Raw genomic sequence first — 279237 nt, forward strand, 5'->3', positions numbered from 1 at the left:
CCAGCAGGGCTGGGGCACTGCCTGCAGCCAGCCCGGGCACAGCACACAGGCACAGAGAGCTTCAATCACTCAGGGCTGGGAAGGGGCTGAGAAGTGACTGCGGGAGAATCACTCCCAGCCCTTGGCACAGGAACCTCTGGCTGCAGGACAATGCAGCTGCAGCTCCTGCAGTGATCTCCTACAGCTGGAACATGCCAATGCCTACAGACTCTGTGAGTACATTCTCTGATTGTGTCTTGTGTGGAGCAGCCAGGGGTGCCCAGGGCTGTCCTGCAGAGCAGGGTCCTGCAGCCCAGGGCGCTGTGCTGGGGCAGGGACTCTGCTGCCTGCCAGGGACAGCTCTCAGCCAGCCCTGGGGGCTGCTCCCAGCACTGGGGGACAAGATCTGGGTGGAAGGAGACAGCTGGTAAGGCTTGGAAGTGTTCTCCTTGTGTGGTGAGGATGCTGCATTGTTCAGGACTGCTCCCAGCATGACATTTAACTGCAGAACATTTCCAAGTAGATTATACAGGGAGCACAGCAAGGCAGGGGTTGTATAAAAGGGATAATCCTGCTTCTTTTATCTACTCCTCTGTGTTGTCTTGATGGGAATTTGCGCATAGATATTCATCTTTGAGTTCAGGTTAAAAAAATAAAACAATTTGCTCTCTGATTACTAAACCAGGCAGTGAGAGAAATCAGCAGAGGTCCCTTGCAAGCAGCACCAGTGTTGGTTTTCCAGCCTCCTCAGGGTTTCTGTGATTTTGCCATCAGAGCCTGCAGAGCCAGAGCTGCCCCTGGGCAGTGCCTGAGCTGGGAGGGGTCTGCAGGGCAGAGCTGAGCCCCCAGGGCTGGGCTGGGCTCTGGCAGCACTGGCAGGGCCCAGCCCTGGGCACAGGGAAGCAGCTGCAGGCAGGGACAGCTCCAGGCAGCAGAGCCCTGGGCAGGCAGTGGGGGGAAAGTGCCACCAAGCTGTGCTGGGATATTGAAAGTCCTCTCCAAATCAAATTATTTTTTTTACAGATCGCCATGTCAGTACACCACAAGTGGGGTGTCACAGCTCCCTCTTCCCTGGTGAGCTCTAGGCAGGGCAGGCTGGAGGCTGGGAATGAGCCAACTCCCCTTCAGCAGTGCCATGGACAGGACCTGTGGTGTGTCCTTGGCATGCCATCCAAGCTGTGAGCTGCCTCCAGGTGACACTGAGGGACAGGAGTGTCCTTGGCCTGGAGTGGGGCTGATACTGAGAAAGGCTGGGACACTTTGCTCTGCTGTCTGTCTTTCTGCTCTCAGCTGTGTCAGGCTGATTTTCAGGGGTACACAGTTACTGTCCTTGATCTCAGAAATGGAAGCTGGGTACAAATGGAGTGACAGAGCAGCTCCCCTCACCCTTCACTGAGTTACAGATAAAGCTCTTGCACTGCACGATTCTCTCTAATCTCCCTGGGCACAGCAGGAAACTCTCTCAAAGTGCCTTTGGCCATCACCGTTCCTTAGCCCTGGGACAGGAGATGCTGCCAAGCTCCTCTGCCTCAGCAGCAGTTTGGGCTGATAAAGTCCAACCCCAGGACTGGCCCCTGTCCCCATTCCCACGACCCCACTGCTGCAGAGCAGAGCTGACCCCGCGATGTCCATGGGCAGAGCCCCTGCTCATCACAACCACGGGGCCAGATCCCAGCAGAGATCCAGGCACACAGCTTAAGGAAGGGCTCTGAGTAAAGTAAAATTGGGTGGCACAGGGCAGGAGGGACAAGGGCTGGGAGAAGGGGCTTGGGCATTTTTCAGCCAAGTCTCTCCTGACTTGTCCCTGTCCTCTCGTTCAACAGGACTCCATGGCCGGAGTGAGGAAATGTCCAACAGCAGCTCCATCAGCCACTTCCTCCTGCTGGCACTGGCAGACAGGCGGCAGCTGCAGCTCCTGCACTTCTGCCTCTTCCTGGGCATCTCCCTGGCTGCCCTCCTGGGCAACGGCCTCGTCATCGCTGCCGTCGCCTGCGGCCACCACCTGCACAGCCCCATGTTCTTCTTCCTGCTCAACCTGGCCCTCAGCGACCTGGGCTCCATCCTCACCACTGTCCCCAAAGCCATGCACAATTCCCTCTGGGACACCAGGGACATCTCCTATGCAGGATGTGCTGCACAGGTATTTTTCTTCATGTTCTTCCTGTCAGCTGAGTTTTATCTCCTGACCATCATGTGCTACGACCGCTACGTGTCCATCTGCAAACCCCTGCACTACGGGACCCTCCTGGGCAGCAGAGCTTGTGCCCACATGGCAGCAGCTGCCTGGGCCAGTGCCTTTCTCAATGCTCTCATGAACACAGCCAATACATTTTCCCTGCCCCTGTGCCATGGCAATGCCCTGGGCCAGTTCTTCTGTGAAATCCCACACATCCTCAAAGCTCTCCTGCTCACAATCCTACCTCAGGGAACTTGGGCTCATTGCTGTTAGTGCCTCTTTAGCACTTGGTTGTTTTGTGTTCATTGTTTTCTCCTATGTGCAGATCTTCAGGGCCGTGCTGAGGATCCCCTCTGAGCAGGGACGGCACAAAGCCTTTTCCACCTGCCTCCCTCACCTGGCTGTGGTCTCCCTGTTCCTCTGCACTGCCATGTTTGCCTACCTGAAGCCCCCGTCCATCTCCTCCCCATCCCTGGATCTGGCCCTGTCAGTTCTAGTACTCAGTGGTGCCTCCAGCTCTGAACCCCTCATCTACAGCCTGAGGAACCAGGAGCTCAAGGCTGCAGTGTGGACACTGATCACTGGATGGTTTCAGGAACAATAAACTGCTGGCAAGTTTCTGCAAATCGTTTGTAGTAAAAGTCACCTTTGATAGCATTCGTTGATTTGGTTTATAGATTTTTAATCTTTGTTTTGGTTTTTAATGATGTTCATAAAGCAAGGCCAGTGTTTGGGCCCCTCCTTGTTTTGTTTTTATCCACCTTTACTCTGGCCACAGAATGTCAGTGAGGGCTTTGATCTCAGTGGCCTTAAATGAACTAACGGATCTCCCACCACAATTTTCTGCAGAGATGCCCCTTTTGTTCCCTTCTCTGCAGCTGCAGCAGCAATGTCTGTGTGCAGAGCTGGGGGCAGATCAGGGCTGGCACAGCAGCTGTGGCCAGGAGCAGCAGCCCTTGGTGTTGGCAGTGCTGCTCCCGTGGCCCTGCCCCGCTGCCCTCCTGGCCCTGGTGTTGCTGTAGGGCCTGAGTGCTCTCGGGGCCGGGCACAGGGCTGGGGGTGGCAGTGCCGGGGCTGCAGCAGGGACAGGCCATGGGCACTGCTGGGGCAGCGCTGACGCCTCAGGGCAGGGCCTGGGGGCTCCAGCCTCCTTGCCCAGGCTCTCTCCAGAACACGCCCAGGCCAATGCTCAGCACAGAAAAGCCCCGTGAGCAGCCCCAGGCTGGCCGTGGGCAGGCTGGGGGAAAACAGCATGGCTGGGGCTCTGCAATGTCCCTGGGGGAGACGGGAAGGAGCAGCAGAGCAGGGCCTGATCCATCCCCACTGCTCTGGACACCCCAGGGCAGCGTCCCTAAGCGTCCTCATGCACCTGCCAACAACATCCCCCCTCTGCAGCCCTGGCCTCTCCCCCAGCTCACACAGGGGCCCCATCCTTGCAGGCACAGACACGGCAGCACTGGCTCAGGAGCCCCTGTTTGCACTGCCCAGAGCAGGCCTGAGCACCCCCATGGTGTTGGTGTGGGGAGATGAACCTGAGGGAGCACAAATGCCATCAGCCCCTGGGGCCAGGAAGGGCTGGGGGACAGGAGGGAAACCACGCAGCTTTGTCGGGGCCTCTGAAGTCAGCCAGAGAGTTTGTTCCCATCAGCTGTGAGTTTCCTGTGCCACTGCAGACGTTGTTGCTCAGAGCCAGGGCTGCCTGGCAGACTCCCAAACTGCCCTTAGCATTTCCGTAGCTTCACCTTGGCTTTCTTTGCGCTTCCTGGTAAAATTTCTTCCTATTGCCAACCCCTGTTCCATCCCCTGCAAACAGCCCATCCCTGCTTACGTTTTCGTCTCTGGCTCAACTCCCCATTTCAGTTCCTGAGTTGGCACCATAGGAATGTCCCTTGGGGAGCAGGATCATCCTCCAAGTGCTTCAGGAATTGTCTGCAGGCTCCTGCAGTGCCTGGTGCTGCTCCTTGCCAGAGGCACCACAGCCCAGGGGGGCACATCTGGGCTGCTGTGTCTGGCTGTGGGGCTCCCTGCTCTGGGCCATGAGGAGGAGCTGCAGAGGCTCTGCAGGACTGACAGGATGGGCTTTGGGGCTGTGAGGAGAAGCTGAGGGACCTGGGCTGCTGCACCTTCTGAAGAGGAGGCCCAGGCCTCATCCTGCAGCTGCTGCAAGGGTGGTTTCAGAGAATCACAGAATCAGCAAGGTTGGAAAAGACCTTGGACATCATCAAGTCCAACCTGTGCCCTGACACCTCCTTGTCTCCCCTGAGCCTCCTCTTCTCCAGGATAAACAACCCAGCCTCCCTCAGCAACACCTCACAGGACTTGTGTTCCAGACCCCTCACCAGCCCTGTTGGCCCTTCTCTGGACACACTCCACCCTTTCCATGTCCTTCTTAAATTGGGAGGCCCAGAACTGGACGCAGCACTCGAGGTGGTGCCCAACCAGTGCTGAGCACTGGGGAAGAATCACTGCCCTGGTCCTGCTGGTCAACCTGTTCCTGATCCCTAGGAGTGCCAGGGGTTGGATGAGCAACATGGTCAGGAAGGAGTGGGAGAAAGTCTGATTGATTGTCAGCTATGAAGGGTCTTGATTTTCATATCTGTTCAGACTGCATTAGCAAGTGCTGGGGGTCAATATCAATTGGACATTGCTGATATCAGTCTAGAAACAGGAAAAAAAAAAAAAAACTTCACAGGGCAAAACAGTTCTCTCTGAATTGTTTTCAATGTACTATATCCACAATGAATAAACTTCTGAAATCTATCTAATTAATCATAGAAAAATAGACAAAATATTCTGAGGGGTTATCTTTTTCAGGTGTCTGGAAAAAATATGTATGAGCTTTTCTCAATGAATTCCTGAACTGAAGAGCTCAAGAAATAGAAGCCTCTGGAGTTGAAGAGTTCATCAGCAACCTCCAAAAGGTGGTGGAACCATCCTCATTAGATCAGCAATGAACAGAAATGGGCACAGCTTTGTGGCTGCCCCAGCTCTGGGATGGGCCCTGGGCCTGGAGCAGGAGCAGCTCTGGAGGGCCCCAAGGCCGGGGCTGTTGTGCTGGCCTGGGCAGGTGGGATGGCAGCAGGGGCTGCAGAGCTCTCAGGATCTCCTGGAGAGGAGAGCAGGGCACACAGGGAGCCTCCTTTTCCCTTCTTTTGCCAGCCCCTTCCCCATGGCTGGGGCTGAGCCCTCTCTGAGCTGCAGCTGCTGCTGTGCCCTTGCCAGGGGCTGAGGCCGTGGGGCCCCTGCCCAGAGCAGCCTGCCCTGAGCAGAGCTGTGGGGCCAGAGCCGGCTGGGCTGGGCTGGGGAGAGGCCCTTGGTGCTGCACAGAGCTCAGGGCAGCTGGCAGAGCTGGCAGGGAGCTGGGCTGGGCTCAGAGAGCCTGGCACAGAAACCATCAGTGTCCATCTCGGCCTGTGGCAGCGTGCAGGGGCAGGACTCAGCCCCGGCCGTGTGGGGCAGGGCCAGCGCCTGTGGAAGGCATTGAAAACAGGCAAGTGGCCCAGAGAGGAGGCTGCTCTGTGCCCTTGGTGGCATGGGCACAGCAGGGAGGGGGCCCAGGACATTTGTCCCCAATGGCAGCCTCTGTCCCCAGGCGTTGGCAGCCCCGGCTGCCCAGCCCAGCTCTGCGGGGCCCTTTGGCTGTGGCCCAGCTCCATCCTCCTGCGGGGCTCAGGGCCTGTTCCCGGCCATGGCCAGCCCTGCCCGGCCTCTCTGCTGGCCCAGAGCCCGGCAGAGCCCGGGGCAGGGCTGTCTGTGCAGGCCCACAGGGCCCACGGGCTGTGCAGGAGCTGGCAGAGGCTGCCCAGCAGGGAGGCCATGGGGCACAGAGCCCCAAGGCTGCTGTGGCCCCACGGCACAGGGGCCGTTCCCACCCGCAATGCTCCTGTCCTGCCCTGGGCCGGCACAGGGGCTGTGGCACCATGGCTGGGCCAGCGCAGCACAAAGGGGCCACGCAGCCGCTGCTGGGGCTGACAGCAAGGCCAGGCACACACCAGCAATTGCTGCCCATTCCCTGTGCTGGCCAGGGCTGACTGTGCCAAAGGCACAGCTCAGCTGCCCTTGGAGGCTGCAGGAAACATGCAGAGCCCAAAGAGCTTCCATGGCTGTGCTGGAGACCAAGGCTGGAGCACGGAAAGGCAGGGCTGCTGTGGGATGGGGGAGGGCTGGGGATGGAGCTGGGCTGGGGGCTGCAGAGGTGGCTGTGGAGCATTGCCTTTGGTGTGCCAGGCATTGGCAGACACTGCTGGGCTGGGATAGAGCCTCTGGGGGAATTGGGGTTCTAGGGTAAGGCAGTGCTGGACTTGCCCCTTCCTCCCTCACACAGAAAATGTTTCCAGCCAAGAATCTCCACCAGTCTCTCACAAGAGGCAGTTTTGGAGGTGGAATCCTAATTCTGGCCATGGGCACCTGGACAGGAAGGACAGTTCTTTTCCATAGGAAGGAAAGCACAGGGTCTAACCAGGGTTTGGAAGGCAGGTGAGAGCCTCACTAGGCCAAGGCCAGCCAGACTTGTCAGGAATGACTGATTTTGTCTGGGAGCAGTGTTTGGATAGAAGGAATTTTGGAGGTTGGATCCCAATCTTGGCCCTGGGCAGCTGGAGGAGGAGGACAGTTCTTTCCAATTGGAAGGAAAGCAGGGAGCCCCAGGGTTTCAGTAGCAGATGAGAAGAGACCCTCAGCATGCCAAAGTCAACTGGACCAATCAGGTGGCCCTGGGAGCCTAAACCAGCCAGAACTGTTCTGTGTTCCATTTGATTTATGGGGTCCTGGAGTGTCACAATGGCACCTTGGTTCCTGGGGCCCTGCAGTGTCATAATGGTGCCTTGATTCCATGGGCTCCAGCAGTTCCACAATGGCCCCTTGATTACAAGAAGACCTGCAGTGTCTCAATAAACCCTTGGTTTGATGGCCTCCCACAATGTCACAATGGCCCTTGGCTTCCATAAGGACCTTCAGTGTCACAAGGGTCCCAACAATTCCATGAGGCTTTGCAGTGTCACAATGGTCCCTTGGTTCCATGGGGCCCTGTGCTGGTGCATTCCCCCCTCCCCTTCTCAGGCCACCCTGTGAGCTGAGAAATGCTCATTTGGCCTTGGCCAACAGCCCCTGGGCTCAGCTTCTCTGGAGCTCAGCAGAAATCCTGTCTGCTCCCAGGCACTGCTGCTGCCCAACGAGCTCCTGGATTCTTTAGGAGCGGCCCTGGGAACTGTTTTTGTTCCCTCAGTGGCACAACATCCCTGTTCTCACACTTCCAAGGAAAGCTGCTGATCCCAGGTGCGGCCAGGATGAAACATTGCTGAGACTAAAGCCCCTCTCTTGGGGCCCTACAACCAGAGCTCCAAAAGGAGCCCCTGGAGCTCTCCCCTAACACTAAGGCTAACCCTAACTCTAAACGTAACCGTACACTTAACCCTACACATAACCCTACTCCAAAACCTACAGCTAACTGTAACCATAATCCTAGCCCATCATCCTTCTGCCTCCCTGTCAGCTCAGCCCCTTGTGCCATTCTCACCTCTGCCTCTGCCTGTGTGTCCACTCCAGGGGCTAGCAGAGCTCTGCTGGCTGGGGCAGCAGCAGGGCAGCCCCAACCTTCCCCTCTCTGTGACACCACAGGTGCTGGAAGCCCCCACATGCCCTGCCTGGAGACGCTGCAAGGGAAGCAAGTGTCGGCACTGCCTCTGTTCAGCACTAGTGACCGGCCATTGAGCAGCCCTGGCCGGGCCTGCTGGGCCTTCCTCTGTACAGAGCTCCAGGAAGATCCTCTTTGGCAACCCCCACCAGGCCACAGGCAAGTGTCACATACACTTACACAGCTCCAGCCAGAGCTGACAGTGGGTGGGAATTAAATTCAAAACCAGAAACAAAACCCCCTAAAAACAGAAACACTTCACCCCCAGCACAGCTACTCCCTCCCTCCCTCCCTCCTTCCCTCACTACTTCTACCTGCACACACAGCACTCGATCCTGCAAGCAATCAGCAGGCCTCAGGCACATCTGCTGCAGAAGCGGCTTGAGGACAGCCTTGCAGCAGCACTTTTCTCATCCCAGTGAAACAGGCCCTTTGGCAGGCAGCTCCAGGGCCCTTGCAAAGGACAAGGGCCAGGGCGTCAGGCCCTAGGGGAGAAAAGGCCTCTCCACTGGCCCACCCCGGGAGGTCAAGCCTGTTCCTAGGCTGCTTCACACACAGCATTCTTCCAGCGGACTGCACAAAGCTGACAGTCAGCTTGGCCTTCTCGATAATCCGTGTTTGAAAGCTGCCTGGAAGAATGATTTTGGGCCTTTGTTCCCTCCTTCCTTTCTTTCCTCCTTCATTTCTTTTTCTCTCTTTCTTCCTTTCTTAGAAGCACATCAGGCAATGGCTGAGGCTTAGCCAGGCTGCCTCCAGGCAGCAGAACAGCAAAAGTTGCTTCCCATACACGAGGGGCTGGGCCACTGACCAAACTCCCCAGGGAATACTCACGGCCCTGAGGCTGCTGCAGTTGCGGGAGCCTTTGGACACCCTGCGAAAAGATGCCCAGGACTCCATTGACCTAAGCTTAACCCTGACCCTAAACCTCAGCCTACCCCTAACCCTAAACCTAACCATTAGATTAAGATTAAACCTAACCCTAAACCTATCCCTATAACCTAACCCTAAACCTACACTTAACCCTAACACTACACCTGCCTCCACACCAAAACCTACACCTAACACTAACTCTAACCCTAAACCTAAACCTAACCCTAACGCTCACTCTAACCCTTACCCTAATACTAACACTAACCCTATAACATAACCCTAAACCTACACTTAACCCTAACCGTACACCTGTCAGGGGGGTTTCCTCACCCGAGCTTTAGGTGGTTTAAAGTCCTTGGCCCTCTAAAAAGCCCCAAGTCGCATCTGTGTAAAAAAGCAGAGTTGTCAAGGTCTGTTTTCCGATTTCTCATGTTGTTTATTATTCGATATCTCAGAATTTTCTCGGCTCCCAGCTGAGATCTGGACAGCAGCTGGGACACGAGGCGACTGCCCACAGGTGGGATGTCCCCTAACATTTATACAGATAACTACGTACTGGTTATTTACTATTTTGTGCCAACGCCCAGTGCCCACACCATAAAGTGACATTCCACTTCGATCCAGTCCACTCTGACTATTTTGTGCCATCACCGCCCCAAAAAATGGAGGACAAGGAAGAAGGAGAAGTACACGAGGTACCACCCAAATTCCACCACCTTGTCCCCATTTACTTCTATTCTAAAAATTCTAAAACTACTGAATTCTGTATCGTCTACTGTACTAAACTACAACTTTCACATCCTGGAGGTTTGTAATTCCTTTTGCAATGTTGGAAGCTTTTCCCATGGATTAAAATCAAACCCGGTGTTTTCCTGGGCTCTGTGCCAAGGTCTCCGAGCCCCCTGGACTGGCTCCACAACCCCCTGTCCAGGGCTCAAATTCCTTTCCTCAGGTCTCAGGCCATCCAAGGGGTTGTTCTGGACTCCAACATACACCTAATTCTACACCAAAACCTACACCTAACCCTAAATCTAACCCTTAACAGAACCCTAACCTCTAAATCTCACTTTAACCCTAATCCTAACCTTAAACCTAACCATTAGATTTAGATTAAACCTAACCGTAAACCATTCCCTATAACCTAACCCTAAACCTACACTTAACCCTAATCCTACACCCAACCCTACTCCAAAACCTACACCTAACCTTAACCCTAACCCTTAACCTAAACCTACCCTAACTCTTAGACTAAAAATAACCTGAACCCTAACCCTAACCCGAATCCTTACTCTAACCCTAACCTTAAAACAAACCCTACAGCAAAACCTACATCTAAGCCTAAGCCTAACCCTAACACTGACCCAAGCCTAATCCTAACCCTTACCCTAACCCTAACGCAAACCTAACAATTAACCCTACACCAAACCCTCACCCTAACCCTAACCATAACCCGAACTCTAACCCGATCCCTTAACCCTAGATTTAACCCTAACCTGTGGAGAGTTTCTCAGAGGAATGGCTGCGTAGCAAAGGCCACGATAAAGTGCAGCTAGCAGCTACGTGACTGGTGGCAAGTATACATTACTGGTGAGAACGGATGCAACAAAGATGTTGAAAATACATAGTATGCAGAAAGATACATAAAGTGAAGAAATTTGCAACAGCAAGGCCAAACACAAAAGCTATATGCATCATAGAAAGCAACCAATGATGAGCTGTAGTTTTGCAATATGCATGAGCTAATTACTGTCTGTATAAAAATGATAACTTTGGAAGCAATAAACTGAGACTTGTTGATCATGATAGCATGAGACTCGTCTCCCGCGGCCTCATTTCCAACATATGGTGACCCCGACGTGATACAAAGGACGCGCTACCACGGTTGGAGGCTGTGTTGGGTTCGGGTTCTTCTCAGCAGCCAGAAGGACGACGAAAGAGCATTAAAAAAGGGAGCTCCGCGTCCCGAGTGACCACAGCGGTGGGCTCGGCCGATACGTGCCGCCGAAGCTTGGAGAGGCTGCAACAGCGCTGACGTAAGTATGGACAGGCAAGCGGCATATGATTTATTCACAGCCTTTTTGAGAAAAAGGCAGATTAAGGGAATAGATTTAGACAAAGAACTCCCCTCCCTCCTGCAGTATGCCACTTCTTATGGGTTTTTTACTAATCCTCACACTGTTCATGATCCGGGGGAGTGGAGACGCTTTGGAGATAAACTCTGGGAATTAGTATTAGATGATGATAAACCTGCTAAAAAGATGAGTAAATTGTGGAAAGTGGTGCAAAATGAGTTGTTGATGAGTCAGGCAGAAAAGAGGGCGGCTAAGGAGGTGCAGGCTGCACAGGAACGGAATCAGGATTGCGGTTTGCCTTGGAATGCTAGTGCTCCTAACCCCCCTGTTTTTACGACTGTTAATTTGCCGGCTTCAGTCCCATCTGCACCCCCTGTGAGGAGTCGAATGACACGGCTAATAAACCTGAAGGGTCTGTTTCTTGTCAGCCCCCCCACAAACGGCTGTCCGCCTTGAGAGCCCTGAGTCTGTCTCGGGGGCTGGGTCTGACTTTGCGGAGGCTATGGCTAGGCAGAGGCGTGAGCTGTGGGCTATGCTGGCTAAACAGGGAATAGAGGACGGAGATAGTGATCTGGTGAAGGTAGCAAACGAGAACCTAGCATTTCCAGTTGTTTATACTCCCAATGCACTGGGAGGGTTACAAGCGGCTATTACCTCGCTGGATTGGAAGATTTTAGCTCAGTTGCGTGCTACGGTCGGGAGTTATGGAGTTACTAGTGAACCGGTTAAGCAAATGATTGATTATCTGTTTAATGCGCATGTGATGCTCCCTTCTGACATTAGGGGCATAGCCAGATTGATTTATACCCCCCATCAGTTGTTGCTGTTTAATGCTCATTGGCAGCAGGAGGCTATGATGTCTGTTGCGGTTCCGCGAGGTCCGGGAGATCCGTTGCAAGGGATAACTATTGACGAGCTAATGGGTCTAGGGGCGTTCACACGAACAGAGGCACAGGCGCTGTTAGGGCCGGACAAATGCCGAGAAGTAATGGCTGTGGCACTAAGGGCTATGGATAAGGTTAAGACTCCAGGAGGTATGCCTATTTATATGGGGATAAAACAAGGAAGGGAGGAAGCATTAGGAACTTTTGTGGATAAGGTAATGGAAGCTGTATCGAAGGCTAGTGTACCCGAATACATGCAAGGGGCCCTATTAAAACAGTGTGTGTTACAGAATGGTAATTCGTCAACTCGAAACCTTATTAATACCATGCCTGGGGATTGGACGGTACCAGATTTGTTAGAAAAGGCTGCTTCCCTCCCATCAGGGTCTCAGGTCTTTTTAGTGAGTGCCTTGCAAAAGATAGGGGAAGGGCTACAAGAACAGGCAAAAGCATTACAGGAGCAGTCAAAAGCCGCACAGACGCAGGTCCTAGCAGCTCTTGCACCCCTCCAAGCGGCAGCTGTGGTCAGCCCCCGCCCTCGCACTACCCACGATGGCCGTGTGAAATGCTTTCGCTGCGGAACCTTTGGACATATTCGCCGCGAGTGTATGGCAACAGAAGTTTGGTGTGGAAAATGCCAATCTAACACACACAACACCAATGTTTGTCGCCGGAGGTCAGGAAACTCAAAGAGCAGCGCGAGCAGCGGCCGCGCGGGGACACAAGTTGCAGCTGCAGTGACGACAGGACCCACCAGCAACAACTACAACCAGCCACCAGGGGAGCCTCGGCCTGGACGTGGCAGCCTCAGTAGACGTCACCATCATGACTAATCAACCACAGAAAATTCCCACGGACTGTTTGGACCTATTTTAATAAATGGACAATCAATTGAGGGATTACTTTTGGGCCGATCATCTGCAAGCATATCTGGATTATTTGTAATACCAGGTGTAATTGATTTGGACTATACAGGGGAAATTATGATCATGGTTTATACCCCCTATCCGCCCGTAAAGATATCCAAAGGGCAACGGTTAGCTCAATTAATACCACTCCCACAGATGACAAGGGGAGTGCCTCCCTTAAAGCAGGAACCCAGAGAACAGGGAGGCTTTGGCTCGACTGGAGGATTAACCCTGCTCACCATTGATTTGTCAAATCGCCCAAAGAAACCATGTCGGCTGTATTTTCAGGATCAGAGTATTACTCTGACAGGACTGTTGGATACAGGTGCGGATACCTCCATTATTACACCTGGGGAGTGGCCTCCACACTGGCCAGTGCAGCCCTCTACTACCACAGTGACGGGGTTGGTGGAATGACACTGGCGAGCCGTACACCTGTGCTTAGGGTGGAAATAGACGGTAAACAGGCTACAACATCATTTTCTATTGCTCTGCTTCCTCCCACGGTATCATGTTTGATTGGCCGGGACGTTTTGTCTCAATTGGGTCTTGTTCTTACCAATGAACACCCTTTAGGATAGCTGCCATTGCTTGGACTTTCCCACTACCACTTACTTGGACCACTGAGGATCCTGTAATGGTTAAGCAATGGCCGTTAAAACGGGAAAGTCTCCAACAAGCTCATCAATTAGTTCAAGAACAATATGAACAAGGACATTTAAAGCTGTCTGTTAGCTCCTGGAACACTCCAATTTTCGTGGTGAAAAAGAAAATCTGGGAAATATAGGTTGATACATGATCTAAGAGCTGTCAATAATCAAATGGAGCCCATGGGAAGCACTTCAACCAGGGCTCCCTAACCCCTCTATGCTTCCAGAAAATTGGCCCATTCTTGTCATTGATTTAAAGGATTGCTTTTTTACAATTGCTTTGCACCCAAAGGACACTAAAAGGTTTGCCTTTACCTTGCCAGCAATTAACCGAGGGGAACCAGATAAGAGATTTGAATGGACTGTATTGCCGCAAGGCATGCGTAATTCGCCCACTATATGTCAACTTTATGTGGACACTGCACTACAACCGCTGAGGCGAAAGATGCCCGGAACCATCATCTACCACTATATGGATGATATTCTATTTGCTCAGGAGACAGCCGTTTGCAGATGCACAAGTGGAGGATATTAGAAAGACATTAGCAGAATTTTCCCTTATTATCGCCCCTGAAAAAATACAAAAAACTGCACCTTGGAAGTATCTGGGATGGACAATTACCGAGCAGAGGATTACACCGCAGAAATTGACAGTTGCTACTAAAATTACCACCTTACATGAGGCTCAAAAGCTCTTGGGTGACCTCCAGTGGTTGAAACCTGTTACAGGCATTCCTAACAACTTATTGGAGGACTTGCTTCCTTTGTTGAAGGGTACTGACCCCTGCACCCTCGTGACAATTACTGAGAGCCAGCAGGGCACTTTGCAACATATTATGGACTGTATTTTGAAAGGTTTTGTATCACGCATGGACCCTGAGCTGCCCTTGAATTTTACTATCTGGACTGCTGGCAGACATCTGTTAGGCGCAATTACTCAGCATCAAAAGAAAACGGGGGAGAGAGTACTGGAATGGATTTCGCCGCCTCTTCAGAAACGAAAAACAATAACCACAAAAATTGAAAATTTGGCAGCACTAATCAAGAAGGGGCGTATGCGCATACTGGAGATTAATGGACTTGAACCAGCAATGATTTGTTTGCCCATGGAAAAGGCTACACTGGACTGGTACCTCTTAAATTCAAATGATCTGGCAGAAGCCTTGCTGGCCTCGGGAGCTCAAATAGAGACAGGACCACTTGCTCCCAAGGTGTTGCAGTGGATTGGAGAATGGAGTTGGATCAGCAGACCCTTGAGGGAAGAAAAGCCGATTCCCAATGCCATAACGGCCTTCACTGATGCAGGAAAAAAGAGTCGCAAAGTGGCCGTAGTTTGGAAGAAAGAAGAAGAGTGGCATCAACAGATATTGGAAGCAGTGCCCGAGGACAGTTTACAAACCTTGGAACTTTTAGCTGTTGTGTGGGCAGTGGCTCACATAGATGAGCCTCTAAATGTGGTATCTGATTCGCTTTATGTGGTAGGAGTTGTGTCAAGAATTGAGGATGCTACCATTAAGGAGGTTCAGAACAGGCGGTTGTATGAACTGTTTCTTCAATTGAGGCAGGCCCTGAGAAACAGAACTAAGCCCTATTCTGTTATTCATATCAGAAGCCACAGATGGGATGTTGGCCTGGGAGAGGGAAACCAAAGGGTGGATAGGCTAGTGTCTACTGCGCTTACAGTACCTTTATCGCAGTTTGCCCTAGCCAGAGAGGCTCACTCCATGTTTCATCAAAATGCCAAGGGTTTACAAAAACAATTCCACATTTCACAGGCGGATGCAATATCTATTGTTAGGAGTTGCCCTGTTTGTGCTAATCATAACAATGGTTTGGGTTTAGGTATAGGGGTCAACCCTAGGGGAACAGTGGTTAATGACCTCTGGCAAATGGATGTTACTCATGTGGCTAGTTTTGGTCGTTTGAAATATGTGCATGTCACTATCGACACATACAGTAACTTTATTTGGGCGACTGCCCAACCAGGGGAAAAGGGACTTCATGTGGTCAGACACTTAACTAGCTGCTTTGCTGTAATGGGAGTGTGTAAGCAGATAAAAACAGATAATGGGCCCTCCTATATTGGTCAGAGAGTTCAGAGATTTTTAGGTCAATGGGGAATTAAACATTTGACGGGAATACCTCACAATCCACGAGGGCAAGCGATAGTGGAACGGGCTAATGGCACTATCAAGAGATATTTGGAAAAATTTAAGGATATCTCAGATGTGCAGGAAAGATTGTCTAAAACATTGTTCGTATTGAACTACCTTTGCATTTTTGGGGCATCGGAAGTTCCAGCTGCTGTGGCTCATCGAGCGGATAATTCTATCAGTAGTAAAGACAATCAGGCAGAAATGTGGGTCAATTACAAGTGTCCTAAGACAGAAATATAGAAAGGCCCAGCCAAAGTACTCTATTTGGGTAGGGGTTATTTTTGTGTTTCCACCCCTACAGGTACTGAGTGGATCCCTGCACGCTGGGTCAAGCCAGCAAAGCCGTTGCAAAGTAGAGACCGTCAGGAACATACTACTGCATCTGAAGCTGTTGATCCAGCCACATCGACCCTATTTGCTGACCATCTTTAGACCAGACTTAGTGAACGTGCAGACACTGTATCAACTAGATTACTTGCTTGATTGCTTAGCTAACTATCATATTCCAGAGCTAAAATGTCATGCGTGCTTGAACTAGTTTGCAACAAGGTCATTGTGCTTGGTTGCTAATATATTGCAGGGAGTGTAATCAGAAGCACTGGATTCACCAAAGAACGACTGTTGGACAGAAATGGTGTGCTGTGTGTAGAGAGCAATGGAGACATAACACTGCTCGACGAGCACTTGAATTGAGTACTAGGTTACCGTTTGCTGAAGCAATTCAGTTATTTGAGAGCCGAGAGCAACAAGCCTTGGCATATGCTCGTTGAGAACTTAGTCATTTGATAGAGAGAACTAAGGCCCTTAGTAAGTCCCAAGTGTTGCAAAAGCAGTGTGGTGAAACCTGTAAAATCCCTCGACAGTGGATGGTGGAACCTGAAGGATTAGGAGCGCCTTTGCCATAGATTTAGTCAATTGGCAGCCAGGAGGAATAAGCAAAGGCATAAAAGAAGAAGCAACAATAAAATCACACTAGTAACCTGATACTGCTTGTTATGATATTACAATATTGTAGTATCGCTAGTGCCTTTTGGATACCCCCACAGCCAAAAAAAAGTTTGAGTGACCTTGGCAAACAAAACAAGACAAGAGGCCATATGTTTGGCACTGTCCTCACCAGGTAACCCATTTTCTACTTGTTTGGTAGGAGTGCCCTTGGATGAACTGCCCTGTCCATCAGTGCCAATTTGTCAGCCGAATAACACAAAATCTTACGCTGATCAATGGGACAAAGTGATACCCAACTTCCCTGCAGCCCCTTTAGAGCCTCAGGAAATTGAGATATTGGGATCCTTGAAGGCAGATTGGTGTATATATTTCAATTGGACAAGTGTATACCGTGCTGGACCACGGAGATCAGGTGCCAATCTATTACACCCGATAAATGTCAACTCTACATTGTTAATATACAGGAATGACACTCAATGGTGTAACTATACAAGTACCAAAATATCGAGGTCATCTAATAGTCCCATAGCATTACCTTACGGGGTATTCCTCATCTGTGGTGATCGAGCTTGGGCCGGAATTCCCTCTAAATTGTTGGGAGGACCATGTACTTTGGGCCGCTTAACACTGCTTACACCAAACACTTCCATGATTCTTCAAATACACAAATGGCATCACAGAGTGAGGAGAATGGTACATGCTTTTGCATCAAACTGTAATGATAAGGTAAACTTTTGGTCGACAGGAGAAAGGATAATGAGATCCCTTCTCTCATCAATTGGTACGGCGCATGCACTGTCTACACTAAATAGATTAGGCTGTTGGCTAGCAAAACAGACAAATGCTACCTCAACAGCATTATCTCAATTATTGACAGATATAGACTCTGTAAAACATGCCACACTCCAAAACAGGGCTGCAATCGATTTTTTATTGTTGACACAAGTCCATAGCTGTGAAGAATTTGAAAGGATGTGTTGTATGAACCTGTCAAATCACTCTAGCTCCATACATGCACAAATACAGACCCTACGCACGTTAACCACACATTTACAACAGGACAATGGCTTTAGACTTGATAATTGGCTGAAAGGGTTAAAACTAGGACCTTGACTAACTTTTTTGCTACAACATTTGATTACAGTGGGTATTGTAATTTTTGTAGTATTGCTATTGTTACCTTGCCTTTTTAAGTGCCTGCAAAATGCGTTGATGAAGATGGTCACTGACAAATGGAACACCTCTCTACTAGTGCAAAAAGAAAACGGGGGAAGTGTGGAGAGTTTCTCAGAGGAATGGCTGCGTAGCAAAGGCCACGATAAAGTGCAGCTAGCAGCTACGTGACTGGTGGCAAGTATACATTACCCATGAGAATGGATGCAATAGGGATGTTGAAAATACATAGTATGCAGAAAGATACATAAAGCAAAGAAATTTGCAACAGCAAGGCCAAACACAAAAGCAACCAATGATGAGCTGTAGTTTTGCAATATGCATGAGCTAATTACTGTCAGTATAAAAATGATAACTTTGGAAGCAATAAACTGAGACTTGTTGATCATGATAGCATGAGACTTGTCTCCCGCGGCCTCATTTCCAACGGTAACCCTAAAGCTAAGGCTAACCCTAACTCCAAACCCTAACCCTAAGTCAAACCTTAATCCAAACCATAACACTAACCTTTATCCTCACCTTAACCCTGACACCTAACCATAACCCAAAAGCTAACACTAACCCTAATTCTAACCCTAGCCGTAAGATTAAGACTAATGCTAAATCTAACCCTAAACCTAACCCTAAACCTATCCCCTAACCCCTAACTCCTAACCCTAACAGTAAGCCTAACCCTAACCCTAACTCTAAACCTAACTGTACACTTAACCCTACACATAACCCTACTCCAAAACCTACAGCTAACTGTAACCATAATCCTAGCCCATCATCCTTCTGCCTCCCTGTCAGCTCAGCCCCTTGTGCCATTCTCACCTCTGCCTCTGCCTGTGTGTCCACTCCAGGGGCTAGCAGAGCTCTGCTGGCTGGGGCAGCAGCAGGGCAGCCCCAACCTTCCCCTCTCTGTGACACCACAGGTGCTGGAAGCCCCCACATGCCCTGCCTGGAGACGCTGCAAGGGAAGCAAGTGTCGGCACTGCCTCTGTTCAGCACTAGTGACCGGCCATTGAGCAGCCCTGGCCGGGCCTGCTGGGCCTTCCTCTGTACAGAGCTCCAGGAAGATCCTCTTTGGCAACCCCCACCAGGCCACAGGCAAGTGTCACATACACTTACACAGCTCCAGCCAGAGCTGACAGTGGGTGGGAATTAAATTCAAAACCAGAAACAAAACCCCCCAAAAACAGAAACACTTCACCCCCAGCACAGCTACTCCCTCCCTCCCTCCCTCCTTCCCTCACTACTTCTACCTGCACACACAGCACTCGATCCTGCAAGAAATCAGCAGGCCTCAGGCACATCTGCTGCAGAAGCGGCCTGAGAACAGCCTTGCAGCAGCACTTTTCTCATCCCAGTGAAACAGGCCCTTTGGCAGGCAGCTCCAGGGCCCTTGCAAAAGACAAGGGCCAGGGCCTCAGGCCGTAGGGGAGAAAAGGCCTCTCCATTGGCCCACCCCAGGCAGGTCTAGCCTGCTCACAGGCTGCTTCACACACAGCTTTCTTCCAGCGGACTGCACAAAGCTGACAGTCAGCCTGGCCTTGTCCATAGTCCGTGTTTTAAGGCCACCTTGGAGAAGAAATTTGTGTCCTCCTTCCTTCCTTCCTTCCTTCCTTTCTTCCTTTCTTTCTTTCTTCCTTTTTTTCTTTCTTTCTTTCTTTCTTTCTTTCTTTCTTTCTTTCTTTCTTTCTTTCTTTCTTTCTTCTTCTTTCTTTCTTTCTTTCTCTTCTTTCTTTCTTTCTTTCTTTCTTTCTTTCTTTCTTTCTTTATTTCTTTCTCTCTCTATATCTATCTTTCTTTCTTTCTATCTCTCTATATCTCTCTCTTTCTTTCTTTCTTTCTTTATTTCTTTATTTCTTTCTTTCTTTCTTTCTTTCTTTCTTTCTCTCTTTCTCTCTTTCTATCATTTATTCTTTCTCTCTTTCTCATTCAGGGTCATTCATTTTTACTATCCAAGGATTTAATGAAATAATCTTTTCTACAATTCAACGAAACAGCTTTGTTGTTTATCCTGGATTTATCCACTCAATTTTCTCAAATGTTCCTTTCACCAAAAGGCAGCCAGATTTCCCATAAATCCATAGCACACACTCCTTCCTCATTTACCTTCTGGCTACCTGACGGATCCACCTTTTCCTTTAGTAGTTCATTCCAGGGATCATGCGTGGCACTGAAATCTCAAATTCACACTCCTCATCCAGGAGAGAGAGAAATGCCAAGATGAAAGATGACCCTTGGAGACGAAGGGATCGCATCTTTGCAAGATGCGGATGACCCACAAATACAAAAACTTGAAATGGAAGAAAAAGCATCTGCTCTGCAAACACAGCAATTGACTCCAATGTTTGAAGAGTTGCAGGCATCTGGTTCACAGATATCTAAAGAAACAGACTGGACTGAAATAAAGAAAAAGGCATTGAAAGAAAGATATTTCAATATATCAGCTGCAAGAACCTTAGCAATGCCGGTGACTTATGTTGCACAAGGCCAAAACGCAAGATGGGAGCAGTTGGATCATGGTGTGATCAAAGATTGTTAAAAGCCATCTGTGATAAGGAATTGGGATCTCCATACTTCAAACAGCTTTTTAAGGCAACATTTAATATATATGATCTAACACTGTATGATCTCAGATCGATCACTTCAATGATTCTTACAGATTCGCAGATCCTTATATGGAAGGCGAAATGGAGAAGAGCTCCTGAGGAGCTCAGGACTAGATATCAAGGACGACCAAATGCAGGCCTCACCATAGCACAAATGGCGGGTGATCCACCACATACTAATCCAGCTAATCAAGTAAGAGACCTGCCTCAAGAAATGTTGACAGACATCAAAGAAGCAGCATGAAGAGCAATCGTGCAGATCCCACCAGAAGGAATTCCAGAGAGCATTTATACAGAGATAAAGCAAGGTCCTTCAGAAACCTTTTCCTTATTCATTGATTGTCTCACACAGGCAGTTGACAGACAAGTCAATGGTGAGGGGGCCAAGCCACATTTAGTTCTAAGTCTTGCCTTTGCAAATGCCAACACAGAATGCAAGCGCATCATCAGCGCCTGATCAGCCATCTCTGGCACAAATGGTGGAAGCATGCAGCAGAGTTGGAACACCACAGCATGTTGCATCCATTTGAAGAGAGTAAATGGAAAGAGTAATCAGAGCTCAAAATGAGAACATTAAAGAGGTTCTCATGACTCTTCAGCAGAGTGACTCCACAACTGCAGTGGCGGCAAAACTTGAATGAAGACAATGTTACAAGTGCAGCAAATAGGGGCACTTCAAGAAAAACTGTCCAGAGCTTGCAAAGACTGCAAGTTCATCAAATGTTTTTCCAGGATGCAGAAGAGGAAAGCATCAAGCAAGCCATTGCCATGCCAAAACAGATGTGGATGGAAGACTTTTGCCTCTTTCGGGAAACTCCAAAAAGAGCGCGAATCATCAACGCGCGATGACACAAGTGATAGCAATGACTTAGAGCCAGACTCCACAGGTGACAGAGTTATTAGGGAATGTCAAGGCAATGCCCCCAGCAGAACAATCTGCAGTATCCCCAGTGATCCAGACTTGCTGCCACTGGGGGCATAATGGGACTTGGCAGCTTCCAAAATGACATGTTTCTTGGACGAAAATCATGCTGTGATATCCGCAGGGGTCACTGGAACTTCATGGAAGAAACAAGAATTTTTAATCATAGGCAGGGACAGGAGCAGTATCCTTGGACTCATTGTTTATCCCTCACTTCTTTGGGTGGATTGCAATGAAGAGTTGACAGTTTTAGGTAAACCTCTTTGACCACTATTGATCATCCCAGAGAACACATCTATTGCCAAAGACATCGCATTGCCATCTCACACCATGGAACAGGTCATGCCAGTGCTCCGTCAACAAGATTTTCCTTCAAGTGAGCACATGGAAGTTCATATCATATGCGTGAAGCACCTAGGTCGAAGTCAATTGCTCATTGACCTGTGACGACAAAATGATCACAATCACGGGAATGCTTGACACTGGGGCATATGTCACTGTGATTTCGTATCTTTTTTGGCCCAAAGAATGGAACTTGTTTGCACCATTGAGTTCTCTCTCAGGCATAGGAGGAAATTCTGCATGTCCACAAAGTGAAAATGCAATCGTCATTGGATTCATGTCGGGACCAGGAGGGAAGACAGCAATCATCCATCCCTCCATTCTGCAGAGACCAATCACAGCAAGGTGGGGAGACATCTTTGTGCAATGGGGTGTGAGGTTAGAAGTGGATTTTTAGTTGGGGTCACTGCAGCACTCACCACTTTGAAATTGACTTGGAAGACAGACAATCCTGTCTGGGTGGATCAGTGGCCCCTTGAGCGTAAGAAATTGAGTTGCACTTAAAAATCTGGTCAAAGAACAGTTGGAAAAGGGACACATCAAACCAACAAACAGTCCCTGGAATTCTCGAGTGTTTGTAATCCGCGAGAAGGTCTCTGGTTCATGGAGATTGCTTCATGATCTCAGAAAGATCAATGAGGTCATTGAAGAAATGGGACCACTTCAGTTGGGACTTCCATCTCTCTCGATGATTCCAAAAGATTGGCCACTTGTGATCATTGATCTCAAGGACTGTTTTTTTTAACATTCTACTTCATCCAGATGATGCTCCTCCATTTGCTTTCTCCATCCAAGCATCAACAGGAGCCTTTACAAAGATACCATTGGGTGATTTTGTCCCAAGGGCTCAAGAATTCTTCAACAACCTGCCAATGGTTTGTGGCACGAGCTTTGTCTCCAGTGGGGAAAAAATATCCGGAAGCAAGGATCGTTCACTACATGGATAATCTGCGTCAACACAAGAGCTGCAGGAAGGTCATGACTGCGTGATTGCAGAGATGCAAGGTGTAGGATTGGAAATTTCTACTTCAAAAATTCAAGAGGTGGCACCATGGAAATACTTGGGGTGGAAGATCACAGAGCAAACAGTAAGACCACAGAAAATGCAAATCAGAGCAGAGATCAACAATATGCAAGATTTTCAACAGCTTTTGGTAGAAATCAACTGGATGAGACCAATCTTGGGAATCACAAACTATGAACTTGCATCATTGTTCAACCTTTTGAGAGGGAACTGCAACATCAAATCTCCCAGAACTCTCACACCAGAAGCTCAGGAAGCCCTTGGGAGAATTGCTGAAGCCCTCCAACAAAGACAGGCAGATCGCTTTGTAGAATTTCTACCATTCTTTCTTGGGGTGTTGAGAGAAAAAGTAGAGTTATATGGTTTGGTTATTCAGTGGGACACATCACAAGCAGACCCATTGTTGATTTTTGAATGGATATTTTTATCTTACAGGTCTCCAAGGACAATTCTTACAAGTTTGGAAACCATAGCCCAAATCATCATCAAAGCTAGGGCCAGGCTGCTGACAATGGCAGGCAAAGATTTTACAGCAATTTACCTGCCTTTGAAAAAAGAATATTTTAAGTGGGGGTTGCAAAAATCAGAGGATTTACAAATTGGATTTTTAGATTATCCTCGCACTTGTACAATCCATTTTCCAAGCCACAGATTGTTGAAATCAAAAATTAGTTTTTAGGAAAAGCCAAAAATAAGTGAAGTGCCATTGGATGCAATAACTGTATTTACTGACAGCTCATAAAAAAATCACAAATCAGTAATCACATGGCAAAATGTAACAACAGGAGAATGGGAATCAAACATAAAGATAGTGCAAGGATCACCACAAATAGTGGAGTTGGCAGCAGTGGTTCGAGCTTTTGAGCTGTTTCCACAGCCTTTCAATCTGATCACAGATTCAGCTTATGTAGCAAATGTGGTCAGAAGACTTGAAGGCTCACTTTTGAGAGAAACAGACAATAAGGATTTATATTCATACTTACTTTGCATGAAAACCTTGTTACAGAACAGGAAGCATGAATATTTTGTTTCCTACATCAGGGCACATTCTTCTCTTGCAGGATTTTTAGCAGAAGGCAATGCACATGCAGACAAATTGGCCATGCCAATTTCAAACACTGCCAAACATTTTCGAACAGGTGAAGTTGAGTCATGCATTCTTCCATCAGAATGCTCAGGTGCTGATGGAAACTTTTTGCATTTCCAAAAGCGAGGCAAAGGAAATCATCAGCACTTGCCCAGATTGTCAGCGTGTTCAACCTCCTGCATCCACAGGAGCAGTCAACCCGAGAGGATTGCACAGTCTGCAATTATGGCAGACAGATGTCACCAAGTACCCATCTTTTGGGAAACTCAAAAATACTCATGTTTCAGTTGACACATTTTCAGGTACAATTTTTGCATCACTGCACACAGGCAAGACGGCACAACACGCTTGTTGGCATTTTTTTCAAGTGTTTGCATCACTGGGTGTGCCAGAAGAAATCAAGACAGATAACGGTCCAACATATACAGGAAAAATGCTTGACAAATTTCTAAAGAGATGGGGCTTCCATCACACTTTTGATGTCCCACATTCTCCAACAGGACACGCAATCATTGAAAGGACACATCATACTCTGAAATCCCTTCTGGACAAACAGAAAAGGGGGGAGGCAGATTCAACAGAACACATGCCCTTGAACAAAGCCTTGTACGTGTTGAGTTTTCTGAATGGCTCTTTTACACAGCTCACTCCACCAATCATCAGATGTTTTTCAGATAGCACGAAAGCTATACTAAAGGAGAATCCTTTCGTTTTGGACCATTCAAACTAATAACTTGGGGCAAGGGTTATGCTTGTGTCTCCACAGGAGTTGGACTGAGATGGGTGACAGCAAAGAACATGAAACCCTACCAAGTTCAAACACAAGCAGACACGGACCCCAAGACTAAAAACAAAGATGTGGGCATGCAGACGTGAGCAGGTGTCAAGACAGCAGACATCCTTTCCTTCTACATGCAAAAGAGACTTTGGAATTTGGGTTTTCTCTGGGACTTGGGTAGAATTGCATTTCGGGGATTCCCATGGGAAGGAGGCTTTTGATGATGCATATGTGCCTCATCTTTTTGTTGACTGCCTTGAGCAATGCGGCAGTTTTGCCCATGGTTCAGCCAAAAGAAAATGTTTGGGAAACTCTAGGCAATGCATCAGGGTTGGATGCCATCTGCTTGACACACTCAAGACCAAGGAAGCCCTTTTCAAGATGTTTAGTGGAGTTGCCAGTGAGTGAATGGCCAATTCCAGAAAACATCCCTCCAACAATTTCAAAGTTCATTTTAAATCCAGTTGATCAGTGGGGTGCTGGGATGAACTTCCTTCCTGTGGCTCCTTTTGAACCTCAGGAACTGGAAATTCTTGGATCGGTCAGAGTGAATTTTTGTATAAAATTCAATCACTCTGGAGTGGCAGAAAACAAGACAATAGATGTCACTCCAAATCACATTTTTTTATAGAAATGCATCATATTGGTGTAATTACACTAAGATGTTGAACAAATTATCCAACCACGTTCCAGCGCAATTGCCAAGAGGAATCTTTTTAATTTGTGGGGACAGAATTTGGCCCGCAATCCCTGCAAATGTCGAAGGTGGTCCATGCAGCATTGGAAGGCTTTCATTGTTAACACCAAACATGACATTGCTGAAAGAACAAAAACATAGAGGGAAAAGATCTATCAAACAGTATGATCCAGGATGTGATGACAATGATCACACATGGACCAAGGCACAGAGAATTGTGATTGTGCTTTTCTCACCACAAACAGCATCTGGAGTGGCCTTGTGTCAGGGTCTGCAAACATATGCGGAGAACCTGATGGTTCGTTTTAGGATCTCAGAGTGCAAAAGACACAGGAGGGGACAACTCAGTTTATAATGCACCTTTATTTAGTTCAGTCATTTTGGTGAAGGGACAATAACCACTCTCAGGGAGGTATCCTTAAAGTTACACACTGGCACAGCTAAAACTGTGTTTCACTTCCCTGGAATGGGTGAGGAGACTAATCTGCTTGGGAGGCACTCCTTAGTTACTTACAACTGGGTTGTCTCCTCAACTACACCAAGCAGTCCACACTACTTCCACACAAACAATACAGTCCCATCTTTTGCACAATGAGATCTTTTAGGAAATCCTGATGACAGGGAGTGCTATTCACCTGGGCGTATACAGTTTGTGGGAATTTTCCCTCACCCCCCCTTGCTTTCAAATGGCACTCACCGAAGTGGCGTGCTAGGTGCGGCTGAGACGAGGGTCCTTCCCCTGTTACAAACTATATAAAATCCACAACTCCTCTGTCTATCAAGATCCTGTCCATGACGCCCATTTATGTCAGGGTCCGCAAACATATGCAAGGAACCTGATGGTTCATTTTAGGATCTCAGAGCGCAAAAGACACAGCGGGGGACAACTCAGTTTATGCAACAAAAAATGCACCTTTATTTAGTGCCACGAAAATGCAATAGTGGGGAGAGAAAATAGAGAATAGTAAGAAAGATAGAAAAGAGGGGAAGGGGATTATAGCTACCAACATGGAGGGACGAGTCCTCGAGGCTGAGATGCCTATAGACGCAATCTTCTTCAGTGGGGTGTACACGAAAGTGAGCAGGGGTCTCCAGGGTTTTATGGGTTGGTCAAGGCGGGGACCAAAGCGAGTGGCACAAAGGCAAAGCAGGAGCCACCTGCGTCAAGGTTGGGACAAAAGAGAGTCACAGAGCCAAAGCCAGAGCCGCCTGGGCCGAGGTTGGGTGCTCAGGGACAAGCTGCAAGTGCTGTACTCTGGTACGAGCAGACCAGTTTGGGCAAGTAGCCTTGGCTCAGTCCACTGTGACAAGTTCCATTGTTCTTGCACTCCGTTCTCATGGAGACACATATCAGTCCTCTGAGACTTGGCAAACGTTCTGCCTCAGTCAGGCCAGGGGCTCTTTTCAGAGTCTGGAGTCTCAGTCCTCAATCATTGGAGACAGTTGTGAGGCATATCACATCCTTGGACAGACTCTGACACCTTGACACAATTGGATCAAATGGGTTGTTGGTTGAGCAAACATGCCTGAGTCACATCTCTTGTACTGAGTGCCACAATGTTAGATATTGACAGTGCAAGATGAGCAACTCTCCAAAACAGAGCAGCAATTGATTATCTCTTGCTGTCACATGGGCAAGGATGTGAGGAATTTGAAGGAATGTGCTGCATGAACTTGTCAGATCATTCCAAGTCTATTCATGAGAACATCAAGAAGTTGCGAGAAAGTGTGAACAAATCAGAAGAGATGACTGGATCATGAATGGATGGCATGTTCAATTTTTTTGACCTTTCGCCATTGTGGAAGGAACTTTTAAAAACAAGTGTACATGTATCTTACTGGGGATTGTAATTCTTCTCATGGTCACGCTGTGTTTGTTTCAATGCATGTGGCGAGCCACGGACAAAGCAGCCAAAGAGGTGTTTTTGGTGCAAACAGAATGGGGAGATGTTGGAGTCCAGGGCATTCCTCTGGGCACCTTGGAAGGCCACAGACTTCAGCAGAGAGATTTGGGATCTGTAAAGGGGGGTCTTGGAGCTGTACAGGGGGGTCTTGCACCTGTAGAGGGGGATAATAGACCCTGGCACAGAGCTCAGGAGGACACCGCCTTTGACTTCAGTCCATGGGAACGGCTTCCAACATTGAGAGAAGAATTACAAACCACAAAGATGTGAAAACAGTAGTTTAGTTTAGTGTAGGATGAAAAATTATGTAGTTTTGAGTTTTTAGGATGTATGTACATGGGGGACAAGATGGAGGATTTGGGGTGGTGGCCTTGCTTCTTCCTTCTTCTCGCCTGGCCTCCATCTTCTGGTGACAGTGGAACAAAGTAGTTTAAGGAGATTGGGTCAGAGTAAAGTTGACCATTTTAGTATAGGTGATAGGTATTGGAACATAACTGTAAACTGTTGCCTCAAGTTTGCCTGTTTTTCATTGTTTGCATTTGTTCTCATTCAGCTTCAAGTAAACTATGTATATTTTTAGATTTGTTTACATACTTCTCCTCTGGGAGGAGAAAGATGATTGATGATGTTCACCAACGAGGTCAAAGAGGTTACCTGTGTAGCCAATCTTGGCCTGCTTGTAAAACTGTATATATATGGAGTCAGAAAAATAAAGTAGAGAGCTTTCCTGCTTGACCTCCTGCTGCCTGCCTCATTCTTTCATGTCCCTAACAGTGACAATTGGTGACCCTCCATGGAAAAAGAATTCAGCCTTCTGTGTGTCTGAGGTAACAAGTGGTAAGAGATGATGAACTCTACCTCTTCTTCAGATGATGCCCTCATGATAGACCTTTGGTTTGAGGTCCTAGAGAGGGAGGGAGCCTGTTTCTAGAGAGGACTTCCAAGAATTGTTCTGCTATGCTAGAAGCCATGGTTTTCTCTGCAGGGTTCAGGCTGCTTTCTCCACATTGGATTGGAGACTGTTAGGAGAACATTTGCTGGACGTTTTCTCTACCGACTGGACTATAGAGATTTTGAGGTTGTTAACAACCTTGAAAAGGCTGGAAAGGGTGCTGTCTGGTACGCAGCTTCCCAGTTCTGGGGTTTCAGAGGATGGCTCCAGCCTGATGCTCTCTCCCAGGCAAGGTGCCAGGGGGGGATGGTGGAGCCTTTTCTTCTGTCCCCGAACCGCAGATGCGCTGCTGTAGGGGAGGGGATTTAGCACCCTCCTGGGTGCACACGCTGCTGGCAGGAACACCAATTCCTGCCCCATCCAAGTGCAGGAGTGAGGAAAGCCTGCCCTCCCTCAGCACAGCAGCTGAGGTGAGCGCAGGGTCCGTGGAGCAGACCTTGCCCGTACCCGCACCCTGCAGGCATTGGAGTGTGGGGGATCTTAGGGCTTGCAGAAGCCCTGTGGGACTGGTGTCACCAGCACTGCCGACCTCTGTGCCACGGCGGCGGCAGCAGAAGGTCCTTTCCTCCCCCCGTGCATTCCTGACGTGGGAAGTGCCAAAAGCGTGCTTGGACTGGGAAGGGGGTGATGGCAGACTGTCCACATTGTGGAATTTCCATGAGATATTCCGTGGAGGAGGATTGCATGGGCTCGCGCTGTCCCCGGGGATCGAGCAAAGCGGCCCCAGACCCGCACAGCAGGGGCCCACAGTCCCCCCGTGGCCCCAGGTGGAGCTCCAAGCGGGGCTCCAGGCAGCAAGCCAAGTCTGCCCAGGGGCACACAGCCCTGGAGAGTGAGGCCCACCCCGCAGCAGGCGGGAGGACCACCTGCCATTGGGGTCCGGGCGGCCAGAGGGACTATGCTGAGAGCGGTACCCGCAGCCCCTCCCACATCTCCTGTAGCTCTGTTGAGAGATGCGGGGGGGGGATGGGGCTTGGGGGGCCTCTAGGCTGTATGGCCTGGCTCTTTAGCGAGTCCTTCACCCCTTGCGAACCTCCCTCCTTCCCCCGTGGCTTCTCCCCCCGAATCGCCCGTGTCCTTGGAAGCAGTGCCACACAGCAAATCCTTCGCAGCGCTGCTTTCCCCACCCGCGTTGACCCAGAGCGGCACTGCCTGTACTGCTGCTGCAGCTGCTGGTGCAAAGGCAGCTCTTGGCTCCACAGTGTTTACTTTCATAGGGGATGGCACAGCTGGTGACAGGCCAGTGTTCACCCCTGGCAAGGGGTCCCGGGATGCCAGGCCGCCTTCAGCTGGCCGTTGGACACTGCCACCATGTCAGGTGATGGTCCAGCCACAGTTTTGGGAGGATGTCCGATCCAAGGCTGATGCAGTGGGCGGCCGTGGTTCAGCACGGTCCCCCTGAAGGGCAGGGATGAATTCCCTAGTTCTGCAGGTGCTCCTCTGTTCCCGTGGAGTCTATGGAACAGGATTCAGAGGACGATGATGCCTCGACAGGCAGTCTGTGAGCTTTCCCTGTGATTCAGGAAGCTGGTCGCAAGAAACATGCCCATTTGTGTTGGCAAGCATTGGTTGATCTCAGAGATAGGATTGGTAAATACAGTCTGGGGTCTCTGGAGATGATGCAGGTGCTCCAGTTGATAGACACAGACGTATTACCTCCTTATGACATTCAGTGCTTGGCCAAGGTTCTCTTTCTGCCGGTCAAATAAGACCTATTTGAGTCCAAGTGGTCTCAATTGGCTGAAAAGACTGCAGCTGGCTCGTCAAGATGACCCTAGGTATGGGGTGGGGCCAAAAGTGCTGCTGGATATAGGTGAGTTTGCTGATAATAGGCAAATCACCTATGAGCCCTTGGTACTAGAGCAGTGCCAGAAAGTTGGCATGGCAGCATTGGTACAGACAATGGAGATGTCTGCACCAAAACAGTCATTTGCCACAATTCTTCAGAGGACTGACAAACCCTTCCTGCAGTTCGCAGAGAGGCTGACAGCTTCGGTTGAGTGACAGGTGGATGATTTTAATACAGAATGATGTTGCTCAACCATCTGGCAAGGAGCAATTGTAATACAGAGTGCAGGAGGATCATTAAGGTTCTTCCAGGTGATCTCTCACTCTCGCAAATGGCCGAGGCTTGTGCCAAACTGAGCACCACAGGTCACCCTGTGGCTAACCTGGAAGGGGAAGCAGGGTGGGAAGCCGAAACAGGTGACTGCTCCAGCCAGCAAGAAGAAAGGGAAGAAAGGGGAAAAGGGGACTATTTCTTCGGTTTTTTGTGCACAGTGTGGAAGCTCAAATCACATGGCCAATGCTTGTAAGGCCACGGTTCATGTGAATGGTCAGCTTCTATCGGGCTCGAGAAATGGGCAGAGGAGCACGAAGGGGAAGCACGCTTGGACACAAGTGTTTTCCCAGTCCCCAGAGCCGAGGGAGATCTGCTGGGCAAGCTCACAGCCAGCACCTGTGGTTCAGCAGTCTTAGGTATCTGCACCGCTGAAACTTGTTCTTACAGACAGCGCAGTGCATAAAATCCCCCTGGATGCCTTCAGTCCTTTGGGTAATGGTTTGAGTGCTTTTCTTATGGGCAGGCCTAGTATCACCACTCAAGGTATCATTGTGCATCTGGGTCTTGTGGATGCAGATTACATGGAAAGGATTTATGCCATGGTTTCCACACCCACTCTCCCCTTCACTATCCCTGAAAAAACACTACTTGCTCAACTTGTGCCTTTTAAGTCCTCTGTCTGCAGGGCAGAAAATCGGGTGAGAGCAGATGGCGGCTTTGGATCCAATGGGCCGCCTCAGGTCTTCTGGACTGCTGCCCTGACCAAGAGACATCCCAAGAAGGTGTGCACCCTGTCCGTTTCTGTCTGTATTTGGGACTAACCACAGCACACTTGTCTCCTCTGTTTGATTTGTTAAAGGGAGACACTGATTTGAAATCACCCTGGACACTGACCCCAGAGGCATGTCAGGTGCTGGAGAAGGTTCAGTGAGCTGTTTCAGTTCATCACATTGGTCCCTCCATTGATGTCACTGTGTTCATCACCACTCTAGATTTACATCCCACAGCCATAATTGGCCAGTGGAGTGACACGTGGTCTGACCCCTTGTACATCCTGGAATGGGTTTTCTTGCCCCATCAGCCGCAGAAGATGGCAACAGCATTGTTTGAGCTCATTGGTCATTTGATAGTCAAATGCCGGCAACAGTGTTTGCAATTGATGGGCATGGATCCTGCACAGATTGTACTCCCAGTACCACAGGAAGATTTTGACTGGAGCCTTGCAAACAGTGTGTTGCTGCAAGGTGCTCTGGAAAATTTTACAGGGCAGATCACTTATCATCTGCCCAGCCACAAGCTACTGTAAGTGGCAAGATCCACGCAAATTTCTTTGCAGCCAAAAACAGCCAGGAACCAGTGCAAGGACCCACTGTCTTCACTGACGGGTCGGGAAAAACAGGGAAGGCCACTGTCACTTGGAAGGATGGATCTGAGTGGAAGGTCCTGGAAGGCCATGAGGATGGGTCAGCCCAACTGGTTGAGCTGTGGGCTGCTCTCATGGCTTTTCAGACGTTTTCCCAGTAACCCTTCAACTTGATAATGGATTCCACTTATGTGGTCGACATTGTTCAGCAGTGGGGTCATTCGGTGCTGAAGGAAGTCAGCAATGCTGCCTTGTTTCATTTACTGAAGACTCTGTGGTGTGCTATTCAGGACAGGGTTCATCCCTATTATGTTCTGCATGTTCGAAGCCACACTAACCTGCCTGAATTTGTAGCAGAAGGTAACGCGAGGGCTGACAAGCAGGCTAACCCAGTGTGGGTGGCCCCTCAGCCTAATACACTCACACAGGCCAAGGCATCACATGGGTCTTTCCACCAGAACGCACATACACTGCAGAAGCAGTTTCAGTTGACGTCGACTGAGGCCCGTGACATTGTCAAGTCCTGTGATGACTGTCATGCGGTCACTGCACCTTTTCTGGCAGGGGTAAACCCCAGAGGCCTAAAGGCCTTGGAACTTTGGCAGACGGACGTTACTTACGTTGCCAAGTTCGGCCAGCTCAAATATGTGCTTGTTAGGGTGTACATGTTCTCCTCTGCTATGTAGGCTTTGGCTCACGTGGGAGATAAGACCCGACATGTCATTGATCACAGGAGGCAGGCCTTTGCCATCCCAGGCATACCCTCTGCTATCAAGACCGACAGTGATCCTGCTTTATGCCTTGTAGAAGATGAGGCAGTTCCTGCAGTTGTGAAGTGTTTCTCCTAAATTTGGTATCCCTCATTCTCCCATGGGCCAGGCAATTGTAGAACAAGTTCATGGTACACTCAAGCGTGTTCTCCAAAAACAAAAATGGGGAATGCAGGGTGAAACCCCACACAGTCAGTTGCAGAAGGCTTTGTGTACAATTAATCACCTTATGGTGCTGCAGAACTCAAATTATCTTGAACCACCTCCTTTCATTACAGGCTTTGGATGACACGCATCAGCCTTGAGCAAAGATCCGGGTGTGAAACTAGTCACCAAGCAATGAGAAGGTTCCTATGACCTTATCGCTTCGGGGCACGGGCATGCATGTGTCTTCACAGATACTGGCGTATGCTGCGTACCTGCAAAGTGTGTCCATCCTGGCCTGAGACCGCAAAGACAGAATTCGGCAGGAGACCATGACCAAGACGAAGGTCAACAAGTAGAGGAACCACTGAGTGATGACTCAGATGTCGATGATCACTCTGATGGTCCTTCCACATGAAGAAATTGAAAACTGTTCATTTTCTTTTTTCTTTTTTCTTCTTTGTAATGGTAAAAGGGTGAGATGTTGCCTCAAGTTTGCTTGCTTTTCACTGTTTGCATTTGTTTGCATGCAGCTTCAAGTAAACTATGTATATTTTTAGATTTGTTTACATACTTCTCCTCTGGGAGAAGATGATTGATTGTAATGTTCACCAATGAGGTCAAAGAGGTGGCTACCTGTGTAGCCAATCTTGGCCTGCTTGTAAAACTGTATACATATGGAGTCAGAAAAAATAGAGAGCTTTCCTGCTTGACCTCCTGCTGCCTGCCTCATTCTTTTGTGTCCCTAACAGTGACAGTAAACAAGTGATATGTGGTTTTCTGTATAAAGAAGCTGCAACATCCCACTGCGGGGGGAGTCGCCTTGTGTCCTAGCTGCTGTTCAGATCTCTGCTGGGCACAGAGAACATTGTAAGATATGAAATAATAAACAACACAAGAAATCAAGAAAACAAGACCTTGAAGACTCCGCTTCTTTCTTGCAACCTGGCTCAAGGTTTTCAGAGGCAAAAACTCTTAGCCACCTTAATCTTGGGCACAGAAAGCCAAACCCTAGAGGATACCATTATGACAACCTGGAATCGCATGGATCCAAGGATGTACTTTGAAAAAGTAGGGCCCCATAGGACACAGGTGCCAGTGGGACATTGCCAGCTCTTGTAGAATACAATGTTCATTGTGACACAGCTGGGCCTAATGGAACTAAGGAGGCAATGTGACAGAATGGAATTGCATGGAAGAAGTGTTAATTGTGAACAAAGCATGGCCTCATAGAACCCAGGGACAACTGGGACCATGTCGTGGCTTGTGAAAGCATGGGGCCCTTGTGACACAACGGGGCCTCTTGGAACCTAGGAGAACATTGTGGGGCAATGCAATCCCATGGTACCAAGTGTCAATTGTCAACACAGCGGGGCCTCATGGAACCCAAGTGATCATTTTGATTCCATAGAGTCTCATGGAGCAAATTGTCACTTGTAAGACAGCAGGGTGTCATGGAACCCAGGTGACACTGGGACATTGCTACTGCTCATGGAAGCTAGTGTCCATTATGACACAGGCAGGTCTAATGGAACACATGAGACCATTTACACACAAGAGAATCTCAAGACACCAATGCTCTTTTGCGACACAGAGGGCCATCATGGAACCAAGGAGACCATTGTAATGCAATGGAATCTCATGGAACAAAGAGTAAGTTGTCAACACAGCAGGGCCTCATGGAATCCAGGTGCCAGTGGGATGTTTCCAAGGCTTATGCAAGCAAGTTGGTATTGTGACACAGCTGAACTAATGGAAGAAAGCAGAACATTGTTACACAATGGAATCACATGGAAGCAAGTGTCAAGTCTTTGACAGTGGGGACTCATGGAACCCAGGAGACCACTGATGCAATGGAATCTTGGGGGAAAAGTTTCAAATTTGAACAACACGGGCCTTCACGGAACACAGATTCCACTTGTGTACTGCCAGGATACATGGAACTCAGTGTCCACTCTGACTCTGCACAGATTAATGTAATTTAGCAGACTATTGTGATGCAATGAAATATCATGGATCCAAGGCTCTACTTTGACTATGTTGGACTTCATGGGTCACAGGTAACTCTGGGACATTGCCAGGCATAGTAATAACAAGGCTCCATTATTGCATAGCAAGGCCACATGGCACCTGGGAGGCGACTGTGTTGCAAAGCAGTGTGATGGAAGCAAGTGTCCATTGCAACACAGCAGGGCCTCATGGCACCCAGGAGACCAGTGTGATGCAATGCAATCTCTGGGAACCAAGTGCAACTGCAAACACTAACCCTAACTCTAACCCCTTACCCTAACCCTCACTCTAATCTTAACCCCTAACCCTAACCTATTATCCTAACCCTCTGCCCTCCTCCATCATCACTGCCCCACCACCCTTGTCCTCACACCAAGAAGCATTGCAAAGGAAGCAATACTGCATTGCAAGCCAGAGGTCAAGGTCTAGCTTGTGCTCAAGCATGCTGGAAAACACCTTTCTGAGGAGAGGTCTTCCCAAAATGCAATTTTGCACTTTCCCAAAGTTCATTTTTAGCCTGCCACCATTGTGGGAGGAACAGCTTGATTTGCATGCCCATGAGTGTACCTGTATCTTGAGTGTACCTTGCATCTTGAGTGTACCTGTAGTGACTTCTGTCCATTACTGCCATCTTGAGTGTAGATGATGCAGTTTCCAGTAAACCCTCACGACCTTGAGTGTAGCACTAGGAGTTTGTTCTGGATCTGCCATCTTGATTGTTATGGCACATATGACTTCCTGTCATGCTTGCCATCTTGAGAGTGGGCTGATGCCAATTCCTGACTCCTCTACCATCTAGAACACATTATCTTCACAGAATCACAGAATAACTACAATGGAAGAGACCTTTAAGATCATTGAGTCCAACCCATGCCCTAACACCACCTCAACTAAATCATGACACTGAATGCCACATCCAATCTTTTTTTAAATACATCCAGGGATGGTGACTCCACTGCCTTCCTGGGCAGACGATTCCAGTACTTTATCACTCTTTCAGTAAAAAAAAAATTTCCTAACATCCAATCTGAGTTTCCCTTGGTGCAGCATAAGAATATGTCATCTTATTCTGTCAGTTGTTGACTGGAAAAAGCGACCAACGACCACCTGACTACAACCACCTTTCAGGTAGTTGTGGAGAATGATAAGGTCACATCTGAGCCTCCTTTTCTCCAGCCTAAGCAACCCCAGCTCCCTCTGTGGTTCCTCAGAGGGCTTGTGTTCCAAGCCCTCCAAGTCATGTGACTTCCTGCAGTTCTGCTCCTCTTTTGGCTCACTACAAACCTTGTCCGCCACTACTGCTGCAGCTGGGTCCCACGCCTGGTGCTCCCCGGCACCACGTGTGTGCCAGGGCCAGCAGGAGGGAGAGGCATGGAAAGCGCCCCTCGGACAAGTCAATGTCCATGTGCACATTTCTTAGTTGCAGTACTGCTTTTTAGCTGCAGGTGGCCGCAGCGAGTAGTTTAAGTCACGGCACTTGTGCCCATTTCTTAGTTGCAGTACCGCTTTTAGTCTGCATGTGACACTACTGAGTCATTACATGGCATATATGCGCAGTATCTCCTGCTTATCACCAAGTGATAGCAGCGATTTAAGTCCCAACCGAGATCTCAGACTTTTTCTTAGAGTGAGGCACAAAGACGCTCTGAATACAGAGAGCTATTTCTATTGCCTTCATAGAGATCATATTTTCTCCCATTTTCAAGCCCTTTCCTGTTTAAATTATATATACAAAAGGTACATCTGCATTTTCAAACCCTATATATCTGTATTTAGAATTTCTTATACTCTTAAGATCCTGCATATAAAACAGTAGATAAAGGGTTGTATTTGGAATTCAATTTTTATAAAAATTATTTATATATAGATTTATAAAATATTTTAAAAAGTTATCATTTTAAACTACTGTAACTACTACCCTAACCATTACCCCTTAAAATTACACCTACGCTGGCAACTCAGTGTCTCAGGGGCAGTTCAGAGGCACCTCCTAGGAGCCCGAAGTCAGCCAGGGCCATAACTCATCTTGTAACAATCCTCCAACGTTCACAATTTTAGGAGGCAGAATCAAACTTTTAGCCCCAGGAATGTGACTGTGAATGTTAGCTCTTTTCCATAGGAAGGAAAGCCCCGCAACCCACTGTCTCAGCCCCTAGGAGCCCAAGGCTAGCCAGAGCTTGGTATCTTTCATCTGGAAGGAATCCTCCAATACTCACAAATTTTGGAGGCAGGATCCCATTTTTGGATTAGGCCACCTGACCACGAATTGATGGCCCTTTTCCATATGAAGGAAAAACTGGCAACCCAGTGTCTCGTGGGCAGTTGTGTTCCAACCCAAACCACTCCATGATTCTATGATTGGTAGTGATTTGTTAAAAAAATATGGATATTGATTTAATACCAATATCCAACTATGACGGACAAAGACTCTCTAACAGTTTGAAGTTAGAAAGTGTATGTTTATTACGACGCCGGGCAGCGTGAGGGATAGCTCCCAAATACACACGCGCAATTTACAGATGATCACAGGGTCTTTTTATGTACAAAAGTGTTGAATACCCAAAACACAAATGCATATTCATGACTTTGGTCCATCCCATTCCCCGCTTCGTATGGTAATTAGCCAAAAAGCAATTAAGCATGCGTAGTTCGCTCTTTGAAATGGGTCGGTGGTCCTTTTTAGGGGGTGGGGTCTCAAAATGATGAAGTAAGATGCATCTTCCTCGCTTTGCTTTTTTAACCTTTTAGTGTTGGTGACACCAGGATCCTGTTTTCTCAAGACTATCTGATTTATGATCACATTGTGTCTTTGGAGTCTATTGATTAAGTTGACAGGTCTCTTGATTTATCGGTTCTTACATCTGGCTTATGTTAAAAAAAGGGAGTTTTACCTCAGCAATGTCTAGTTAGTAAAAGGGGAGTCTACGTGCTAAAGTCTTTTATTCTTCAAAATGTAAAGGGAAGTCTACGTTAGCAAGTCCACGTCTACTTTAACTAAAGTCCTTAATTCTTTAAAATTAATATCTCAGTAGTGCTTCAAGAAGTCCTGCTGAATGAGTTCAGGGATAGGGGTGCCACTGCAAGCCAGTAACTGGACCATCATCCCAATGCCTGTGGCTAGGCGTGGTTCAAAGTGCCCTTTCTAGGTTTGGTGAGAAACCCCAGAGAATAAGTTGATCTTTCCTCCTAAATGTTTACAGCACAACATAGAAATTAAGTTGACACTAACATGAAGGTTTTATCTAGGTCTGCAGCTGTCATGAACTCCACCCATTCCCTGACGCTTAGTCTTGTGCCAGCCCCAGTCCCCCACACTCTCCTCCCTGCCAGTGCCCAGCACAATCCAGGATTGACGGTCACCATTGAACACAGGGCAGCAGGATGGTTCAATGCACAGGGACAGGCACAGCCTTGTGAACAGCGTACTTGGTCATAAACACCCAGGATGTGCATCTGGATCTGCACACCAGCCACAGAGCCACAGAAGTGATGGGCAGAGATTGAGTTGATGACATCAGCCACTGTTTGTTCTAAAGCTACTTTCTCCACATTACTGTGGGTTCCAGTGACTTTACTGTTGTCATCCACACCAAAAAAAATCAATATCCACCCTCAGTGTTTGCAAAGATGGGGACATATTTAGGGAGGATTTTTCTAATTCATTACAAGCTACTCTTTGTACTGCATTCCTAAAATTCAACATGTGTTGCCTCTGTGAAACACAGGACTTCCCCAACCAGCATTTCATCTCTCTTTATAAACCTGGCCACAGCATCTTGGATGTTGTGCTCTTGGAGGTTCAGAGGAATCTCTTTTACACCCCCATCAAAACTCAGCTGAGGTCTCTCAGGGATCAGTCCATTCTCATTGTGGCATTGGCACAGTTTTTCTTCCTCAGGAATTCAGGAGCTTCTCTGGAAGTCACAGGATAAACCAAAGTGCTGGACCTATAAAACAAACCAGTGGTCAAGCTGCAGAGGTGCAACTTTGCTGGCTGCACCTCGCAGCTCTGGGCCCTCCACAGCTCCATGTTTTAACAAAAAGTAGCCGGTTACTCCCCTGTTGCATCCATGCAAAGTATTCAGAGGCCTTGTTTCTGCCACTGCAATCCCTGAGGCCCGTCTCTGTGTCCTCACAAATGCCATGCTCCCAGAAGAATTTCTGTCTTCACTCTCCATTCTCACTATTCCTCATCCTGAATTCAGCAATGCACACACTGCTATGGAAAAGACCTTTTATTCTGTTCTCTGATTGCTAGACTGTTTCTTTCTGGAACTCTTTCCTAAAAGTATTTTCCCAATAACTACCACCACATCAGGATGGTTTGTGTTCAAATCAATCAGCAGTTGCCCCACCTGGCAGGCCATCCTCTTTCTGAAAGGATACATTATTAAAAACACTTCATTATTGTCACAGAATTGTTAGCATTAGGAAAGCCTTCTTAAGACCATGGAATCCAATTATTCTCATAGCACTGCCAAGGCCACTGATAACCTATGTCCCCATGTGCCACATCTGTTAAATCCTTCCACAGACGGTGATTCCACCACTGGCCTGGGCAGCCTGTGCCAGAGCTGGACAACCCTTTCACTGAAGAAACTTTTCCCCAAAGTTTAATCTAAAACACCCCTGAGACAACTTTGAGACTGTTTCCCCTCATGACACTCTTTTCTCTGTGGGAGCAGAGCCCAAAGCTCACCTTGCTACGCCCTCCTTGTCAGGGAGCTGTGCAGAGCAAGAAGGTCTTCCTTGAGCCTCCCTTTCTCCAGACTGAGTCCCACCAGGTTCCTCAGCCGCTCCTCATCAAACGTGCTCCAGACCATCCCCCAGCTCCACTACCCTTCACTGGACATGCAAAGAAGAGCACACACACGGTATCGGGACCAAGAAAACTTAGGAAAAAAGAAACATTTGAAAATGAAAATTAAAATAATTTATTGCAAGGGCAGTCAGGTCTGAGCGGGCTGGTGCGGAGGGCGCGGGTTAATGATGGGAATTACTGGGGCACTCTGGCACTACCCTGAAGTCGCGTCCAAAGCACATCCCCGTCTCCGGCAGCTGCGGCCGATTTCTCCCGGCCCCCGGGCAGAGAGCCCCCTGGGCGGGCGGGGGCGGCGGCGGCGGCGGCAGAGGAGAGGACAGAGTCCGGGGCCGGGGCCGCGGTCGCGGCTGCTGCACAGGGCGGAGGGGCCGCCCCGAGCTCCTCTTCTCTCCCTCTCGCCCCGAGCCGCCCCCGCCGGGCGCTGCTGCCGCCCTCGGCTCGGACTCAGGGCCGCCCCCCACCCGCTCCGGACAGCGTCGGCCACCGGCAGGGAGGAAACCGGGACGGGGCGCTGACCGAACTTCCTGGGGAATCGGGCTCCGGGCCCCCTCCGTGGGCGCGCCAAGCGACGAGTGCCGCCACTGGACCCCGTTTACCAGAAACTTCCCTTCCCACACCACCCCTTCCCACCCGGCCCTGCGCAGCCGACATCGTGCTCTGCATCTGTATTTCAAACAGTTTAATTTTAAAAATATTTTGTTCAGTGCTAAAATAACTTTCCACTTCCACGCGCGGCCGCACCTCCAGCTTCATCAGGCTCGATCGCGGACTCGGCGGGACATGCAGTGGCAGCGGGGGGGAGAGTGGGGCTGGATGCGGGAGGGGGGGAGAGGGTATTGGGGGACGGCAGAGATCCAGGGCAGGAGCGCTTCCCAGAGCCTCCAGCACCCTGCCGCTTCCTTCTCCATCCCGGGGACACCGGATACCTAGGCCGGTCCAAGGGCACAAGGGCAACGGCTCCCCCTGCCCTGCCGGCTCCCGGAGGACTGCAGATTCCACCAGGCTGGAGTTGCGCCCACGGCAGAGCCCAGGCCGGTCAGTACCTGCCCTCCGGTAAGGGAAAATGCTCCCCTCTCCCAGCATGAATGGCTTAAACTACCAGCGTATTGCACAGCGTCCCAGTGGGTCTCTGCCGGCCTCCCCTCACTGCCCCCCGCCCCCCTCCCCCCCCCACCAACACCACCTGCTCCCACAGCCAAGTAGACACATTACCCAGAGCAGGCAGATGACTCTCCTGTTCCCAGCACCCAGGGGAAGGGCAGGCACGGGAGCCACGAGCAGGCAAACAGCATCTGCCAGTGTCGTGGAGATCATGGAGAGCAGAACCCTCCCACACACACACATGCAGCTCGCTCAGCAGAGATCCCCAGCTCTAGGGCAGGGAGCAGGTAGAAAGGGAGCCAATAAATAGATGCAAATTTGCAGGTACTGGCAGCAGCCCCATCCGTCAGGAAAGGCAGGGCAGGGCAGGGTGCACTTGATGCGAGTGGTGGGAGCCCCAACATTGGGGAAGGGGCAGGCTGGAGGGAAGCGCTGGTCCTAGGGGGGCCAGGCGGTTCTGCAAGGGGCTGGCAAAGGTGGCAGGCCAGGCAGGTTAGCTCTCCGAGGCCGTGTGGCACACAGAGTTCTGGTCAGCACAAAATCTCTTCAGAGGTGGCGCACCAGAGTCCTCCTCCTCTTCAGTTACCTGCAAGAGCCAGAGGTTACAGGCAGTGACACCAAGCTATGCACACCTAGACAAGGCTGCATCACACCATGGGAACATCCCAGGCTGTCACCTACGCACAGACCCCAAGGGACCAGGAATGGGAACCCACTCCAGCCCTGGAGCCTGCCCAAATCATCATTTTCCCACACCCCCACATCCTTCCCTCACTTCAACACTTGATCTGAACCAGGGGATAAAGACCAAAGCTCAGGACACCAGGAGGTTCTGGGAGCTCCTAGGGGACACTTTGGGACTGCAGAGCAAGTCCATCCACCAAGACGTTTCTGCTACAAGAAGCAGCAACAAGGGTCAAAGGACCAATCTGGGTCCATGCACATTTAGAGGTTGTTTCAATCCCCCTTCCCTTACCTGAGTCTCAAGGGGGACTGGCTCTTCCTTTGTAAGAGTGGGAGGCTCATCTGCCACTTCTGAGGAAGGCAAGGAGGGCTCTGGGGAGAACAGGTGGGTCAAAAAAAAATGCAGATCCAGCATCCCGCTCAGTGCTGAGCCAAGACAGAACTGCTAGCAAAAGAAGTTCCCGATGCCCTGTCAGCTTCCAGCAGTGCCAAGGCCACCCACCAGACCATCAGCAGCCCTGGAGGGGCCTTCCCTGAGTCCACCCATCTGCCTCTTCCTTTCCCAGCCCAGCACCTACCTTCCAGGGTCTCCTGCCCAAGGGTAGGAGGCTGTGAGTCATCTGTGCGGAAGTCGGATGTGTGGGTAGGACTCATGGACTCGCTCTGCTGGGGACTGGGGCTGGAGTTGGGGCTGCTGTCCACCTTGAGCTGATACACGTCAGACAGGGAGCTTTGGTTGCTGTTCTCGTCTGCAGAAACAGCATCTGGTGAAGAAGAGCACCTTGACCCAGGGGCACAGGCAGCCCAGGGTGGCACTTGGGTCTTCCAAGAAGGTAGAACACAGTCAGAGAGTTGAACAGGGGGATTCACTCTTCCCTATCAGCCCAAGGGCTGTCAGGCACAGGACCGTCTTCCAGAACACAGTGGGAATCATTTACACAACTGGCCATGGGAGAGGGAATGCTCCTGCCCTGGGAATGAGAATAAGCACTGCCAAATCCCATATCTGCAGCTTGGGAAGGCCCTGGGCATCCGAGGGCAGGAATTGCCAGCCAGGGTTTTGTTCCTCCTCTGTGAAACAAGACCAGGATTAATGCTCAGCACCTGTCCCCAGTGAGGAGGCAGGCCTGGCAGACACATTCCCAAACTGCAGATCTGCAACAGAACCCCACCGCCTCTCCTAGAAGTGCCAGAACATTGCTGATTTTCCTTAGCCACATGCAGAGTGGAGGCTGGGCAGATGTATACACTCTACTTCAGCAGTGAGTCTGACGCTGCCAGAGCCTCTCCTGGCTGTACCACACAGTCCAGACCAAGAGCAAGGCCAGGGACATCCTTTGCCCCTTCACCCTAAGGTCCATGGAAGTAACTGTTGGAAAAGCAAGCTTGGCTGCAAGTGGCTACTGGCCTCTCCCCAGTAGAGACTGGGAAGAAGGGAGCAGGAAACCCCACTCCTCAAGCTGGCTGTGAAGCTTCCCACAGGGGATACCGGAAACAGCCCACTAAGGCCCTTTGACAACAAAAATGAACAGTATGGACAAGGACAATCCAGAAGTGGATCAGCCCAACTCCACAGCTCATTTCCATAGCTCTCCACTCTGTGCCAATGCTCAGAGGCGAGCACTGCTCTTCCCCATACAAGCAGCACACAGAACCAGCAATGTTCCAGCTGCTGTACAGCCTTGGAATCTTCTCCCACACTGAAGGCAACTTAGGCAGACCCACCTTGGAACTCCAGAAGGAGGGAGGAGTTGGCAGACGTGTCAGCTGGGAAGCCATTGGGTTCTCGGGCTGTGCTGCTACTCGATTTGGATTTCTCTTTCTTGGGGAGAGAAAGAAAAGTACAAACACAATGTCAGAGGAACACATGCTGCTCCAGAGGAGACATTCCCCCTTCTGTCTCCAGAAGCCCAGAGGGATGTGCTCATGTTGGCCTTTTCCTTTGGGGGCACATTCCTAAGTGAGAGGCAAAAATCCATCTGCAAAGGGACCGGGAATCAGGAAAGAGAGGAGGAGCTGACACTCATCTAGGAATGACACCTAGTAAAGCAAGTCCTTGGAGAAGTCAGGCAGAGTCTTAGGGGGAGTGGAAGGGGGCTCAAGGGAGCTTAGAGGGCTCGGCAGGGGCTTGATAGTTTGGGGGGGGCTCACGTCGGCTGAAAGGGCTCGTTGGGGATTGACAGGGCTCAGGGGGGAGTCAAGAGGGATTGTCAGGGGCTTATGGGACTTCAGAAGGGACTCAGTGGGGCTCGGGGATCAGCTTGGGGAGGGATCAGGGGCTTGGGGGCACAGGGGACCTCGACAGAGCAGGAGGGCTTGGTGGGGCCTCAAGGGTGCTCAGCAGGGGCTCAGGTGTCGACTGGGAGGGGACTCAGGGGGGCTTGCTGGCGTTCGGTGGGCTCCGAGCTGGGGGGCTCGGAGGACTTCGGTGGCCGGTGGGGCTGGGGGTGCTCAAAGCTCAGCCTAAGGGGGCTTGTTAAGAGGGCTAGGCTGGCTGTGGGCGGTGGCTCCCGGGTCGTCTCCACGCGCGGTACCCACCTCCTTACTGTCCGCCACTGGCACCCACTTGAATATCCGCAGGGACGTGTCGCCCACCGTCACCCACTTCTTTTCCCTGCGGGACGCAACGCTGATGGGCCGGACTGGGCCTGGGCCACCATGGCAACAAACCCCGCCACCCCACCACGCTCCGGTTGGCCCAGAGGAACGTCAGTTCAGCAATCCGCAGCAGTCCCCCGCCTCCCGCATTGTGATTGGCTGGACCAACCGCCCATCACGGGCGCTTCCGTCCACTCCTCACTCCTATTGGTCGTCGCCCCCCCCGTCCACACCCGCTGGTTGGGCGCGCACTCCCACGTCGCACCCCGCTGCGCGGTGATTGGCTACGCGCAGGCGGCGGGGCCCTCCCCCCGCGGGCCCGCCCTCACCATCTGCGGACGCGCTCGATGGCTGCCATCACCTTCTTGATGTCATCCTTGGCGCGGCTGCGGGTCTCGGCCCGCACCGAGCGCCCCGACATGGCGCGCGCACCCCCGCAGCACCGGCCCCGCCGCACTCACCGCCGCACCCAGCCCTGCGCACGCGCCCTGCGCGGCCCGCCCGCGCGCTGTGCGTCCTGCGTCACCACGCCCGACACGCCCCGGTTGCTGCGCCTGCGCAGACATACACGCCCTACAGTGGGTACGGAAACGACGCGCAGGCGAGGCGACGGTGCACCGCCATCTTCCTGTGGGGCAAGTGCGCCTCCACGCCACCATGATATCACCCTGAGACCCCCTGGGCCGGCGAAATGGTGCCATCGTAAATCCACTGCACCGTTACAGCACTACCCTGTCCCCTGCGGCAGAATCCCCACCCTTTAGCATCAAAGATTGAGCTTTGGCAGCTCCCCTAGAAAAAAAAAAACAAACCAACATCCAAAAAACCTACCCCAAATCCACACAACTCCCGTTTCTAAGCTCAGGAAAACTCATAGGCGCTGCCTTAGCAATCACTTGCACTGGATATTGATAAACAAAGCCCATGGGGGAACACAACATGAGCAATATACTGGCAGACCCCACTGTTCCCAGCCCTGTCCTGCCCATCACAGAGCACACAAGGAAGGACCCAGGCACTCTTTTATTACTCCTGTGTACAACTCTTTAAAAAAAAAAATTCCCAAAGCCAGAGCACAAATGCCTCCTGCTGTACAGGTAGCTTAGTTCTTCTTGCCGTAGATGGCAGCCAATGCTTTGCGAGCACTGAAGATCTACTGCTCCAGCCTCTCCCGTGTGGCTTTGTTTCCAGTTTTTTTCAGCATGGCCTCCATCTCCTCCACCACGGCATGGTACCTGGCAGTGTTGTGGAAGACACAGATAGAGTGGTTCCCACAGGACACAACATAGCGGCCGGTGGTGTCAAGGCAAGGTCAGTGATATGGTAGCTGTGCATGTCAAGAAAACGCTCCTCCTCCTCTCCACACCGTGTGTTGTACACCACAATGTCTGTGCTGCCCACCACAGTGACCATGTGGCCGTCAGGGGACAGGGCAATGCGGCATCGCTCCAGCATTGCACACTGCCCTGTCAGAAGCAGGTATGGGTCCTGCTGCTTCTTGTACTCTACATTTGTGTCCCAGAACTTCCATGTGCTATCCTTTGACACAGTCTATCCTGCAGCAAAGAGAGACCACAATGAGCGTCTAGAAAAGGAGCGGCACCTCTTACCCTGCCCATGAACCAGGAATCCTCTGTGGAGAGACATCTCTTGGGAAGGGTGAGTCTATACACACATACAGTCTGTGTTTTCTTTCTGAAGCAAAAAAATCCTTCCACTAGACCAGGCTGCTCCAAGTCCCTTCCAAGACAGCCTTGAACACTTCAAGGAATGGGGCAGCCACATCTTCTCTGAGTAACATGTGTCAGGGCCCCACGACCCTCACAACCAAGGCTTTCTTCCTAATATCCCATCTAACCCACTGTCTGTCAGCCTGAAACCATTCCCCCTTGTCACTCCAGGCCCTTGTAAATAGTGTCTCTCCCATCTTTCTTGTAAGCTCCCTTCAGGTCCTGGAAGGCCACAATTACATAACCTGAAGCCTTCTCTTTTCCAGGCTGAGCAACTCCAATTCTCTCAGCCTTATATCCCTCTGATCATCTTGGTGCCTCCTCTAGACTCACTCCAGTAGTCCCATGTCCTTCCTGTGCTGGGACCCCAGAGCTGGAGGCAGCTCTGCAGGTGAGGGTCTCACCTGAGAAACTCTGAGTGGGCCAGAGGGGCAGAATTCCCCTCTCCCTTGCTACCCACACTGTGGGATCAACCCAGGGGAGTTTCTAGGCTGGGTCATGACCAGCTCTCACCCACCAGCACCCCCAGGCTGCTCTCAATCTGTTCATCCCCAGCCTGGATTGATACTGAGGGTTGCCCTGATCCAGGTGTGCAGCATCGGCACTTGGTCTTGTTAAACCACATGAGATTCCTATGAGCAGGGAATACACAGAGGTGGCACGGGCCAGATTTGGCTCCCCAAGGCAGTGTTTTACCCTCCACAGCTCAGTGGTGCAGCTGGTGAACACTGGAAGAGATGAGCTTACATGTCCTGAGGGTAACTCGGAGCGGGTAACATGCATATACCTCTTTGAGTCATTGGAGAAGGAAAAGGATTGTACACCAGCAGTGCAGCCTTTCAACTGAAAAGCCCTGGTTACCTCCCTGAAGTCTCTGTTCTTGTTAAAACACACCTCCCACACCTTCACATCAGGAGTGAAGCCACAGGATGCCACAAACCTGCGTGAAGGAAAAAGCAGAGACACAGGTTGTCTCTAACAGAGGATCTGAGCAAGGCAGGGCCACAGCTCTGCAAACCTATCCTGACTCCTGCACTCAAGTCTGGTCAGCTGAATTTCCACTTTTCCTAGAAACGTGGCTGGTAAAGGGAACATAAAGGAGGGCACCAGAACAACTCAAGAATAAGAAACTCTCCGGTCAAAGTAAAAGAGCTAAATGCTTTTAATCCCCAAACTCCCCAGGCCAGGAGCAAGGCAACTCAACCTACAGCAGCAATTCTCCTGATAAACAGATCTCCTAGAAATAAAACCTTTACTTGTATAATTAACCTTTAAGAGGTCACAGACAAGTTCAAAGTGCTGTTTTCTTTGCATAGGCCATTTGCTCTGTCCTACCTCTGCTACCTGAGGTCAAAGCTGTTCTCAGGTTACCAGAACAGCAGCATTGAGGCAGGATGGCAACACAGGAGTGCCTGAGCCCACATCAGCTCCATCTCCTGGGGGGCGAAAAAACCTTTTTTGACTGTGGAACCCTCAGAAAATTGCATTACAATAACAACTAACTGCCAATGGTCTGAACTGATGCTATCCTGTGCAAAAGAGCAGCCTGGAATCCTGCTTGTCACTCACCTCCCACAGGGTGACACTGTGGCATAGCCAGTGGTCATCTGGTTGGTGTTAAAGCTGGCCAAAAAAAGCTGTTAAAGCTGTTTAACTTCTCCTTTTAGGCTCCAGATCAGGATAGTGGCATCACTGGAAGCTGTAATGATAAACTTCCCTGGGGAAAAAAAAGGGAAAGGTTCTGAGAGCCCCCAGACCTAACACTGTCAACAGATTCAACGAAACCCCAGGACAACTTCTCCCTGCAGCTGGAGAAAACCAGCAGCAGCACCAAAATCCAAGGAGTGTCTGTCTCCTGGAACAGAGTAAAGAGCAGTATCAAAAGACTCAGCTCCTCGTTATGCCTCAATACTCCCCCAGCTCCCAAGCAGGCAGCGGGCACTGTGAGCCCATGTGTGCCCTGTACTCAGGACCCTAAGCCCCATGAGCAGAGCTGGGAGCCCCATATGCTGACCTACTGGGCTGTGCCACAAACAGGAACAAAGCACAAACTCCATCTGACCTGCATGCCCAAAATCAGCTCAAGGATAAGCACCTTTCAAGCTATGGATTGCAGTCACATCACCATGATCCAGGACTGCTGGTTGTGCCCATGCTGGACTCCTGCTTATTCCCACTTCCTCTCTGCCACCTCAGCCCAGGCAGGGAATTGCCTGTTTACCTTCCAGCTACTTGTTGTAGTTTTCACTTTCACAGCTCCACTCTCAGTTAGTATTTTCCCTGCTCTCCTATTACAGAGGTGAACTCATATCCACCTGCTTCCAGCTGCCACTGACATGTACCTGAAGCATTAATCCATGAAGCCCTCACCACTAAAATATAATTTCCACCCACCTACCCCCACCTCTGTTCTAAATGATTCCAAAAGTTCAAGATACACCATTTGAACTCACTAGAGATTTCTGACTGGTTAAAGAGAGACTGGCAACCCAGAGAACAGCAATCCTCTCAATATTGACAGCAGACCTCTTTGCAACAGCATCCCTGAAAATGTAAATTATGAGACTGTGCATATTGGAAAGCTGGTTTTCACACACATAATCATGGTGAAAACAACATCTTTTGGTTCAGTTGGTAGCAAATTAAGTAAAAAAAAACGCTAAGAGACTACAGAGTTCAGTACTGGTGCTGTACATAGCCGTGAGAATGCCAAAAACTCCAACACTTTGAATCCAGTAGCTTCACAAGGAAATCAAAACTGATCTGGAGAGGTGAGCAGCTCATTTCCATACCTGTCTCTGCAATCCCTATGTTAATGACAGGAGCCTTGTGCTTCTTTGGAAAGTCCCCAGAAGTTGCAGTGAAGGTGAAGCTGCCATCATCCTTCTTGGTCATCTTGTAGACACTAATAGTCTCAGCATTAGTCTCAGCCAGCCAGACAATGAAAGCCCTGTGGAGGGACAGGCTCTGAGCCCCAGCTCAGCCCAGGTCACTCAGGGGCACTTGGGAAGAGGGATACACTAGCAGGTAAAAATATGTACAAGGGCACTAAGTTGGCTCAACCTGCAACACTGAAGGAAGAGAAAGACATTTATTATCCACACCAGGAAACAAGATCCCTTCCTCTTTTTTCTAAGAGACCACTTCAAAAAGCCAAAACACACTTTTCCACCAAATTTTCCACCCAGCAAGAGCTCCCCTGACCACCAGAGAGACTCAGCAGCACATTACAGCTTCAGAGTCAGCTGGCAGTGACCTCAACAGATACCTTCCATGGGTGCAGCAAGCTGGCGACAGGGCTATTTGCCCTGAAAACCCCATTAACCCACCAGGAGCTGGACTAAGTGATCTCCAGAGGAGCCCTCCAACTCGAACTACTGTGATTCTATGATTAACTGCCAGCTGCTCTCAGGAGAGGCCACAGATCAGTGATACTGTGATGACCTAGTGAGAGATGCTGCCTCCACCTATCCCAGAGTAACACCACTGATTCCACCACAGCCTGGCCGTGAGACTGGCAGCTCTGCAGGACATCCCAGTGCCAGCAGAAGATCTGGCCGTACCATGAATCGGGGCTGAGGCGGATGAGCTCGGCGTAGTCCAGCCCCACGTTCGCGCACAGGCAGCGGTGCTCCCGTCCCGCCAGGTCTCGGGTGCTCCACAGACGTACCGTGCGGTCTTCAGAGCATGACGCCAGGTACTTGCCGTTGCTGCTGAAGTCCAGGCAGGTGACCGGGCTGCTGTGGCCCTGTAGACAGAGAGTGGTCACGGAGGACGCAGAGGGGGCGGAGAGGGAAGGCCCAGTAGGATACTAGCACAGGCGGGACGCCAGCATCGAGGGGGACACTTCACTGACCTCGGAAGGGCAGCGGCACCAGGGGAAACACCAGTCTGAGCACCGGCGGGACACCGGCATCGAGAGGGGACACCGATACCGAGGAGCCCACTGGCATCAGCACCGGGAAGGAACTGGCCTCGGGCACAAGCGGTAGGTACCTTGAGGGCAGCGACCAGCAGCCGGTGTGTGAAGCTGTGCTGCTGCGGCTTCTCCCTGTGAGCCCTAGCAGCCGGCTTCGCCTTCCGCGGCTCCTCCGGTCTGGTGTGCCCATTCGCCCTGGGTCCTGCGGGAGCAGTAGGGTCGGTGGCTCAGGTTCAGCTACGCTCTGTGCTGCCCGGCGCCCCACCGTCCGTACGGTACTCACCTTCCTGAGGAGGGGTGTGGGTCTCCAGCAGAGCGTTGCAGCGTGACCGCCAGCAGCAGGATGAGGACGATGAGGGCGCCCGGCAGCGCCGACCCGCCCAGCGCTGCCGCTGCCTCCATATTCCCGCCGCCGCGTCACCGACCGGCACCAGGAGGGGAGGCGGAGGGGGAATTTCCGTGTGCGCATACGCGGCCCCGGTGATCCGCGCATAGCGGCCCCCTGGCGGTAGTACTGCACCCCCCACCTCGGCCGTCCCCACTTCAGCCACGGACACCTCCGACACCCTCCTAGCCCCTGTTCTCAGTCTCTGCCTTCCAGAAAGCCCCGTCAGCCCCCCAGACCCTCTTCTAACATACCCCCCAGCACCTGACCAGCCAGCCCGTGTCTTCCACACAGCCCAGGCTCCCCTCATCCCACCCCCAGCTTCTACGTCTACCCCACCCCGGTCCCTGTCGCCCTAGTCCCTGCCCTCATGCTCCTCAACCCCGGCACCCCTCCAGTCCCTGCTCCCCGGAGCCTCGGGCATCAACCCCCTCCAGCTCTTACCTTAACCCCTCCACCCCCCCCACCCCCCCTCCCCCCCACCCCCGGACCGTCTCCCCCACAGCTTCTTCCTTCACTTACCCCCAACCTCGGTTTCCCTCATCCTCCCTGGCCCCCCTCCCAGTAACGGCTTTCACCCCTTCCGGCCTCACCCCCCTCAAGTCCTGGTCCCCATCCGCTCTTCCCGGCCGTGCCCAAAGCGGCCCCGGGGCTGAAGAACTGCGCGAGATCCGTGGCAGAGAAAGTCCTTTATTGGAGGGGAAAGTGCCGGAACAGACCTCGTGCAGTCCCGGCTCCCAACGCCGGTGCCCGTGGGATACCCTGGAGCCCCCGGAGCAGTCAGGAGGAGGAGGAGGCGCCGGGGCGTCCCAGCGCCGTCACTGCCCGCGCCGCCTGCTCGGGGACCCGGGCCGGGTCGCTGAGGATGGAGGTGGAGATGCTCAGCTGCCGCAGGGAGCTCAGGACGGCTGCAGGGGACAGTGGACAGGGGGCTGGAAGGCGTGACCCAGCCTGGGGAAGACTGCAACGGTGGGACTGGTCGCTCCCGCAGCCGCAGCAGACGCGGTGAAGGGAAACCCACCCTGAGGGGCTTTGGGGTGGGCTGAGCCCGCCCTGCTAGGACACGGGTTAGGGCACTTCCGGCTCAGCTGGGGTGTGGGTGTGACAGGAGCACGGGAAAGCACTGAGCACGAGCCCCAGGACATCCCACATATCAGCCCTGCTATCCCCCAGGACACGCCTCTCCTTTTCCCCTCTGCCTTTCCCTCAGTCCATGCCAACCCAACTTGCTCAGGGTGCCACAGCCAGGCACAGGGCCACCTACTTGGCCGAAGTGCTGGGAGGGAGCAGTGCTGGTCCAGCCAGGCGAGGGATGTTTGGGTGAGGCTCTCCATGCTGGCTGTGGACACCATGCCATTGAAAGACTCGAAGAGGGGCCGGATGATGATACTGAACTGGTGGGATCAGAAGAGTTAAGGACGAGCTTTGCTATGACAATGGTCTCACTCCTCCCAGTGTGGGCATCACTCTCCTATGGCAGCAGAACAGACTTTCTTATCTGGACATGGAGCATAACTGCTGGGGCAGCAGAACAGGCCATGGAACAGTCCCAGAACTGCTAAGTGCCTTCCCAGCACAGCACCACACCTGGCACTAGTCCAAACTGCTGGGGTGGCAGCATAAGTGTCACCTGGGTAGGCAGTGGAAGAGATGCAAAACCCTTGTCATGGCTGGGGCTGCCAGAAAAGGTTGCTGAGATGCAAGACGTGTCCTCCAAAACAGGTCAGGGAACCAGCTAGCAAAGTGCTCAGGGACAAGGCAGAACACCAGCGTGTCCCATTAAGTTCCCCTGTTGCTCCCAGCCTGCAGGGACCGGCCTTGTGATTTTGTGCAGGCAGTATCGCACAGAGATACCTCTACCACAAGCATGTCCTAGAGCACATGTTGGCTTTATGATACCCCATGTACAGAGGAAGGAGGTCCCAAGCTCTGCATCAGAAGTCACCTCTGCCTTGTCCAGATGTCCTGTGCTGGATGGGACCATGGGGAGCAATGCGTTTCATCACTCTGCCACTTGGGATTTCATGGACCTCACATGATCTGCCAATGGGTCCCAGTGTGTCTAATCCATGCTCACAGAGAAGCAGATCCAGCCCTTTGCTCACAGGTTCCTTGGCCCTCAATTGTCTCCATCTCTGTGTTTCCAGGGTATGCCATACAACCACCAAGACCCCAGCTTTGTGTCTGGACCTTTCCTAATCCATGGCTGCTGCCTCTCAGAGCCAGTTACCATGTCATCAGGAGCAATTCCCTCCATAAGCATAGCTCCACTTCCCTTCTCCCTGAGGACAATTTATCCAACTGTTTTTGGTCCTTTGGAGAAGAACATCCCTCCTAACCACAGAACATCAGCATGTTCCCACCACATGACTTTGGCTGGGAAACATCTCCCTGTGGTCCCCAAAGCCTCCCAAGCTTAAGAGACACCAAGGACCCAGTAGCAGCAGATGAATCAGAGCACCTGGTGTCTGGGGGAGGATGAGAAGGAGCAGCAGGCACTGGCCCCAAAGGATACAATCCAGAACTTCCAGTTCTGCAGTGTGGAGGAGCGAACGTAATCATCAAACATTCTGCGCATGTGGTCAAAGCGCTGGCGCGTGATGGGCACTCCTGTGGCTGGCAGCTGCTCCTGGCACAGGCTGTGGGGCACAATCACTGTTGTAGGGCCATGTTTGGGAGGCTGGGAGCCACAGAAGCTCAGTAGGAGTTGCCAGTCTCTCTCGCAGGGCATGTGTGGGACCTGGCCCTACTCCATCCTGCCTCTTGAGCATTAGCCCTCCCACAGAGAGGATTGAGGAGGGACAGTCAGCTGGGAGGTCTTCCAGGGAGACCTGCGATGTCCTGCTGCCGTCCTGGTACTGCTGCTTGCCCTGCCTGGCAACCCCAAAGCAGGCAGTGCTCCCCTATCTCCCCCAGCCATGGCCCCCTTACTTGATGGAGCCATTGAGCTCCTCAATCTGCTCCCTTAGACGCTGTGCCTCATCCTGCAGAGCTGCCCGCTCCTGCTGCAGCTTGCAGATGTACTCGGCTGTCTTTTGCAGAGTAGTGGCCTTGCTGACCTGGGGGACCGTGGGGTGAGAAGGGAAGGGGGCTCAGACCACCCTTGCACAGCCGCACTGCGTGCCTGCTGTGTGCTCCAGCCTCCTGCACCACAGGCTGGGGCACGAAAGAGGAGCTCTGTGCTGTAGGTCACAGCAGGGTTGCAGTGTCTCTGGGTGATGCCATGTGCCTGCATGCCCAGGGCTGGCCCTGGATGCTCACCTTGATGCTGGGCTGAGCACTCAGTGTGCTCACCAAGCTGTGCAGCGTGGTGAAGCCAAGCTTGATGTTGAAGCGTCTCTTCTGCTCAGCGGAGATGTGTGTGATGCGCCGGCTCTCCAGCTGCAGGTCAGTGCCGTCAGGCACCTCCCAGCAGCAGGGACAACCATGGACCACCAGCCCCACTGGGGACAGGCTGGCCCAAAGCTTGAAGTGAGGGTGGATGGTGTCTTGGGGGTAGGAGGAATGGGGGCTGCATATGAAGTTGGCAGCTCCTGCCATACCTTGCTGGACTCAGGCCTTCTCAGATGGGACACGGGCTGCTGCAGGGAGATGCTAGTGCCCTGCCTTGTAGTGGGTCTTAGGGAAGCCTGGCTGGGCTTGGGCCAGTCACTGCCTGAAAAAGGGAAGGTGCTGTTATAAAGGGAGGGATAGCAACAGCACTCATGACAAGATGATGTCTCAGCACCTGGGATGGGCAGAGAGGGGCATCCCACAGGACAAGCCACCCCACTCAGCTGATGGGGATGGTCCACTTCGACCTCCAAGTACACATTATCCCAAATCCTACTAATTTTACAGATGCTCAGAAATGGGAACATCTGGGATTTGACATTTTAAATTCCCGGCATTTCTTGGGGTGGAAATTGTGTGGAGAGAGTTGTGAGGGCAGCAGACTTGTGGTGTGCATGGTTTGGTAGCACCAAACTAAACTGGGAACAACATGAGAGCCTGGTTTCCAGCAGCCTAGCTGGTTACTACGAGTGAAAGCGGATGCTTCTTGCTCCAAAACCAAGCTCCGGGGTTTCAAAACCACAGTCTGACATTTTGCTCCATTTTTGTCTTTCCCTATTTCTGCTTTTGCTGCTGGAGAAAGAGGCAGGCAAAGAGGCACTGAAGGAACCCTCCATGCTCAGCTGGATAATTGGAAATAGCTGTGATTGAAGCCAAAATGAAAATTCCCACTGTGTTTGGTCCAAGCTCCCTGCAGGAATCTCTGTGCCCTGTGGAGCTCCTTCGGGTGCTCCAGACTCACCACAGGCCAAGGTGGGGGACAGCTGTTCTGCCTTGGGGACTTGCAGGGGGTCTGGCTGGGTGCCCACTGTGTGCAGCAACACTTGGGAAGGGCTGGAGCCAGGAGCAAGTCCTGGGCTCATCTGGGCCATTCTGGAGAGGAAGGTGGCAGGCACTTTGGGGACGGTGCTCTGCTGCTGGGAGAAGGCAAAGGGAAGGGGAACTGGAGGATCAGCACCCCACGCACACCAGGTTGTCTATTGCCCGGCACTGGCAGCTGAACCCCCATGAGGGGATGGGGAAGGGGGATGTGCAGCTCCATGCTACCATCTGCAGAAGCAGCCCCAGTACCCCAGGAAAGGGGCCCTGCAAGCCAGATGTCTCTCACCTCTGCCTTGGTTCTTTTACCAGGGAGAAGAAACTCAGACCTCCTGTCATCCCCAGTCACTCACCCACATGCCCCCTCCTCCCCTCCAGCCCACAGCAAGTGTGGCCCCCCAAAGCCCATCTCCACCCCTTCCCCAGCAGCCAGGAGAAGGCAATTCCCAATGCAGGGGGTTGTTGAGTGCTTACCGGGGAGATTGGAGCTGTGGGCATGAGTCCTGCACTCATTGGGCAAGGAGTATCCAGTGCCAGGTCTTGCTTGGCTGAGGGGGCAGGGAGCAGATGGGCACTACTGCATGGGGCTGTTGGGGCTGGGGTGACTTTCCCTGCCCCAGGAGACAGACAGCCCCTCCCTGCACCAGAACTGCTGCAGCCCCTTCCCTGCTGGATTGCCCCAGAAAACAGAGATGCACCACTGGAGGAGGAGCCTGTTCTCTTCACAACAGGGATGTTCTCAGGAGCCTCATGCAGGCAGGGAGCCCCAGCCCCTCCACAAGCAAGCAGAGGGCCATGGCAGTGCCCAAGGGACCTGTCCCATCACACCCACAGGCAGCATATCAGGCAGGACACCAGTGATCCCCCAGCCTGTTGTGCCAACGGCGCCACAGAAGTCAGACTGGGGACACAGGAACTTCCCACCAGTGTCCTTAGCCAAGTCCTGGGCTGCATCTCCCTCTAAGGCCACTGAAGCTAGAGCGATCCCTCCGGCATAGCTTCGCCCCTGGGTTTGGAACTACCCCCACTATGGGGACCACCATGTGCGCTGCCCAGCATTCCCTGTGTCCCAACCCCAGGGAGAAATGGGGTCCCTGCTCTGATCCCCACAGTAGCATGCCCGCCCACCTCACTCCCGTGTCCCCCCACACCTCCCCCTCAACCCTGTTACCTGTGGTCAGGAGCTGGCTCGAGCAGGGGTTGGGCTCAGACAGGTGGGACAGGGGGTGTCCTGGCAGCCTCCTTGCCTTGGTGCCACTGGGCTTCACCTTGGGCCGCCCACCCCCACCCTGGGGCACCCCCTTGGGGGGGGCAAACCTGGGGTTGCCCAGCAGGGTGGGAGGCAGGAGCTGGGAGACAGCAGGGCTGGGGTACCCCTGGGGCCCCATGCCTGTGGCACAGCCCAGCCCTGGGACATAGGGAGCAAAGCTAGGGCTTGAGAGAGGGGAGGTAGGGTGGATGACAAGCGAGGGGTCAGGTGAACTGCTGTAGGGGAACTTAGAGCAGGGGGCTGAGGCAGGGGAGAAGGGGGGTTCCAGGCTCAGTAGTGGTGCCCGGGGGGATGGGATGGGGGAGACATAGTGGGATGCTGGTGGCTCCAGGCTGAGGCACTTGCCAGGAAAGTCGCACTGCGGTGTGGGCTTGTGTCGGAGCTGGGGGCTGAGGCTGCTGGGTGCCACATCAGGGGGTTCGGGGGGCAGGGGGGCCAGGGGCAGCTCAGAGCCCAGGAAGGCACTGTGGAGGCTGAACTGGGAGACACCACTGGGCTGCAGAAGACATGGCAGGGTCAGGGCAGGTGACTGGTACACCAACCTTAAGCCACAGGCTGCAGGCTGGGATTCCACTCACCTGAAGGAGGGTGCCAGGCAGGAGTGGGGCCTCAGGGCTCACAGGCAGACCCCGAGAACCCATCAGGGACCCTCCACTGCTGAACAGGGGCTCAGCCATGGGTGAGAAGGAGGATGGATCCTCATAGCCTGGTGTCTGAGACGGCAGGGGCCGGTGGCTGGTGAAGATTTCTGCAGAGCCAAATGGAGACACAGTAACCGGCATAAGCGGACCTGCCCAGAGAGGAGGGTGACACCCTGGGCCATTCCATGAGGGGTGGAGCTGTGCCCTATTACTGGCAACTCTGCACTTTTTAGGGCCAGGGCAGCTCCAGCGCATTTTCACACAAGGCCAATGTTGCCATATGCATAGGGGCAGAAAAACCCACCTGGAATGCCACCCAAGTGTGGGGACCCCATCCCCAACATCCAGCTGAACTCCACGTACTCCAGCCCCAGAGCTGTTCCCAGGGGTGTATGTTGCTGTATCAGCCCCAGACTGGGGCAGGGACTGTGACACCCTGGCTGGGGGGCAAGGCATAGCAGAGGGGATGGACAATCACGTCGTGACATTCCCAAGCCATGGGGATGGTCCCCTGGCATTGGTGAAAAGTTCTGTGTTGCCTAGTCCAGTGCTGCTGTGCATGCAGCCTGCGGCTAACCACATCCCACGGCCTTCCCGAAGCCGAACCGCGTGACCCTGCCACGACTCTCGCTCCCTTCCTCTCTCCTTCCCACAACCCTGGTCCTTCCGCAGCCCCAGACACCACAGTACAAAGGGCTGGCCCCACACTTTTGGCAGCTGTCTCCCTGGGCACATCAACACCATGAATGCTTTGGCTCAGTGCCTATGTCAGTGCTGGTTCAGGCATTGTCACAGAGAGGGTTTTTCATGGAGAGGATAACTGTGGGACACAGATGGCACTGCTGGATGCTTCCCTGTAGGGTGGAGCAGGAGGATTCACTGGGTTTGCTGCCTGGCACAGCACAGTGCCTGAGCAGCCACCAGGGACAGGCACTTGCATATCCTCTGGGAAGGGCCCAGCTGTGCTCTCGAGCCCTTGGCTGGCACTGGCAGTGCCAGGTCCAGGCCCTGCTGCCAGTTCTGAATGCCTGGTGTGCACAGCCATGCCCAGGGCACCATCTGTGGTCCAGCCTCCAGCACCTGAGGTGCCCTGGCTTGAACTCACAAAGGCCTGACATCCCGCTGAATCTATACCAGAGGAGCAAGCATGCCAGCACTTTGGGATGCCATGGGATGGGCACGGTGATGATTCCAGCGTGCCATGCGCTGCCATCTGAGGGGAACACTGATGTGAGACAGGAGAGAGACACTGCTGAGATGTCCCAGTCAGCTCTCAAACTGCCCCTTACCCCTTGCACAGCCATAGTGAATCCATGACCATCTCTGCCCCTCCACAGGCCAGCACTCTGTGTGCTGCAGTGCTGCCAGGCAGGAGCTTGGTCTTCCTGGGATGCAGTCCAGCCCCATATTGCCTCAGCCATGCCCACACCTGGATGTTCCTTCCACCAGCAGTGAAACTCTGAAGGTATTTATAGGCATTTGTGGTACCCAGCCTGTCAGATCTGACTGTGCCTCTCACCATGCCTGTCAGACTCTTGTGCCTCTCACTGTGGTACAGGGATGAAAGGTGGCTGACAGTCCCTGGGAGCCTCCCTTTCTCCTGCCCCTTCCTCACCCCATAGGTCTTGACCATGCTCCTCCTCACTGTTGCATTGCCCTGTTTCACTCCAGGCAGTGCGGCATGGCCAGGGCACAGCCTGCTCAAGGGAGAAGAGCCTGTATGGTCAGCAAACCACACATTTGATATCCTGCTCAAACCTGGGAATGCTCTCCAATGTGATTGGGCCTTCCCAACCCAAAGACCCTCCAGCACAAAGTCTCAGGCTTTGGGAAGGGTCCTGCTGTGCAGCAGGGCATTGCCACCCCATGGGATGGACAGCCCAGCCCCAGTGCCCAGCAACAATCCTACCTGGAACACAGTGCCAGCAGGGTGCAGGGCTGGTCTGCTCCCTCGCCTCTGCCATCAGAATTTCTCCATCTGCCTCACATCTCACTCCAACACCCGCTGCAGACACGAAATGCTTCCTCATTTGGGGATTAGTTTGCAGGCACTGACTGACAGGCACTGAACTCTGCCACACCACCCCACACAATGACAGCCCTGTGACCCCATGGTGCCCACCCCACATGCCTGCCCTGTATAGCTTTTCATGAGGCTGCTGGGTGATCCTTGCTCCCAAGTTGCCTGCTCTGCTGAAAAAGTGACCTTTTGAGACATAATTTGGTTGGCTGGCACCCAACACCTCAATCTTTTCTCCGCACTCTCTTCACAGCCCCAGAGCTACATGGCACACACAGTGCTCAGATGTAACACCTTATCACCCAGGGAGCTGTTCCATCCAGGACAAAACTCCCACCAACAGGTCTTCAAGCACCCCATGGGATGCTGCTCTGTCCCAGGACATAGTAGCCTGGCAGACCAGGAGCCACAGCTAGACTTGGGACCCTCACCAGCCCCAGCAGTATCCCTGGGCTGAGGCGCTGGACATGGTCAGAGCAGGAAGGGATGTTTCCTTGTGATGTTGTGGTCTGCAGTAATATGCATCCCATTGCCAAGAAGCACCCTGAAGCAAAACTCAGACCTTTTCCCAGGTAAAAAGCCAACCTGACAGATGTATTGGTTCAGAAAGGAACCACTGTGCTCCTGCCATCTTCTGCTGAGCTTGAGGCCATGCTGAGTCTTCAGAGAGGTGCTGGAGCTACTGCTGTGACACCATACAGGATCTCTCAGGATAAAGGACACTTATCAAGTGTCAATTTGGCCGACTTGGAGCTGTTGCACCTTCCAGCAATGGATGCCCAGGGTGCAACAGGGGCACCGGAGGACAGAAGGTGAAGCAGCAGCCATGTCAACAGACCCTCTTCCAAGCACACCTCACTCTGATGGGTTCTCTGGTTGGAATGAGTTGAGAGGGTGCTGGCAGGAGTCTTCCCACCTCATCCATCCCAGAAACATCCATCCCAAGGGCACCCATGCCACCACCTGCCCTGGCAAATAGAGTGCCCAGCCTGCTCCCTGCCAGCATCTGGTCTTGCAACACCCCACAGCCATATGGTGCAAGTACCCTTTTTTCCTCCTCCTGGAGGAAGTGGAGATGGGTCATGGAGCTCCAGGGTGCTCACAGAGGGGTCTGGAGATGCTGGTGCTGCCCAAGGCCACTAGCTATAGCTGGGTATCCACCAACTCCCACCGGCTACCACCCTGCACAGTGTGCCAAGGCCACCAGCTCTGGCATGTTTGAGGGAAAAGCTGATTCTCAATAGTGCCTTCCCCTGGCATTTGGGGACACTGCCAGAAGCAGGACATGTCCCAGCTGACTGAATGGATGTTCACAGCTCAGAGCCTGCATGGCAGCATGAAGGAGTTTGCCACTGCCCGCTTGCTGGTGTTTCCTCAGCAGCCCCCTCCCTCAGCTGAAAACCAGCACCAGATTTGTCTTTGGGCAGCTTGGCGGGGACAGTGACTTGTCCCCAGGCAATGTAGCACAGCTCAGTGCAGGGTACGAGCTCCAGGCCAACCACCCAGGCTGGCTGGGCAGTGGGGTGAGGAGGGGACTCAGCAGAACCTACTCTCCAGAAGTTTCCTCTTCCTCTGGGGGACAATTGTCCTTCCTCTACCTGCAGCCAAAATTAGGAGCTTTGGCAGTCCTGGAAATACCCTCTTTTTATAGAAATCCCCTCCCACAGCTCCTGGCCAAGTCCTTCCTGACCTTCCATGGCTCTTTCCACAGGTAGGCAGGCACAACTAGGCTCTGCCCTCAGCCCCTGACCATCTATGCTGCTTTTCCCATGCCATTGTATGTCCAGTGTTTTCTGCCTGTCTCAGCAGCTCCCACTGCTGCCAGGCCAAATGTGTGTTCCCTCATTTTAGGCAGTCATAGGGTACAGGGCAGGGTGGGATGTGGTACTGTATCCAGGCTGCTTCTTACCTGATATGTCCATGTCATCCAGGCTGGGCTGCAGGGGTGCCAAATCCGGCTGTATCATGTCAGCATTCCCAACATACGCTGGAAGAGGGCAGAGCTGGAACATCACAGCCCAGCCACTGCATCCCCAAGACCCACCTTGAGGGCTGCTCCTACCACTGCCCTGACACCTACCTGGCTGCCACATCTCCATGTCACCCCAGAGTCACCCTGTATCACTGCAGCCTGCCCTGGGCAGGGAGATAAGTGGAGAGCCAGGGCCATCCCATCCCACCATTCTGTCCCTCAGCATCTCTAGGGCCTCATCCAGTTCCCAGGAACCCAAATGAAAGGTTGATTCTTGGCACAGGACCTGGCTGGAGCTGCAGATGCCAAGGGACATGGCCAGGTAGGGACATCAAAGAGTGGCCATGGAAGCAGGACCTGCCCTGTGGGCTGGAGCAAAGTCTTTCATGTTGCTGGTCATCCTTGGGGAGCTCAGCCCTGGGACAGTGCATGCTGGTGCATAGGCAACCACAGGAGAAGGGGATGATCCCACCCTGCCCAAAGACTCCTTAAGCATCCCCTCCCCTGGTGGCTTGTTTGGGCAGGACAGGAACATCCCTTTCCCCGGCTCCAGCACGGCAGATGCCAGGGGACCCTGCGAGACGAAGAGGACATGACTGGCAGCTCTCAGGGGCTAAGTAGCATCTGGATTCCTCCTCCACATACTGCTGAAGCATGGTCTGCAGCACCTACCATCCTCGGGGAGTGCCTCGTGGGTGCTAGGCATCTGTGTCATGGTGAAAAGGGTGTCAGATATGTCCGAGAGGAAGGTGTCCAAATCGAAATGCTGCCTGCTCCCACACTCCTCTTCCTCCTCCCCAAGCAGCATGGGCACTACGTTGCAGAAGAGCTGGTTGCACCATTTCTCTGTTGGCCTCCAGACATCCTCATCCTGCATGAGGTAGAGCAGAGGAGCCCAGTGGACACCTTTGGTGGGTAGGGTCCATGTCTGGCTCCCTGGCTGCCCCCCGCCCCTCCCCCCCCCCTCCCCCCCGGCCCCGGCAGCTCCCATTCTTCCTGCAGTGTTTGCTCCCTCCAAACCTTAATGACTGGCACATTGTTGCTTCCAGAGGGTGAATCCAGCATCGCAGATGCTTAGCATTCCATTCCAATGGGCTTATCATGCCCTGAGGCTTTTCTTTGTCTTTCTGCCCAGTGCAGGTGTCCAAATTGTGCTCCCCTTTCTCCCACTTCCCACCCTTTCTCAGCAGACTCACCCGCTTTGGACTGGAGGTTTCTCCCTCCCGTGCGGACTTTCGGAGCTGGAAGGAGAAGACAGCCTGTGTCACCCCCTAGGCAGGGAGAGGTCAGGGGGCCAGCCAGCATCCCCCTCCCAAGCTGGCAAAAGCCTGTCATGTCAGCCATGGCTGCAGGTTGGGCACACTGTTCCATCCCACTGCTGGCACTGCCAGAGGATGGGGAGCAGCATGGGCAGAGCCACTCACCCGCTTCTTATAATAGATCCTCCATTTGTGGTACTCCCTCATCACCACCTCAATGCGGCGTTTCCAGTAGTTGCCCTCCAGCACAACAGCCTGGGGGGCAGGACAGGGGGTCATGGCTTAGCTCCCCAGCCCCAGCACCCAACAGCCAAGGCTGCTTTCCTTGTACCATATCAGAACGCCTTTTCCAGCAAATCTATGAAATGCAATGCATCCCCAGATCCCCACTGTGCCACACAGACCTGCTGCTGCCCCAGAGAGCTGCAAGAGACCCTGCCCTACCTCTGGTTTTCGGTGCTCATCAGCCTCCATGCCCTCCAGAGGGGTGATGAAGCTGTACACAGGGTTTTTCCTTCGTTCCACATCTGCACAGGGGAGAACACAGCTGGCTGTATCCATGCCCTATCCCTATCTCTGGACCTGTACATGACTGTTCCAATGCCAGCCCCATACCACTGGCACAGCCTGGCATCTGACAGACAGAGTGGAGTCTGGCCCATACTCACACTGGATGTACCATGCTCTCCAGATCACATTGTTGAGTCGAATTTTATCCCAGCAGAGCAGCCGCAGCCCCTTGAAATTCTTCCACTTTGGAGATACTAGCTTCCCACTGAAACACCAAGTAAAGGGGAGGCTGAGGGGCACCACCTTGAAAGATGCCCAGGGGCCACCAGCCTAGTGGCAAATCAGGAGCAGGTACAGTCGTGGCTCCACTGCAGGTGCTTGCCAGGCACTTGTAGGAGCACCTACAGGAGCATTCCAAGCTCCTGCACATCCTGGGAACAGCACAGACTTAAATCCTGCAGAGACCCATAGGAGACTTCTCAAACCCCTAAATTAAAGCACAGCACGCTGAGGCATTGATTCCTTGACATTTGAACCCCGGCTTTGAGGCGGGATCCTGCTGCCCCTGACCAAGCCAGCTGTGTCCTAGCCTTGGGGGCCAGGAAGGCAAGTCTCCTGCCCAGGTGAGATGCGTGGTGACATGCACTGTAGTGGCTCTTGCCTCATCACAGTGTTTGGGCAGCTAATTCTGACCCTCCCTTTAACACCAGGCAAGGCTTGGAAATGCTGCCTTCAGCTGGAGCAGGCAGGGGCAGCCATTGTGGAGGGTCTGAGAAGGCAGGAGAACACTGGAAGATGTTCAGGATGTTAAGGGACACTTGCTTGTTTTCCAAGACAGACATGGAGTGACACCTGTCCTCAGCCAGAGCTGCCCCGGCCTCTTCTCCACACCAATCCCAGCAAACCTGCACCCCCAGCCTGAGCAGGGCTCCCTGCTTCTCATTTCCTGGTTCCCAGAGGCAGCAGTGTTTCATCTGCAGCTCATCATAGTGGTGGTGGTGATGTCCCTGATGGGACCTGCTGTGCAGAAAGCCTCATTTCACTCCTTGTCTTGTTTCCATCCAGCCGAGGGACACAACCCCTCATGTGCAGCCACTGAGGAGGTTCTGAGGGTCCTGCTGCCCCAGGAGCTCTGCAAGGGATGCCAGGGTCCCTCTGCCTTACTTTGGTGTCCACCTTTCCAGCTCTCCCAATGGCCTCGAGGCAATGTCAGGAGCTCCAGGTGTCCCTTTGAGAGCTGGCTGCAGCTGGAAACAGCCACCTCTGATGTAATTATTGGCTACAGTGGATCACAATTCCAGAGCAAGGAGAAATTCCAAGAAGTGAGAAGTTGCAAAATGAAGAGCAAGTGAGGGATTCTTTTTCTGGGATTTTTTTTCTTTTTTTTGAGCTCAGGAGAAAAATTCCAGGGGCCATGTCCCTCTCCAGCAGACAGTCTGTACCAGTTTGTAGCCTAAATATCTTGATGCTGCTTTGACTCCCACTTTTCCTTGGTACATGTGTGAAGCAGAAAAGGTAGACACTGAGCTGGTGTCAGGGTGCTGTATCCCCTGTTCCCAGCCCCTCCAGGTGCCACCAGGCTGTGTCCCCAGGGAGGTGCTGGGGATGAGAGTGGTATACGAAGCCTCTGATGCATTCATTCAAGCTTGTGAAACTTCTAAGTGTGCTCAGATAATGATTTTTATGGGTTGTGTTTTGACCTGCCTTGAAATCTGCTTCTGGCAGAGGGGGAAGACTGGGGCCCCTTACAATTCCAGAGTCTGATACAGGGATGTGTCTAGGAGCAGGTGCAGGAGTGGATGTGGATGGTCTCCTGAGGGAGACCCAGCCCGACACATGGCCCCAGGGCCTGGGGAAGGAAGTCACAGACCCCAGTCTGTGACTCCAGCCTGCAGAGAGTTAAGGCTGACACTGACCACTCCACTATTACTAGGATTTTGAACTTTCCCCAGGCACACAAGGCAAACAGCAAGATGGTGCCAAGTAGAGGAGCCAATGGAAGGGACAGAATTCCTGGGCACATGGCCAGATCCTGCAGGTCAAGGCCATGTTCCTCACTCACAGCCAGCTGAGAAGAGCAGCTTGAGCGTGTGGGACACACCTTGGCCTCGTGTGAGGCCAGTGGGCCATGGCTAGGAGTTGCTGTGGGGCCTGGAGGCAACAGTGAGATGCCTTTGAACTTTACCACCAAATGCCTTTTCCCCTCCTTAATGATCCTTTTAGTTTTGGGGCTCAACAGGCTGATCTTTGCTCCCTGCTTTGCCTTGAAAAGGGCCCCACCCTTCCCTGCAAATATCTCCCCTGGGGAATGCAAACTTCACATTGAACTGCGGGAAGGGTACAGGGTGCCCCAAAAAGGCTGGGAGTCCTGCTGCCCTACACAGGAGGGGGACACAGATCCTGCCACTGGCTACAGGGTGTTTGTGGTATAGGCTGAGGTGGCAACAGGGCTCAGCCTGGGTCCAACACTGGCATGGGTCCAGCAGTACCTTGTTTGTCTGTGATTCATTTACCCATCCAGCAGTTTCAGGTGTTGCAGTCCTTGATTTCACAGCAACATGGGTACTTTCCTCTTCATTAGCAGCAAGAGGAGCAGGGAAGAGAGGAGTGATCTGGAGAAATGCAGGGCTGCACCAGCACACTAGCCCAGTCCCTCTAAACTATCCTTGAACAGGATCAGCCTCAAAACCTAAAACTGGGGAATGACAGAAGAAAGGAGCTGCAACTCCTGCCACTAATGACAGCAGAGCTACAGTGCAGCATGGGTGGGTTTAGCCCAAGCATGAGCCTTTCCCACTCATCAGACCCCCTAGAACGGAGGTCTTCTTGCCAGAAAAAATGGGGTTGGATTATGAACTCCAGTGAGTTCATCCCTGGAGTCTCTGCCTGGTGTTCACTACCAATGTGTGAGCATTTAAGGCACTGTGAATTAGAGAATCAATTGCAGCAATTCCTCTTCTCCCAGGGGAGACACAGGCTGACAAGAGGATGAATTAGTAGATACCTTGTTTTAAATTACAAGAGAGGCTGACTGTATACTCCAAGTCACTTCCCGGTCTGATGTCACTGTTTGCCAATTCTCCTCTCTGGAGCACAAGACAGATGTTGCCAGGTAAGACCACGAGTGAGTGCAGTTCGCATCTCCCAATCTGCCCCAGTTTTCCTTCCTTCAGGAGGATGTTCCCAGGTCAGTGATTCCCAATAATAAGTCACAGGAGGGGGTGTGGTGGTGGAGAGGATGAGCCTTCTCGTGTTAAGGCCAGTGTGAAGGAGCTCAGCTCCACCCTCAACTTTTTTAGTAATGAGATGCAGCCAGGTGGGCTGAAGGGACAACATTCTAGGGAAGGATTCAAGGAATGCAGGATGTTGCAGGAGAAGGAATGGAAAAAATCATTAAGCAGGAAGCTGCTGTAAATGTCCTGGAATATAGGAAAAAAGAAACTGCTTCATCCTAGCCTTGGGAGGAACACCTCAGAGAGGGGAGTTGCCTTTCTTTAGGGGATCTGAGGAAACAAGTTACTGCTGGAAGCAAACCCTGATGTGGAGAGAGCATTTCTTTACCAGTAAGGAACAATGCACAGTCCTGCCAATGGAAGAAAGGTTAGTCAAGGCCCCAGAATGATTGCTCAGACTGAGAAAGGACTGCTATAATGCCTTTGAAATGCAGAAGAGGAATGCTGGAGAGGGGAGGAATTCCAGCTATAACCATTGAAAAATACTTAGGGAAAGTTGTGAGTTGCCTTTGAACTGATGTGAGCCCAGACAGCAAAGGATGGATAGCTGCAGCAGTCACAGCTCACCAGGAGACAGGATAGTTTTCCCCTCTGCTCTACACTGTTAGGGCCAAGTCTGGACACTGTGTTCAGTGGACAAAGAGGGAGGTTTACAAACTGGAGTGATCCTGGACGAGGATTACCAAGGTGGTTGGGGACTAATATACATGACAGAAGATGAGTATGAGGGATGGGTTTGTTCATCATGAAGGAGGCAAAGAGAGAATTGCCATCAGCTGCCCAAAGGAGGAGATGGAGCCAGACAGTTGTATCTGAGAAAGGCCAAAGGGAAATGGACATAAGAATTGGAACAGGTAAGGCCCAAACTAGAGCCACAGACAGCAATTCCTTGTGGCGGAGGGGCAACTCTGGGCAGGTGGTGGGCTCACATCCTAGGGCTCCATATGTCAAAGTGATGGCCCTGAGCAACCTGACCTGGTTTTGGATCTAGCCCTGTCCTGCACAAGGTTTGGATGAGGAACTCCACAAGTGCCTCCCAGGTGACAGCTTACAGTGGTTTCTCCTTGGTTAGGAAGCTAGTCTGAGTTTAACTGTGGGTGCTCTCCTGAGGGCTGGAGGATATTGGGCTGGTGACCCTGGTGACTGAGGTTGTGCTGCTTCTAGGAACCTGGCTGAGAGGGGAGGTGTGAAATGGCAGGTGATGCAGAGAAGTATCAAATCAGACAACACTATATGTAGAAATGCTCCAAGAACACTTAACTCCATTTTCCTACCCTGATACCTTTCTTCAGCTGCTGCCTACAAATGTGTCAAAATACATTAGCAAAAGAAAGGCAGAGTGAGCTGGGATTGTCCAGCCTGGAGAAGAGAAGGCTCCAGGGAGACTTTAGAGCCCCCTTCGTGCTTAAAGAAGGTCTGACAGAGCTGGAGAGGGATTTTGGACAAGGGCCTGGAGTGACAGGACAAGGGAGAATGATTTTACAGTGTCAGAGGGCAGGGCTAGATGAGATATTGGGAAGAAATTCTTCCCTGTGAGGGTGGTGAAGTCCCAGCACAGGTTGCCCAGAGAAGCTGTGGTTGCCTCATCCCTGGAAGTGTCCAAGGCCTGGCTGGACAAGACTTGGGTGAGTGTCTCACTACATAGGAGCCAGTATCTGCACTGCCATGCTCAGTGCAGGAAGGGAATGAGCCACTGAGTCCAGGGGATAGGGAGAACTGGAGCAATGGAGCCCTGACTGCAGTGGAATGGCCAACCCCCAATCACATACAGTACTCCAACTGTCAAAGCCTTTGCACCCTGTCTGTTTCCACTCTGACTGGGAGCTCTAGAGCACAGGGGCAGACTGAAGCTGCCTTGCACCTCATGAGTCTATAGTTCGAGCACCCCGGTGTGACAGGGTCTGTTTCTGCAGCCTCAAAGCTGCAGGGCTTAGGTATGGAATTAATGGAGTTGGGAGAGGAAGAGAGCGTGAGACCACCAGTGTCTCTATGTCCCCTGTTTGTGGCATTCAGGGGTGACCTGCTCAATTAGGAAGCATGATTGTCATCTGGGTCACCCCACACTGATGCTCTCTGTTCTCCCACAGACCACTGCCTTCCCCAGCTGCTTGCAGCAGACCTGTGCTGTGCTGGCTGCTGGCAAACTGGGATGATCCCATCCACCATCTGGGATATGGTGACAGGTCAGATGTGCACAGCTATGTGGGAACTGGTACCCGTGGAGTGCTGTCTCTATGCCCAGCATCCCCAAGGATGTCCTGACAGTGACCACATTTCACATTGCATTGAGCATTCAAGGACTCCAAGGCAAACCTGAGAGCTCAGCCACTGGATGAGATCCTGGATGAGGCAACAGGCACTTCTTCAAGGCTGCTTTGCTGAGGTTTTGCTTTCACATGGTAGGACTATATTTCTATCATCTAGGTTTTCATGTTTGGACATTTTGGGAAAGCTGTGCAAGCAGTTTGGCACTGACTCCAACAGAGCAAGTCATGCTGATGCCATGTGAGAGAGAACTCATAACCTTGGGGCTTGTCAAAGGAGGGGAGCTGCCTCCCAGAATGTGGATCATGGCCATAGAAGACACATTGCAGTCTGTCCTGTTGTCACCAAAAAGCTGTAACTGGGCTTTGGCAATTTGTGTGGCAGGGGAACAATGCAGCCACACATCTGATTTGGCAGGGGAGAAGGAGGAAAGCTTTCAGGAGATCTTGGACAAAACCCATGCAGCCATCCAGTCCCAAGTGCTGCTGCATGTCATGGAATAACCTCAAGACATGGGGACAGAGTCAAGGATGGAAGCCAGGACTCCTGTTCTGGGCTGGATTGCCAAAGATCTGAATGTTAGCTGTCCACAGAGTCGCTGCTGCTCTACAGAGTGAGCTAGATCTCACCATAGGGGAGATACAGCTGGGCACAGGGACACCAGATCTCATCGGAGAATGGAGGAAAGTCAAGGTACACATAAACAGAGAAGCTTCTCACCTGGCTCTGTAGCAAACAACCCAACATCAGCTCTTTCCCCCTGAAACTTTCCAGGATGGCAATTTCTGAGCATATCACATCCCGTGGAGAAGAGGAGGAGGAGGTCAGATGGAAACAAATTCCTGGCTAGGGAACAGGGCTCAGCTAGCGTTCTGCCTTCAGCTAGCTGGGGGTCCGTAAGACACATGCAAGGGCTCTGGGACTCACCTGTACTCCAGGCTCATGCACTCAAAGAGCCGGGTGAGGGTTGGGTCGATACTCCGGGGATCAGCCGGCTCAGGCTCAGCATGGTGGTGTCGTCGCCGGGGCAGTGAGTCGCTGTGTGGGCATGACACCATGAAGTGGCCGCTGTGGATGACCTGGGAGGAGTTCTGTGCTGCAGTGTTGGGTACTGTGCCGCCCACAGCTGCATCCTCTGAGTCAGAGTCAGAGTCAGAGACGGGGCAAGGCCCAACTGGAGGCTCCAGGAAAGGTCCTGGTAGTCCCACCTGAGCTCCTGCCATTTCTGCTGCCTACTGGGGAGCCCTTTTGGATCTGACCCAGCACTGTGATCCACGTCCCAGTTGAGCTGAAGCCCTATAGGCACTGCATTGGCATTGAGCACATGCTGTTGGGCCCTACACGCTTCCCTCCTAGGCACCTCCTTCACCCAGCCCACATAGTCTGTTCCTCGCTCCAGGGTTCAGCAGTTGTTCCCCAGGGTGGATTCACTGCCAGCCCTATTTATAGTGCTAGTGGCTGATCCCGCCCATGGCACACCATCAGCAGGACACATCCAATAGGCACCAGGCACCAGCCACCATGGAGCTTCAGCTCCATGCCACCGTCCTGCTCCAGCAGTGTCCTGACAACTCCAGCTTTTACATCCCCCACACACCTGGGGAGGAGCACTTTGGGTCCCCTGTCCCCCCTTGCTGTGGCCAAGGGTTGGCTGGCAGTCGGCTCTGTTTACCCAGAGTTAATCGCTGATCCCAGGTGCTGGTGGAGTGAGGAGCGGGCAGTATTTACCCAGTGCCTCTGCTTTAATGGATCTCCCTGCACTTTCAAGGGAACAAATACAGATTAAGGGACACAAACAGGTAAAATTACAGCAACGGGCACTCAGCTCAGCACAACATAGCCCAAGGCACTAAGCCAAGTGCTGAGCTGAGAAACAGCCCCAGGAAAACCTGCTCCAAGCTGTGACCCAGCAGGAGAAGGGATACAAACAACAAATGTGAGAAAGAACAGCTATGAGCTTGAGTATGGTGGGATTTACACACCTTGTGATCTGCAGTCCTTGAAATCAAAGAATCATCAACTCCTAGAATGATTTGGGTTTGATGGGACCTTAAAACTCACCTCATTCCATTCCCCTTCCACTAGACCAGGCTGGAACCTTCCACTAAACTAGGGACACCTTCCACAAGTTGCTCAAAGCCCTGTCCAGCCTGGCCCAGAATACTTCCAGGGATGAGGCAGCCACAGCTTTTCTGGGTAACTTGTTCTGGGACCTCACCACCCTCACAGGAAAGAATTTTTTCCTAATATCCAGTTAAAATCCACTCTGGATTGCTTTCACATCTGAGGTTTCCTGAGAGAGGCAGGCAGGCAGGACTTGATGCACCAACCCCCTGCTCCATGACAGTAGATCTCGGATAAATACAGGATGTGGAATGTGCCATCCCAGCCAGACCTGTGTCGCAAGCATCCACTCACTGACCTGAGCCACAGAGGGACACAGCACATATAATTTTAGACTTAAACCACTTCTTTTCTGTCTAGTTTCTGGCAACTTCTTTCCCACCCCCACATTCTGGAAGGAGCACACGTTCCTAGAAAACACCCAGGCACAGATCTTAGGTACCTCTGATGGAGATACAGTATAAATAGATGGGATAAACCGAACATAGATGCTGCAGGCATTGGAACCCTAACCCAGTTTGTAGATGGAGCTGAATATTTTCCATACCACCCAGGTGAGTCCAAGAAGGGTTAGGAGCTTCCAGGGTATTTTCTAGAGCTGGAAGAAGGATATGCACAAAAAGCTGGTTTGGACAGCTTCTACACTGGTTGGTGCAAACCCCCCTTGGAAGACCATTTCTTCACTTAAGAACCATTTCTTCATTTTCCAGCCAGATTTCTGTGGGTCTGTAGCATTTTTCCCCCTTCTGTGATTCATTACAACCACCTCAGCCTGTCCCAAACTGCCTGTCAAGATGTTGAAGAGAGAAGTAATTTCAAAAGTACTTTCTGCATACATTTTAAAGCAGTAGTGGGCATGTAAGTGTCCTGGGAAACTAAGAATTACGCAAGGCACAAAGAAATGAACATGTCACAGATACAGAGGCTTTCTGGGCACATTCCACTCATGCTGTGCAAAAGAGACTTCACAGGATTTTTACAAAAAACCTTTGCCATCTGTTCACCAGCCACAGGCAGTCCTCTGGGACAATGTCTGTTTGAGGGAAACAGAGAAGTACATTGGTGAGGCTTTTATGAACATCACAACTCCCTCGTTCCTGATCCATCAGCTCTTGTCCTGCAGAGAAGGGAAATCCCATGAGCAAAGGGCATCCAGCCCACAGAAAGGGATGACAGAGCCTTAGTAAACCAGGGAGCAGAGCAGGAGTCCTACACAGGGACAGGTAGGCTGAAGAGCTGAGGAATTTTGTAAAAGGCTGTTTGGATCTCAAAATATGTGATGCCAAGTGCAGTTGTAGGGATGCAACAGTCTTGGAGAGAGTGTGGCAAGGGAGATGTAGTCCAGAATGCAACGCAAGATGAGCTGCCCTAAAGTTGTCCCAAAAATGTCCCAAAGGTGTGCTGACACATGGGTGGTTAGACACCGCAGCCCCTAGACCAGTGCTCCAAAATTATCCTGACATCATGCTCAGAGGTGCGGTGAAGCAACCTGTGCCTGGGAGGGGAATGGTTGGCACAGAAGGGTTGGATTTACTAGTAGCTGAAGAAACTGGGATTGGATAGGACTTGCACAAACCTGGAGATCTCCATGTGATCCAGACAGCACCAGGGCACTGGTGTATGCAGTCACAGGAGTGCTGGGTGGGGATGGCTGGGCTCGGACCTGCCTGGTTCAACAGAGGCAGAGGAGCACACAGCTTCCAGTGTGTTCCCACGTGATAGGGATCCTGGGAAGTCCTAAAAATTAAAAACTCTAAATAAAAAAGCACTAGGAATGGAACTTGTGGCATTGTTGCCAGGAACAAGGTAGAGAGAAGAAATATCTCATGAAAGCTTTATTAGAAAACAAGCAGCAAAGTTGGTGGCCTAAGTACATCCCCATCAGGCAGGAGACCGTACCAGTAGAAACAAGGAGAGCTTGTTAAAAGGAGAGTAAAAGGAGCAGGAAACAGCAGGTCATCCATTTCCAATCCCCTGCTATGGAGACATCTTCCACTAGACCAGATTATTCCAAGCCCTGCCCAGCCTGATCTGGAACACTTCCAGGGATTCTCTGGGTAACATGTGCCAGGGCCTCATCACCCTAACAGAGAAGAATTTCCTTCAAATAGCCCCTCTAACCCTGCCTTTTGGCAGTGGAAAGCCATTCCCCCTTATCTTCTCACTGCAGGCCCTTGTCCCAAGTCCTTCTCCAGCTCTCCTGGAGCCCCTTTAGGCACTGGAAGAGGTTCTAAGGTCTTCCCAGAGCCTTCTCTTCTCCAGGTGAACACCCTTGGCTCTCCCAAACTATCTCCAGGGCAGAGGGGCTTCAGCACTCAGAGTACTTCCCTGGCCTCTTTTGGACTTGCTCCAACAGGTTTTGTGTGCTGAGGGCTCCAGTCCTGGATGCCATATTTGTCTAAAGATCTCCAGAAGTCTCATTTCTGTACCTACTGAAAAAAATAGTAATAAACACAGAATTTGTAGGAACTAATGAATAAAGGGAAGTGATAAGGCAAGTGGTCCTGGACTCAAGGCTGCCAGAGCTCAAGGAGCATTTGGACAGTGCTATTGGGGACAGGGTGGGATTTTGGAGATGGCCTGTGCAGGGTCATGAGCAGCACTTTGATGATCCTTGTGGGTCCCTTCCAACTCAGGATATTCCATGAATCCATGATTCTATAAATACAATGAATGAGGAAGAGCCAACATAGTTTTTAGCAGAAAGTTGTGGCTCAGAAATCTGCTCCACCTGTTGCAAGAAGAGGTGGTGTGTGTGGACAAAGTGATCTGGTCAATATAATGCCATCTAAAAACACTATTTCAGAAGGTCTGTCATAGAGTTTTCAGAGACACTGAGCTGTAACAAATAAATAGCGTGCAAAGATAAGGCAAAGGGGTAAAATGCAGACATTTCCTGTTGGATCTATGAATATCTCCATTGGGGCTGGAATTTTCAGCATATCCATGATTTGGAGAAAAGGCTGCAAATAGGATGGTGACAGTGTTTCTGCTGGAGAAAATAGTTCAGAACTGTCACAGCTAAAGGTGGCTAGAGAGTACTGCAGAAGTATTTCAGGCTACAGAGTTAGTAGGTGATAACATTGGAAATGAAAGTCGGTGTTGATAAGGGTAAAGGGAAGCATATCCCTCACTGTACACTGGGGGACCCTAGATTATTGCCAATCAAGAGCTAAAGGTAACTGTAAGCAGTTCCCTGAAAACATCAGCTGAAGCTTCATGAGTAACTAAAAAGTATAAAAGGTTCCATATATTGCTTGCCCCAGTACAAAGCAAGCTCACAAGTGTGTGTGGCTTTGGTGCCTGGTTCAGAAAAGATGGAGAAACACTGGAAAAAGTCACAGAGATTAAGAAAATGTGTGGTCAGAAGTGGGAATGCATCTTTGCAAGAAAGATGCAAAGATGCATCTTTCCATCTCTGCAAGAAAAGTGATCTGGACTGTTAGGAAAGAGGTGAATGGGGTGACAGTGTAGACATGGATGTGCTAGGAACAGGGAATGGTTAGAGGTTCAGCACTTTGCAGAGATGGAGGTTGGAGTGGATGATCTCCAGAGGTCCCTTTGAATGCTGACTGTTCTGTGATTCTGTGTTTCTGGGGCCACCAGGCAAAGGAAGGGCTGGCATGTTCATCTCAGGATGTTGTGAAACCAAAAGTCTAATTTGGCTTTAAAAGGAACTGGATAAACTTATGGACGACTGGAACTCTTAAAATTCTTTGTGTGTTCAAAGCAAAGCTGACTGATAGGAACTCAGGACAGAGATGCAAGTTCACCCTTGGCCTCCTGTTGCTTAGGCAGATGTTTTTGGGCACAGAATGAGATCTTCCAGACCCTCAGGGTGAGAGGCATGACCAGCTTGTCAGAGCCACCTGGGCCTCCGTTCCTCAGACCCATGCAAGAATGGGAAGGTCTTTCTACTTTCCATCTTTCTCTGCAGAAGAGAAAAAGATCTCAAAAAAAGAAGCAAATTATACCTTCAGCAAGCTCACCATGTTCCCTAGGAAACAATTATGAAGTCCATATTAAATCCTTTGGGAAAAGTTTAAAAATCCTAATTCAGGGAAACATGTTGTATTCTCTCTGCCTGGAAATAATTTTTCTGCTATATATTTTCTGCTTGCCCAGAGAAGATGTGGCTGCCCCATCTCTGGAAGTGTTCAAGGCCAGGTTGGACAGGGCTTGAAGCAACCTGGTCTAGTGGAAAGTTTTCATGGCAGAGGTATGGAACTAGATGAGCTTTAAGATCCCAAACCATCCTGTGAGTCCATTACTTGATGTCTATGCCATGAGGTTCTTGGTGCTTTTTCCCTTGGATGACCTCACTCACATTCCCTGTGTGAACAGCTGGTGCTGACAGGATCTCAACACTCCATGCAGCAGCAGGACAGAGTAAGGAACATGGAAAAGAAAATTGTAGCCTGAAGCTAGACTCCTTAGGGAATATTTCTGGGCTTTCCTTGTCTGCCAGGCTTCCTTCCCACAGGAAGCTGCCTGGCAAACCCTGGGCAAGAGCACCCTCTGGGGACCAGCAGAAATGTAATGGTGATATTACACTTTTCAAATCCCTTCTTTTCACACTGACGCTTCATTTTAAGTGGGTTTCATGATGGTGATGTGTACTAGGTTGTTTGCCTAGAAAGCAGAGCCTGCTGGGGAGGGCTGGCTCACTACGCCTCATCTGTTACTGTGGGACAAGTTGAGCCTCCCTGGAGAGAGCAAGAGAGGCCTGAGGACACACAGCAACCTTGAAGCCTGTAGGAAAAGTATCACTTCAAGGAGAGGTATCACTTTTAAAAATCATGGAATAGTTTGGTTTGGAAGAGACCTTAAACATATTTCATTCTAGCCCTACTGCCATGGCCAGGGACACCTTCCACTAGACCAGGTTGCTCCAAGCCCTGTCCAACCTGGTTTTGAACACTTCCAGAGACGGGGTAGCCACAGTTTCTCTGGGCACTCTGTGCCAGGGCCTCACCACATTCACAGGAAAGAATTTCTTCTCAATATCCCGTCTAACCCTGCCCTCTGGCAGTGTGAGGCCATTCTCCCTTGTCCTATTACTTCAGGGTCTGTCTGAAGTCCCTCTCCAGCTCTCCTGGAGCACCTTTAGGCACTGGAAGGGGCTCTAAGGTCTCCCCAGAACCTTCTCTTTCCCAGGCTGGACATCCCCAGCTCTCCCAATCTTTATCCAGAGCAGAGGGGCTCCAGCCTTGGAGCATCTCAATGGCCACCTTTGGACTAGCTTCAACAGCTTCACATCTTTACTGTGCTAAGGACCCCAGAGCCAGAGGCAGCTCTGCAGGTGGGATCTCACAAGGGCAGGTGAGGATAATCACTTCCACTTGACAAATGTCACACTGGTTAAAGATAACGAGAGGACATGCTGCAAAAGAGATTTTTCTGCATCTTGCTAAGGAGACTCACCATGAGCATGGAATATCCAATGGAATTGTCTTTCCTGTCATGGAAGGGAATGTGTTGCTGGGAGCCCAGAACAGGTGGATGAGCTGCCTCTCACCCTACCTGGATGCACAATGGGTGTCCAACCTGTGGGGAGGCATTAGCAGAGGGTTCCTTTAATCATACATCTCCATGTATATCTCAAGGCAAGGGAGTTAGCCAAGAAAAAAACCAAAAAGATTTCTAAATGCAACAAGCAATTCCCAAGTTTGAGACCGAAGAACATTTTATTTAGGTTATTGTCTCCTACACTGGGTTTAGTCTCCATTCTGAGCTGGCAGATGCCTACTCCCGCCTGTCACACACCTCATGACTCACTGCAGAGGAGGCAGTAGGAGGCAGTAGGAGGCAGGGAGAGAAATCTCATGTTTCAAGGCAGATATGCAATGAAATGACAGTGTAAAAAATCACACACAAGCACAAAAAAGTAATAGAAGATTTGTTATTGGTGATTTTTATTTTCTAGCTCATGTTTCTATATTGATGAGGAAACATCTCTCATCTCCCTGAGACAAAGGAACTCCAGGACTCACATGCCACTGGAGGCAATTTTAGTACATAAATACCATGGAGACTGGAAGCTGGAATAGGTGGCATCTGCTGAAGGGTTCAGCCCTCAAAGATGAGGATGTATCATATAATCATGAGGGTTGGAAAAGCCCTCTAAGATCAAGTCTGACTGTTCTACCAGCACTGACTCTGGGAAGTCATCGTGGCTCTGGCTCAGGGAAAAGCTGAGCTGCAGTGGTAGAAACCCTCTAATGTATTAACCTCTTTGAGCACTTCAAAGGTCTGAAATAGACTTTCACAATTCAGACAGTTCTTTGAATACCGATTTATTTGACTATTTAACATCTATTAAGCCTTACATGCAGGAGGTTCAGAATAGGAAGTTGCCTGTACACTTTAGTATCTTGAGCAAGATCTTCAGCAAAAATTAGCTAGTTTTCCTGAAACTAAGGATGTAAATTAACTGACAAAGCCATAGAAGTCTACTGGGTTGACCATTTCACATGTTGTATGAAGCACACTACTGACTTGGAAACTTCTGAGTTTCTAAGAGACTGTTTCTATTATTAATGTAATTTAAATGATCTGACTCCAAACTAGAGGACACAGGCACAGCTGAGAAGTAGAGAAAATCTACAGGAGGAAGAAAAAGCGGAAAATGCCTTATTTTATTCAGTAGCTACACAGGACCAACTTCTGCAAAGACCTCGTGGCACACCCAGTTTAGTTTTGCTTTGATCCAATTCTTTGGAGAGCCAGAATTAGCCCCGGGTTGGACAGAAGGGAAATGAAAATGCAACTAGCAGTAGGTGGTGGGCTTGATGAGGATGGCTGAGGCTCTGCAGTTCCCCTTGCACAGGCTGCCCCATGTCATGCCCCCTTTGAAGTTCAGAAGCACAGAGTAACATGCTGAGTACCACCACCCACCCCCGGAGCTGGCGGCACAGTTCCCACTAGAAGTGTCCTGATCCCGATCTTTAGCAGAGAACTTCATGTTGTCGTGCATGGTGGTCGTGCCCTTGGAGGCCATGGCATCCTCTGCTGTCCCGGAGTGCGCTCCCAGCCTCAGCTGGTAGCCCTGGGACTCATCATCCAGGCTGAACAGGTTGTAGTCTGCAAACTTCATGTTATTTGAAGCATCCCAGATGACAAACCTGACCTGGTAGACCTTCTGCCTGGTGATCTGGTGGATGTACTCAGTGCCCAGCCAGAATTCAGTGTGCACATTCCCAAAGCCATGCTTGTAGGTGCTCCAGGACTCGTCCCAGCTAACTGGTGTATCTCTGTGGTTCCTCTGGATGAGAGTCCAGCCTCCATCCTCCCTGTTCATCTCACAGTAGACCACAATGGTTTGCTGTCCTGTGGGCTGGATGATGTAAATGCCACTGGGGCTGCTAGCAGGAAGCTCACTGCAGTCCTTGGGCCAACCTAGGGCATGAGAGAACATTGTAGGACCAACACACAGCATCCCAGTTGGCTGTCCCTGCAACCCTGACATCCACTGGATCTGTAGGGTCGGGAAGGAGGAACTCCCATTCCCTGGATGGCTGTGAAAGCCTAGCTTTGCTCAGAAGGGACATCCTCTGTGGACTTGTGGCAGCAGAATAATGGCAGCAGAGTAATGGCAGCAAAGTAATGGCAGCAGAGTCCTCTGAGATCAGAGAATCCCAGAATGCTTGGAAGTGACCTTAAAGCCCATCTTGTTCCACCCCCCCTGCCATGGCCAGGAACACCTTCCACTAAACCAGGTTGCTCCAAGCCCCATCCAGCCTGGATTTGGACACTTCCAGGGATGGAGCAGTCACAGCTTCTTTGGGCAACCTGTGCCAGGTCCTCACCACCCTCATTGTCTGGCTTTTCTTCCCCGTGTCTAACCTGACCCCACTCTCATTCAGTGGCCTTCAAGTTTGGAGGAGCACTTGGAGTTCTGCTGAGGTGCTGAGTTGGCTGCTCCCCAGGCTGATTGCCAACCCACCACCACTGTGCTTTCATTCCCTACACCCCTCCCTGTTCCCTGGGGGATGTGGGTGCTTACTGCGGCCCTGTGCCTGCTGAGGGTCAGCTGCCCAGTTCCTCTCGATGATCCCTCCAACTTCATCTGCATCAAGAAAACAAGGGGTGAGAAGAGCATCCATGTGCCACAGCACAGAGGTTAAGTCCAGCCCCAACAGGATATTATTTCCAGCACACAGTTTTTGTAGGGAATTTAAATGATGCCACTTGGCTCATTTTTCTTCCTCTGTGGTAGTTTTTGGTTGGAAAATCTTCAAAGGGATCTGCAAAGAGACTAGGAATGGGAATGCTGTAGCCATTAAGCAGCTGCCTATTTGCTCCTCTCAGCAAGGAGCAGATGGCATATCTGAGTAGAACCACGGAATCATGAATGGTTTAGGTTGGAGGGAACCTTGAAAAGGCCACCTAGCCCAACCCCCCTGCTATAAGCAGAGACACCTTCCACTTGAACAAGTTGCTTAGGGTAGTAGTGATGAGTGGAAGGATGTACAGAGAGAGAAGGATCGAGAGGGAAATAGACCATGGGTGCTCTCAGACCAAGATTAAACAGCTGGGAGCTGTTGCTGTGAACCTGCTTCTCAGTGATGAAGGATTCATATGTTCGTTCAATCCATAAAGAGCTCCAGAAACCTTCAGAGTGTGAGGGAGCTCCCAGCTATGGGAGAACAATGCTCTGTTTAAGAGAAATACCAGCACCCATCTTAGTAAGACTCTTTCGCTGAGAGCCTCTGGAACTGTGACCTCCATTAGTCGTGTGATGAGGTTTTGGGACCGTTTAGACACATGCAAGCTTCAGAAAGCATTTTGGTTAGTCACTTACACAAAGCCCCTCTGAAGTTTCAGGGCTGTGAATAAACTATAGAAATACATACGGGAAGAGAGTACATAAAGGAAGAGAAATAGTCTGTCTAGAAAAAGTAGCTACATACAATCTTATCAATAACAAAGAAGGTTGAATTAGCAAATCTGGTGAAGTTTGGTTAAGATATTAAATTAGAGGAAGATTTGATCAGGATCCTTTTATTTCCACAAGAGTATTTTCTACACCTCCCTTTCTGTGTAGAGAAGAGGGCTCCTGATATTTGGATGAACAGAGTTCAGGGATGTAAGACAGAAAACACATACCAGGAAGAGGCCCATCGGAATGGATATTAATGATTTCATCTAAATTTATTTTCAATCTCTCCAAGTTTTCAATGTGCAGAGCAAGAAGCGGGGACAGCAGGGCCAGCAGAGAGGTGAAGAACACAGGGCTGTTGTGATGACCAGCTGGAGAAACAAGATACACAGTGAATTTAGGAATGTGAATCCTTTGGAGAACTGACATGTTGGGTTCTGGGCATTGCTGGTACCTAAAGATACTCAGGAGCTACTACAGGAGGAATAAAAAAAGCACAGGGACCTTAAGACCTTGGAAAGAAAGGCAGATTTCTGAATGCCCAGCTGCACACAGAATTCATCCCATCCCACCCCACACTCACCCATGTTGTCTCTGTTGGGAGCCTGTTGAATAAGGAGCTGAGTAGGTCTGATGGCAGCATGGTCAACCCTGATGTTATATAGGGCTCATCAATGAGGTGAAGCAGCTGATCAAATAGCAGTACTCATCCATTCCTGGAAATTTATGGTCTGTTTGTCCTCTCCAGGTACCTCTGCTCATGCACCATCTGTTATGTGTCTGTGGTAAGAGTCCCCAGCTGCTGGGGTTCACACAGGATTCCATGAAATCAAGAAAAGCTCCTGATAACACCAACCAGGACCATGGCAGGGGCTCCTGGGGTCAGCCAGCTGGTCAGGGTGGAGGACCTGATGGTGCCACCCAACCACTGGATGAAAATGGGAACTGAAAGCAGAGGGGAAGAAAGAAGAGACTCCAGCTTGGTGCTGAGGATTTACCAAAATACCCTGCACAGATGTGACCCAACAGCTGCAGCTGCTGCCTGATGCACTGGCCACGAAAGAATGGAAATGCTCTCTGAGAAAGCACTTGGGCTGGGCTGGGGTGATGCCCACCCATACACAGTGGGGGAGAGCAGGTCAGCAGAGCCCTTCTGAGCCTGTTTCTTCCCCTCAGGACATGTGGGATAAGGGTGGGGAGTCTAGGGACAGGGGCACTGTATGACCACCAGGTTTTTGGCTCAGAGCTGCCACAAAGCACCCAGGGATCAGGGATGATCCCTGGGAAAGATTGCTGACCTTGGCCCCAGCTTTTGCTGATGGAGGGCACAAGGCATCTGCCTCCAGCCCAGCTCTGTTTGTCAGTGAGGCAAAGTAGTTGATCTAAACAGCAGAACTCGATCGTTTCTGAAAATTTATGGTTTGTTTGCCTCCTTCCACAGACAATTTTTCTCACGTGCCAGCTGTTGTGCTTCAGTAATAAGAGTTCTCAGCTGCTGGTGTTCACACCAAATTCCACAAACCCAACAAAAGCTACTGATAAGGGTTTCTCTCCAGGTTTTAATACTTACAGGATTTTAAGCCAAGCCAGGTAAGGACAGTCTGTCACCTGGCCATGCCAGAAATGTCTGTTAGACACCCTCCAGGTCTGTCCACCCTCACCTGGTGCATCACTCAAAAGGATACTGTGCTCTGACATTTCACATGGGATTACACACACACTGAGCAGCAAAAGGGCCTCATCTGCAGCCCTGACGCCTGCTTCCAGTGCCATATATAACCAGGGACTATAGCATTTGTCTTAGACACATTTCTGGGAGGCCAATTTCAAAACAGACAAGAAGGGTCTCCCCAGTCCTTCTAGCAGCACTCCCTATGCCACACAGGAGCAGGGCTGGCTCTCTGCACCCACCTGGACACCAAGTGCAGCCCCAAAGCCAAGGTGCCAAGCTGTGTCTGACATCCCAACCTGTGGGCACTGGGCTGGCCCTGGATGCTGTTACCCCTCAGTGACATCCTCATCCTCCAGCTGTAAGGGAGGTCCCTGCAGCTGGGCCCCCATGGTGAGTCCCTCCAGCACTTCAGACCCTTGAAGTAGCAGTGTCAGGGCATGGATGACCTTGAAAGTGTGAGTCCAGCCAGGGTATCATGAAGTCACAAGGGAAGCTTAATTATGGAAGGAGGGAGAAGAAGGGACTGAACCTCCCTCAGATGGAGACTTGCAGCTGTCCCCTGCTTCTCCCCTGCCCTCTCTGTGGGATCTGCTGCCCGGGGAACCATCATTTCCCAGCAGAGAGTGTACTGGAGCCTGATGGACACCCAATGCTGATGGGACTCAGGGTTACAAACTGTTCCACCAGGACCACAGTGGGAGCTGGAAGTCAGACAGCAGGTCAGGGAGGAGGACCTGCTGATGCCATTCAAGCACTGGATGAAAATGGGGACTGAAAGCAGAAGGAAAGAAGGAGGAAACACTGGAGAAACTGCTGAGGGTTTACTGGAACAGCTGACACAGATGTGACCCAATAGCTGCTGCCTGATGCACTGCTCACAAGAGAATGGAGATGTTGTCTCATAGAGCACCTGGGCTGAAGTGATGCCCATCCACACACAGCAGAGGAGAGCAGGTCAGCAGAGCCCTCCCAAGACTGTTTTTTTCCCCTCAGGACATATGGGATGAGGGAGGATTGTTGTGGAGGGGCACTGTATAACACATCCTGTCAGAGAGCTCAGAGTTGCCACAAAGCATCTAGGGATCAGGGATAGCCCCTGGGAAAGATTGTTGACGTCAGCCCCAGCCTTTGCTGATGGACAGCACAAGGCATCTGTGTCTGCAGCCCAGCTCTGGGGCTGATGTCTGGGCAGCTCTGCAGGGAGGGGGCTGAGACAGATCCAGCTGTCACAGAGGTGTCGTGTCATGCTGGGAGCAGGGAACTTTTGACAAACCACTTTCCATAAGTATTATTCTCTTTGATCTCCAGATGATACTAATCTTCCTTCCAGTTCATGCTCCAGCCCTTCTGTTTGCCTTTCTCCCCTCCTTCAGCTACTTTATTGATCTGCAGCAGTTGGTAGATCTCCAGGAAGATTTTAACTCCTGGGCAGGTCCAATGAATTGCTGGTGATAAATGCCCTGCAGCTGAGAGATTTGGATTACTTTATTTTTTCCACAGGAATAAAATCTTGAGGCCTCTTCGTGGAATCTTTAGCAAAGACAGGCCACCAGGTTGTTACATGTAGTCATAGGTTGGAGACAGAAATCATGACTCAAGTCCTCTAGATCATAAGACAAACAGCCTGTTTTATTGTTTGGAGCCTTCTTATACAGGGAGTTCAAAACTCCTGAATCAAGACAACTGATTGGTCTGGGCCTTAACACTGCCCAGCTCCCTGGCCAGTGATACACCTGCATTTAGGGTTGGAAGGGATTGGTCGAGGTCTCTGAGTTTAAATCTATCCTATCATTGTTCACCCAGGGGCTTGTTTATCAAACTAGAAGAGCCAAATAATTGTGTTTCTTGCTATAGCCAGATTTATCTGTCCAGCTACAGAGTAGCCATACTGTGACACCAGATGGCCATACAATGATTAATGCTGTGAGATAATGTGCTCACACAGAGGAGGTGCATGTAGGGACAGACTTGGGAGTCTGTCTGTCTGTCTGTCCCTCTTGGGAGGGGATGGGGCCCAGCATGCACGTGGGAGCCACAGGGCTGGCCAGCAGCATGGTGGTGATGGATGAGTCCTTCTCCTCTTTATCATGGCTCCTTTCCTGCAGGACTTGCAGCTCCAGGGGATACAAGCAGAAATCCAAGCTGGGGGACACCAGTGGGGAGCAAGGGAGTGGGAATGGGAGTTTGTCCAGAATCCATCCCACTCCTTTCTACCCTGCTGTTTCTTTCTGGTTTGCTGCTGCTGCTGGGCATTTTCCTGCATCCCTGCAAGCTGCATGCTCTGCATGTGGAGCACCAGGTCCTACAGAAAAAGCTCAGGTGCAGTGCTCCGAACTATTTGCTGTGGATGGCCTTACAGAGATTTACTTCTTTACCATAAAAACATCCTTTTGCCCCTAGACCTGTAGAAAAAACCCCAAACCTCTTTCAGGAGAAATACAAGAAAATGTAAGCATGGGCTGCTGCATGGTGCAGGAAAGGGGCTGATCAGGAGGTCAGAGTCATTTTTCACCTTCCCTCAGTCCTGCAGTGGCTGTTCCAAAGCTGAAGCTCTCACTACTCTGGCAACCCCCTGCTCCTACTGTGCCCTGGCTCTGCCTTTCCTGCTCAAACATCCTGAAGGCTACTCAGGGATCCTGATGGTGATGTGCACTTTGTTCCTCAGGGCTCCAGGCTGTGGCACACCAGCTCCATCAGGACCTTGTCCTCCTGCCCACTGTGGTGGGTGCAAAGGCCCAGTTTGTACAACCAGTTCCTAAAGTGGTGAAGTGGGTACTGGGGCACAGCCAGGTTAGGGTGCAGGTACAGGGAGTGGTCGTATAACAGGTGCAAGAACATTCTGCTCAATGCTGTATGGAAAACCACAATATGAAAAGCCAGTGTCCATAAAGGAGACAGAGGAGTCTTGCAACTTTATTCAAATAAAGGGATGTTGTGGTTTGAAAACAAACCAAGTGGGAGGCTCCAGGTCAGAAATACAATCTAATGAGAAGAAAAGGGAAAAAATAAAATAAAATAAAATAAAATAAAATAAAATAAAATAAAATAAAATAAAATATCAGAATACAACCTGATGAGAGTGATGGAAGCAGTCCAGGCGAGGTGGTCTTCCTGAAGCAGTGATCTCGTAGAAAGGTCTGGTAGCTCCAATCCTCTGGGAATCCAGTGGGTGAGGGCTGCTTCTACTGTCCCAAATCCCAGCTTATATCCAGGTGAGAATGCTTGGCTCCTCCCCGTGGGCGGAGCATCTCACAATGGGATGATGAGTCATACAGGAGGTCCTTGATGGCCCATTAAAAAGAGATAACTCCCGGAGGGAGTTATCTATGAGTCATGCACAAGGCATTGATGGGCCATTAACTGAAGATGGTGATAGAATACATCCTAAACTACAACCCAGGACAAGGGAGAAAGTCCCCTGGGTCACATGCCCATGAGGTTTTTCTCTCAAGGTTTTGGAGGATGCAGCCTTCTTTGATCCTGTCAGGAAAAGTAATCCACAAACACCAGAGGTTTATGTCCAAAAAGTAGACAGAGGAGTCCCATTATTTTATTTGAATAAAGGGAAAGGCCAAGGTGATATAGGGAATGAGACATAGATTTGAAAAATCCCAGCTGATCCTTTATAGTAGATTGAAGAACATATACTGTATGTTAGAATGTATTCCTAGTAGTGTTTTAGAATATATGAGATGGTATTTAGTGAACATGGAATACTGTGTCTGTTACTCTTTTGCATATTTTTTAAGCACCACAAGGATGGGGAACCTTCGGCATAATCAGAAGAAGAACTAGCCTAAACAACAGAATAACAGGGCCAAGAATGCAGATAAAGAAAAGAACACAGACTCTAAGATGGTATGTTCACTTGAAAATGTGCAAAGAAGGCCAAAGCATACACGGGAGAGATAAAGGTGAAGAGGTGAACGCCTGAAGACTACCACCATAGCATGAAGACCACCACCACAGCCTGAAGACCACCACCACAATGGACTGAGCATGTCCAGAAGGGCATGGAGTTAATTACCATTCCAAATGAGGATGGGCAGGGTCAGGGACTGAATATATTTGAAGGGGGTCTGTGGAATGTCATGCATGTATAAGACCTCAGGGAATAATAAGGGGGGCAAGTTCCCGGGGGGCTATGCATGTCTTTGGTGAAATTATTCCCCATGCATCTTGACATCAATACATACCACTCTAACAACTATTATTAGTTGTGGAGTTCTTTCCATGGTGTTTCAGTAAATTTATTACTAAATTTAAACCGATTATAATTTGCTGTGTAATCAAGTGTGTCAAAAACAGACAGTCCTTTGTCATACAAAACCAGGACCTTGCTCATTTGTTTAAGACTAATAAGTAGAAACCAGTGTTCAAAAACTAGAAAAAACTAGATTTGTAGTTTAGACTATGCCCAGGGGCCTTAAAGGACAGGGAGAGACCAAGAAGGCCTGCACAAAACCCAGGTTTATCCAGCAGACCCTAAGGAAAACTATTTTACTTCATCCAGCAACCCCTGCCCAAGACCACCAGGAGACAATGTGAAAGCACAGACTGACAAAATACTGATTAACATATGAAGCGAGAGTAGGCAGGGATAGGTTCTGAATATCTATAAGCAATGTTGAAACTTTCATAAATATGTATAATGTAAGTGTATTTGAACATGAGTGCCTGCTCTGTTCAGCACACACATCTTTGGCAGAATTATCCCCCGTGCATCTGGGAGCCAAGTAAAGCATACCTACTTCATAACCTTTAGTTGTAAAGTCTTTGTTCCACTTCAATGGGGCATTTCCCCTGGGGTTTCTCCAATTTTTGGAGGATGCAGTCTCCTTTTTATCCTAATTTCATGGCCTCATGTCCATCTCTCTTTCTCCATTGGCTGACGTACTTGAGAGGTACAGACTCCCCAAAACACCTAATACTTAAGACCCCCTTCTAAGGTATAACCACCCCCTCCACCTTTGTCTTTTCCTTTTGTCAGTTAGTGGAATTCCTTATGGAATTTATGGTCCTTCCCATTGTTTCTTTCATCTCTCAGTATTCAATTTTATTTATCAGCAGACCTACAGTTTGTTTGTAAAGCAAATCTCTCATTCCATTTATCAACCTGTGGAATTCTTCCCACTGTTTCTTTTATCTCTCAGTATCTAGCTTTATTTACCAGCAGATCCACAGTTTGTAAAACCAAGGCCCTCATTCCTGTCAATCCTAAACTCCCATGTTTAGGCATGTTGCTGTTGCCTAATGATTTTTGCTTTCGTATATTCTCCATATTCTTTACACATATATTCTAGCTCTGTTGTTGTTAGCTAGCCCCAGTACTTCTCCCCACCCTGATTGGCAGAAAGACAAAACACATTCCAAGGCCCCTATCCTATCTTGGTTCCTCCTGGGAACCAAGACTGAGACCAGCTCTTTGAGACATATTCCCAGTTTCCATCCGAGGAAGGGAGACCAGCTCTTTGAGACATGTATTCATAAGGTTTAGTTCCCATCTGAGGAGGGGGAGGTTTAGAAAGGGGTTGAACCAGGGAGGAATTGCCTCACCACATGTGCTCCTAATTGGTGATTTTTGTCAGTTATGCTAATCTGCTAAACTTATAAAACTGCATTCACCCCATGCGGGGCGGGGCAGGGCATTTGGGCATTTAGGTATTTTCCATATCTGCCCCTTGGAGACCTCCAAGAAAGACCTTTATATTAGCCCCCTCCAATAAGGGCCTTTATATTAGCTCCTACACTAATATTATCTTGAAAGTGTCTTGTTTCATTTCGAGGGTCTTTATGGTATCATTGCCTTCTTCCTTTCCCCATTGGCTGAGGTATTAGGAAGATACAGACTTCCTGAGACGCCAAACACGTATTCCCCCCCTTGAACCTGTCATTTCCCCCCTAACTTCAGAAACTCAGATTTGTGCTGACCCATTTGTCTGTTTCAGGAGTCAAACTGTCTGGGTTCTGTAACAAGCATGTGTCTTGAAGTTGGTAGAGACATTAAAACGCATTTCAAAGATGACACCCATACCCTCACCCATGGAATTGTTTTTAAAGACATTAGCATACATCTTTCGTATCAATGCCAGAAACTACATTGTTTAGCTGGGATTCTGCGATAACAGTGGCCGCGCATCCTCCCTCATCCTGGTCAAACCCACAGACTTGCACGCAGAGCCTCCCGGAGTCGGGAAAGGGAGGTGGGGGAAAGGAGAGGGGTATGCACCACCATCCCTAGTGTTAAGGAAACTTCCCCCTCTGACCATTCACGACATTGTCAGTCACACTCCCAGGCCAGAGACTTCCATTGCTGGGACAAAAGCCGCTCCAAGGGCAGCTTCATAGAGCCAACGTGTCTGCTCTTTGACTCCACATGCACCCCACTCACATGCAGTCAGACCCGGTTTCTTTATCGGTTCAACTCCAGGTTTCCCTTACCAGAGTCTCAGCTGTCTCAGTTCGAAAAAGCCATTTATTCACGGTGCAGTAACACAGAAACATCTTGAGGCACCATTCCAAGGAGGACCCCCAACAAAGGGGGGTTTTTCTACCCTCACAGTCTTCTCATGCACAAGTTTCACGCTTTCTCCTGAGGCTTCCACTCCTGCTCTGTCTCCCAGTGTCCACAAAACTCGCTAACAACACCAGTCTTATTCCCTTTTATCCAAAAGGTTGGCAGTTCCTGGCTCCTGCAGTTTCTCTCAGTGTCCATTCACTTGGCTGTTGCCTCCTGTCTTCATGCCCCTTGTTAATTGTGAAAAATGAGATTCACTTTTTAAGTAGATTTTAAGAAATAGGTTTAATAAAAGATAAGACAATTAGGAGATAAGGAAAAAGCAAAGTATGGCTGGCCGGGTGACTTGGCATTTAGCCAAGTCCACAAACTGCTATTTCATAGACTTTCTTTAAATTCCCTTTTTGTTGTATCAGTCTGTTGAATATTCATATTTTTTCATAAACTAGTTTCCATATTCTAGGGACTGTTTTGCATGGCCCCTCTTTGGGTCCGCCTTTTTAGAGTTGCGTGTTTCTTGGCTGTGTCTTCATTGTCACCTCCAGATTGGGCCTTGGTCCGTGCTTTCTTCAGATGGTAGATGTTGATAGTTGGTGTATCAATAGCAGAGTCTTCTTTGTATGCTCACTGGATGTTATCTCGGCCAAACAGACAGTTTAAGCATACTATATCAATACTACCACTATGCCTAATTTTCTTTACTAACAGCAGAAATAAAAAGTTATATCCTTACAACAATGTTATTAATCATATAGCACACATTTTGTGAAAAGCCAACTTTATAATAGTCTTTTATAACATTAACCAAAAGGTTGGCAGTTCATGGTGTCTCATCTCTGGCTCCCACCTACAGCTCAATCTGCATCTCAATCTGCAGATTGAAAACCGACCCACCTGCACCACATCTGTTCCTCAACATCCAGCTCGGTGCCCTGTTCCCTTGCCAGTCCTGGTGCACATTCTGCTCTGCTCACATCTCCCAGTCGATCACCAGCCAAAGCACAGCAGTGCTGGGGATCAGGACTCATTATCCGAAGCACCGGGCACATGGGAAGCTTCAGTCACTGCCACAGTGCTGGTCGGCACCGGGGCACAGGTACCTGTTAGAGGTGGGTGCACTCACTCCCATCCTAGGGAGGGGGACACAGTGCCAGTTCCCTTTCCCCACAGTCAGTGGACCCTGCTTTGCTTAGGCCCTGCTCATTTCCCAGGCCCTGCACAGCCCACATCTCTGCTACGCACAGGGGGAGGAATCAGCTCAAATAAACCCTGGATCCAGACTGTACTGCCTGATGTCTACTTGTGCAGTGATGCTGGAAACACACACAGGAGCAGGCAGGGTTCTGGGGGGTAACAGTGGAAGATGCTCAGGGGTACCATGTTCAGGCAGAGTTTCATTTGCTGCAACCCTGTCAAAGTTTGTCTTTGCTCTGCTCCATGCCATGGCTGGGGAAGCTGGAATTCCAGCCCCATCCTGCTGCAATGGCTGGGGTAAGAAGGTGCCCCTGAGGGGAGTCAGGTCACCAGGAGGGGGGTCTGTGCCATGGGGATCCATCCCTATGGTGGTGCCCAGCATCTGTCAGCAGCCTAGGACTGGGTGCTGGGAGGTGATGCTCCAATGCCCCCCCAGAGGGTTGGGAAGACCCAGCATGAGTGGGGACCTTGGATTAGCCCTACAGTTCTCAACTTGGGCTTCTGGCAGGGGGGGAACAGTGCCCTCTCATCCCCAGATGCCCCATCTCTGGGGCATCTGGGGATGAGAGGGCACTGCATCATGGCCAGGGCTGTCCAGCCACGGTGTGGGTGACATTTGGTGGCCAGGATGCACCAGGACCTGGCTGGCCACACCTGGATTTTGGCCAGTGACCAGAGAGCCCAAGGGGCTTGGGTAGAGCACTTCCTCCTCAGTGAGCTGAACCCACATTTGCCCAACCTGCCTGGTGGCAATGTGACTGTGCCCTGTGCCAGGATGAACATCTGAGAGTGGGTGCAGCAGGAGCACTGGGTGACACCACTGTTGGTGCCCAACCTGCCCAGCCTGGGGCTGGGGTGTTCCCCAGCAGGGAGCAGACAGACCCTCATCCCTAGGGCTTGTAAGTGCTTGGCAAAGCCCTCAGAGCTGCTCATCTTTCCCTAAAGCATCTCCAACATCAAAAACCTGCAGTTCCTTTATTTAAACGTCACCATGTTTTATTACAATTAACCCCCTATTTGATATTTTTTCTTGGAATCCCACAAATCTTTCAAAAGAAAACTGTCCCTGCCCTACCCTGGTGCTTGCTCTGTATTGGTCTCTACAGCCTGCCAGAGATGTAGAGCTGGATTTGCTGGTGTTTGTTGTTGTTTCGACACAGAATTTTACTGCAGGGTTTAACAAGTACTGCCCTGAAAGCCCATGTGGATGGAAATACTTCTCCAGGTGTAGGTGTCAAGGCCACATCTTCAGAAGTGGGGTAATTCAGATTTTCTAGGAGATAAGGAGTCTTTATGCTTCTCTCGACCCCAGCTGATGAGGGGGTGATGGAAACCCTGAAGATCACAGCCCTGGAAGTGTTCAAAAAACAAGTAGATGTAGCACCAGGGGATGTGAGCTAATAATGGACTTGGTAGTGCTGGGGGAATGGTCGGAATCAAACATCTTAGAGGGCTTTTCCAACCATAACTATGATTGTAAGACAAAGGGATTATTTATACAGTTCAGAATAAGGACATTTTCCTGTGATGCACATCAAGGCATTGTGTTTCCAAACCATGTTTTATTCACTGGAGCAGAAGTACAGGGTTTGCAAGGTGTCAGCCTTGTTATAATGCAATTAAGCCAAGAATAGCTTAAAGGAAAGGACCCTGCAAGGGAAACAGAGGACCTCTGCAAGAGAGATGAAAGACAAACCCCTTGGCAGCCCAGGTTGTGCCCTACTGCCCCCTGCTCCTCTCTCTCAGCAAAGAGTGGCCCAGCAGGACTCTGCTCTGGCCCCATGCCCAGCACAAGCGTTTGGTGAGGTAGCCCTAGCAGTAGGTTTGATGAGGATGGCTGAGGCTCTGCAGTTCCCCTGGCACAGATTGCCTCATGCCATACCCCCTTTGAAGATCAAATGCACAGAGTAACACGCCAAGTGCCACCACCTGCCCCCAGACCTGGCGGCACAGTTTCCGCTATGAGCGTCAAGATCCCAGTCTTCAGCAGAGAACTTCATGTTGTCGTGCATGGTGGTCATACCCTTGGAGGCCATGGCATCCTCTGCTGACCAGGAGTGTGCTCCCAGCCTCCAGGCTGGTAGCCCTGGGATGTGACAAGTAAAAGAATTACAAAAGAAAGGCCCCATAAAATCAGGCCTGCTCCACTAAATTGCCAAAGTTAGCCTGTCACTTCTAAGTAATTTGCAAGTTCCCATGTGAAAACGATCTTGGTATGAAAACTCATTAGCATAACCACCTATTCCTGGGTTGAAAAACAAATGCACCTGCAATAACAAGGATTTGTCCCATGAGAATCAGTAAAGAAAATATGTAAACAATCCCAGAATAGAGAAATTTGATAGACAACTGGAATAGCTTTTACTAACCAATAGAGTATTTGGCAAGAAAGCTATTAACCACTTAATATTGCGCACAAGGTCTGTAAAAACTGTATAAAATTAGTTGTGATAATAAAAAATTGGCTTTTTTCTGCATGAAAATAATGGAGTCCCAGCTAACTTATTACAATACTGGGACCCATCATCCAGGCTGAACAGGTGGTAGTCTGCAAACTTCATGTTATTTGAAGCATCCCAGACAAACCTGACCTGGTAGACATTCTGCCCGGTGATCTGGTGGATGTACTCAGTGCCCAGCCAGAACTCAGTGTTCACATTCCCAAAGCTGTGCTTGTAGGTTCTCCAAGACTCATCCCAGAAGATCGCTGAGTTCTGCTGATTCCTCTGGATGACAGTCCAGCCCCTGTCTGCCCCACTCATCTCACAGTACACCATGATGGTTTGCTGTCCTGTAGGCTGGACTATGTAGATGCCATTGGGGCTGCCAGCAGGGACCTTGCTGCAGTCCCTGGGCCAGCCTGGGGCAGGACAGAAGAGGATTGAACAAGCCCAAGGCACAAACCTGTGGCTGGTTCTGCAAGACCAAGACATTACCAAGCCCTGCCTGCCCAAAGAGCACAGATGAGGCAAATCCCAACGCCCACCTCCCTGGTGTGGCCACAGTTGTGCTTTCCCCACGCCTGCAATGAACACTCACTGAGGAGCCTTTCCATCCTGTTGCAGTTAAAGTTGTCCAGCCAAATAGTCCATCCCAGATCCTCTCCCAAAATAAACACTGCCCAGGGCTGATACTGCGTTTCCCCAGCCACACTGCTTACACACCACAGAGGCATCTGTTGTGTCCCAGGACTTGTCACACACCATCCCCCACATGTTGCTGTACCAAATCTCTATCCATCCCAGGCACTATTTGGAACCATTTACCAGTTCTGCAAATCCTTGGAGAAAAAGGGGTCAAGGAGCTGTCAGTGTGTGAACACAGATACAAGCCTGTGAACAGGCTTGAGCAGAGGCAGGTCTGAACATGGCTTTAGAAGGGCAGAGTCAACACCACATTGAGCGTGACAAGCAGTTCAAGAAGGGATTTAACAGCAGTTAAATTAAAAATGTTAGCTGAGTTCTCTAATTCTATCCTTTTTACTCACTTATATCCGTGTGTAAGCATTGTGATGAGCTTTGTTACTTATCTTCCTGGTGTCATCAACATCTGCACATCATTGTTCTCTATCTGCACCTGGCCAGTTTTGTGATGTCACCTCTAGGCACAGAAAGCACAAGGTCACTGCAGGGACACAGGGATGAAACACAAGGACATTTGAGTTTGCCACTATTAGTGGTACAGTAAAATCAAGTTCTCCAGATGAATCCTTGTTATTCCAAACCCAAGGATGGAAAAAACAAGATGATACAGATTTCCTCCCATCATCCCAGAGACATCTTCCAAATAGGCACTTCTATCACTCTTTTACTTTCAAGCCAGTGAGTTTTTCATATGCATGCATGGTGAGTGCAACTCCATAGCAATGCAGATGCCAGGACTCATCAGCTCAGCAGAACAGCATTTGCTTTGCAGTGCTGCAAAACTTGACAACAGCATCCTCTTGCATCTGCTGATAGCCTAGAAATATTTTGAGGTCAAGGCTACTTGTGTCATGAAATACCTTCCCAGGTGTTAGGCAGCAAAGTGGCTTTTCTTCCTACCCTGTCCTAATGATTTGTCTATGGCTACAGGCTTGGCAGGTCTCAGCCAGCCACAATAGCAGCAATTACTGCCCTTTCCAGTTTCCCACACCACAGGGAAGAGCCTGCAAGTCCTCTCTTGACTTTCCTTAGGAGGAATTCAACAGTGTTGTGGTCTAGCCTCATGGTCCTGCAGTGGCAAGAAGTGATGGGTGACCTAGGAGACGCTCTGGTTTCTGGGAAACCTGACGCAATTCTTCAGCAGCAACATGGACACCACAGGTGAGGCACCAGGTCCCTCAGCTGGAGTCACCAAGCTTCCCCAAAAAGGGAAAACCGATGGAATAGCAGCTTGACATTGCCTCCCCTTGGCCAGCACTGTGTGCTGCAGGGAGAGCTGTGGGACTGGGCCTTGGATGGGTGTCTCTGTCTTCTCTCAATTCCCTGGTCATGGAAACACAGCTCATGTGAAGGAGATTCCCTGCCCATTCCCCAGCCTAAAAAAATATGCTGGTCTTAGGCTAGAGCAATTTCTTACCATGTAGAGGATAGCAAAGAGAGGGGAGAAAACCCTTTCCCAAAGGGATCCTTGGGTACCAAAGGGAAGGTATTCTGTTACGTTAGGTTGTTGGTTGGAGACAGAAACAACATGATTCATCAAGCGTCATCAACAAAACAGCAAAGATTTATTATGGCTACCCCCTTATATAGGGAATGCAAATTTCCTGGGCTTGGATAACTGATTGGCCAGGGTCAGTTGACCACCCAACTCCTTAGCCAGTGATATGTCTACATTCCAGAATGGCTGGGGTCCCTGTTTGAATTCAAATCTATCCTATCATTGCTCACCTAGACTTGTTCTAAATTGAACAAGGCCGAGTTGGATTTCCTGTTATGGCCAGATTTATTTGTCCAGCTACCTGCCAGCTGAGCTGTGACAGTCTGGACAGATGCAAAGGCCACCTCTAGGCTCAGAAGCCTACAGCACCCTACTTTTTGCCCATATAGGTACAAAGGAGCTCCCAGAAAATGCAGGATGCCCCATGGCTGTGACTGACCCAAGGCAGGATTTCCCCCTGAAGACAAACAACTGCGAGCAGGTATTTCCTACCAGGAATTTGGGAGGATTGAACTGTTGGGTAGGGTTTGACAGTTGCACACTCTTGGTGCAGCTGCCTGTGCTGCACTGTCAGTCCAGAACCCTTGACTCAGGAGCTACCAAAATGTGCTAACAGGGATGGCATCATTGGCTTGTCCTACAGAGACTTTATGATTCTTGTATTCCCAGTTGTCTCTTCTGTTTATGTTGGATATTAAGTTCTGCACCTTTAAGACTGGTTTTGAGAGTGGAGGAGAGAAGTGTGTAGGTTTTTTGCAGAAACTGCACTCGCTTCCCCGTATTCCTTCTCATGGACTGTGTTGTCTGCAGCACGAACAGTGGGAGAGAGCTCTTCTTTGCTTTAGTTAGGTTTTAGCAAGCTGAGGTAGAGAAGTTCCCCAGACTGTGGCTTCTCTTTTTCTTGGAACTGATCAGGCCTGCTCTGGACTGAAAACCCAGAAAAACAGTGGGAGCTCACACCTGTGGCCCACCAAGGCCTGGGACGTGGCATTTATCAGCACAGGGGTAACTGATACGAGACTGAGCAAGCCCAGCTACGCCCCATGAGAAGGACTTTCTGAATTTGCCATCTCTTCAGAACAGCGAGAGGTTTTATTGTTTAATATTATTCATTTTTTATGCTTGTGAATACTTTGCTTGTTAAATAAACAGGGGTTTTTTCCACTTTTCTCCAAGGAAATCTTTTCCTGAAACAGTAGGGGGAGGGGTTGCTTGAATCTGCTTTCTAGAGGGACCCCTTTGGAAGCTTCCTCCCAAATTTGCCCTAAACCAGGACAGGCTCTGAAAGTGAAACTGTGACCAAAAATATATAAGGATGTACATTTGCAGCTGGGATGGCCAGGTACTGCCTGAGCAAGACCACTAGCCCAAAAACATGCTTCACACTCACAGGTATGGAGTAAAGCCAGGGCCTTTTAGTCCAGTTCAAATGTTCACTCATGTTAGAAAGGAACAAGATTCCATCTAGCATCTGGATTAACTTCAGGCTAGAGCAGGAGAGCTGATTGAGACACACCGGGGGGTGTCATCACCAGCAGCAAAGAGAAAGAGCATCTGCAGATGTCCCATGGAATCTGCACCTGTTGTGTGTGCTATGAGCCAGGAGCTGGGTGGTGGTCACTGCTGCAGTGGGAGAAGGTCAGTGATGATGGGGATGTTTGGAGACATTCCCTGGGAGCCTGTTGTTTTCCCACCCCTGGGAGCTCCCCAGGCACTGCTCTTCCCACCCCACCAGGATCCTGCCTTCCTGGCAGGGACACAATGTCAGCTCAGCATCAGGCATGCAGCCAGTTCCACTGGAAATGACTGACTGATATCAGTCAAGGAAAATTGTGTCAGAAATTTTATCACAGTCTCCTGGCAATATATCAAAGCAGCATCAGGCTTCTGATTGAATAAGTACCATAAACTGTCCTGCACATAGAAGCAGTCATGGGGTATGGCTTTCTGCAGGAGATGGTTTGATGTATCTGAGCCATTCCTAACTAAATCCTCCCTGAAGTCCCCTCTCCACAGCTCTTCCAGCTCCTCCAGGATTAATCAGCTCTCCCATTTTTCTCTGAAAGACACAAGGCTGCTTGTAGCTCTAAATGCAAACCCCTGTGGGAGCTCCTCTCTGGGGAGCATCAGTGGGGACAGCAGGGTGGCAGCCGTGGCCACCCACCCACAGCTATGTCCTGCTCCCAAGTCCTGTGTTATTTCTGGAGGCTCTTCCTAGCACAATGTCCAGACAGCTGGCACTGAGTCTAGCATTGTGTAGTCCAGCAGGCACTGGAGTGAGGGCAATCCTGATTTTGGATCCTGAGGTGAGAGGCATGTTATGACCCACATGGCCAAAGTCACATTTAAGATCAAACTGCCCTTGGAACACTTGGGGCAGAGTTGGCTTCTGCTGGTTCACCAGCCCAGAGGAGCTATATGGGGGTCACTGGGAAGTCTGGATTGTCATGGGAAGGATAGGGAAACCGAGAAATTGTTTGAAGGTGTAGGAACACAAGAGGAAACAGTTTTCCAAGCACAGATTCCAAGAACAGCTGACATATCAGCAGGACGCAGTGCCCAGAGATTAGGCACATTGACTCCCTCCTGTGTGAGTATGGAGAAAGTCCATGACCCAGAAAAGGGCCTTGCAAACCACCAGGTGAAACGCCTCCAAGTGTGTTTAGAAGCTGCTAGGAACAGCATCAATGCAGTGCTTTCTCAGGGGCTCTCAGGCCAAATAAGCTGGGGAAAAAGCCAGACCAGCAGCATGGCCAGCCTGGACAGGCCTATGTGTCACCTCTCCCACCACTCACCAGCTCCTCCTCACTCCTCTGGGTCACCAACTCTATCTCACTCTCAGAGAGAGTCTGCATGTACCAGGCATGCAAGTCTGCTTTTGTTTCTGAAGAAGGAAAATCTGAGAACATCCCCATGGATGCAGCTTCATCTCCTACCTGTATTCAACACATTTGCTCAGATAAATCCCCTCAGTTCCACCAGCATTTAACAGGAATTGAGAGAGTGGAAGGTTATTTCAAATGAGTCCAAATGCTTCTATTTCCTTTATGTACACTGCTGGTCAAAGTAAGGGAGGATGGGTGCTGAGGGGAAAGGCAAGAGCAGTTGAGGGCTATAAGTGAGAGGGGCAGGGGGTCCAATGGCAATTTCCATCATGTACTCCCTGCTGGAATGCTAAAGGCACCAGCCATGGCTGAGAAGAGGTAGCCAGTGGTTTCATGACAGTGGGCTCCATCCTCACAAGGATGCTTTCATCTGGCTGTGATTAAAGCCTTGCCACCTGGAGGAGCTGCAGCTGCAGGTGTCGGGGGGGGGGGGGGTTTCCTCACCCGAGCTTTAGGTGGTTTAAAGTCCTTGGCCCTCTAAAAAGCCCCGAGTCGCATCGGTGTAAAAAAGCAGAGTCCTCAAGGTTTGTTTTCAGGTTTCTTGTGTTGTTTATTATTTGGTATCTCAAAATTTTCTCTGCTCCCAGCCGAGGTCTGGACAGCAGCTGGGACACGAGGCGACTGCCCCACAGATGGGATGTCCCCTAACATTTATACAGATAATTACGTACTAGTTATTTACTATTTTGTGCCAATGCCCAGTGCCCACACCAGAAATGACATTCTACTTCGGTCCAATCCACTCTAACTACTTTGTGCCATCACCGCCCCAGAAAATGGAGGATGAGGAAGAAGGAGAAGCACATAAGGTACCACCCAAATTCCACCATCTTGTCCCCATTTACTTCTATTCTAAAAATTCTAAAACTATTGAATTCTACATCATCTACTGTGCTAAACTACAATTTTCACATCCTGGAAGTTTGTAATTACTTCTGCAATGTTGAAAGCTTTTCCCATGGATCAAAATCAAACCCGGTGTCTTCCTGGGCTCTGTGCCAAGGTCTCCGAGCCCCCTCGACCGTCTCCACACCCCCCTGTCCAGGGCTCAAACTCCTTTCCTCAGGTCCCAGGCCATCCAAGGGGATGTCCTGGACTCCAACAGCAGGGACTTCACATCTCCAGGTCCTCTATGGTGATACTTGACAGTGACACCAATCCATTGCTGGAATTTGTGCCATCAGTACACACCCAGGAACGCGTACCTGCTGAGCAGAGACTGTTCTCACAGCTCAAGACCCCAGCTTTGGTATGTCCCAGAAGAGGACAGATCACCAGACCCTGCAAATGTGGTCATTTCTCTTCCCAGCAGAGCCAAACAGGCATGATGGGATTTTCCTCTTCAGGCAACCTCTGGTGCATCTGGATAACAGCTGCACATACTGTCCAAACGCAGGACTGCCACCTCCTGGGCACTAGGACAGAGTACACAACAGCCTCAGAAAACCATCCTGGAGTAACAGAGAGCTCTTGAGGTAGAGAAGCTGCTACGATAGGCAGGTATCACTCATGAAGAGAAACCCAACCTTTGGGTGGCTCAGCAAGCAGCTGCAGGGTCAATGAAAAGCTCTCTGATGAGTGTGTGTTTAACCTATGCCAGGAACTACAACACAATTTCGCAGCTTGAGAAAGGACTGGGGGCACCAGACCCTTACCAGTCCTGTATTGACATGGGAGGGTTGCCATGCCTCAGATCCAAATGGCTTTCTATGGAGGAACAGGCAAATGGCTCCACAGTGGATGTGCAGACACGGGCAGCTCACCCTCCCATCCCTCCCTGTGGTCCTGCCTTCCTCAGCTCCCCGCCCTGCCTCTGGCTCCATGCCCAAGGAGTAGCCCTGTGCCTGCTGCCCCCCCTCCTTGCATGCTACTTTTCCCCAGGATCAGACCCCTGATGTGTCCCCATAGTGTCAGAGCTACAAAGTGGCCATATTCACTCAACACTGCCTTTCAGCTAAGCATGCTCTTCCCAAATTATACTGCTCCACAGGTCTGTATCTGCTCCTCATTCTCCCTCCCCACTTTGCCCTGCAGCCCAGAGAGGCAGATATACACCACGTAGAATTTCAGCTCAGGTACTCTACTTTCAGCTTAGGTACTCTAATTTGTCAAAATAACGTGGAATGAAGCCAAGGTCAATGTGAAGTACCACAAGAACCTGTTTCACTGGCTGTGAGCTGACTGTACTTTCAAGCAACTTGTACAGCACTGTAAAGTAAGGGGTAAGGGGTAATGGGTAATGTAACCATTCTAACACTCACTGATGGATTTATGGCATTACATATCTGTTCTGGTACTAAACAGAATCATGGGATGGGATAGGTTGGAAAGGACCTCAAAGTTCATCTTGTTCCATCCAAATCATGGAGAGGGACACCTTTCACTACACCAGGTTGCTCCAAGCCCTGTCCAGTTTAACCCTAGAGACTTCCAGAGATGGGGCATAACTTCACTGGGAACCTGTTCCATTGCAGAATACTACTACTACCAACAACAATAATGTAAGACTGAACACTTGCTACAGCATTACCCTTCTTTCCTGCCTGTTTACAATGCTGTGGAAAATACAGTGGATTTCTGATACCAGAAGACACTGTGCTTTGTGCTCCATTAAGGAACTGCTGTGTTCCAGGGATACTCACAGCACAAACTTCTTCCCAGAATTACACACCTCAAATGAGTGTGAACCCAGGGAAGTTAAATGCTTTTAATACTTCACCAGCATAAAGGATGGGATCCTCATTCCCATAAAGCAATCTAGTAAACACACAATAATAATATGATTATTACATCTACAATCTGGAGAACACTGTGTGAGATCCAGTTACTTTCCTGCCTGCTACAGAGATGAATATCACCATTAATTCTGTTGCTCCAGAGCAGAACTAGTCCCAATCCATACATCTCCTTGGGCTGAATGACCCAGCATAAACATGCTCTCCACATGCAGGGGGCAATCTTAGTGTCAATCAGCCTGACACGGGGCATGGTTAGACTGGGTATTGGCAAAAAATTCTTCCCTGTGAGAATTGTGAGGCCCGGTCATAGCTTGCCCAGAGAAGCTCTGGCTGCCCCATCCCTGGAAGGATCCCAGGCAAGGTTGAACGGGACTTGGAGTAACTTGGTCTAGTGGAAGGGATCCCTGCCCAGGGCAGGGGTTGGAGCAAGACGATCTTTAAGGTCCCTTCCAACCCAAACCATTCTGGGATTCTATGATTTTAAGTAGTTTTCCAGGGCTGCTGCTTCTCATCCTGAAGCAGCCACAACAGGGCTGTATAATGCAAACCTAGTCCTCAGTCTCATCAACAGCACAAACTCAGGATCCCTAGAATATATTTGCACATTAAACACAAATCTGCTTTCCCAGTCCCTGGGGAAAGAGGTATATCACCACTTCTGCTTTAGGCAGCTGCTGCCCCTCCAATCCCCGGTAAACGTTTATGCCGCAAAAAAACTCCCCACATATTTCCTATTAGAAAAAATAAAACCGTAAACCCACAAAACCCACCCCACAACTCTCGAATTTTTGTCTTTCCTCCATTCCCAGGAGCAGCACCCACCGAGTGGCCCGGCCTCCCTCGCCACTGCCCCTACAGCCCGCAGGCCGCGGCTCCATCTCCTCTTCCCCCTCACCCGCCCCGGAGGCCAGCCCAGCGGAGCCATCGCTCCGGTTCCCCGCAGAGCAGAGGGACTCGGAGCTGATAGGACGCTGAAAGGCCACACCGGCGGGGTCGGCCCGGGGCTTCCTATGAGAGCGGCTGCGCCCGCCACACAAACCCTGACCACCCCACAATGCCCCGCGCCAGACGCGGAGGACAAAGCCCGGCGCGCGGCCTCTCCGCGGTACCCGGATAGGCGCGAGGCGGGGCGGTGGCCGGAACACGCTCTGATTGGTGGCTACGGGACTGGAGGGGGTGGAGTGCGCTGTGATTGGCCGTTGCGCGGGAGGGAGGGAGGGTAGATAACGGGGGGCCACAAAATGGAGCCCCGCACTGCGCCGCCACTTATGTAACGTGACCTCTCACCTTGACGCGCCGGCGGGGCGGGGCAAGGCGGTAACGATCGACCGGCCGCGCGGCCAATCCGCGGCTGGCCGAGCGGGCGTCCCGCCAATAGACTATCGGCGCCGTGGCGCCGGGGGTGGGCCCTATGGGGCGGGACGGCGGGGTCGGGGCGCGCGCGCGCGGCCGGTCCCGCTGCCTGCCGTGAGGGGCAGCGGAATCTCCCGCCATTTTTCAATCGTCCCGCCCGGGCTCCGCAGGGTCCACTATGGCGCCGCTACTCGGCCGCAAGCCGTTCCCGCTGGCTAAGCCATTGCCGCCTGGGGAGCCGGGCGAGCGGTTCGTCATCCCCCACACGCAGGAGGCCTTCCGCACCCGCGAGTATCCGCCGCACCGGGGGCGCGAGGGGGAGATGGGGCGGGTCCTGGAGCAGTGGAGCCTAACAAAGCAGTCGTGGGGCCGGGCGGCGAGCGGGAACCTGAGGGAAGCGCGGCGGGCGCTGTCCCGGGCTCGGCGGGGTCGTTGTTCCCTGAGGAGTTCTGGAGCCTGTTCTAGGCGGGCGGGGGAAGTGAGATAGCAGCTCCGCGGGCCTGAAGCGGGCGATGAGCGGAGCTGACGGGGACCGTCAAAGCGGACTGTTCACGCACTCCTGGAGCGGCTGCGGACGTTGGGGTGCCGCGGGCCAGCAGCACACTGGCACCGGAGGCTTCCGCAGTCCTCAATTTTTAGAGCATTAAGCAGCAGTAGGAGTTCTCCCTGTGTACATCCCAGGCTTTCGTTCTGAGCGTATCCCTTCCTGGGCTGCTTTTGCATAAAACTCACTTTATTTTAATTTTTTTTTTCCCTGCGTGTGACAGCCCTTGATCGCAGGATGTGGCCGTGGGCCAGGCAGATGACTGACAGAGCTGCGCGGCAGCAGAGCCACTGTCGGGGTCCGCAGCAGGACTGAAGGGGCAGGATCTCGGCGCTATAATGCAGACTTGCTACTTCAGGAGGCTGGCTTGGTGCTTGGTGTTTATAAACGTCAGGATCTGAGTTGAGAACTAAGGAAGGGCTGTAAGTGAGAGGGAATACATGGATATAGGAAGGAGGTGTTGGCAGTGTGGAAGACAAAGGAGTTGCAGGACTTCCACAGCCCCTGTGTTGAAGAGTTTCTTGTTTCTGCAGTGAGTAGAACAAACAGAGGAAGCCCCTAGGAAGGATTAGGTGGCTTTTGAAGAGGAAATGCATCTCTTGAGTGCAAGTAGGCATTGTTAATGCACTCAGCCCGGTACAAGATTAGGTGGAGTGTTGGAGACTTGCTTTTTCACTGTGTTTCAAATTAAAACATTCAGTCTGTGACACCAGTCTGCTTGTTTGGTGTGTGCAAACTGAAAGTAGCTCAGTCATCCACCTGATCAGGCAGTTCTTTCTCTTTCCCTGTGAGGAGTGATCAAAAAAACCAAGAGTTTAAGCCTAAATACTATTATAAAAGAAGGTGTGGCTTTAAGGGTCATCTGCATTGTCAGAATAGCACAGGGGAGTTCTGGGGCTCCTTCTGAGAGCACCGTTTTCTTGGGTGTTTCTTGTGGATCTTGTGAGTAGGTGGAGGACATGTTTCTGCAAACACTTGAGTGGTATTAAAATGAAGAGGGTGAAAAAAGATAGTTTCTCATCCTGAGAGGGGTGGGTATTAGCTATAGGATCACAACAAAAAAAGAAACCAAGGCAAGCACTGAGTTTCTGGAGAGATGGTCTTTTCTCGGAGGAAGTACTTCATGGGGTGCTGTGGGAGGCAGCCTAGCATGTTCTAGAAAGTTCATCTTGGCAGACAGACATCATGAGGCTAAAAAGAGAAACCAAGCAATGCTGGGTTTCTGCTTTACCTTGTTGACTGTGTGTAATATATGCTAGGCCAAAAGTGGAACAGAAAATTGCAAATGAGCCAGTGAGCTGGAGGGAGATGTTACCCATGGAGGACTTGGAGGTTTTTTTGGCCACTTCTATTTATCCTAGATAGTGTTGATGAGTGGCTCTGGAAGATGAGAATGGCGTACCACGAGCTGCCAACAGATGCCTGGATCTTCACCGGTGTTGCTTAGGCCAAGACCTGACAGAATTGTTTTCTATCTTGGAAAATTATTGATCATCTCTTCCCCTTAAGACTGTGTAAGTTTTTGTACTGCACAGCTACAGTGAGGCATTGGAAAGACATCAAAAGTTCTTAAAAGCTTTTTTTTGTTACGATTTGTAACTGCTGCAGATTGGGATGCACAATAAATGAAGACTGGTGTTGTGCATGAGGAGAGACATCTGCCCCTTGGGTGTGTGTTATGGAAGTGTTTGGCAGCAGTGGGAGTGGAATAAGCTGGTCAGCAGAGCTCAGGTGTTTATTTGGGCCTCTTTTTCCTTTGTAGCTTTATGTGGCTTCCTTTGACTGCCAAATCCTGCAAAAACCTTCTAAGAGAAGGCCTGCTGTGTAGAGCCCTTTGCAACTTGGCAAAGCCTTGGGCCCTGCTAATTGTGTGGTTGTGGGGATGACAGATCATGGGGCAGCCAGGGATAGACTCATCCCTGCAGGAGCTCAGTGGGGTTTGCTCTGAGGTACCTGAAGTGTCAGGAAAATGCTTTGCACATGTAGGGTCCTGTCGCCAGTGCATTGGGTGCTGATCATTTGCAGTCTCCCAAATACCCAATGTGTACCGTGGTGAACAGTCAGCTCAACTGTGGGCGTGTGGGTCTGTTGCAGCATGGTTTGAAAAACTGCTGCTGGATCAAGAAGTGTGTTTGGTTCAGATGCCAGCCTGAGCTGTTCCCGCCAAAGCTTTCCCTCAGCTTCCAGTGCATGGTTTTGGGAAGCTGTGTTGTCTCCTCTCTGGAGAAAAGCCCGCTGTCTTTCTCTAGTTAATACTTCTGTATGGTATTAGTGTAGGGAAGAGGAGGGGTTAGGCCACATTTGGCAGGTTAAAGGCAGCTGCTCACATCCTCACGTGTGATACTGGCCAGGCAAACTCTGCCTGGAAGGTGGCAGCACTAAAGCACTGTTGTGTCACGCTGTCCAATTTTTGCAGAAGAATTTTGCCACACATCCAGGGAGTAGCACCTTTTAAATGTGTCCACTTTTCTGGGAATTTTACCTTCCTGGCTAATAAAAGTGTAAACAGGTCAGATAGAGTAAAACTTTTTTGGAGCTGATATTAGTGGTCTCCCAGAAATTACTAACTGAGGAAGAAGTAAGTTTTTTATTCTCTCAGCAGTTGTTTCGTGCAGTGATTAGCTTGGTTACTTTTAAACATTTTTCTTGAAAAGGGTCCCTTTTTTCTACTGTAATTTTGTTGTGCTTTAATTTTTCTACCTTACAGCATTGAGTGATCTGCAGTGGGATGCAAACAGATGTGATGTATTAACAGCTACAAAGTGGGTAGTCAGCTGTTTCATTTAATATACATGTTATTCATAGATTTTTGGGAGGTGTTCACAAGTAGTTTGCGTCCAGGTTTTTTTATTTATTCCTGTGTTGGTAATTTCTGGCAATGGAGGCTCCAACTGTGTGGAGAGATGGGTTGGTTATGGCATATCAGGGGCATGATGGCTTGCAGTCCTGGATCAGATCTGCTGGACAATCTGAAATTTTTTTGGTTTGTTTCCAGTCCAAGAAGACAAACAGTGTCTATGTAGTGGAAAGTCTGAGCTATAGTACACTTTGCAAAAGCATATTCCTGCATTTTGGCTTTGTGCTGGCCCCAGGAATTCAAAGCAGGACCAGACCTGGAGGTCTTGGCAGAGCACAAAGGCAGGGTCAGCACTGTGGGTCAAGTCTGGAGCCTTGGGTAAGGAGTGTATCTAGGGTCAGTGTTAGATGAGCTGACCAGCTGGAGGTGGGATTAAATTGCATGGAAAAACCAGATCTGAGCTGAACAGGAAATGGCCATATCTGTCACTTCTAAATTCCAGGCTGATCGGGGAAATGTGAGTCCTGATATGGTGAGGTTAAGCCTATTCTCATAGGTGTGTACAAGGAAGGGAGCATTCATAGGGAAAAGTCTCTTGGATCTCCCTACTGATATGGGAAATGATGTTGGGAAAAAAAATGTGTCATTGAGTTTTTCTACAGATACACAGAAGGAGACCAAGGGGAGAATACAGAGGAATTGCTGGATGAAGCTGAAGATGACTGGTGCTCCTGCATTTAAGCTCCTGTCTGGTGTGAGGATTGGATTTGGTTTTAATGCTGTTCTTTGTGGGAAAGGCAAAGGAATAAATAGTATTATGGTTGCAACTTAGTCATTATTAAAGGGATTAATTGAATTATTGAATCATAGACTCTCAGAATGGTTTGGGTTGGAAGAGATCTTAAAGCTCATCTTGTTTCACTCGCTGTTGGGGTCAGCAACACCTGTCAGTAGACTAGGTTGCTCCAAGACCTGTCCAACCTGGCCCCAGGGATGAGGCAGCTTCTCTGGGCAACCTGTGCCAGTCCCAAGTTACTGTAAATGGAAAGAGGATTCCTGGTTTCTTGTTTGAATTTTTTTTTTTTTTCCTCTCCTAGCTCAGCATTACTACAACACACATCACAGTGACGTTCCTGGCCTGTTCGGTGGGGCTTTGCAGATGAGCTCCCTGTGAGCTGTGATTTTTCTTTGCTTCACACTTCATGCCCCTGAACCCTGATAGAACCTCTTGTTTCTGTGAAAAATTAAGCATTTTTTAAACCCCAAGGAGGGTAAGAATGGGCCAGAGGGCTCGAATGAGGTAGGATGATGACTTGTCAGGTCTGCTCTTCTGCTGAGGAGCAGGAGACTCCACAAGCAGGACAAGCTGGGAGACTATGGGATTTCTGCTGGATTTTGCAGTGTCCTTCAGGAAAAGGGAGTACTGTGGCAGACTCTTCTGGAGTTGACTCTGTTACTGGTTAATATCCTTGAATAGTGCTGCTTGCTGTGACTGCAAGTTACCTGTACATCAACACCCATAATGCAGCTGCTGTACTTTGTTATGCTTTACATGGGGCTGTGAGGAAACATCTAAGGAAATTTGCTTTGCTGGAGTTGTAATTCCTAATAGGAATCTTAAAAAAGGAAAAAAAATAGCTTGGTCGTGCTAAAATGTTCTTGAATGACAAAACGTATGAGAATCACTGAGCGCTTTGCCGTGGCTGGTGGCTCTGCCTGTGCAAAAGTGTAGAGCAGTCTGCTGTTCCCAGAAGACTCTGCAAATCGGTGCTGGTGCAGCATGGGCTGAGCTGCGGCTGCACCCAGTGCGCCTTATGCTTCACGCTGACTTTGCTGCTGGAAGGCATATGCAGAAGAAGCAAAAGATGCTTTTCTGGCTTCTCTTTAAAGTTTCTCCTCTTAACTTCCCATTAGAAGGCATGTGGCAACTTGATTGCAGGACAGTTGGTGGGGATTTACACCACACTGATAATTGTATCTGTGTATCTTCTGTCCATAGTGAGTGTGAAGTAGCTGCTCTCTGTTTACCCAGAAGCGGGGAGAGCAGCCAAAGATTCTCACGGTAGAGTGGCTAATGATCTCTGCATCCCCATGACTTGCCCAGGCACCCTTTAATCATGTAATTCCATCTGGAATAACATAACCTTGAGGCAGGTTGTGACACAGGAGTGTTGGCATCTGAAGGCAGCCAACAAGAAAGACAGAAAGGGACTTTTTACAAGAGCATAAAGTGACAGGACAAGTGGGAATGGTTTCAAATTAGAGTTTGGATTCGATATTGGGAAGAAGTTCTTTGCTTTGCAGACGGTGAGCCCCTGGCACAGATTGTCTAGAGAAGCTCTGGAAGTGTTCAAGGCCACGTTGGACAGGGCTTGGAGCAACCTAGTTTAGTCCCTGCCCATGACAGGGGGTGTGGAACAAGATGAACTTTTATGCCCCTTCTTACCCAAACCATTCTGGGATTCTGTGATTCCATGAAGCAGGTGATGTAGTAGATGATAGAGATCCTCATGTTGGAATGCAACAGGCTGCTCTTGTTGGAAACCAAAGGAAAAAATGACCTTTCTAGGGATTTCAGTTTCAAGTGATTTAGATTTGGTTGGAGTTTTTTTGTTTGTTTGTTTGTTTCCAAAAGATCGGAGGTGATGGGTAGCCTGGTAATTTACATCTGGATTTTATAACACCACTATAAGGCATTGGTAGTAGCAGTCCCACAACAGTTATTGTCAATCTATGCTGTACTTCCTGCATGTGTGTGTGACATTGATTGTGCTTTTTTCCAAAATGTATCAGACTGGAAAAACTGAAAAGTAAGTAAGCAGTGCTGTGAAACCTTCAGCCATCTGTGGAACCTTCTGTGCCAGGATGAGCAGGACAGGCGTTTTTGCCTCAGAAAGCACTAGCACATTGCATTTAGCACAACATCGTCATGATAGTCACAGGGTCAGACTGTACTGAGGCTCTCTTTAGCCTTTGTACACTCCAGTTATGAGAGTTCAAATAAATTTTACTGTTTTGTGGTATGGTGATTGTGCTTTCCACTGCATAAATCCTGTTTTCCTGAGCTGCCACCTGTACAGAGAGTATGAAGCACGTTTAGAGCGATACAGCGAGCGGATCTGGACATGCAAGAGCACAGGAAGCAGCCAGCTGACACACAAAGAGGCTTGGGAGGAGGAGCAGGAGGTTGCTGAGCTGTAAGTACCAGTGGAGACGTGGGTTTGTGCCTATCTTTAGCTGTTGGGGCATAAGAGTGGACTTGGTAAGGTGTGTGGCTAGTTTGTGAGGTGAGGTAAGAAGCTGTAAGGAGATCTGGGGATTCTGGTGCTGAAGGCAAATTAAGTCCAAATTTTACACCATCACTAATGCAGTTGGGTAATTTACTTAGTTAGTGCTGTATCTTGGTATCACTTGAACTAAAATAGTTCTGCATATAACATTTGGCATATTTTTAATCCCCTGGAGTATTGGGAATATTTTAGAGGGAAACATAACAAATCTTGAACAATGTAAAGTCAAAATAGAATAAAAAGAGTCTGTTGGAATGTTTGAGATCAGCCAGGTCCACGTCTGTTATTATTTTCTGCAGATCTGCATTAGAGTTGTTACACTAAAAAAAAAAAAAAGTTGTAGTGAGATTTTGGGTAATCTGCTCTACTTGAAGCAATCAGTGAGAGTCCTTGCTCTGTGCAGATTGTGTTCCTCCAGGCTTCTGTGGCCATGACCTCTTCCTCTAGCCCACAGGAATCCTTGGATGAGCTTCAGGGTGGCCCTTGTCATAGGAAGTGGATTTTCTGTAAAGATGCAAGTCCTTGTCTCAACCAACACATACAATTTACTGTGTGATTACCAAATCATAGAAATTATGCCATACAAATGACATATTTCTCCATTCTGTCATCTGATGACTTGGACTTCTGTGACTTTTTTTTTTCCCTGGGTATTAACTGTGGAGAGTGTCAGTGGTACCAGCTAAGAGGTGGAATTTTCTACTGGCTCTCTTCATGTTTCTGATCCACTGGCAAAGAGTTTACAGCCTTTTCCTAAGGAGAAATTTGCCATCATTTGTGGTTAATCACAACCTTAAAGTCAACGAATAAGAAACCCATTTGCTAATAGTCAATTTCTTTGTGTGGTGACACACTACTGCCTTCAGGCTTTGCTCCTTGATGTTCTTGTTTAAGAGGGCAGGGGCAGTGCAGAGGCAGCTCCATGAACTTAAAATCCTGAGTCAAAACCCAGTGGTCTACTGCTACTTTCTTTGACTATCCATGTTGGCTTGATTGACCATTTCTGGAAACATTAAGAAATGTCAGTGACATAAAAATGGGAGATTTCTTAAATTTCTCAATAACAAATTTAGCTATCATCTCACTAATATGGAATTGGGGGTGGGGTGCAGGAAGGGTTCTTTGAAATGAGATTTTGGTCTTGTCTCTTTGAAATGGGATGAAAAGCTTCCCAAGCAGTTTGTCTGCTTTAATACCTGACACTAAGCTGGATAAAAAAGCTCATTTAGACAGATTGCTAAAGGGATAAATTTGCTGATGACAGTTGTAACACAGCACATATAGCTGAGGTTTCTCCATGGATCCTGGAGTCTGGGAAGCTGAAAGTGCTTTGAAGAAATGGAGTGTTTTGTTTCTCCTTATGGTAACTTGAAACGGGCTTTACTTTTTAGCCAGGAGGTTTTATGCAACATATTCCTTAGTGTCCTCGTCAGCTACCTGGGGTCAGCTCTTAGAAGGGATAGAAGGGAAGTAAATTTATCACAGTCTTTTCTTTTCTTTAGAAAAGTTTGAAGATCATGATGTGGTGAAACACACAAGATATTTTTCTCTGGCAAGATAATTTCATTGTGTAGACCTGCCCTCTGTCTTTACTGCACTTGGCAGCCTGTTGGGGGAGAAGGAAGTACTAAATCTTCATCAGAATCATGGTGTTACTGGAAAAAAAACATTTCAAAGTAACAGGCCCCAGGATAATTGCATCATCTTGATCTTTATTTAATATCTAGTAGAAAAGCAGTAATAACCATCATGAAAGGGTTCACACTCAGTGCTGCTCTTCCTGAGTGTTTACAGTATTCTTTCTGGGAAGGACCGGGGCAGTTGGGATTTTCAGGCCAGCTAAGGCCTGGGAGAGTGCCGGGAGAAGGGAGGGGAGCAAAAAGCCCTTGGATGTTTGCATGCTAATGAGGCATCTGCCTCAAACATTGTCCTGGCTCTTAACAGGAATTCCTGGAACTGGAAAAGGGGAGGGTACTTTGCATTTGGACCTTTATTCTCTTTAATAATAACGAATAATGAAAACTTCTGTGCTTGCTCAGCTTAAAGGAGGAGTTCCCTATCTGGTATGAGAAATTGGTCCTGGAAATAGTCCATCACAACACCGTGTCTTTGGAAAAGTTGGTGGATGCAGCTTGGCTGGAGATCATGACCAAATTCGCAGTGGAAGAAGAATGTGACTTTGAGGTAAGGATATGTTTTCCAGTTTATCTTGTGCTTCTGCATAGGGCTAATTCCAGATAGCTGAAGGCAGGAGATGGGAAGAATATGTTAGCCACTCAAGTTATTAGAAGGATGTGAAAATTATTTGTTCTCTGCAGAATCCCAGTGACAGCATCTGCTTTTGGATGGAAAATGGTTCTCTAAGCCATACTTCTGGTGGAAGGTGTCACTGTCCATGGCAGGGATTTGGAACTGGATGATATGCGAGGGCCCTCCAACTCAGGCCATTCCAAAATCCTGGAATACTAGCAAGAGAAATATGACTAATATATGTGTGTGCATGGGAAACAGATAAAATTGTTATACTGCTTAAATATGTGAGATCTGTCATTTATATATAAATACATGGTTTAATTAGAAGAAATTAAAAATTATCATATGTGATAATCTTTTCACCTGACACATTGCTAGAAGGAGCAGTAGTCTGAAACAAATGGAGCTTTAAAGACAAAGCTTAAAAATCTATAAAAAGGCTCTAAAGATTTGAAAATTCCCTCCAGAACTGGGAATGTTGATGAAAGCTGAAACTTTTTGAAAATGTGGAGGAGTTAGTGTTGTGTATGAACAATGTTTAGGGCATAGTCTCTAAACTGGGGCTGCTGAGAACACACTTGCACCTTATGCACATACTGTGTATTTAGGCTGAGGAAACAGCATTGGAAAATACTGCGGCTTGGGAGTTTTGCTTTTAGATCATCTTAGCTGGTATTTTTCTCCTTCCTCGTAGTGTTAAACCCTGTTAGCTCACCTGTCTTGTTCAAGTTCAGTCTTCACTGATATTTCTGTGCAGGTTGGTAAGGAGAAAATGTTGCCTGTAAAAGTTGTGAAAATACATCCCCTGGAGAAAGTTGACAAAGAGGCATCGGAAAAGAAGTCTGACGGAGCCTGTGATTCTCCATCCAGTGACAAGGAGAACTCCAGTCAGGCAGTCCAGGACAACCAGAAGGAAGCTATGCTGAAGGAGGATGACAACAGGAGGGATAGTATGAGTAAGTAGAGACAGCATGGTAGTAGGTGGCACCTGGCAGTGACTGTTGGAGTTTATGTACATCTCATGGCTGGGCTGTGAATGCTTAAACAGTGTTATGGGGTGAAAATCGAGAATTTGTCCTTGCTAGTGGTGAATTTTTGAGGCATCAGCGCTGTTGGCTTTCAGCTGTTCTTGCATGATTTAAGGCAGAAAATGTGCTGTCGTTCTAAGGTGTAATACCAAAAGCAGTGCATGAAATGTATAAACTTCTAAAGTATAACAAATGTATTTTAAAAAGAATGAGGGGAACAGCAAAGGTTCATTCAGAATTATAAAGTTGTGCTGTGATGTTCATCCTCAGAGGAAACCTCCCTAATTCTAAAGTGTGTTCTTTTGGAGTCAGAGACAAGCTCTAATTCTCTTTTCCTGGTTGTTACAAGAAATAACTGTGTGTTTTGTTTTTTTTTTCATTTTTAGTTTATTCTCTTTCCAATTTTCATACGTTGAGACAAAATATTTTTTTTCCTAAGAATTCAAAATAAAGCATCTTTTAAAACCTTGTTCCTCTTTCATATGCTCTTCCTTGATGCAGAGCTAAGTAGTGATGTCCAAGGCTTTTCTTGACTCTGAGGAAGAATTGTTGGAAGAACAAAGAAAACAAACAAACAAAGCCCCCAAACACATAAAGTTTGTCTTGTGCAACTTCTTAAAATGGAATGATAAGACTCTTTAAAACAGCAACCCCAATCCCACAACATAGTTCTAACCTGGAGGGCTTTAATTTGAAGTCTCATAAATTAAAAAACTCTTGGCATTTGTAAATAGTGACTCCAGCATATGGGAAAGTGTCTGTAATCTCCTCTGATGTGGGTAGAGGAAACTGAAAATAGCCCAGCCACCAAATAGCAAAGTCAAGAGTGGAAAATAAGTTATACCAAGGTCTAGTCCTGAGCTTAAAAATGGTCATTTTTTTCTGATGGGTACTGTTTTGAGCTTTTCTGATTTCATTGCAGTGCTCTGTATAATCAGGCAGATTAAAAAAAAACAAAAAACCAAACAAAAAAAACCCAAAAGACCAAAAAAACCCAAACAAAAAAAACCCACAAAAAAACAAACCAAAAAAGTATTTCAGAAACAATCTAGCCTTACACACATCATTTAAAACAGAATTGTGCTTGGAGAGGGGCTAATGATGCTTTATTTATTTATATGTGTATTTTTTATTAAGCGGTGCTTCTCTTGAGATGCTGCACAAGAGTCATTGGAAGTACCTTTGACTTCAAAAATGCTCAGTGATCAAATTTACAGCAGCAGTTTTGGATCTAGGTGTTTAAAAAAGATTTGCCATGATCCTTTGTGCAGTGATGCGTGATATTCCAGCAGCTGTGGGCATTGCCAGTGCTGCACTTAAAGATTGGATACTGCCGGAATGAGGGTTCAGTCCCTTGTTTCAGTCTCTGATTCAATTGGTTCTGGCCTGTGTGTAGTCACCTCTATAAGCTGGGACTGTCCTCCCCTTTCTGGAAAAGACGAAGCTCAACATTTTCCAAATCAAGATGCAGACAGAGTCAACCTAAGCAGTAAACACACATTCTTTTAATTCTTCTCCTTGTACATATGCTGTTACTAAAAGGATATTTTATTGCTAATGCTTTTATATTCTGGGTTATAACAGAACAAAGGTTCATAGTAACATCATTGAAACAAATTACTCCAGAGTGTTTTAGTGTAGTTATGTAGCATTTCTTATAGTTACACAACAGACTAGGGCAGTAGGAAATGCTGAGTTGCATCCACAGAGGCTGGTGGTTCCCAGCCACTGACCTGGACTTTTTCTCTCTAATAAGTGTTCACAAGTGGCCATGTGATGTGAGTTGAAGTCACTGCAGTAGAGTGATTTACTGGAAGCAGTAACAAGCTCTGTATAACTGTGATGTAAGAGCTGTGTATGTCTGTGTGCACACAAGGGGGCAGAGCAAACCTTGGCGGTTCTATTAATACTTGTGTCAAACTTGCTGGTTTTGATGGAGGAGAAATGTGGCAGAAAAAGTCTACTCTCCTCCAGAAGCTAAAAATAAGGCTTTATACTGGCTTTGTTGCATCATTTGTGCAGTCTGAAATTACTTTATATTTTTAGTTGCCTGAGGAGTGAACTCTGGAAAATCAGCAGGGGTGAAGAAGGCTAGATTGTCTTGAAAATTGTGGGTGAACTGCTGAAGGCAGTTTCTGTAGCTTGAGCTGCACTTGGAACCTCTACTGCTCTGGAAAATCTAAAACAAAGTGAACACAGGAGACAATAAAATATAGATGCTTTAGAAACACAGAATCAGCTGTGTTGGATGGGGCCTTAAAGATCCTTTCATTCCAACCCCCCTGCTATGGACAGGGACACCTTCCAAGCAGACTGTTTTCCTAAGATCTTGCTCCATCCACTTGGCTTTGAACTCTTCCGGGGATAAATGTATATTTGATTACAAGAGAATGCAACAACAAATGAAGGTGGCTTTATAAAATTAACTTTAGAATGGATTGGATAGTAATTTTTTCTTCCTCATGCACATATCCAGCTTCTGTTTGATGGTATTCCATATAGAATTATATCTAATCCTTATTTGTGAATCTAGAAAGTAAATCACAAAAGAAGAGATCACTTGGATTTGTTTTGTGTTTTTTTTCTTTTTTGTTTTACTGTAAAAATAAGACTGTGTCTCACCTTCTTTTATCAGATGATCGAGCACGTAGATCTCCTCGAAAGCTTCCCACTTCACTGAAGAAGGAAGAAAGGAAGTGGGTTCCACCTAAATTCCTGCCACACAAATATGATGTCAAACTGAAAAATGAAGACAAGGTGAGTTGTCTGCTTGAGTCCTTTCTATTATAACATGAATATGCAAGTTTAGTTACTCACTGCTAGTGATTGTACAGCCCAGTTAAGTACTTTCTGCCAAAGTCATGGCATTGGAAGCAGGATAGTTGTCTGTGAGGCTGACCGGCCTGGCTGTTTCTATCTGTAATTAGGTTTTGCACATGGAAACACTTAATATCACACACACTGAGTTACAGAGCTTTATCGTGGTTGCTGTTAAGTGCCTCATCTCTGGTCGTGCAGTTAATGAGGCCATTGAAATCATGAGTGGCAGTTGTTGCTGTTGTCCTGACCAAGGTGCTCTGAGTGAGAGCACCTTGGGGAGGTGGCAGTGCTTTCAGAAGCTCTGGGTAGCTGCAGCACTGCTCTTTGCTTTTTGTCTGCTCTTTCCTAATTTGACAAGTGAGGCAGTGCTAACCTCAAAGAGTACTATGTGCAGAGGTGCTCCTCTGGTCTCAGGGAAAAAATCAAACATGAATATGTAAAAGCTTTCAAGTCAGTAGCAAGCACAAGCTGGAGACAAGTCCAAGATAAGCTGGAGAGAAGTCCGAGATAAAACAGTAGGCCTTGCATCGTAAACTCATGGTTTTTACTGTTTTGACTCTCTCATTCTCCTACCAATCTCTGTATGTCTCAGTTCTGCAAATTGTTTGATTTGAGTCCTTCCAAGAGAGCTTTGAATGAGTGAAGAGACTTTGGACATGAAGCACTACAATGATCCTGATTCTTTATAGCCATATGATCTGTGTCTATAATGTGATTAGAAGTTAATCATTAACAGTGTGTCTGTTTGTTATTGCCAAGATCATTAGCAATGTTCCGGCAGATAGTTTAGTCCGTACAGAACGTCCTCCAAACAAGGAGATCCTGAGGTACTTCATCCGTCACAATGCGCTACGTGCTGGCACATGTGAGAACGCCCCGTGGGTTGTGGAGGATGAGTTAGTGAAGAAATACTCTCTCCCCAGTAAATTCAGTGACTTCTTGCTTGACCCACATAAGGTAAGAATTCCTAAAAGTACCTGCTTTGTTTTCCCACGCATTCCCTGGGTCTTGGCAGAGACCTCAGTGTACTGATTGGGTTTTTTTACAATCGCAAAATTATTAGGGTTGGAAAAGCCCCCTAAGATCATCAAGTCTAACTGCTACCCAGTACCACCAAGGCCACCACTAAACAATGTCCCCAAGTGCCAGTTCCGCATATCTGTTAAATCCAGAGAGAAGCAGAGCAGGAAAACCGACTCTTTTAAAGGCTGACCTTTTGAAAGGTGACATGGCTTGAACATCTGAAACCATAGACTGCTTTGAAAATTTGAGATGCAACTCGCTTTTAGTTTTTCCAGTAGTTTGCATTACTTGTCTATAAGTAAAGACATGATTTCCTAGTGTAAAAGAAATGGGAGAGCTACAGTCTTTATGTGGTAGTGTCAGGTATTAGGCTCAAGACCTGTATCTATGTGACTTCATGAGGCTTGGTTCATGTATGGCGCTGCATTGAGTGGTGGCAGATACTACAAATTTAGTACTGAATACATACATAGCATGAATGGGCTCTTCCAGCCCTTTGTGCTAACCAGCCAAATATAATATCAACAAACTAAATGCCGTACCCTGAAATGTGCTGTTCTGAAATCCATCTTTTGATGTAGAAAGCATTATTTTGTTCATTAATAAACTCACGTTTTCATAGACTCAGTCAAGTGTTGTTCTAAAACTAGAAGATTAATATTTGTTCAGGACAAGGGGGAATGACTTCAAATTCACATGGAGTAGGTCTAAATTGAATACTGAGAAAAAAATTCTTCCCTGTGGGGGTCGTGAGGCCCTGGCACAGGTTGCTGAGAGAAGCCCTGGCTGCCTCATCCCTGGAAGTGTCCAAGTCCAGGCTAGACAGGGCTTGGAGCAGCCTGGTCTAGTGGTAGGTGTCCATGCCTATGGCAGGGGTTGAAACAAGATGATCTTTGTGGTCTCTTTCTACCAAGCCCATTCTCTGACTCTGATTATAATTGCAGAAGCCTGTTACCCTTAATGCAATGAGCAATTTCATTAGAAAAAGCATTAAAACATGGGCAAAAAGAATTGACAGAAAAATATCTAGATAACCTTTATTTACTTTTCAATATTAATATGAAATCATTCTTTTTTTTATTTTAGTATATGGCTCTCAATCCCTCAGCCAAGAGGAAGAGCTCTCGGTCGCCTGACAGAAAGCTTCCTAAGAAGTCCAAAGCAGATGGATCTTCACTGGGACAGCCACTGAGTCCAACCCTGTGGTGCCACGTGCATTTGGAAAAATCTATAATTGGCTCTCCGCTGAAGGTGAAAAACTCTAAGAACTCAAAATGCCCTAAAGAGGGGCTGGAAGAGGTGATGAAAATGGTGTCACCTGCTAAACTTAGTTCTAACTTCCACATTCCAAAGAGGAGCCGACTAGGAAAGGGCGACAACAAATCCTTGGACAAAAAGCAAAGAGGCAAAAGGGTTCTGAATGGGCAGAAGTCGTCAGGGAAGGCAAAGTCTCCCAGGAAAGGTTTGAAGACCCCCAAGATGAAAATGAAACAAATGACACTGCTGGACATGGCTAAAGGTACCACTAAGGTATCCAGGGCTCCCAGGAGTTCTGGGGGCACCCCTGGATCTTCCAGGAAACCCCAGAAACACCTGCCTCCTGCAGCTCTCCATCTCATTGCCTATTACAAAGAAAACAAAGACCGGGAAGACAAAAAAAGTGCTCTTTCCTGCATCATCTCTAAAACAGCTCGGTTGCTCTCCAATGAGGACCGTGCCCGTCTCCCTGAGGATTTGCGGGGGTTGGTGCAGAAACGCTACGAGCTCCTGGAGCACAGGAAGAGATGGGCCACCATGACTGAGGAACAGCGGAAGGAGTACATGAAGAAGAAAAGAGAAAAGCTGAAAGAGAAACTGAAGGAAAGAGCAAAGGAACGGAAAGAGAAGGAGATGAAGGAAAAAATGGAAAAACAGAGGAGATTTGAGGACCAAGATCTAAAAGGGAAGACATTGCCTACTTTTAAACTGGTTGATACTCCAGAGGGACTTCCTAACACACTTTTTGGGGATGTGGCGATGGTAGTGGAGTTCCTGAGCTGTTACTCAGGGTTATTGATGCCGGATGCTCAGTATCCCATCACAGCAGTGTCCCTGATGGAAGCCCTTTGTGCAGAAAAGGGAGGCTTCCTGTACTTGAACAGAGTACTGGTCATCCTCTTGCAGACCCTGCTGCAGGATGAAATTGCTGAGGATTATGCTGAGCTGGGAATGAAACTTTCCGAAATCCCACTTACTCTGCATTCTGCTTCTGAGTTGGTTCGCCTGTGCCTCCGCAAGTCAGATGTGCAAGAGGAAAGTGAGGTCTCAGATAATGTAGATGAGAGTAAGGATTCAGCAGCTTTTGAGGATAATGAGGTGCAGGATGAGTTTTTGGAGAAACTAGAGACATCAGAGTTCTTTGAGCTGACTCCTGAAGAGAAATTGCAGATCCTTGGAGCGCTGTGTCACCGGATCCTGATGACATACTCGGTGCAGGACCATGTGGAGGCCAAGCAGCAGGCCTCAGCTGAGCTGTGGAAAGAGCGCCTGGCTGTCCTGAAGGAGGAGAATGACAAGAAGAGGGCAGAGAAACAGAAGCGAAAAGAAATGGTGGCCAAAACCAAGGAGAACGGGAAAGAAGAGCATATGATGGGAAGAAATGAAAAGAAAAAACATGAAATTATGAAAATAGAGCACCGGGTAGAGATAGAAGCAGATGATATGATCAGTGCTGTGAAGAGCAGGCGCCTTCTTGCCATCCAAGCCAAGAAAGAGAGGGAGCAACAAGAAATACAAATGAGAGGTAAGAAAATATACCTAGCAAGTAGGGTGTTTCATATATTGTGGAATAACTTCATGGCAAAAATGACAGCCTGTTTCCAGAGAATTGTCTGCTCAGTGGAGATTTATAATTCAGTTGCTGTGGTTCCTATGGCGACTTAAACCTTGTAAATTTAAGAAAAAACAATACCCACTTCTAGTTTTTTATCTGTGATGTCTGTTGTTCAGTACCTTTCTAATTATGGCAGGCCCAGAGGTTGGACAGCGCAGTATCTTTTTTAGGAACAGAAAACAACCAAAAATTTGTCTTATGTCCAAATGTCATCTGGTTCTTGGGTACAGAGGAGATATTTTCTGCCTAAAAGCAGTCCCTGCTGCTGCTGCTGTCCCTGCTGCTGTTCCCATGGTCATGTTGTTACCAGCAGCCCTTCTCCCATATCAGGATTTGGGCAGTAAATCTCAGCTTACTGTTTCTTGCTTTAAAGAATTAGTTATGGAGCTGCAAATATAAGCTGTCCACTTAAACCTCTAAATTATGAGTTGCAACACCAGACTTTGTGTAAGTAGTACTGTTCAAGGAGTATGGATGTAAAGAGAAAACACTTCAGAAGTACTGTTTAGGGGTTTTATTGATTGTAAATGTGGATACTGGGCAGACAGAAGTGGACAATGTAGCTCACCTAGGTTGTTATTTCCCTTCTGAAACAAGTGAGGGATAAACATCCCTCCTTGAAGCCTGGCTTTTGCACCTTAGCTGGAATGTGGGAGTATCTGTTCTGAGAGACCAAGAATCACGGAATGGTTTGGGTTGGAAGGGGCCTTAAAGTTGATCATGTTCCACCCCCACTTCACCTTCCACTAGACCAGGTTGTTCCAAGTGCCGTCCAACCTGGCTTGGTACAGGTTGCCCAGAGAAGTTTGTGTCTGCCCCGTCCCTGGAATTGTCCAGGGCCAGGCTGGACAGGGCTTGGAGCAACCTGGTCTAGTGGAAGGTGTCCCTGACATGGAGAAGGATTGGAACAAGATGATCTTTAAGGTTTCTTCTGACCCAAACCATTCCATGATATTCTATGATACAATGGTTTTAATTTTTATCCAGGGTTTCTTCAGACCAGTCCATCCTTACACCTTGACTTGTTCTTGTATACATATATATGTATTTTTTGTTGGGTTTTTTGTTTTTGTGGTTGTTTTTTTTTGTTTTTGTTTTTTTTTTAGAATGACAGGCAGAAAGTAAACTAAACAGTGTGTGGTTGTAAAGGATTTTAACTAAAATCCCAAATAAAACTGTTTTTTTTACTCCCATGGTGTAGTAAAATAAAAGACAATATTGATGTCTGGATACAATGAAGGTAAGCTAATGCTGCTCTTTGCTAATTTTAACAGTGAGGATGGAAAAAGAAGCAGAGGAAGAAAGAATCCGGAGGCATAAAGCTGCGGCTGAGAAAACTTTCCAGGATGGAATTGCTAAGGCCAAACTGGTGATGCGCAGGACCCCAATTGGCACTGACAGGAATCATAACAGGTGGGAAAGGGAATGACCGTGAGCTTCCATCTCTGCCCCAAGAGAGGAGCTGTGTCAGGTACCATCCCCCAGGAAGGGATTGATAGGGAGAGTATGGAATTGTGGAGGAGAGAGAAGAGGAAAGTGTGTGTATATATGGAATGTAGTGGCTGGTTATGTGCCCAGCTTTTTGAAGCCTTCCCATGGAGGTCAGGACTAGTGGAGGTTCAAGTGCTGGCATTGGGTGCTCAGGAACCTTATTAGTATTTTTTCTGGGTTTTTTCATTTTTGTTGCATAGGTATGTGCTTAGAATGGATTCTAAGCAAAGCTTTCCCTTTCCTCTTTCTCAGCTGTGCTAACACAAAAATATGCATTGCACTCAGTTTTTAATGAGTCAAACACACAGATGCTTCTCCCCTCAATCCCAGTAAAAGAGTGTGTGTGTTTAACTAGCCAGAAAAGGAGACAGGTACCTATTAACACACATTTCTTACAGGTACTGGCTGTTTTCGGATGAGGTTCCTGGTTTGTTTATTGAGAAAGGCTGGGCACATGACAGTATAGACTACAGATTTACCCTTCCCCACCAAAAAAAGGAGGATTTGAAGGACTACAGCCCTGGAGGTATGGTCTCTTGAGGATATTTCTTCTGCTCTGACTGTTTGGATGGAGTCATGAGCGTGAAAGAACTGTCTAGGCCGAGAGTTTTCATGGGGATACTTTGATTTAAGCCTACTTTTAACTCCAGAAGCCTGCACACAAGGAGGTGCTGGTGATATTTCCTTTCTGCTGCTGCAGGTCTGGAGACTTTCCTGCAGTGTCCAACCTAAGGACCATGGGATACAGTCTCCTTTCCTACAGATAGCAAGGTTGATGTCAGTTGGTGTCACCCCTCTGACCCTGACTCTGCTGAATTGCACCATGCCAGACCCTTGCACAATTAGCCAGTTGTGCTGTAGGGCAAGGATATCCGTCTCAGTGCTGATATTCCGCTGGTGCCAAGGCTCCCAGATCAGCCTTGGAATAGTAGCAAGCAGGGCAGTCTGTTCGATATGCACGACTTTGCTGATTGAGGTTGTTTTGGCAAACGTTCCTCTTGCGTTTCCTCTCAGTCTCCCCTTCACATTTACTGAACATGAAGGTGAGGTGCAAGGGACTTGCTGAACTTCTAGTTCAGGTGCTGGAGACTTGCAAGCTTGAATAGGCACAAAAATCCGTCTGTACAGAAGTAAACTTAACAATTCTATGTGGGAGTAGTTCTTGGGACAGAAGACTCTGCAATAATCTGACTCAGCTGAGTTTCAGTTGTGATCATTTCTTGCTTTTGGAGCATCACATTCTGTCACTGAGTCCATCTACAGCAGTCCTGCATGGGAGAGCTTACAGAGTTAGATCCAAGCCCTTGCCTGGTAGGATTGTCTTAGACAAGGGACAAACTAGACACCTATAGAGGAATGGAACAGGGCAAACCTACAGTGAGATCCTTCATCCAGGTGTAACTTTACAGCCACCTGTGTCTTGGAGACTGACTGAGCTGGAGGTGCATCATTCCAAGCTCCTCTATGGGTATATTTTCTTACAAGAACTGTGTCAAATACTGACCAGCTGTCTTTCCTGATCAGCTCCTTGCTTCCAGCTGTTTTCATCTCTCAGCTGCTGCCACAGCCAATGGGCAGGATTTCAGCATGTTCATTTGGAAACTTAACCATCAAAGGTCTAAATGAGCAAAGATTTAAATTAATCTCAGAGTGTTGTGTGAGATGCTCAGAAATAAAAATTCATGCTGCTTACACCTCCTTTGGTTTTCAAAGTGTTTTGTCAGTATACAGCTAAAAAGTGAAACTAATTTTGTGTATTTGGAATAGTAGGAATGCTGCTCAGGAATCTACCTGGGCCTGTGCTTTTCTTTTGCAGAGAAGAGGAAGAGCACAGGCAGTGACGGCCGAGGGAACAAGCTGCACCGCTCCATGCCCACCACAGACCTGCCTGCTGAGACCACCACTCCCAAGCAGGGCCAGAACTTATGGTAACACACACTTTCGTGGCTGCAAAGTATTCAAAGTGTAAAGGTCAAGGAATCTAGACAGATTTCTTTGCTAAACCCTGCTACAAACCTGTTCCTCTTTCAGTGCTGAACAGTTGGGTTGGTTCAGCAGCTCCCAGGCCTCAGTTGCTACTATTACTGCCCTGCTAACAGGGCGGCTAGTACAAGAGCCAGTGGAACCATCATTCAACCTAATCAATCATACAAAGCCAGTATAAATTAAACTATTAAAATACTTCTTTGATGTATTGCTTTTTAAGTATTTTGTTCTTCCATGTTGACAGCCCATTATCCCTTTAATGCTTCCTAATGCCAAAGCAGTGTCTTCTAAGTGAATCAAATCTACCTTTGAGCATGTTTGATTGTAACCTGCTCCAGTAATTTGCCCTATGAGTGTCCTTAAAGAAATTCTCCTGTGTTGAATCTTGCTCTGTGTGGTAAGGAGTGCTCATCAGTGTCCCCATGCCAGAAAACCCTGGCTAAGCTTTACCTGTTAACTGCTGTAGAGCATTGTGTATTTTTCAGATAACCCTGATGATAACTGTCACAAAGTCTGTGTTCCTGCAGCTACTTTCTTAGCAGTGTCTGTCCCACAGAGTTCCACTGCTGATACATTGAGTGGGGTTGCTTGGTCGTTGATAAGTAGAGTTAAACTCACCTCCAAGGAATAATTGCTAGTCAGAACTACTTGACTAAACATGTACCTGCTCCCCCACCATGAGCTGTGCAAGAGCTGAATTGTGGGTGTCTTGGTTTATCTGAACCGTCAGCACTGAGTGCTGACTCTTGATATTGCTCTGCTGTCACAGCAGTAGGTCACAGAATTCCTGTGCTTTCCTTCACTGCCTCATCCTTTCATTACAAATTCCCACCGTTACCAGTGTTGGCCTTTGTGCATCTTGCCAAAATTCAGGCAGTTGGGCTTTCCTAGGGAATGAGTCCTGCACAGGGAGTGTAATCCACAGGAAAATCCTCTTATTTTCCTAACCGCCTCCTTTAACACTTGATCTTTATTGAGCAGAGATGGCAAAGTGTGTTCCAGGAGAAGGATCAATTCCATAAGGAAAACAGTAGCTTGAATTTAGAGAGCATATTGCTAACACTGAGGGCAGCATAGAGACAAATTGGATGAGTTAATTAACACAGAATTCCTAAAACTTGTGACTCCAAGCTGAACTTGAAAATGCATAGTGTTTGATGTGCTCATTCAGGTTGGCAACTCCCAGCAACATTCTGAGCGAGATCAGTGTGATGACAGAGGCAGGAGTGCTGTATGGAGTCACCAGAGTAACTGGGTGGAGCAGTTTTTGGAACCAGGTCCTGGTCACATTCAGTGCTGAGTTATATTCTGTCACTAAGAGCTGCTTTATATGGAGTGACCATAATGGATGGTGTTCTCCTTTTATAAAAGAAAGCAACAAAAACAATTAAGAAGCGTCTTTAAAAAACAAGCTTAAAGTAGCAGCCAGAAACCCAAAACATTTTCAAAGAGATTTGCCTTAGAGTTTTCATACTAAATGCTCAGAGCAAGTGCTGTCTCTTACCTTTGGGAAAAAAAAAAGGGTTGAGGAACTTGAAAACAAAATTGTAACAGCAACAACAAAACATTTTGAGTTCACGTCAGGATAAGGAAGCTGTTAAAAGTAAGAAAGCCTACTTAAAACCTATGGTGAATTTCAGTGAAAGAAATAAAAAGTATGATAAAGGAAAGTACAGACTAAGGGCAAAACAGTTTTCTTTTCTCTTTGGGAAACAATCCTGCTTCATAAAATCTATTGTTTCAGGGTCTGCCTTCAGAAAAGAGGGAAAAAGGGAAGCTCTTTGCATGAGAGAAGAATTGGCTAAAAAATGCTAAATAAATTATGGAAATAAACTAAGCTTGTATGTTCAGCAGGGAGATGCAGAGTAATGCTGGAGGAAACTGGGAAAATCTCCTAAAGAGGTTTTCTTTGATAGAGAAAAAAGGGATTAGGAAATAAAATTAGTCAATAGCTGTTTGGAAATAGAGAGCAAAGTGCTGCAGCTGAGGTACACAACTGGCTTCTACCAACTGAAATGGATCTGTGAGTTGAACCTGTTCAAAGCACCAGTGGACAAATTGCTGAGAGAGGAATTCATTGAGGAGTAGGAAGCGCAAAGGTAATTGTCCTGAGGAGACAGACAGGAGTCCTCAAACCAGCAGATGCTGCAGTCTGGAGGGGTAGGTTGAAGAACTGTGACTGCATACCTGCTCTGCCTTTTGGCCACTCAGACATCAGACACTGAGCTGCGTGGGGAGTTTTTCTGACCTGGCTGTTATGCCACAGTGTCCTTAATTTCTGTCCTTGCTTGTCGCTGCTAGGAAGGACTTTTAAGTGCTCACAGTCACACTACTTGCTGTTTTTTCACAAGGGTCTTGCACCTGTGTGCACTGTTCTACAAGGCAGGGGCAGCAGTGCAGGTGGAAGATCTGAGCCAAGCGTGGGCCTTGAGCAGGGGCATAGAGGCAGCTTCTCAAAGGAGGCATAACCCCTTCTAATTGAGTGCTGTGCTGGCTGCCTCTCCCTGACTGATAGGGCACCCAAAGCCATGCATGCAACTAAGCAATAAGGTCTCTCAGCTGAAAGGCTTTTCCTTAAATATCTGGAACTCCTTAGAATCTTGCCACCACTTACCTGTAAGCATCCACAGAAAGCCAAGTGACAGGCTGGGAGCTGTTACTTCAGGGGATAGCTGGGAGCTAGAACTTCCTTGTGAGGAAATCCATATTCCTGTTCCTGTACTTTCCTTAGGAGCCATTGCCATTGATCTCAAGGACTGCTCTGAGCATAAATGGTTATGGAAGCATCTCCTCCTTGGCTGCTTTTTGCGCATTGTCTTTGGACACCATGAGGAGCCCCAAGCCCACTCTGATGTCCTTGGATATCTCTGGGTCCAGTTGTTCGGATACAAGGAGTTGTCCAGCTATAACTCATAATTTTGGCATATGCATAGAAAATTTGATTTCTTTTGTGTTCTGCTTTAAGTCCTGCTGTTTGAGTCTTTTCGTTAGTGGTATGTGGGACGTGGGATTGAGTAGCCTCACAGTGCATATAAAGCATCTTTTGCTTTACCCTTTTATACATTAGAGTGATGAGACTTTGAAATTAAACACCATATTAACTCTGAATAGTTGCATTTCACAGTCCTGCCTCTTTTCCCCTTGAGAATGGGAGCCGGTAGGGCACTGATAAAGGGAGAAATAGATTCATATTTCTTTGAAGAGTTACACAAACAATATCTCATGGAAGTGGTTCTGCTGTCAATACTTTGTCCCCAAAAAGAAGAGGGTCTAGTGTTCTGTCCTAAAAGTGCAGCATCATAAACCCTCGTTACTTCTGTCTTTTCCAGACAGATGGACCACTCCCTCTCTTCACCTTGTGCTTCACTTGCACAGATGTTGATCCTTATTAAAAAATCTCTTTGTTCTGGGCACATAGGCACTGAAGAAGTCTCTGTCCATACCATAATGTTTGTGACCTGTATACTTCCTGGTCTTTCCTGCCAAAAACCATGGGGAATCACAGCCTTGGTGTAGGATATTAGTGTGCAGGAGACTTCTTGCTCATCCTGGTCAGAAAGGAGTTAAATTTTGGAAACAGTGGCATCTCTAGAGAGTAACTGCCGTTGTTCTTCATCTGTTAGGAATTCAGCATGGTATGGCGGGTCCCCTCAGCAGACAATTTGAGTTAACCATGAGTGGGTGCTGACAGACACCATTCTCATGCCTGTTCTCTACAGATGGAGTTGTTTCCACCAACCCTCCAGAGCAGGTACTGGTCCTGGGCTCCTCTAGATGCTGTCCCCTCGATTTCATTGTTCCTTAGTCCAGGTTTTAGAGCTTTCTGTGTCCTTTGCAGCCTGTAGCTTGAGAACAGGTAGAAATATTCAGCCTGAGTGAATACTGGGAGCTCCTTTTGACTTGATGCTTGTGCCGTTTGTCCCTTCTGTTCTGGTTGCTGACCAGTCTGTTGGCTTGTGCTGCTAGAAATGTCAGGAGAGAATCTAGGATGTTCTTTATGAATGCAGGAAGCCCTTACACCAGTCAGAATTTCCCCCTTGTAAATAAGTTTAAAGACCTCCACCTGGTCTTGACTTTCCCATCCCTCTGGAGTGTGTGATTAATCTATGCCAGGCCACCTGAAGGGCACCAACTGTGTTACCGTCCCTCTCTGCAAGACTCACTTTTGCCTTCCTCATTTAAAATGCCAGCACTGTCTTACCATGTCCATGCTCTCAGCCTGGAGGTGGTTGAGCTCCATTTGGATGTGGAGCAGTTCCTACTGGTAGGGAGTGCCTGGAGCTAGTTTGGGAAGCAGGAGCTGTGGCTGCACAGAGCAGCAAGAGGTCACTAATCAAATTACCATGATGTCTCTGATGTGTTTGTATTTTGCAGATCAGACTCAGGTTCAGGCTTGAGTTCAGGCTTAAGTGGATCAGTTCCCTGTCCCAGAAATCCGGTTCTTACTCTCAGGGTGAATTGAGAAGATTTCTCAAATTGTTCACCTGTTGCAGGTGTTCTTCTTTCCCTGTCCCATGTCCTTTTCAGCAGGAACAAAGTTGTACCAGGGCTTAACTATGTCTTTCTTAAACGGGTGGGAGCTGCTTTCTGCAGTTGCCCCCAAAATACTGGAGAATAGAAACCCTACATGGCAACTGTTTCCAGTGCCTTTTCTTTTTTACATTGTGATGAAACAGTGCAGTGAGTTCCCCCGTTTGATTTGTCTTCATGGGAGAAAGCAAGGAAAGCTCAGGCATGGTCATCTTGAATGTTTTTCTAGCTGGATTCCATGGTGTATCACCAGCAATGTCAGATGTTTTTTTATCACGACCTGGGGAACCCATCTCAAGGTGTCTGGGAAATACTCCTGTGCTGGGCATCTGTAGAGCAGATGGTTTGGAGTGTGGTTTATGCCATTCCCAGGTAGTGACAGATTCTAGTGGATGAAGGATATCTGAAGCTGCTCTGTTCTGTTTCACAGGGAAAGATGCAAAGAGTGCCCAGAGGTTTTGATCTCAAGGTGCAAGCTTCAGAGGGTCAGATGTACTGAAGCAGATGACTGGCTAAAAAACATCTTCCTTCCATTGTTCAACAATCAATCCTATGTTCTGTTAGAGTAATGAATTTCCTAGCTGACTGTAAATTGTGAGGCCATTGCCCTAGTAGGACCATACTAGAATTATGAAATATTTTCAGATATGGTATTTAATAAGTGTTTCTGCCGAAAAATAAGCATTGTGGAGACTGGTATTCCAAGAGGAGCCACAACAATGTTTTTCTGTAGTTGCTTGGCTCAACTGAGCTTGTGTCCAAGAAGAAAGATTAGATCTGGAATCTTCTGGTAAGGATGGATCACAGAGTGGTCCTTCACAGTTGTTTCCAAATAAGGTTGATTCTCCTATTTCCTGTCTTCCATCTTGTGATGAGCAAGGGAAATCTTATAGAAATCTTAGAGAACATAGTGTATTATTCTTATTTTCTGTAAACAACCTCTGAAGCTCAAGTTGAATCTGCATCCCATCAGATGAAGAGGCCCCATGGTTTCCTGGAATAGAGTTGGAAAGAAAAGAAGGAAAGCACAGAATTTCAGGAAGTCTTTAAACTCACTTAAATGTACAATCCAGCATGCAAACATGATTGTGCTCTGGAACTGCAGAAAGAATATCTGATTTAGAGAGCTCTGTAAAAGTAGTCCCTTTTTAGATTGGACTACCTGCTGATGGCCATCACTTGTCCTCAAGGATTCCTGAGCACAAAGGTTTCAAGCTGATTAGTATGATTTTCAGATACTGCACTTGAGCTTTCAAGTTTCGGCAAACTTAGAGAGGAGGACTTGTGCATTTGCAGAGACAGAGCCTGCACAGGCATACAGCTCCAGCAGCAGCAGTCATGGGATCACCCAGGACATCCCCTTTTTAATCTGGGGACTACTGGTTGATGAAAGAAAATACAATTAAATTGCCATGCTGTCAATGCGTAGTGTGTTAGTCTTTTCTGGTACATCTAACATGACATTCAGATCACTTAAACAAACTGCAGAGTAGTGAATGGAATCCCTGGGGTGGACAACTAAATTAAAATGCCAACATTTTAATAAAATTATAGGGAAAATACATCTGTAAACCAGTTTTGTGTTTATTTGGTTCTGTTTTTCTTACCCTGGAATTGGCTGCATTTGAGGACCTTGAAATGAAGCCAACCTGAGTCAGAATTCTTCTACCAGCATTCCGGGAAGTGTTTCACCTTGCACCATGGGGTCAGGATATAAGTTACCTCTTATCCCTACCTACTGATCCTTCAGAACTATTTAGAAGAAATTGTATTGTCACAGAGATACCCTAGGTGATCTAGGTGCATTTTTCTATCTTTCAGGTTTCTCTGTGACAGTCAGAAGGATTTGGATGAACTGCTGGATTGCCTGCACCCCCAAGGAGTAAGGGAGAGCCAGCTCAAGGAGCGCTTGGAGAAAAAGTGAGCCCGCTCTTTGTTTTTCTATGTGTGTCTTCTCCAAGTCAGAGCATGTCCTTGGCACAGCAAGCCTTGCCATTCCTGGGGCAGCATCCCAGGCTGGAGTTCAATTGTTCCTGTGCTGAAGAGGGGAGAACATTCAGGTTGAGCAATTGCTGGTTTTCTTGGGCAGATTCTTGTTAAGTAACACTCTGAACAGTGAGGAAGTTCTGTCAGTCCTTAAATTGCTCCTTGAAACCAGGAACAAAGGCAGTGCTGGCTGATCTGAGCCAGAACTGCCATGTGCTTTCATGTGCCTTTCAAAGAGCTTTCTGCACTGGTTGAGCTCATAGCTCTCAATGGACACCACTGTCCCAGAGCCTGGCCAGTTCCCAGGGCAATGCTCTGCCTGTATTCAAAGGTTGGGTTTGATTTTCCAGGTATCAGGACATCACACATTCCATCCATTTGGCTCGGAAACAGAATTTGGGCCTCAAATCTTGTGATGGCAACCAGGAACTGCTGAACTACCTCCGGAGTGATCTGATTGAGGTTGCAACGCGGCTGCAGAAGGGAGGCCTAGGATATGTTGAGGTGACACCAGAATATGAAGCAAAAGTGAGTGAACAGGCAAAATATGGAACAAGACAAGTGTGAGATGATATTTTCTGGTCTTCAGTCTTTTGTTCTCCTCAGACAAGAGCAGGAAGTCAGGTTTTTTATTTGTCCTTTAAGCAAATATTTCAAGATTACACAGCTGATGGCTTGAGGTGTAGGGTCATTATGTTGGAGCTGAGTGTCCTGTTCAATTGTCCTGTTTCCATATGCTCATGGCAGACTTCTTTATGGAGCAGAACCTCATAGCTGATTTTTATCTTCTATATCAAAGCCAGCATGTCTTGTTGAGACAGCAGCAATACACCATAACCAGGTGTGGTAGGTAACCACACTGCATTAGGTACCACAGGCGTCCATCTGCAGACCCACTTTCAAGCAGCAGAAAGAGTAATATCCAGCTGTTAAGGATATGCTTTTCCCAACAGGTGTACTCGCTGGAGAGCCTAAAGGATTTTGGAGATTGTGTGATTGCACTCCAGGCTGGTGTTGTTAAGAAGTTTCTGCAAGGTTTCATGGCCCCTAAGCAGAAGAGAAGGAAACACCAAGGAGAGGATTACATTGTCAAGGCTGAAGAGATAGATGAAGACAAGAAAATGGCAGAAGAAGCCAAGGTATTGTTTACCTCAGGGCTCTGTTTTGGTCTTGGAGCAGAACTCTTTGAGCTGTAGCAGTCAGTATATTTCATGGGGTACTAAATGTTGAGCAATTTCCTCCCATTTCAGATTTGTAGTTGAGTGTGTTTGGTGTTTATGGGGCCAGGTATTCCCTGTTTATTTTGAGGAGTAAATGTATGGAGAAAATAAAAATAATTGTTCCTTAAGTTTCTCTCTATGAATAGGAAATGGGTCAAGTTCCTTCCATACAGTTCTGCTTAAATAAAAGTACATTATGGTGCATTTTCACAGAACTTAATAGGAGTTGTATCTGTCAGAGAGGACTGATGGTGTTTTGGTCCACAAAGAGAAGGAGAGACATGTTGAGGTTCTGGTGACTGCAGGGAAGTGATATTTAGGTAATTACCACATTAGGCAAAGGGAGATACAAGTTGTTGGATGTGTGGAGGCACTTGGAGAGATGTCTGGGCAAACAAGCTGCATGTGCCTCCAGGAGAAAAGTGGTGTTGTGGGTCTAAATGTGTATCGCTCCTATTAAAATGGATAGAGATGAGCCGCAGAGGGTTGGGAAGGGTACTGCAGGTGTTTGTGCTGCACCAGTGTTTCAGGGGTAGTTTCTATGCACTAAGTTGAACAGGACATTAATGTCCCATGACAGGACTTGCCCCACTGCCCTCAGCTCTGCCCTTACTGATCACTGACTTCAGCAGAGGCAACAATATCAGAATTGGATCAACAGAAGTACTTGCAAGTCCCAATATAAAAAAAAGAAGTAGTATTTCTTCACCTCTATGTACCTGAAGGGAGCAGGCAAGAAAGGTGGAGAGGGACTAATTTACAAGAGCATGTAGCGACAGGACAAGGGGGAATGACTCCACACTGATGGAGAGTGGGGTTAGAGTGGATATTGGGAAGAAATTCTTCCCTGTGAGAGTGGTGAGGCCTTGGTACAGGTTTCCCAGAGAAGCTGTGGCTGCCCCATCACTGGAAGTGTTCCAGGCCAGGTTGGATGGGGCTTGGAGCAACCTAATATAGTGGTAGGTGTCCTTGCCTATGGCAGGGGGTTGGAGCAAGACGACATTTCAAGTCCCTTCCAGCACAAACCCTTCTGGGAATCTATGACTGATGCTGGGGGTAGTTTTTTTGGTGTGGATCTGTGGTGGTTTTTTAAAAGCTCCTGTCAGTATATGCTGTACCCTTGTTTGAACATCAAGTCTTTGCTAAGCTGTACCATTGCTGTGTTAGCAGGATAATTTGGATAGACAGAAGAAATTTTCACATTCCTTAGTTGTCCTGAAGTATTTAAACTTTGCTAATTTTGAATCTTCCCTCCTAAGTGCGAGGGTAGTGGGAGGATGCTGTAACCTGAAAGCTCTCAGCAGAATGGAGTGCTGTGAAAATTGGTGAGGTCTGAGGCAGAAAGGGCTTGGATCAGCACATTTCCAGTTTCTACAGCAGCACCATATTGTGCCTTACTACTGCTGTCTGCGTTAGAGCTGTAACCATGAGAGCTGTACACTCAGGGTGGCATCAGATTTACTACAACGCAGTCCCAATGTGTGATTATGCAGGTCTTCCTCCCCCAAGCACTGGCTTTAGTGTCATGCCAATCTCTCTGGAGCATTTATTTATGCAGTGTGGTGCTTACTATCTCATTCAGACTTTTCTAGACCTTTAAGGTGGTACAAGCAATGTTCAACTTTTTGGGGTTGTTCATTGGCTTGTTTGGTTTGGCAATTTTTTTTAACCTCAGTTTATTTGGAATAAGCTTTCTTTTTACTAAAGCAGAAAACCTTTACCGATGATCTTGAAAGAGCAGCCTAGTTCTTAGATACAGTTACCTGATGAAAATCCCTGACTGCCAGGCAGACTGTTCTGAAGAAAAATCTCCTGCATAGTCCAAGAATTATGAAGCCTTTTGAGCCAGAGCTGCACTGAGAGCACACAGCAGGTAAAATACAGCATAGCCACGCTGGAAAAGCACACTCAGTGTGCTTCCAGACTATAGAGGAAGAATTGCAGCCCTGTGGTATAAGTATGTCGCGTTTTCCCTGTGAAAACAAGTTATGGCTTAACAGGCATCTGTTTGCTGACTTAATTGTCTGTACTAAGGGTTTCTACTGCCCCAGCTGCATTGCTGGATCTCACACTGTTGAGTGGCAAGGGATTGCAGTGAGACCTGGCTTGTGGCTGCTCCTGAAAATCAGGCTGGTGCCTCTGTTGATGCAAACATTCCCATTTCTAGTGGCAGTAGCAAGCTGGACTGTCCCAGAACAGGACAGGGAATATGTAACCTATTTGCAACTTGACATTGTGTCACAACAGCATGAGCAGAGTGAAGAACATGGGTGGGTTACTGTTGCCTCCTGCGAGGCGTGATGACCTGGTTCAGGAACAGCACGGCGGTCAACCCCAGACCACTCGGACCATCAGCTCACAGACACCAATGTGGTGGACAGCAAATGGCGTTTATTAGTGTGTTGCATGGGTTTATATAACTTGTGTTAACTGCATCACTTCCTTCTGCTTACGTTATAAACTAGGTGTTATTGGCTAATTAGGGGTCAAGTGACCTTTGCTAAGGAGGCAAGGGGGTTCTGCCTGCCCGTACAGCGCGACATCTTCCGATCGCCTTTCCCTGACTATCTTGAACTGCTACATTTCCCCCCTCTCTCATGACTATTTTAAAAACATACAAAGTATAAAGTTATAAAAATGTAAAAGTTAGTAAGATCTACATAGTACGTTAAAAAGGCAATACAAAATATATGTAATGAAGCAATATAAAATGTACGTAATAAGTGCACTTTAAAGCAGCTGTCGACGGTTAACTAGCAAAATGTTAACTTTTTCTAAATGGCTTCTAACAAACGACATTAATTTGTTTAGTACACAAGGCCCAAAAATTAACATCAGGAGTATTATAGTAAGTGGGCCGATCAGAGAGGAAACAAGGGTGGTCAGCCATGGAGACCGGTTGAACCAAGATTCGAACCATCCTTGTTTGGGCTTCTCTCTCTCTTTTTCTCTGGGCCAACCTTTCTCTTAACTCGGCCATGGAGTCTCGTATGACTCCGGTGTGGTCTGCATAGAAACAGCATTTCTCTTTCAAGGCAGCACAGAGGCCTCCTTGTTGTAGCAGCAAGAGGTCCAGTCCTCGCCTATTTTGGAGGACGACCTCTAAGAGAGAGGAAACAGATTTTTCTGGAAAGGAAGTGGATTTTTCAATTCTTTGTAAGTCTTCGTTGATGGTCATCTGCAGCTGAGAGGCTTTGGTGTTGGTTCACGAGAGCCGAAACACCTGTTGCTGCACCAGCAGCTCCTAGGCCAAGCAGCATCGCAATGGTGATGCCTTTTATTACTTCTCTTTTGTGGAGCCGGTTGGGATCTTCTAAAAGGCGGTACACTTCTTCTTCTTGGTGGTACAGGACTCTAGGAACAATCAGAACTTGGACACAAAAGTCAGCAGAGTCATTAAATTTGTTAAGGAACACACAGGGACTTACACCGGACTGGTGACAGACCCACATTCCTGATGCAGATGGGATCACCCATTTTTTGTTGGTTGATTTATCAAGTTTGATAATTTCTGTACTGACATTACCTTTTTGCTTTGCCAAGGTTGCATTGCCAAAGCACTTACCTTGGCCTGTGATCTGATTCAGAGTGATTCCTCTTCGGGGGGTGTCCCATCTACACTGGTGTGGGTTTGGTTCTGCTGAGCAACTAAAAGGAACATTGAGGGCAACACCTTCATAGAAAGGAGGTTCTATGTCATAGCATAGCCAGCATGAACTAGTAAGGTTTGGGTTTGATTGGTTCAAGGACGCGAAGGTAGCATTAAACACGCTAAAAAACAGATCATAAGGAGTTGATTTAGAGATTTGATCCGTAGCTGCAAGCTCGGGTGTGGTGGTAAGGGTAAAGGTGGGATTAGGTGTGGACCTTTTCTTGGGTTTAGTTATTGCAGAAATCAGACTGGGTCTCACTGATTGGGGTGCTGGCAGTGGGAACTTAATGATTTGAATGTTTACCCAGAAGTCGCAAAAGGCACAAGCAAACACTGGCCATACTTTGCTTGTGTTGGGTGCCTTGACTGGGGGCAATTTATTGCAACGTGGCCTACCTGGCCACACTTAAAGCAAGCCATTACACTAGTTATTGCAGTACGAACGGCTGCCTGGATTTGGGCTAGTTGTTCTTCTTTTACTACATGCTTAATCATATCTGCAATGCTTGACCCTGCTGGTAGTGACCGCAGAATGTCTTCAGTAGTTGAATTGCGCTGTTGGCGTAAACACTCTGCTAGCATAGGGCCCTTTGCCTCTGGGGGTAAAACTGAGGAATCGACTGCTGTTTGGAGGCGATCTACAAATTGTGTAAAAGTCTCACTCTCGCCTTGCTTTATTGTGGCCCATGGTGATGGTTTAGCAATAACTCTGGAGGCAGAGCAGATTGCTTCTCTAGCAGCACAGGTAGTTACCATGACCTCGTGGGCCCGTAGGCCCTCGGCCTGTGCCTGGGGGGTGATCATGGTCGGGTCTGTGCCCATTAACCGCTGCAGGCTGGAGCCATGTAACGGATGGTCTGCCCCAGTTACTAAGGCTAGTTGCTTTGCACAATTGTCCTCCCATTCTTGTTTAAAGACAATCATTCCTGCCCCATCAAAAATTAATCTGCAGGTTTGTTTAATGTCAAATGGAATCATGTCATGCCCCCCAAAAACACTGTCAGTGAGGGTGGAAACCATAGCTGAATTGATCCCTCTGTCCGCAATTGCTTTGACAATCGCCTGCACATCTTTAGGGTTTACTGGTGAATAAGTTCTCTGATTTCCACCTTGCCCCCCTACTCGGACCGGAAAGGCCAGCTTGGCTGAAGGGGCCCAGCCGGCACACACTACTTTTATTTTCTTCCAGTCCGTAAGTGGGGTTTGCTCCTTCCCTTTGACCCAAGCAGGAGCATTAAGGTTATTGGTTTTATTTGCCTTTACTATCTCTTTGTCGGAGTCGGAGCCTGAGTGAGCTATTGAACACTCCCGAAACCACTCGTCCCAGCTGTTGTCTGACTCAGAGCCGGAAGTCGACTGACCAGAGGCTTCCGGGCTCCAGTACCTTTTTGTCAGGCTTCGACTCCGCCCCTTTCTCTTAGAGTCGGGCCACTCCCTCCTCCTTGGCTCACCCCGCCTCCTGCTAGAGGAGGCTCTTGCCTTGCAGGATGCTTTTTGATAAGAGTTTGAGCTGACCTTGTACTTCTCTGAGTTCTCCCCCGAACTTTGCTTGCAAGTATCCACATTATCTAACAGACCTTTGTTCTCTCTAGCCACGGCTGCACCTTTCTCATCTTTCTGTAGTTCAACGCCATTTTGTGGTGCATAGGGTGGGGGTCTCTCCCAGGCCCCCTCGGACCCTCACTTAACAGCGGCGCTCCTGGCCTCTTCCACTAACCCTCCCTAACATACTTGTGCCTGCTCCTTTCCCTCTGTAGGTTGATCCGAGCTCTGAGGCTGTAAAACGGGCTTTTGTCCTTGCGAGTTTTCACACTCAATAAAATCACTTTCGTCTGTGGTCTGTGTGGCTGCCCCAACCCCCAGCGGGGATGTGACCATCAGACAGTTCTGTGCAGCTTTCCAGGTCTCTTGCTCTTGCAAAGCCTTTTGCAAAGCCTGCACAACTTTTCCCCACACCTTAAGATGCTTTCCCAAGCCTGAGGACATTGTTTCCTAGGCCAGAGCATTACTACATTTACCCCATATTTCTGGGTGGAGCACCTCCACCGGACGATCAATGACCCCAATTTGCATCAACCTCGCAATAGCGAGAGTAAAATCTTTTAGTTTGCACTCAATTCCCCATTGCTTATGAATCTGAGATACGACTTTCCCGAGAGCTTCCATCCTCCCCGCGGCTCCAGGGGCGTCCCCCTCACCGAGCTAGACCAGCTGCTCGGCCGCTGTTCACCCGTCCAGGTGACTCCCGTTTTCCAGGATGATTTCCCGGGTTTCGGCACCACTTGTTGCCTCCTGCGAGGCGTGACGACCTGGTTCAGGAACAGCACGGCGGTCAACCCCAGACCGCTCGGGCCATCAGCTCACAGACACCAATGTGGTGGACGGCAAATGGCGTTTATTAGTGTGTTGCATGGGTTTATATAACTTGTGTTAACTGCATCACTTCCTTCTGCTTACGTTATAAATTAGGTGTTATTGGCTAATTAGGGGTCAAGTGACCTTTGCTAAGGAGGCAAGGGGGGTCCTGCCTGCCCATACAGCGCGACATCTTCCGATCGCCTTTCCCTGACTATCTTGAACTGCTGCAGGTTACCACCCCTGTGAACCATGTCTGTGCAAGGGGAGAGTCAGTCTGCACCTGCACACAATCCTTCAAAGAGCGGTGTCACAACCAAGCAATTCCAGTTTTAGCTGTTCCAAGGGGTTTCAGCTCAGGGTGTCAGGTGAGACTCTTTGTGTCCAGAAGCTCGTGTACCAAATAAGGTGTTTTCTGTCACTCTGGGGTTGACACGTGACTGAGGACTTCTCCTTTTATTTCGAGGGTTGCTTTTTGTTTTGTTTTCCCTACTAGGTTGTTCCTGTCCAGTCAGGAGGGGATTTATTAAACTTCTTCCAGTCTCCCATTTTGCCTTGTTGGCAGATGGAGCTCCCTTGGTACTGGTGCTGTTCAAATGCCAGTCTCCTGATGCTTGGGAAGCAAGGCTAGAAATCTGTTAAATTCCACAGACCTGGGGAGAAATATCTCAGCAAAACTTGCCAACAGCTTTTGCAGATTTATCTTGGCCTAGCAGTTACGCAGTATGCTAACAGCAAAACCCATGGAACAATTCCTTGGAAAATCAATTGCACAGCATGCGAAGCACCTCAACAATGTTCTGCAAAGAAAGAGCGCAGAGCTTGGTAATCTCCACAGTGGGCTAGGCAGCTTTCCGTTTGTCTCTGATGGTTCTCCAGGATCCACACCAGCAGCGACAGGAGGGATGCTGGCGTTTCAGAACAGTTTGTGTCTTTTCCAAGCATCTAATATATGCTGTGCTTCCTCAAATTCAGTCAGAGGTGAATGTGCAACTCTGCAAAACTCATAGGTTTTGTTTGGCTCCCAAATTGCTGTCAGCTGCAGAGTTTAGATTTTCCCATCTGACACTTCACTGTTTTTCATTCTCCTGGGGTAGAAGAAATTAACTTGAGGTATAGTATGTCCCTGTCATGTCTGGGGCGTCACCTCATTGTCGTAGAGCACAGGATTACTATTGGAGAGGGACATGGCTCTGCATAACTTCTGTCCTGCTGCATGTCTGATTTATCAAAATTATATTTTCAAACCTCCTGAGCTGGATGTATGGTTTCCCATTGCCCTTGCTCCATGCAGACCCTGGCAGCTGCCCTGGTGCAAAGTTCATCTTTGATGCTGTCATACTCATTTCCAGTTTCCAGGACTTCAGATAAACTGAGGCTATCCTATCTCAGGGAAGCAGCTGGTTTCATATTTGGGGGTCCAGATGCCTGTGCAGTGTAATTGTAGCTGGTGGCACAGGGTCCCCTCTGCCACCTGAGCAGCTCAGGGACCACAAGGGTGTTGCTGAGGTCCAGGTGAATATGTGGTACCCACTGGAGGGCAGCACAGGCCACTTCAGTCACAATTCCACTGTGGTTGCCAGCTGTTCCACAGTTTTCATCCTACATTTTACAGTACTAGATTTCTGCCATTTATTTTCTTAGCCTGATGATTATTTGGGTTAGCCCTTCAGAGCAAGAATTCAGGTTGATTCAGCCTGACCATGAAATGCAAAACGGTCAACTGTTCTGAACAAACTGTCTTATCCAGGGAGACTGGATATGGATAAACCACAACCAGGACTGCTGAGGTGACACAGAAGGAAAGAAATATCAGAATTGGGCTTTGGTTATGAAGGGTCCCAGCTAAGGGATATAAAAACATATTTAGACTGAAAGTAGCTGTGTCTGTTTTAAGCTCTTTGGTCTGTCTGCAGGTTGCTTCAGCCATGGAGAAATGGAAGACAGCAATCCGTGAGGCCCAGACCTTCTCCCGTATGCATGTACTGCTGGGGATGCTGGATGCCTGTATCAAGTGGGATATGTCAGCAGAGAATGCCAGATGCAAAGTGTGTCGCAAGAAAGGTATGCATTCCTGCCCCATGGAATTCCTGTCTGTGCAACAGTTGGATGCTGTCACCTCTCTGCTCTGCTTAGGCAATATGTCCTTGTAGTCTGTCACTCTGTCTGTGGCTGTAATTTAAGTTCTGAATGTCAGGATTTCCAGTAAGCAGCATTGATCTCTCAGAAACATTTGACCCTCACTCCAGTAAACCGCTCTTACATAACCAGTACACAGTATTGCAGAGCTGCTATCCCTTACATATTTAGGGTCCTTGGACAAAAGTCATCTACAAATCCTTCTGGGAACATTTGTTCAACTGTCCATTCCCTAGTTTCATTTTTGGGAATGGTCTTTGAGTCTTTGACCCTTTTCAGATAATTCTGTCTTTTAGAAAAGGAACAAGCAAGGAGGAGTTGGGAAGATTATTATGGGGAAAGAGAGGTGGAATGTTGCTGCTCTGAGGCCTTAGTGGGAGCAGAACTACTCAATGAGCTGGGGTGGTCACCAAACAGGTGACGAGGGCATGCTTCCTCTGTGTGCACTGTAGAATGAAGGGCTTTAGAGTCTTCCAGGTGGATGGTGAAGTAGAAGGGGTGTCAGCGGAGATGGGGTGCTGGTATTTGTTCTGCCATAACCTCTCCTGTTGGATGGGTGCCTGGAGGAAAGAGCCTGATGGTACATTCTGCTTTACCACTTTTATATTTGCTGAAACTCTAGTGGGAAATGAGGGCAGGCAGAGCTCAGGGGACTGCTGGGCATCTTTTGTTTACCACAAGGCTTTGCCATCCATCCCTTCAGAGAAAAAAGTGTCCAAAATCTGCCTTCACTACAGAACCTCAAGGGTATTCCAAACCAGTGCCAAAACTATCCTGTCTGCTGTTGAGAGGAGTTTCTAGGCAAAAGTATGAGGGGGCTCACCTGAGACTAACACAATAGTTTCACAGAAATTAAGAACTGAGATGTTCGAGAGAGACAAGCTGGCAAGCCCTCTGCACTTTCTTTTTCCACTTCAGTAAAAGAAAGCTGGCTCAAGAAAGCAAGCTTTCCCTATTTCCCTTCATCAGTGGGAAGCACAGAGAGAGTCTAGTCCTGCTGCATACTGATTTGCAATGTAGCCTTGTTATCCTGAGTAGAAAGAAGATACCACGTAGGTTTACCAGACTGAACATAGAACAAGAATAGCTCCATTTTTAGCTTACAGCTCTGGGGCCCTGTTTGCAGCAAACTTCTGTTTCCCCATGTTTGTCTGGATGGAAACTCTGTGACAGGTTTCTGTCTTTGCCTCCAGTGAAATCGTTGCAGGGTGAGGCACTTTGCATTGGGTTTGTTTGTTTTTAAATGCTGCTGTTCATAAATGTAGTAGTGGAACAGAAAGAAGGATCCCCAAGGAAGGCCATCAGAGAAAGGGTCCCTGCCCTCAGAGAAGACTGCATCTTTCTCTTGCTTAGTCCTGCCCGCCAGCAGTGCAGCAGCTTCTGCCTCTCGGGTTTGGTGAGGCTGTGGCCTTGTTATAAGTGAGCTGCACTTTCCTAGGTGAGGATGACAAGCTGATCCTGTGTGATGAGTGTAACAAGGCCTTCCATCTGTTCTGCCTGCGGCCGGCACTCTATGAAATCCCAGACGGGGAATGGCAGTGCCCAGCATGCCAGCCTTTGACAGCCCGGCGCAGCTCACGAGGCAGGTGAGTGACCTTACTGCCCATAGTCTTGTCACAGCACAGTCCCATACCTCTTTTCTAAAGACCCAAATGAGCCTGGAGCAAAGCCCCTTTAAAAGGTTTGAAATCACCCAGTTAAAGCAGCACTGGAACAGAAGAAAAGCAGTTTTTTCAGGATGTAAGTTTAGCACACATGTATTGTACTGGTACATTACAAGTTAATGAGTTTTAATAAATAATTTGGGTTTGCAAATCAAAACGTTCAAAACAGCCACCAAAATTAGCTGCACTCAGGATTGTTGTTTCCTTTTAGCAGCTGGTTGGATTGTTTCTTCATGTAGTTGGGTGCTGCAATTCTGTGGGTCCCTGGGCTGGGTTGTAAGTTAGAGCAGACATTACTCCAGGCTGCAACTCAATCCCTACTCTGCTATGACAAGTCAGGCTACACAATGCCATCTAATGGTTTTCTGTACCTGATAATCTTAGCAAGACAGGAGCACCTTACAATGTGACAAAGGGAATGTGATTGGAGGAGGTGTGACAGATATGAGTAGTTGCTTCTGGGCTGCAGGGGGTTGGATTGGTTTTTTGAGTTGCAAGCTGGAACTTAAGCATTTTACAGTGAGTGTCCTTTGCTGGTAGTGACTGTGCTGCATCTCTCCATGTGTCAGTGAGGTGAGGCTGTTGAGTGAGCACCTGATGCAGAAGCATCCAGCAGATCCTCCCTGACAGAGCAGCAGCACAATAGAGGTGTGCCAGCCAGTACCATGCAGGTGGTGTATGGCCTTAAAAGTATTACTTACTCTCTGGATACCATTTAAGAGTTCCTCAGGCTTGTACAGAAATGACAGGGCTTAAGAGCAGCTATTGTAGCCTGAATTCATAGCTACTTTGATGTGGCAGAGTCACCTGCAAGCTGCTCAGTTCCTGGCCCAGAGCCATCAGGGAACACCTGTCCTGTTATCTGCTTTCTGCTCTTGTCTTCCTGACTGAGATAGGAAAAGAATGTCAGCCTGGCAGGTCTTCTACCCTCTGTGCTTTGAAAGTTTTATTCCTTTTACTGCTCAAGATCCTCTTTCTCCAGGGGATTTAGAGTCCCACAGCTGCTTTGCCTGTGTCCCCTTTTGCCTGTGCATGCTGGTTTTTAATGGTCTGAATAAGACCCCACCTGCAGTGCTACCTGTAGCTTAGGGATCCACAGCACAGGAAGGACACTGACGTGTTGGAGCAAGTCCAGAGGAGGCCACCTAGTTGATATGAGGGATGGAGCACCTCTGCAGTTGAAGGAAGGCTGAGAGAGTTTTGATTGTTCATACTGGAAAAGAGAAGGCTTTGGAGTGTCCTAATTGCAGCCTTCTAGTACCTGAAGGGAGCCTGTAAAAAAGATGGAGAGAGACAAATCAAGGGGGAATGGCTTCCTTGACAGAAGGCAGGGTTAAATTGGATATTGATTGAGAGAATATTCTTGCCTGTGAGGGTGATGAAGCCCTGGCACAGATTGCCCAAAGAAGCTGTGACTGCCCCATCCCCGGAAGTGATGGAGCTTGGAGCAACCTGCTCTAGTGAGAGATGTCCCTGCTATGGTTCTGTGAGTGATTGAACAGACACAGGTGAGAAGCTAGAATATGCTGGGCAGGGAGTCTGCATGGCTTCTGATGTCAGCATGTGAGGAGCCTGACATTCTGTTCACCAATCTGTTTCCCACGGTATAAGGAAACCAAGTCTGTTTCCTTTAGTATAGGGAAAATATTCCAGCAGGAGAAAAAGCCCCTGTTGAAAGTCTTTGGGCTGGGCCTGCAGACCTGGGCAAATAACAAATCGTCCTCTCAGGGAGGAGTAATTACACAGCAATCACAGTCTTAAAATCCCCTGACCGGTGGTCATGGTGCCTAGAACACCAAAAAATACCCAAATTTAGCTGTTGGGAATTTTCAGCCCAGATGTTTAGCTGGGGAAGTGGCCTTTGAGCTGTAGCTATAACTTGGTACTCCAGAATACAGCAAACTGCTTTGGGCTGAGGCTGGTGTTTATTGTACAGCCCAAATAATACCAGGGCCCCCGGGGCCACTGATGCCTGGGCTCTTGTACCACAAACACTTACACCTGCCTTGTTCTAGGAACTATGCAGAGGATTCTGCAGAAGATGAAGGTGAAGAAGGTGAGGAAGCTTCTGATGAACCAGATGCTGAGGAGGAAGAGGAGGAGGAAGAAGACTATGAAGTTGCTGGACTAAAATGTAAGGCTTTGACCATGTAGGGAAATAACAGAAAATAGTAACCCTCCTGCCTTCAGTATCTGAAATACTGGTCCTCTTTGAGACTTGTGCTTTTCCTCATGCAGAGCAGCTCTAAGCTTGGGAGATGTTACAGGGGAAGGCTTTGGCTATGCTGTGGTTACTTGGGGAGCTAGAGTAAACCCTTGGCCGTTTGTGATGGGGTCAGCACTAGCAAAGATTGAAACAGCTCACTGCCCAGTCACTCCCTGGGGACACTGATGACACTGTTCTGAGGGCTGAGAGGGGTCAGTAGAGACTGCAGTGGAGTGGGGGGGACAGCAGAGCCTGCAGAACAGTGGTCGCGCCAGCAGTTCCTGGGATTGGCAGTCTCTGCACCTAAAGGATTTGTTGTACACTGGCAGGAAGCTGTTAAAATGCTTATGGGACCACTCACCACAGCATCCTCTCATTTCTTTTTCCCCACCAGTTTATAACCCCTTGAGTGCAGGACTTCTAGTGAATTGGCAAGAAGGCATTTTGAAATAGAAGGACTAGCACTTCCTCTTTTCATTCCAGTGGAAAGGCACAGTGCTCCAGGTGTAGTGTGGCCTGGATCACCACCACTCTTTGATTGCCTGCAGAGACCACTTGGGATGCATAATTGGAGCATTCCTGGGCAGCTGGGAGGAATAAAGACTGTTTTCTAGACTCCTCAATGTCTGCTTCTTCACCTTAACATATTTAGTATGTGTATCCACTTTGGTTTTAGGAGAGTTTGAGTCAGTCTCAGTTGGGCAACTTGCTGCCCTGAAAAACTCAGTCTGGGAATGGCACGCTGCTAACATTTGCTTTCTGTCAAACTGTCCTTGACTGACATAACATTAACTGCAGGTTGTCTTAAACAGAGCAGATGGAATCCAGAGACTGGGACTCAGAGGATTATCCCATGTTCTTTTGAGGGTTTCCATCCAAGGTTGGGCCTTGATTCCCTTACTTTATTCTGGTTTCAGGGAGGCTCACTGATATCATAACTGTGCACACTGCTTGTTGTCCTGCAGTGTATCCATGTCCACACTTGGAGTGTGTTCAGCCTGTGTTGCACGGCCAAGGCAGAAGATGAGCCAAGCCTTCCAAACAATAGCAAAAGAAGGTTACAGTCACTAAAAATAAAGTGCTAAATGCGGCCCCTGGCTTTAGAGAGCATTAACATGGAAAGGTCACTGTGGAAAACTTTTGTTTTAATAGAGAAGTCACATTGATCCTCATGGCGTTTATCCTGAGGGATCTAACCTAGAATGTTGGATTGCCAGACATTTAGCACGTGTTGCACGCTTAACACACAAGCAGAGTGACAGCAGGTGGACGTCCCATGGCCTTGCTGCACACCCAGCATGGGGGGCCCCAGCATGATGATTTATGGGACAGGGCTGGTTCAGAGGCTGCAGCTGAGGTATCCAGTGTGCTGGATACAGCTTGCTCAAGGACTTGGGATCAGGCGTAAGGGGCTTGACATGGGAAGGCAAACACATTCTCCTTGTACAGAGGGTCATGGGAGAAACTTAAGATGAGAATTCGTCAGCATGCTTGCATTGCCACCAGTGTGGAGCCCTGAGAGGCAGACTCACACAGGCAAGTGCCTTTCTGTAGGATATGAAGTGGCAGCCCCACATTACATCCTATGGAACGGCAGATTTTATTCTCAGGGTAAAAAAATCCCATTGTTTCCCACTTGTAGCATGTGGAGCAGCTCCCAGCTGCGGAAATTTGACACTCTCCCTGCACACATTTCCCTTCTCGGGGGGCCTACCAGCTGGCTTATCCCCCTGTGTGGGCCACTTGGAAAAGCACCCATCCCCAAAAGTGTGAGGAGCAAAGGGGCAGCAGGAAACTGAGGAAACTCCAGGTTTCTGGTCCCAGTGCTTTCAGAGGTTATGTTATAGTGCTGTTTGAGACAACTGTCTGTCCTTTCATTGCTTCCTTGTCTCTCCCTCAAGCCTTGATGTGTTGGGAACTCTTGGTGCTGCAGGCAGAGGGGTTTGCTGTCTCCTGCAGTGGATGATCCAGGAGCTCCCAGGTCTGCCTTGGAGCTTGAGGATCTGCTGTGTGTGAGTACCCTGTAGCAGCAAGTTGTTGCTAGCCATGGCCTCTTTGGGCAGGAGGTGATGACCCACAGATCCCCTCTGGAGAAGGTGTGAGAGTGCAGCTGACATGAGGGCTGGGTGGTCCCTGGGCTCACCAGCTTAAGTGGAGCTCAGCCTGGTGTGGGAGGCAAAGGACTAGTGGTGTCTGCTCCCAGATGCACTCAGGCCTGTAAGCCCATGGCTTTTCTGTTTCAGTGAGGCCCAGGAAGGCAGCCCGGGGCAAGCAGGGCTCCATGTACTCCTCGAAGCAGGGAAGGCACCAGAGGAAGAAGCAGATGCTGCACCCTGCACGGGGACCCCAGCAGCGCACAGCACCTGTCAATGGTGCAGACATTGATGAGCTGGTAAGAGCCAAATTGCTCCCTGGGGACTGCATGCATCATAAGTTACAAACCAAACAGGTGGCATGCTTCCTCCCATCCCTTTGCAGAGAAATACCCTGAATCCTAGTGGAAGCCCAGGCTGGGCTGAGTTAACAAAGGAGACATATCCTTAAGGCCCTGCTGCAGACTGAGCACAGATATGCCAGGCATCTCTCCCCAGCCGCTTTCACACATTGTCCCCCTGAGCAGCAGGCAGCCTGCAGCTTGTTAAAGAGTTTTAAATAGTATCCATATGTCTCTGCGGAGAGGTGGGGGAACTGAGGGGGTCCTGCATGGCCAGGGAATGCCAACAATGCTGGACCCTTGCTTCCCAGCCTTGGCCATTTTCAGACACTTGTCCATGTGGTCACTCCCCAACTTCCAGGACATAATTTGGCTGGTTTACGTTTCACTTGATATTTAAAGAACAAAACCATAGGCTCCTGCACAGAGCAGTCTGTGCATGCTGGGTGGGGGGAAGCTGCAGCAACTGTCTCTAAGGAGCTACACGCCATAGGGGATATGTGAGTATACTCCAGCCCCACAGCCACATCACAGTACCCTGCAGATCTGCCATCTGTCCCATGACCATCACTAGTGATGCTGGTGTGTCCTGTCACTCTCCATGGTCATGGTCTGTGGGCTCACTGCTGCTCATGCTAGGTCTGAAGGATTGGATTGTGTCCTGTGTTAAACACTGGTGGGCAAGCAAGCCCAGCATAGGCAGCCCAGCCAGCACGGAGGGATATTCTAGTGGGGAAAATCTTACTGGAACAGCACACTGGTGCAGAGAAGACGACTCTGCCAGGATTTATCATTTGTCTTGAGAAGAGACCAGAGCTGCCCTACCCTCTGGTGTAGAGCCTTCTTGTTATTCAATGTTTCCTCAGCAGTGATGTCCCACAAACTGTGCATCTGTGAGGGGATGTCCCCATGCTGGGTGTGGACCTCTTCTGCATCCCTGAGCATATGACTGACCTTGTGCTGAGCCTGTGTGGAGACTGCAGCACTCGGGGCACCAGCTGCTCCGTGGGATTTGAAATGGCACGGTCAGCTCTGCCAGGGCAGAAAATGGCAGCAAAAGTGCTTCTCCTTCTGCCTCGGGTGCTGCTCACCACAAGCTCAAGAGAAGACAGGGAGAGAGAATTCACATTCTCCATTTGCTGGCATTAATTTTTTGGCTGCTTGTTGTGGCTGTACTGTCTTTGAACTTATTTTGAAAAGCCACCTGCCACCAGAGGAGAGCTGGGCAGTTTGTGAGCTGTTCCCACCAAGCTCCTGAATGGGGATGCTGTCTGAACCCAAGTGGCTGCTGCATGGCATAATCACAGAATGGCCTGGCTTGGAAGGGCCCCTAAATGCATGTCATTCCAACCTCTCTGCAGGGACACTTTCCACTAGACCAGGGTTGCTCCAAGCCCTGTCCAGCCTGTCCTTGAACAAACAGTTCCAGGGATGGGGCAGCCACAGCTCCTTCTGGGTAGCCAGTGCCAGCCTCTCACCATGTTCAGAGGGAAGAAGTGTACTGGCTGTGCTAAGAACTAGCTCCTTTGGCTTCAGAGCTGTTTGCTGAACCCCAAAGCCTGTGGCAGTTCCCTCCTTTTATCAACACCCTTTGTGTGGGCAGGTCCTTCAGACAAAGAGGACAGCGCGTCGCCAGAACCTCGAGCTGCAGAAGTGTGAGGAAATTCTCAGCAAGCTGATCAAATACCGCTTCAGCTGGCCCTTCAGGTGTGGGCAAGTGGTGTGCTCCTCTGTGGGCAGGACTGGCTGCAGGCAGTGTGGGGGTGTGGGCTGGCTGTGGTGCAATCCTGCCAGATCCACCTGGGAGACTTAGGGCTCCAAAAGCAAGCCATGTCTGGGAAGAAGCTGCTCCAGAAGAAACCACCATGTTCTTAGTCTTCTGCTGGACTGAAGACATGGTGCCCTTCTGAGGTAGCAGGCAAGGGGCAGATGGAGGAAGCAGGTGTCCTCTGCTGCCCCCAGGATTTTTGGAGCACTGAGGGAAGGGATGGACCTTCCCTATGCCTGAACCAACTCCATGGGCTCCTGTGCTCCCATTCACTTGCCATAGGGCTGATGTATCTGTAACACTATCAAGGTATTCCTTGGGATTGTTGCACCACTGTGGGGCTGCAGGTCAGGGGTGCCACAGGGGCAGAGGGGTGGTGGGACCCCACTTCTCTGAAGCGCTACCAGGGTCAGCATTCCCTTCCTATCTCTGTGGCCCTTCCTTTTGCAGGGAGCCAGTGACCACGGAGGAAGCTGAAGACTACTTTGAGGTCATTAGCAACCCCATGGACTTCCAAACTATGCAGAGCAAGTGCTCTTGTGGCAATTACCGCTCCGTGCAGGAGTTCCTCTCCGACATGAAGCAGGTGTTCTCCAATGCCGAGCGCTACAACCAAAATGGGAGTCACGTATTGTCCTGCCTGGAGAAGACAGAGCAGTGTTTGATTGACATGGTGCACAAACACCTGCCAGGCCACACATACGCACGCAGGAAACGGAAGAAGGTTTCTGCCAGGTGCCAGGGACTGGAGGAGCAGGAAGGGGATAGTGAGTCAGAGCCCCTTGAACATTCCCGGGGGCGAAAAAGGAAGAAATGAGGGATGGGGAGACTAGGGGGAGAGCCAGAACTGGAGCAAGCCTTCTGGTGCTGCTAGGCAGTTGGATGGGTTGTCTGGAGGGAGATGAGAAGCAGCGGGCACTTCTCTATTAATCCAGCCTTCCCTTGGGCCCATCCTAGTTTTAATTTTTCTGCAGTTTCCTCAAGTATTTGGTCATCCATTGAGTGGCGATGACTTAAAGCTTCCTCCAAAATCCACAAAGCTCTTCATGAGTCTGTCCTGTCAGGAGGGGAAGGTGGGAGAGCAAGGGGAGTGCCTGACCAAGCTTGTCTGGGCTAAGAAACACCAACCAGCTTCAGCTCAGGCACTGTCAGTTTCCTGGAATGAATCGCTTCCTTGCCTCTGCAAGCAGCCGGAGCGTGGTGGGACCATCTGCTGCCAGTCATGTGAGCACACCAGCCTCAAGCCGGTGCAAGGGGGAATCGTGTTGCTCCCCAGAAGGACTGGGTGCCATTAGGCCAACAGGCGACTCGGCTTGTTTGTATATATTTTTTATGGTGTTAATTCTGAGCCCCGGTTCTGGGCTCTGTGGGGCGAGCAAGCACTTAGGTGTACCGTGATCTGGCTTTCACCAGCATCCCAACACGACTTCTCCAAGGTGCTCCTGCTTTCCCCTCTCCTTGGGGAGCAATCCCTGGAGGTCTCAGTCCAAGGAGGGCTCTGAGCTCAGCTCCCCACCTGTACATGCCAAGAGGAGGCTCCCTTCTCACTTGGACCTGCATATGGTCATGCAGCCCTTGGATGCCCCAAGTGCTGGCAGCAAACTGGAGAGTGTGGGTGTCTGCACAGCCCAATGAGAGCTCCAAGGCCAGGGGAACAGCAGAAACGTGCTGTGTAACTTTTTTAAGTAATTTTTTTAGTTGAAAGTGGCTTGTTTCTAGCTGTGATCTTGTACAAAGAACACCTGTAAGATATCCTTGTCTTGCTTTGGCACATGTACAGTTTATATAAAATCGTGTTTGCTTTATATTTTCCCCTCTTTAAAACTCATTTTCCTACCAGTAGCAGGAGTTACATCAGGGGAGTTTGAGGGGGGAGAGCGGGATCCCAGTCCCTCTCAGCCACACTCACAACATTTTGTAGTAATGCTCTTGTTCCTGTGCCATGGCCGAGCACCAGCTCCTGTTGCCCCAGATGCTGACTTTTCCCTAAGAAAAGAGTTTGTTTTCTCATTGTCTCTTCCTCTCCATCATGACAGGTTTGGATCATACAATCAGGGCTTGAACTTCTTATCCCAGAATTGTTTGATTTGGAATAATTTGCCATGGGGCTATTCAGTGCTGGTTTTGTAACAGAAAAGCTGAAGCAGCTGTTGTAGCTTCTGGGATTTGAGAAGAAAAGAATCGTCAATTACAAATTGCAGCCTAGTTTTGTGAACGTTTTCGTTTTGGGGTTTTTTTAAACAGGTGCTTGTTTTCAGTTCTGGACAGTTAGTGACTGCAGATGAGGCTGTTTTCCAGCCCCTTCCCTCTCCTCAGCCTCTCTCCCTGCCCCACCGAATAGCACTGACATTTGTATCTCGCATGTCCCTTCAGAGGCTGTTTTGTCCTGTTTCCTAGAGAACATTTCCTGCAGGTCCTACACAGTGGAGCCTTTGGAACTGCACGTTTTCTAAAAATCAGTGTCATTTGGGGGGAGGGGGTTTCTGCAAAGGGCTGTACTTGTAATAAATTGGAAACTTAAGAATAAACATTATGTACTTGTGTTTGTAGATGTGGCTTGTGTGAGTTCTTTGTAGGTCCCGATGTTGGTGTGGCATTGTCTGAGATGGTTCTCTTCTGCCTTCCCAGAGCTGCCACTGGACATTTATGGAGTACAAATGGAACTGTAGAGTAAAGGAAGGGTGAGTTATGATCAGATCAGCATCCAGGACTGTACTGGTGTGTCCCTTCTCAGGGACAAGGAACAGGGCTATGCTCTCTGCCTGCTGCTGGAGTGGACAGCAGGCCTTCTTCCTTGCAGGGTGCCAGTGTGATACTTGTCCTCCTGTTTCATTCAGGGTGGCACTGGGTACCCCTGGAGGGACTACAAAGAGAGTCCCTTTGTGCAGCTGCAGATGGTGAGCTGGGATGTCTGCTCTTTTGTCCCAGCATGGCCTGGCTGCACCCAAAGCCTCTTCCCTCTTGTTGAAGTGTGTTTTGCAACCCAAGCCATGCTTGCAGTAAGGATTATTGTTTCTGTGTCCCAAGCCCCCATCCTGATCAGCAGCCCAGCAGGGACGCTTGGAGCTCCAAGCATGGCTGGAGCAGTGATGTGCCAGCTCATGACAGTTGTGAGGGGATTTGGCTGAAGCTTTGCTTGTTTCTGCTGAGAGGATGAGGGTTCCTGGGTGTCTTCATCCTGCTCCTCCAGATCTGAGCTGGGAGGGCTCCAGCCAGGCCCCATACTGCTAGGCAGGGAAATCCTGATGGGTGTGAAGATTTGAAGCCTCTTGGCCATGGGCAGATGCTGTTTTCCCTGGAGAAGCCTTATCCCCTTTCCACAGGAGGTAGTTTGGCTTGCCGGCCGTGCAACAGAACCTGGGTGAATCTGAGTGACTCCAGCTGGGACATTTCCAGGCCTCAGTGGAGAGATCTCACAGCAGCATCTGCTCCAAGACCTTTTTGGAGACTTGCTTTTTATAGCAGCCCCTCCATGGCATCAGTGTCCTGTGCAGTGCTATAAATAGCTGTCCTCCCACCTGGCAGGGCAGTGTAGGGGCTTGGCGGGCAGCCGGGGCCCTGCTACCACCATCATCAGCCCTGCTGTACTCACTGCCTGCAACAAACCCCGAGGGCTTCTATGATTGCTGGAGTTCCAGCATGACCTTGAGAAGACCAGACCCGACTTTGGCCCCCTGGGTTTCCTCTTGGCTTAATTCTCAATCAAAAATTAATATTCTGGGTAAGAGGAATTTTAGCAAATTCCCAGAGCACATTGCCTTTTCTTCTGCTACTCAAACCTGGAAGGAGTGTCCATCCATGTGAGAGTGGATTAACTCCGTGGCACAGCAAGTGCCAGGAATGACAAGACTCCAGTTCTCCATGCTGAGCTGGACCAGGACCTCAGGGTGTCCTGGCCCTGTTCTCACCCAGCTGGCAGCCCCAGCTCACTCTCCCAAGCCAGGAGCTGCCTTGTGGGGCCTGAGCAGTGCAAAACCTCACTTGTATCTTGCTGGGGCTTTATTGGACGCAAGTATTTGGTGCCCTTAGGGCTGCTCTGAGGAGGGAGATGGGATACAGGGATGAGCTTGGGTGGGGGTGTACAGAGGGAGGCTGAACCCCACAGCACGGGGTTGAAAGAAGCTGACTAGGAGCCACCGGTGTCCCTGGGCTAGTCCTTCCATGTGACAGCTCCACTTTGCAACAGGCTCTGTGGAGCTGTGTCCTGGCCACACTCAGCTCTCAGGACTGGCAGCCTCCAGTGGGAGCCAGCTGGGCTGCCGGGGCCGATAATGGGCAGTGGTGGGCGCCAGTGGCCTCTCTCAGGCCCGATAGCCGGGGCCCGTTGGGATGGGTTATCGGGTGAGCACTCCAGAAGCAGCCGCTCCTTGGCAAGCGCTGGGTGCTCAAGGACAGCCTGTCCCCAGGGGTGCCGCCAGCAGGGCACCAGCACTAGGCCGTGTGCCTGTCACACAAGGTGAACCGAGCTCGCTCTTGGCTTAGCACCCGAGGCAGAACACGGAGAACACGCTGCGCTGTGCTCTCTTCCCAGGCAGCACCCGCCCAGAGCCATGCCCAGCTCCCCAGCTGGACTTTGGAGCCTGTCCCGCAGCCAGTATTGACTCTCCTGCCCCAGGTCACGGCTCTTTTCTCTGCTCAAAACAAACTTAACTGTGGCAGCCAAGAGAGCTCCAGAGGCTGCAGCCCACCAGTCCTGCGGCCAGGTAGGGTCCTTGCCTTAGCACCATCATCATCACCAGCCTGGGAAAGGGGCTGGATGCTCAACAGCCGTGGGTACCCAAACCTCCGTGTCACCCCAGCGACACCACATGGGTACTGGGGGGGTCCTTCACACCTCGTCCACCACACCAGATCCTGGGGGGCTCCTTCACACCTCGTCCACCACACTAGCTCCTGGGGGAGGAAAAGGCTTTTCTCAGCTCAGTGACCCGACTTCTCCTGCCTTCCCAGCATCCCGGGAGTGGCAGGGAGGACATTAAAGTGCTTCACCACATCAGTCCCGGCAGCACCAAGCCCTGTCACAGCTCGATGGTGAGTGAGGGGCCCCGACCCCAGACCCTGCCCCAACTCCAGCTGGGGGGGGGAGTCTTGCCCCTGTCCTCCAGCCATAGTTTGATAGTCTGAACCCTAAGGGCTTAATCAAATGGGGTCCGAGGGCTGTTGGGGTGAGCAGTGGGTCCCAGGTTGAGTGCTGGAGAGAGGGTCTGTTGGCTGGATTGTTGCTCCCTGGACAAGGGTCCACCCTCCCTGGGGCCCAGTGCTGCCCAGCCGGCAGGCTGGCTGATTAGATGATGGACAAGTCTAAACATCTCTAGAGCTGCGTTGCCCCTACAGGTCCTGATTGCCACAAGTGCTGTGCTGCTTATACCCCTGCCACAGCGTCCTGCCCACTTCTCTTCCCTAGCACTGGGAACCCCTGTGACATGCCTGGGGACAGCCAGCCCCACCAAACCCCTGCAGAGATGAGCTGGCCCCTGCCAGCACCTCAGGATTCTCTGGAAAGGGTGGGCAGTTTCCCCCCTCCAAGCCCCTGCAGAGCCACCCTCCTGCCTGCCCTGTGCCTGCCAGCCTTGGCTCCCCCCACCAGCCCCACCAGCACCAGCTGAGGCTTGAATTTCCCTCCGGACAATGGGGAAGGCGAGCTGGGATTGTAACCAGAGCAGGGGATAAATAAAGCTGCCCAGAAGTTTCCATTACCCGCACCTCGGGCTACTGCGGGGGACATCAAAGCTGAGCCCTGTCTGCCCCAAGGTCCTGTGCCCCCAGCCCATCTCCCTGGCCTGCCCTCTCAAAGCCCCTCAGCCTGGCACCAAGGCTCTGGCAGCCAATGGCTCTGACACAAATCACCTTCAGAGCATGGAGTGGAAAAGATGATTCATGACAGTAAAGGAAAACCCTCCTCTTCCTCTTCCTCCTTCTCCTTGCTGGGAGCCAGAACCGGCCCCAGAGAAGCTACAGAGCGGAAATGGAGGGTGGCACCCACTGGTACCACCTCCTGCCAGAGACAGAGGCACCTTGGCAAGGCCTGGCATGGCTTGGCCCGACATGAAAGCCCCCAAATTGCGGTGTGGTCCCACAGGGGAGCTCTTGACCTCCTGGAATCCCTGCAAACAGCACCAGGCTCGGATCAAATAACACATCCATTTATTGGTTTTTCCATTTCTTGCAGCTAATGATCAAAAAAAAATTAAAATAAATTACAGAATTAAATAAACACGGATGGATTTTTCCTCTCCCTGCCCCATCCCCACCATCCCCCAAAGAAAGCGTTAGAAGAGTCACTGGATTTGGCAACAGCAACAACAAAACAACCTTTAGGGAAAAGCAGCTACTTGTCAGTGAGTGGGGATGGGGGGTCCTGCAATCTCACCCCCCTAAACCTGGGAGTGTCCATCCTGCCACCACACAGCCCTTGCCCTTGTCCCTTACCCGTGAGGCCACTTTTCCCAGCATGGGAAGGGGACAGCCCCCTCTCTAGACGTGAGTCGGGTTATCCAGGTATGGGTCTGTCTTGGTCATGTGCAGCATGACTGTGGGGGCTTTGTAGTGACAGTGTCCCCCGCCACAGCTGACCCCACTGCAGGGCTTGCCCTGCGTCCTCATGCCCAGCCGCCTGTTGCACAGGCTCTGCCAGGTCTGCAGCGTTTTAGAGCTCCACACCCACACCCCACTGGTGATGCCCACCACCAGTGACATGAAAATCTTAAGCATGAAGACAGCCACAGTAGGCACTGAGGCCTCAAGGGAGCAGTTGGCAGCACGGCGGCCAGGCAGGCGCAGGCAGCCATGCTCCAGTGCCCGCAGCATCCAGTAATCCACGTTCAGCCGCTCATAGAAGTAGCAGACAATGACACAGGTGGCTGGGACGGTGTAGAGGATAGAGAAGACCCCAATCTTCACCATCAGCTTCTCCAGCTTCTCCGTGTTGGTGCCACCTGTCTTCATGATCTTCCGGATGTGGAAGAGGGCAACGAAGCCAGTGAGGATGAAGGAGGTGCCGATGACCAGGTAGCAGGAGAGGGGGATGAGGACAAAGCCAGTCAGGGCGCTGACGTCCATGCTCCCCACATAGCACAACCCTGTGAGCTCATCCCCTGCCACCTTCCGCATGGTGAGGATGACAATGGTTTTCATGGCTGGGATGCCCCAGGCGGCCATGTGGAAATAGCTGCTGTGGGCCTCAATGGCCTCGTGCCCCCATTTCTTCCCAGCAGCCAGGAACCAGGTGAGGGTGAGGACAACCCACCAGAGAGAGCTAGCCATGCCAAAATAGTAGAGGATGAGGAAAACAATGGTGCAGCCTGTGCTCTCCAGCCCCTCCTGTATGATGTAGAGCTCACCATTCTCCCGGTCACAGGCAATGTTCTCAGCCCCAGCCACAGAGCGGATGATGAAGGCCACAGAGTAGACATTGTAGCACATAGAGAGGAAAATGATAGGCCTTTCAGGATACCGGAAGCGGTGGGGGTCGAGCAGAAAAGTGAGCACTGTGAAGGCAGTGGAGACGAAGCAGAGGGTGGACCAGACAGCCATCCAGATGAAGGCAAAGTCCTTGTCTTCCTGGGACCAGTACACGTCCACTCCGGGGGAGCACCTGGGTGCGCATGACAGGCTCTTCTCCACGTACTGGAACTTCTCGGGGTTGTTGCAGGCCCCCAGCCCATTGGGTCCCCATCCCTCGGTAGCAGTGCCAGGTGGCCAGGGCCGGGGGGCCACGGGAAGCATCCCCTGTCCTTTGTGTGGCTCAGCAGCTGAAGCATTTTCAGGGGCCTCCATGCAGAGGGCATTGGGGTCGTTCTTGGTGGGCAACCTGCCACAGTCAAGTGACTCAGGCCAGCCAAAATTGAACTGTTCCATGATGGGGACGCACTTGTGGCGGGCCTGCTCACACATGGGGCGGCAGGCAGGGATGCTGGCGCTCACCTGATCGGTGCACATGGGTGCGTAGAGGGAGCAGAGGAAGAAGCGCAGGTGAACGTGGCAGCCGTACTCCACCAGCGGGGCGAACTCGTGCAGCTTCAGGGCGGCCTCACGCTGGCTCTCGTGCCCCAGCAGGTTGGGCATGCGGGTCAGGTTGTACCCGATCCCACGGCACATCGGGATGTCCACGGGCTGGCACCGCGCTGCGCGCCCCCGCGGGCCCTCCAGTCCCGCCAGCTCCAACCCGCGACCGCCCACCCCATAATGCCACAGTACCCACAGAGCCACCCGCAGCCGTGCAGCCGCCATCGCCCGCCGCCCGCACCGACCCCGCGGCTGCTACAGCTCCGCCATCGCCCGGCCACGCTGCCCCCGCCACCACGGGGCCGATCGCTGCGGTGCCGGAGGCGCCCCGCCGGGGCAGTCCCCGGCCCCGGCCCGCGCCATGCGGCGGCGGCCCCGCAGAGCGCCCCGCGCCGCCCCGCGCCCGCCGATACCGGCAGCGCCCGCCGAGCGCTCCCGCCCCGCCCCGCCCCGCCGGGCGTGTCCGGGAGGGGGCCGGACGGGACGGGACGGGGAGGGGCGGGGGGCGGGGGGCGGGACCCACACGGGGAACCGGCCCCGGGGCCCGTGCGCAGCCCTGTAGTTCCTCGGCGCTGGGACGCGCGGGCGGGAGAAACGCAGTCACACACATACACGCACACACGCACATACTCACACGTGCATAAAACAGTACATTTACGCAGGCATAGATACACACGTGCGCCCGCCCTCTCGCACACACTAATGAGCACGTGTCCATGTGCACACTGACACACGTAACACGCTGACAGACACGCACACGCTGCTACACATTAATACATACACACCTCTACATACACGCATGTGCACATCCTAACGTGCACATGGCCCACGCACACACAGTACCACACATCACACACTAAAACATACTAACACGCGTGCACACACTAACATGCACTAACACACGAAGATATATCTACACACTAATGTGCACACACACGCACACATTAACACACATGCCCGTACCGTATGCCTGTCCATGTATACACACACACTCACATGCACATGCCCACGCACGTGTAGACAAGCACAAACATACTAGTACATGCACACACACACATACAAGCACACACATACACTAACATACACGTGCGCATATACTTATAGACAGACACACGTGCACACCACCAGCCAGGTCCCGCACACTCACAGGAACGTGCACCAGCACATGTGCGCACACATACACCTGAGCACAGGATCACACCTGACCTCACGGCTGCTGGGCGCCGCCAGGCCCCCGTGTGCCCGCAGGGTGTGTGTGAGCGGCTGAGCACACCTGGGCACACCCCAGGGCTTATTGTCCCTGGGAGAGGACCCTCTCCCCGCAGGGTGACGTCCCTCAGTTTGGGAACACAAACTGCCGCTTTTGCGCCGCCGCTGAGAACTGGGGAACTCGCAGAGCATGGCACACGGTGCCTGTGCCCCTGGGGCTGGGGACGTGCTAGGACAGTGGGGACTCCGGGAAGCGGCTGAGCTGCAGTGCCCACAGCACAGGCCAGGAAAGCCGTGTCCCCGGCTGAACGACAATTAAGAGCAGGCACAGGGCAGGGGACAGCAGTGTCACTGTAAGGCCAGGGCAGGTCCTGGGAGATGACATAAGTCAAGGTGGTAAAGCTGGGCCTGCCAGACCCCAAAATCCAACGCCCCACTCACAGGGTGACAAATTACATCCAAGGCACGGGGAGTTGTTACAAACACTCTGGGCGTGACAGAACCCCTGAGGACAGGCTGTGCTGCCCAGGCCACCATCAAAAGGCGCCACCAGCAGCTGCCCACTGCTAGGAGCTGCCGATCCCAGGTCAGCCCAGGTTGCTCTGTGTCGTCTCCAGCACTCATTTTGGAGCAGCTCGTCCACCTCTGGGCGATTCCAGCAGGGTGCCGCGAGTGTACTACGGGACACTCGCCAGCCAGTGCCTAGCTGTCGCCAGGGGGTCTGGGCATTCCCTCCATTCCCAGGCATTCCCACAACTCTGTGATTTCTTTAGTAACAGCATAACAACCTGTCAGCGCGGCCCCTAATCACTGACACCCACTGTGCAGGATCCAAACATCCCGGTCTAGCGCTACAGGGAAATTCCGTCGGAGCTGCTTATCGCCCATGTAACGGAGAGATAAGGCATCGCCCTGGAATTTCCCTCTAACACGGAGTGTCTGCACAATGGGCTCTGGGGCCCTGAGAAAAGGGTTATTGGGGGATATTTGCTATTATTTTGGATGTTGGGAGCGCTTGGCCACCAGCTCTGGGGTGTTCCAGAAATCACTGTCCCATGTGCCCAGCGACACAGAGCAGCTTCAGGGGGCTTTGTGCCATGGGTTAGGACCACATGCTCTACGAAATGGCTGTTTGGAGGTAGTCTGTGCTGTGCTGCAGTCCTGTCACACATGGCTGAGCAGCAAAGAGACGGGGAGGGATGTAGCACCCGCAGTGTGCTGGGACCTTTCCCGGGGTCCCTCATCCCTCCACCCCCAGACCCAGGGCATGTGTCCTGTGTGAGATGAGGGACCCAAGGCTGTCACTGCCACAACTCCAGGGCACCCCAAACACAGCTCTGGCCACTGAGGCTTCCCTTCAGGGAATTGTTTGCTAAGGAAAGCTGGGAAGCATCACTTGGAAAACCTGAAATGTCTCTGACCCAGCCCAGGCTGCCCAGTGAGGGTCCTGCATGGGTGCTGGGCACAGGGAAGGGCTGGATGAGACCTGGAACCCTAGCCCCACCTTACTTGTTGACCCCCCCATGAGTGCCCTCCACCTGGACTATGAAAGGTTAAAGGGTGGGGCAGGGGGCACAAATAAATATATTTTAATTTAATTTTGCTTTAATATGTAAAACTGTTGCTCTTGGCTCCTGTTACTGCAGCCTGGCCAAGAACAACACAAGGATTTTTGGAGTCAAGGGGCTCCTTGTGGAGGTGCGGCTGCCCCTCACCTCTGCCCTGCACCTTGGGGTGCTCCTCCCTCACCCCACCCCCCTCAGGTACTCCACGGGCTGCCCAAGCCCTGACTGAGCCTCAGGGATGTTCCCGGAGCTTCATTCCACCCCAGAGGTGGACAGGGGGTATCAGAAGGTCCCAGCAGCACCCCAAGCCTTGCTCTTGCTTTGCCCCCACCGCCTGTGGCAGATGGAGAAGTGACCTGTCCCTGTCTGCCCGCAGGCCTGGGGACGTGGGGACGGCGGGGAGGCGGCAGTGCAGGAGTGGACACATCCCAGCCACGCACAGAAGCCGACATCTCCAGCAGGTCTGGGAGCTCCACAGTGAAAACAAGAACCCCAGGTAGAGCAACACACAGATTTACAGTCTTGGAAGTGGCCCTGCGCTGTGGATCCAAGATCAATAGCAGAAAGAAAGGGCTCTTAGAACTGCGCAGGAATCCTGCCCGGGAAGCGGCCAGGCAGGCGAGCGGGATGGATTGCCGGAGCCCGGGAGCCTGTGGTTCCTGGCAGAGCTTTGCCCCATTTCCTTTCTTCCCGTCAACAGCGCCTGAAACCTGTGCGAGAGCCTCGGCAAGGGCGGGGGATGGAGGGGAAAAATCCACTGGCTGCCCCCGCGGGTACAGGGGGGCTGCAGCAGTGCCCCTCTGGCCAGCTACGGGAGGGGGAAGGGTGTCTTTCTGAGGGGAAGGGCTTGAGAGGTCCCCTTGGCACCAGAGATGGGGACAGCCCTGGTGGGAGTCAGGGAGGGGCAGTAGAGGTGGGACGAGGTGATGGAGCCGAGGAGGGGGTGGAGGAGTCAGGGATGGGATGGTGGAGCTGGGGAAAGGGTAATGGAGCAAGAGAGGAGGCAATGGATGTGGGGAGAGGGAGGAGAAAGAGGATGAGGAAATGGAACTGGGTGAGTGATGGAGTAGGGAAGAGAGTTATGGAGGTGGGGAGGGAGCAGTAGAGTAGAGGAGGGGGTGATGAAGCTGGAGAGGGGGGCAACAGAGCCTGGGAGAAGGTGATGGAGCAGGGAAGGGAGAGATAGAGCTGGGCAAGGGAGGTGGTGATTGATCCAGGGAGACGGATCAATCGAGCTGGGCAAAGGCAATGAAGGCTGGGAGGGGTCGGTGGGGCGGGGGAGGGGGCAAGAGGGCAGGGGATTGGAAGATGGAGTTGGGGATTCGGCGATGGATTTAGAAGGGGGTGGTGGAACTGTGGCAGGACTGTGGGCACTGCTCTGCCCAGCCTTGGCCAGGGCAGCAGGACTTGTTGCAGGGAGGTGAGGAGCTCTATGCCAGCAATGCCTCTGCCCTGCCGAACCCGCTGATCCCCAGTGGTCCCAGTTCCCACCAGTGCCTGGCTCGTAGAGGGAGGCAGAGGCTGGAGCAGGGAGAGGAACTCACCTCGCAAGGACAGGGTGTGTCCAGGGTGAGCCTGCCCCAGCCACCACCACCTCCTAGGGGACACCAGGAACATCACCAGGAGTGATCCTCAAGTCCAAGCTCCTCCTACCCCAGGCACAATCCTATGTGATGCCAATGCATTTGCATGTGCAAAAGACTGTACCCACCGTAGGACAACTAATCTCTGTGCTCCTGTGCAGGTTCTGTGCCATAGGCAGGTGCAGTAGTGGGGGAAGATAGGGATTTTGGGGTCTGGTCCCCAAACAAGAAGGTGCAGCACAAACAGTGTCCCCAGGCCGTGTCTCCAGGCAGTGTCCCAGTCACCTCCTGGTCTCTACTCTCTGTAGGTATTTGTGGTTACAACCCAGCCCATGGTGCAAGGACACTGTGGCCAGGACTCAGGGACACAGGCATGTGACAATACCAGGGAGGCTCACTGCAGCTCTGTCACCCCATCACCCTGCATCTGGAGACTTGTGCATCCTGCTGCCAGCCAGCCTCCCCTCCCCAGCCCTGGCCACAGGATCTCTGGGCTGTGACATCCCCATTCACACAGCAGTGGCACAAAGCAGGGAGGAGACACACGGCTCAGGGCGTGGCCTTAACCCCAGGATCCCTGGGAGCCTGAGGGACCAGCACAGGGCCGGGGACCATATGCAGCTGTGGAACTCAGGGGATGGGTCATGAGGACAGTGGTGTGTCCCAGGGGAGCTGTGGTTGGAAGAACAAGGGATGAGAAAGGACAATGTCCCCACCTCACCCACAGTATTTCATCCGGTGAGTGTGGTGGCAGCACAAGGGGCTGCTTTCAGCTCCTGACAGCACTGAGACACTTGTCCCCAGCAGTGGAGACCTCTCCCATCAAAGGGAAACCTGGGTTGAGCCATGTCTCACCCACAACCACCTTGTTCACTCCTGCAGACCCTTTCTAGGGGGTTAGGAGCCAGGTGGGCCCTGGCAGCAGCCTTTCACTCTGAACCCTACTGATGGCAGCAGCTGCAGATTGGAGCAGCTGCCTGAGAGAGGCAAGTGAAGGATTGGAGCTCTCTCTCAGCTGCCTCAGCCCTAGGAAGAGCTGCTCATACACCCCCATGCTGGGCCATGGGACCACCACGTACTCCCCCCAGGTGATCTTTAGTGATGAGCTCTGTTTCCTGGCAGCCCAAGGATGGGCCAAGGAGGTTCTTTGTGCTGGGAGCAGGCTCTGAGGTGCTCCTGGACAATATCCTAAGCCAGCACAGGAGCCCTTTCACCTCCAGCCCTGCTTGCCCCCTGAAGTGAAGTTTCTTTCTCAGGATCCCCAATCTGGGGTCGGGTGCCAGCACCAGGTCCCTGTGCTCACATACACACTCAGCCCTTTCTTCAGCCTCAGCCACAGGCTCGGTGTTGGCAGGAGGCTCCATGCTGCACAATGCGCCTCCTTGTTTGCCTGGCCCAGGGCTGGCTTGTGGGGAATGGCAGGGAATCGCCTCTGTTTCCTGCTGGGGTTTTATTACATTCACAGTATAAATAAATAAATACGATCCAGAGGAGAAGGGGAGAAGCACAGGGCAGGTTGGAGCCAGGCAGAACGTGGGCTGGGACTCAGCCCCACACCACTAGGGCTGGGAGCACCCTGGGATGGGGCAGGAGATGCCCCATAGTGGCTGTGTCCTGGGTGGTTCATGCTTCCTGGTCCCTCATGCCTTTCCAAAGAGCAGCAAAATCCAGGAGGCAACTGCCAGGTCAGGGACTGTGGTCACCAGCCACAGTCCTCTTGACTGGAGGAGAAACCTTCTCCCAAGCAATTTAGGAAGAGTGGGAATCCCCTCAAGCCCTGCCACCTCCTGATGAATTGCTGTGTCACACTGAATGATGCCATGGGCCAAGAACCTCTGCACAGGTTCAGGCTTTTACAGAACCATAGTTGACATAGTCAAAGCATCCCCTGGGAAGGAACATCCTTACAGAGCTGAGCCTCAGCCCACTATATGCTGCAGGAGCAAGGAGGGCTCTTGGAACCTGCTAGAAAAGGTTTTATCACACCACTGACTTGGCCAAGCTGCCCACTTGGTTGCCAAGGCCAACGACGTCTCCAGTACAACCTCAAGGCTCTGTCACGTGTCTCTTCCTCTAGGTGCCCCACAGCCATAGAAGACTTTCTCCAGGTCCTCACCTGCTGGCAGTGCCATTGATGCTGTGGTTCTCCAGCTGCATGGACCAGGAGGAAGAATCCTGGCTTTTCCAGGGCTCTTGGGTTGGGTTGATGTCAGCTTCCACAGAATGGCTGGGCCCAAGTGCAGGAAGAAGGCAGGAGCAGCCCCAGCTGATGCTCTCCTGTCTGACACCACTGGGCAGGCATTTCTCCTCCCAATTACTGGACAGAGTTATAAGTGCTGGGAAGCCCCATGTTGCATTTCTCCCTTTCTTCTCAGGCCCCTAACACCTTCTAGTAGGCCCCCAGTCTATGGCAGGAGGTTGGAACAAGAAGATCTTTAAGGTCCCTTCCAATCCAAACTACACTGATTCCATTGAAGCAGCCCATGTTCAGGCATTATTCTGATGCTTCCTACCCAAGGTTGAGTTGCTCCTTGCTCTGGACAAACCATCTAGAACCAGCATCCTCCTCCCTGAGCTGGTTCCTCCTTGAGTACTACCTCTTCTCCTTGTCTCCATGTGGAGAACACTAGGAGATCCTCACCTCTTGCCTGGCCAGAGGAGAAAGGAGAAAGTTCCTCAGACATGTATAGCCCATTCACCAGAGAGCTGCTACAGTGCAACAATTCCATCCTTACCTTCCCTGTGCCCTCTCTGAAGAGGAGCTGCTGTGGATGAGCTGCAGCTCAAGGACCTGAGTTCCCCAGAGCCTTATTTCTCAAAGAGCCTGATGTTCTGGCAGGGCCAGCTCAAGAGACATGGAATTTTGACAAGTTTAGGGCAAAGAATTTTCTGCTCTGCTGGAGATTCTGCCCCTCTGCCTACCATCACCCACAGGGTTTGGGTTCATGTCCAGATGAGGTTCCTGACAGGTCACTCTGCTCTTCATTGTCACCAACTGGTCAGATGGACTCTGACACCCCTCAGGGATCAGAAAACCCCTCAACTGCCTGCCCCCTCACCCCAAACACTCAACTGGGAAGTTCAGACCTGATCCCGGTCTCCCTTGGGGAAATGGAATTTAGGCACAGGGAATCCAAACTACACCCCCAGATGATCCAAGTGTGTTCCAGGAAAGCAAGGTGGCCTCTTGCCACTCCCTGCAGCCCCCCTCAGACTAGTCAGGAGCATGTCAACCCTACCAGCTCCCTGAGACACCCATCCCTTAGGGCAGCACTGGAGCAGGCAGGGAGATGGAGAGGTGCATTACACCATGGAAGGACTTTGTACTGGAGCAGCACCAGTGTGACCTACTTCTATCTCAAAAACACACTAATATGCCAATATCTCTGAAAATATTAAAAAAATCAAAGTTTAAAAAAGAAAGCAAGCAGCACCATGGTGGGTAAGCCAGCTGCTCCTTTTCCAAAAATTACCTTCACAAGATGAGGCAGTGCCTTGTCAGGTCTATCATCATCATCATGGCACCAGGAGCTCAAAACAGCAACTTGGAGTGGAAGCCGTCAGGTATGTCAAACAAAAACATGCTTCTCTGTTTGCTGGATAATCCTGTTCTCCTTGAGGGGAAAAAAAATACAAAACTCCCAGATTTATTCAGCCAAACTCAGCACTTTAGGGTTTTGCTGATGGTGTCTAAATATAGTTTGTGAGAAAGAAATAATCTTTCAGGAATTTCTGCTACCTCCATCTCTCCAACCACCTTGTTTAAAGGTCAGCGGCTGTGGTGAGGGCTCACCGGCATCATTGGGCATGAGCCTGGAGGTGAGGAAATGAGATCTTTGGTGCATCACTAAGGCTGTGATGCACCATCCCGGGCTCCTCCAGCAGTGCTGGGGTGGGCTCTGGGGTGACTCCACTCTGTCCCCATCCCCAACTCCAGCCTATCTCTCTCCTGGCCCGACTAATAGCACAAATCTCCCTGTCATGTGCTGGTTACTGGAGGAGATGGAGAGAGCAAAAGCTGTTATTGGGGAGGCCAACAGCTAGAGGTGAGGTCCCTGGAAGTGTTCACAGTCAAGTTGGATGGGGCTTGCAGCAGCCTGGTCTAGTGAAGGGTGTCCCTGCCCATCGCAGGAAGTTGGAACTGGATCATCTTCAAAGTCCCATCCAACTCAAACCATTCTGTGATTCCATGATCTCATCCCAGGGCAGCACCAGATGACAGATCCCAGCTCTCTTTGTGCCCTGCTGAGCCTCTTCCTACGATGTTCAGCCTGCATGTTCCTGCGTTTGCCCTGGCCCAGGGTACCCTGAGTTACCTTTCCCCTTTCTCCATCCCTAATCCTGCCCTGTTCCATGCAAAAAGAGCCATGGGCAAGGGAGTTAGTGCTGGCTGGAAGAGCTGAATGTCCCACCAGCTCTACCTATGCTTCCAAAATCAAGGGCTGGAATTTGCAGCAGAGCCTAGCCTGAGGGAACACCACATCCCATGGCCCAAGAAAATGTCACATCCTATCACCTCACTGCGGCTGTCTGAGGGTTGTGTTGGCAGCACTGAGGGCAGAACCCAGCTGCCCTCTTAGGTGAACCCAAGTGTCTCTGCAGCCAGCTCATGGCTCCCAGTAATATCAGATTTGCTGCAAACACCTCAAGAGCAGCAGTGAGGTGTCTAAGTGGGATTAGAGATATTTGCATGTCGCAGGGGAATGGCCTTGGGTGGTCGGAGGGAGATGCAGCACTGCAGCAAACCTGCGTCCAGCCCTGTGCTCCATGTTCTGGTGGGTCCCCTGGCACCTCTGTAGCACTCCTATTTCATGTCAGCCCCAGGGGAGCCAGACCATCCCATGGGAGCTGAAGGCTAGGCAGCCTGTGGAGCTGCCCTGCTTCCCACCAAACTCCTGTCCCCAACCACCCTGAGTGGGGGCACTTCCCAGATCCATTGGGCTTTGGTGTGTGCCATGTCCATGTCCCTGCCATGGGCTCTGCCCTGGCAGGCAGGTCACATCCCAAAGCCCCCAGCAGCCCCACTCCTCCCATATCCCATCATGTTTTCCACCTTCACTGCAGACCTCCAGTGAAGGAAAATGTGAAGTCATGGAAAACCAAGCCCATCCATGTCAGCCAGGCCATATTCCTCCTCCTCAGCCCCTTGACCCTCAGACTACAGGTTGTCCAGCTGCAGGATCTCCAGTGTCCCACCCTAGCTGGCTGCCCACTGCCCCTTCTGCAGGACCTGGAGCACCTTGAGCTGCAGGGAGTCTGTTTTGGAGTGCATTGAGGGTTTTGTGGAGCAGCCAGAGCTTGAAGGGTGAGAGTGCTGCTGGTGAAGCTCCAGTGGTTCCCCCATTCATCTTTTCCTGTGTTGCTCCAAGCCCAGGTCCTGCATCAGCTCCAGCTGTCCTAATCCCACAGCTGGGACTGGTCCCTGCAGCATCTGACATATGAGGCCAGGGAGACACCACTGTCATTCTCCTCTGGCCTCACCAAGGGGAGCAGAGCTGGGAATCACCATGTTCCTGACCCTTCCACACGAATGACCACAACCTTTCCCCCAGCACTTCTCATTCCAAGTTAGTATTCCACCCTCAGATTTCAGACCCATGTGCAAAATCTGAAGTCCTCCTTTGACTACATAACTCCAGCACCTTCTCTACTACCTTCTCCAGAATTAGCTCCCAGAGCCTGTAATGCATAGTTCCTGTCTGGCTTTACACGAGGATGCTCTGCACTGTGAGAGAGGCATGGGAGGCACCAGGATATACTAAATACAAAATGGATATGAGAAGGGGTGGAAAAACTAGCACAACCCTAGACTCAAAACAGCTCAAAACAGCTCAAATCTGATGGTTTTTTCCCCAAAACCTGAAAAAGAAGTGCAGGATCATCAGGGAGCCCCCACTTTCCTGCCAATGTCAGGACCAGGTGAGGGCTTGAGGATGTATAAGCTGGAACCTTCCCAAGAGCATCCTTACCTGGGAGCTATGTTATCCCTAGGGAGCTCCCCTGAGCCCTGCTCAGATGGGAATGCTTCTGCCAGCTCTGGAGCCACAGCTGTATCCTGAAACAAATACTAATTGTTCCCAGTTAAGGACAGACCTTGGATACTTATCAGCACACGGTACCAGCCCTAATGTTTTTCCCAGGATGGCTGGGAATATGGGCAGTGGAGCTGGGGAAGGCTCCTGCTGCTGGTGTCTGCCCCAAGAGGGAAGATTTGTGTCTCTGCTGCTTTCAGGGAAAACGTGCTTTGGGCTCCCCTGGGCTTTCATAGTGGCTCCTTGAGGGTTACAGCAGAAGTGTGGGGGTCCCCAGGGACTCCAGTGCCCCACAGCAGTAGTGCAAGAGCCAGCCCAGGGGACCTTTTTGCCCCGCTCAGTGTCCTCCTACCTCCCCATGCTGTGATTGGCTGTCTTAGGACATGCCAAAAGTGGCTGGGGTCAGGATTGGGATGGCACAACCCCAAAGGCAGCCCCAGCCTGGGATATTCCCAGCTGGCTGGGCTGAGGACATTGAGTGAGGGCACCAGGGGCTGTGTGGCCTTCAAAAACCAGCCAAATATGGCAAACAACTGAACCCAGAGCTTGGCTGGGTTGTAGGTGCCATTCAAGGAACTCAGACAAGTGGGAAGCAGAGCTGTTTCCCCTGGATCCCAAAGGCTGAGCCAAGCTGGATGCTCTGCATGTGATACCACTCTCACTGCTTCTGCAGCTCAGATTTTCTCAAAGCTGGAGGAAAAAACCTTATGGAACCTGCAAAGTCATAAAGAGCAGCAACATAAGATGGCAATACCAGACTCCAGTCACACCCAATGCCCTCAAATCCACCCAAGAGAGAGCAAACTTCCAAAACCTGGCAGATCCTGGAAACACTTTAGCACTGAATGGGGACTCATGGGAATCCCTGTGGCTGGATCCCAACTCTGCTAGAGGGGTTTGCACCTGGAAAAACCAGCCAAGGGTGCTGGGAGCCCCTGGAAGCATCTGCTCTGCTTGGGGGTGATCCTCTTGGTGACCACGCTGTAGGGGAGGTGAGGTACCCTCAATCACCCTGTAAGACACAGATGCCTCCTCCATTACCCAGCCAGCACTGCCAGCACACTGGGGAAGAAAGGAATTCCTGTGTAAATCCCATTTACTGTCGGGTTTCTCACTTCCCACCCAGCAGACAATCCCAGCCCTCAGCGCAGTGCAGCATGAAGGGGCAGTTTAATGTATTTTTGGAAGGAGAGGAAAAAAATCCCTCTCTGAAAAGAGCCTCTTTCACCTAATAATGAAGTGAATATTATATTAAGAGTGAAAACATATTCGGGGGAACTTGCAGAGGGAGACAGAAAACCTTTTCATTACACCCTGGCCCCAAACACAACTGCCAATTAAACCGGCTTCGCTCTCCAGCTGATGCCAACACAAACGAGGGGCCAGGAGCAGAAGCAGGGAGTTGGTGTGTTCTGTGCCCAGCCGGGCTCGGCTGTGGCTGGCAGCACAGAGGGGTTTCTGCTTCCATGACTTTCAGAGCCAGCCATTGGAATAAAAAGGTCTGAGTCCCTTGTCGTGACCTGGGGAATGGAATGGATGCCCAGTGAGGTGAGGGACTCCAGTGCCATGGGGGTTCTTGGTCCTTGTCCCAGCCCAGGGGATCCAGTGCCATGGGAATTCCTGGTTCCTGTGCCAGCCCAGAACAGGGTGGCAGTGACTCAAGTGGCTCCAGAACCCCACGGAGTCAGTCCTCTGCCCCTGAATCAATCCAGGGGATCCAGTGCCATGGGGGGCCTTGGTCCCTGCCCACAGCCTCCCCTCTGCCCTGTCAGCAGCAGAGGGATGGTGGCAGGAACTTGAGCCCCCAAGTCACTGGGATCAGCAGGACTGCTCCTGGGCCAGGGGAGGGTGCTGAGCACCCACCCAGGCTGAGGTGAGAGCACCAGCATGCCCACACATGCCAGGAAGGTTTGGAGAGGTGCTGCATCTCCCACTGCAGCACCTCATGCCGTGGAGGAAACCTGTGAGCAGCCTGCATCGTAACAGGAGGTGCCACAACACGGAGCACCTTCCAGCATCCCTATTTCACATGCCCTAGATGTCTCATCACAGATTTAGCACAACCATCCCATATGTTTTGGTTGCTTTGCCAGTGGTCCCAGCTCAGCCCTGTCCCTGGCAGAGTACAGCCCACACTGTGGGGGGCACAAAGACACCCACCCATACTCTCTAGGGTTTCTGCACCAGCTGCTAGTGGAGGGAACAGGCATGGAGTGGGATCGCAAAGCTTTTATGTGTTCTTGGGGGTCAGTGGTGTGCAGGGGAGGACAACATAATGGGAGATGTTCAGGTGACACACGGGTTGTGATTCATACTTCAAAGAGGCTTTACCTTTGCAGCCGAAGGAGCTGCTGTATTGATGGGTTGAGGGTGCACGATATTTCAGTTTGGATAAACAGCCATGCCAGGAAAACTTCACTTGAGATCAGATAATCTTGGAATTGAGCAAACCCGGCACAGCTGCAGAGCTGCAGGTTCACATTTGATAAACCCAAACTGGAAATACAAGACCACTGCTGAGCTGTGACCAAGCTTTGGAACAGCTTCTCCAGGAAACACATAGAAGGTGTTTGTCAAAAACGATTTCATGCAGAGGAGAACGGGAGGCATTTTGGCCAAAACTAAAAATTCCAGTAGGAAACCTCTCTGATTTGGTGGTTTTTGACTACCACACCAAAAGCATGGTTCTCTGTAGAGATTTTTGTCTTTTTTGCTCAAGGACTAATATTTCTGCTTTAATGCCAAGTCAGGATCCAAACATACCTCTGATTTTGCCCAGAGGCTAAAAGATTGTATTACTTCCTTTAACAACAAAAAGAGGAGAGGAGAGGGAGAGGGGGGAAAAAAAGGAAAAATCAAAAAAAAAGAAAAAAAAAGAAGTAATTTTTGGCCATAATTTGGTAAAGAAAAATGCATTTCAGCAAGGTCTACCTCACCATGGGAAGTCTGTCAACCTGCCTGTCAACAGACTCTGGGTTTACAATTAACGGGTGTGGCCTGGGTGACAGGGAAGGATAGTTGCTGTTCCTGCAATGTGCACCACTGGCAGCAGGACTAGAGTGGACCTTCCCGAGGCTTGGAAAGCTCTTCAGTGTGCCACAGCAGCCACACCACTCCTACACTTCAGATTTAGCAGATGAAATGCCTTCCTCAATGGAAGTCTGGGGTCCAGAAGATCCTGCCTTTCCAAGGTCATAGGTGGACAGGGATGTGCCAACTTCCCACTCATGAATCCAGCTGCCCGTGGTTGTTTGACCCAAGGGCTGGCAGGGAAATGCCAACACGGCTGTCCTGGGGTGACTATGGTGCCTCTGTATCCTCAATCATCTGTTCAGTGAGTGCTGTATGTTGTGTTCTGTACCTTTAAGAGTGAAGCAGGGAAAGAAGAAGCACGCCATTTGTTTTGAAAACAGTGTTCATTCCTCTGCATTCTTTTTCTTTCGCTTCTTCCTCGGGACTGTGTGTTCATTGGACACACGGACAGCAGCCAGGGAGAGGGTTTTTTTTCCTTTTAGTTAGTTTAGCTAGCTGAGGCAAATAAGCTTCCTGGACTGTTTTTTTTTCCCCTTTTTCTTGGAATTGTTTAAGTCTACCCAGAGGAGGACTGGGATCTGGCACCCGTGGCCCTCTGGGGCCTGGACCTTGGCATTTTCCAGCACCAAAGGGACTGGGACTGAGGGAGCTGAGCTAACTCCGGGCAAGGACTTCCTCAGTTTTGCCATCTCTCTTTGGAGCAGCAAGAGGTTTTATTGTTTCTTTTTTTTTTTTTTTCATCGCTTATGCTTGTGGGCATTGTGTTTGTTAAATAAATAGTTTTTTCCACTTTTCTCTGAGGAAATTATTTTTCCTGGACCAGCTGGGGGGAGGGGCTGTTTGGGTTTGCTCTCCAGAGGAACCCCAGTTGGAGGTTTCCTCCTAAATTCGCCCTAAACCAGGACAATGGCCCATGTCAGGCAACTCCAGGGAAGCACAGCTAGCCCTTCTGGAAAACTTGCTTTGTTTATGTCTTCAGAACTATCTTGTCCTAGGAAGCACATTGTTCTCTGCTTCTTGTAGGGTAGAGGCATCAACTCCCAATCAGTTACCACGAAATTTATGTAGAGAAAGACAGATATCCAGATATAAAGGCCATCGGAAAGGAGGCATTGCCATCTAGCGTCAGGCTAGGAAAGGGCTCAGGAAGACAGGGGCCCTCCAGCAGGAGCTGAACTGGATAACCCGTGTGTCCCTTCAGCTCAGGCTATTCCATGCTTCTACGATTCTCCTCTTAGTGCTAGCCCAAGCACTACTGATTGGGGAGACAGTTTTAGACCCTTCTGTGAAAGAGCAAGGCCAAGAAGATGGACACACCAAGGCCACCTGTGATGCATGGATGGCTGTGAAGCCCTGGCTGCTATGGCTGTGGAAGTCAGAATCATGGAATGGTTTGGGTTGGGAGGGACCTTAAAGCTCATCTTGTTCCACATACTGTCATGGGCAGGGACACCTTCCACTAGACCAGGGTGCTCTTAGCCCCATCCAACCCAGCCCTGGACACTTCCAGGGCTGGGGCAATCACAGTTTCTCTGGGCAACCTGTGCCAGGGCCTCACCACGCTCACAGGGAAGAATTCCTTCCCACTATCCCATCTAACCTTGCCCTCTGGCAGTGGGAAGCTGTTCCCCCTTGTCTTGTTATTCCAGCCCCTTGTCCAAAGTCCAGCTCTCCTGGAGTCTCTCTATGCAGAGGCATTCCTTGGAGCCTTCTCCAGGTGAATACCTCCCATTCTCCCAGCCTGGCTCCAAAGCAGAGGAGCTCCAGCTCTTAGAGCATCTTTGACTCTGCATTTATTCAATCCCAGCCACGGCCCCATGTTCTGAGCACACAGAGTTCTGGAGTTTGCTCTAAAGCTGGTATTATTCAGCAATTTTAAATCTAGCATCAATATTCACAGGAACATTCAGCCAAAACAAAGAGTACAACAACCTGTTGCCCACAAAAGGAGCCAGCTCTTCAGATCCCAGCTCCTTTCAGGCATTAATCACTCTCGCACAATAACTGGCACAAGTCCTGCCAGCTTTAGTGCTCAAGTTGGTTTATTTCCTCAGAACAAAAATATCAAACATGATTTTATTGAGAACAACCTATATAAATAGAAAACTTCATGGCATTCTCCTCTCACTTACAAATTCCCTGAAAGCAGCCTGGAATCTATCTGCAAGAGGCAGAATGTCAGGAAAGAGTATTCTTCAAACTTTGTGCATGGGAGAAGAGAAGGAGATTTACATAGACCCCTTCCTCTCTCCAACAGCAAGACTTAATTATTCTAGAAACTGCCTCAAAACATGGCAAACAAACCAAACTTCAAGGAAAATCAGATTGTGTACAAACACAGAAACTTCACTTCAATCTCTCAAAGAAAGACAGTGCTCCTGCCCCTTTTCCCAAAACTTGTATGTGATGCTGAGATCTCCATGTGCCCAGAGCTGGATAGCTGGAACAGTCCTAGAACGACAAAAGTATCACAGTCAGTGTTTCCCCAGCATCACCTGTACAGTTTATTTAATTTCAGCTCTCAATCATCCATGGTTATCAGCACACACTCCAGCAGCCCTGTAAGAAACACCTAGAATTCTATGGATTAGCACAAGTGTAACAAACAGTGAAATCCCGTTAAAATCCATTCAACTTCCTCATGAAAGACTTGGAGAAAACAGACTATTAAGTGACAAGAGCTAAAAACGAGCCAAGCTCCCTCAGGGAAACCTCAGAGCACTCCTTGGGCCACCTCCATTCCTACATAGGGTTATCCACACTTCCCATCACTTATGCTTTTCCACTCTGGTTCTGGGAAACTGAAGCCTGGATACTTACTCTGCCTTTGGGAGAAAGGTCAATCTTGTATGAGACAGAGAAATTTCTCCTTAACCCTGATGTCTATTTTTTTCTCCCCATATTTCCCTGCTCCCAGCTCCCTCCTGTTGCAGAACAGGAGTACTAGAAGGTCTGGCCATCTGGCTGCATCCCAGCAACGGATCACAGAGCTCACCTGGCACTTTGGGCAGTTGTTACCTCACCCCATCACTCCCACCTGCAGTTGGGTATTTGACAGTCTTGGAGCCCTGGCAAGGGAATGACAAAATTCCACATCCAGCAAAATCTCCTTCTTTCATCCACCCATACCTCTCCTTCTTTAGGCTAACCAGAAGGAAATCAGTATCTTGGTGCATCATCAGCTTGGTTTGGATAACAACCAGGACTGTTTTCAAGCAGCGATTCCTCCCTCCTCTGCTCTAAATTTCAAAGGGGAACCTCACTGATCACGACTTGGCTAACCTACCTCACCCTCTAATGGCTTCACTGAACTTGTTGCCAAAAGCTCACTCACTCCTCTAGTGCCTCTCCCGGGTGGGCCTTCCCTCTGCTCCTGCAGAAGGAGCACCTTCCTCTCCCTGGTCCTCAGATAGATCCAGCACCTTCCCCTGTGTTTGGTGACACAGGTCACATTCTGCTGTTCTTCATGTAGCTGCAAGTGGCTCCTCTCAAATATCAAACCAGAAAAACTCATACTGGAAGTATTCCCCCAATTTGTGAGCACAAAAGGCACCAAAATACTGTTGGAACATAAGCCTTGTCCTTCTCTCATCGACAGGATTACCAACAGAAGGAAGAATAGAATAAATGAAAAACCAAGAAAATCTTGGAAACCTTTCCCCAAAACAACCCAGTATCTGTCTCCTACAGGAACTCTGAGGATTAAAAGATCCCATCCAAAAGGTGCATGACTTGCTCACAGCTCAGGAATACCAGGAGCCCAAATGCATTTTTATACTCTTCCAGCATCCACATGCCACTACAGCTGGCCCAGCCAGCTCAGCTGCAGTGGTCATTTCAGCACATGTAGATCAAATGACTACACATTTGCAAAATAGGGAAGCCTGTTCCTTAGAGGATATCGAGTTACAGGCTTCTAACCATGAGACAAAAAAAAAATCCCGAGGAACTGTGAGAGAAACAGACTCTTTTACAGACTAAAAGAGAAGATGAAGCATCACATGATGCTCAAAATCCACACCTCATTCATTATACATCTTTCAAAGGCACCACTGGATTACGGGATAACTAGGGCTTTGAGGAACATCGGGGCTCTCCAGCCCACCTCTAATGACTCATCTCATCCCTCTGCTGACCCTGGAGCAGTGGGATTGTCAGCCCTGGGCTCCGAGCCACACAGAACCTAGGATCAAGCACCACCCAGCCAGGAAACTGGGTATGATTCAGCACAATATGCCTCTTACAAAGGGTGTCCCCAATTTAAAGTTTGGGATAATAAAAGCACAAAATTGCTTTTATTTCTTGAGGAAATTTCAAGACTGCCAGAAACACAGGAGTGAGACTTCCAGCCTACCACAACCCAGGATCTAGTGCAGTCATTGTCCTGGTTGATCCACACTCACCAAATCCATGTTACAGCCTCATTTAATAGGCCCCCTTGTACTACCAAACCTTCCAGAACTGAGGGCACACGAGGTTCCCAACACACAAGATATCCATTGTCAGTCCCGACTGGCAGCACTTTCCAGGAGAAGGGGGAAAGGAAGTCCATAAAGCAGGAAAATGACTGAGGGACATTTCAGCTCCTCTTTGAAATGAATCAGAGACAGAAACGCTTACATCATGTCTCCAGTTCACAGCAGAAAGTTCTATCAAGCAGGAGAAGGAAAAAAAGGCTTCAAGTGGGAAAAAGAAGTCCTTATCTTTGATGTAGTACAGTGTTCTGTGCATTGTTAGACTAAAGCGTCTTTGCTCCTCCTAAAATACAACTGACTTTCACTCTGCTCCTTGACAGTCTAATCCCATCCTCACGCAGCAGTTCCTTGACATGTTCCCAACAGGAATACTTCAAAGCTGATCACTGGGTGTTCCCACCAGCTGTCAGCTATGGTTTGAGGTGTCTAATTTGGAACAAGCCTACAGCTACTGAGGCTTCTTGTGCACCAGGAAAGTAAAGGATCAGACCAAGAGGTTTCTGGTTTCGTGGCTGGTATTTGAAGTAATAAAGTCTTTATTGTGCAGCTAATTAAAAAAAATATTCAAATTGAAATCCTAAAGCCATATCAGGGAGTGTTTGATCAGTTTCTCTCTTTCATTTACACCTAATGGTTCCACAACCAGAAGAGAAGTGGAGGGGAGCTACATGGCCCTGCAGACATAGGAGCTGGATGGGGCTCAACACCAGTGCTGCTTCTGAATGGAGGAGAACGGCACGCTCCAACCAAAACCCCTCTCCAAGATTTGCATCCTTCACTACAGCAGGTTGGCAGCAACTCAGCCATGAAACCCTGCAAGGCACATTCAGATTTCAAAGGTCACACCCAAGGCTGTTAGTCTCAGCTATTTTAACTCATCCTTTGGAACTACAAAGCTGATCATCAATTCATAGGGAGTAATACACCAGGTCATTTATAATCACAGTCACCTTCACTCTGCATTAAAGCCACAATTAACAGTTAATGCTTAACTAAGGCTTTACAATTTGTTTAAGCTGCTTTTCTGCATAAAAAACTGCAGGTGCAACTTCCCCAGCTCCCCCTTTCCTGCCTCCATCTCTAGAAGGGCTATAGGGATGCACCAAACACAAAAGATAAAGTTCCTGTCAGAACACGAGGAAACTGACAAACTCAGAATTGTGCACTTAAACATTACTTCTGCTAGTTCAGCCCTCACTGCCCTCATGCCTTGATGCAGCAGCTCCCAGAGTGCTGCACTGGGATAACCCTCAGGGAGAAGAGCACTCCTCAACTCAAGTATCCAAGAAGTCAGGTTGGTGGTGGCAGTCTGGAAAGCTTTTACATCTCAGAAAAGTGACCTCAAAGGATATTCAGAGAAATGCAGCCTCCTCTCTTAGGGGAAACAGAACATTTCTGCTTCCATGCTTCTGTTCAGATCTAAATATGATTCACAACTGAGCCTGGAGAATAAAGGAAGGGAAGTTGTGAGCCAGTAGCCAGAAGGATAAAGCACATCCTACACCATGGTTCCACATGAACCTGGCTGGGAAAGCAGATGTTATGTGCACACATCAGCAAAGAGCCAAAACTGCAAACAGCAACTGCCTGAGAAGCGCTCTTCACTCAGAGCCTGACCAGTCCCACAGGCACTGCCACTCTGGAGAAAAACCACCACGACCAGGAGGAAACAATCTCGTGGACTCCACGAGAGGCCCCTGACAGGCTGCAGGGCTCTGGATTGCTGAGATTAAATTCCAACAGTGCCAGGGTGCTCTCAGCAGCTGATAACATTATATTATTATGTGCTGGGCAATCCACCCTGACACCAGGAGAGGAAAAGCTATTTACAACACCATACTGTCCTGATTTATCTGGGCATGAGGCATTGCCATCCCAGGGAGCTTTATCTGAGCATGCGATATGCCTCAGGGAAAAAATTCCCTAATTAGGGACCATTTATATGCTCTCTGTGGAAGTGGCTCTGCAGTCAGTCACGCCCTCCTCTTTTCTCTGTAAGTGCTCTTTAGGGATGTCCAGCCATGAGGGCTTCAAGTGGCCACTCCAATGGTTGAGGTGGCTGTGGATATTTCTCAGACCATGGCAGCACACAAGCACAGACACTCATCCTTCCCACATCCGAATTCAGAGCCCCATCACAGATGCCAAAATCCACAGAGGAAAGTGGAAGGAACAGATATGCTGCTCCTAGTTTCTAGAGCCAAGCTACATGAACTCCAACTGCCACCTGAAAATTTGCACTTACACACATTTTTCCCCTCAGGACTTTTTTTGTTGGTCCAAATCAATTTGCCATGATCCTCAGCTTTGCAAAAGATCCACAGTGAGTTCCAAGAGCTGCCTGTATGCCAGATGGACAACTCTGTGGCAAGAGGAATCCAGAGATCTGTAACAAAGGCCCTGAATGCTAATGACATGCACTACCCATCCCAAACCTAAAGTGATGGAAGTCAAGTCCATCAGTTATCAGTCAGCTTAGATCTGGGATAAGACAAGGATACATAAAGCGAAAAAGAAGACCATAGCAGAGCTCTTTCCCAAGCACACCTTTAAAAAAAAACCAAAACAACACAAACCCTTAAAACTGCACTCAGCCAAAGCAACAAAACTTCTTGTTCAGAGAACAAGAGGTCTCACAAGAGGAACAATTATGGGAAGGTGAAAGAAGTGATGAGCTCTTCAACACACACTTCTGACTCAGGAAGGATTTCACCCAGCAAGCTGGGGCTGAAACTGATCCTTGGAGAAGCTCTCAGTCCTTCAAGTGCTCAGATAGTCTCTATGACAATAATATTCAGCATTCTGTGGAATCAACAAACCCTGACAAAGCAGGGTGGGCTTGCTCAAGAGGCACATCAACGTCATGTCTATCCTTACTGAAAATAATTCTTGAGGTCTGCAAACCAACTCTCAACAGTGCCAAGACACTCCCTGCATCTGAAGCAAAGTCCTTCCAAAAGCTCATTCCCTAAATATGGAGCACTTGTGGGGATTTCCTGGGGCCAACAGCCAAAAACATCATCTGCCTGTAAAGTGTTGCTACCACTGTGTCAAACACAGCCACTAGCACCCAGGTGCTGTTCTGGCAGGGATGCAGCCCCCTATTCCATCACGTGCTCTGTGCTGCTGCTGATGGAAAAGACACTCCAATAATGGAGCAGCTGAGGGAGCTGGGAAAGGGGCCCAGCCTGGAGAAAAGGAGGCTCGGGGGGAACCTTCTGGCTCTGCACAACTCCCTGACAGGAGAGGACAGGTGAGGCTCTGCCCCTAGGGAACGAGGGACAGGACAAGCGGAAAGAGCCTCAAGCTATGCCCGGAAGGTTTAGTTCAGATATTCTGGAAATTCTTTTCACAGGATGGTTAGTCAGGCACTGACAGAGACTGCCAGTCTCTGGCAGTTGTAGAGTCTCCATCCCTACAGAGGTTTAAGAGATGTGTGGATGTGACACTTGGGGACATGGGTTAGTGGTGGCCTTGGCAGTGCTGGGAGAACAGGTGGACTCTGGGAATCTCTGATCTTAGAGGGATTTTCCAACCCTAATGACTCTGTGATTCACTGATTCCATGCACAAATGAACAACAGTGAACTAGGCTTAGTTCACAAGTGAACTTGTGTTTCTCAAAACTACAGTGAACACTTTTGAGAGCCCTCAGCACTTTCTTCATTAACCTCAGAGGTCCCTGTATCATCACAGCTACTGCAATGCCCAAGTAGAGCATTTAAAACTCTGCTCAAGTTTGTCAGTGCTTCACTGCTCACTAGAGCAGAGAGCTGGCAGGTCTCAGGACTCAGACTAGCACCCTCTTATAAACAGGAGAACACTTCCCCTGAAGGGTATCAGGACAGTCATAAGCATCCATGACCATTTTAAATCCCTGGAATAAAGACTAAGAAAAACGTAACAAAGATATCTCTTCTGCTAGTTCAAAGGGAAAGCCTGGAGCCTCCAAAGCAGCAGGACTGGTGCCCAGACAGGACACAACTCAGCAGGGAGAGAAAGGAGGCCTTAAAAATTATAACTCAGAGAAAAAAATTAGGATAATCATGTGCCTCCTTGGTGCTGGAAGTGAGGGATAGTGACTCTGAATGCTCTGCAAAGCTAAAACTTCATCAAGAAATTCCCATCTTACTCATAGCAAATTCTCTTTAAACTCCACCTGCATGACAGACCAGCTGTTATCGTGGGACTGAAAAGAGCCCAGCATGTTCACATTCTACTGATTTATAACACCAGAATATTTTGTATTAGAGATGCTGGCAAAGGCTCTGAGAAGTAATACCTCACACAGGTATTACAGATATCCCTTGGGACCTCAGCCTGGCCTTCCCTGCCACGTGACCTTTAGCAGGCAGGAGCTGGAGGAGAACAGAAGGTCGGAGAAACCTTATAAGATCAAGTCCAACCATCAATCCAGCACCACCACGTTCACCACTAAACCATATCCTGATGACCCATATCCACACATTTTTTGAACACTTACAGGAAGGATGACTCCATTACTGTCTGGGCAGTCTATTCCAATGCTTTACAACCCTTTCCATGAAAGCTTCCCAAATATCCAATCTAAACCTGGTATAACTTGAGGCTATTTCCCCCTGTCCTGTCACTTGTCACCTGAGAGCAGAGCCCAACCTCACGCGGCTCCAACCTCCTGTCAGCAAAGTTTCCTTTCAGCAGTGCAGTGAGGAATCTGCTCCTACCTCACCTGGGAGCTTTATGTTTGAGCACAAGAGGAAATTACAGGCTTTAGCCACTTCCTAAATCAGAGAGAACAGTCGAGGGCCCGTTCTTGGATGAGGCTGGAGGACCAATACTTCACCAAAGCCTTGAAGGACAGGCACAGTGGAACACTGGGATATTGCACAGGTCTCTGTCCTTTCCATTTCACAATAATCTTGTGGTTTCTAAGTCCTGGCCAGACCTCTCAGTCTGGGCAAAGCCTGCCCTAGTGCATCCAGACCCATGCCCAGTAGGTCCACTGGGAAAGCATATCAGGGGTTCCTAAACCATGTGCTGCAGTAATTCTTTCAGTTTCCAGAAGGGATCAGAGACCAGGATCTTTCCAGAGAGGTATTACAGGTACTACTGCAGGTAGGAATTGCAGAAATCCTCAGAAAAAAAGTGCAACATACTAGATGAAGAGAGAGCTGGAGGGAAAACAAAACCCACAACTCAACAACCTCATTAAGGTTTTTCTCCTTCTTCTGCTTAACAAGGAGAATGCTTAATTAAATCCTTCTTCAAGCCTTCCCCCTCACCCAGTAAGGCTCAGCAGAAAGCAGAGCTTGAACAATTTCCTCTGCAGCACAGGACACCTCAGTCGGACAGGAACTTGCATATTCTAAAGGAGGAGTAAATTGCTGGTTCTCTATTCTTGAGTCCCAGTGGGGAGGGACAAAATCAGCAGGAGGTACATTTCAGATCTGCTCAGGCATAAGGGAGAGCAGGAAGCGAAGGAGCAAGTTGCTGTTTATTCGAAGTCTGGAGCTTTCCCAAGGCATGATTGTGTCATGCACAGACTTCCCAGTTTATTTGCAAGTCTCTTGCAGCCTATTAGGTCAGTTCAACTGGCAACTGCTGCTGATTTTAAGCCCAATTATAGTCACTTCTACCTGATGACACAGTCTCAGTTCTGCAGCCAATTCTCACCCATTAATGCCACCAGAATTGGCAGAACTTGCTATTCATGGCAATCACGGGTGAAAAGATACTGTTTCCTGTCATAATTTCAGCCTTATTTATTTTCACTGGAACACCTCCCTGCCTGTTCCAAATTCCTGGGACCACTTCTCCTGTGTACTAAAGTGGTATCTCCTGAGGTGAGAAATGTATTAGAGACAAGCTTTCAACTCTGGCACACTTTTTATCAAAAATAAAGCGCCTACAGACTTATCCTCCTGGTACAGAACTATCACCAAGGGCCTTCTGCTAGAATCCAGACATTCCTAGGAAGTGGTCTCCACTCCTCTTGATTTAGTTCTCTTATGAAGGACCACAGCAATGGGAATTTTCTATTTTCTGATGAGTCTTTCAATCAGAACAAAAAGCTCCAAAAAGCCAGAGTCCTCAGCCCACCATTCTGCAGTTTAGGGGACACAAAGGAGGACTTCCAACTCTGCACATCCCAGGAAACTAGGCTCTACATACCTGCACCACACAAGGTAAACAGAGACAGGTAAATGAACCAAACCCTGAGAGGGGCCAGCTTGAGACCCAAGGGATTTACAAGGAATGGCAGCAGGATGGATTTAAAAAGGAGTTTATGCTTCTGTGTCTCCCTCTGAATACTTCTGAACTCCCCCCAAGAACCACCACAAGCAGCCTTGCATTTCACCAAAAGGAAAATCTATTCTGACTCGAAATTCCATTGGAAATGTGGGAAACGTGTTCTGAGCAAGACATTTGGTGGCAATTAGAAGAACTGGGCTCTACAGCTCAAAGGGGCTACAGAAATCACAGAATGGTTTGGGTTGGAAAGGATCTTAAACCCCATCAGTTTCACTCCCTGCCATGGACAGGGGCGCCTTCCACTAGACCAGGGTGCTCAGCGCCACATTTAGCCTGGCCTTGAACACTTCCAGAGAAGAAATCAACTTCAAGAAAGCCTGGAAATATTTTTGACTGACAGCTGTCCATCATCTGTGTAAGGTGGGAGAACTCCACACACAGGAGTCAGTGGATAAACTGATTGATAAGCAGTTCAGCCCAGCCTTTAAGTCTGCCTACAGAAGAGATTTCTCCCTTTCCCTTTGTACTTCTCAGTCTCCTCTAACCAGAATCAATGGTTTGCTTACACCAGATGTGTCAAAATCAACATCTTCACAAGAGACGCTTTTTGGGAAACAAGAAGGCACGCAACCTTCCCAGAGGAGGACCTGTCTGGTGTCCCAGCAGAGCACCACAATCACTGCCTCCCACCACAAACCAGGCCTAGCTGATCCCAGAGCCCCACAAGAGCTTCCCAGGCCAGACACCACCAGGGATGACACCCAATGTCCTACACGCATCCACAAAACTGCCAACTTCCTGAAACGCAGCAAATTGGAGAAACAGAACCTCTTGCCAAGTCTATAGCCACAAACTTTCTGCACAAGACCTCATCAGTCTTAGATCCCCTTTCAGTGCTCCTTTCCTGAGGGCAGGCATCTGCTAACACACCTAATAAATCCCATCCCAAACCCCGGGCAGTATGACTTGTGCTCTGAGGCCACACTGTACCAGAGCACAGGGGCAGCAGGAAGGGTAAAGGCCCACAAGGAGGCATGTCCAGCCAGGAAAAGGTTGTGTTCCTTTAGGAAGCAGGGTTCAATTCAACCTCTTCCTCAAACACTGCCTCAGCTTCCTCACAAGCACAAAGAGACAATTTTAAACACCAGAGCTGATGGAAAGGCTGCCAATATTCATTTTCTGCTAGCAAAGAGGTACTGCCTGTATTGCAGGAGAGACAACAGCAGCAAACTGATGGCCCTGAGTTGGGGATGGTTCATGACAGAAGGATGTTGTCATTTTCCAGAACTCTTTCCCTAGGGTTTCCCCCAACGCAAGACACCAGCAAAGATTTTCACTCCTGCTTGTACCCTGTGAAGACTTTGAGAAAAAAAAAGAATGAACAAAGAGCCTTTGTGCATTTATAAACCTGTCAATTTTGCTAGAAGATTTAAGGCTTTAAAGAGTTCAAAACATCTAGGTATTTTCTATCCAAACAGACTTCTTTTAATGCTTAAAAAAACCCCCAGAAATAAAATATTTAGATTTTTCTGAAGTGAGGCATTCCAGCAGCTACAAACAGAAGCACCGGAGGGGAGAAGGAAACCCAATTCTTAAGTTTGACAGGAACTTCCCCCCCCCCTCCCCCCTTTCTTTTAATTGGCAGAGAAACAAGACTACAGAGCTATTCTGGCCCCTGGTTCTGACTAGGAATAGCTAGGATGAGCAGCACAGGAAACAACAAGCTAAACTGACTCCACTGCTGGCAGTTTCAGGTCCCTGTCTCACACATGCTTTTTGCCTCACAGGAAAGATTCCCCAAGGTGATGAGGTAGCAGTATTCCACCCCATCATCCTGCCCTTCCTCTTCACACGCTCCCAACGCTTTGTATTTTGCCTCCAAAAGCCTCCCCCACAGAAGAGAAGCAGGTTCCCCATCTGAGAACACTACAAGCATGACAGGCTTTGGAAGAACTCAGCATTTTTCAAAACCTGGTTACTCTGATCTCTTCTCAGCTGTAAGAATTGACAGGGTCAAACATCTGGCAGCATATTTCTTTCTCCATTTCCATGTACTCCTTGTAGTATCTGCAAAGTAGAGCACAGGATGGCATCAGGGGCTGGAGACTGTGCCACCCTCAGTGTCACAACCTGAAAATAACGTTATTTTTTGGATATAAATAAATTAACATAATGGAAGAGTGTGCTGGAAGCAGACACAGCTCCTCCAAGCCCTTCTTTCTGCAATGTCAGAGAAAAGAGCTGGAAATGTCATGCCTCATCCCCAGACCTGGAATCTCTACTCTGCTTGGGACTAATTAGACCACTTGCCCTCTATGCGACAGGTCTTTTTTGCTTTTGGAAGCATGGGACAGCACAGAGGAACCTCACCTGTGTGCTGTGGGATACTTTAGTGCATCTTAATGCAAGTTCTTTCAGCATCCAGGAACATCGTCCAACTGCCATACAGCAGGGTATCTACCACAGATATAGCATCTGGGCAGAGGATGGGCAGGAGACAGCAGGGATTTGTGTCTGGACTAAGTGGATGACAAAGCAGATGTTTCCTCCTCTGTTCTCTCTACCTTGCTAGCATCACAGGATGGCAAAAGCTTTGCAGTCTGCTCCATCTGAACTTCTCCAATCACAGTATCCTCTGCTCCCTGTGCTCTCACCTCACTGGTAAGGAATCCCTGAGCTGCAGGGTGACTCAGTTTGGGAACACTGTCTCAGGGATCAGTGGCTGCCCATGAGTTTGGCTTTCCTGCATCTACTGCCATATAAGGCAAAAGCAAAGGGTTTTATGCAACACACTAGAACCAGCCCCAGTGAGAGGCTGGCTCAGGCTCTCTCAGCTGCAGCCGTCAGCACCCTTGTGGCCCAGAACCTCAGAGGGTGTGAAATCCCAGCACAACAAATCTCTCCCGGCAAGTCTCACACAGAAGTGGCTGATCAAGGATTCCCACCACTAGGTGGCATATTCCCACACCTATGAGAGCAAGAAATCCAAGAGCCCCGTAAACAGCCTCAGTAAACAGTGCCAGGAGGACACCACATGCTTTTGGGAAAAAGCTAATACTTTTGGCAGTTTCAAAGGAAGTGCATCATGAGGGCACAGACAAACATTAGTCATGTTTAGGTGGGGCTGGGGCATGACTAAAGCTGGCAGGATACTCCTGTACTCAGCCTGTGGGCAAAGGAAGAGTTCATCTTCAGGGCTGTTCATTTATTATCTCCAAGATGGCAAGAAATTCACTTTTAATGAACATCAGTATTGTGCATTGAAGCACTTGCAGTGCAGAAAATCTGCTAAAATTAACCAACACATGTTAAAGCACATTAAAATCATTCTTACTGAGAACATTAACATCTGGAGCATCAGCCAATTGTATTTCACTGGATTTGAGGCATTTTAGTAGCCCTACATCCCTGTCCTCACCTTGATCTGCTCACAAGTCAGGTAACATACATCCCGCCAGAGAAATATATGGAAAAGGTAGGTTTTAACAGCTCCTCACCTGCAGCTTCTGGGCCTGAAAAATGTTCCAAGCTGTTTTCTCCACATGCATTTTCCCAAATCACTTATTAGCCCAATAGTTAGGGGGTTTGGGGTTTTTTGAACATTTAAAATATTTTAGAATGGGTATTACAACCTGTCCAAACACTCTCTCTTCCCTAGGTATGGAAAGCAGGGCTCTCACCTTGCCAACTTCTTCAGCTCATTGTTGATATCACGGTTGAAGGGTTGGATGCACTGAGCTCTGGCCAGGAAATCTCGGGATTTGCTATACTCCCTCATGTAGAGGCAAGCCTGTCATGGAAAGAAGATAGATGCATTACACGACACATACAGACCCACTGCCCTTGTTTGGTCCTTGTGCAAAAACAAACATTCCTGAGACAGAGAAAAATAACTCAGTAACATCCCAGGAAAAGCTCCATGTGATAGATTTACAGAGAGCCAGACTTTCCAAAAGAGCAGATGCAGACAAACCACCTTGACTGCTACAGCAGCCCAGAATTCAGAGATTCTCCTCAGTTCATTCTGGGCTCCCTCCACAGCCAGGCTGGGATGCTCCACGGTGATTTATTTGCCCACCTGGCCACACCTGAACAGCGCTTTGGCATTTCCTTGGTCCATCTCCAAGGCTAACTCCCCATATTTCAAAGCTCGGTCAGCACATTCCAGTTTCAGGTAAGTGAGAGAGAGATTCAGGAACAGCAGCAGTTTGGAAGCATTGATCTGGCTCTGCTCTGCCTTACTGGAAGACCTGCGACCCAGGATGGAGAGTGCCTGAGCAGAGAGAGAAAATCAGCCAATGCACAACAAATCCATCATGGAAAGTGAGAAACCCATCTCACCCAACAGCTACACTCATGTTTTGTTCACCTAAGAAACTTAAAAGCAGTAAAAAATCAAAAGTCTAAATACAAGGCATGGCATTATCAGCATGACTAGTCATGCTGACGATATAACCACAGGTTTAGGAACTCAGCATGGAAAGCAGCAGAATAATAAAAAAAAAAAAAAAGGACCCAGGACTCAGATTTTATGGATAAATATAGAAATCATACAGGGAAGAAGGCAAGTCAAATTACTTTTGTTTCAAAAATACAAAGCAAAAGCAACTTTGAATCATCTCTACTTCTGAAAAAGTAGCAGATGCCTTTCAGTTTGAGAATAACTGAGCATTTACCCTGCCTGGAGAGGGAACTGAAGAGGCTCAGCCTGGGAGAAATGATCAGGGAGTACCTTCTCACTTTCTACAATTCCCAGACAGGAAGGTGCAGTCAGATAGGAGTCAGGCTCTGCTCCCAGGAAGCTGGACAAGACAAAACAGCCTCAAGTTGCAGCACAGATGGTCCAGGTTGGATACCGGGGAAAATTTCTCACTGAAAGTGTTGTCCAGCTCTGGCACAGGCTGTTCAGGCCAGTGGTGGAGTTCCCATCCTTGGAGGGATTTAACAGCTCCGTGGATGGGGCACTGACATAGGTCAGTGCTGGCCTTGGTGGCCTTAGAGGGCTTTTCCAACCAAATAATTCTGTGACTATTCCTTTATTTACCACTGCTGCTCACACAAAACCAGGTGTGCAAACTCTGTTCTGAAGTAACAAACTATGCTTGGAAAATACGGCAAAGTTATTTGATCTCTAACCTGTACCTGTTGTGGTAAGCTAAAATAATCCCTTCTTTCACAGCTTTCCAAAATCACAGCCCACATTTTCCTGGTGCCATACCCTTTTGTATCTGTCCTTGGCAATCTTGAAGCGCTGCTTATAGAAGAAGTAGTTGCCAAACTCTCTCTCTGTGGCTGCCACTTTCAACAGCTTTTCTAGAGGAATTCTATCCCGCTGTTCCTGTGTGAAGAAATACCTGAATTTCAGCTCAAACTACAGAAAACAGGCAGAGAACTCAGAACAGTCCTGCACAGCTCCCTCCTATTCACAGGCCAGAAGCTAGGTCCTTACCAAGGCCAGCCCATCACCAGGTGATATCTCCTCAGGCAGACTGAAATAAGACAGTGTTCTTGTGCTGATTACTTCCAGTCAAGTGTCACAACACAGCTGAATTAACACAAATGCAGCCACTGGCACAAAGCTGCTTCAAAGGTTATGGTGCTCTAATTGCTCTCAGGCCAGCTCTGGGACAGCCTGACACTTCTAAAGACACCAACGAGCAAAACAAAAACCCCAGCAATCATTAAAAAAATGTATAAAAATGGAGGGACAGGTTTTCTTCTGGGTCTGCAAGTTGCAACCAGCTCATAGAGAGAGGTCAGTCAGCCAAATTAGGTGGGCAAGGGGCAAGCAGGGAGCACAACAAGCATGGTTTGCTCACAGGGCTCTGGGGGAAAATTTGCCTGTGCAGAGGCTGGAGGGGACTGGAGGGCCTCCATCATTAGCTTCTGCCTCCACTCACTGATCCATAACCACAGCCCAAAGCCCTTGATGTGAAAAGGTGAATTAACAATAGCACCGTAACTCACCAGGGAAGAAAAACTGGGAAGGAACACCTGGGAGAGGAACCAAGAGGTAGAGACAAAGGGTGGGGGCTGGTGGGGCACTGGGACACTGCCGACTGAAGAGGATTGTTACAGACATCTCCTTACTGCTCCTTAAAGAAACTCCTGGAAGTTGGTGCCCTCTAGTGCAACCATGAGGTTTCTGGTAAAACTAAAAGTAAATGGGAGCCATTCCACTGACTTCATCCAGCACAGAGGAACAAACAAAGGCAGATTCCACATTCTCCCCCTGCATGGGAGGGCAAACAGCAAGACATGGAGGGACAGAAAGGGCAGGCATGTAGATCAGAGCAGAGCTGGAAGCCCAGGGACTTGATACTTGCACCAGCATTCACCTGAACACATAAGCCACGGCAGCTGTGAGACAAGACAATGATGGTTCACTCTCCAGACCTCAGTCTCAAGCCTTATTAAGGGAACTCACATGAGTCAATTCAAAGAACGCGTCGCACTCCTCTGAGTCTATGAAGTCCAGCACCTCCACCTTGAAGATGACCGTGGTGTTTGGGGGGATGGAGGGAGGACAGCCCCGCTGGCCGTAGGCGTATTCCGGAGTGAGGACGAACAGTGCAGACTCTCCTTTGGTCATAGACAGCAGCCCAATCTCCAGCCCCCACAGCGTGATGTCTGTCACGAGGGGTGGGACAGCTGAGGTTCACAAACACCAACACCCCCACATACCAAACAATGGCTCCTGACGCCTGAAGGAAAAAATCCCTGGGAACTCCTGTCTCAGTAATTACAATAGCCAGTTGCTCCAGAAGGGATCATGAGGGCAGCCTGCTGTGAGACCAAGCATGTGGTAATCCAAACCCAGAGTGGGATGAGTTGGACGGGGCTTTAGAGATCATCCCATCCAAGCCCTGCCACTGGCAGGGACACCTTCCACTAGACCAGCATGCTCTAAGACTTGTCTAGCCCAAAAAACATTATCTCCTCTCAAGAGATTTAAAACTACCTGAAGGCAGGTGGGAAACACCTCTCTACCACTCCCAGGCAGAGGGTAAGTAGGTCCAGATTCCATCTCCCATGTGAACCAGAAGGATTTAGGACTCCATGAACTGTTAAAAGTTTCAAACAACCTAAAGACACCCAACAGCATTTAAACTGAAATGCCTTAATACAACCCCAGGTCCCAAAATGCCTCAATACAATCCCAAGCCCCAGGACAAAGTTTGTGGCTCAAGCCTACCTTTTCCAAGTTTCAACAGCCTTGGATACTTGCTGTTCCCATTTGAACAGAAGAGCTTATTCCAATTTCCCAGGTACCCGGAGTACTTCACTGTACAGCCCAAAGTGAGGAGAAGGGAAAAGCAAGAGTTTGATTACATATCCCATAATGGCAACATCAGGAGCATACCAGGAGTTGTAAGCACTCAGTTATCCTGCTTCTCTTTTGCTGTTCTGCTATAGAACAGCAGAGGCAGCACAAACCCTTCTATTTTACACCAAAAAACCTTGTCACTTCCAAGCAGCCAAGTGCCGTGTGTTTTAGCATCATTCCCAGACAAAGCAGCTGCTTCACAGTCCTGAGTTTTTTAAAAGATGTGATTTTGTGCTTTTAAGAATGGGAAACTTAAGCTGAGCAAATTAAAATGTCCCAAATCAGAAATACTTGAAAACAATTCCCTAGCCAAAGCTGGAGCTCTGGAAAGAGGAACAAGGGAAAAAATGTACTGCTGCCCCAAGCTCTCTATCTGTAACTCCAGTTCTGCCTCAGAAAATATACTGTAATGGGCCTCTCTTGAGGTGACAGAGCACCAGGGCCCTGCACTTCAGGAACTTCCAGCTTCAAACTTCTCTGTGAGCACAGGTGGGTCCTGGAAATCTTTCTTTCCTCAAGGTCAAGATGCCTTTTCATTTGATGTGTCAGCCACGAGAAGGCTGACAATAATAAACAGGGTATCCCAAGTGTTAAAATACTGATAAGGAGAGGAGACAGTCTCTGAAGCAGAGACACACCACAGTATAATAACAGCACTTTTAAGTCCTTGTTGTGGTCTTTGTCAGCCACCAGCACCTCAACATTAGAGTGGGGGATCTTTCCCAACAGGCTCTGCCCTCTCTGTTTCTTTCAGGACCTGCTTGAGGTCCAGCCACAGACCAAAGACACAGGTGGCATGAGCACCAGACCCTCACTCAAGCCCACAATTCCAAGGATTTTTGCTTTCTTAGTTCTGCTGAACACAGACCAAATGAAACAATTCCTTTTTAAAAGCTGCTAAGGATATGGTTACTGGTGCCTGAACTACTTGTGAATTCAGGCACAACATTACTGCAGAGCACCCTGAACTGCCCACAGGCAGCAGGCCAAGCTTGGGAAGCCTCACTCCAGGATGCCAGCCCTGGCAGGACTGCGAGAATCGTGGAATGGTTTAGGGGTTGGAAGGGACCATGAATATCATCCAGTCCAACCCCCTGTCCATGGGCAGGGACACCTTCCACTAGAGCAGGTTTCTCCAGCCCGGCCTTGAACATTTCCTGGAATGGGGCAACCACAGCTTCCTGGGGCAATCTGTGCCAGAGAACTGGGACATCCCTAAAAGGGGCACCTGGCCCTGACCACTGGACCTCCCACGGCCCACAGAAGGCTCCGGAAGCCCCAGACTCAGCTCTACCTGCAACGGAGGCGGATGGGGGCACGGGCTGATCGGTGCCGGGACGCAGCTGTTTCTTGCGCACCCCTCCATCGCCGGTCAGGTCCTGCAGGGTTTGGAGAGACTCCGAGGCCAAAGACAAAGAGGGTGTCGAGGCCGGGATCGGTCCTGGGGTCGGAGTCAGTGCCAGAGCCCACGTCAGAGTCGAAGCCGGGTCGGGGTCCTGCCACCGAACCGAGAGCTGCTCCCCACGGCCGCCGCCCGCCATCATGGCCGCGCCGCGATTGTTCCGCGACTGTTCCGCGCCTCGCCCGGCAGCCCCCGCCCGCCAAACGTCGCACCACAGCCAATCACGCTCCGAGCACTGACCCCGTCCCCAGGAGCAGCTTTAGAGCCACGCGAGAATGGACACGCCCCTGCGCGGCTCTGGACCAATGGGAGGCGAAACGTCTCGGAGCGCCGCGGTGCACGCTGGGGGATGTAGTCCGCTGCGTTCACTGCCTCTGCGATTCGTTAGAACAAAAATCCCGAACCAAACCAACCCAAAACTCAAAACGCAAAACCGAACCCCATAAAAACAACATCAAAAAACCCAACCAAACTACAACAGACCTCACACAAACACACACGCACAAAAAAAAAAAAAAAAAAACCACAAAAAAAAACAACAACAAAAACAAAACACCCAAAACCAAAACCCCAAACCAAAACCCAATCAATACAATCCCAAACCAAAGGAAAACCAAAACCAAAACCACACCCACCACCACCCAACCAACCAAAAAAACCAAACAAAACTAAACCCAAACAAACCTGCCCCACAAAAAAACACAACACAATACAAAAAACCAAAACCACCAACCAACCAACCAACCAACCAACTAAACAAACCAAAACCTATAAAAACCAAAACCAACAAACCAACCAATCACAAACCACCACAGGCAAAAAACTCAAACTGGTTTGGAACAAGTTTTTAAGTTTGACCCTCAGGAACCTGAAATGGTATAAATGCAAAATGAATGAGAATGCAAAATAAAAGCAGAACGAAACCCACATTCTTGAGAATTTTTTAACATCACCACAAAATAACGTAAACCCAAGTTTTTTATTCACAAAAGGTTATAGAAGAAAGGCAAGAAGGCAGGAAGGCAGGAAGGCAGGGGGAAAGACAGGAAGGGATGTTCCCACAGCCTGTCCCCAGCCCCCTTTTGGAAAGAAGGTGTTGCATTCTCTGCTTTGCTATGTCCCGAAGACCTGATCCTTCTCTCACCACATTCCCAAAGTTGGACACTCCCAGTGAGAAGGCATGACTATCCCCAGCTCCCCGGGAGATGCTGAGAGGGAAGCCAGGGGATGGGATCGTGATGGGATTTGTATGAGGGATGCTCATAAGCCAAACATATGCATGAACCAGGAGTTATATGAGAAACTATAGACGAAATAACTCCTTGTGCCTTGCCCCACACAGTAAGAGCAGTGTTTGGTTTCCTGTTTTTTCCAAAAGCATAACAGGTTTTCCCCAGACAACAAAACACCCACCAGTTCAACAACAACAAAGTAGTTGATATCAAATCTAACCTAGTTGATAACAATATCTTAAAGTCGTCTTGAACTTAGCTGATAACAGAGTGCTTTGATGAGAACATTTTCTCTGTTGCACTGGGGATAAGGGAAGTCCCATGGGGATTTGGGGACCCTGGCTGCTGTGGGAGGCAAACACACCTCTTCTCTTGATCCTGCCCGTGATGTGCTGCGTGTGCCCACACGTGGCTCCAGGCAGCCCCTCCCGAGGTGTGCAGGGACAGGACAGGGAGATAAGAGCCTGCCTGGCTCTCCTTGGGACCAGGAACATCCCAGAGGGACTGAGGCTGGAGGAGGGGAGCCACTGAGGTCCCCATCCTGAGGATGATCTACCTTGTCTGACTGGGTCCCATCAGCTTGACTGGGAGAAGCCGAGGAAAGTCAATTGGGTCCGTGCACTAGGACAAGCAGAGCTGGAGAAATCCATGCAGGTCACATCAGTGGTTGGGTGTTATTTAGGTCTCTGGAAGGCGTTTTTCTGTGAACACAGCACCTAAGGCTGGTGCCTCTGCTTGTGCTCCTGGGTTATCTGGTGGACACTTGAGCTTCCCCTGGTTTACCCCACAGCAGTGTGTGACACCAGCACAGCTCAGGTCACAGCCTCCCCTTTCCCTGGAGAAGTAACTAAGTCCCTGACTTCAGGCTTGTTTTCTTCAGCTTCAAGGCCATGTGTTTGACTTGCCCAGGAGTCTGGCAGTTCTGTCCCAACTGCGAACAGAAGGGAAGACAGTGCTGTCTGAGCCTTATAGCTTGGAAACACACTGCCCTGTGCTCCCTGGGGCTGATGGGAGAGGCTGGGATTTCAGCTCACGTCTTTTGGGGCAGAGCAGGGAACATGGGAACAAGTTTCAGGGAGGTGAGCTGTGCCTCAGCCTCCCAAATCCAGTCCCCCTGTTTCCAAGATAAACGTTTTTAATGTTTTCCTTCTGCTTCTTGCTTAGATGTATCACTTGAATGATGCCAGTCTTTCTGAGGATGTCGGTGGGCTGAGATAACCCCAAAGAGATCTGTGGGAATTCATACAAGGACAAGACTGAGATTTTTCAGTGGAAAATGCCTCCTGGCTGTGTTTGAGCCCTGGCACAGAGACATGATGCCACTGCAGTCTGACATCCGTGCCTGGGCCCAGGTGGGAACAGCTCAGAGGTGACTGCTGACACCTTCGGCAGACCCAGGACACATGGTCAGGTGTGGGCCAGGTGTAGCCTCAAACCCATTATGGGTTAAAATCATCATCTCAGACCTTTTTTTGAGATTTAAGGATGAGTTTGCAACTGTCTGTGCTGCTGATCTTGTTCTTGGAACAGAACTGATCTCCCACCAGTGTTTCCCAGCCCAGATCTGTGTGGGAAGGTGGCAGGATGGCTCAGAAGATGAGCACTGACATGCTGGAGGAGCAGCTGCTCTGTCCCATTTGCCAAGAGGTGTTCTAGGAGCCACTGATGCAGTGTGGCCACTTGTCCTGTCAGCCCTGCATCCTGTCCCTCCCCAGAGTGTTGGAAGGGCAGCTCCTGGTGCCCCGTGTGCTGCCAAGGAGTGGCCTGTAGTCCCCTGACACCCAGCATTGTGCTGGCCCTTGTCATCAAGGTGCTGCAGAGCCAGGGCGAGGACAGAGCCCACTTCAGTCTTGCCCAATTGCACAGGCATAGAATCATGGAATGCTTTGGCTTGGAAGAGACCTTAAAGACAATCTCAGTCCTGGTCTTTCCAACTGCCCAGGGTTGTGAGCTGGCATGGGGGACTGTGTGCCCAGTCTGCTAGGGAGGGACATTGCCCAGGGCCATGGCTGAGGGGAGCAGGGCACCTGAGGAGCTCAGCCACCACAGCCCAGCAGTGGCTCCTGCAAACTGCAAAGGGTCACCAAGAACCCACTCCTTGGGCCTGTCAACAAAATGCACAACCAGCCTGTGCCTGCCAGAGGCCAGGGAATGAAATACACCACCACCAAGGTAAATGTTTGTTCCCGAATCTCCGCCAAACCGAGGCTCCTGAAAGTGCCTTTCCACAGGCTCAGGTACTGTGGAATCATAGAATATCCTGAGTTGGAAATGATCCCTACAGTGATGATCTAGTCCAACTCCTAGTCCTGCACAGACACCTCAATAATCCCGCCTTGTGTCTGGGACCACTGTACAAATGCTGCTGGAGCTCTGGCAGTCTTGGGGCTGTGAGCATTCCCTGGGGAGCCTGTTCAGTGCCCCAGCACCCTCTGAGGGAAGAACCTTTTCCTGATACCAAACTAAACCTTCCCTGACAGTGACAGAGCTCCAGCCACTCTCAGATCCTGTCACTAGGATGAGATTCTTATACTATTTGCTTATTCAGGTACTGGATGACTGATCACCAGCACCTTCTGATCCTGCAAAGCAGCTCTCACCTGTCCCTGGATCCAGGTGTCCCTGGAGCTGGTTGTGCTGGAGTGACTGATCCATCACACCAGATTGTTCTGGGACAGTTTCAAAGCTATATTCAGGTTGCTGGGCTACTCCCTTATGGTGACTTTAGGGGTATCCTTTACCCTCCATATACAGCTCTGAGCTTCCTGGAGCAGATCCCTCTTTCCCAGAGCAGACCCCCGGGCTGGGCATCCTTCACTCGGAGCGCAGCACGAGCCCCACCAAAGTCTGCAGCAAATCCCCACTAACCCACTGCCCACAGGGTCTAATGACCAGCAGTAATGTCCGTGTGCTTCCACATGCGGGGACTGTATGGGGTGTCTGGGGCTGGTGATCAGGGTCACTGGGGTGACAGAAGTGGCTGAGATGGCCGGGCTAACCAGGACACTCAGGGCGATTGGTTGGTCAGGGTGTCTGGGATCACCAGGATGAACAGGGTGACAGGGGGGACTGGTGTCACCAGGCTGGCCAAGGTCACTGATGATGGGGTGGCCAGGATGATGGGGGTTGACCAGGATCACTGGCTGGCCGGGGTCACCAGAGTGGCCGAGGTCATTGTGATGATGGGGTGGCCAGGGTGGCTGGAGTGGCCGGGTGGACAAGGTGGCTGGTGTTATGAATGCATACTATATGATTGGCTTTTGCAAATATTGAAATGAATATTGTATGTGTTATGTTAGAAAGTTATGCTGTATTAATATAGTCTCTTTTAGTAGTGTGATAAATATAGTTTTTAGGCTATAGAATATGCTTTTTGCAACTAGTCCAAAGAGAAGTGGGAGAGGCAATTAAGAAATTCCTCACATCATCCTATCTGGATGAAATAACAGCAAAGACACCAAGAAACTCCAGAAAGAAGAATTTATTGCCTCCGTTATCAAGGGGCTTGCAACTTTGTGAAGCCAATGGAAAGATTTATTTGCAAAAAAAGAATGGTGGGGGAGAAAAGTTAAAATTAAACAGAAACACTTCAAATGTTTAAATCGTGTCCGAAATTTATGAATACGCAATAATCTATGATATTTAAAGAAAAGATCCTTTGTTAGCTCGTGTGCCTTGGTGTGAGATGCCAGGTACCCAGACGTCTCTAATCTCTTCTTGCTCTATATGTCTCATATTGTATTTTTATTAAACTCTTAAAATTTTAACAAAAGTGAACGGTGTTTTTCACAGTGGGATCACCGGGGTGACCAGGGTGATGGGGTGACGGGATGACTGGGTAGGCCCAGGACACTGCCATGACGGTGTAGGCGGGCCGACCCGAGTCCTCCGGCCAGCGCCGCCGCCCAGCAGTGCCCGCCGCCCTCCGGCCCCGCCCCGCTGTGCCCCGGGCCCCGAGCGCCGAGCGGCGCCGCGCTCGCCCCCTGTGGGCCCGGAGGAGCCGGCGGAAGCGGCGCGGGCCGCACATGGCGCTGTACAGTGCGGCGGCCGCCGTGCTGGCGGGACTGGAGCGCGGCGAGGGCGGCCTCAAAAGCCTCGTGTACAACAGCGGCTTCCCGGTGCGCCCGCGGGGACCAGGGCTGCGGGGCGGCTGCCGGGAGAATCACATCGGGGAGGGCGGGGGGAGCCCTGGAGGCCGGCGCCGGCCCGGTGGTGCTCATCGCCGACTGCTCCGCAGCACGTCCGGCAGCTGTACGCGCTGGTGTCCGAGACCCTCCGCTACGCCTCGGTGCTGGAGAAGCTGCTGGATGGAGCCGCGCTGCTGCAGGCCGAGAAGAAGCTGGCGCCGCAGCTGGCGAAGGTACGGGCATCCGCGGAATCCCTGGGCCGCGGTGCTGCGGAGCCGCGGTGGCCTGCAGCCGCGGGGCCGGGCTCACTTCATCCCCTTCCCACAGGTCCTGGTGTATGACTTGCTCTTCGGCCAGGGGCTGAAGTGCGGGGGCCGGTGGAAGGCGCTGGCCCGGCGGCATCGGGCGCGGCTGGAGGCCGAGCTGGCCCGCATGAAGGTGCGGCACAAGGTGAGCCGCAACGAGGACCTGCTGGCTCCGGAGAAGGCAGTAAACACCGCAGGTGAATGGGCTCGGGCTGGGTGGGCACCCTGTGCTGGAAGCAGTGGGGGGCTGTGTCTGACCTGTCCAGCCCCTGCAGCCTCCCAGGTCCCACGCTACGTCCGGGTCAACACCCTGAAGACTTGTGTGGACGATGTGATCGACTTTTTCAAGCGCCAGGGATATGCCTACCTGGGCAAAGCAGCCAGGTGAGTATTTCTTTCTGTTATCCCGCCTTTCCCAGAATGTCAGCAAGTGGTATGGGATGGTGTCTGGTGGGTTGAAGGGTTGCTGAACTTGGTGCTCAGAGTGGTTCAGCTGAGATCTCCATCACTCCCCACCCTTAGATGGTGTCTATCTGGGTGCTGCCTGGAGCTGGTGAAGAGCTGTGGGATGAAGCGGTTTCTTAGCCTGGGCTCTGCTGAGAGGACTGGGACTAGGACTAGTATTCATGCTCCCTGTGTCTCATGGACAGTGTGGAAGAGCTGAAGACCCTCTCCGGAAAAGAATTCTTGTTGGATCTGCATCTCCCGGAGCTGTTGGTTTTCCCTTCGCAGACAGACCTTCACGACAACCTGCTCTATACTTCAGGACACATAATTCTGCAGGACAAGGTGAGGGAGCTGGGGAGCAGGAAGTTGCAGAGGTAGGAAAACTACTGACAGGGGAGAAGGGTGAGCTCTAGCTTGCTGCAGCATTTAAGTTTAAGCAGAAACTGTGGGACTCCCCTGGTGCTTTGCTTCCATTGTTTTAAGGTTCTGGATGAAATCCTGGAGTATAAAACCCCTGTGGGAGCTGGGGACCAGCAGCTGGGAGGAGCAGGGGGCTGTGGTTTCGACAAGGCTGTTGGTGGAGCATGGTGGTTGCCTTGGTCCCTGTGACCCCACAGCATCAGCCATTCCTGAGGAGAGGCCAGGTGTTTCTGCTCACCCCTCTGACCATCTTTGCCCTCTTGCAGGCCAGCTGCCTCCCTGCCTTCCTCCTTGGCGCTGTTGCCGGCTCCCATGTCATTGATGCCTGTGCTGCCCCTGGAAACAAGACAAGCCACCTGGCTGCGATCCTTAAGAACAAAGGGTGAGAACAGGGTTGTGTGCAGGGGTGGAGGGAAGGGGGGAGGTGGCCCTGGTCCCCCTGTGCCCACAGAGAGCCCAAGAAGGTGGCAGGACGTGCTGCAACCTGTCACCAACTCAGGTGAACTGGTGGCTCTGACAGTTCTGGGCCACTGGAAGGACCTGAGGGGACATGAAGTCATGTAGGGACTCGCTCCCAGCCCCCAGCCCTGTTCCATAACGCTGTCAGAGGGGAGGCAGCTCTCAAAAATACTGCCTGCCCAGTATTTGAGTGTTCCTGGGGGCCAGGTGGTCTGTTCACAACTTCTCTTGGGCACTGGGCTCTGCCTTCAGACAGATCTTTGCCTTTGACGTGGACCCCAAGCGCATAGCCACCATGAACACACTGCTGACCCGGGCAGGGGTCACTGGCTGCCAGCTGGCCCAGCAGGACTTCCTGACTGTGGATCCCAGAGACCCCAAATACAGCAGCGTGACCCACATCCTTCTTGACCCATCCTGCAGCGGCTCAGGTAATGTGTGAGGCTCCAGCTGCTCCCCTGGAGCCAGGCTGTGGGTCTGCAAACAGCTCTTGTCCTGCAGGGATGGTGACTCGGGGACCAGGGGAGGAGGCGCCTCTTAGTGCCGAACGCTTGCAGGCGCTGGCTGGCTTCCAGCGCCGAGTCCTCAACCATGCCCTGAGGTTTCCAGCTCTCCAGCGCCTGGTCTACTCCACCTGCTCCCTACACCAGGAGGAGAACGAGCATGTGGTGCAGGCTGTGCTGCAGGAGTGGGGCTCAGCCTTCAGGTGAGTCTGGCTCACGGAACCTGGAGAGCTGTAGGACAGGGTTTGGTGCTGACCCCCTTTCCATGCCACAGGCTCGTGACTGCCTTCCCATCCTGGCCCTGCCGAGGACTCGCTGCCTTCTCTGGAGCAGAGAGCTGCCTCCGTGCCTCCCCTGCAGAGACCCTCACCCATGGCTTCTTCGTGGCTGTGCTGGAGCGGTGCAAGGAAGGGGCTGCTGCCCCCAGGTGAGAGAGGACTGTGGGGTACTCCAGCTGCTTCTGGGGGGAACCATGGCCAAGATCAGAACTCTGGGCACTCCAGGGATGCGTGAGGGGATGTGGATGTGGGAAGAGAGGGCAGGAACTGTGGCACTGGCAAGCGTGGCTCAGGCTGTTTGGTCTTGTCCTGCCTGCAGCTCGCTGCCTGCAGCAGCCAAGGAGAGCCCACAGCCAGGAGAGGGAACGGAGCCAGGAGCAACTCCCAAGAAGAGGAAAAAGAAAAAGCAGAAGATGAAAGAGTGAAACAGCATTTTTTGGACAAACCCCTGCACAGCTGGGGCTGTGGAGAACACATACTGGCCTGAACACAAGTCAAGCTGTGTGGCAACTGCAGTCATAGTGAGAATTCTTTAACACTAGGGGCTGAGGGCCAACACTGCGACTGGTGCCCCTTGCAGCTAGTCCCTGCCCCAGGCTTGCCCTCAAGGCTATCCCCACTTCCCACCCTGCTGGGGTCTTCCAGCTGGATTAAGGGTGGTTTATCATGTTCCCTCCCCAAAATTCCAACCCCTAGCCTGATGTGGAGCTTTGAAAAAGCATTTCACTGTAGGGATGAAGCAGATTAAAAGTTTCTCTCTCTTCACTGTCTTTTCCAGTGTATTTGTGCAGTCTTGCCCTGAAATTGCCACTGCTCATCGGAGAAGTTAAGTGTGGGGAAAAAGGTGAAATAGTAATAGTCCTGTCCCTGCATCTCTCTTTGAATTGAGGGAGCAAGGACACATGAACCAGAGGCTCATGCACCTGAACCCCACCAGCACCACTCTGCCCTGGGAATCACACACAGGCACAGACATGCAAACAGAGTTATTTTATTTTAAATTGGGGACATAAGAAGCGAGGAAACAAAAACTGCACATTCACACTAAAATCCTTGTCAGCCACACCAGGAATGATCCAACTCTTCAGTCAGTTAAAACCCAGCCTCCCCTCAGGCACAATGGGCTCTCCCAGCAGGAGAAGAGACAGTCTGGCTCCTCACAGTGTGTGAGACTATGTGGGGCAGCTGCCTGGGAGGCAGGACCAAGCCAGGGTGCCCTCAACTTTGTCCTAGCTCATCTCCATCTTGTCAGAGTTGACCTGGCCAAACCCTGGCAGCACCCTGAAGATGAGGAGCAGGTGCTCTCCTGGCCCAGGACCCTAACTGGGGTACCCAGGGTCAGTCTTGGCAAGTATTAGCCCTTTCCCATCTGCTTCTTCCAACCCCAAGGACACATTTTCCCAGCCTGGCTGCTCTTGGCCCACTGCACTCTCAGCCATGCTGGTGGGTGATGAACATTCCCACCAACACCTGCATGTCCTTTATGTCCCCTTGCTATGGGGCTGTGTCCCCTCTGTGCCACACTAGAGTCCATCAACTGCCCTTTCTGCTGGGAGAGACACCCTGACCCTGGCACTCATAATGTGAGAGCTCCTGCTCTTCATCCTCAGAGGAATAATTAAAAAACTTTAAAAAACAAACAACGGTTTAGTTTAGTCACATCCACATACATAACATTTAAAAGGAATGATGGACAGTGAGGGGAGCGTGGCAGAGCCTGCAGGATGCAGCTGCCTTTCCCAGCACAGTGCATTCGCACAGGCACAGCCAGGATGGGAACAGCTAAACACTAACAGCTGTAGGGCAGGCAACTTCACTGAACCAAGCTTGAAGGAATTTGAAGGCTATTTAGCTTAAATATAAAAATAAATTTTTATTTTGTTAAAAAATGTTTAAATATTTGTGATTGGTTTTTTTGGGGGGGGGGATTTTTTTTTTTAAATTTTTTTTTGTTGGTTTGTTTTGTTTTTTTTCAAATTTAGACCTCACCAAACACACACACTCACACCACTTGGGAGAGTAAAAACCCAGCAGCAAAGCATTCCTGGGAGTGGAGTGCCCATCCCTCACCAGGGACAGAGCAGGGGGTGGTTCTTTGGTGAGCCCCAGCTCTGGCAGTCTCTTCCCACAGAAGGCAGGGAATGGTGAGATTCCCACTCCAGGGTGGATGGGGACAGGAGAGGCAGCACAGTTCCTAGGAGCTAGTAAAACACACTGGGATGGAGATGAGCTGAAAAATAAAAAACAACTTTAATTTGGGATGGGGGGAGAATACATCTGCTCTGGACTCCTTCTGTGAGCAATTCCAGAGCCCCCTGAAGTGGTACTAGAAGAGGAGGAAAGGGAAGGGAGAGACTGCCACAGTTGGAACTCCCCTGTCCTAGCTGCCTTTCAGTCACATGGAAGTGACAACTCCCCAGCACAAGCAGCCACGCAGTGATGCTACTGTCAACACCCAATTATCTGGGGCAAGTCTCCCCCTAAGGACTGGTGCCCCCACATAAAAGAAACTCCAAACAGCAAATCCGGCATAACCAACATGCCGCCACACACACGGTTCAGCTCTTCCTCCAAACTCGATTCAGTGAGCGCAGATAAAGCAGAACTGGGGAGCAGGGTAGGGGCAGCCCACAGCCCCACAGAGCAGCAGAGATGGGACAGGGGTGGGTGGACCCCAATCTTCACCCCGTGCCTCCAGTCCAGGTCCCAGGCTATGGCATGTCCTCAGCTGGAGGTAGCAGGATATTAGGTCCCAGCAAAGGGTGTCACCAAACTGCACCCATGGCTGTCACCTGTGCACCAAAACAGAGCCAGGCTAGAACCCGCCTTAGCTGCAGGCATGGGACCATGTTTGCTAGGCCATGGGATAAACAATGGGAAAGATTTTGGGACCTGGTGAAAATGGTGTCTGACAGCAACTTGGAACTACAACATGTTGCCAGCCAGGCTCTGAGCGGGAGACGGCCTTAGGGCTGGATAAGGGCTGGGGCAGGGCACAGGAACAGCTAGAGGAAGCATATGGGGAGAAATGTACACATTATTAACCAAGACAAAATAAAAAGAGGGGAAAAAACACTGCGGATATGTACAGAGGTTTGTCCAGCTTTGGCTCTGGAACTGTTCAAGTAACAAGAGTTTGGTTTATCCTGTCCTAGCATAGTCTCCAGTGGGTGTTAGGGATGCGGCCTGGTACCACCATAGGGACAGCTCCAGCCCAGAGCCCCTCCACATGTGGGCCAGTGGAGCCCAGCTGCACTAGGGTTACTTTTTGCGGGTGTGCTGCCTCCGTGCCTGCAGCCGTTGGCGAGTGCCTGTCTTGGATCCTGCCCCGATGGAGAAGGCGGGAGTGGATGAACCTGGAAGCAGAAAGGTTGCTCAGGTCTCTGCAGCTTTGGGATCAGTGTGATCCTAACCCCAGGAGGAATGGAAGGCTCGGCATCTCCCAGAGTCCAGGCAGGTGCCACCTGAGCTGTCTCCCAGAGCACACCTGGCCCTTACCACTGTTCCCAGCCCAAGGGGGCACCATGACCTCCCCAAGGCTGGAACACCAACTCCCTCCTTACCAAATGAAGTGCTGACTCCTCCAAAGCTCGAGGCAGGAGTGCTGGGTGTCCTGAAGGAAAGCGTGCTGTTTCCACTGCCCATGGCCCCAGGGACAGGTGTGCCCTGCCCAAAGGTGGGCACTGGAGCTCCTGGAAAGCAACAGGTCACTGTAAGCCAGGGCTGACAAAGGAGAAAGAGCCTTTGGGAGCTGGTAGCACCCACAGGAGGCACAGGATGCTCTCTGGGGGCTGAAGCACCACAATCCATTGCCCAGAACCAGCCTCTGCTCCTGAAAAGCCCTTTTAATGCAAAAGTTACACTCTCTGGATAATTCCTGGGCTCTCCAAACAGCAGGGCTGCACAGAAGGATTTACCAGGGAGGAACAAAGACCGTGGCCTTTCTAGACCAAGGAGTTGCTCACTGTGTGGGTTTCAGTTCCATGGGAGCCGGAAATATCCAGCAAGGATTTCAAGTGTCAGGGAAACCCTGAGGGCAAGTATGAAGTGATGGCAGTTGCTGGCTGGCAGCATTCCAGCTTGCTAAGGCATTCCAGGTGGCTGTTATGGACTCAGATGACCTGAGTCAGTGCAGGACACTTGGATGGGCAGAGCTGAGGAGCTGGTGCCTTCAGAGGGGCCAACAAGCAGAGTTTAGGGATACCCCACCTCAGAGGGCCAGGATCCTTACAGGGAGTGATGGGAGTGCCTTCCCTTTGTATTGCAACTCTACATAGCAGGAGCACTGGCTTCACCAGGGCTGTGGACCCCCCAGGGGCCTTGGCAAGGTCCAATAGGAATACTACTGCCCAACTCTACACCCTCAAGATGGCCTGTCTGCCCCCATCCCATCCTGGAAATGTTCAACACCATGTTGATAGGACCCTGAGCAACCTGGTCTAGTGGAAGGTGTCTCTGCCCATGGCAAGGGGCTGGATCAACACAACCTTTAAGATCCCTTCCAACATTATCCATTCCATGATGACTCACCTCCAAATGCAGGCTTGCTGTTGGGAGTGCTGGTCATGGTGAAGGCAAAGGGCGTGCTCTGGCCCTGCACTCCCAGCGCACTCTGTGGCAGAGATGAGCCGAAGGGCGCTGCCGGGGCTGCCCCACTCTGCCCAGCTCCAAAGCTGAAGGCTACAGCTGGGGACCCACTGCTGAGGCCTGGCGTACCCAACCCAAAGGCGCTGGTGGGGGGGCCCAGCTGGGTGGTGGCCCCGAAGGTGAACAGAGATGGGGTGGTGCCAAAGACAGTGGCATTGGTGCTGCTGCTTGTGGTCTGGGTGGTGGCACCAAAGTTGGATGTGGTAGAGGTGGCTGTTCCAAAAGAGAACACTGAGGTGGTCGTCCCGAACGCTGCCTGGGTGCTGCTGGTGCCAAAGGAGCCCTGGGCACTGGATGTACCAAAGACTGGCTGGGCACTACTGCCAAATGCTGGCTGAGACACTGACTGTGCTGGGGGGGCTCCAAAACTGAACGAGGGGGTCAAGCTGATGGGGCCAGCAGGAGGCTTGCTGGCAGGCACCTGGCTCTCAGCAGCCCCAGTGCTGAAGGTGAGCTGGCTCCCAGTGCCGGGGTATGGTGGCAGTGACTTTGCACTGGCTGAAAAGCTGCCAAAAGCTGAAATGGAAGAGCCAAATGTCAGTGGTGCTTGAGCTGTGGTAGCTGGGGCAGAGGAGGTCAGTGTAGTGCTCCCAAATATGCTAAAGCCCACGGTGGTGGCAGCAACTGTTGAGTTTGAAGGCACCTGTCCAAAGGCAGGGCCTCCAGGGACACTCGTGGTGGCAGTGACTGTGGCTGGAGGTGGCTTCCCAAACTGGAACACAGGCCCTGAGGTGGCAAAGCTGGTTTCTGTGCTGGGGGCTGAGCTGGCGAGGCCCCCAAACAGGAAGGGCTGTGCTGTGCTGGTGGAGGTGGCAGCAGTGACAGTCACAGTGGGGGCAGGGCCAGTGGAAGCAGGTGGGTTCAGTCCAAAGCTGAAGACAGGTTTAATGGTGGCATCTGTGGAGGAACTCTGGGTGGTGGCAGTTGTTGCTGCAGTGGTGAAGATGACGTTGGGAAGACCCGAGAATCCTGCCAGAGTAGCTGTGGAGGCAGTTGGTGGCTCTGAGGCTGGCTGTGCCACGGAACTGAAGGCAAAAGGAGAGACTTTCCCTGGAGATGAAGCTGCAGTGATGCTGCCAAAGATGGGCTTGAATGTGGAGGATGCAGAGGATGTTGAGGCAGGACCTGAGCTTGTAGACACGGTGGTTGTTGTGGAAGTGACAGCTGTGCAGGCTGCTGCATTCTCACTCTTTGGCACAGCACCAAAGATGGGTTTGAAGACGGGGGTTGCGGTGGGCACAGCAGTGGCTGTGGTGGGCGCAGCAGCAGATGCAGTGGGTACAGCAGTGGCCGTGGCAGGCACGGCAGTAGCTGCAGGCACTGCTGGTTGGCTGGCTGGAGGGGTGCTTAGCATCCCCAACAGGATGCTTGGCTTTGGGAAGGAGGGAGGCTTGCTGGGGGTCTGGCCCAGCTCGGTGAACACAGGAGGGGCCAAGCTGCTGGAGGGTTGCACTGCCAGTGCAAGGGGAACACTGGTGGCAGGTGAGCTGAAGACAGGCACAGGCTTGGTGTCAGCAGACATGGCAGGCAGAGAGCTTGCCTCCAACGACACAGCAGGAGCAGGTGGCTGTGCAGCTGATGGACATGGTTGGGATGCTGCCACAGCTCCGGTGGAGTCTGGAAAGGGGAAAGAGCTTATTTATGGACAAGGGGCAGTTTCGGAAGCCCACTCTTCTGTCAGGTACCCACCCACTGCTGCAAAGGCTCCCATCACACCCAGTCCTCCATGGTTACCACAGTCTCCAGCAGGACCAGGGGCTCAATATCCCCAAAGGCGTCCCCTCAAGCCTGCCAACAGCAGAGCATTTGAACAGCATGTTTTGTCAGCTGCCTCATGCAGAGGCAACAAGGAGCTCCTGCTGCACCTGCCCAACTCTGCTGGCATTCCACGTGCCAACTCTCCTCCTCCTCACCTGGTGCTGTAGATACAGCCTGGCTGCTCTGCATCTTCTTCAGGCTGTCTAGCGGTGAGGAGCTGGCCAGGGCAGGAGCTGTGGAGGCAGGCACAGGCCCAGGGGAGGGCCCACCAAACACCAGCTTGGACATGGGCATCATCTCTGCAGTGGTGCTGGGGATTGCATCTACAGGGAAACAGCAAGTTATCAGGACCTACAACGGTCTGTGACGAACAAACTCGTATCAGAGCTTCCCAGGAGGCAGGTGGACTGCACCTACATCCTACAGCCCTGGGCAACCTCACCCAACACCACAAGGTATGAGATTTCCTCAGATAGAAGGCATCAAGGTCACCCCCAGACTGAGTGTGATCCTACCCCTCCACATTCCCAGCCCACCCTTACCAGCCTTATCCTCCAAGACACTGTTGAACCACTGCAGTACTGCCTTCTTCTCTGCGTCCAGGTCCTCTGAGGTGATGGAGTAGCCCAGCTGAGGCGGCGGGGGCTGCCAAGAGAGAGCAGCAGCAGCTTAGCTCCTTCCCAGGGAAGCGGGCAGAGCCTCTTTTGAAGGTGTGCCGGTGACTGGCTGTGGCGAGCCCTGTGAAGCAGCTGGTCCTGCCGCAGCTACCGTGAAGCTCCAGCCCCCAACTCTGGTGGGCCCCTGGTGTGGCACTGAGGGCACAGCAGGCCTTCCCCAGGCCATTACCTGGTCCGGCAGCAGGCAGCATAACCACGCACAGCCCACCAGACACTGGGGCTGGGGAGAGCGTCACTTCCCACTCGGCCAAGGACGGGGCCTCCTTCCTGAGGGCAGGCAGGTCAGTGTGCCCCCAGCCCTGCAGAAATTGCAGTGAGCACATTCTATTGCCAGAGTGGGGCCAAAGGGGCTGAGAGAAAGCGACATACCAGCACCAGCTGGTCCCCATGGAGAGACGACAGCAATGGGATCTTTCGCTTGCGTGTCCCACTGCTCCCCAACGTGGATGGCGGGCTCAGGGAATTCTGCTTCTTCCACACGGGGGACTCCACCACTATAGAAGGAGACAAGTCAGACCGAGCTCTGGGCTGCAGAAGTGTTTGGCTGTAGTCCAGAAGGGCTGTCCCTTCTGACCCCACTCTGGGTGGCCCTTTCAGAGGGCAGGGCCAGAGCCACAGTTTGAAGCTGAGTACTATGTAGTGATGCCCCAGAAGAGCAGCTTCATATCCATGAGGTCCATGACATGAGGCCAGCAGGGCTCTGTGGGGCAGTGGCCTTTTCCCAGCACCATGGATGATGCCAACATACCACCTTCCAAAACGACGTGCCACAGTTGACACTGTATCATTGGGCCCATCTGCCACGGGCACAGAGGATTTCCTCTGTTTTAGCTGAGGAAGCGCTGGCATAAGTCAGACTGGAATTTGGTTAGTGTGCTACTCATGCCACAGTAGGTTGTGGATCAAGGCTGACACCTGACCCATGCTGAGTTGGGAGCTGGACTTCCCCCTTGCAAGCCAGCTCACAGGCATCTGCTAGCACCTCAACACTGTAAGCATCCTTTTATCACTTACAAATCCCACTAGGGCAATCACTGAGGCCAACACAAGTGCCACTGCCTTGGGAACAGCACGTGCCAAGTTTCCTTGTGACCCCTCAAGCCAATCCCACTGCAGACCTCAGCTGTCTCCTGTCCTGCTCCCTTGCTTGCACTGGTGACCTGGGTGCAGCATCAGGGCACACCTACACTTACCCTTCTCTGTCTGCAGCTCCTTGTCCGATTTCGCTGGGGTGGAATTGTTGGAACGATGTGACTCCTCTTCCCTGTGTAAACAGGACGGACAATTAGGGTCAACCCTGGGTTCAGCCCTGACCCCAAGGAGCAGGATGAGACTGAAGAACCTGAACACTCACATGAGTATCCCTGGTGTGTTTGCCTCCTGCAAACAGATCTCAGGGCAAAAGCTTTGCCCAGCTCCAGGCTGAGGAGTTGCTTCCTGCTCCAGACTCAGCTTGGTTGAGCCTGTGCAACCTCCACAAGACGAGTCAGCCCCAGGATGATAGCTGGGGATCTCAGATGGGAGTCCCTGCCCCTTTACAGGTTGGGCCCACCAAGTTCATGGTATCAATTTTAGTTCCCACATAAACTCATGTTCCTCTGACTTTGGAAAGAGGAGAACACAGGCTGTGCTCCAAGGCAGGCACTAAAACATAGATCCTGGGATTTGACTTTGAGATGAAAAAAATCAGGACCTGTTTACCTGTTTTTTCCCAATGATCCAGCAATCCAGGCCACGCCAATGCCAGCAGGCACCATCACTCCTGCGGCAACTTGTGCCTTTAAATTTCTGACCTGGCTTGGGAGTGGGCGAGGGGTGGCACAGCTTGGACATGCCACAGCATGACAAGGTGACAGGGAGGCCAACTGACTGAAGTGAGTCTCTACATCATTATGTCTAAGAGAGGGGCCTGGACTGTCCTAGCTCCACTGGAAAGTGGCACTTGCATGCTAAGATGGCTGGGAAGGACTGCTCCCTTGCTGGCTGGCCATCAGTGAGCAGGCACTTGCCATGTGACTGGCTGATTACCTGGCTTTCTTGAGAGGCCACTCTGGTGTCTGAGGACGGGAGGATGTTGGGCTGGACAGAGGGGACACGCTCACACCACTTCTCTTCCACAGCTGGAATGCAGAGAGATACCAGCAGTAACTTGGCATGGGTATAGCGGAGAGCTATCCCCCCTCCTCCCTGCTCACCCACACTAAGACCCATCACCCAGGGCCACAGCTGTTGAGCCCAGTGAGCTCAAAGCTTCTGCTTCACCACCACTTAAACTCCTCGCCACATTTTAGGGAGCACAAAGTCTGGCCACCCCAAGCTGAATCCACATGAGGAACAAGCAGCCTCCAAGGCCTTTACTGCTCTGGCTGAGCACAGGGAGGGAGGACATTGCTGGGCCTGCTCTTGTCTTTCTGTGACATAGGCCACCCAACAGCTTTGGACACCCTCACGTGTGGGTCTGCTCTGGCAGGAGCTAGCACTTCCTTGCCAGGAGTTCAAAGCAGATGGACCCCAATGTGAGCGTCAGATTCTGCAGCCCCAGCAAAACCATCCCTCCCACTGCCTGGAGCAAGCCTTTCCCCACACAGACAGTGCTCCAGTAGCCACGGCTGTGTGTCCCTGGCACATCTGCAAGCCCAAACAGGCCACAAGCAGGGCTGCATCACAGGTGGGACCTGGGTCAGAGTGGGAACACACAACTCCCACACTGCTGACTGCAGCTGAAAAGGTGTCAGCACAGCAAAACCATTTTTTTTTTTTCCTCCTAAACCTGCACCTATCCAGTCTAGCAGACTGGCCAGGAAGGAGCAGAGAGGGGAAAACAGTCTCTTTCTTGATTTGGTATGAAAGCAGCAGTACAGCTCAGCCTGGGACTTCTCCAAAAATCAGGTAATTGCTGCTTGGCCTATGGCCCACAGCCCACTTGATCCCCAGGGTGGTGACACTGCCAGGCCGAGCACACTGGGTCCAGGCACTCAGCCACACTGGTGTCTCCTCACGAGCGTAGAGCTGGGGTTACATGGGTGATCCCAAAAGAATGTCAGGCTACAGTGCCCCACCTGTGCGAGGCCCTGGCTGGAGCTGTAGGAGCTGGCAATGGCATTGCGGATGGAGCTGGGGATCCCACCAGCATAGGTGTTGTTGAGGGAGCTCATGGAGGAGGTGCGAGACCTCTTGTTGGAGCAGTCATCTGGGCAGTGTGAGACGAGGCCTCTCTTCAGAGAGCCTGGCCTGGAGGGGGATGAAGGTTTGATGAGCCCCTAACCGCTCCTGCCCACCAGTCCTTTCCATGCAGGGCAGGTGAAGGCAGGCAATCCTGCTTAGAAACAACCCCCAGCAGCAGTACAGCATTGCTGTCACAGGGTGACAGGCTGAAAGTACAACCACAGCTTCTCTTGCTCTGCCGTGAAGCCAGGCTCTGCATGCAAAACCCAAGCTCCTTTTCCAGATCCCACAGACATTTGCTCCCTCCCATCCCAGGAGCTGCTTTTGGCGCACTGGGCACTTACTTGGGTATCAGAGAAGCAGGGGCACCATTAGCTATCAGTGGCTCAAATGCTGACTGCCCACTTCCACTGCTGTTGTGGCGCCTGTGGGAAGAGAGATGCCTATGACAGTGCAGAAGCCTCTTCCAGCCTGGGAAAAGACAGGGTGAGCACCCAGAAACAGATTAAACCTTGCTTTTTTCCTGGCACTCAATACCCAGGACAGAGCTTTCCCCCCATCTACACCCTGCTGCAGAATTTCTCTCCCTGTGGGCCGTCCTCATTGACTCTCACCCCAAACACCAGGAGCTCCTCCAGCTGCCTGCTGGGCACAGTAGGTTGGTATAAAAAAAAAAAAATCAAAATCTTTTCTTAAATCCATTACTCTAAGTCAAAGTACTTAAAGAAATGAGTTGCTGAGTCTTTCTGAACAGACCTGAGCTCTGAAACTTCCACCTCTGACCTCTTTCTAACCAGTGCCCTGGACAGTTCAAGTCAAAAAACTGATCTCCCCTTTTTACTATGATTTCACGAGGATCTGAAGTGTTAAAATCACAAAACACATCCTGCAGTAAAGTAGAGCTGGAGATGTAGGTCAGCCCTGTCACTTGGCCAGGTTACTCCCCTCAAGCCCAGAGCATGCTGACCCCAAGGCATAGGCGATCCCACACTCTCCAGCTGATACAGCTCCTTTCTGTCCACTAAGGACATGGAATTTTCTACCTGCCAGCATTCCTCATGCTTGGCAGACATTAATGCCTTCAAAATTGGCTTTTGTGACACAGCTGTGTATAAGCATATTAAAAGAACAGTTTAAATGCCTTGCACCTATTCTGTTGTCATTCTGACTGGCTCTTGTAGGGTTCAGATCCAATGAGCTGATCGTTCAGAGACGGGAATTCAGTGCTGAGGGAAGACTGTGCCCCTGCTTTACTCTGCTTCCTGGGCCACCTCCAGCATTAGCCCCAGTGCAAGACAATGCCCCAGGCACTGCCCAAGCAGTGTCTCAGCTCCCCATCCCAGCCCAAACGGAAGAGCCTCCATGGACACAACTAGGAAGGATGAAGCAACTGTTGGAGCAAGTCCAGAAAAAACCTACAAACTTGATAAGGGGACTGGAGCACCTTCCCTATGAAAACTGGTTGAAACATCAGGGGCTGTTCAGCCTGAAGCAGAGAAGATTGTGTAGGGATTCCAGCAGACTTTCAGGATCTGAAGGGGCCTGCAAGGAAGCTGAAGAAGGACTGCATCAAGAAGTGAAATGATAGGACACCACAATCAGCCCAGAGCCCTGGGCATGAGCTTCCTAGGGAGAAAAAAAACTCTTACCATGAGGGTGGGCAGACCCTGGCACAGGCTGATCAGAGAAGCTGTGGCTGCCTCATCCCTAGAAGTGTTCAAGGCCAGTTTGGACAGGGGTTGGAGAAACCTGGTCTAACCTGATGTCCCTGCCCATAACAGGGGGTGGCACTGGATGGGCTTTAAGGTGCCTTCCAACCCAAATCATCCTGTGATTCTAGGAAAAGCAAGAAGGTGGGATAGCAAGGCAGTGGCTGGGTGGTTGGAAAGGCTCTGGCAGACCTTGGTTCTCAGGATTTATTCCTTGTCCTTCCTAGGACACTGGCAAAAACATAGCACCCTCCCTCCTTCGAATGCAGGGATAGAAGTTGCTGACCTTGAGTAACAAAAGCAGCAGACATGTCTCGTTTACTCTCTTGTTTCACTTCCCTCTGCAAGATCAGCTCACAAGAGAAGTGCTTGGAGCCCTCCAAGTGCAATGCATCCACCTGGCAATCCTGTCTCCTGTGAGCCCAGGGCTGACGGAAGGACAGAGCCCACAGAAGATATCAACGTTTCCCACCATGCTTTCCCAGTCTGCAAACCCCCGTGAGGAGACAAGTAGCTTCCCACCCAGGCTTCCCAAAACACATCCCAGCCAGGCAGGGGAACACACTGGACCCACACCTAAACCACATTCCTCTGATCACAAAGGAGGAATTTTAGATGCAGCACCAAGGGACATGCTTCCCGTGCTTCCTCTTTGCAGATCACTTCTTGCAGTACTTTTGCAGCCCTGACTCCAGGTCTCATGGGGACTGGCATGCTCTGGGACATATCCCATTTGTCACCTCTGGAACAAGAATCCCATCTGTGACCTTCCCAACACACTGGCTACAACCTGAACTGCTTTCTTTTTACCTTCTTTTGCTCTCCTGATCGTTCCCAAATGGCTGGTCCTCCTCCTCCTCTTCCTCCACAGCCCTTTTCCTGCTCTCCCTGATTGCATTCAGCACAGTCTCCTTCGCACACGGGTCAGAGCTGCTGGTGGCCGGGAAGGCCAGAGGCGAAACTAGCTGCTCTAGACTGTGGAACAGAGCAGAGTGAGGTGTGATGCAGGCTGGGATCCCCGGTCTGATTCCCCCACAGAAAGGTGGATGCAGCCCTTCCCGGAGGTTTGGACAGCACCATTCTCCCAGCCCCATGGCAGCGCTCAGGATGGGATGCTGCTCCCGGGCACAGCACAGCCAGCTGAGGGCTCCCCACGGTGTATCCTGGTCCCCACCGTGGCTGATAACCGGGCTCCCCCAGGTGTGTCCCGGTCTCCTCCGTACTCACGCCGGGGAGCGGGCGATGCCGACGGCCGGCGGGGCGATTCTCACGGTGACGGGGCTGCGGAGCGGGGCGGCACGGCGGGCCCAAGGCGCACTGCGAGGGGAGCCGCCCTCCCAGTGGGCGGCGGGCCAGCACAACGGCATGGCCGGCCGGGCCTCAGGCAACGGGTACCGGCGGCGCGGGGCCTGCGGCCGGCAGCGAGGAACCCTGTGGGGACAGAGCGCAGTCAGCGCCTCCGACGACGTCTGGGGCTTCCCCGCCCGCTCCATCCCCATCCTTCCCTTGCTTACCCGGGCGGAGGGCGACGCGGCGCGGCCCTCGCGGCCGGGGCCCCGTTGGCAGCGGCTTTGCCGGGCGGGCGCGGCACGGCCGAGCCGGGCCGCATGGCGCACCAGGCACCCGCCGCGCCCAGCGCCGCCGCGCCGAGCAGCGCGCCCCGAAGCAACAGCCAGGCCAGGGCGAGGGCCAGCGCAGCGGCCACAGCCAGCAGGGCCCTCACGGCCCCATCCCGCCGCGCGGCCGGCCCCGCGCCCGCCATCGCCGCGCGCCCGCCGCTCCCGGCGTCCTCTGCGGGGCGGGGCGGCGTGGGGCGGGCCTTAACAGCAGGGCGGAAGTTCCCCGAGTAGGCGGAGCTTTAGGGAAATGCGGCTGGCCCTATCGGCACGTACTGCGGGGGGCGGGGCTTGGGGAGGACACGCCTAGAAGGCGGGGTTTCTGTCTCAGCGCGATCAGCACTGCCCCCAAGCACGGAGCGAGCGGGGCCCCATAAATAGGCGGGGCTTAGAGATGGGGCGGGGCGATTGGGGCAGGCCCTCTTGCGTCGAGCGGGGGCGTGGCTTTATGGGGCGGAGCTTCTGGAGTCAGCGGCGCTTCCAGCTGCGTGGTATGGGCGGGGCTCCCCCGGGAGCACGGTCGGCCCTCCGTCCGCGGGCTCCCGGCATACTCTGCGCGGAGCGGGTGGGGCTCTTGCTGGCCCCGGCCCCGCGTCCACATCCTACCCCCGTGACCCCTCATGACATCCCTGTCCTGCCCTCTCGTTCCCCAGCCAGGGTCTCCCCTCCTCGTCATCCATCTCCTCTGCCCCAGGCCATGTACCCCCATCCCCACCACGTCTCCCCTACCCAGATTCCAATTTCCTCGGCTCTACTCGAAACCACAGTCCCGTTTACCACCCCAATCCTCACGTCTTTCCTCTCTCGGTGTTCCCACCCTGTCTCTAACAACCCCCCTACATCATTCCTCTCTGTCCTTCTCCCCACCATGTCGCCTACAGCCCCCCTATACCATTCCAGCCTGTGTGTCCCGTTGTCCCAATCCCTGCGTATCCTCACCTCCCCAGTCCCGACCCCATATCTGACTGCATGTCCCACGTGCAGGAACCCAGGGGCAGTCTTGCTTCTCCCCAGTCATCACCGTGTCTAACCTGTCCTTGTGTCTCAACTGAAGGGTGCCATTGCCACCACCCTGCTCCGAGGACAGGGCTGGGAACTGTGGGAAATTGTCTCTGGTTGGCCGTGCCCTTGAGGCCCCCAGGAGACATGGCTGTCCCTGGGCATTTCCCACCTCACTGCCAGTCAGCTGTGTCCTGCAGATCAGGGACCAGGGCAGCAGGGACCATGGCATGGACAGTAGCTGCTGTTACACGGCTTTCTGCATCCCAAGGCTCCAGGTGGCCCTGGCAGGGCTGGAGGACGCTAGGTCGTGTAACCCACATTCCCCCGAGATCCCTGTCTGTGGACTCCACGGGCCACCCTCTTACCGTGGCTCCGCTGGGATGACCCTACAGCACAGGATGATGTGCATAGCCTCCCCCCTGCAGCATTACCCCTCCAGGAAGGAAGAACAAAGCCACTCATGCTCTTCGAGGCTGGGACCACATCCTGGTGCCCTCCCAGCTAAAAGAGGTGACATGCAGAGCGGCCATGGGGACACGCAGGTGTGGGACAGTGGAGTCAAGGCTGGAGGTCATTACCAGGACAACACCCGGGTCACCTTGACACAAAATGATTTTGGGGGCCACTGAGCACACTGATGAGGGCAGAGCCCAAGACTCCCTTGTGACACAAGTCCCCTGTGTGCCCCCCCCGCCCCTCAAGGGGCTGGGATGAAGGCTTTATTGAAAAATCCAGAACAAACAACGTGGTCATTAGTATCATACAATGAAAACCCAAATTAACTCGCCCTGCAGCAGGGGGGCACCCCTGCCATCCTCATCACCAGCTGCCATCACTGGGGACACTGCAGGGCCCCTCCGCCCATGCCTGCCAAGTGGACAAGGGGATTTGGCCAGGAGTGGTGCCGCTGTCCCCAAGCCCCCACTGCCACTGTGACCCCCATGCTGCTCCCCAGCCCCAAGGCCTGAGGTAGTTGGGCGTGCAGGCGAGACTCCCCCCCAAAAAAGTGAGGAGGGTTTTGGGGCTCCCTATGTCCTGCAGGAACAGGATGGTTGGTATTGCATCTGAGTAAAGCCAACATGGGTTGAGTATGGGGAAGCAGCAGGACCCTCAGGGGGAGGTCGAGGTCCCTCTGGCAGGCTGGCACAAAGAGCGGATGGTCCTGCAGCACGGCTGGCAGGAGACACAGGAACAGTGGGTCCCTGCACGCTGGATGGCTGCGTTGGAGGGGTGGCAGCTCTGAGGCCACGGTGGTGGCAAGTCCCACTGCTCCAGGTGCCAGCTGGGTGCTGACAGGTGGGCATTGCTGGGAAAGCACACAGTGACAGCCTGGCCCCTTCTCAAAGGGAGAAAGGCCAAATCCTGTCCTCAGCACCCCAAGTAGAGGGACACTGGCCCCAGCAGGGCCACCAGCAGGACGGTGAGGGATGGGGACATCACTGCATGGTCTAACATCACTGTCTCCACTGCAGCGAGATGAGCTGGGGGGCCCGGACACAGCTGATGCCCCCTGCCCTTTAAGCCCCCTGCTCAAGGCACAAAGGTTCCCTGGCTGGTTCCAGCCCCCTGGCCACCCCTGCCCACAGCCACACTGGCCCTGGCGCCCCTGCACCCAAGAGCATGGTGATGGCACCAGGGTGGTACCAAAGTGAACAGGGACAGGGAGCTGCTTACTCTGGCTTTAGGGTGCTCTGCTTTTGGGACACCCTGACTTCCCCCCAAACTATCTGTGCTGCTGCCCTAGAGTCACCCCATCCCCAGGAGCTGGTGCCTTGTGCGGTGGCACCGTTGTTGCCCAAACCTGCACCCAGCACCTTGCAGAGGGTTTATTGCTGGCATGAACACAGTGAACTGGCAGGACAAAGCAGCCCAGTTCAGGGGGTGCTCGAGAGGCATTTTGGAGACCTGGAATTAGGGGCAGGAGCTCACGGCAGCATCCCTCCTGCTGCCGCCCCTTTCCTAGCTGTTCCTGGCATGCCGTGTTACCAGCCAGGGTGTCCCATGGGAACACCACCTCTCAGCCCACAGTGGCCAAAGGCACTCGGTGTCCTTGCCAAGGGGGAGGACACTTAGCACCAAGCCCAGCAGCACCCCAAAAGCTGTCCCCCACGTGGTGGCATCCCTGGGGTGCCAGCTCATTCAATCAGCATGCTCATTCCCGGTAGGGGGGGAACATTCATTCATAGGGTCAAGCCAGTGGCCAGATTAAGGCTGGAAAAGCAGCGAGAGGCAAGAGAAACCCAACTGCTCTCACTCAGCCAGAGATGGCTCTAGGACTTCTTGGAATCTGTGCAAAAACAAAACTAAAGGGTTAAAGACCCCCGTGTAGACACCTCTCCCTACCCCTAGCAGCTCTAATAAATACAGGTGCGGTTTGTGCTCTGGCCCCAGCCCTGGGGTCTCACTGGCAGCTCTGCTCTGGTGCTGGAGGTGGCTCCTGGGGGGACACAGGGGATGTGTGCTTCAGGGGGGCTTCTGCACCACTTCCTTGGGGATCTTCTCAACATACTGTACCAAGTGGGGTTCCAGGGGTGATCCCCGCAGGGTGTCAGGTGTCCCCCGTGGGCTGCTTCTACCATTGATGCTAATCTGCAGCTATAGGTAGGAAGACAGGGTCAGGGGGTGCGCTGTCCACCAGCATCCCTCTGTCCCATCCCTCTGGGACCACAGGGCTGCTCTAACAGCACCTGAGCTCCCTGCCTGGGGATGATGCAGATCCCACATGTTAGGGTCTTTCCTATTGGGAGACCCCACAGGATTTGCCCATGTGTGCCAACTATCCCCAGGCTTGTGCCAGCTGCAGCAAAACCTCCTCATCACCATGGATGGCAGGCAGGGCTTTACCATCCTGCACCACCTTTTCCAGGAGCAGCTGCCAAGCTGGAGCAGGGCTAGCACCACTCACCGTCCTCCTCCCAACCCTCTGCCACACCAGCCAGCTCGTAGTGCTTCTTGCGCAGCTCCCCCAGCTTCTGCCGTTCCTTCTGCAGTTGGCTCTCCAGCTCCAGAACCCGCACCTGGGGACATGGCCCAGGACATGCCCACCCCGGCACAGAGCTGGGCCAAGCACTCCCCTTTTCACACCCATTATGCCCCCAATATCGAGCCCAAAGACCACAGAGGTGCATCCCACGAGTGCTTCAATGATGAGGGGACCTGGGGAAGGGATGGAGCTCAGGTGGGCACTGCTTGTGAAGGAAGGTGAAGGCACAGTGATCTGTGTGGGCATCCCAGGCAGGGGAATTCCCCAGAGCTGCCCTCTGCAAGGCAGAGGTGGGTGCTGTGGGTAGCACACAGAGGGCAGGGGTGGCCATGGGCTGCTATGTCATGGTGGGAATAGCATTGGAGAGGGATTGAGGACCAAGTGCATGTGACTCCTGGGAAAACCCATCTGTTGCCTTCACAGCAAAGCTTGGGCTTTGCCTTTGCTTATACTACCTGGGGACAGCTGGGCATGGTGACACCAAATTTGATGCGCCACCCCAGGCAGCCCAAGAGAGACATGACTAGGTGCATTTCCCAAAACATGTGGCAATCTCCTACCTGCGAGTCCATCTCCTGACGCTTGATCTGGGTGAGTGTCATGCTGGAGAAGTCCATGCTATCTATGGAGAAAGACACCACCAGCCCCCCTCAAACTCTGCTCCCCCACTCAGACCCCCCCGCCAGCTCCCATGCTGCTGGCAGGGTCTGGGCACCATGGGATATGCAGGGAGGGAGAGGCAGCCATGGGCAGAGATCACAGGGGCACAGCCAACCAAGGGTGGTGAGGGCCAAGAGCAGATGTTTTGGGGCAGATTTGTGCTCCAAGTATTAGGACCAGAGGAAATGGCCTCAAGTTGTGCCAGAGGAGGTTTAGGTTGAATAAAAAGGAACATTTCTTCATGAAAAAGGTTGTTCAGCACTGGCAGAGGCAGCCCAGGGTATGGCGAAGTCACAGTTCCTGAAGGGATTTAAAAGCCACGTAGATGTGGCACTTGGGGACTTGGTTAGTGGTGAGGGAACAGCTGAACACAATTGTCTTCTCCAACCTTAGTGACTACATGATTCTAAGATCCCTGCAGCCCAACATTTACCTTTCTCCTCCACCTGAGACTTCCCAGCCTTGGTGGAGGCTACCACGCTGGCCGTGGCCTGGCTGACGCCCCGGGAGGCTTGTTGGAGCTTGCAGAGGTTGGTGCTGTCTTTGTCTGCCTTCACCTGCCAGGGCAGTGAAGAGAGGGTCACATTCCACCAGGCAAGCAGAAGACCAGCCCCACAATTTGGGGTTGACCGCATGGTGCCCCAGCACCACCCTGAACCATGGGTAGGGTAGCAGCCTTACTCTTACCTTGGAGGCTGCTACCAGCTGCGCAGTGCTGGCTGCAATCTCCCGGGAACAGACCATCAGCTCCTCAAATGTCCCCTTGCCTTGCACTACCAGGTCAGCAGCATCACTGCAGGAGAGCACAGAAGAGGTGGAGCATTGTCCCGCCACCCGTGTCCCTTCCCCATGGTGATGGCAGGACTCTGCCATCCTCTCACCACTCTGGTGACAGTGGCACTTACACCATGACAGTGGCACCCCAGCCCACTGCCTTGGAGGCAGAGATGAGACCCTCGGTCCAGCGTGAATTCTTGGCATAGAATTCCTTGGGGGATGCTGCACCCTGGCATTAGTAAAGGCACAATTAGTTACTGGGCACCCCCAGAGCCCTGCTCTGGGGGGAAAGGAGGAGGTCAGGGTGTCATTCAGGATGTGTGTGGGAGGTGGGGACACACTGAACTTGGGATTGTGGAGTCTCTGTGTGGGGAGATCAGGGATCACCATGACACCCTAGGAACCATAACCAGGGTGAGCCCCTGGGGTTGGAAAGGAGTTCCTGGCAGCTGCTGGGGAAGTCCCAGTGGGACAAGGGTTGGAGCAGCATCTGCGTGATGACCCCAGCTGGACAAGCACCCCTGTCTTCATCCCTGCCCTTAGCCCTTCCTACATCTCTGCCTGACTCCTTGCCTCCACCCCTGTCCCAGCTCACCCGTCCACTCTCCACGATCTCTCTCTGGAGGTCCTTGGAGGCCAGGACTAGGACATGGATGGCCTGCATGAGGCCTGTGCAGGAGCCCAGGATCCTGTGAGACAAACACCACTGAGCTCCACCTGTGGAGCAGCTGCACTGCCTGCAGCACCTATCCCCATCCTGCCTGCCTGGCTCTGTCCAGTGCTCTGATCATCACTCACCTCTCATTAACTTCCAGTTTGATTCCAGTGTCACCAGCCCGTGCCTTGCTCAGCATCGCCTGATTGAGGGGAGAGAGGCTGTACTGAGCCCAATGTGCCTCTCTGGCCTCTACAGTGGTCCCAGCAGGCCCCCAGCATGGTGCCTGTGGGCACCTCTCTGCTCATGGTGACCCTCACCTCAATACGGGCAGATGCTGTTTCGATGGCTGCAGCTGTTGCTGCCATCTCCTTGTCCACTAGGTCACCCAGCTCCTCCTGGTTGATGTCCAGACCTCTGGGACGCAGCTCCTGGGGATAGGATGGGATGAAATGAACTGTCCAGGAGCGCTAGAGTCCCTCTGGTGGTGCCTGCCATGGTGTGATCCCATCTCACCAGCCCTCCTGGGCCACCCACCTCCCCGATGGCGCTGATCTGGCCCAGGCAGGCTGTCACCAGGCTGCAGTCAGCACTTGCCACCATCCCTGGGTCTTGCAGGGCGCTGAGGTAGCTCACAGCCTCACTGCCACACTGCTTGCACAGCTCCAGCAGACCTGCGTGGGCAGCATGGAGGGCTGAGGGGGCCATAGGTAGGGAGGAGATGTCTGTTTCTTACCCACCACTTGGGTAGTCTTGGTTGGCCTCTACCTCACCTGGTTTCTGCCCACTTCAGCACCCTACTTGCCCCAGCATCCTGCCCACTTATCCCTACCTCCTGCCATAACCCCTGCACACCCTGACCTCTGCTCACACCAGCATCCCCTTTGCCCTGGCCTGGCGCCTTCCCACCCTGACATGTGCTCGCCCCAGCCCGATCCCCTGCCCATCTTGGCCCCTGCCCACTTAGTTCCCTGCCCACCTTGACCCCTACCCACCCCAACCCATGCTCATCTTGATCCCCTGTCCACGCTGGCCTCCGTCCACCCAGCCCCTTGCCTAGGGCATCACTCACGGTCAGCAGGCTCCACAGGGGCCACATGGGAGGTCGCACTGCCCTGCATGAGGGTGTTGCTGACCAAGTGGGCGAAGAGGGCCAGGCAGGGCAGCAGGGAGCCCACGGCTGTGGCAGGACAGCAGGCACAGGCCTCAGCCCTCACCGTGCTGCCCACCTGCCCCATGTGCCGGGGCTGCCCGTGTGCCCAGTGCCCGGTGCTGCCACCTCTCACCTGCACCATCCGAAAGGTACTTGCTGTGTGCGTCCCGCAGCCGCTCTGCACACTCGGAGGCTGCCAGTGTCTGGGCCAGGAGGCAATCTGCAGGCAGACAGCAGGCAGGGCTCAGCCAGGACCACAGGGAGCAGGCAGGCTGGGAGAATGCCAGGTTGGGGAGCAGCAGGGGCATCACCTGCTGAACCGGTGCAACTGACATGAGCAGGATCCTCCATGCGAGCCAAGGTGTCCTGCACCATGCGCTTGGCCTCGTGCATGGTGCCCTGCAGCAGGGACAGCTGCTCCTCAGCCAGGCGCTGCTGCAGCGCCTGCTCTGTGTTCTCCTGCTGGGCCAGAGCTGGGTTCAGAGCCCCTGCTGGGCCAGCTGGTACTCACTGCACCTGGCCCACCCAAAGCCCTCTGATCTGGCCAGAATGGGGATGGCAGGACCTTCACGGTACCTTGTCTCTCAGCTGGGTCTGCAGCATCTCCAGCTCTGTCCTGCTGCTCTCCTGCTCGTGGCTGAGCATGTCCTGCACCTGCTGCAGCTCAGCCTGCAGAGCTGCCATCTTGTCCCTGTGCTGCTCTGCTGCTTGGTTCAGCCTGTCCCTCTCCTGTTCCAGGCTGGCAATCTGAGTGTTCTGCTCCGCTCTTGCCTGGGGGGGCATGAAACAGCAGCTACGGCTATGTCAAGGCTGAACCCTCCAGCTTGGGGACTCATTCTCAATGTAGGCTTGGGCCACCCCGACCATCCCTGCTGGGTGCATCATGGCCTGCACAAGCACAGTTCCCCACACCGAGCAGCACTGATAATCTTACATGGTGACAACCAAGGCTCCTGGGGAGTCTTTTCACTTTTGTCAATGAAAATGCATTTTTATTATGACTGTCACCATCCTCATGGAGGAGTGGTGCTCCATCTGCCCCATCCCCATCCTGCTGCTGAGTCTGCCCATCTCATAGGTGGGTGATTGCATTTTCCTGCCAGCTTCTGCCTCCTACAATGAGCCCAGGCACCCCTGCTGTCTTCCACAGCTCAGTAGGCATAGTATACCCTCTGGCTCATCATGCAATGTAATGCCGCACTGCTACCTGGGCTTAAAGGAGGCAGAGCTGCTGACTGACCTTGTTCTTCCAGGCATTTTATTCCATGATGCATGCTGCTGGAGCCCATTGCTCCACATACTATCACACTCGAGAGCATGAAACCCACCTGTGTGACATCAAACCCACTCACATTTGGCAAAGATGACAGGGAACTGGTTTTAATGCCAGTGGTGTCAAACGGTTAATGCCTGGCTACCCAGCCCAGAGGGGTGCTAAGGGCCCCCCATATGCTCTCACCTGCATGCTGGATGCCAGTGTACCCTGAAGGACCTGCAACTCCTGTCTACTGGCTGCCAGCTCCTGCTTCAGTGTCTCCAGCACCTCTGCCTGCTCCTGAGACTGCAGCAAGGGGAGAGGTTGTCACCACTGGTGCGCCACGGCAACCTCCTCCTCATCTCTGGTGTGTTCCCTCATCCTTACTCACCTTCCTCTGTGCCTGCTCACTCACCCGCTGGAAGGAGTCCTCCAGCTCCTTCTTTTCCTGTTCCACATCCCCCTGGGCCTGCCTGGCCACTGTAATCTGCTTGGTCACCTCTGCATTCTGGCAACATCAGAGAATGAGATGAGCAGCCCCTGGTATCAGGGGGCACAGCTGGCAGAGGGGATGCTGGGGGGGCGTTCGAGGAGCCCACCTTGCGCAGCAGGTCAGCGTGGTTCTGCACCAGCTCACTGTACTTCTCCTTCAGTTTGCTGTACCGCTGCTCATTGGCCTGTGCCCGTCCTGCCACACACGCAGGAACACAGAGCTGAGCACCTGGGACCCCCCGCCTGGGACTCACCTCCACCCCAGGCCAGTGCTGGCACTCCCTGCTCACTCTCAATTTCCGTCAGGCTCCGCTGAGCCTTCTCTGTGTCCTCCCGCTGCTTCTTCAGCTCCTCCAGCTCTGTGCGCAGGAATTCACTCTCATCCTGTGCCTGCTGCTTCAGGTGCTGCTGCTCGGCCAGCTCAGCCTCCAGCTCGCTGGCACGGCCACGCAGCTGCACTGCGTCCCGTGCGCTCTGCAGGGATGGTTGGGGGCTGATGCTCCTGTTCAGTGCCAGCCAGGACCATCCAATGCCCACTGGTACCATCCAACACCCACCAGTGTTCTCCAGCAACGTCCCTATGGGTACCACCCTGCAGGCCCCCAGGTGCATCTGGGCAAAGCACAGGGACGCTGGGCAGTGGGGCTGAGCCCATCCCCCAACAGGGATGCAGCCCCCTGGCACACCTGGGGACCCCCTGTATGGGGGAAGCCACTGGGAAGAGGGCAGGACAGAGATGGGGTCACCGTCTTATCCACCCCAGGGACACAGCCACTAGCCTATGCAACATTCCCAGTGGGTCTTATCCTGCCCACCTGATTGTCACTCACCTCAGCCTTGAAGTTTTCCAGCTCTTCCTTCAGGGCTGTGATCTCCCTGTAAAGCTGCTCAATTAGCCGGTCCCTGGGTAGGAGAGACATGGGTTGTACCCTCAGTGCCAGCGACACAGCCTGGGAGGGGAGGTGTCCCCTATGTTACCACGCAGGCAATGCTATTCCAGGCAGGGAGCTCCCGGTACAATCCTGGCCATTCGACAGCATTGCCAGGATTGCTTACTTGTCATCCTTGCTCATCCCGTTCTGGCTGTTGAAGTTGAAGGGGTCGCAGCTGAAGGAGCTGCCAAAGATGTCATCAAACTTGTTGTCAAACAGGCTCTGTGGGAAGAGTAGGACAGAGGTGGAGTGACCCCACCACCACTTGGTAGCTCTTGTCCCTCCATGTCCCATGTCACTGCCAAGCCAGCCTATGAGCTGCCTGGACACCGGGGCTGGTTCTCCCCTTGCTTCCAGGACACTGAATGGGATGAACATGATGAACATGGAGCATCTATGGTCCATCCCCACCTAACTCCTGGAGGGAGAAGAGCCCCAAAACCATGTCACTGCACGCTCCTTCCTCTCCCCACTCAATGCCTGAGGACAATCCTTGGTGGAGAGGAGAGTGAACACCTAAAAGTCTCCATGGCAATGCTCGAAGCCAAATCTCTCCTTGTACATCACTGGAGGGCACTAGACCACTGAGCAGCACTGGGAGAATTCAGGCTAGTTCAACCCTCTCAGCACCCAGACACGACACCCAGCATGCAGATGGGATATGCAGCACCCAGACGGGGCATCCAGCACTGACCCATCTCTCTTCAGTGACACACCCCAGTTCCTGAGGCCATCCCCACTGTCTCAGCCCTCACTTGCAGCATGGATTTGGAGAAATAACCCCAGGCTCAGAGCCAGAGAGCCCCCACCATCCTCACCTGTGAGGCTGCGTCCATCTCCACCAGGTCTGTGATGGGCTCGCTGTCAGGTGAGGACGCCTCGGCGGGGATCACCACCACAGGGCTGATGTGCTCTGACAGTGCAGAGGCACGCAGGAAATTGGGAGGGTTCTGGGGAGGGAGGGGAGCAGGGCTGAGGGGAAGGACTGGAATTGCTGCTGGGCTGAAGGCACAGTTGGTTGAAATCCTGCCCTGGAGCTGAGCTGGCCATGCCTTGACCCATGAGAATGGAGCCAAGACCCACAGGGATGGAGTCAGGGTGGAGAGGAATAGAATCAGAACCCAATAGGATGGAACCAGGACCCGCAGGGATGGATCTCAGCAAGTGCTGTGCATCAGTGAGAGAGGGGATCCCAGCTTCCAGTCAGAGGGCAGCTCCAACCAGTTGGATGCCACCCAGTGAGGGATAAAGAATGATCCTCAAGGCCAAGGAGCCTCATGCGGCCAACCATAAGAAACTGGCTGAGGCAGCAAGAGGCTTTTCTGGGCCTTTTGCCAGTGCTCCTAGTGTTGCCCCTGGGCATAGGGACAGGGAACATGGGGACTTGCAGGATCTCACCTCTGGCAGCTGCGGGATCTGAATCAGCTGCTTGAAGTACTGCAGGTTGCTGGAGCGGTAGAAAAGGTCCTTGAGCCTGCAAGGGGCAGGGAATGGTTAGGTACTGCTCTTGTCCAAATTGGACAACCCCTGTCCTGGCTCCAGGTGGAGTCACCTGGCCACCGTACTGCTCTGGAGGGGAAGGTGTTTTCTGCTGCCACCAAACTCAGGGCAGGTCCTGGAAGTCCTCCCACTACTGAAGGGTTTACTCTGTAAACCTCAGGCCTGATGGGCAGGGAGAAGGACGTGGAACTTGAACGATCTTGTCTAGTGGAAGATGTCCCTGCCCATGCCAGGGGATTGTACCTGGTGACCTTCAAAGGTTCCCTCCAACCTAAACCATTTCCTGCTTACCCAAAGTTTTAAGGAGCAGTGGGGCTTCCTGCCTGGAGCCAACACCCTCACCTTCAGTTCCTGCAGAAGCATCTTCCCCAGAAGCAGGGTACCTCCCTTCAGGACTTACAGTTTTGGGCAGGAGGGACAGTGCCCAGCCACACCACTCCTAGCTCCCACCTCTCCCAGTCAACTGAGCATCCCACTCAGGAGCTTGGTGCTGTTGATCCCTGTCCCAAAGTTAGTCCCTATGTGGTCAGAGCACAGCCAGCCCTGCTTCTGCTCCTTACAGTTTGTGACCTTGAATCAAGCTGTCCTTCAGTACCACGACATCCTCACCTGGCAACATGACATCCCCTTCCTGCTCTCAGTGGCCAGTTTTTGTTTTGGTTATTCTAAATAATCACCTATCAGAGACCACAGCACATCCCTGCTCACTCATTTTTAATCTCAGTGCCGCGGGAGCATTCCCAGTGCACCAGTGCTCTGGGTCTGGGCACTTACTTTCGGAACTGCTCCAGGAAGCGATCTCGGTGGCCCTGCAGTGTATCCGCCGGCAGACCTGGAAGAAGCAGCAAGTAGAAATAAGAGCAGGTGTCTTCATGGATCAGGGAACAACCCATCAGCACAGCCATGTGGAAATGGCTCCTTCCCAGAGATGGCAACCCTCCTCTGGGGGTCTGAATACACTAGGTGTGTCCTGCTGCAGGAGGGGACCACACCCCACACCTCTCCGGGCAGAGAGAAGCGTAGGGCTGGTGGCTGCCACAATTCCAGATTCTGAAGGTGTGGGCTTTGCACCTCATTGCCATGGTGACTCCCTTCACCCCCCAAAAGAAGCTGGGGAAGAGGTGGTGGTGAACAGTGCAGGCTGAGCAGGGTAGTGGTCCTGGTGCCTCCCCCCACCCCTGTCAAAGGCAGTGGTGCTGGAGACACGCACAGGAGTGGAGCTTGAAGAGCAGCTTGACGGTGTAGTCGTAGAGGTGACTGCAGTCCAGGATCACCTGGATCAGTGGCGCCAGACGGCACTGCCCTGCTGCTGTCACTGACACCGAGCGTGACATGTCTAGGGAGCTGAACACTGCAGGGAAGGAGCATAGGATCAGATTCAGCAGCACTGGCAACATCAGAGGGTGCCATACTGTGTCTGCCAAATTCACAGATGTCATCCAGAGCAAGATACTCACTGGCCCTTGGGGATACAGCCTGCTGCCCTGCAGCTGTTTGTGAGCTCAGCGGGAGGGAGGGGAAATTCCCACCCAGATCTCCCACCCTGACCTGGGAACACTCCAGGAGAGCACCATAGCCCTCCAACCAGGACTGAGCCCCAGCCGTGTCCTGGGCAGAGCTGACATGTGACCCCTGTGCTCTGCCTGTCACTGCTGTCCCACTGGCCACTAGAGTGTGCTGCGTGTGCCACAGGGAAGATGCTCCAAAACCAGCTTGGAGCAGCTGAAGACCATCTCATTCTAACACCTTCCACTAGACGAGGGTGCTCCAAGCCCTAAAGAACCTGGCCTGGAACACTTCCAGGGATGGGGCAGCCACAGCTCCTCTGGGCACCCTGTGTCAGGGCCTCACCACCCTCACAACCCAGAATTTCTTCCCAATTTTCTACCCAGCCCCATCCTCTGGCAGTGGGACGCCATTCTCCCTTGTACTGTCACTCCAGGCCCTTGCCCAAAGTCCCTTTCTGGTGCTCTTGGAGTCCCTTTAGGCACTGGAAGGATCTCTAAAGTCTTCCTGGAGCCTTCTGTTCTCCGGCTGAACATCCCCAGCTCTTCCAGCCTGTGTCCAGAGCAGAAAGGCTACAGCTCTTGAAGCATCTCCATGGCCTCCTCTGGATTTGCTCCAGTAGACCCATGTCCTTGATGTGCTGGGACATCAGGCCTGGAAGCAGCTCCGCAGGTAGGCTCTTACCTAAAGTGGGGCATAGGGGCAGAATAATCCCCTCACCAGCTGCCCATGCTGGGGGATCAGCTCAGGGCATGGGGTTTTGGAGCACACATGGCTGGGGCATGTTGAACTCCTCCTCCTCCAAGATCCCCAAGTCCTTCCTGGCAGGGCTGCTCTCCATCCTTTCATCCTCCAGCCTGGATTGATACCAGGCGGTTGCCCTGACCCAAGTGCAGCATCTTCCACTTTGCCTTGCTGAACCATAATTCAACAAGTGAAGTGCCCATAGAAGAGCTGAGCTGTGGTGCCCTCAGCCAACATCCCCTGTCAGAGTCTCCTCCAACTCGGATCAGCCCCACAGAGGGGCTGGACTCTGGCAGATCTCTCACTCCACCATGTGTCAGAGTAATGCAGGGCTTTACCTGTCTGGAAGAGGTTCAGTTCACACTCCAGGTAGTCAAACATCTCCACCGTCAGCTGAAAACTAGGAAACAGGGTTGAGGACGGTTGGGAACTGTGCCCAAGGCCACCCATGAGGAAGGATCCTGTCCCTGCCTGGCCATGCGGCCAGTGGTGTTGGGCACATCGTGCCACCCATCTGCACCCACTCCCTTCCTGACTTTCCCCTGCCCCACACTCACAAGTTATTGACATCATTCTCCCCAGCCTCATCAAGCTGCCGGTCGGACATCTGCAGATTTCCAGGGAATCGGGGATTCTGTAGGGAAAACAGGAGTCAGGAAAGGGTTCCAGAGGACCTCCTGGTCTGACTAGAGCTCTGGGAGCACCAGGGCTGTGATCCTGCAGCCTCAAAGTCAGCTCTTGGATGAGCCAGGGGAGTGATGTGGGGGGAAAAGGAGGTAGGCACAGGGTCTCTGAACCCTCGGTGACCACAGCATCTCTAATCCACAGCATCTGTTCTCTTCCCAGCAAGAAAAGCTGATTCTCCCTGGACTGAGAAACCTGCCAAGCAGGGAGAAGACAGGGCTGCCAGCAGAGAGCTGGACGGGATGGAGTGATAGCTACCCCAGGGGGTACCAGCCCTGGTATTTTGGGTAAAGTCGCATCACACTTCCAAAACAGGGCACAGAAAACACCTCTTTCCAGCCGTTTCCCCCCATTTTCCCATCTAGGATAGCTGGGGGAGAAAGGGGTGTGTGTGTCTCCTACTACTTGTAGCCGACTGACTCCCAGCCCAGCCTAAGGGCCACCAGGAATCCTGCCACCCCCAAAGCATTGGTCCTTGGGCCATTTTTGATGGCCACTGGCAGCTTTGGGGATGTTTCATGGAGGCAGCAGGATGGCCATGCTGGTCCCTTGCTGTCACCCCAGTGCCCACCCCTTGCTATAGCCCTGGGGACAGGGGGTGCTTACCTTGGTATGAAATTCCATCTTGGTTCTCAGCAGTTTGAGGTAGATGCTGCAGAGCTGACCATAGCCCTCACTCAGGTGGCCCTGTGGGGACCCAAAAAAGCTGTTGAGATCCAGGGCAGGCTGTGGAAAAGCTTTTTTCTGTGGCAGAATGATTGACCCCTCCCTTATCTCCTCAGAACCACTGCCAAACCCTCCCCGCTGGCACCTGGATGCAGGCTGGCTGTACTGAAGGGATTTGGTCAGACCTTCTCATCACCTTCTCTGCATGTTTCAATGCTTCATTTGACTGTCAGAGCAAAGTTTTTACTAGGTTTTGCCATAAAACAGGAAGGAAGCATTTGATTTTGGTGGAAGGGGACACAGAATGCAACTGAAACCCAGCCCAGCTAAGCGATGACAGCCACAGGTCAGCCATGGCAGTGCTCCACTTCCTGGGAAAAGGAACCCCCCAAGCCTACACTCCCCAGTCAGGTCAAGGCACTCCTGGGGTCTGCCCCCATGGTTGACAGGGCTGGTCACTTACCCACATCCTGCTCATGTCGCTCAGCTCATTCTTGTATCGCATGGAGTCTTTCAGAACCTGGAGGAATGATGGTGAAAATCAGTAGGCAGAGCACCAGGACATGGTGTTCCATACTTGAAACCAGAAACTAGGTGACAAATGGGAGGTCTTGACACATTCCCAATACTTTATTGCCATCACCAGCTCTGGGTGTCTCCGCTTCCCCAAGGAGGATCCTTGCTGATGGCTCCTGCACCAATGCCATCACCACGCACTGAGCAGTTTCCTCTGGCACTGGCAATGCTGTTAGCACTGGGGTTTGAAGCACATGGGGTTCTGGGCAGGGCAGCACCAGGAGGGCTCTGGCACCCAGGACTGACCTGCAGGAGGGCACTGACCCTTTGGCAGAGCTCCAGCACTGGTGTCCACATAGGTTTGACCCCCAGGAGGGCACCAACCCTCCAGCAAGGCTCTAGCTCCAGGCCCTACTCAGGACCAACCTCTAGAAGGACAATGACCCTCCGGGAGGACTCCAGCTCCCACCCCAGGACTGACCCCCCAGAAGGACACTGACCCTCCAGCATCTCCCATCACCTGGTGCAGCCTGGCAGGGAAATTATTTGGCCCCAAGCTGAGCTTTGAGCACTCACATTGGAATGTCCATCCCGGAGGAGCTTGTGGAAGACATGGCAGAACTTCCAGCAGAGCACGGCATTGCCGGACAGCGGTAGCCGGTTCACCACTGACCAGAAGGTCTGTGCTCCCTTCTCATGGTGAGTGCCCAGGATGCATGGTGCTGGTGGTCAAGGAAGCGCTCCTCTGCTCTTTGGTGATGGAGAATAGCCACCCAAAGACAGCTGCACCCACAGAGCCCGGGGGACAGGTCACCACAGGAGCTAATGATGCCCAACCCAGGCACGTGCTGTCCCCAAAGTGGCACAAGCCACCTTCTCCCCACCAGCCCTGCTCTGGGAGCAGCAACGGCACATGCAAGGCTGGGGCTGTGCCTCTGCTGAGCCTTCCCAGGTGCCTGGCTGGGCTGCTGGGGATCCACTTCTGGTGGCAGTATCCCAACCTGCTGTGGGCACCTTCCCCTCCTGCCTTCTCCTGGGATGGCAGTGCTAGGAGCACCAGCCTGGGCACCTGCCAATATTCAAAGGCTGTGACAGCAGCAGCAGGGACCCTGTGCCATGCTGGAAAAATATCCATTGTTGTTAATAGCCCCCAGCCTCCCCAGCACCCTGGGCACCTCTCCTCACACACACCCTCTTGATGCTGCCCCTTTTCCAGGCAGTCCCAGTCCTGCTGCCACACTCCTTGTCCCACGGCCAGCTTTGAGAAGGATATTCCTGGCGTGTTTTTCCTTGACAGCCATTTCCTGCGCATTTATGGCCTTATTGATGCTGACGGTCTGCAAGAGAGAGGTGATGGGGGGATGAGATGGGAAAGGTTGAGGCTCCCTCATGGTCCTCCCCTTGCTCACTGAGACCCTCTGGCTCTGCAGTGGCTGGGTCCCATCCAGGTCACCAATCCCTGCTTGTGCCAGCTGGATGCTGACCTTTCCCGGATGCCTTTCTGGGATGCAGTTGGCATCCACCAGGTTCAGCTGCTGCCAGGTCTCATTTACTCAGGAAAGTAATGAAGCAATTAAAGCAGTGCCCACAAAGAAGCCTCTGCTGCCCTCTGAGTGGTGGGACAGGCAGAGGGAAGGCAAATCCCTCCTGTCCTTGGATCGTGGCAGCTTCTACCCCACTTTTCGGGGTGCTGAATGGGGAGAACAATTTGGGGGCACCAAAAATAGGGCAGTGGGATGGCAAGACCACTGCCAGGGCTGCCTGGTAAGGTCCTGGCTCCATGGATTAGAGGGACAGGATTGGAACCCACAAGCAGGACTTGCCATGCAGGTACTGAGGACCCTGGGGAGTCCATGCTGAGGAGCCTGGGCACAGCCAGCCACCATTTATCCTATGGAAGGCACTGGCAGCCACTGGAAGCATTTTCTAGGCAGGATTTTTAACTCTACCCCATTTCTGATCCTTCATGGGGACACAAAGATGCCAGCTCAGGGTCATCTTCTCCCCAAGCTCCCACACCACCAAGCGCTTCTTTGGCACCTGCTCTGTGAACATCCCACTGCCAAGGGAAGGAAGCATCTGGTTCAGCACTGTCAGAAGTAGTTCATTACGGATATAAACCAATTAAAGCTGTGAGATTAATTTCAATGCCTTTCTCACTACAATCCTTGCTGCAACCCTGCTTTCTGACCCTCTCTGAGGTGGCCCCACATGGCTTCATCTCTATGGACCCTGCTAAGTTTGTGCTGAGCAGGGCTGGAGGGGCCCACAGGAGCCCCAAATGTGGTGGAGTACAACCCAAATCCCCCAAGAAGTCCCTGTGCCACCAAAACATGTGCCAGCTGGAGTGGGAATGATGATGGCATGAGGCATATGAAATCCCACCCATAGCTGCACCTCCAGCCCAGAGCCAAGCACCCCCTTAGCTGAAACTGTGTCCAGATGTCCCAGTATGAGTCAGTTCTGTTGCAGGGATGCCACTGTTCTGTGGTGTCTGCAGCCCCATCCCTGTTGGCTCTGGGTGGTGACCATGCAGGTGACCAGTAAGGAGGTGACATGGGAGGTAACAAGCAAGATGCAAGAGGCTCATTTTGAGGTGTCAGAGGACCCGAGTTGCCAGTTGCAAGACACCCATCCCAAGCACACAGAGCAGAACCTGGATCTCAGCTTGGGTTTTTAAGGAGAGCTGAAAGAACACCAGCAGTGGAGAGACCTATCCATTCCTTCCTGAGGGCCTGGATGGAGGCAACAGGTTCCCAGCACATGAGGGAAAGAGTGAGTGACCTCTGCAGCTCTGCCTGCCCCAGCCACCACAGCCCTTTGTAAGGAAAACCAAAAAATTAAATTCAGCATTAAAAAAGTTCTTGGGAATGTGCCTCTGCCAGTCTGGAGAGGGATGCCCACGCCCTAGAGGCTTGGAGCAGGATGCCTGCATCCTAACAGCCGTGACACGTGCCATGGATCCAGCTCCAGGCAGCTTGTCCTCATCCAAAACCCCAGTCTGCAGCCTCAAAGTCCCCAAGACTGTCAGGACAGTTGTGATAAACCAGCTGGCACAGTGCAGAGCGCCAGAATCAGCATTTAAATGCACATTCCACCTCAGAATGGAGTCCTGGACCACAAGGAACAAGCCAAATGCAAAGCCAGAGCTGGGGAGCAGAAGCTCATAGCCAGAGGGAAAATGTAGACAACACTCTCCTGAAGCCGCTCCTGCTGTCCCAGAGCGACCAGAACTGGGGCAGTCCCCAGAGGGTAGCAGTGCTGCAGCCCTGGGAAAACTAAAAGTGGAATTCCCAGTTTAACTGCTCTTTTTTGCCAGCTTTTCCCAGCAAAGAAAGGACACTTTTTTCCAACCAAGGAAGCCCCAGTGATCTCCTGGAGTGAGGAGACACAGTGGGAAGGTGACAGGGGCTGGCAGCCCCTGGACCACTCCTGGCAGCCCCAGTTCCAGGGACCAGCTGGAAGTTCCATCCCTAAGTTCCTCAACTCCGTTTGAAGCACGCGCATCTGTCTGGAAGGCAGAAAGGTTTCTGAGGAAAAGCTGGATTTCATTTTCCTGTACTTATGGACACCCCACTTTCAACACTGCATCCCCAGGAGTGCAAGGCAGGGGTCCCATCCTGGCAGCCAACTGGGACATGCCCAAATTGCCATATCAATGTCTCTGGTACCACCCACTTGGGGAGCACAGAGCAGCAGCAGGAGACCAAGGCTGGAATTGTCACCTCCAGGGGACAAGCAGGGTCAGGGAGGGTGATTTGTCTGCAAAGCTGGGTCAGAACAGAGGAAAATTTGGGACTGCCTCGACAGCAAGCCCAGATCCCTTCCCCACAGATAGTCTTTCATCCTGACTCAGAGATGATGCTTCTCACCACCATCCCACGCCTGCAGCTGATGTAATTTTAATTTAACTATGAGCTTCCAACCTATGAGGGCAACTTCTGACCCGCCAGGACACATCTGGGCAGCACTGCCGGGCCCACTCTGGTTCCATGAACAGGGCAGGGGGCATCAGGGATATGAGGCAGCCCCATACCCCACCCTGCTGCTGGGATAAGAAACCCTGGAGTTTCCTCTTGTGCAACGGGTCAGGCAGGAAGCAGGAGAGTCCAGAGGGGTCCACTGCATAAGGACAGGCATGAGGGTGGCACTGCCATCCAGCCACCCCGGCAGAGCCACAGGGCTAGGATGTGGGACTGAGCTCAGTGGGGTAGGACCTGGAGCAGGGCTGTGCACAGGGCTCTGCCAGGCTGGGGAGTGGCTCCATGGATGCTGCAAGGGCTGGGAAGGCTGCAAGCACTGTTAGCTGTCCAAGTGCCACTTGAGCAGGGTGAGGAAACCCCACCGGCATGTGCATGGAAAAGCACAGGCCATTTGGGAGAGGAGGCCATTTGGATAGTCTGGGACTATCTATCCCTGAGCAATGGGATCTTTCCAATTGTCTTTTCCTCCCTCTGCAACACCAAGGAGACTCCCAGAAACCTGTGGAAGTTATACTGCCCATGGCTTGACAGGTCACCATAGCTATATCCCATGGGAATTCCCAACCCCTAATCCAGCCTGGCCTTTCTCACAAGGAGATGCTACAGCAAGGCAGAGCCATCAAAGCTCCACACTGGGGTGATCCATGGACCAGGTCTCATGTCACCTCTTTGGGCACGTGTCTGCAGGATCCAGACAGAGGAACCCAAAAATGCATGGAGGAAAAAGGTTGGGATGACAGAGGGTTTCTGAGCCCTGACACACACTTCCCTCTGCCACACATATTCTCACTCCCCACCAGTTCTCCCCAGATTACACTCTCACTCTCTGAATGCAAAATTTCCCGTTTGGAGGCAAAGAGCCAAGCTTGGCTCCGGAGCAGCACAACGCTTTCCCGCTTTTTTCATTTCCAAAAGGAAACAAGTGTTGATTAAAGACTCCAGAGCTACTGCAAATTATTTGGAGAAAGTGAGTAAGTTGCAGTGCAAATCCTCTTAGTAATGCTCCCTCATTTCTCCTTAATTCCTTTCTATAAATGGACAGCTGGGATGGAGCGTACCTCTGGAAAACCACTCCCAAGCCCTGCAGATGCAGGAGCTTCAGAGAAGGAAGTGAGCAGGAAGACTTGACTACAAGAAGCCCAGAAGAAAAATCCATAGGCTTAATTAAAATACAAATCCCAGTAAAGCAAAGCCTGGCTCAGGCCCTGGAGGTGTGCAGGACATGGGAGGCAGGCAAGCTCTTCCAAGGGCACATCTTTCCTTAAACATCACCCACTTCCAGCAGCTAATGTCAAATCCCAGCCTCGATGAGGCTCAGGGAATGGTTTTGTCCAGCAAAATCCTGAAACAAAGCCAGCTGGATAACATCTGGGGTGGTCAGTGCTTCGCTGAGGACTAGTGAGAGCTCCTGGGTATAGCTGGGATGGCTGTGGACCCTCCATGCTGGGCACCTGTGGCCTGACAGCAGCAGCAGGAGCAGGAAACAAGCCTAGCTTTGTGCCTGCCAGCAGCTGGAGGGAAAGGGAGGCAGGAAGGCAAGAAAGCAAAGCCAGCAGGCCTGGCCGGCCACATGGGATGTAAAACCCAGGGATATATTTCTATGTATTGGACAGGAGGACACTTAACCTGTCTTTCCACTCAGTCCCATAGGCTGCCTGGGAGCAGGGAGTCAGGAGATGTGGAAAATACCTTCCTGCGACTTAATCCAGGCTATTTGGCTGCATCTGCTGCTGAATCCATGAATTTGGAAAGCAAGTGCTCCTGTCCTGGCTGACTACATCCTGGAGCTGTTCTGGGGATGAAGCACCTTGTCCAGGCTGTGTGAACATATCCCAAAGATGCTGCTGCTCTTCTCACTTCCTGCTCCCTCCAGATGAGAATCGTTCCCAAAACGACACATCTCAGATTTCCCACTTGCTTGGGCCATAAAAACAACCATTTTCCTCAAACAAACAACATACTCCATGACAGAGACCCCAAAACGTCACTGCATCCATCAGAGTCACTCCCAGTGGTGGTGGCTTCAGACGTCCCTCTCCAGGAGGAGATGCTGATGCCACCAGCCCAGATGCCAGCAAGAGGAGGACCAAGGTGTCCAGGGACACGCCTGAACCCCACGTGATAGCAGTGTAGGTGTTTGGGGTCAGCTTGTCCCACAGCCTGCACATGGAACACCCCAAAACAGAGTCAAGGGGAAGACAGCAACAGGATCTGTGAGCCCCGCTGGAATCCAATGCTATCACCCTGATGCTCTTCCTGGCAGAGATCTTGCTCTGGCATTGCTGCCTCCAGGTCTGCTCTCCTGAGGCCAGGAGGATGATGACTTCAGATCGATCACAAGGCCCCTCTAGCACTCAGCAATGCCCAACAGAGGAGTGTTATGGAGCTCTTCCAGCACAGGTGGGGTTTACAGGGAAAAAAAACCACCTGGGCCAGGAAAAGGAGTGGTGGTGTGAGGTTCAGAGGTCTCTGACCACAAGGAGACATGCAAGGCTGGAAAGCTGACACCCAACTCCTAGCATGCCTTTGCCTTCATAGCCACATTTCTGTTATCCCAGTAGGAAAACCAAAATAAAGTTGTAGGATGTCCATTATGTCCATTTGCGGTATGCCTGGACAGCCCACTTCCCCAGCTCCCAACTCCTCCTGAGGGTAGTTGGTAGCTCCTGAGAGTAGAGGTTGGGATCCACAGGAGGATGCACCCATGAGCTGTGTGTGCAAGGTCTTGACCCACTGTTGGCTCTTCCAGAGCCCCTAGTGAAAATCCCAAGTTCCACATCATCAGGAGAGTTGGGGTAGGATGAGACATTGAGATCCAATTGCTCCTTCACCTTCGAGGCAAAGGAAAGAAGGAAGACAACCAGCCAACCAATCTGTGGTGAGTCCCAAGGGCTCCAGTGAGACACTCAATGCCAGCAGGGGAGAGCTGCAATGATCCCAGAAAAGGTTTGACTCCCAGAAACAAGACTTCACCACAGTGAACACACAAGTGCCCACCACAAGGAACCACCGCCTGAAGTGCTGGGCAACTGGATTCCTCCAGCCATAAACAACTTATGTAGTTTAATTTCTTGGACATGGAATTTTTAAATCCAGTTTAGGAATGTGAACTTTTCCAATATACAGATAAACCTTAGGGGGAAAAAAGGATGGTAAGAAGCAATTTTGGGGAGAACAGCTGGCAAAAAGCAAGGCTAAAAAACCAGACCTCACAGGAACCAACTGGAGAAGCAGACACTGTAAAGTTCAGAGCCCAGGCTGCTGCTGCCCAGAACTTCTGACCCCAGAGCACAGAGCCCATCATGGGGGGCTGGACCCGGGGAGAGGCAAAAATGCAGGGGGAAACCCAGGATCTGCATCTCTCCATTAAAACATGCTCATTACTCTTCTCACTTAATTACTACTCAGGGCACGCCATCAATCCTGCTCCATGTGCTCAGCTTAGTCAACCACGGCTGGAGCCTTTCCCATGAGCTGCCCCCATAGCCAGGCTTTTAATTTTAAATGGGAATTTTATGCAAGGATAATCTCTTCCAGCAGTGGTGGTTTGTGTCTGGGGAGGGAGCGTGGCTGTGTCTGACAGGGTCAGCAGTCCAGGAAGGTCTTCTACCACCTTAAACATTCCCAGTCAGGCTGACCAGAGTCTTCTGCTTCCCAGCAGCTGCAAATATTTGGGCATTTTTCGGAACAGGAAGAGATAAAGGGGCGAGGATGGAGGATTTGGAAAGCAGATGCAAGGATCATCCAGATGTGCCTTTCTACGATTAGCTGCCATCCACGATCCACCTTTCTTGGGAAGCGTCACCCCAGCAGGAACACAGCCGTGCTTATTGCCCTAGCAAGATATTCCCAAATCAAACTCAGATCTAGTGTTGGTGGAAATCGTTCCTTGCAATGCTTCCGGGTGAGCAGCAACTCCCGGGAGCAGAATAGGGCATCCCTCTCCCGTTATACCCCCAGGACGTCTGGATCCCGCAACGGTGCCAAGAGCAGCCACAACCACGTGGGCTCAATTCTGAATCTGAGGGACGGGCTGGAGCACTGGGAAAAGCAAAATCCCTCTTCCCAGGTGAGCAGCGCAGGAATGAACATGTTCCCTGTAGGAATAGTCCCTAAAGACCCATTTCTCGCCCCCAACTTGTTTCCATTCCTTCTACCCGGGCGAGGGGCAGACCGCATGGGCCGGTGGAGCCGTGACAGCACTGGGCACGGAGACACAGGTGGATGGAGATACAGGTATGTGGGGACACGAGTGCTCGTGGGGACACGGGGACGCGCGGCACGGCCTGAACCCGGCCGAGCCGGGCACCGGGGGAAGACCACTCGCAGGGGCGCGTGGGAGCGAGCCCGCCCCAGCCGCAGCCGCACAGGGAGCTCCGCATCACCACAGAGCCGAGCCCCCACAGCCGCTGTCGGGTCCTGCCGCCACACGAACCGTCCCCGCTCCCCGCGATGTTCCTCCGGGAACCGCCAGTACCGAGGGTAACGAACTTCCCCGGGATGGAGCGTCCCTAGATGTGAGCCCTGATCCAGGAATAAGCCCGGGAGGGACGCGAGGGTCCCCGGGGGGTGGCCGTGGCCGCGCACTTACCACCTTGCCCAGCTCCATGGCGGGGGCTCGGGCCGCCGGCTGCGGGCTCAGCTCAGCTCAGCGCGGCGGCGGCGCCCATGGCGGCGACCCCGCGGGGCGGCGGCGCTGGAAGGTTCTGCCGGGCAGCGGCGCGGGGCCGGAGCGGGGCCGGGGTGAGGGGGGCGCGGGGCGGGCTCGGGGCACGCTCCCGCGAGGGGCGACACAGCAGGAGCCAGGGGCGCGGCCGCAGCGCTCGGCCGGAATAACAAAGGCGCTCTCGGGGGGCGGGCGCGGAGGGCGGCACGCCCGGGGGGCGTCCCGCAGAACCGCCCGCCCACCCCCGCCGCGCTCCCGCGCCCCCGCGCCCGCTTCGGGCAGCGGCAGAGGGTGTGGGGTGGGGGGGGGGGCGATGGCCGGACGGTGGGCGGGTAGGCAGGTCCGCAGCCCTCGGCGCAGGCCCTCCTGCCCTGCTTCACCTCCGGCCCCACTGATAGCTGCCCGCTTCATCCCCTGCACGACACCCACCCGAACCCGTGCCCCACTGCCAGATCTGCTGCCCCATCCCATGACTCCTGCCCCATTCCCTGCCTCATCCTTTGTACCACCTGTACCCTCCTGCTCCATCCCCTGCCCCATCGCCTGACCCTCTATCCACTGCCAGACCCCTCTCTTACTCCCTCTCAGAATGCCTGTCCCTGTGTCCACCCCCTGCTCCATTCTCTGCCTCTGGGGCATATCTCTGTGCCTGGGGGTGAAGCTACACCGGTGGGTCTGCCTGGGACCCTGTCTGACCAGGGTTCCCCTGTTGCAGAGCCCACTCGGCTGCTGGCATCTTAGTTCCAACAACAAAAGCAATTAAACCAGCACGGTAATAAACCCCTGGCCCAACCCTGTCCCACAGGCAGGCAGACACGGCTAGCTGACTCCCATGACCACCCTGCCAAGGGACAGGAAAGCATCCAGGTAGGAGGATTTTGGTTTTTCCCGGCTCTTCCTTGTGCTCAAGGAACATTTTCTGATGGGAGACGCAAAAGAAACCCAAACAATTCTTCTATCGCTCAGTGAATCTCCTAAAAGCAACCCCAAAGCACTGCCTGGGTCCTTGGCTTGCCGGCCAAGGAGAGGCTTCAGAGCCCGAAGAACAAAGTGCTGCTGCAGGGCCAGCCCAGCCAACACACTAATCCCTGGGATTACTGCAGTCTAGTCATGGCTCAGTCACTTACTCCAGGATGGTGACTTGGCCTCTCTTAATGAGATAAAAGGATCCCACATCCCTGAAGGCACAGAGTGCTGCACCCCTGCACTCTCTCAACACCCAGCTCCACAACCACCCAGTTCATCCCAGCCTTGGAGGAGCTTTTAGGGCCAAGTCCAGACTGTGTTTTCATCAGGAGGTTGTTAAAAAAGCCCCTGTGAGATCGCTGGGTTGGACAGATGGATGGAGCACTGCTCAGCAGCACTGCTTGTCTCAGAGCACACAGCTCAGTTTTTTTGCTGGACTAAATCTGTTCTGCTAGACCAGATCGTTTCAAGAAGCAGCCAAATTCCTTCAGGAGCAGAGTCTGGATGCTGCTCTGAGCCTGGGAATGAGCATGGATCAGTGCTCTGCAATCAGGGCAAGCATCTGCCTCTACTGGGGGTACCTGCTCCTGTCACAGGTGCCATCACGGGGCCAGGTTTTGTGCCCTCCCCGCAATGAAGCCCCTCAGTGAGCGACTCCTAGTGGTGTTCTCGACATGAAAAGTGAGAACTTGGGTCCTTGCTGTGCAGCCCACCCCCCAGCCTAATGCTTCCCCCATCTTAAAGGGAACCTGGAATTAATTAATTCCCCTTTAGCTGGGTTTAGTACCACTCTGAACTCAGTGCCATGACTGCTACTGCCAGCTGCCCCAGAATATCCTGGAGGTGCAGTGCAGAATTTCCAGGGCACCATCTCCAGAGTCGTCGAGAAGCCAAGCCAAAGCTTACAGAGGCCACGGTGCTGCAATTAGCACTTGGTCATCAAGTATTAATGGCTCATTTGCATAAAGAGACTTTAAGGCCGGTATGTAAAGAGCACAGCCAAAATCAAAGAGGATCTAGACTAAACCCACATGCACAGGATGGATGGGAGTTCCTCTACAATGCCACCTGCATGGAAAATAGCTTCTAAAAGAGTAAGCAGGATACATCCATTTTGTCGTAGTTACTGTATGACATGCTGTAATGGCACTGGAAGCCATGTGCAGCCATGCCAGACTGCCCCCCATCCTCCAGTCACAGGCTTTGTGCTCCCAGCATCCCTACTCAATCCCTCAAATTAAAATCAACTCATCATCATTATCCTTATTTTTCCAAATCAAATTTTCAGACCAGCTCTCCCCTGAACAAAGTGCTCAGCTCAGGGGGAAAGTATCCAGGGTCTCCTGCAGAACCAGGACATACAAGTATTTGAGGCCACAGCTGCAGTGTGGTTCCTCATGGCTGAGCTGCTCCAGGCAGCAAAGCCCAGAGTTTGGACACCCCCAGGAAGCACTCTGAGCAAAGGCAGAGAGCTCCAAATCCACCTGGCTTCACAACATGGGGAGGGAGATTCAGACAGAGGGCAAAAATCAGAGCCAAGGCGGCTCGAGGAGAAAATCTGGAAACTAATTTAGAAGCAATTTTGGGAGGGTCCTCAGAACAAAGGGGAAACCCCAGTTCCAGAGAGGCCAGGAAAGCTGGAAGCACCGAGCAGGAATGACAGCACCAAATCAATACAGGGCTCAAGAAAGGTTGGTGCAGCCTATGGGGACAAATCCCACCACTTCAGGGATCCACTGCAGTGGAAGAAAAATTTCATGCTCTCCCCAGCAGAGTTGCTTGCTGTAGTTCACTGCATCATTATGAGGACACAAGGGTGGAGAGGCATTCCTGGCTCCGGTTGCTCTTGGGTTATTTCCAGGGGCTCCTGTGAAGAGTGGGGAATACACAGAGTATCCCAGTCAGATGTGCAAACCCACATGCTTCATCCCAGGCTCCAGCAACCACTCCAGGGCTGCATCCTATCTCAACAATTTGGAATGCGCTTGCAGAGGCCCTAGCAAGCCTCTCCAGGTGGGATGGAGAGAATTAGGAGGGAATGCAATTATGGGGCTGCTGCACAACTGCAGGGCATCACAGGCACTGCCTCCATTGGGGTAGGAAGAAGCCTTTCCCACAGGGAATAGGGAAGGCAAAATGAGGGCTGCTTCCCTGGAGAACCAGGGGGGAGGCAGCTCCTTGCTTCACCCTGTCCCCTGAGGGCCTTCGTTCATCATCCTCTGGTCTGATCTGGAGAGGTGCAGATCCCTCCTCTCCCCCTGGCTGTACTGAATCTCCTTGGGTGCTTCACTCCAAGCCCCTTTTCTCCACCCTGGAAGCACCCTCCACCCTCCTGTGGCTCCATGACTCTCCTGCCAGTTTCCAGGATAGTATGTGTGGTCTGGATCATGATGTATGATAAAAGAAGGGACATTCAGCATCTTCCCCCACCTGCTGGAGGGTCTGCAAGCAGCTTTTAAACTCTATTTCAGCAATCACCTCCCATTAAAATGATGGGAATTTGGGTAAAATGTCTCAGCAAGTGTGGCCTTTTGTCATTGCAGCCCAGAGAAGCTCCTTGGAAATGCCCTCTAAGGCTTTGGCTTTTATTGCTTTTACCTCTCTGATTTCTGTTGGACCAAATCTCTGCCTGAGCTGATGCTCAGGACAGGAGTGGGAAGCCCGGCCAAGCAGCTTCAGGGAGCATTTATGTGCCTCTCAAAGGTCTCCTTCCCTCTTTTTTCCTCTCCTTCTGTTCATTTACCAGGTCTAAAAATACTCCACTAAAAACCCTCTTCCCCTGCAGCCGCCTCCCTCCTGGATGACTAATAATATCTGTTGCTCCTTCTTGATCTCTCTGTATTTCCTGAGTCTTCCCCAAGGGAAGGAACTAAATCAGGGCTGTGCTCTCAACCAACTCTTTGGATTCAGACTCCTAAATTCATCTTCCTCAGAGAATGGGATTTTTTCCCAGCTCTTCCAGTGCAGCAGCTGTTTAAACCCACCTTCCCCTGTTCACAATAAACTAATCCTGCTCCATGGCTTACACCTGCCCAATGCTGCTGAAGCGTTGTTCTGAAATGGGAGCTCCATGATCCTGGGATTTTCAGAGCTCTAAGGAGAACAGCAGGTTCACTGGGAAAACCACCAGGCACTTAGAAAACAATTTACTGACTGTTTTTTCAGGTTTCAGCTCTTTCCAGCGGCTTTCCAGCCCTGGAGCACTCCCTTGGGGGATGTGCTGAGGAGGCTGGGTTAGGCTGGGTTTGGTATCTGGTCTTTGGAGCTGGATGAGCAGCATTGGCTGGGTGAGGACCTTGCATTTTAGGAACACGGGGTGAATGCTGGGCACTGAGGGTGTTTGGGACAGTGGGACTTAGACAAAAAACCCACCTTGCTGTCACCACATTGGTGGAAATGGCTTTTTTCCCCACTGAGTGGGATGTTAAAACACTGTAACAGGGATCAGCTTTCCTGCACTGCTCCATGTCTTTCCCAAACAGAGCCAAGACCTGCACCAGGCACCCTCCCCACTGCCAGCACCGTATCATGGATTAGTCAGTATACAGGGATGGAACAGTACTGGCAGAAGCTGGAAGTGTGATGAGTTTCTCTGGACTCAGACACTGTAGTACAGCCAAATCCCTCAGGCTGATCCCAACCCACTGTGATTTTCCAGAGATCGACTGATGAACAACCTCTGAAAAACCCTAATGCTGACACTGGTAATGTAAAAAATGTCCCCAAACGGTCACAGTCCTGGTGAACCAGCTACTTCCAGCCCCAACCCTGCATTGCATGGAGGCAGATTTAAAGGTTATTTGGCTGCTCCAACACTTCTGGAAATCCCCCTGGCCAGCTAATGCACAAATACCTTTGCAAATCTTGATTTAGGAAAAATATCTGCTTGGGAGCAGTGCTTAAAAAGCTCAAGGCCATTTTCAAATCCTTGTAATGTTGCAGTTTCCTGAGCCTGTGAAAGTGAGAGGAAAAAGCAGATCAAGCTGAAGCAGGCATGGGGCCAGGGCTGGTGGCTGTGCCCAGAGCTGTGCCGGCATGGAGCAGACAGCCCAGGGGTTATTTCAGCACAAAGCTCCCCCAGCTGCTCACCACGACTGGACCAGCATGGAGAGGAGTGAGGAGAGCAGCCCTTCCACATCACCCCAGGCAGGAGATCCATGAAGGGCTCCCAGGGCAGACCACATGATTCCCCATGTACAGAGAGGTGCGGGTGAAGCTGCTGCCAGCCCAGTGTGTGGGCAGGAAGCTGAGTCCATTATCCCTCCTGCCTTTACAGGAAGCTACTTGGTTGAGTTGTCAATATAGAGATTTTCTTAAAAACACAAAACAAAACAAACAAAACAAAAAACCCAAAAAGCAAACAGAAAAAGCCCACCAAAAAAACCCCAACAAAAAAGTCCAACAAAAACCAACGAACCAGACAAACAAAAAACCCCATAAAACCAAAAGACCAATGGTTTTATGGTGCCATTATTGATCATTTGGTATTTTTAGCTCCTTTTTCAATCCATCCCTGTTGGTGTTACAGCAATTGCACAACCCTGTGGAACACGGCTCACTGGGACTGCTCCAGTGAGCAGAAGCTCAGAGAGCAGCAATACAATGCCAATGGGATTAAAAATGCAAGAGGGAAAGTGAGAGGTGGGATAAGCGTCATCCTCCTCCTTACTGCTTCGAGCTCCTGCTAATGTAGCAAAGAGACAGGTAGATAGATTCTCCCATCCAAAGGCAGATAAAACTCACATTTCCTACCTGCTGTGGAGAGCTGGGAACCCACAGAAAGGGTTAGACTGAGTTGAGTGGTGCCATCAATGGGCTGGAAGGAAGGAAGGAAGGGCATCCAGAGGGAGCTAGACAGGCTGGAGCAGTGGGTCCATGGGAGCCTCATGAGGTTCAGTCTGGGCAAGGGCAAGATCATGGACTTGGGCCAGTGCAACCCCTAGTGTCTGCACAGACTAGAGAAGTCTGCAGAGATCCCAGAGGTTTGTGAGGATAAACACCCTCAGCATCTCTCTCCATCCATGGGGTCATTTACCCCCGCCAATGGCCCCCCAGTGTTGTATTTTTGTCTTCACTTACAGGTCCTCTGTATCCTGGATCCACTGAGTCCATAGTGATTCAGTGTATTCTACCATCACTGTTTCACAGATGGATGGATGGATGGAGATGACCCTGTGGAGGACTGGGGGATTCTGGCAGGTGATAAATCGGACAAGATCCGGCCATGGGTGCTCATAGCCCAAAAAGTCAAGCATCTTCCGAGACCCCCCTGGAGCTGTCTGCACCTCTGGGGTCCCAGCACAGGACAATGATGTTAAAACTGAACAAGGGTGGGGTCAGGTTAGACATGGAGAAGAAATGTTGGACCATGAGGGACATAAGGGGCTGGCACAGGTGAATCATGGCAGTGGGATGTAAACCTGCACACTTAAGCTCTATGTGACAACTTGCTCATCATTGCAGATGTCTCCTGGGTCCCCTGTGGACCCATTCTTACATGCAGGTTATGTGGGAACCCTCCTAGCAACCCTAGGCTGGCTCTTCCTTTGCACATGCACAACATGCACAATGCTCTGCTGTGGTGTTGCTTCCTCCTTGCCTCATGCTGACACCACTGAGATGAGCCAACGCCCAAAAGAAGGAAACAGGGTCAGCAAAGGAGACAGCTGCAGTGGAAACTGGCTCATCCTGCCTCCATCACTGCTCCCTGGGCTCACAAGGACTGGAGCTCTGATGTCACCCACCACCTTGCAAGCCCCAAAGTTTACAGGGGTCAATGCCCCCAGCAGCTCTCCTTATCCATGGGGATGTTTACCTTCAGCCATGAGCCCACTGAGTCCCCCATCAACAACCCTCAACTTTGTCCTCCTTTCTCCACTTGCAGCCCTTCCATATCTGGATCAGTGTCACCACTGATTCAGAAGATGGAAACCGCAGAATCCCAGAAGCATTTGGGTTGGAAGGGACCTTAAAGCCCATCTCATTCCACCCCCTGCCATGGGCAGAGATCCCTTTCACTATCCCAAGTTGCTCCAACCGCTGTTCAACCTGGCCTTGGGCACTTCTAGGGATGGGGCAACCACCCTTGCAGGGAAGAATTCCTCCCTAATACCCAAATCAAACCTACTCTCTTTCAGTCTGAAGCAATGAAACACATTTCTCACTCATTTCCTTTTAAAGTTGCCCTGTAGACTTCATAAATGGGGAGCTGAGGTTTCACACAAAGCACAATGACAAAACACATTCAGCATCTGCCCTTGGGCACCTTCCTCCCTCCCCCAAAGTATAGTGAGGCCCTCATGAATCTCCAAACATCTGCCTTAGGTGATCCTTCAATTGCCCCATCAGAGGAATCACTTTATCTGTTTTTTAATTGCCACTTGAACTAAGACAGAAGAGCCTGACAATGCCAAGTGTGACGCTCAGCTCAGTGCCCAGCCCATAACCACTTCCAAGGAGCTTTCCAAACCTTCTCCTGAGCTTTACATCCATGCAAACCCAGACAGGGGAGCAGGAGGCTGTGTGGTTGCTCCAGTACAGGCACACATACCTCAGCACTTCCCGCAAGTCCTAAATGTGAAGTTTTGTTGCAGATGCATTGCAAAGGGGGAACAAACTTGCCTGAAATGAAACCACTGGATGCAATAGGTTGGGAAATGCCACAGCACGTGTTCTCCCTGCACTAGACCGCGTCCTGTGAGGTCAGCCCCTGCCTGCAGTCCTCTCAGCAGTGCTGGGGCTGTGGGTGCTGCGCCTGTCTCTGGCTAATGGGCAGCAGCCGAGGTATTTATAGGAAATACGCAGAATACTTCCAGCCTAGGAACAGTTTCGAGCCCTGAGCTTGTTCATATTTAAGTGGCGGGTGGTTGCAGGGGGAGGTTGGAGCAGAGCACGCAATGCTGGCTCCTCCCAATGCTCCCACATGTTTGGCTGTTTGCTTTGGCCCCAGAGGCCAGTTCCCAGCTCTCTTCCCTACCCTGGCTACCGAGATCCTATCCAACTCCCCGTGTCTCAAACAGCTGCTTCCCAGAAGGACTCTGGAGCCATGGGCTCTGGACAGCTGCTGGTTTGCAGAGGGGCCAAGGGCTGGTCCTCCCTCTCAGAAGACCCAGTGAGATCAGGGTGCCCAATTCAGTCCAAGGGGAAAATGCTGGAGCAAATAGATGTCCAAAGGACAGATAAAAATTATATGGGAAATTCCCTGCCTGGCATCCCCTCATATGCACCAGTGCCAGGATGAAACCCTGTGGGTTAACCTTAAGGGCTGGACCCCTCTGCTCTAGAGCCAGGCTGAGATACCTTGGGGGCTTCACCTGGAGAAAGCTCCAGAAAGACCTTAGAGCCCCTTCCTTTGTTTAAAGGGGCCCCAAGAGAGCTGGAGGACTTTGGACAAGGGCATGGAGTAACAGGACAAGAGGGAATGGCTTCCCACTGCCAGAGGGCAGGTTAGATGGGATATTGGGAAGAAATTTATTCTTCCCTGTGAGCATGGTGAGGCCCTGCCGCTTGTTGCCCAGGGAAGGTGTGTCTGCCATATCCCTGGGAGTGTCCAAGGCTAGGCTGGGTAGCGATTGGATCAACCTGGTCTAGTGGACGGTGTCCCTGCCCATGGCAAGGGGTGGAGTGAGATGAGCTTTAAAGTTCCTTTCAAGCAAACCATTCCAGGATTCTCTGCTATGAGAGCTCAAGCTTACCTCATGCTCTTTTAAGGGTCCCTGCTCCCGTGTCCAACACCTCTCCAGTGCTTGTGGCTGCTTCTGCCACAGGTGATGCTCCCGCAACAGCCCCTTAACTTTGCCTGGCTGAGTGCACCTGCACGCTGCCTGCTCCTTGGGTGTCAGAAGGGCCTAAGGAGGCAGCAGGCCTGGACCAGAGATCTCTGCTGCAACCAGGGTGGAGGCGGAGGTGGAAAAAAACCTGGCACATAATGGAAACTGTGTTATGTGTTATTGCTGCCTGTCTGAGATGATCGAGGAGGGAATAGGCAGGCACAATTCCATCCAAAAGGCTGCAAAATCCCTTCTTGAGATATAAATATTTGGTTTTCCTTGTGTGGAAATAAACACCACTGGCTGGAGCACTGCCAGCATAACCTTGGGCTCACCCAGCCCAAGGAGAAGGGTTGCACTGTTGTGCTTTGGCCAGCCCCACCACCGAGGCTGGAGGAGCCCTAAGAGCATGAAACCCAGCTCTGGGTGTGCGAAACATGCCTACTGGAAGCATTGGGAAAATGGATGGGAGGCACTAGGAATAAGCACAGACGACAAGAAGCAGCTCCATCGGGAGCTTTTCTAGTGGCATGGGATGCTCCCTGCGCTGGGAGCCACTGATTCCCCAAGGCATGGGGGGCATCCTCCATGTGTAATTCCACAGTGGAATGGGCTGGGCATGGAGGGCTGTGCCTGCCACTATTCCCTGCCCCCTCTGGCCCTACCAGCAGGATGATACATCTTCCACAGCAGGATGAAGGCGGGAAGAGGGGTGCCTGAAGGGCTCTGCAATCCAGGGATGCCCCTGCTGGAGTTCATCGGGGCAGAGGAAAAGGCAGCCCGAGGATTTCCATGTTGTTCAAGGAAACAGGAGGTTTGATGTGGGAGGGAAATCTCTGCTCTCTAATGCAAATCACAACGTGTGGAGCACACACAGCGCCATCGATGCTGGCAGAGGGGCATATGGGACACCCAAGCATGAGGAATTTGCTCTGAGAGACACTAAACACACCCAATTTCCTTCTTTCCCAGCAATTCAGCAGCTGTCAGCCACTGCCAGGGCAGCGCAGCCCAGCCCAGGGCACTCTGGTCCTCACACCCCAACCCAACTCCTCTGCCTCTCCCCAGGCCCATCCTCCTGCCAGGGAGATACTGTGCTGGGAAGTGACAGGGTTGGGTGGAGCGATACATGGACAAGGCTCCTGGGACACAAAAACTACAGGAATCTGAGTGGCCTCAATGAAGGTGATGGATGGCCCAGCCAGGCACCAGCCCAAGGACCTTGGGAGCTGCACCCAGTACTGTGGAGAAAATCCTTAATGTTCCAGTGATGTTCCAGAAATGAGGACTTATTTCTTTTACATTTTTGATAAATAAAGAAAAATGTGCAAGAAATCTGCTGTATGATATTATCAGAAACAACCTAGAGTGTCCTGAGCACAGCTCATCCACCACGACCAGTTCCTCTGCGGTACCCTGGTGAGGCAGAGAAAAAATCCATGTGGGGACAATTGGTGGGAATTTCCAAATGCTGCTTCCTTTTGGAAGAGCATATTGAACCGAAACACATGACCAGGAACATTTGCAGGGGAAGAAGCAAACATCCAGGTCCTGAAACACTCAGGTTGTGGGACGAGCCGGGGATTGCTGTGAAGGAGCTGAGAACCATCCTTACCCTCCAGGGCTGGGAAAGATGGAAATACCCATGGAAGAAGAAGCAGAAGACCTCACCATGGCTACACACTGTTCATAAGATGCTTGCCATTTCCCCAAGCAGAAATCACAGCACTTCTGCTGCATCTGGAAAGAAAGAATCCCTTGGAGGTGCTGGGACTGGGTACCAAAATTTGCTTCTTTTCCAATGAAAAGGCCTGACAGACTTCATTCCTCTGATGGGGTGAAGCATTCCCACTATGTGAAAAATTTTCCCTGCAGATGGGAAAAGAAGTTGGATTGCAACTGCTCCCAGAGTTAGTGAATGCTGCAGAAAAGGAGGGAAAAAGGTTAAAATTATAAAAGATCTAACAGGGACACTGGCTAATTGTCATTTCCATGTGATGGCCGATTAGAAGAAAGATTGGTTCTGATTTGATCCCAGAATTATTTTTCCCTGGCATGTCCCATTCCCAGCTCAGAGAGATGCTGGTGCACACAAATGGCACTCTGGAGGCTGACAGACAAGGGGCAGCAGGGACCCAAAGTGGTTCTGTGCTAAAAAAAAAACTCTCAGAGGGGAGACTGCAGTTAGGGTATGCCCCACAATGGTATCCAAGTATTAAGGGATTAATGGAAAAGTCTAGATGTGACACAGTTAATTATAGCCTACTCCTATGGGAGAGAGGAGCCGAGCCCAGGATGCTGTGCCAGGGCAGCTCTGTCCATGTGCCCCTGCCCCAGCATAGCACCACAGCCAAAATCCCAGATAATAATGGGCTGGAAACCACAGGTTTTGTCCAACAATTTCTCGTCTTTCCTTTGCTCTGTTTTACACATGTCCCTGCTGCTGCCAAAGCTTTGCTTCCCTCCCCATATGCAGAAATTGCTGGATATTTAGCCTGAGTTGCTTGCTCACCACTCAGAAGCTTTGGCTGGTACCTGATTGTTCCTCCATGCCCCAGACATTACTAATTCCTCAAGGAGTTCTCCTGCCAAACCAGCTGTGTTGAGGGGCGAAATTACAGAAAACACAGGCAGGGCCGACAGACCCCATTTGCCAGGAAAATCATCCCAAGGGGGCTCAGTGGCTGGTATGAGGGCACTGGAAATAAGGCAAATGAGAAAGAAGACCCAATGTGAAGAGAAAAAATGTTGATGGTTCCCAGTTCCGTGCCTGTGGCAATGGGACCCTTCAAATTTGGACATTTCAGCTAAAAAAAAAAAAAAAAATCTGGAATGCAGAAGCAGAGAGCAGCCCTATTTCTAGTTGTGACTCCTCCCTGTGTGCTTGGCCTCCAAGACGACTCAGAAACTCAAGGCACTTCTTCCTGAGCTATAAAAAGAGCTGGAGTGGGACTGCAAGAGCCAGGAAGACAAACAAGGGAGTAGTTTGCCCTCCTGTCGAGGACATAGGTAAAGTCAGGAGATGGTCTTGCTCAACCCACCTTTTGAGGTGTCCCCCAAACAAGGAGAGTTATGGGGTATGGTAGAAATTCCAGGCTGGATCCCACTGACCAAAATGTTGTCTGTGGCATGTCCCAAGGCACCGCACCACCTCCCACCCCTCCTGTGTGAGGAGAAGGGCTAGGACTGGCCCCATCCATCATCCCAACACAATTTTGGGTTCCTTGTTCTTCGGGAGGGTCAAAGGTACCATTGTGATCAGGGACAGGGCATGGAGTGTCCCCTGAGAGCACAGGGTGGAAGGAGCTCCACCAGCAGCTCCCCTTTCCTCAAGCTGCTGAAAGGGTTAACAGCCTCACCCAACACTTGCTCCATGAATCCCAGCAGGACAGGATGGACTATGCATGTTCCAGGTGACCATAAAATTCAGCAAGCTCAGGAATACCCACCCACCTTTGCCCTCTCCAGACAAGTATTTACCTCTGCAGAAGCAGCCAAACTTTGCAGACTATTGGAACATTTCATTCCCATTTGTGCAGTGCACAAAACATTCCTGGCTGGAAAAACACCACCAGGTCACTGACTGGGAACAGTGCCACCAAGAGAACACCAATAGAGTTCTTCAGTGGTTTCACTGACTTAGTGCAGAAGAAGCATGTCTTCTGGCACAGCCATTCCTAGCCTACACTGACTTCTTCAACACCCAGAAAGTCAAAGTCTTCCTCTGCCACTACTTCAGCATTCCCTTAAAACCTCAGAAAATCTCACACCACTAACTGGTGCTGCAGGACTTTCCTCCTGAGCAGTTCCAAGGGTTGTAGAGCTGGACTGGGTGGTCCATATGGAGCAAGCTGAAGTTGGCACACTTGGTAACCATGGTTCAGGAGGAGAGGGACAACAGATGGGACAAGAGGGCATCGCCTCAAGCTGAACCAGGTGAGGTTCAGGTTGGACATCAGAAGGAATTTCTTTATTGAAAGCATTGTCGAACATTGGAAAGAGCTTCCCAGAGAAGTGGTGGAGTCCCCATCCCTGGAGGTGTCTAAGGAATGACTGGACATGGCACGCAGAGCTGGGTGACAAGGTGGTAATCAGTCACAGGCTGGACTCAATTATCTTGGAAGTGTTTCCCAATCCAAAGGATTCTGTGATGCCCATGGATCAGCAAGGTGAGGGCCAGCACTGGTGTGACTGGCTGCCAAGCCCACAAAGATGCCAGAGTGCTGATCCATGCTTTATTCAGCGGGATGCAGAGGTGGCATTTAGCTCCTTTAGAGATGGGATGCAGAGGTTATAGATGAACTGTGACTTCACCAGGATCAGGTTGGGGATCTGAGAGTCATATCTGGCTTGTGCAGAAGATGCCAATTGCTCTTTTCAACAGTTCAAGAGCTCTCCTGTGCCCCGGTGCCTGATCCTGGCGAAAGATGTCCATGCCCATGGCAGAAGATTGGGACCAGATGATTTTTAAAGGCCCTCCAGCTTAACCCAAATGCTTTAGAAGTCTCTTAGCACATGAATCTGCCTTTTTTAACTGCAGAATCTCAGTCCCTTCTTTGGTGGGACACTTCTGCAGCTTACGAAGCCTATTATCAATGGAGAGCATGTCCTAAGGGTTGGTTATGGTTGCAGTTGGTGTTGTGCGATGAGAATGGGCTCAACTCTGTATCTACTGCAGAACTGGACCCTGGCCATGGCGTCCAAGAACATCTTCAGGCCAACAAAGGGTGTCAGTCTCCACCATGGGCTGGGCTGGGTATGTCCATCAGCTTTGTTCTGGAGCCTGTGCCCTCCACAGTGCTCGGTACTCACTCACTGATCCCCTCCTGCCCCTTGGTTGTGCTACTTTGGTGCTTCAACAAAAAGGTGCCTTTGTTCCCACCAATCCAGAAAGTACCAGTCGAGTGGCTGGGAACATTATGAACTGAGGAATCAGGCAGCTCACTCCAGAGTTGCTCAAGCTGTACTCAGCTCATAGGGAAGTTGCCAGGCTGGTTTGACGGTTTGGCCATGAAACGCAGGTTCAAGGGGACCTGGGGTTGCCCAAATGTGTCATACTTAAGCCTTGAGGTGAAAAAGACCCTTTGTTGCTTGACAGTGGAGCAAACTAATAAAAAAATCTGCTGAGTTGTAGCTACTTTATTCCAAGACTTCGATAAGTTTAGATGCTATTTTTATGTAGTCTGACAGGTAGCCAGCTTTGTGTGATGACAATAAATCCCAGTTTAACACCATCAGCCTGTGCCCTTTCTGGGTGGGTGTTTAGTTCTGTTGTGCCAAGTGCTTGCCATGCAGGAAAGAGGAAACTTCCATCAGAGAAAGGGATCCTTTGGGAGAAGTTGTTTCTCTTGCCAGGGCCAGGTTGGAGACTTGCTGCTTACTGTTACCATTTGTCTCTTCTTGGAATAAAAGACAGATGTGAGCAGCTCAGCACTATTGAGAGAGCCCATGGCATCATGCATTATTTGAATTAACATATGCTGGTTGGAAAATAGATTTTTCCAGTCCTTATGTTCACATGGAAGTGAACAAGAATACAGGTAGGTACAAATTGGGGTGCAAGGTGCTTGGGCCAGAACATCAGAGAAATGCAGAATTCTGGGTCCCTTCTTCTCCTAAGAGCCCAGAAAACAGGGGGTGGCATCAGTGGGGCGACCTCAGCAGTCATGGCCCACCAGGACTCCTGAACAGCACAAGGAAGCTTGAACTCACATAGCACAGAATACTGGACTGGTTTGGGCTGGAAAGGACCTTAAAGATCACCCAGTTCTACCCTCTGCCATGGGCAGGGACATCTTCTACTAGAAGGAAGACCAGAGTGCTCCAAGCCCCATCCAACCTGGCGTTAGACATTTCCAAGGATGGGGGGAGACACAGCTTCTCTGGGCAACCTGTGCCAGCGCCTCACCACCCTCACAACCAGGAATTCTTCCCAGCATCCCATATCTATCCACTCTCTGTCAATCTGAAGCCATTTCTCCTTATCATGTCACTCCAGCTCCTTCTCTGAACTCCCTCTCCAGCACTCCTGGAGCCCCTTTAGGCATTGGAGGGGCTCTAACGTCTCCCCAGAGCCTTCTCTTCTCCAGGTAAACACCCTCAGGTGTTTCAGCCTGTCTCCAGGGCAGAGAGGCTCCAGGCTCCAGCACATCTTCATGGCCTCCTCTGGATTTGCTTCAACAGCTCCACTTTAATTCCTGGGATTGTCCAAAGCCAGGCTGGACAGGGCTTGAAGCAACCTGGTCTAGAGGAAGGTGTCCCTGCCCATGGCAGGAAGTGGAACAAGCTAAGCTTTAAAGGAGCCTTCCAACCCAACCCTCTTGCTGAGTCCATAATAAACTATTCAGTGTCTGTTATGCCTTTGAGAAAATAATTTACTCTTCTGCTGTGGACTGGGATCATTTAGCCTGCCCTGTCATTAGCCCAGAACAGCACGCAATGTATAATTAGTCCAGCCGTGGGCCGGACTCACACATCCGGGCTAGAACACTGGCTGTGCTGTCTGTTTCTACTGTCACCCGGGGAACAGGCTGTCCCCAGGAAGTTTTCTTATTTGGTGACCGTGCAAAATAAATCAGCCTAAATAAATAAATAAAGCTGGTGGCAGGGAGGAGGGCCAGGATCTAGCCCTTCCTCCAGCTCTCATGCTGCTGTATGACCCCCAGCTCTTGACCCTCTGTCCCAGGTTCAGAGGGTACAGAGCCAGCAGTGGGTGATGGGATGAGGATGGGCACAGAATCCAAGTACTGGGTCTCTCTCTGGAGTGTCATGTGCCAGACAGTGCTGGAGAAGGCAATGCTTATCCTGGCCACATGTCACATACATGAGATGCAATGGGCTGCAATGACACCTTCTCCCCATCCTTGGATTCTCAATCTTTCAGCCAAAATTGTCCCTCCTGCAGCTCCAGCCCTTGTCCAGAGGTTTTTTCTTCTGAAAGAACAAACCTGGGATGAGTCATCCCCTCCTCATGACAGGTACCCACATCCCATATGCCCTTCCCCACTGTTTTTGCTAGACTTGGGTCACAGCCAGTGGCAGCAGAGGGCATCACACTCAGGCCAGAGTGCTGTGATGGGGAATTTAGTAAAAACCCTGCCTTCCTGGCTGTTTCTCCTCAGCTCTGCAGATGGATGGAGTTAAACTGGATAAATTTCAGAGGGCAAGAACCCCCCTGCACCCCTCAGCACAGGACATCCTCGGTGGGGAAGTACATGGTGAGTGAGAGGGAAAGGGGTTTTTGGGGCAGCAATATCACCCAGCATCCCTGTCTTTCCACTCAGCCTCGGGTATAATTCAGGGCAAGGTTCCCCTTTGTCCCTTGGCGGTCCAAAACCATAATGCTCCTGAACTTGGTGCCAGTACCTTCAGCACCAAATCTATTCATCCTCCTGAAGCTTAGCTGCTTCTGGAGTCCATCCTCACATTTAAAAACTCAGATATTTCTGCATCTAAAATAGATAATTCTCTATCTTAAAAAATCTCCTAAACCCTTCCATACCTGTGTGCACTAAGAAGAAAAACAGCCCCATATCTGGTACAAGACAAACTATTTTCTTTCCTTGGGCATGGAAATAAGTTTCTAAGAGGGACTCCCTGAAAAGAGATGAGATGACTCATTACTTCACTGCTGAAGCTGCATTCAATCCCCAGCACCTCTAGTTCCCAGTAAAAGCCAGAAGACTGAAAGCACAAGGGTTCACACAGCACAAAACCCAGGAGCTCCTTTTCCTGGAGATGAAAGGGCCATGAATTAATCCCTTGTATCAGCTAGTCCCCCAGGATGGGCTCAGCTGCTGTCAGACCTTGCTCCTCACGGCCAGGAGCTATTTTTTCCTGCTCTTGCTAGTGTCAGTATGTTTCTTTAAATATCTTTTTGGAGAGGCTGTATATATATAGCCCCACTCTGATGCTCTGAAAGAAGCCTCATTTCCTGTGTAAGAACTGAAGTCCTTGGCATAGCTGCTGGTGGCTGCAGCATCTGAACCACAAAAAAATTTTTTTTTTCAGTAGTAAATGGTATTTCCTTTGCAACAACGAATTGGACCAAGCTGGGTCTGGTCTGAAGCCAGCTGGGTTGCTGTGTCTGGGAGACACAGGACTATATTCCCAATTATAAAAATGACGGGAGAAAATGATTCATTACATTAATGGGGTGTGATGGTGGCCCAGAAGTGGGACAGCCCATTGCAGAGACAGGATGGGCACAAAGCTACTTTTAACCTGAATTTGGCTGTGAAAAAGTTGGGTTCACATAACAAAAGGATTTATTAACTGACACTGAGTAAGAAAAAAAATCCATTTCATTTGCACCTGATACTTTTTGTCTTTCTTTTGCACCATCTCTCTGCACCTGGTTTTGGAAAAGGCTCCTCCAGCAGCGAGGCAGGAAGCAAAACAGCTTTGCAGCCCCGGAGAGATGGCTCACGGATACTAAGGACATTAAAACCTTCCTGAAGAGATGTGGCATCTGCTGCATTCAGAGTTCTGCATCTCCCTGACATGAAAATGCCACACCTTCTCACTGGGATACCCTTAGCAGGAGGGTCTGATGTCCCCAGCACCACCCTGGAGACTCTGATGGCAGGAGTGGAGATGCAGCCAGGTCAGCAATCACCTTCTGCTGCAAATATGTCTTTGCAAAGTAATTTCTGAGCCATAAATTGCTTTTATTGCTGCACGTAGTCCTAAGAACCCAGCCTGTAAATGTGCCAGAGGTAGGGGCGGCTGTGGGCAGCTCAGGTGGTTCTTGTCTCTCTTTGCTACTCTCTGAGTTTTCCAGAAAAAAACCCTGCAGCTGAAGAACCTAAAATGCAAGGTTTTTTTCATTTTCTGCAGGAATTTTAAAGAAGTGTTTCCTCCAACCGTCACTCTTGTCAGGATGGACTACCCTTGGAATTGTTCTGATGGCACAGGGACTATGCAGCCACATCTGCTGGTATAAAGCCCCAGCAGCCATGAGCTCTGGGAAACAAACGGGATTTCTGTAGCTCCTCCACAGCCGCAGGCACTGTCTCTACTTCATGTCCTCATCTCTGGGACACAGCATCGACTCAGGGCAGGGCAGTCTGCAGTGGTGTGGGACATGATAGCTCATGATGCACATGAGCACAGCCAGGCACTAGGGCAGTGCTCAGAATGGGAGACACGAGAGAGTTATTTGGTGACTTTGCAGCCGAGGAGATGACAACACACCACAACATGCTGCCTCCCTTCCACCCAAAACCCACAGGGCAGGGTCAAGGACTGAGACTCAGGGCATGTCTTCCTGCAACTTCAAGTGCACTTCCCTCAGTTTTGATGTCCAAACATTTTTGCTCCTCTCCAGTGATGGGTTTACAAAAAGAAGGAACAGGTTGGTGCAGGAAGAGCTGAGCTGTGTCAGAAGGAGATCTTTCCACACCTTCAGTGTGGAAGTAAGCTGCTGCTTTGCTTCAGAATGTCATACACTACCTCTGGGAGTCTGCAGTTGCACCTGCACTGGTGCCCTGCTGGCCATATCCCTGCTGGGAATGAAGGGAAATATCCTATGGCAGTCTAAAACACGAGTGAAGGAGCAGGAGAGCCTGGAGCATCATCCCTGCCCCACTGAAGTCCTGTGTCCTTCCAATTCCATTTTCACCCTCAACACTTTGGCTGATTGAATTGTTGAACATCCAGTCTTTGCCAAACAGCCAAGCACAGAAGGAATTTCACTCCTTGGCTCCATCATGGCACAAGGATGTCTGCTGTGGACAATTACAGTATGGAAAGAATGAGAAGGAGGGAAGGAAGAAAGGTCCCAAGGAGGCAGGATCCCAAGTACCAACCTAAATGAACACCTTCACTGCAAAAGGAAGGACATGCCCCTTAATCCAACCAGAAGAACTTGGAGTGGATGCAAACATCGGACACCATGTGAAATACAAATATTTATCTTAAAACATATCAGGATTTTCACTTTTGGGTTTTTTTCTCCTCTCTTGGTGACCTTTGCTGTGCTCAAAGATTTGTTCTGAGGTTGAGGTGGTAAGTGTTGAATCACCACCTGAAAGACCAGCAAAGGGGGAACAGTCATTCCAACACTCATACTCCCATGGCAGGGCTGCACTCAGCTCATCCCAATGGCAGCAGAACCACAACATTTGGTGTCCTTGTTGCTCAACTTCCTATGAAAATTATCAGCATTGATAGGAAAAGAGGTGCCCTTGGCTGTGTCTTGTTCTCCCTGAGCTGCTCTTGCCCAGCAGGCAGCAAGGACAGCATGAAAAGAACACCATGCCTGGGCATGTCCTCAGGTTTCCCACATTTGCATTCCCAGGAAAATTGAGACACTTGAACAACTGTGGGAGCAGAAGAGAGGCCACCAGGAAATTTATTCCCGTTTGTCTCCAAGCCAAGAGATGGATGTTGTCAGGGCAGAGTCGCTGTGCAATGTAATTACCATCATGGAAGTGTCCCACTACCATGGAAGCTTTCTGCCACCAGAATATCCCACCATCGTAAAAAGCATCCCACCACCATGGAACCATTCCATCACCAGTTTACCACCACCATAGAAACATTCCACCACCTCAGGAGCATCCCACCACCAAACCTTCCCACTACTAGGGTGTCCCACCACCACCACCACAGCTTTGTAGGGTGCTCTTGTTCTTCCAAACTGAGCTCAGACCATAGAAATTGGGTGCTGCCAACCCAAGCAGGTGATCCTCAGGCTCCCCAAAGCCCATTTCGACACACTTTCTGCCTGTTTGGGCTCTTATAGCCCAAAATGGGCTTTGTGATGCATGTGCTACTGCCCTGAGACAGATAGGATTGGCCTAGAGGGAAGGAGTCTGTACATGCCAAAACACAGGGAGAATTTTCATTTTAAAGCCATTTAACAGATGAAACTTTTCTTAAAAGAAGTCACCTTCAAAAAGAAAAAAACCCATAAAGTTTCTCTAAAAACAACCTTAGAAAGAAGAAGTTGGACAAAAGCACCTAAGGGGTGCCTGGCAAGTTCTCTAAGCTGGACAGAGAGAATTATGCAGAAAAAAACCCCCCAGAAAACACCCCCCAAAAACCACAAAAAAACACCCCCCCAAAAAAGGATAAAAAGGGAATTCCATGGAGCTGAAGCACAGAAGAAGGAAAAGCCAGACAGGCCCATGCTGTGTCATTACTCTGGAAATCAAATGAGGAAGATGAAATCCAGCTCATCATGATGTGGGGAGTGGATGCTGCTCCACTGCCCTCTCCACTTGGCCCTTCCCGGGAAACTGTTTCAGGGGGAGCCTGGGAGAACTTAAGGCTCATGGGGCTGTTGCTGACACAAGGAGGCAGAAGGTTCCAGGAGTAAACCAGTTCCACTCCTACCTTTAGCAGAATGAATAAATAATTGATGTCTGAGGTAACTTGAGTGGGAAGGTGAGCAGAGTCCTGTGAATGATCCTGCACCCAACTTCACACCCTGGTGGGTTTTCTTCCTGCAAACCCCCCTAGATCCTTGATGTTTATTTGATCCTTGGTGTTTATTTCCACCCCTAAGCCATCTCCCATGTGTTGTTCCCACTCTGGGCTCATCCAAGTCTGCTCACACTGGTCCCACTTCAACTCTTGCTTCGGCCTCAGTTTCCCTTCCTCTCCTGCAGTAGGTCTGGACAGCTTGGCTTCACTGGTACTTTCCATCCCTGGACAATGAAGCAGGGCCAGGCTGTCCTCAGCTCCCTCTGCTGCCATCCCTCCCCCTTCACCTTCCCCACGCCTCGTTCAGGCATATCTCCAGCTGCTCCAAGCACATCCTTTCCCCAAATCACCAGCCTTTTCTACCAAAGCACCCCTACTGTCCCTCCAGCTTGGCTGCCACCTTTCCTCTGTGCAGGACATCAATCCATCATCGAAAACCTGAGAGAGGGCCCCATCCAGATATTCTGGATGCTGCTGAGAAGCAAATTCTGTCTACTTTTCAACACATCGGTGCCTCTTCCCAGGAGCCACCCACAGGCACAGACCCTGTCCCCTGCCCTGGTGTCCCTGAATGACACCTGGTGTCCCTGAATGACACGGGAACAGAACCCAATGGGATGACTGATTCCACTGGCCAAAGAGCCACTCTATGTCCCCTCCAGCCAGTGGAGACACAAGCTATGTGTGCCCAGGGTGGTTACAAGGACAGGGTGGCACTGTCCTGGGCATGATGCCCGGCTGTGGCTGGGCTTGGAGACCTGGCAGCTCAGGCCAGCGGGTGAATGTCCCCTAGTCCCATTGGTAGGGAGGCCAGGCTGAGCAGCCACTGCTGGGCTGGGGCACCCCGGGTGCCACTGCACTCTGATGTCCCCGGGCGTTCCTCCAAGGCAGGCTTCAGCCCCAGACAGGGGGCCCGGAGGGTCCCCATCCCTGTCTCCCCATGGCGACCTTCCGCCCCCTGGGTGGGTGGGGCAGGTCCCGTCAATCTCCACCTACCTGGTGCAGCTCCGCCCACTGGCACGGACCCAGCTTCCCTGGGCCGGCCGCGCTCCCCCTTCCAAGCTCCGTCCCTTGGGCCAAAACCTACCTGCTGGGCGACTCGAGCCGTCCCCGGCTCACCTGGGCTGACCCCGCCCACTCAAATAATCCTCGCCTACTCTGGTTAACCCCGCTCGCTCGGCACAGCCGCGCTGCCCTGTACCACTCCACGTACCTGTGGGGCCGTTCCCATCGGACCGCGCCCCAGCCTGGGCCCGCCCCCTCAGCCGGCACCTTTCGTTTCCTCGCCGTTCGCATCCCCCGTCCCGCCCTGTCCCGCCCGCACCTGGGCGCGCTCGAAGCTCTCCCGCTCCGCCTCCAGGCCGCCGCCGCCCACCCGCCGGCTGAGCACCTTGGGCAGCGGGTTGGACACCTGCTTCATAGTGCTGCTCACGCGGTCCATGGCCACCCCGGCCCCGCCACCCCGCGCAGTGGCTCCGCCGCGCGGGCCCCGCGCCATTGGCCCGCCCACCTGCCGTTCACGGCGGGGCACGCCCCGCGGGCACCACCCTTCCCACCCTCAGCTCAGCCCACCGGCCCGGCTTCTCTCTCTCATTGGTTTCTGGCATAGCCACTGGGGAGGAGCTGCATGGGAGGTCCAGCCCTGCGTTGAAATCGCCAAGCTCATTGGTTTAGCTGGACGTCAGTCAACGCTAGCTCCCGCCCACAAGAGTCTCCTGCCCTCTGCCCCGCCTTAAGTGACCGCGCCTTTAGCACCGCCCACCCAGGCGCCATAGCCACGCCTTCGCGCCGTTCCCTGCTTTAATTGGCCCATGACTCTGCTGCTCACACTTCGGTGGCCCGCCCCGCCCCTCACCGTAGCGGGGAGCGGCGCCCCCTGGCGAGCGTGGGGATGCCGCTAATGCCGGGCCCGCGGGCAGAATGGGGCTCCCTGGGGTCTCGCCGGGAAGGGCTCAGCTGTGTACGGGGCGCCGCCGCAGGGTCCGCCGGGCCTGGGGGCCCGCTGCCGAACGGCTCTGAGCCGCGCCTGAGCCATCCAGGTCCGCAGGCCGCGATGGTCCTTACAGGTCGTCCGTGCGGCCTGCGAGGCTGCGGCCCCTCAGCCTAGCCCAGAGTGTGACCACGGAGGTGATACGGCATCATTGTCCCCTCCCTGCTACCCGTCTCAGGCCCAGCCCGTCCCCTGTCGAGGCTAAGCCCCGTTATCAGGCAGTCCGTGGCGCACCGGGTGGTTCAGGGCTCCCCAGCCCTGCCTGGGGCCAGGGTTTGGGAGCCGGCTCCACCGTTGGTCAGCGCCAGCAGGGCCCCGGTAGCCTGTGGAAAGGTTGTGTGGGGCTTTTCCTTTGTGGGATCCAGGGTGTGGAGGGGGTTGCAGCAGGAACAGCTGGCAGAGCCCAGAAATGAGGGTGTAGCCTTGGCAGAGCGTCAGAATGTGGTTACAGGTGTCTGAAAAGAGAGGAGAACTGGGAGAAGGATTTTGCTTCCCCTGAGCAGCTGGACTGTGCTTTAGCATAACCTGATCTGAGCCTGTGTCTCTGGTGCTGTCATTCTGATCAGAGGTTTGTGTAGGGTTAGACTGGATGTCGGGAAGGAACGGGCTGTTAAGGGTCGTTGATGCCATGGCACAGGTTGCCCAGAGAAGCTGTGGCTGCCCCATCTCTGGAAGTTGTCCAGGACACATGGCATGGGGCTTGGAGCAACCTGGTCTAGTGGAAGGTGTCCCTGCCCATGGCAGGGGGTGGAACAGAATTGTTGGGAATGATAAAACTTCTAAAATTTTAAACTAACTTTAGTTAGGGGTTTTGTTCATCTTTGTTCATGGGGAAGGGAATGGAATTTTCTTTTCAAGAGACAGTTCTCTGGGCAAGGCCTGATGAGCTTAACATCTCAATGGACTGGAAGCTGCCAGAGGATGCACAAGAGATAAGTGACCACAATGCCTGAACATCCTTCCTGGTGTTTTGGAGACCCCTCGTCTGGGAAAAGATCATAAGAGAAGAATGAGGACATGAGGACTTCCCCTGACCTTCAATGTGGGATCAATAACCAATAGGAAACCAAATACTAAGAACTGTGTAACTTGGGACCAATAAACCTTGAACCAATTAGTTTCTCTGGGTTTTGACTGTATAAGAATGTGAAAAATCTAGAAAAGAGACATGTATGATGGAATGATTTTCTTTGCACAACCCAGGCAACGTGTGGGTGAAATTACTTCTGTTGTACACCCTGGCCAGAACAACATCCTGGCCAGAAAAAAAGTAATGCTTGGGTTCTCTAACACTAAAAATGAGAGAGTTTTGTTTTTCCTGCTATTTCAGTGACAGGATGAGCTTTAAGGTTTCTTCTGACCCGAACCATTCTGCAATTCTCTCAACCTGGTGAATTGCTGACTCTTGTAATTTTGACCAGGAATACCATCCTATTCCAGAGGTGAATTTCTCACTTGGAACATTTCTGCAATTATTGGGAGAAATTGCTTTTTTTTGTGAAGGGACTGAAAACTGAAGCCCCAGATATGGCAGATGGGCCGTGTTGGGGTTGTTCTGGCTGGGTTCCTGCATCCTTAAAAGCAAACCATAACAAATCAGTGACTTTCTCCAGGTGGGGAGGAACTGTGCAAAACATTGCTAGGGTAATGGGGCAGTCTGGGAACAGCTGTTTAGGTTGTGGGCTGGCAGGAGCTCTTGTATCACCAATTTTCCCAGCATAACTCTCTTTTGTGTCCTTTCAGCTGAAATTGCCACACCAGGACCCTCCTGAAGCTACCCAGCATGGCGTGTGACAGGCTGTTTACATCACAGGCCTTCACAGTTCCTGTGCATTGGCTATCAAATCTCAGCTGATGGGAAATGGCCTGCCCAGAGCAGTGAGGCCATTCCTCCCACTGTGGCTTGTCTCAAGCCTGTCTGCATTCTCCTTAATGTACTTTCTGGAAACCTGCCTCCTTCCTTGGGGCTGCTCCCAGGGGAGGTCTAATGGGTTTGATTTATCCATTATTACAACGAGGTGATTAATAATTGAAGAAATGACGTCATTGCTGAATAGAGATGGAGGAAAGGAAGAGCAAAGGAGGGCTCTGGACAAAGGACAGTGATATCCTTGCGATCTGGACCTCTCCCACCCTCCACCTCATTTGGAACATCTTGCTACTGGAGCCCATGGCAACAGCCCGCTGGGCTGAGGCCTGGTGTAGCTGCTCCCTCCTACTGAAGAGCAGTCACATCCTCTTCTTCCCTAACCTGAGCTCAGCGCCCACTTTGTGACCTGGACAGGAGCAGAGGAAGGTGCTTGGATGTGGGACAGAACAGTCTGTTTCTACTGGCTGCTCCTGCCTTCCCCAAGGAAGGGGCTGTAACAAGATGGAACTGGGATCCAGCCCATAGGCTGCTGGTCAGACCACCCTGGGCTAGCCCAGTGCACACAGCGTCTCTGCTGGAATGTGCTGTGGGGCTCTGCAGAGTTTTGAGGGGCTCCTTTCCAGTGAGAGAGAGTACCTTGTTTTCAGGTAGTTGAGAGGGGAAAGCACAGAGCTGTTCCTGTCAAGCATTTGTTCCTCTGTCTCAGGTTCCATGGGGAGATGATGGGGAAGGACTGAAAATGAGCAGAGTGGAGGTAGAGCAGGTTGGGCATTGCTCTTCCTCCCCAGAAGTTCCTTTTTAGAAGCCATGGCTGGGGTTCACATGTTCTCATAGTGCTCTATCCTCACTCCTGTCCAAGAGGCTGGACTGAAGGGTGATGGCAGAGCCCCTCATGGGGGTGTCTTGCCTTTGTGGGGACAGGCATTGTCTGGACATGGAAAGGACAATGTGTGCCCTCTCTTTTTACCTGCTCAGCAGTATGTGGCCTCCATCAAGTGCTGCTCAGGCAGGCAGGTGGGACTGGAGCTCATCCTTTCCCTCTTGCAGGGCCTTGTAAGGCAGTTCTCTCTTCCTGCTCAATGCCCCGAGGCTCCTGTCCACAGGGCCCTAAAGGGGGTCTGCTCCCATTCTGTCAGGACACCCTTAACCCAAAGGGGAAGGACAAGCGGCAGGAAAGAGGCCTGAAGGGACTGCAGTGGCTATGGGCTCTACCTATGGCTCAGGGATTCTCTTTTTCAGGGGCTGGGAGCTAGAGTCTGTTTTTCCAATCCCCTCCCCAGCCAGAGCTGGAAAATCTCCCAGGGTGCTGCTGCAACACTCATCACCCTCCCGTGGCCTCGCCTGGGCTCAGGCAGAGCACAGATCCCCCTTGTTTCAGCAGGAAAACAGAATCACAGAGCTCTACAGTCTTTCCTCTGTTATCCTCCTGGCTGTGCCAGAGTGGGCTGACACAGGGCTCTGTGCTAAGATCCTGCTCTTTCCCCCTTGGAGGTGGGAAAAACCGATCCCAAATGGATCCCCTTCATCAGTCCCTTTACACATTCCAAGGCACACCATCCTGATCCCACCCAAGCAGACAAGCTATTCCTCGGGTCACATCTCAAAAGGGCAGCAGCCATGTCAAGCCTTCCATAAACCAAATCCTGCAGGCCTAGATGCAGCCCTGCCCTGGTGATGGGGTAATTTGCTCAGACTCTGGGATAAAAAAAAACCTCCTGAGCCAAAGTGTCCACCTGAAGAGGGCAGGGCAGTGATCCAGACCCAGCAGAAGGGTCCTTGGGGAGCAAAGATTGTGCCAGAAGGAGCAAGCATGGGAGCATGGGGAGGATTTTAATCTTTTCATCCCATGTTTTCAATACTTTGGGCAAACAGATGCTGCAGTTGAGTCTTTGCTTGTGCTCCCAAAGAGACCCTGGGCTGCTATGTGGGGCAGGGACATTCCTGGTGCAAGACCTGGGAGAGCATTGGAGGCAGAGCAGCCTTCGACTGGGAGAGGGTTTTGGAGAGAACTGCTTGGCTAGGGCACTTGAGGTCCATGGTTCCCTCACCTCTGTCCTGTATAGGTCTCCAGGTGTTACAAGGAGGGCTGTAGCCCCAAAACATCATCTGCTGTGTTTTCTGCACAGAAGCCTCAGCAACTGCCTTTGCTTGCCCAAGAATTCAAATGCAAAGCTGAAGAGGCTTCCAGATGGATCTGCAGAAGAAGACCTGAACTCCACAGGGATGCTAGGCTGCAGGGGCAGCTGCCTAGGTGAGAAACGGGCTCATGAGCAGGACCTGGAGGTGGGAAGTGTTTTTGCCACTTGCTGGAGAGCATCCCCTTGGCATGGCCAGTAGGTCCAGCGGCAACACCCCATCGAGCCCAGGTCTCTTCCATGGCAAACCTGGTTTCACAGAATCAATTGGTTGGAAAAGACCACTGAGATCATCAAGTCCAACCTATGACTGATCATCATCATGTCAATTAGACCATGGTGGACATGAAGTGGACGCTTAAGACATTAAGTGTCACATCTTAAACACTTCCAGGGATGGTGACTCCACCACCTCCCCGGGAAGCCCATTCCAATGGCTGATCACCCTTTCTGTGAAGAAATTCTTCCTAATTCTTCCTTTATTTCTATGTTGGGAGCTTTGGCTCCCAGCACGGGATCACCAAGGAAAGCATTTCTATGTAAGACTTGGGGTGTGCAGAGTTGGGTGTGGGAGCCGTGTGCTCACACAGGAGAGCACAAGGCCCTGCAGCAAGGGATGGACATAGATCTGGAGAGCAAGTATATCCCTGTCTTCCCTTTATGGTACAGGAAACATTCTGGCTCTCTACACCTCCCTGGCAGGAGGATGGAGCCAGGTGGGGATCAGGCTCTGCTCCTAGGGAACAAGTGATAGGACAAGGGAAAATGGGCCTCAAGTTGGGGCAAGGGAGGCTCAGGTTGTATATTAAGGAAAATTTTTTCACTGAAAGAGTGGTCAAGATTGGAATGGCCTGCCCAGGGCAGTGGTAGAGGGATTTAACAGAAATAGAGGTGTGATGCTTAGAGCTATGGTTAGTGGTGGCCTTGGCAGTGCTGTACTCAGTGATGTTAGAGGTCTTTTTCAACCTGAATGACTCCATGGTTTCTGTGATTTCCATGATTCAGCATCACTAGTGCTCTTGTCAGATGTTGTTTTCAGGATTCCTGCAGCTCCATGGCCTGACTTGCAGAGGTCCCCTGTACCTCTAGCTGACAACAGGCGGCAGAGTGTGCAAGGACAATGCAGCCATCACTCTAGTGCTTGGCAGCCTCAGGTCCTGCCTGTCGCCAACCCAACACCAAATGGTTTTATTTACCTTTCTCTGTGGCTAAACTTGTCATGCTGTGCTGCAGCTGCTGGACATGCCCTGCTGAGCTCCAGGCCAGTGGCTACTCAGTACTGAGTGCACTGTTGGGGAAACAAAGGTGTTGCAGCAGAAACATCATTCGGCTGTCTTGGAAAGTAACATCATATTTCTGTGAGGGCCACATTCCAGCATAACATCCAGCCACCTCCTTCTCTTTAGACTCTTGGTCCCAAAGTGAGGCTTTTATAGGTTCTCCAAATTTGTCTTGGAAAATTGCATGGATTGCAACAATGTATTTCTGCTTTGCTGCGTGCGTAGAAACTGTTGGAGTCTTTCTGCTGACATTTACCAAAAATATTTATCTGGAGGCACATCCTGGTGTTTAGATTTCAGTCCAGGTATTTCAATACAATTTCACAAGCTACTCTGTAGCCCTGTTGGACCAATTGCCCTGGGAATCAAGGATGAACAGTCACAGAGGATGTAGACTAAGGATACATCTACATCAGCCTTGATAGCTCCAGATGTGGCCACAGCAGACCCCTTGAAGAGACAGATCAGTATTTCTACTGCATCCTGGAGTGCGCTTTCAGCCCCCAGCCATTCTCATTTCCCAAACCTTCTCAAGCTTATCGCTCTGAAATCCAAGCTCAAACTCAAGCAAATTTCCTCATGCTCACCATGTCCCTTGGCAAGGACCTCCTCATGTGAAGAGCTGCCTCCCTCTGTTCCTTTTGGACCTGCCTCTTGCCTGTTCCATTGAATAATCCATGATTCCTGCTCTGAGACAGTAACTATTTGCTTTGTCCCTCTTTCTTACCATCTTGCAGACTTCAATTCCCATGTGGAAAGTCTCAATTCTTCTTGAAAATACTTCTTGTCTGAGATCTTACTTGGTGCTGCACTATCCTGGGATCTCTGGCCTCAGTAATTTTTTTTTTCTGTTTCCAACTGATTTGCTGACAGTTAAACCCAGTTTCCCACATTAGTGATCTGGCTACTCCCAGGAGCACTGTGATAAAGTGATTCCCCTAGACATGACTCCAACCCAGGAGGTGGTGTGGTGGAGCAGGCTATCCTCAGGGCTGAGCAGAGGTTTTCTCCTACATCCCAAAACTGCCCTGGTGATGGATCCAAAGATACTGTGTGGTTTCTATCTTTAGCTGAAGCACACCATAAGGCAGAGATTTTACAGACTCCATAAATAGCCACTATTTAGGATGTATAATATGGAGGAGGTTTTAGAAATCAAAATATTTAGAGGTTTATATTATTTGTCTTGGCAGGAAGGAGCAGCCAAGACTGAAATACAGAAGCTTTAAGGAAGGAACAAAGTTGAGGAAAACAGTGATTAGGGGAAATAACAGAAGTGTCAAAACCTCCAAGGATTCCTTTTGGTTGAATGGAAGCAGGAAATACAGCACGGTGTATCCAAAAGGAGGGAGAATTCATTGACAATGTTGAGGCGCATTCATATTCCTGCTATAAAATACTGATTTTTTTCAAAACAAATCTTGACATTTCGATCAAACCTATAGCTCAATGTTGCAGAACATCCAGAACATTCAACTATACTGGGCTGTGTTTGTATAAGCCATCAGCGAGGAGAATCCAGCTCATTCTCAAGTCTGTTCTCCTCCTCTCAGTTTTATTCTGGTCCCTGTGTGGAGATGTGTCAGAGGGTTGGTCTGAATGGGAATTTGTGCATGTTTCTGAATGTGCTGGTAGAAATGGAAGAAGCAGGGCGTAGAGACATCTGTGGACGGCAGGGACAAGGTACTCTGCAGACCTGAGATATTCCAGAAACACGTGGTTTTATTGCAAGGGTCATGGGTAAAGAGGGCTGCTTTCAGCCACCAGCCTCGGCTGAAGGGAAGCCCCAAAGAGAGAGGGAGGGAGAGAGAGGAGGTATGAGGTAAGGGAGGTAAAAAGCTACGAGGGGTTAGAGAGGTAAGAAGAGTGCCGGGGTCAGAGCGGGAGGAGAGAGGGAGGTAGAAGAAGCAGAGGGAGAGAGCGGGCAAGAGAAGGGATGAAGAGGCAAGAGCACAGGGAGAAGAGAAGAGACAAAGAGGTAAGAGAGAGAGGACCTTGTTACAACACATTATATCTCCTTTTGTGTTGAATATTCTAATTTACAGTGACCAACCGGCGCAAGACACAAAACCTACAAACTTTGCAGGCAACCTATGAGAACTACTAAATTACCATATCATCCTATATTCTAAACTCTAAAGACTACTCATCTACTTTTTCCTTGATGCCTTGGCAGGGTGGAGACGGACTGCATTCTTGGGTCCTTTTGTTTTCTGTCCTTCAACCTATCTCCAGTTAATCACCATCTTCCTGCCTGCCATGCCTACATCTCAGAGCTGGCCTTCATTTCTATTTCACTCACAGATTTTATATCTCCAGTATTTCTTACCAGATGATCATATCCATAAGCCCTTCCTGCCCATCTTTCCCAACAGCAGGGAAAGAAGGAGTAGATGTTGGTGACATCTGATCTTGGAGGACTTTTCCAGCATTAATTATTCTGGGATTTTGTGATTCTGTGACTCACACTGAGTAGTTTATTGACACTCCTTAGAGAAGACTGTGACAAGTTTAGAGGTTGCCACTGATAATAACTGACAGCGAAAATGTTGGGAGTCTCCTGAGCTTCCTCCCCACTTCAGCTATATTTATATTATTTTCTTGGGAAAAGGTAAAGTTACAGTTGATGGCATTTACAGTTTAGATGGAGTTTGATTGACTTTAGCTATTAACATATGTGGAGGTGAGAAAAGTAATATATTTTTCTGAGTTAAGCAAAGTTCAGCTTTCTACTTCCATCTAGACCATTCCTTTGGCTTAGTTCCCATTAGCTGCATTGTTTTCCATGGATCCTATTCATAACACTGCTGTGTCACTCCAGCTTTTGTTTTATATTTGCTTTGATTTCAACAGAGAATTACTGCAGTGCCTCTGTGCTGCTCCATCCTTTGTTCCATGTCACCCTTGAAGTGACACACCAAGCTCCATGAGTATTCCTGCTCCTAAGGTATGCAGGCAGTTTGTCCCTGTCCTTGCACTCCATCTTGCTGAGCTTTGGGTTTCAGTCTCCTCACACCTTCTTTGTCACACTGTGCAGTGGCGGGGGGAGTGGGATCCATGGTAGTGGTAGGACCTCATGCCCTTGGAGGTACCAGGTTTCATCCCAGTATCTCAGTGGGCTCTGGAACACAGGACAAGGCAAGCCATGGAGCAGGAAGGATCCCAGAGGAATCCTGAGCTCTTCAGTTGTTCAGAGCAGGGTATTCTGAGTCTTCTTCTCAAGTAAAACCTCAGCCTTGATTCTGACTCTCACTCTGGGAGTTTAACCCCTTAGCAGCAGCTGGGATGAAAGCAAGCCAATCCATGGGGAAAGAGCTTCAGAAAAGGGAACGGATCTGCCAAGGCTAAGCTGGGGACTGGTCTGTGATGGCAGCAGAGAATCCATGGGCTGTATGAAGCCTGCCCACCTGGTGTGGGATAGGGCAGGTATGTCCCTGCTAAGAAAATGTCTTTCCAAAACCCCAGCAACATGCCCTGTGCTCCCAGGGCTCTGTGGGCAGACCCTCCTCAGCTGCCCACTCCCCAGGCTTGTAGGTGTACCTCCCTGGCACCACAGCACCATGTGTGGTCTCCCCCAGGCTCAGTTTTGCTCATGCTTAGTAACAGTGTTAGAGTGTTGTAGTGAGAGAAAAAGCTTCGTGTTAAACAAACCCTACCATGGAAGCACCTGTACCCTCTAATGACTCTGGCTCAATTTTCCATGGAGTTCAGTCTCCTGAGATATGCTGTCTATCTATCACATTCCCTGAAGCACTTGGGAGCCCCAGGCCTCCAACCCGCCCTTCCAGGGAATATCTTCGTTTCCTCTTCTGGGTTCCTACAAGGAACCCCACTTTGGGTGGGGGTTCTATTTTGTGATCATCCTCCTCCACAGAGGAACAAGACCTGTTTTGTGGCTTTCTCATTGTGGCTGTGGTTGTCCAGCACCCAGACACATTTTCTAGCACCATGGAGATCTCACTCTTCCTCCACTCTCCTGAGGCTTTGTCCACAAAAAAAGGTTTTTCTGCCTGGAAAACAGCAGAGCCATTCTGGAGCTCTGGGATGTAACATTTCCAACAGTTTTTTTGACAGTGCAGAGACACCATTCCCATGCCAAGCGATATGCGCTAAATCAGCCAGTCTTTTCTCTGTGTGTGTGTGTGGCAGCTGGGACAAATGCCAGAGCAGTATGACGAGGATGCTAATGCTACACTGCTGGACTCAAATAATCATCTTTGTCAGCTTTGCTGTGCTAACATGATCATGAGCTCCTAAAGTTCTCTGTATGTGTCAATGCCCGATTCCCATGTCCATGAAGAACTGAATACTATTTTAGCTGCCACTGGTATTTAGGAAGTTGTGATGTAGCAGAACCAGTTCACTAAAGACTTGCTGCAAGGGATGCTCAAGAAGAGGAGCCCAGGTCTGGAATGGGACCATGCTCCACCTTCTGCTTTGCACATTTATGCACCAGTGGCCTTCAGGGTCCCACAGAGGAAGCCCCCACTGCAGGTGTTACCTAGTATGGCTGAGTGGGAACATGGGTGGTCAGCCTGACTCTCAGACTTTCCCTGTTCCAGTTGCTGTGGCAGAGGTGAGATCTCCTGTTTGTCCATGATGAAGATATTCTGGGAAACACAAGTGTGTGACAACCATGGTTGTCCTCCATCCACTGCTGGGACTTCTAGGCAAGAGGTCCACCTACTGATCTTCTGAATCACTCATTCTGGGTTTTCTGCAGAATCCTTAGGTCAGGGGAAATGAAATGACAGGATGAAATGAAATGAACAGGATATATCCTGTTCTCTGTCCACTCATGGTATCCTGTCATGTATGGTATCATACCTTGCGCCATGTCAGGACACTGCTCTCGTTGGGGCCCTGGATGGTTTCCTCTGCTGGGCTGTGTGCTATCCTTGACACTGCATTTTTTCCATTATGTCATGGCTTTCAGCAATGTTTTCATCATGTTTCAATCTTGGTTGATGTCTCCCTATATAAAGAGGGCTGAACCCAGGGATGCCACACCAAGCACAGCAAGGGGCACAATGCAACAGTCCAGCCTCACTCCTACCATTCATCTCTACCCAACAGGACCATGAAGACCTTCACAGCAGTCCTTTCTGTACTTTTTGTAGTTGTCTTCTGCTACCAGGCCACCTCTTCTCCATGTGAGTCCAATCTCTCCTTCCCAAAGAGCTCTCTCTTTCTGTCTGCTGTGTAAGGTCTAGTAATGCTTGGCAGCTCTCTCTTACCAGCATCTGCTGTAGGAAAGGAGAGGCCTGTCTTACCTTGGCTCCCTGGGGGGAAGATGGCTGTGGTGGGAGGCCACTGTGGGATCAGCACTTCCTCCAGTGGGGCTCTTCTCATCTTCTGACCATACTTCTGCTCACTGGCACTTTTCCTGGTCTGGTGTAATCAGAAAACTTCTCTTCCAGTGTCTCTCAATCATTATAGTCCCTGCTGTGCTGGGTACATCACCAGACCGTTGCCCTTGAGCCGTGTGGTAAAGTATGAACACACAGGCAGCCACTGCTTTCCACCAGCTGTGAAGTGAGTAGATCTGCCTTGATTCTGGGGATCCTGCTTATCCTGGCAGTGTCAGGAAACCCCACATCATACCTCATCCTGATATGGAAAAGCACTGGGCAGGGCTTTCCCATGTGAGGAGAACAGCCTGGGAACATATCAGAAGGCAATCCCACATCCCAGGCAGGCAGTTTGTAGACCTTCCTATTAGATTTAAGCCAAAAGAGCTTTTGCTGGTCACCCCCCTTACCCCAGATAGTGGGACCCAGCCAGGATGGTGTCCCAGATGTAGAGATGCTGGGGACAAAGTGGCTTAAGTGGCAGAGAGGAGGACACTTGTAAGGACATAGAGCCACCCCCACCCTATTTCCCTAGGGCTGTTTTGCAGCTGTAGAGATGTCTGGTGGGCTTCACTGGTGGTGTGGGGCAGCTGATCCCACTCTCCTCTCTGTCATGCTTTCCCTCTCCTCACTGGACTTCCTTTTCCAGATTTACCACCATCAAGGACAGGCCAGTCTGTGCCAACCCTAATGACAAGTGGGTCCAGGACATAATTAATCAATTAAAGGACAAAAAGCATAGTGGATGAGCAATACCCTGTTCTTTACAAGCATCACTTCGGCAAGGACTTGCTCCCATGGACACCTCTGAGACATATTCCATTTTCTTATTGCCTGGGAATTTGGCAGGGTATTCAACTCAGTGTTTAGCTCTTTTATTGAAAGTTGTACAGAAAGGCAGTCTTAATTGATTTGGCATTTTCAGTGAAACTTTTCATTCTCCTCTGTACTGAATGTGTTGAAGTTATTTTTGTATAATAAAAAAGAGCAAAACTTGCAACTTTCTCCCAGCGGTCCTTGGGAAAGAGAGTGGTGCATAGCAGTGGCTGGAAGGGGGTCAGGGCTGACACTCGAGGGTGTGTGGGTGATGAGGTGACACCTGGCTGTCCCCCAGCCCCTCTGTGCATGCATGGGAGGGCACTTCTCATCCTGCCTGTCCCTCCTGCCTCCTGCACATTCCTAAACTCCCGGCTCTCTGCAGTGCGTGGGTGTCACAGGGGATGTTTTGGCACAATTGCTGGTGTGGCGAGGGGTCCCTGACCTCGGCCACCATCACTGGGCAGCGGGCAGGCGCGAAAGGGGCTCCACGGGCTGCTGAGCTCAGCCAACACCAGACCCGACGCCATCTCCACTACCGTCCCGGTCCGGGGCTGTGTCTGATCACGGGTTATTTCTAGTGCTTCCTAATCTGTCCCGCTCTCCCCGCGGGGCTTTCCTCTGGCTTTGCCCCGCCGGGCTGGAGGCAGTCCCAGCCTTTGGGGCTGGCCGCAGCTGTCCCGGCCGGTGCCAGCTCCTCCCCCCAAGCAGCGCGGAGGCTCCGTGGCTGGTGCTGCCCGGCAGCAAGGCCGGCTCGTCCTGCAGGCTTTCATGGCACTGCCGGTACTGCCTTGTCGTGGGGCTGCGCCAGCCCAGGCCGCCTTTGCTGGCTGACGAGGGGCGAGGGAAGTGCCCGTCGAGACCGGCGGGCCACCATGGCGCTGGCAGGTGCTCTGGAGCGGCTGCAGGAGGAGGCCATCTGCCCCATCTGCCTGGAGTACATGAGCGAGCCGGTCAGCATCGACTGCGGCCACAACTTCTGCCGGGGCTGCATCGCCAAGCACTGCCAGGACAAGGGGCTGTGGGCCGACGGGCCCTTCTCCTGCCCGCAGTGCCGGGCCTGCTGCCACCGCAGCGGCTTCCGACCCAATCGGCAGCTGGCCAACATCGTGGAGGGCATCCGCCAGCTGGGGCTGCGGGCCGGCCTGGGGCCCGAGCTGGAGCCGGGGACCCCCCTGTGCCCCCAGCACGACGAGCGCCTGAAGCTGTTCTGTGAGGAGGACGAGGAGCCCATCTGCGTGGTGTGTCGGGAGTCCCTGCACCACCGCCCGCACACTGTGTACCCCATCGAGGAGGCGGCCTACGTCTACAAGGTAGGGGAGGGTGAGGCCCCGGGGTCGCTGTCCTGCCCTGCGGCACTCAGGCACGGGCGTGTGCGGCCACCGGGACCCCGACATGCCCGGAGGCGCCGCTGGGATAGCAGCAGAAGGGGGGATACACACGGTGACACCCCCCCACCCCCCCACCCCCCCACCCCCCCCCAGGCGTCCTCGCACTGGCCCCTCCTTATCTTCCAAACTGCTGATGGACTCAGGCTCACCCAGTCCATCCAGCTCAGGGAGGCAGCCTGGCTCCCTGCCCGTTCACAAGCCGTGAAGAAGCTGAGCCGGTGGGTCCCTGAGGACATTTGGCCTCGGTGGAGGAATGCTGGCACCCAAACTCCACATCCCAGCTTATGATCCTGGCAGTGCCACCATTCACCCTTCAGCAGCGTTTAAAGAGGGCTGTCACTTTGGTCTCCAGAACCTTAATAGTGAGGAAAACCACAGAGGAAACCTGAGGAGCATGGGGAGGGTTTACGCTGCCAGCGAGGAGCACAGCTGCTTGGTTCGGGTGCCAGTGCAGGCACCACCTGGCACCGGGTCAGTGTCTCCCCCCAGGCAGAGGGGACCCAGCCAACCTGCAGTGCTCAGCGGGTGCTACTGGGGTGAGCTGAGCCCATTTTTCCTCTTTCCAGGTCAAACTCCAGAAATCCCTGGAGAATCTGTCACAGGAAGTAGAAGAGGTGAAGAAGTGTGAGTCAGCAGAAAGGATGAAAACCCAAGAGTGCAAGGCAGGTGCTCATCTTAATTCTTAAAAAAATAGCTTCAGAGAGATCAGAATTAAAAAGTAACCACCCTGAATGGTGTTAGCCTGGAAACAATGATAAATGTATGCCCCCAGATGTGTTCCCCTGTCCTGTTATCACATGTAGGAGCAATGCTGGAAGCCAGGCTCAGTAACTGTGTGTGGCTCCATAAAAAGGTTTGCAAGGAGCAGCAAGGCATATTCCCGGGAATCATGAGGACTTTATGCTGGTTAAACAAGTAGACATAGGCTATTTTTTATTACCTTTTGTTTTACGACATGTGCTTGAGTTCCAAGCCAGGCATGAGCTGTGTGGTGAGTTTTGCTCCACAGCAACAGGAATCAGAAGTGTTTCCATAAGAAAAAAAAAGCTGAATTGCTGCACCTTTGCCCAACTCCAGACAGTTCTAGGAGGAGCAGATGCCAGCAAACAGCTGCATTTGAAATCCCTTGGGGTGAAAGCTGGAAAGGAAATGTAACTGCAGAAAAGGAAATTAAACTGCTGGATGAGTTATCCAGCTCTGAATTTGAGATGATGGTTAATCAGCTCTGGCAGGGAAAACAGGTTTCTCAGAACTCCCCTAGCTTTTTGCTCAGCTCCCTTGTGTGTGGCAGCCCAGACAAGTGGTGGTGGGTTTTGAGGATGTCCCCACTGGGGTAGAGGGACAGAGATTGTGAGAGCTATGTCACTGTCCTCCCATCCTCCTGCGTCAAGGCTCAGAGCCATGGCTCAGCTGCTTCCAGCTTCCTCTGGTTGTACTTTTATAGCAAAAAGGGCAAAAAGTCCCATATGTATGGTGGGGGGAAGAGGCTGCCCTGGCTTATCAGGTCTTCATGACTCAGGTCCAAGGAATGCTGCACTTGGATGGGAAAAAAGGTAGAGTTCAATTTCCTTTCCTTTATCTTCTTTGTTCTGACCATTTCCTGGCCCAAGCTCACTGAAGAGTGTCTTTCTGCAGCCTCAGGTTTCCAGCCAGTTTTTAGGAATGAGATGAAAAACCCTAAAGCACTGGCAAACCCTGCCAGTTGCTGGCTCTTCACCTTGTAGTGAGCCTCCTAGGCTCTGCCTTTCCATCCCTCCACAGCCCCATGGGCTTCTTTTACATGGCAGATAGAGACAGGACATGAGGAAACCATCTTAAACTAAAAGAAGAGAGATTTAGGTTAGATCTGAGGAAGAAACTCCTCCCTGTGAGGGTGCTGAGGCCATGGCACAGGTTGCCCCAAGAAGCTTTGGCTGCCCCATGCCTGGAAGTGTCCAAGGCCAGGCTAGATTGGGCTTGAAGCAGCCTGGTCTAATGGAAGGTATCCCTGCCTGTAGCAGGGGGTGGAAGCAGATGGTATTTAAGATGCCTTCCAACTGAAACCATTCCATGATTTTATGATTTTTCAACCTCTTGTCCTTTACTGGGGATTTTTTTCCAGCATTGTCCACCTATCCAAGCAGATTATTAGCCTAGATTTGGCTGGAGGTATGGAGTTGTAATAAAAACCTACCCTGACACCTGAGAGCACCTCCTTGCAGGCCAATACATCCCAGATATCTGAGATGAATATGGTGAATGGTCCAGCTGAGCAGAAATTCCCCAGGGCTGCTGATAAACTGAGGATGTGGAGCAGGAACTCCAGTGAGGTGGAAGCACAAGTTTGCCTTCAGCTGGTTTTTCAATTCATGCACTTATCAAAAAGAATGCAGTGTTTTCCCATGGCCTGATGCCAGGCGTGGATGGCGGAGCATCCAGCTCTGTCTCAGCTGCCTGGATGATGTTCACCCCATGAATCTTCTTATCCCAAGGAGACAGTAAAGAAAAAACGTGAGAGGATTATAAGTGAGTTTGGGAAGCTGCATCGGCTGCTGGCTGATGAGGAGAAGCTACTGCTCCAGAAGCTGGAGGAGGAAGAGAAACAGATTCTGCTGCTGATCAATGAAAACCTGGCCAGGCTGGTGAAGGAGAAGTGCTTGCTGGAGGAGCTGATCCTGGAGATAAAGGAGAAGAGCCAGCAGCCAGCTGATGGGCTGCTCAAGGTCAGGCTTTGCCATCATCATCACTAATTCAGCCCGGGTGCCTTTGTCACCTGGATGGGTGGCTTGGCCCAGACAAACACAGAGTCATTTTTGTCTTCTTCTAGGACATGAAAAGCATCCTGAGCAGGTGGGTGATCTTTCTGGTATGTGCCATGATTATTTCTGGTAGGTACCCATGATTATTCCTGGCAGGCACCATAGTTGTTCCTCCTACTGTCCTAGCTGCCTCCAGGCTTTGAGGCAGATGTTTGTGTCTGTTCCACAACAGCCACCTCATCCTCTCTGCCCAGCATCTGCTTTGGTCCTCCTGGGGTAAACACAGGAGGGACTGAGACAATCCCTCAGAGGTACCATGTGCTTTTTCCAGGGGCTTAGAGCCAAGGGCTTGTCTGACTTGTGATACGTGAACTGTGTCCCCTCCGAAGGGATGTGCTGCCCAGTGGCTTTGTTCTTTTCTTCCCCAGGCTTGGCACTGCTGCTCCCTGTATCGTTTAACTCCGATCTTATTTGGATTGCCAGTATGCAAGAAATTATCCCTAGTGCTCTTCCCAGCCAGAGCTCCAGGGAGGTGATGGATCTATGGAGCCAACAAAAGGGCATTAACCCCTCTCCCAGCCAGAGTGGGGCCATGGCACAGGCTCTGAATACAGCCCATAGGCATCCCTCTCTTCTCAGGTGTGAAGGGGTGAAGTTCCAAGCCCCCAAGGCTGTGTCCATTACCTTGAAGGAAAACTACAGCATTCCTGAGCACTGCCTGGGCATGAGGGACATGCTGAAGAAGTTCAAAGGTGAGAGGGCAGCTCCTGGCACATTTGGACTCTGGTTTCCTGCAGTACCTGGGGTACTGGGAGTTTTTTCCAACAAGCTTTGTCCAGCTGCTCCCAGTTTGTGCACTGATGAATTCAGGCTGGTTTCATGGTGGGAAGACCTTTGTTGTGGTCTTGGATGGATAGGGAGGGGACCCTGAAGCCCAGGATATCCCTCAGGGGTTTCAAGCACCTTGTTGTCCATGACCTCTTGGTTTCCGTGTTGGCTCTTTCTGAAGCTGTGGAACTGCCCTCATTCTGCCCTGGCTCTGCAGCCTGGCACCAAATATTTTGTCGTGGTTGGTTTTCTGTATTGCACTTCCCCACTGCCAGGCAGTGGTGGGAGCAATGCAAAAGCATAAGCAAATAATTGAAGGATGTGGGACTGTTTGGGAGAGCCCAGCACCCAGGTCACAGGCACCTGCTTGTGTCTGTGTCTGCAGATATCTGAAGCCTTGACCATCTTCCACCCTTCTCTCTCTCCAGTGGACGTGATTCTGGACCCAGAGACGGCGCACCCAGACCTCACTGTGTCCGAGGACCGCAAGAGTGTCCGACGTGGGAGCAAGAAGCTGCTTCTGTCCCTCTTTGACAACCCCAAGAGGTTTGGCACCGCCCCGGTGGTGCTGGGCAGTCCAGGCTTCTTCTCAGGCCGCCACTACTGGGAGGTGCAGGTGGGAGACAAGCCCGAGTGGGGCCTGGGGCTGTGCCGGGAGGCTGCCAGCCGGAAAGGCTCTGTCCCCTTCTCCCCCAGTAATGGCTACTGGGTGCTGTGGCTGCAAAATGGGGGCACCTATGAGGCCCTGACCGTACCCATCTCCCCCCTGACCCTGAGCGTTAGACCCCGGCGTGTCGGGATCTTCCTGGACTATGAGGCAGGAGAGATCTCCTTCTACAATGTAAGCAATTGCTCCCACATTTACACCTTCACTGACAAGTTCTCAGGCAATCTCCGGCCTCTCTTTTTCCTGGGTGCCTTTCTGGGGGGCAGAAATGCAGAACCCTTGGTGATCTCCTGGGTCAGGGACCCACAGGGGACCGGATGCATCATCCTGTGAGAGTGGCTGCCCTGGTTTGTCACTGGTGGGCAGTGACCTGGGAAAGCAACCAGCTTCTCCCTGTGAGTGGGGCAGCAGTAGGGAAAAACCTTAGTGCTCTGGTGAGTGTCCTGGCAGGATTCTCACAGGGTTCTGGCTGCTGGGGTGACCTGCCATGTGTAGCACCCACTGTGTGCCGTGTGTTGCGGAGGCTCTTGGCAGCAGGGATGTGCCATAACCCTCTGTCCCACTAGTGGGGACAGGGGAGTCCCCTGGTCACTGATGCCCTGATGGTCATCTCACAGGCTGCTGAAGCAGGGTATGTGTCCAGCCTGCCATGTAGTGCTGACTTCAGTGTGAATTGTACTGGAATAAGGCAATAAAGGCTTGATTTGGGGAGCCTTGTGTAGTTAATGGTGTGGGTTTGTAGTGCTGCAACTCCAAAATATCTCAGAAGACAAAGGATGCTGCTGGACCTGGTGCTCTCCAGCCCAGAGAAGATCCTTGAGAGATCCTGCTGTGGCATTTGTGGGACAGAGCAGCATTCTCCAGGCAGGGATTTGGGAGTGGCATCTGCCTCTTTGGTGGCTTCACCCCAGCCTTGTGGTGCTGGGGCCTGGGGTGAAGAGAGAGGATGTCTGTGTGGGTGTGGGTGGTCCCTGGGCTGCTGTCTCTGGTCCCCTGGTCAGAAGATCCCTTCCAGGTCTGTCAGCTCCAGCCTCTCCACGTCCCACCAAAGCCCTATGGGTGGGAAACCTCCAAGTGTGGTGAGCTGCCCACCACAGGGTAGGGGTACTTCAGGGGCTGCAAGACCCAGGGAAAGAAAAATAGCCCAAACTCTCCAATGTTCACCTTTGGTCTGTCCATCCCCTGGGACATCCCTTCTCCAGGCTGTCTTGCTGCCCCAAGTCTCTTGCCCTGAACAGGTTGCCAGTGTGTCACTGGAGAAAAAGCCCATCTGAACCTGAGTGGGGCTGTCGTCTCTTTGTATAGATCCAGGAGACAGGAGATACTGCCCTGGGTGCCTGAAACACTGCCCCATGGCACATGGGGTGCAGGCAGTGCCCCCAGCCCTGGACTACTAGCTGAAGTGGCTGTGCATCATGTCCTTCAGACAGAAATCAAGAAGCTGCTCAACTGGAAGTCTGATTCAATAAAATAAAATGAGATTTGGTAAAACAGAGTCTGAAATGTTCAGCACAGTTTATCATAGAGTTCTGGACTATTTTGAGTTGGAAGAGACCTTAAAGTTCATGTTCCACCCCCCGCCATGGGCAGTGACACCTTCCACTATCCCAGGTTGCTCCAAGCCCTGTCCAGCTTGGCCTTGAACACTTCCAGGGCTGCCACAGATGCTCTGAGAAACCTGTACCAGTCCTCCCTTCCCTCACAGGGAAGAATTCCTTCCCATATCCCATCTAACCCTGCCCTCTGGTAGCGGGAAACCATTTCCCCTTATCTTGTCACTCCAGGCCCTTGTAAATTGTCTCTCTCCAATTCTTTAGGGATGTCCTGGATGATGCTTTAGGAGCCTTCTATAGAAAAAATAACTTGACTGTAAGAGCAGTTCCTCTTGGCTGAGTTTTGCTGTGTTTTCAGGAGTCTCACACTCTTTCAGGATCTTTCAGAGACTGCGCGACAGAGAGAACAGACTAGTGAGACAAGCAAAGTCACACCTTTGCTACATCCCAGGAGGGAGAAGGGTGATAGATCTCAGTGGGTCCTGCAGTGCCTTGACACCCTGGGGATATTATATGCAGATTGTGATCTTACATCCACTCTATGCAGAGGGAGTTTATGGAGCCTGAGGAGATAAGAAAGGACATGAACTTCGAGGCCTTGATAAAGGGCAGAAAGAGGCAGTTGGTGGAGGGAGTTGTGAGAGGACAGTCACGGAAACCTGTTTGCAGCAAAGGAACCAGGGTAAATGTCACTGAACTAGGGGTGGGAGGAGGTGAGGGACTAGAAACTGTCCAGAGCAACCTGCTCTTGGCAGGTCACCAACAAGTGTCACTTGTTGCTGGGCAGGTAATGTGTTTCCAGAAGAAGCAGAAGGAAGTGCAACAATTCAGAGATCTTGCAAGTAGGGGAAGTAATGAATGAGCAGAAAGGATGTGAAGTCACCCCAATGCAGCATCCAAAGTGTTTCTAGAAATCATGAATCTGCTTCCCCTGGGAAGGACAGTGGAAGTCAAAGGTATGAGACAGCTCTGAGTAGGCTCCCAGATTTTCCATCTGGTGAACTCTGCATCACTTGATACTAAGGAACTGCTTTGGGGCAGATACCAGTCTGCCCTCTGATGCCCAGACTGGTTGGCAATGGGCAGCTGGAGAGCAGCTGGGAGCACTGGGACCTGGCTTTGGGAGCTCTCTGCTGCTCTGAAACTGATCCTGGGGTGATTTACAAGCAAGATTTCTCTCTAAATGGTAAATGGAATTTGTCCCTGTCCTCGGTGGCAATGCATTGATGTCTGGCTCTGGCCTCCACAAGACCCTGTCTTGCAAGGACCAGATCTTTCTCAGCCTCATCCAGAGGGAATGGCTGCACAACACAGCAGAGAGTCATAGAATCATGGAATTGTTCAGGTTGGAAAGCACCCTAAGGTCATCGAGTCCAACTATTATCCCAACCAAGGACTGTTCTGCTCAAGGGTGCAGTTTGGCTGAAGGCAAGAATCCCTTGAGATACCACATCAGGAAGAGAGACCATGGACCATGAGGGTGTTAATGTTTTTCTGAGCAATCAGTACATTAAAGTAACATCTTTAGGCATTGGCTCCCCGGGTAGTTTGCTCACTCCGAGGCACTGGCAGTGTCCCTTGTTAAGATTCAACACAGTTAACAGACCTGCAGCTTTAGAAATGTGCTTTCTCAAAAATGTTGCATCTTTCTCTTCTAGAAGAAAATGCTTCATCATCTCAGGGGGTTGGGAGTCATTGTCCGTGTCTTTCTAAGAACTCAGTGGAAATGTTCTTTTGGGTCCTCATGGCCAGTTCTGCTTTTTGTTGGCTGTCACAGAGAAGGTGACAGCCAGGCACATCTTCTGTAATACTTGTGTGTCTTCCTTAGTCCTGAAAGTCTGGGATATCTCACCACTTTAGGAAAACACTTTAGGAAAACGTGCAGCATACAAACACATCCTCTTTTACATTATATTTTTGGATTCTGGCCCCTCAGAGGTGACACACCCCTGTTGCTCTAAGTTTTTTTGTCTTGTGAGTGTTTGCAGTTTAGTGGTGGAGATTCTCACACAGTTTCATTTAAATATTTACAATTATTTACTTTGTTTACATATTTCTCCTCAGGGAGGAGAAATATGATTGATGGTGATGGTCAACTACGAGGTCAAAGAGGTGGCAACCTGTGTAGCAAATCTTTTGCTTTCTGTAAAAAGTGTATATAATAGAATTATTAAAATAGAACTTTCCTGCCTGACTTTCTACTGCCTGCCTCGTCCTTTGTGTGTCCAGTGCAGTGACACACCTCCTGCTCATGGTATCTCTGGGAAGAGCTGTTCTGGATGCAGGACTGAACCTCCCCTCCCTGTCGCTAACCAGGGCCCTGGGATGGGGAGGAAGGCACAGAATTGTCACTTCTGGGTGCACAAACATTTTGCCTTCAGTGTGTCTAATTCTTCTCTGAAAAGTGGAGATGTAAAAGCTCAGACCATGAACCTTGACTGGCTTCAATCGACATCCTTATCAGCATAGCCCACCTCCTCCTTCTGTGAGATGCTGGACTTGAATCTCTGACTCCTCTGGCATTTGATGTGCCTCAAAATGCCTACAGACACACTAGAGTGATGTAAACAGCAAATATGGATAGATGTGCACATATATTATAATAATTATATACTTATCATAATAATGATTGAATTTTTGTTCACAGGTAGGCTTGCCCCAGACTTTAATCAAAATAAAAAATACCCCAGCCAAACCAACCAACCCCAAAACCCCCCAAAATTAATTATTTTTGTATACATTATGCAAAACATTCAGTAAATACCACACTCTGGTTTCAGGATGAGTAGTTTACAAATTCCAAAACCCTTAACAGCGTTGTTCTTGTTTTGATCTGAATCCAGAGAAAATTCCCCAGAAAACCACCCTCCTCTTGGTCCCAGCCTCACTTTTCATCTGTTGCCTTGAGCTTAAGGATCCTTTCCAGTTCAGCATATTCTGTGATTCTGGTGTCCACCTGCTTGAGCACCTGCATGAGGCTGTTTATGGGAGGGATGAGCACCACAATTAGCCCAGAGCCCTGGGCATGAGCTCCCTAGGGAGAAAAAAACTCTTTACCATGAGGGTGGGGACACCCTGGCGCAGGGTGCCCAGAGCAGCTGTAGCTGCCCCGGCCCTGGCAGTGTCCAAGGCCAGGTTGGAGAGAGCTTGGAGCCACCTGGGATAGTGGAAGGTGTTCCTGCCCATGGCAGGGAGTGGAACATGATGAGCTTTGAGGCTCCTTTGAACTGAGACCATTCCATGATTTTATGATTCCATGATTCTGTGACCCAAGGATTGCACAATGTGAGGGTCTCCTTGCATCCTTCAGCTCTAGCAGCAAAATCAGTCTCAAACAGCTGCACCAACCACAAATACATCCAGTGCTTGGGGTAGGGTGATCCCTGGGTGAGGATTTGAGCTGATGGTGCCACTGGTACTGCGGCCCCTGCCTGCTCTCGGCCACTCCTCATCCTTTGCAGAACGTGCTCAGTTCTCACCTCTCTGCCGGGGGTGTGGAGTTACAGCTCCTTGCTGGCTCCTCTGAGCTGTCACACGTTGCGCCCACACGGGTGGGCGGAAGATCAAGGAAGACGTGAGTAATTCCGGGCTCCTGCCTGCTCTCGGAATAGCAGAATAGCGCTGAGGAGCTAGCTGAGGTACCCTGGAGCTGAGGGGGAGGGCGCGGCTCTGGCAGGCTGGAATGCGCCCCTCGTGCTTTAGGACACTGCACGGGTGGTTGTTTGCCGCAGGCTCCAGCAGTGCCCGGCCTGGATGATACTCCCTGGATGACCTTGTGACCTTCCACAAGAAATCCTGAGACTGTGGGACTGCTCCCAGTGCCACAGGGCCAGGCAGGGCTTGTATCCAAGAGAAGCTGTGGAGGCTCAAGTGATTTTGGGATAATCCTATCACAGGTCTTCACCCTCCTGTCTCCTGCCCCTTCTATTCCCTGCAGTGAGGGCAGCTCTGGGCACTAGGCTTTGTGCCAATCTCAGTCCTGAGGGTGGATCTATCAAGCAGGGTGGCTGGTACCCAGTGGCCAAGATGGTTTTCCTGGCCCTGATGAGCCCGCCTGCTGGAGCTGTCCCTGGCGTGTGGAGGGTCTGGTGAGCCAGGCTTTCACCAAAGCCACCACCTTCACATGTGGCTGCTGATATCCATCTGAAGCTGCCAGCCATGGGCTCCCTTCCCTCCCAGCAGCGTCTCAGGGAAGGAGGCTCTGGCCTGCTTTCTACATCACTACCCTTCTCCCAGGGTGCTATTTTAAGCTGGATGCAGTCAGCACTGGGGTGGGATGACTGATGGGATCCACAGGGCCCCGTGGGCTGAGCAGCCAGGGGCTGCAGTTCCTCCAGTGAGGAACGATGTGCTCCTTCCTCCTCCACACAAATGCACCTCCCCCTGATCCCTCCCAGTCCCACCTGAGCTTCCTCCCCCTGCTCACCATCCACCCTCCGTGTCTGCTCGAGGTCACCCCTCCCCAGGGCTGCCTCCTACTCTGCTCCTCTGTGTCCCACTGGTGTTTATGTTTCAAATCCCAAGTCCAGTATGGAAACGCAGTGGGGTGAGCTGAACATTTTTCCGTGTACTGCACCAGAGATCCAGGCAGGAGGAACCCAAATCCTCCTTGTTAATCCAACAGAGCCTATCCAGAGTTGATCAGAGCATCCCAAATACCACCAGTAGCATGGGAAATGCCATCAGAGATGTGGGAAATACCTTCACTAAGGTGGGCTCCATCTCCATCAGCTCCAGGGGGGGACCAGGGGAGATGTGTCCTTGCAAGGCCAGGTCCTGCCCTGGGCTGGGGTCTGTCATGGTCATCTCTGGACAGGCATCTCCAGAGACGAGCAGGTTTTGGAGTCAAGGTATTACTGAGAGAGAATATCTGCAAAGCTTCATGTCCCAGCTGAATGAGAGCTTAATGAAATAATTCTAAAATTCTTGTAGTGAAACATATTTTTTCCACCCTCAGCTCTGGAAACAGCTGATCCATTTCAACTGTAACTCTCAGAAAGCTTTCCCTAAAACAACCAATGTGTTAAATTTCATCTCCTAAAGGTAATATTTTGGTTGACTATAATGGAGCCAGCAGCAGAATTTAATGAGCTTCCAATTGTCATAATGAATGGAGATAAAATACCTTATAAAAAGCTTGAGGCAAGTTACCTGAATGTAATCCCTGCCCTTCTCATGACTACTCCTTCATGGCTTTTCTTGTTATTATTTTGCAAAACAGGATGTTCAGACACAGAAAGGTCGTATGAGTTTTGACAATGTGGAAAAGGAAATAAAGAACTTGTTGTCACTATTTTAATTTCAGCCACCCAAAGGATTGTAACGGAGGCAAACACAGGAGGTTATTACAAAAATATTTATTTATTTATTGACATCTGAATTGAATTTTATGTCAAAAATACAGTTACTTAAATACAGAATATATAAGATGAGTCTACGGATAAAAAAAATATATATGTAGAAAATAAAATTATTTTTTTATCTCTGAGTTATTGCACCTGATCCCTCCCCTATAAAAAATTAAGTAGCACAACATTAAGTTGAATTTTGGAAGGTTTTCAGTTTCTCTGCTAGCTCTAAATGACATTGAAGCACTTCCAGCTTGGTCACACTCATCCATCCCAGCAGCTGGGGACATGGAGCAGCAGGATCTGTCCAGCTCAGTCTAGCTCCAGCTCATTCACATATTGCTGGACCCAGTCCTCCTTGGGGTTGGCACAGACTTCCCGGCCCTTCCTAGTGATAAACCTGTGGGGTGCAAGGATGTCAGTTTTTGGTGGGAGAGTACTGAATGGGGAATCACAGAATCATGGAATCATGGAATGATTTGGGTTGGAAGGCACCTTAAAGCTTATCCAGTTCTACCCCCTCCCATGGGCAGGGGAATCTTCCACTAGATCAGGTTTTTTCAAGCCCCATCCAACCATGGCCATGGACACTTCCAGAGCTGGGAAAAGAGCCCTGCCCAAGCCCAGTCTCTCTCAAGGATGTGTAGCTTCATGCCTTGCTCATCCTATCCAGCAGCCACCATTTTTATCTGCAAAGAGGTAGAGCAGGAGCAGTGTGTGGCTTCTGTACTCCAAGCATCACCTTGTACTTCTTGTAGTTCTTGTCTACCCCAGCCTTTCCCTGTCTTTGGAAAAAGGGCATTTCCCACCCTGGCTCCTCAGCCCAAAACCACCCCTGCCCCAGAGGAAGGACTTACACAACAGCAGGCTGGGAGCACTGGCTGTTGGTTTCGTAGTAATCTTTCACAAAGTTGCGGGGCAGCTGCCGGGAGATGTAGGAGAAGCAGCAGGAGGTTGGTGGGTCGGAGCCAACTGTGAAGGGCAAAGACAGTGATGAGCAGTGTTAAGTGATGGGGAACAGGACAGGGACCTGAGATCACCCATCCCTGTGTCTAGGGAGCAGGGATGATGTGGAAGAGGAAGAGAAAAGATGGGATTTTTTTTCGTCTTCCATCAGTTGTTTCCCTGTTGTGTTCACCCTGAGCTGGCATTGACACAGCTCATGCCATCAGGCAATATTTCCCAGCCCAAACCTAGCCTTCCTCAGGGTGCCCACACTTGACCTCTATAGCAGAAGTGGGGGCATGGTTGTGCTTTCACCTCAAAAAAGGTAAAAAACCTTTAGCTTTTATGCTAATGGTCTTTGAGCTGTGCCTGTCCCACAGCCCTGGAGCACCTGCCAGAAGATGGTGGGACTGATGGGAGGATCTGGATTGGAAGTGCTGCCAGAAGGGGCTGTCCCAATAGTGACATTTCTCCTGTCCCCACTTAGGAAGAATGGGGAGAGCCTGGACTTACGTGGAGCAGCAGAGGTCTGGTAGCAGAAGGCAGCCATGAGGATGGCGAGGGCAAGCACAGACACCTTCATGTTGGTGGAGAAGTGGTGGCTGGAGCAGGAGTAACTTGGAAGCCTCTTTGCTATCTGATGCTGAGACCATCAGCAGCCCTTCAATTTATGGGGTGAGAAGTCCGTGCAGTGGCTTGCGTAGGCATGGTGGAATTTCCACCAGAGTCCACTTGTGGTGCAGTCTCGTGATGGAACAGAGCAGCCCCAGCCCCGGAAGAGTGAATCTCCCTGCTCAATTCAGTGCCTCCCCAGTGACACAGGATATGAAAGAGTCACTGTGGCTATTTCTGCTTCTCTTATGTTTCCCTTAGTAAGAAGTTCCTCTATGGAGGTTCCTGCATTTGTTAAGTCTCCCCTGTTACCCAACCTTCCCGGCTGGGAGAGTGTATCTGTGCAAGAACTGTGCTGGAGGACCAGGAGCATCAGCCGGATGAGGTTGGTTATGGAAAAAGAGACTGAAGTCTCCTTTACTCTCATAGAGTTCTCCCCTCCCATATCTGCAAAGCCCTTGCTGCCCCAGGAGCAGGAGGTGGGAGCTGTCAGCTGTCACCAGTGTCCTGCATGTGTTCCCTGTGGTTGGAGGTGACTCCAGGCATGCCTGCAGCTCTGACAGCACTGCAGGCACTGGCATAGGTAGTGGTGAGCATGAAAGGGGAGTCTGAGAAGCTGTAACACTCAAGTTTCCTCCTCAATTTAAGGGAAAGTAGAGCTGAGATGGGCTACTTGTTTTCTCCTGGAACTGCCTGATGCACTCCAGGTCCTATAAGGAGACATTAAATTACAATTTAATTATACAGGCTTTTTTAATATAGATTATACAATTACATTTCAAGGGCTACTGGTAGTCTGGGCATGGGGCTGCAGAGAGCTGAAAGAAGTGTGAAGATTGGTAATCCTGAAGAGGAGGGAGAAGGAGTTCCAGGAGCAGGGTGAGGAAGGAAACAGTGATTTTGAAAATGAGGAGCAGATTAACTGTGGGGTGAGAGCATGGGCAGAAACTGGGATGTTGGAAAGACAAGAGTATCCTGTCTCTTTGATGAGAGAAAATGACCACAGACTGGGGAAGCAGTCCAGTGTATGGGAGAGAGTAAGAGCTCTGTGAAGGCTGGGCAAGGGCTGAGACAGGGATGGGTGATTGGGAAGAAGCCACCAGCCTCCACACAGAGAGCCATGAAGGCCTGACAGACTCCCTGAGGAGGACAGGGAAGGCCAGGCAGGGAGGTGATGAGTGCTTTAGGAAGAGCTGAGGGCTGTCCAGCTGTAGTGAGATGTTCCTAGAAGGATATTTGTTCTCTACAGAAAAGCAGATTTTCCTGGAGAATGTCTCCATTTTGTTATTTTCAAGACATCATGGAGTGGTAATATCTTGATAGACACTTCCTGAATACCACTGGAAGGCTTATAATGTAAAGTGGAGCAAATGAACCTCACCCTGGCACCTCTGCACTCCCCCCAGCAGCAATGGGTACTGACTCATCCCGTTTCTTTTGAAGGTTTCCACCTACTGCAGGAACCTTCTGTAAATAACCTAGTGTTTTCCCAATATCCTTCAGCCCTTCACCAGCCGGCTGGGTTAGCTCCATGCTCCAGGTGGGCAGCAAGGGCTCCAGAGAACAAGGCACAGGAGAAGCCCCAGACTTGTCCCACCCTCAGGGAGACTCCTGCTGGGATCTGTGGTGGTGTCTCTCACCCAGGCTGGGGAGGGCAGATCTACCCCATGGAGCAAATATGGCTCTTGCCAAGCTGAGCATCCCCTTTCCATAGCTGATCTGGCCTATTTCCATCTTTCCCTTTGCAGAGAGGCACCTTGCAGGCTCACTCATCAGTCCAGTTCCCATTGCCTTACTCTGTTTGTCATCTTGCTTGTCCCCAAATATCCTAGGAAGATGAGGAGAGAGCCTGCCTCCATGTGCAGGGTGCCAGGCCAGGCAGGAGGTGGGAAATTTTTCCTTTCAGGCAGCTGGACACCTCTGTGCCTTAACCCGTTTGTCAGCAAGCACATGCCTAATTATTTTGGACTCTCAGGGACTATTTTGAAATTAATAAAAGCAAAAATTTCCTGAGTCAGTTTAGGACCAGTTTAGTTTAGGTAATGTGTGTTACAGGGGACTGGTAAAGGCTGAAACTTTTCTACTGCTGAGAGCCAAAAATAAGCCCAAAGCAAAGTTTCTTGGTTTTAGGAATCTAATTCTTCCTTAGAAATCTGACAAAAGATCCTGCTTTGCCAGCTCCTGGTCAGCTGGAGGAGGTGGGAGGTTACAGTCAAGGCAGTGATGCC

The 279237-nt window shown here is 51.0% G+C and overlaps 13 protein-coding genes, 2 long non-coding RNA genes and 2 pseudogenes across 28 annotated transcripts; 5 read left to right on the forward strand and 12 right to left on the reverse strand.

The window, feature by feature from the left end:
* Nucleotides 1-1825: 1825 nt before the first annotated feature.
* Nucleotides 1826-2759, forward strand: LOC136370281 (olfactory receptor 14J1-like; annotated as a pseudogene).
* Nucleotides 2760-8465: 5706 nt separating this feature from the next.
* Nucleotides 8466-9714, reverse strand: LOC136370282 (uncharacterized). The gene is made up of 2 exons (XR_010745143.1): nt 9653-9714; nt 8466-8821 (listed from the first exon to the last, which is right to left on the reverse strand). It is a non-coding gene; the product is annotated as an uncharacterized lncRNA (long non-coding RNA).
* Nucleotides 9715-31613: 21899 nt separating this feature from the next.
* Nucleotides 31614-38467, reverse strand: LOC136370280 (schlafen family member 12-like; annotated as a pseudogene).
* Nucleotides 38468-39586: 1119 nt separating this feature from the next.
* Nucleotides 39587-43856, reverse strand: BCL7B (BAF chromatin remodeling complex subunit BCL7B). Of its 5 annotated transcripts, none has more exons than XM_066333133.1 (6): nt 43635-43856; nt 43246-43321; nt 42433-42529; nt 41286-41471; nt 41000-41149; nt 39587-40609 (listed from the first exon to the last, which is right to left on the reverse strand). In XM_066333133.1, exons 1-5 carry the CDS (start codon nt 43724-43726, stop codon nt 41046-41048), a joined length of 555 nt encoding a protein of 184 aa, XP_066189230.1. In that variant the 5' UTR covers nt 43727-43856; the 3' UTR covers nt 39587-40609; nt 41000-41045. The 5 variants fall into 5 exon arrangements, with proteins under 5 accessions (XP_066189230.1, XP_066189229.1, XP_066189227.1 ...); XM_066333132.1 differs by having other exon boundaries at nt 41000-41152; nt 43635-43855; XM_066333130.1 differs by having other exon boundaries at nt 41000-41079; nt 43635-43823.
* Nucleotides 43857-44313: 457 nt separating this feature from the next.
* On the reverse strand, nt 44314-49489 carry TBL2 (transducin beta like 2). Its single transcript, XM_066333136.1, is given in 8 exon segments — nt 44314-44610; nt 44613-44856; nt 45813-45975; nt 46605-46752; nt 47828-47985; nt 48599-48783; nt 49032-49191; nt 49238-49489. Coding segments are annotated over 8 exon segments (1380 nt in total). The 5' UTR covers nt 49357-49489; the 3' UTR covers nt 44314-44407.
* A 524-nt stretch (nt 49490-50013) lies between these two features.
* Nucleotides 50014-68240, reverse strand: MLXIPL (MLX interacting protein like). Its single transcript, XM_066333084.1, is given in 17 exon segments — nt 50014-50247; nt 50604-50733; nt 51855-51978; nt 52271-52398; nt 52601-52720; nt 52882-52994; nt 53634-53805; nt 54185-54258; nt 54882-55506; nt 55508-55728; nt 59551-59628; nt 60286-60484; nt 60810-60854; nt 61038-61127; nt 61317-61399; nt 61541-61647; nt 67808-68240. Coding segments are annotated over 17 exon segments (2733 nt in total). The 5' UTR covers nt 68104-68240; the 3' UTR covers nt 50014-50119.
* A 7495-nt stretch (nt 68241-75735) lies between these two features.
* On the reverse strand, nt 75736-78472 carry LOC136370316 (fibrinogen-like protein 1-like protein). Its single transcript, XM_066333691.1, has 4 exons — nt 78469-78472; nt 78113-78256; nt 77010-77072; nt 75736-76402 (listed from the first exon to the last, which is right to left on the reverse strand). The coding sequence occupies exons 1-4, from the start codon at nt 78470-78472 to the stop codon at nt 75774-75776; spliced, it is 840 nt and encodes a 279-aa protein (XP_066189788.1). The 3' UTR covers nt 75736-75773.
* A 10498-nt stretch (nt 78473-88970) lies between these two features.
* LOC136370317 (fibrinogen-like protein 1-like protein) lies at nt 88971-94824 on the reverse strand. The gene is given in 4 exon segments (XM_066333692.1): nt 88971-89345; nt 89778-90184; nt 93637-93656; nt 94705-94824. Coding segments are annotated over 4 exon segments (882 nt in total). The 3' UTR covers nt 88971-89010.
* A 4112-nt stretch (nt 94825-98936) lies between these two features.
* Nucleotides 98937-145492, forward strand: BAZ1B (bromodomain adjacent to zinc finger domain 1B). Of its 2 annotated transcripts, XM_066333115.1 has the most exons (19): nt 98938-99176; nt 105307-105423; nt 107556-107700; nt 108527-108725; nt 111433-111554; nt 112377-112574; nt 113727-115422; nt 116787-116925; nt 117402-117529; nt 118820-118931; nt 125341-125439; nt 125856-126033; nt 126459-126644; nt 134649-134796; nt 136310-136457; nt 138551-138669; nt 140985-141133; nt 142779-142882; nt 143394-145492. In XM_066333115.1, exons 1-19 carry the CDS (start codon nt 99064-99066, stop codon nt 143758-143760), a joined length of 4467 nt encoding a protein of 1488 aa, XP_066189212.1. In that variant the 5' UTR covers nt 98938-99063; the 3' UTR covers nt 143761-145492. The 2 variants fall into 2 exon arrangements, with proteins under 2 accessions (XP_066189214.1, XP_066189212.1); XM_066333117.1 differs by lacking the exons at nt 116787-116925; nt 117402-117529 and having other exon boundaries at nt 98937-99176.
* Nucleotides 145493-149070: 3578 nt separating this feature from the next.
* On the reverse strand, nt 149071-151172 carry FZD9 (frizzled class receptor 9). Its single transcript, XM_066333085.1, has one exon. It carries the CDS (start codon nt 151170-151172, stop codon nt 149418-149420), a length of 1755 nt encoding a protein of 584 aa, XP_066189182.1. The 3' UTR covers nt 149071-149417.
* Nucleotides 151173-166761: 15589 nt separating this feature from the next.
* FKBP6 (FKBP prolyl isomerase family member 6 (inactive)) lies at nt 166762-183945 on the reverse strand. Its single transcript, XM_066333086.1, has 8 exons — nt 183696-183945; nt 182270-182359; nt 181502-181704; nt 180293-180412; nt 179153-179347; nt 178755-178864; nt 177054-177141; nt 166762-166820 (listed from the first exon to the last, which is right to left on the reverse strand). Exons 1-7 carry the CDS (start codon nt 183943-183945, stop codon nt 177066-177068), a joined length of 1044 nt encoding a protein of 347 aa, XP_066189183.1. The 3' UTR covers nt 166762-166820; nt 177054-177065.
* Nucleotides 183946-189013: 5068 nt separating this feature from the next.
* NSUN5 (NOP2/Sun RNA methyltransferase 5) lies at nt 189014-192339 on the forward strand. Of its 4 annotated transcripts, XM_066333098.1 has the most exons (10): nt 189029-189153; nt 189273-189395; nt 189490-189664; nt 189743-189851; nt 190118-190256; nt 190601-190716; nt 191046-191224; nt 191295-191499; nt 191571-191723; nt 191894-192339. In XM_066333098.1, the coding sequence occupies exons 1-10, from the start codon at nt 189061-189063 to the stop codon at nt 191997-191999; spliced, it is 1398 nt and encodes a 465-aa protein (XP_066189195.1). In that variant the 5' UTR covers nt 189029-189060; the 3' UTR covers nt 192000-192339. The 4 variants fall into 4 exon arrangements, with proteins under 4 accessions (XP_066189192.1, XP_066189191.1, XP_066189195.1 ...); XM_066333096.1 differs by having other exon boundaries at nt 189490-189851; XM_066333095.1 differs by having other exon boundaries at nt 189014-189664.
* A 210-nt stretch (nt 192340-192549) lies between these two features.
* Nucleotides 192550-250941, reverse strand: POM121 (POM121 transmembrane nucleoporin). 6 transcript variants are annotated; one of them, XM_066333093.1, is made up of 31 exons: nt 250810-250941; nt 221945-222008; nt 221248-221390; nt 220619-220675; nt 220096-220176; nt 219363-219439; nt 219144-219205; nt 217766-217906; nt 217330-217387; nt 216454-216529; nt 215874-216005; nt 215180-215277; nt 214954-215026; nt 214414-214597; nt 214231-214319; nt 214023-214139; nt 213836-213937; nt 212953-213147; nt 212688-212835; nt 212510-212596; nt 212296-212403; nt 211761-211897; nt 211544-211654; nt 211367-211425; nt 211164-211257; nt 210697-210797; nt 210479-210584; nt 210225-210348; nt 209692-209753; nt 209054-209165; nt 207409-208585 (listed from the first exon to the last, which is right to left on the reverse strand). In XM_066333093.1, exons 1-31 carry the CDS (start codon nt 250924-250926, stop codon nt 208503-208505), a joined length of 3198 nt encoding a protein of 1065 aa, XP_066189190.1. In that variant the 5' UTR covers nt 250927-250941; the 3' UTR covers nt 207409-208502. The 6 variants fall into 6 exon arrangements, with proteins under 6 accessions (XP_066189185.1, XP_066189186.1, XP_066189189.1 ...); XM_066333090.1 differs by lacking the exon at nt 207409-208585 and adding an exon at nt 208603-208743; XM_066333091.1 differs by lacking the exons at nt 207409-208585; nt 250810-250941 and adding exons at nt 208603-208743; nt 229246-229379.
* On the reverse strand, nt 202509-203808 carry LOC136369954 (uncharacterized). The gene is made up of 2 exons (XR_010745104.1): nt 203471-203808; nt 202509-203374 (listed from the first exon to the last, which is right to left on the reverse strand). It is a non-coding gene; the product is annotated as an uncharacterized lncRNA (long non-coding RNA).
* Nucleotides 250942-261727: 10786 nt separating the features above from the next.
* LOC136370318 (C-C motif chemokine 5-like) lies at nt 261728-263015 on the forward strand. The gene is made up of 3 exons (XM_066333693.1): nt 261728-261913; nt 262181-262248; nt 262666-263015. Exons 1-3 carry the CDS (start codon nt 261841-261843, stop codon nt 262858-262860), a joined length of 336 nt encoding a protein of 111 aa, XP_066189790.1. The 5' UTR covers nt 261728-261840; the 3' UTR covers nt 262861-263015.
* A 612-nt stretch (nt 263016-263627) lies between these two features.
* Nucleotides 263628-269262, forward strand: TRIM50 (tripartite motif containing 50). The gene is made up of 6 exons (XM_066333099.1): nt 263628-264240; nt 264885-264980; nt 266790-267020; nt 267125-267147; nt 267696-267808; nt 268313-269262. Exons 1-6 carry the CDS (start codon nt 263803-263805, stop codon nt 268882-268884), a joined length of 1473 nt encoding a protein of 490 aa, XP_066189196.1. The 5' UTR covers nt 263628-263802; the 3' UTR covers nt 268885-269262.
* Nucleotides 269263-275443: 6181 nt separating this feature from the next.
* Nucleotides 275444-277241, reverse strand: LOC136369955 (C-C motif chemokine 4 homolog). The gene is made up of 3 exons (XM_066333100.1): nt 276911-277241; nt 276310-276424; nt 275444-275852 (listed from the first exon to the last, which is right to left on the reverse strand). Exons 1-3 carry the CDS (start codon nt 276978-276980, stop codon nt 275765-275767), a joined length of 273 nt encoding a protein of 90 aa, XP_066189197.1. The 5' UTR covers nt 276981-277241; the 3' UTR covers nt 275444-275764.
* Between the last annotated feature and the right edge of the window lie 1996 nt (nt 277242-279237).

This window comes from Sylvia atricapilla, chromosome 20, assembly GCF_009819655.1.
Source record: "Sylvia atricapilla isolate bSylAtr1 chromosome 20, bSylAtr1.pri, whole genome shotgun sequence".
NCBI lineage: Eukaryota > Metazoa > Chordata > Aves > Passeriformes > Sylviidae > Sylvia > Sylvia atricapilla.

Bases quoted from the DNA above. Each gene is read 5' to 3' on its own strand.
- BCL7B (XM_066333130.1), bottom strand. From the start codon at position 43,726: ATGTCGGGGCGCTCGGTGCGGGCCGAGACCCGCAGCCGCGCCAAGGAT. The intron at 43,322-43,634 runs GTGAGGGCGGGC...TGCGTCCCGCAG, and splicing joins ATCGAGCGCGTCCGCAGATG to GGAAAAGAAGTGGGTGACGG. The intron at 40,610-40,999 runs GTAAGGGAAGGG...TGGCTCTTGCAG, and splicing joins CAGTCCCCCTTGAGACTCAG to GTAACTGAAGAGGAGGAGGA.
- LOC136370316 (XM_066333691.1), bottom strand. The intron at 77,073-78,112 runs GTATGTGTTTTC...TTCTTGATGCAG, and splicing joins TTCCGATGGGCCTCTTCCTG to ATGAAGTTGGAGGGATCATC. The intron at 76,403-77,009 runs GTAAGCACCCAC...CTCATGCCCTAG, and splicing joins TCAGCAGGCACAGGGCCGCA to GTTGGCCCAAGGACTGCAGT.
- BAZ1B (XM_066333115.1), top strand. From the start codon at position 99,064: ATGGCGCCGCTACTCGGCCGCAAGCCGTTCCCGCTGGCTAAGCCATTG. The intron at 125,440-125,855 runs GTGAGCCCGCTC...TTGATTTTCCAG, and splicing joins AAGGAGCGCTTGGAGAAAAA to GTATCAGGACATCACACATT. The intron at 141,134-142,778 runs GTAAGAGCCAAA...TTGTGTGGGCAG, and splicing joins GTGCAGACATTGATGAGCTG to GTCCTTCAGACAAAGAGGAC.
- FZD9 (XM_066333085.1), bottom strand. From the start codon at position 151,172: ATGGCGGCTGCACGGCTGCGGGTGGCTCTGTGGGTACTGTGGCATTAT.
- FKBP6 (XM_066333086.1), bottom strand. From the start codon at position 183,945: ATGATGGCGGGCGGCGGCCGTGGGGAGCAGCTCTCGGTTCGGTGGCAG. The intron at 180,413-181,501 runs GTGAGTTCCCTT...TTCTTCACACAG, and splicing joins CGTTCTTTGAATTGACTCAT to GAACAGCGGGATAGAATTCC. The intron at 178,865-179,152 runs GTGGGCAAATAA...TTTCCATGACAG, and splicing joins CGCTGTTCAGGTGTGGCCAG to GCTTGCCTCTACATGAGGGA.
- NSUN5 (XM_066333094.1), top strand. From the start codon at position 189,061: ATGGCGCTGTACAGTGCGGCGGCCGCCGTGCTGGCGGGACTGGAGCGC. The intron at 189,852-190,117 runs GTGAGTATTTCT...TCTCATGGACAG, and splicing joins TACCTGGGCAAAGCAGCCAG to TGTGGAAGAGCTGAAGACCC. The intron at 190,257-190,600 runs GTGAGGGAGCTG...GCCCTCTTGCAG, and splicing joins ACATAATTCTGCAGGACAAG to GCCAGCTGCCTCCCTGCCTT.
- POM121 (XM_066333088.1), bottom strand. From the start codon at position 205,292: ATGGCGGGCGCGGGGCCGGCCGCGCGGCGGGATGGGGCCGTGAGGGCC. The intron at 195,267-196,104 runs GTGAGTCATCAT...GTTGCTTTCCAG, and splicing joins CAGCAAGCCTGCATTTGGAG to GAGCTCCAGTGCCCACCTTT. The intron at 194,931-195,137 runs GTAAGGAGGGAG...TTCTGCTTCCAG, and splicing joins AGGAGTCAGCACTTCATTTG to GTTCATCCACTCCCGCCTTC.
- LOC136370318 (XM_066333693.1), top strand. From the start codon at position 261,841: ATGAAGACCTTCACAGCAGTCCTTTCTGTACTTTTTGTAGTTGTCTTC. The intron at 261,914-262,180 runs GTGAGTCCAATC...CTTCTCTTCCAG, and splicing joins CCAGGCCACCTCTTCTCCAT to TGTCTCTCAATCATTATAGT. The intron at 262,249-262,665 runs GTAAAGTATGAA...TTGCAGCTGTAG, and splicing joins CGTTGCCCTTGAGCCGTGTG to AGATGTCTGGTGGGCTTCAC.
- TRIM50 (XM_066333099.1), top strand. From the start codon at position 263,803: ATGGCGCTGGCAGGTGCTCTGGAGCGGCTGCAGGAGGAGGCCATCTGC. The intron at 267,021-267,124 runs GTCAGGCTTTGC...GTCTTCTTCTAG, and splicing joins CAGCTGATGGGCTGCTCAAG to GACATGAAAAGCATCCTGAG. The intron at 267,809-268,312 runs GTGAGAGGGCAG...CTCTCTCTCCAG, and splicing joins CATGCTGAAGAAGTTCAAAG to TGGACGTGATTCTGGACCCA.
- LOC136369955 (XM_066333100.1), bottom strand. From the start codon at position 276,980: ATGAAGGTGTCTGTGCTTGCCCTCGCCATCCTCATGGCTGCCTTCTGC. The intron at 276,425-276,910 runs GTAAGTCCAGGC...TGCCCTTCACAG, and splicing joins CCAGACCTCTGCTGCTCCAC to TTGGCTCCGACCCACCAACC. The intron at 275,853-276,309 runs GTAAGTCCTTCC...TGCACCCCACAG, and splicing joins TGCTCCCAGCCTGCTGTTGT to GTTTATCACTAGGAAGGGCC.